Below are 288,358 nucleotides of genomic sequence, written 5' to 3'. Positions count from 1 at the left end.
TCACCATTAATTATTTCATATGCTTCCCCTCATAATGAATTATTCCCTATGCTGCCCCTCCAACAATTAATTATTCCATATGCTACCCCTCCACCTTTAATTATTCCATATGCTGCCCCTCCACCATAAATTATACCATATGCTGCCCCTCCACTATTAATTATTCCATATGCTGCCCCTCTACCCTTAATTATTCCATATGCTGCTCCTCCACCATTAATTATTCTATATGCTGCCCCTACCATTAATTATTTTTTATGCTGCCCCTCATAATTAATTATTTCCTATGCTGCCCCTCCACCATGAATTATTCCATATGCTGCCATTCATATTTAATTATTTCCTATGCTGCCCCTCCACCATTAATTATTCCATATGCTGCCCCCACCATTAATTATTTCCTATGCTACCCCTCATAATTAATTATTCCATATGCTGCCTCTCATAATTATTTCCTATGCTGCCCCTCCACCATTAATTATTCCATATGCTGCCCCTCACCATTAATTCTTTCCTGAGCTGCCCTTCATAATTAATTATTCCATATGCTGCCCCTCGACCATTAATTATTCCATATGCTTCTGCCACCATTAATTATTTCTTATGCTGCCCCTCGCCATTAATTATTTCCTATGCTGCCCCTCCACTTTTAATTATTTCATATGCTGCCCCTCATAATTAATTTTTCCCTATGCTGCCCCTCCACCATTAATTATGCCCTATGCTGCCCCTCATAATTAATTATTCCATATGCTGCCCCTCCACCATTAATTATTCCCTATGCTGCTATTTCTTATATTTGGGCCCCCGGCAGCCACAATCTTTTTACTGCTGGTTCTCGTGTTGGCTTTCTTCAGGCTGCTGCCGGACAGGAAGGGGTGCGCAGCCGCATGATGACGTAATCACCCGGACGCACATCCAGGGTCAAGGAGCAATGTGGGCTGGGTTATCTTCTGGCCAAATCGCTCCACCTGCAGTAATAGAGCTCGTCCGGCCGTTTCTGGCCGCATTGAGCACTATACAGTGATGGGCAGTAGTTTGGGGCCCTTGGGCTACATTGTCAATTTGCGTTTCCCTGTCACTGCTATTCTCCTCAACTGTGTCAGTATGCACAGCATGCCTACTGCACGAAGCAGCGGATATCTGCCCCACCTCTTCACTGCCACACAGCTGCTGACTTTCCTCAAACACTTCGTCCTCGCTGAGCCCAGACCACCTAGTAGCTCTCTGGCTGAGGAAAATGAACAGGACATAGGCTGGTTGAGTACAGGTGAGGGCCGCTGACCTGCTCCTGGGCCATGATAACTAATTGTTGTATCCGAAGAACCCACGGACTCTTGGCTGGGGTTGTCAGATGTTATATTTGAGGAATTGGGTGACCTAGTCAACTAATAAACAACCTTTGGGTTGTTGATCAACACACTGCTGCTAGATGACACCGGTAGTTCTGGCCCCTAACTGTGCTGCGACCTGTGCCTGCTCCACCTTTCTGTCTGACATAGTGGTTAATCAACTACATGGATTTATAACCCCGATACCCCTGAGGACGCCACCTCGTGTGGCAAAACATGTCGGGGGGGCTAACTGTGTGTTGATTTTAGCTCAGCAGAATTTAGCAGCCACTCAAATAGGGAATTAATATAGGGTCTAGAATGCCAAAATAGAATAAGGGACAGCTATAAGGGACAGCATTTGAGATAGATCTATAGGAATCCTCCCTACCCCCCTTCTCCCCTTAGCACGCTAAACCAGCGTTCAGGGAAATAAACAATCTAGTCTCCCTTGAGACACTAGGGGCAAAAGAGGGACATGAGGTACGATATGTGAAGGGAATGCAGCACATACCTATAACCTAAAACAATAAGGACCGCTTCCCTGGACTAGTGGCTGTGACTTAACCCTATTCACATGTTATGGCTACAGCTCTTTACTGCTGGTAAAGAGTTTTATGTTCACGTTTATGGATGTGGTATATCCTTTCCATCCTTTTTAGCTCTGAATAATAAAAAGTTAAATTTTAAAGTGACTAGTTTGTCCTGATTGGACAACCTTTCTCTGTGCAAACAATTGTGTATCTATACCCAGTCACGCATCGGTCGTAATACATGAACTTCTTTATTTTGTGAACTACATGGATTTGACACATATTTCTTGCTCTCAACTTTAGCAACACAAAAGTATGGGAATTTGCGTTATACAGATGCTCCAAAATGCACACCCTTGGAGAGGAGCAGAAATCACTACAGCAGCTGTGTGGATATGAAACAGATTTCATCCTAGTGGCTTCAGTAACAAAAAGGAACTGCTATTTGGGGTATACAGATCCCCCTAAATGCACAACCTTGGAGTGTAGCAGAAATCGCTACAGCACAGTACGGTGATCAGACAGCACATGCACGGTGAAATGCAGATATTGCAAATGGCTGCCTGTTTTTATAGGGCTGTGTGACATCACATAAGCCTGCTGCTGATTGGCTTACAGGTCTGCAGATGTCATCGAGGGTGTTCCTTTCTCCTTCTTAGAGTTTTCTGCCCCATGTAACACGTTGTGCTCGCGGGCATTTAGCTAAAAATGCAGGAAAAAAATTTGGATTCGTGCAGAATCGAATTTTCTGTGAAATCCGCATCATATTCCACTTCGTTCGAATCGATTTGCCCTTCTCTACTTATGATGCCAAGGCAATCGGTACTTGAGGAAAGTGAGATGGAAACAATGGTTGAAACTGTAATTTTTAGATTGCTTTGCTGTTACCAAATAAGGCTTTCACCAGTGTCTACTGCTTTCCATAAGTGCATAGTACTTCATCTTTTAATTTTTTCTTAAAGGACACCTGTCAGGGCAATTTGGGATACTAAACCACCAACAGGTCCTTGGGGATTGATGATTTAGTGTCCTAAATCAACCTTTAGGTAGTACATCTATGCCCATTTTTTAATAAAACTTACTTTGGTCTTTAACTTTTTTACTTACCTCAAACACTAAACTACAGGTCCATAAGGACTTGTGGGTAGTTTAGCATCCCAAATTACAGGTCCTCTTCAAGTAATTTCCATAACTGCTATATGCATTTCCTAGGAATTAGTCAGAATACTTACAAGGTGGATATATACAAAGTTTGAAAGAATTTTAATTGATATTTTCAAATACAAAGAACTTGGGAATCTTGGGATAAAGATTATGTTAATATCTTGTAGTTTTTGTTGAATACTACCTTTGATTGTAAAAGATCTTTCCTTGTCCGGCCACCAGGTGTCAACAATTTTTTTTTCCGCTTTGACTCTTTCCAAGCTGGGGTGAACTTCATGGTGCATGGTATCTATTCAAGTGAAATCAAATACTAGTGCATTTTACAAAGATAATTAATATTTTATTAATAGGTTGTAATGGTTTAGATCACATACATCACCTCCCTGTCAGTTTCATTTCATTTTGTCACAAATGTGCTGACAATAACACAATGAAAAGTGTGCATTAAACACACTGCTTTTCCCTGCAGGACCTAAAATTTAATCATTCAGCCACTCCCATAAGAATATTACTTCCTGGATGCTAAAGAACCTGTGATTATGTCTTGATCACGTGACCTGCAGGGGAAGGCAGTGTTTGGGTGGCAGAATATTACATAACTGCTGATGTGCGGTGAGCGGGAAGCATGGGGTGGGCTAACTGAATGATAGGGAGAGAACATAAGTGGGGCCCTCACTGATGGGTGAGAAAATGAGGGAGGCTCACTGATTGATGAGGGAGGCCATCGGGCTCAACTGAGTGAGTAGGAGGAGAACATGAGGCTAGGTAACTGAGTTAGGAGGGGGAGAACTTGAGGGGGCTCACTGAGTAAGGAGGGGGAGAACATGAGGGGGCTTATTGAGTGAGTAGGGAGAGGAAATGGGGGTATCTGAGTGAGGAGGAAAAGAGCATAAGGGGGCAAACTGAGTAAGGAGGGCGAGAACATGAGGGGCATAATTAAGTGAGGAGGGGGAAGAACATGAGGCAAGGTAAATGAATGAAGTGTGGGAGAACATGAGGCGGAGTATCTGAGTGAGGAGGCAGAAGAACATGAGGCAAGGTAACTGAATGAGGAGGGAAGAGAACATGAGGGTGGTAACTGAAGAGGGGAAGAACGTGAAAGGGGTAACTGCTCTATTAAGTCCCTTCCATACACTGTTCCACTTTTGCCCTTATGCTGGTGTTATTATACACCAAATGACAGAACTAGAGGTGCACTCCTGGAATCATAATCATGTAAAGTATCCCTATGTCCCAATGCCAGATTTGCCCGACATTGTAACAAAATGTCGGACTCACCACTTTTTGCCACTCATAAAAAATAGGATGGAAAATGATCAAAAGGTTCACATTCCCCAGAATGAAAAATATCAGCTTGTCCTGCAAAAAGTGACACCAAAAGTTTTGAATGTCAAAAAATGGTTATACTGCAAACTTTGTTTTAAAGCTATTAAAATATAACAAACATATATTATGTTAAATAACCAACCCAAAGAATAAAGGAGAGGTGTAATGATTATGGATGAAAAGAATGGCACACAGTCTCCAGGTTAAATTACAGAACTACAGAACTAATCATCTAGTTTAGGGGAAAGTAACCCTCGCCCCCCTTACTAGGCTTAGTTTCACCGGCTTATTTTAAGTGAGAGATATACACATCTATTTTTAATGATGGGACTCAAAGAAGTTAAAATATGTGCTTCTTCAGGATAATTTTGATGTATCATTGAGGTTGTAAAAATAACTTTGAATAACTTCTGTAGGAAATCAAGTGCTATCCATAACACAAAATTATAATTTTCTTATCTATAATATAGATGAACATTTCCCTGTACTCAGGTTACAGATATTTTAATAAGAAAGGATTGCTTTTGATACAGGGAATATCCTATACAAGGATATATATTTTTATATCTTACCAATTCACTTTAGGAAGCAACACATGGGAGTATGTCATTTGTATGTAACTTTTCACTGAATATTATCCCTACAGAAATTACTACAAGCCAGCCGTTTATTTCTCCATCACCAAAGCTACAAACAACTATCAGTGACTCAAAGAACAAATCAGAGAAAACAAAAAAGAACAAGACGATTGATGCCATGTGTTCAGCTACAGTAGCCCAAAAAGATCAAGTTAAGGAGAGCTTGAGGTGGGATGGAGTTCTTGAAGATCCAGTAGCAGAAGAAGAGAGGATCCGCCAATATAAGATCAACAGACGTATACGCTATTTGTTAGCTGCCCAGAAACAGTCCATTTCTATACCTTCAGTTGGACTTGATGAATGATTACATGGAGATCAAAAGCAAGATCCTTTATAAAGGTGGGCAGTAGAAATGTGTCCTCTACAGAAGGTGCTGTACTATCACATATTTGCCATTGCTTAAAAATGTATTGAAAAACAATATGTAGTCTAGAAATGGGGTGAGAAGACTGTATAAAAGACCCGTGGAAGTATGGGGTGGAAAGTGACTGCTTGCCTTTTTACTGCTGAAATAGAAGCAGCGGACCTTCAGAGTATTCTTTCTTTTTTATCACTTTTTCCTTCATTTATTGGCTCCTGTAGTTTATTGGTATTCTTATAGCCCCCTTATCACAAAAAATGGTTTAACTTTTTTATTAAATTGCTAATCTCTACGTACATATCACTTTTTTTTGCCTAATTCTATTCACTTTATTATATGTACTTCTTTCTCACCCTATTGATAGAATAGCTTATCCTATTTCCCCATAACCAAGTAAAGAAGACTATATTGTGCAATCTTTTTATATTTTACATATAGATCAATCATCTGAGAATTGTAACTACAGCCTGTTTTGAGATAATCTTGGACTTTTTCCGAAGTCTTGGATATTCCCTCCCTTCAGTTAATATAATGAAAAATCTCTCTACCAAATCTGGAATCAGAAGTCTTTAATTGATCCCTTTGGATCTAGGAGCAAACCTAGAATTTGACCTTGTTTTTTGTACTATCTTTGTACTCATCCTCCTATGGACATTTGACATGAAGGTCTTTTTGACAGATCTAAATATGAAATGCAAACTCTCTTCACTTCTTTACAAACATGAACCTCTAAATGAACTGGAATTGAGTCCTCAAATTTATGAGCTGATCGGCATATAGAGAATCCCTCGGATCTAACCTTGTTCACATTTCTTGTGGATATTAGTACTTTATGTATGACTTGATTGATATTTCTTTTTAGACATTGTTTAGTACCAATTTGTAATATTTGGTTATGCGTCTTGTGGGCAGTGCGGATTATGTGGGCAATGCTGGCTTTTTATGATTGAGGCATGCACATAATGATTTGTGACGTCCGTTGATACTCGCGCATGCACTTTGTGTATTAGACCAAGCAAGTATCATTCGGTGTGACTTCCGTCATCCTAATGGCAAGCATAATCTTCTGCACGTGTGTAAATCGGACTGAGTGGTGAGTGATTGTGAGTCGGTAGCGCCCATGTGGGATATTTATTGGGATTAGACACACAATAAATTACTAACCCCTGACAAAGTCACTGCATGTGACAAAATGCGGGAGGTACCTAGCCTCGTGCACAGGCTCAACCCCCTCTGACATGATCGAGCACCAGACTCTTCGGGACTAGTACAGACCTTGAGGTGGTAACAGTCATATCTATTCTTTTTGCATTACATATAAATGTCAATGCAGAGTCAAGTTGCCAAAGTAAATTCCACATATGAGTGAGGGAGTGATTGCCATTTTACAATTTGTGCACGTATTGGCTATATGTGGACACAATAATTTGGGTTGTGTTACACATGATTGGAAGTGTTCTCATGCACTATTTTTAATTGGTTTTTATATGTGTAAATCATGTCTGAATCTAATAAAATGTATTTTTTGCTTATAAACACATCTCTTGTTGTGTTATAATTGTGGCCGTGACTTAGTGTGTTGGCTGAATTTGACCTTTTTTGGCTTTGTCTTAAGGATTAAAAGATAAAAAGCTATTTAAAAAACATTTTTACAACCAAATGAAAATGATAGAAGTATCTAATAGGGATGCTATGATTTTCCTATTTTGCCTAGAACGGCCATATAACGCCTTTAAAGTTGGAAAAAGTTAAATAAACACTCTTTCTAAACACTCTTGTGTGACAGTTGTTTTGGGCAAACAGGGTTTTGACAAATTGTTTGGAAAATATTAAGTTTGTCTTTATACATTCATATATATTAAAAAGAAATCAAAATCAAGCATGATAATCCAGGGACACATACCGATAACAAGGATTCTTTAGTTTTTGTCCTGAATAGAGAGAGTGTGTGTGTGTGTATAAATTTTGAAATATCTTTGAATTGTGGGATTCTAGCTCAGAAATCATTATACAGTAAAGTTACATTATGCAATTAATTTATTGTATTGTCATTGGTTATGGTATAACAATGACAAGAAAGGTCAACATCGGCATAAAATATTTTATAGTGCATCTACTTTCCTCATGTTCTAAATGACATGCTAAAACATGCATATGTATATATATATACCCGAGTATAAGCCGAGTTTTTTAGCACATAAAATGTGCTGAAAAACTCAAACTCGGCTTATACTCGAGTCAAAAAATAAATAACTCAAAACTCACCTTTCCGGTGGCCACCGCAGGTCTTCTGCGCGATCCTCCCGGCAGCGGCTGCAGCTGGTGACGTCAGAGCTGTGCGCCGCACGGAGCTGCCGCCACTGCTGCTGCCGGGCGGATCGCACAGAAGACCTGAGCGGGCCGTCGGAAAGGTGAGTTTTCATTTATTTATTTTTTTTAATCAACTAACTGTACCAAGGGCAACGGGGGAGCTGCCCGACGAGACGGACGGGGGAGCCGCTGCCCGATGAGACGGACGGGGCAGCCGCTGCCCGACGAGACGGAAGGGGGAGCCGCTATCTACTGGGGCAGAGGGCTGGCAGGCTGTATACTGGGGCAGGGGGCTGGCGGGCTGTACACTGGGGCAGGGGGCTGGCGGGCTGTACACTGGGGCAGGGGGCTGGCGGGCTGTACACTGGGGCAGGGGGCTGGCGGGCTGTACACTGGGGCAGGGGGCTGGCGGGCTGTACACTGGGGCAGGGGGCTGGCGGGCTGTACACTGGGGCAGGGGGCTGGCGGGCTGTACACTGGGGCAGGGGGCTGGCGGGCTGTACACTGGGGCAGGGGGCTGGCGGGCTGTATACTGGGGAGGCTGTGACCAATGCGTTTTCCCATTTTTTTGTGGTAAAATTAGGAGCCTCGGCTTATACTCGGGTCGGCTTATACTTGAGTATATACGGTATGTTGATTATTTAGAAGTAACTAAGGCTATGCTACTATCTGCATTGTGCCTTCTGTTTATAACGGAGCCACAACTATGTGATAGATTAGTCAAAAGGAGCGCATTGACTATAATAGGTTTGACAGGTTCATTAAGCATACCTCCCAACATTTGTGAAAAGGAAAGAGGGACAAAATGGCGGCACGCTGCGCGTGCCGCGGCGATCCCCCTAAGCCACACCCCCAATCACTCCCTGGCCACGCCCCAAATTTTAGCCATATTAAAATAATAAAAATCATCATTTAAAAAAAAAAAATAAAAATTATCCTAATTGGGATTTGAACCCAGAACCTGCAGTGTGCATGTACAATATTAACACAGCGCCTCAACCAACTGAGCTATAGCCTCAGTGATTAACAAGGTGGAGAATTTTGGTAACTAAGAACTATGACTATATACTGCCTTGGTATATACGGAGGGATCTTCTCAGATTAGTGTAATTATTGAGACTATTATTATTATTATGGAGATTATTATTATTATTATTATTGAGATGATTATTATTATTTTTACCATTATTAATAATCATCTCCATAATAATAAAAATAATAAAATTTATAATAATAATAATAATAATAGTCTCAGTAATTACAATAATAATCTCTGAGAATATCCCTCTCTATATATCAGTGCATTAGTCTGTATCACAATGTAACACTGGCTGATAACATGTCTTAGTTACCAGAAATCCTCAGCTCTGTATCACTGGGCTTATAGCTCAGTTAGTGAAGCTCCTGTCTATGGTGCAGAGGGTCCCAGGTTCGAATCTCAGCCTGGCCAAAACTTTATGTAATTTAATTAAATAAATAGCTTGTGTCTGGGGAAGCCCTGGAGACCATATATGGAGAGATGCTGATCTGAACCTGATGACGTGGTCCCTGCTCTCTCTGCTAAGCCGACACTTCTCTGAAAAGGATTCCCTGCCCGATGTCTGCTCTGGGGAACCCTAGGAGATGCAGTGACCATATATGGACAGATGCTGATCTGACCTGATGACGTGGTCCCTGCTCTCTCCGCTAAGCCCGACACTTCTCTGAAAAGGATTCCCTCCCGATGTCTGTAGAAGCCATTCTGTACTGTGAGTTCAGGCTTTCAAAGTATTTACTATGGGGACACAGCGGGACCTGGGGGGAAAATCCATGACAATCTCATAGCTGCCCGTGACGCGGGGCAGAGGTACGAAAAACGGGAAAGTCCCGTCAAAATCGGGACGGTTGGGAGCTATGCATTAAGGTTTCCATCATTTTACCAGAATCTGCAAAACAGATGTGAACTAAAACATATGAATAAGCTAATACCCTTTTAAATAGGGAATATGCAATATATATTGTTTTTATGTGCCAATGTAGCTTGTTGTTTTCTGTGTCTTGGAATAAAAGATTGAGCTGATTTCCGCTATAACCCTCAGGCCTACTCACGTTACATCCTGCCATCAATCCTTGTGTCCAGAACAATTTCCCAAGAATCTGAACATTGACAATTCAAGACTTAGTGGATTAGAAAAGTACAAATTGCCTGCACAGTCTACATATTTTTTTCACTTAGTGTTTCATTCATAAAAGATGCCAAGTGTATTAATAGACATGTTTATTGAAAGCCTGGCCAGATAGTACATCTTACAACATGGTCATTCCTGAGAATTCATATAATTTGTGTCCTGGACAGGCACACTGCTAAAACAGTTAGGCAACTTGTACAGAATCTTACTGTTCATTCCTCCTTAGGGTCTTCTTGAGTAAATACTGTATCAGACCTGAACGTGCTCATTGGGAAAAGAAAGAAAAAAGACACAAAGAGAATGCAAAAATCTGTTTAAAATATAATTCTGGTTTTCTCATTAAATTGCCTACTACTGAGCTACAAATGGCATTACACTTTGTTACACATTTTTACACATGTACACAGGAAATAAAATGTGGGCTTACACTTCCAGATAGAACTGATGGAATGTCTATTTGTCCAGTTCACAATAGCGCTGGAGAGGGAATTTACTCTAACTACCATCTTGTCAGCATCTTACTTCTGCTTGGATGGGAACTTAAAGTAAGCACAAGGACACTGCACTTACTAGTGTTATTATACACATGAACAGGGACATGATGAGGCTTGTACATGTTCTTCCACTGCTAACTTGAGAATGTAATATGCTTTTGCCTGGCAGTGTTTAGATAACATACCTACACGTGTTAAGTTCCATATACTGCATGCAAAACGGAAGAAATAACCATGTACAGGCACTGTATTTAATTTGTATTTTACAAATTAAAAATATACACTGAAACATTTATTTTATTTCATTATTTGTTGTTATTTCATATTTGCTTATGTTTATATGACTGTCTTTGCCTGATTATGATGACAGATGCCTGTGTTGCATTGTTTTTGCTATAGCAGCCTCGTGAGCATGAGAAAACACCTTGACTTGTGTGCATGAGTGGAGGTCACTGTACATGGAGGATAAGCTGAATTGCTTTCAATAGTTATTTGTAATGGTGTATATAATGAATAAATCAGAACCAAAAGTCCATTCTATACACAATGCATTCAATAAACCTATGCAATGCAAGGCACTTATGCTTACTGAGAAGCACTGTCCAAAATACTCCTTAAGAGTAGAATCATTACATAAATGAAGTATAAGTGGACCCCCATTATTTAACTTTTAGTACTAAAGGGGTATTCCAGCATGAAGCTTATAGGTCATAAACACTAAAGGACATCTACTATCAATTTGACTGATGGTAGACTAGTAGGACTCACATGCTCTCTCACTTTCACAAGTATTGCAACTGTTCTTATTATGTGCAGGAATGGCATGATTTTGAAGAATAATTTTTTAAATATGCTAATTAGTCGGAGGTGCTTAATCTTGCATAATTTAAGCGCCTCTTGGCCCTGACATAGACATGCAATAATCTTTTCCCAGAAGTTGTAAGTTAAAAGGTATTGTTAATGGCAGCTTGCATCATAAATATTAGTGGATGGAGTAAGGTTGAACCATGCTTAAATTGTGAAACTCAGAGTATAGTGTGAGCCCCTGGGCTTAAGTGCCAGTTGTAATTATGACCATTGCAACCTATAGTTAGTTACACCACTAATATGCAGAGGGCATGTGGATAATACATGTGTCTTTGTTCTGGCTCAGGATTGAAGTTCTATAATATAACTTTAAGATTGACTGATGAATAGCACATGCTGTTCACTTTAAGAGAACTTGTCACCAAGTACAAAATGTTGAATGACATGCAACCTTTTATTACCTCTGTGTTCTGATAAATGCGGTGCTTGTTTTTTATGGGAGTTAGGTCATACTAGCCAAGAGGACAGTAATATTTTGTACAGTTATTTAACTTCATGAGTAACACAGAACAGCCACTGTACATGGACCTTCAACTGCTCTTGCTCTGTTTTGTGTACTGATTCCAGCTCCAGTGGCAGCCATGATTAGTTTATTTGGGTTGGTTTCAGGTGTTAGATCCTTTGATTTGCTATTGATGACCATTTCTATGGGTAAATCTTCAAACTAAAAAGACTGGAAAACTCCTCTCGAGACCACTCCTCTTGGGACCATGTATTTGGTTTTCAGTACAAATTCTGACATCAGACAAAGGATGTGTCATTGTAATTAAGGGTTTTTATACATAGAGGAAAATTTAGCTATCTGCCTATGCCACAATTCTGGAGTAATCTGCTCCTCAAATGGTTTGCGCCACATTTATTAACGGTTTATCAACAGTTTCAGATTATTTTAGAAAAGGGGGCACAGCCTATTCATTTCATCACAAAATTCAGCCTGCACGGCAAAAAATGGATATGTTGGAAAATTCATTAATAATCTAGACCAACTAACAGCTAGACTAAAGTAGACTCCACAGTCGTAAACTACTGCAGATACCAGCATGATTTTTTTGGGTGCAGAATCCAACTGCTGATATTTTATATCAGAATCGCCACATCCTGCACAAAACAAATCCACAAACTTAGGCTGGGCTCACATGTCGTTTTTGGTGTAGGCTGAGCGTACCTATTGACATATACTGGCAAACGGAGGCACAGTTGTTGCTTTTGAATGCTCAGTATATAACACAAGCTACAAATCATTTCTCCATCTTGCTCCCGACATATAAGAAAAGTATTACTTCCCTTCTCCAGCCTTGCTGAGTACCGTATTTTTTTGGACTATAAGACACACTTTTTAGCAAGAAAAAATCTTGCTAAAAAGTGCCTGCGTCTTATAGACCGAAGGTCATGAAGATCCAGCACTGCCAGACCCTCCTGACTATAATGAAAATGGGATGATGCCCTGAAATAGCACTTCATCCGATCTCGTAGAGAGGAAAGCGTCGGCAGGACCTACAGGCCCTGTGGTGATGTCAGATTGTCAGAAGCATGTGACTGATCACATACTTCTTACATCACCACAGGTCTGATGCTGCCGAGAATGGGGACGTACTTTGCTGGGACAGGGTAAGAAGAGAAGGGGAGGGGGGAAGGGTTCTGTATGTGTGTAGTACTTCCTATTGGGTTCCTTATATGTGTATAGTAGAGCTGTATACGTATTCATGTGTAGAGTACTTCCCAGTGTGTTCCTTATATGTGTATAATAGAGCTGTTTGTGTATTCATGTGTGTAGTAATTCCCAGAGTGTTCCTTATATGTGTATAGTAGAGCTGTGTATGTATTCATATGTATAATAACGCCTGGTCAGTGTGTGTGTATGATTCAGTGCCCACTGTGTATAGTAGTGCACAGTGTATGCAGCAGTGTGTTCCTATTTCTGTTTGTGTGTGTGTGTATAGGTGATCTGTGTGTGTAAATGCATGGATGTAGCAGAGGGCTGTGTGCTATGCTTTTGTGCAAACACCAGGGATATTTTAAGTGGTTTAAATCTGGGGTGCATCTTATAGTAAGGAGCGTCTTATAGTCCGAAAAAATACGGGTAGATACGTCGCTCAGCAGGAGGAATGATGCCATATAAGGACATTGACATCACTGGGGAAACACCTAGTACATCGGCATTAGCCAATCACTTGCTGCCCATGTTCACTCCTCATCCTCGCCTCCCGCATCAAGAGGGGAAGAGGAGTCACCAGGCTACGTATCCCATTGTTCAAGCAAACATTGGTACAAACCTCTGCCATAAGTTGTAAGGAATCATTGGTAATCCACTTGACATGTCCTTACAATGTATGGCAAAAACAATGTGTAAATCCAGCCTTACTGACAAGTGAGGTCTAGTGGGTCTAAAATATCTGTTATAAATTGAGATCCTATACTAACATTACTTACCTGTTATTAAATTTACAAATGTGTTTCATCTATAAAAATAAAACACTGCAATATAATAGCCTTCAGCATGTTTTTTTGCAAAGGGATTTCTTTTGGAGTTGTGTGACTGTGATGCTAGACATGAGAGTACCAGAATCCTTTGCTTTACATGTTTTGGCTTGTGTCATGGATATTGCATACCCAGCTTATTGAAACTGACAGACATTTATCACAGTAACCCATCAGTTTTTAAATTTCCCCAATTTAGATCATTCTTAGGTTTGTTTGTTTTTTGCAGCTAGCAGAAATGTTAAAAAATACATGTCACTGATATTCATTGAAAAAAATTAACTAAAAACGTAACTGCATGTCTTAAAAAGCTATGTAAAGTTTTACAGGCATGGTCTGATAAATCTCTGGGTCTTGCCACTAGAGGGCATTACAGTGCTGCAAAGACTCACAGGAGCTTATTTCATCTAGCATACCCCTTGTTGAGAGATCACGACAGCAAGACATTTGTCTAAAATGCAATGGAAGATATTGTGCCCAGTTTAGAGTTTGGGCAGATTCACACAGATGTGTCCATGGCTTGTCCTTTGACAACAGATCTGTTTTACATCCGTTTTTTTTCTCATGCCTGTTATGACAGTTTGCGCAGTAAATAAATGTGCCCCATAGACATTTATGTCTGGCCCGCACAACCCAGACGTATTGAAAGATTGGGACACCCCTGGCCAATCATAGCCTTTGTTAGGGGCATCAATTTGCTGGGTGATCCGCCACCAATCCAGCAATATGTCCGTATTGCCAGGCCACCCTGAACGCCAATGGAATGGAATGGAAACATCGGGTCCGCTCATCTCTTATTATCATGGTACAATGGTAGAGTGAACGCAAGTGAGAATTTTCATGCAGGACAATGCCCCCTGCCAAAGGGTTAAGCAGTTCCTTGAAACAAAAACATTGAAACAATGAAATAGCCGAGCCAGACTCCTGATCGAAACTCAATAGCAAACCTCTTGAAAATCATAGAACTGTGAAAGAGACTAGAAGAAGAAAGAATCAAAGTCACACCAGAGCAGTGTGAGAGACTGGTGATGTCCTGTAGCTGCAGATGTGCTGAAGTCATTCAGAGCAAAAAGGCTTGTGCCCTTCCTACTTAGTGACTGTTGTAACCTTCAGAAAATGTAATTATAATCTTTCTTAGTGCTAAAGTCATTGCTGTTCTCATGATCATCATGTTTTTTTGTAAAATAAAGGTTTTATGTTGATATACTTTGGTTATTTTGTAAAACAATATGCTAGTGGCCTGGTGTACTAATTACAAAAAACCCTTCAAATGTCAATCAATGTAGAATACATTATTTTTGAAAAAAATCAAGTGATTATACATTGTTCTCCAGATTAGTTAAACCAGCTGTCAGTCATCAGGCTACAATGGGATTGTTTCAAGTTCCCAGGGGAGAAGAGAGATAAAAAGATTCAAAGTGGGCAAGGCTACTGGTCCAGATGGATCGTTGTGGTATCATTGCACATATGTTCAACATGAGCCTGAAGTTAGGCAGGGTCCCACAACTGGAAAACATCTTGTGTGGTACCAGTTCCAAAAACACTTCACCCATCAGACCTCAACAGCTACTGACCGGTGGCATTAACATCCCATTGGATGAATACCATTATGTCTTGCACATCTCCACCCTCTAGTGAGCTCATCTATGGACACCCTACAGTTTGCTTATCGGCCAGGCATTAGTGTAGAAAATGCCATCATCGACCTTCTACATTGATCTCTTTCTCTCCTGGAGAAACTGGGAAAACTGAGAATAATGTTCTTTGATTTCTCCAGCTTTCAATACTATGCAGCCAGGGCTACCAAGAGAGAAACTGGATCTGGCTGGAGTGGACCACCACCTCTCTAGTTGGATCCTAGACTACCTCACAAACCGACCTCAGTATATGAGAGCCCAAGACTGTGTGTCAGACACTGTCATTAGTAGTGCCGGTGCACCTCAACGAACAGTTCTGGCTCCCTCTTCACATTGTACACAGCAGACTTCAGGTACAATTCAACTAGCTGCTACCTCCAGAAGTGTTCTAATGACTAGGCATTAGAGGTGAGAACGACAGCAAAAACCACCTTGATCCGGGAATTTGTGAATTGCTGTCAGCAAAACCATTTTAGGATTAATGCTGGGAAGACCAAGGAGATGGTGGTGGACTTCCATAAGTACAGTCCTCCTTCACAACCAGTGGTCATCCAGGGCATGGACATTGAGCTAGTGAAGTCCTATGTGTCCTCCTCAACAATAAACTGGAGTGGGCAGAGAACATAAATGCACTTCACAGGAAGGGTCAGAGCAGACTATACATGCTGAGGAGGCTAAGGGCATTTGGACTGCAGGGGGCACTTCTTAAGAGCTTCTTCAACTCTGTAGTGGCATCAGCCATCTAATTTGGTTTAGTCTGTTGGGGAAGCAGAATATCAGCTAAGGAGAGCAGCACCCTGGACAAACCGATTAGGAAAGCCAGCTCTGTCCTGGGGGGTCCTCTTAACACAGTGCAGGTGGTAGCTGAGAGGCAGATACTGTGTAAGTTGAAATCTTTTCTGGAGAATCACATCACATGTATGAGACTGTGATAGCATTGGGGAGGACCTAAAGTGACCGACTGCTTCACCCAATGAGTGAAAGAGAGCGTTATACCGTAAGAAGTAATTCCTGCTTGCTGTGGTCAGACTCTTCACCGAACAAGGCCCAAACAGAAGAAAGCTGTGCTCACCACATAACCAGTCTCTGCAGGTCCCATCCACAGACTGAGTACCAAACTGCTGATCATTGCTTGTCGTCTTTTTTTTTTTTTTTGTTAATTTATCCCTAACATTATTGTTCTGTCATTGTATTTACTGTTCTTAGTGTACTCAGTACACAGCTGCTGAAAACCTGTGAATCTCCCCACTGTGGGACTAATAAAGGATTATTTTAATTTACTTGTATAATCCGAGGTTTTCAGCACCAAAAATGTGCTGATAATCCCAACTAGGCTTATACATGAGTGTATAAAAAAAATAAACCTACCTTCCAATGCTCCCCAATGATCCATGCTACTCCTCTTCCTTCTCCCCTTCACGTGGAACAGAGAGGGCAGTGCGCATGGACACGTATCTGCCCGCTTTGTTCTACGGTTACGGGAGAAGGAAGAGGAGTAGGTTTATTTTTTTATACAATAAGGGGCTGCGGGGCATTTCATTACGGTAGAGGTTGCAGCATGGGACATAGCATTACTGAGAGAGGCTACTGCATCGGGCATTACATTACTGAGGGAGTCTGTGACCAATGTATTTTCCACCCTAGGCTTATACTTGAGTCAATAAGTTTTCCTATTTGTGGTAAAATTAAGTGCCTCGGATTATACTCTGGTCATCTTATACTGGAGTATACACGGTATATATAGTCTAATGTATATATATATTTATATTGTGCGCATTAGTTTGGTAGCAGCAGCTAAAAAAAAAAGTCTGAAATGCAGTCAAAGACAGTGACACAGAGGTTTTGGTTAATAAACAGGGCTTTGTCTGTTTTTTATTGCAGGGAAAAACAAAAATAAAACATAAAACCTTATAGTTCAAGTAAATAACAAAATAACACCTGCTCGGAAGATTTTGTGGACTCCCCCAGTCTATTCACAAAAGACGTCACTTTGAGTGGCTCAGTCGCGAAAGTGCAGGAGGGAAAGGTACTGGCTGGAGCAGCCTCCTTAACGCACAGCGACATACTTTGTTATTTTCTCCAAGAATCGGTGAATGGTTCTAGTTTCTTAACTTTGGAAAAAGACTACAACAAGAATTCTCCAACTTGGAAAAGACTATAACACGAATTGTCCAGCTCAGAAAGTCTTTTGGGAATATACTAAACTGCGGGGATCCTGCACCTACATGGATTTGCAGGTATAGAACTATCCAAATCTAGTACAGGCAGCCCCCGAGTTACGTACAAGATAGGTTCTGTAGGTCGGAACTGTATATTTTATAATTGTAACCACAACCAAAATTTTGGGTTGTTATGAGAACCAGTGTTAATAATAAAGCTTAATTGCCGACACCTCTGATAATGATTACAGCTAATCATTGTAGCCTAGGACTGAAGTACAGTAAATTACCAACATCTATAGGGCCGTTTGTAACTAAGGGTCGTCTATAAGTCGGGTGTTCTTAAGTAGGGGACCGTCTGTATAGAATATTTGAGTCGGATTTGCACAAGCTCATCGAAATTGGACAGTAGAAGATTGGAAAAACGTTGCCTGGTCTGATGAGTCTCGATTTCTGCTGCGACATTCGGATGGTAGGGTCAGAATTTGGCGTCAACAACATGAAAGCATGGATCCATCCTGCCTTGTATAAACGGTTCAGGCTGGTGGTGGTGGTGTCATGGTGTGGGGAATATTTTCTTGGCACTCTTTGGGCCCCTTGGTACCAATTGAGCATCGTTGCAACGCCACAGCCTACCTGAGTATTGTTGCTGACCATGTCCATCCCTTTATGACCACAATGTACCCGACATCTGATGGCTACTTTCAGCAGGATAATGCGCCATGTCATAAAGCTGGAATCATCTCAGACTGGTTTCTTGAACATGACAATGAGCTCACTGTACTCAAATGGCCTCCACAGTCACCAGATCTCAATCCAATAGAGCATCTTTGGGATGTGGTGGAACGGGAGATTTGCATCATGGATGTGCAGCCGACAAATCTGCGGCAACTGTGTGATGCCATCATGTCAATATGGACCAAAATCTCTGAGGAATGCTTCCAGCACTTTGTTGAATCTATTCCACAAAGAATTGAGGCAGTTCTGAAGGCAAAAGGGGGTCCAACCCGTTACTAGCATGGTGTACCTAATAAAGTGGCCGGTGAGTGTAGATTCACACTTTTAGGCTTTATTCAGACAAACTTTACCTCTCCAGATCATGCTCACCATCAATGAAATTTATAATGGAAGTAGGAAGTTAAGCTGAAAGATTCATAAGGATTTTTTTATTGTTCACCTATTCCCAGACTTTCATTGACCAGCTGCTTTGAAACGATCAGTATCCCTTTCACAGGCCAAAAACATCATGTAGCCTGTTTTAAATGGGGCTCATTTGAATGGTCTGTGTTCTGTATGCGCCCATTTTATAAGTGAACGTGCACTACTGCTCCACCCATTACTACAGGACTTTTGTACTATAGGTAGCTGAGAAAACTCAGAGATAAAAGAATTGGCAGCAAGTCTACATGAACATTTCTTCATACAAACAATGGTACAAGGGTAATGAGACATGCATTCCCTTTTCTGCAATTAGCTAATCAGAAATGCATAGTAATCTCTAATATACACTTGGTGCAGATCGTAATTTACACCGTGGTTAGTCCTCAGATCACAGACCATGTAGTGTGCTTTTTCTTGGACCGACAACAGTTAAAAGGATGGACTTCTTGCATCATAGTGAAATGATTCCATGTAGAAAACCAATGCTGAACTAAAATTATAATTACAGTTTGGTAAGTTTTGTAAAAGAAAAAAAAAAAACACTTTCTAAAAAAACAAAAATATGTTTCTCAAAAACATGTTTTAATCCAGTAAATTTGCCCTTTTGAGAGTTTAAGGAATTACTGGCATTAAAATAACCACAAAATAGCCACCCAAAAGTTCTACCCCCTGTCCTTGTACGCTTATTGCTATAATGAATAATACATCTAATCATGTTTACCTATTTAAGTGCTTTAATATTTATGCAAAGGCAATAGATAAAAATAACATAATACCCAATAACCAAGTAGAAGTGCTCACAAACATGAATGTCAATGCAAGGGTATTGGATATACCATGTGTATGTATGAGAAAGACAGATTCCCAAACATGGTATATATTCTTAGGAAGCAATATGTTATTACTAGGACAAGGGCAAGATTCTCCTTGTTCCTGTTAGATATTGTGTTGGGCAGACCAAATTAGTTCACAATATTTCCTTTTATTGAAGTGTCCAAATTTAGATGACATGTGAAATACACAGCTTGTGCTTTACTCAGTACCCAAAAGTCTTGAGAAATAAGAGTATCATTTCTACATTCACAGTCATATGAATGTCCCAAGCATTTACACAGTGTTATCGGTAAAAGAAATATCAGCAGTCACTCTGCAGAATATACTCTACAAATTTCCAAACGTAGGTTTCAGAATTAGTGAATCAGGGTTCATAATATGTACATATTTTCTAGAAGAAGTAATTTCATATACAATTTTACTATCTTAGAGCCTTTGACGGAGCTTCTGTTAGTTGGAAGTTGTTCAAAGACCCCATGCTCTTTTTAGTTCTGTAAGGCAGTGGAGGAGGTGAACATAAAAGCCATCAGTATTCATCCACAAAGCAATCGTTGCCCACATGTTCAGCTGCTTCGAGCTCTACGCTGGAGAGAAAGCGCCTCATACATTTTTTGCAGTTGTAATCCAAAGTAGTAGTGTACACCGTTTTTGTGTGCTTTGGATAGACAATTGTGGTGCTCATGAATCTCTGAGGCTTGTTCTTTGGTTGAAAGTGAACTTCGGCTCTGTAGTTGCGCCATGTACAGTTAGGGATACAGATCACAGTCTGACTACATGAAGAGACTCCCAGTCCTACTGGCATGTATATATTGTCAATGAAATGTCTATCAGAGTCATATTTGACTGAGGATGTATACCTGAAAAAAGAGAGAAAGCTCATTATTAGTATAACCAGAAAAATATACATGGGTTGTAGGTAATTCAACATCAACATTTCCATGCCATCTCTACTTTTTTAATATTCTGATTAATCAAAAGTAATTTTCAACCAATTGAGGTACCTAGGATTTCTACTAGGTTTTTCCAGATTATTATTACAGATCATTGGGATGTAAGTAATGAAGTTCCAACCATATTATACCATATTTAATAGATTATATTAAATGGGTTGATGTTTAAAGTATGAAATACTTGGCTTTTCTGCTGTTTGCAAACAAAACATAGGTGAGCTCAAATTTTCTCTATATATATTTGCTTTATAGGGGCTTGTTAATCTTAGATAATTACACGTTAACTATTTTTAAGCACCAATTTCAGGTTTAGTTGAGTAGAAAAAAAATTGAATATAAATGAACTAGTATTTTTAGAAATAGTCTGATCACTGGTGTAACTGTAGTATCACCATGTTTTGTTTGGTAAGGACCCAGTAAAAAAAAGTTTGAGGAACCCTTCTCTAAACAGTAATGAGAAGCTACATTCATTGGCTGTGTGAAAGTACAGAGTAAGGTACATGTGAGAGTACATGCAATTCCCATTTCATGAACATAATCCTTTTGATATTCAGGAGGATCAGAAGTGCCATAAATGTGCTCTGAACATTCAGTGCTTCTTTTACCATTTGGTTTTATAATCATGAGGAAGGTAGTTAATGTCCCCTGTGTTAAACGTCCCGTAGCCATTTGCTGACAGCTTTTCTTGGGTGGAAAAGAAACTATTATTTTAGCACTGAGACTTTATATGTTCCCGTCTTTTTGCTTTGTTTTTATCTATTTAAAGAAAACTTTTGCAATAAAATGATTGGATTGAGAAGTGACCTGGGACAAGACTGAAAATAATCTTTTTATTTTCATTTAACACTTCATCATGGGCAAAAAAAACACAGATGGTTTATAGGAGGAGACAGCACAGGTCCGAGTGGGCTATAAAAAAGGCTATAATCAATCCAAGAGGAAGAGTTGGAGAATTATTTCCATACATTCTGAGGATCGGCAAAAGACTATTGTAACTGCTTATAGCAAAAGGAGAAAGGTTTATTAGAAACAGGATATCAGTAAAGCCTTGGTTAACATCAGAGTGCGGCCACTGTTTTAGTTATTTAACAGGAATGCCTTAAATCTATACAACACGTGTACGGATTTTGATGATGTGATTTGTTATCCCTTATGTGTACTTATTCCTCATCCAGAATTAAATTCTTCCTCCTGCTCATAACATAGCAATATACTGTATAACATATTGACCACCAAAATACTAGTGTTTGGATCTACGGTATATTGGTTTCTTGCTATTTGACACAGCAAAAAAATGGAAGCCCGATGGACCCAAACCTAGATGTAAATTAAAGCAGATGTATACCTAAAGTGTGTCCTTTTGTGATTTATCTGACCTCAGATGTATTAAGTTATTGACCACTTTCTTGTGTAAGGGCAGCCTGCATAAAATATGTCATATGCAAATGTCAGAAAATGTCACAGCAGTGAAGCAAACAAATGTAATGCACACTAAGAAAAATGCCATGTTATATGAGGAAGTGAACTTCATAGCTAAATATTAACTACATTACCTGTTTGTCTAACTCTACATACATGTGCATCTAAAATATTTGTTCACTGCAAATACCACAGTACAATACTTAACCCTGCCTCCATGCCAACATTGAGAACAGAGACACTGGGGCATATTTATGTGCCCCATTAGGTCTGTTCTGTAAAGGGGCTCTTATTTGTTGCACAGCACCATAATACCATAAAACCAGCACCATAATATATTTAATCAGAACATATTTGGATTAATGGAAGAAAATCTTGCTGTTTACATATTCTTATTTATGTGATTTTGAAAACAGTGTTCCCAACTTCTTCTCCACTGCACTTCTTGATATAAAAGTATAGAAAATGTAGGATGAATTAGATTTTATTTAAAGGGGCAGATTTATGTACCTGGAGTATTACATTACAGGCAACTTGTGTGAAAGGAATAAAAAAGGTAATCCTATGTAATGGATTTCATTTACAATCCAGAACTGGGTCTGACTTTCTAAGTTCTGAAAGTGACGGCCACTCTCCCATCGCGAAATATGAGTCAACTGTGAGAGCCCAATGTCTATGTCCCAGCCTAGGAAGAATGTCTGTAGCAGCCACTACAACCATGAAACTAATATGAGATATTGTTTAGTAGGCCCAGCTTCTGGGGATAACAAAAAATATTATGTAAGGGGCTAGACAGTCTAGATGTAATTTTCGATGTTCATGCATGCATATTATTGCAAAGAACAGAGCTAGTTGCAGCCAATGAATGAAAATGATCCACTTTGTCTGGTTTCATCTACTACTTTAAATCTATTACTCAGTTAAAGACTCAGTCTTTAACTGAGACTTTTTTTTGTCTCAGTTGAGACATATTTGTCCAGATAAAGTGGTGATACCCCCACTGTGTTAAACTGACATTTAAGTATGAACAATCGGACCTACAATATAGTGATTCAGTGAATCACTAAACTCTAGAGGTTTTACAGCTCAAAATGTTCATTTGAGCAGCTCATAAATGTTGAACTCCTTAAGGCGCGGAGCTGCTAGTACTATATGAAAAGGGCTCACAGAGTAAGCCCTCGTCATACAGAGGTGGGGGTTTGCTACATATTGCAGCAAACACCCACTGCTTATACCCACCGTCGGTACGTGGGTCATTAGTGAACGCCATTCCCTGTCCATTATGGGGGAGCAGCGATTGGTTGCCATGACAGCCTTGGGTCTTTGTAATACCCAAGGCTGTATGCCATCTGCAGATTCATTACAATGTTTCAGTGGCACATAATAATGAATGCTGTGTAAAGACGCCATATACTGCAATACATTAGTATTGCAGTATATGATAGGAACGATCAGACCATCTAGTCTTAAAGTACCCTACAGGGTCTAAAAAAAAGTTAAACATATAATAAAATTTTTTTTAAAAACTAAAAATTACTAAACTAGAACTGATCTTAAACTAAATAAACAGTAAAATTCACAAACATGTTAGGTATATTGCAGCGTCCCAAAATGCCCGATCTATCAAAATATGAAAACAGTTATTCACGACGGTGAACCCCATACCGGAAAATAACGGCCATAATGAAAAATAATGCCACTTTTACACCATTTTATATCACAACAAATTTAGAATTTTACATAAAAAAAGAAAAAAAAGTGATCAAAAGATTGTACAATAGTAGCAATTAAAACGTCAACTCATTTCACAAAAAATTACACCTAACACAGCTCTCTGTACACTAAAGTACAAAAAGTTATTAGCATCAGAAGATGGCAAAGTGACATTTTTTTTCATGCACATTGTTTTCTTTTTGAATAAAGTAGAGACATCATTTGGAGCGCAAAGTGAAAGTCTTAAAAGCTCAACCCACAAGAATGTGACGCAAAGTAAAATTTGTTATGCAGAAAATACGATTTTGAAACAAAAAATGAATGCTGCATCGCAAAGAGGTTAACAGCTGGCTATAGGGCAACTTGTTGGAATGCATAAATCTGCCTGTATGAAAGAACATTAAAATCTAATTCTTTGTTTGATCTGTTAAAAAAGTGAGCAAAAATAATGCCTCAACTGTGTGAATACAGGCTTAGTGAATATGTTCCCTCTTGTAGATATGGCGATGTGTCACTGTGATACCATATGCCACTCCCCGTTTTGGGGGAGTTTCAAAGTGACGTAAGGGTTCCCGGTGATCTGCCCCTGGGTGGAGCTTAACATTTAAATAGCCCACAATCATAACACAACGTGAGGCCATAACAGTGTTGGCGTTGTCTGTGAGTCTCGCCTCATGAAATGTAGTAAGTCTAGTCAGTTAGCTGTACAATATGCTGAAGAACTAAGTCTAGTCGAGTGTTGAGTTTTTGATGCAACCTTACACACCTCTGATGAACCACTATGCAAACCAGTAGTGAGTGTTTTAGGTGTATTTTAGTTGTTGTATGTCTACTTATTAGGATAAAGATGCAGACGCAAATTTTGTTGACATGCAGCTGTTTAGTGCATGCAAGTGAAAAATCAAAATGAGGTACCAGGCCTGCATCTTAGATTATCATACAATACAATTGAGTGTGTATATAGCTCTATGATCAACAATGTATCAAGTGTTGATTGCACACCAAGCACAACCTCCATATAATGTGTTAACACACCAATTAATGGGAGATATGTGACTGTAACTTTGTAGTGGTTTGTTCTCCACGATACAATCTGGTGTATAAATGAGAGAGGTTGGGGTGGTCTCATACCTATAACCCTATACATAATATTATAATCTTCATTTATACTAGTGGGAACATATCCACTGTATTCACACAGTTTGAGGTGTTATTTTTGTTTTTATCTAATCTAGATTCTTTAACTAATACTGTGTTGGATTTTAATGTTCTTACATACAGACAGATTTATTAATTCAGTAAAGAACATAAACATTTGCATCTCAATTTTCTCTTTAATCTATTAACTTGATGGAATGCAGCTACAAGTTAATGTGTTAAGGATGAACAATCAGTGTGCAGTAGAGCTTGAGCTACTATACTAGTTGAACCTGACTACAGTGGAGACATTGTAGTCTGAAATTTTTAAATATTTTATAGATGTTGGCCCAGAAATGTTTACTTGTGTTTTAAATGTTATGGTAATATTTATATTTATTTATTTACTTAATTATTAAAAAAGGGCAATGAAGGTTATCTTAGTTTACAGCATTACCTTATCTCCTTGGGTGGCAACGGATCCAGCTCCACTCCTTCTCCAAATGACAGAGGACACAGTCGTGGGGTGTAGCTGCTTGACAGGCTTAGTGATGGTGATATACTCTGAAAAAAAATCATAAATGTAATACGATTTTAAAACAAATATCAAATAAAATGTAATGGTAATAATATAATAATAATGAATATGTCTTAATGCATTTTAGCATAAAAGAAATGTCACAGATATAACCAGATTGATTTATCTTATATCTAATTATGAATTTTATTATGTACAATACATTAAAGGAAACCTACCACGAGTAATCTATCATCACAAGTAGATCTGATTGTAGATTCCTCCTGCCTGCCTCTGCTTAGAAGAAAGCAACTGTGTTTTCCACAGACTATATTCACATTGATTTAATGGTTTCCCTCGTATACGGAAATCGAGACGCAGTGCTATATCTCCTGTGGCACTGAATAGGCACCCATGGAAACCAATTACTTATACTTGGGTAATTCCTCCTTGCTGTGCATCAATTTAAAGAAAAGATCAGTGCTGAATGACATCTCCTTCCTACCACAAAATCGTATAGTACTGCCAAATCATTGGAAACCAGAATTGTGGTGTCAGTGTCAATGTTTAAGAATTCTATATTGCACAAAATGTTCTGTATGTTAAAATGGTCGTATAAAGGTATAATAGTGGATGGATCTTTGCAGTTATGTTTTCTTTTTTAATAATAACTCAAATTTACAAATTGCTGATTTGTGCCAAATTTGCTACTTTTTGGTAACCCACTGTGATTTTCACTTCTCCTAACTTACTCCACATATATATTGTAAATCCAGATGTGATAAAGAGGTGAACAGACTCAAAAAGTTTCAAATGTAGGTGTAAATCCACTCCGTTCCCTGGTGGTGCAGGGAAAACTTTAGAATTAGTTGTCACTGCAGACGCTTCATGTACCAAAATTAATTCACAATTATCCAGCTGTCTATGCCACTATAATAACTCTGATGTGCATAATACACCAAAAGAGCTCTGAAACCAAATACTTTTACTGTAAACAAGACCAACATTAAACATTTCTCTGTATGGACTGTACAAAGGAGCAAGTATTGGCAGTAGCATAAGCAATTCATAATGGACACAATTGAAGGATATCCCTTTCAAGTTCTCTAATGAGAAATAACTAGGCTAGGATCAGGTGGAGCTATCCTTAATATTTACATGTTTCCTAGAAAATAACACACTCCGTTATTTTTATGGAATAAACTAGAATGTAGCAATGTAAAAACACAGTAGGTTCTGGAAAGTGTATACAGGCGGTCCCCGGGTTACATACAAGATAGGGACTGTAGGTTTGTTCTTAAGTTGAATTTGTATGTAAGTCGAAACTGTATATTTTATCATTGTAGTTCCCGACAATTTTTTTTTTTTGCCCCAGTGACAATTGGAGTTTCACATTTTTTTGCTGTAATAGGACCAAGAATTATCAATAAAGCTTCATTGCAGACAATTTTAAGCTGATTATTGCAATCTGGGACTATTTTAAAGCATCCAGAGAGCTTCACCAGAGGTCTCAGTGGGCAGAGGGGTCCGTCTGTAACTATGGGTTGTCTGTAAGTCGGGTGTCCTTAAGTAGGGGACCGCCTGTATATTACATACAGCACAACTGCAAAATGCACTGCAGGTATTAGGAACAGCATACAGGGTTGGGGCAGGCTTACAATGTTATCTGTTCAAATTATATTTGCTAAAGTTAATACATGTTTGCCCTCCACACCTTGGTAATAAAATATGAAACTTTATAGGTGTTTACAGCATTTCTTATTCATATTTCCCTTGCTCATGGGGGTAAAGTTTGGATGGTGGAGCCATCCCTTTGAAACTTTTCAATTGTAAAATTTATTCCTGGAAAGATCCTCTTTAGATATGTGCCGTTCCCTGAATAATACACTGCAGACTACAGGTTATCGGACAACACTCTGAATTAGCACTAAGGGGCCTTTAGGAAAAACCAATTTCTCTCTCATGACAACAGTCTGAGATTTTGAAAATGGTTGGAGGTAGTAGGAGCACAAAGGAGGACACGCTAAAGTCACTACAAGAGATAAAGCTCAAAATTTATATATCATCATGATTATTACTATAATGTTATCCTGTCACCCCCACTTCCTCATAGATTGTAAGCTCTTTTGAGGGCACTCATTCCCATTGTATTATCTGACTATGTTATTACACTGTTATGTCTTATTTTGTTTGTATATGTACCCAATGATCTGTAATGTGCTCTGGAATATGATGGCGCTATATAATTAAGAATTATGGAATAATGATTAACAAGTACTCAGATGTAAACCAATAGGGAACACGTTGAGTCTGCAACAACATTATAAAGTAAACCTGGGTCTAAAATATGCCTATTACAACCTACCCCGCTTTCAGAGAAACAGCTGGGAACTTCGGATTCATCATGAATCGACAACATCATCCCCTAAATTCAGGCAGAACCCTGACAGCTCCTGAGACTCTGTGCAGTACACTCCCTTCTACACCAGGAACAAGCTTGCGTTTTATACCTCTGAAGTGAATGAAGATTAGATAAGGCGCTACAGTACGCCAGGAAGTTAGGCCCACACCTGCAAGCTGTGTAAAGGGAAGGTTTGCTACACCTTAGATAAGGTAGAATACCCACACAAAACATATAACTTTTAACACACAATGTACTAACAATCTATAAATAGCGACTACACCTTGCTGGTCATACAATAATAGTATAGGTTTGCTAAAAAAAAAATAAGTTACTCCACCCAAAATACACCATTACTCTTTTGTTTTCTTACGTCAGTTGTATTTACCTTTGTTGTCATTTCACAGAAAACTGGTGTTCAGGAGATCTAATATTGTGACATAATTGTCATAATTGTGGTTAGTGACTCATAGGAAAGCTGCCCCTATACTTGTACAGTAATACATGGTGCCATAAAACCTCCATGTACAGACATATGCTCTCCTATGTACAATATACACTTCATACCAGTTATAGCTCCATAAACAAATGATGACAAAATGTCCAAAAGACCAAATGCCACATAATTGTAATGCAGGATCTGGGAATGGACAGAGACAGTGGGTCCTAAGATTAAACCCCCTTCCTAGCTACCTGATTGCTTTGCTGCCCCTACTGCCTAGGCAGTAGGGGACTACTTGACCTTCCTTTCCTGCACCGATGTTCAAAACACAGAGATAAAAAAATGCAAACAGAGAAGAATAGTCCATGGACCTGGGTTATAACCAAGAGGACAAATGCAGTACAAAATCACAAGGCAAAAGCAAAGTTTGAATAAAAGCAAATGGTTTATATAAAAGGATACAGAGTGCAGAATAACAGGATACCAGAAGCTTATAGTAGTCTATAGCAGACATAAAACCTAATGCCGACAGACATCTTATGTGATGTCAGAGTCCCAGCCCAAGAAGTGATTGGACCAGTACTCGGAAATCCAGACAAGACAGAATATCAAGGGAGCATTGAGAGTGGATGGAGATTATGTGAATAACTGTGGGTTCTTAGTATCATAATATATAAGGTTGGAAAAAATTCAGGTTCATCAAGTCCAACTCATAAGAATTAACTATTAATATTAAAGGTGAACTATTGATTGACTAGAGCAGAGCTGCAGGAGACTGATGAGTGTGGTGCTAATCAATCAGGGCTATCAGTGAAAGCAATACACGAGTGTTCACACAAGCCTAAAACCAGAATGAACATCATGTAATAATGATGGCATGTAAATTTAAATAATCATCTATGAAATATAAAGAACTATTTCCATGGATTCATTACCACATTGTAGAGAATACCTGATGTGTGGTGTGGTGATGTCGTCATAATGAAACATTTACCTGTGCAGTATATTGTACTGTATGTTGAAAATTTATTTTGAACCGTGTTTCAGCCTGAGCTGCACTGCAGTATAGATATGTTTGTGTCCAAAAAAATAATTGTAATAAAGTTTATTTCAAACAAACAAAACATTACACCTATTCTTCAAGAAGACCTGTCACCAATACTGACAAGGTTGTTTTATAACCCAAATTGGGGGGGGGGTAATTAATCTGTTGTCTCTATACTTTTTGAGACTTTTTTTTACCTGAGTTGATATTTTTGCATCAAAGTGGTCATTTGTGAAAAGGTAGCCTGTGGTGTTTCCAGTTGTGCAGTGTTCCTGGACAGCCTTATACTGATCAGAGCTGATAGTATCATACTATATAAGAACACACCCCCAGTTCATAACACCCACCCACAGGCAAGCCAGGGTTTTTCACCATTTTTGTGGTGCTCCCTATGCCTGTTCCTCTGTCCATCCTATTTTTTGTCGTAAGCGCCTGGAAACCTTTGATGTTCCGCCTCCTCCAACTCCACTCCAAAATGTGGAGTGGTTTGCCAATATCAGAAACAGTGGCACAAAAACTAAAGTAATCCGCCATTTTTCAAGCGGCGGTAACTACACCAAAAGAAAAATGGTCTAGGTAAACTACTTGCTAACCACCTGCTACGCAGAAAATCTGGCGCTACAGGAAAATGGCATGAGCGCCAGAAATATTATAAGCAGAACGCCACAATCTTGTTTCTGCCGACAGCTAGTCAGCAAAAGGACTGACGGGGAGAGCACCACATTTAATACATCTTCCCCAAATATGTTCTATAATTGCTCCACCTCACTACTCTGAGCTGGTTCCATGTAATTGTAGAAACTGATGTTGACTTCTCAACAATATTGAGCAGTGATCATCTTAAGTCCAAACTAGATCACCTTAAGGTGCACTAATGCCACAGACCCATAGAGTAGATTTATGAGAAGTGTTTGAGGTAAAACTGTTCTAGTTGCTCATGGCAACCAATCAGAGTTCTGATCTTAATTTTCAAACAGCTGCTGTAAAAAGAAAGCTGAGCTCTGATGGGTTGCCATGAGCAACTACAACAATTCTGCTCTTAGACACTCCCCCATAAATCTCCCCCATACTCTCAATGTCAGTACGGAGAGCCAATAACTTATGTTGGATTATTAGAGGAAGTATACCCTGAAGGACATTTATCACCTAACCAAAACTAGGTGATGATTCCACAGTCTTGACCGATAGGACATCCACTGATCACCAGAATTTTACTAAACCTGTCATTCCTCTTCACTGTACAACCATGGTTTGGTCTGACATGTCCATTCCATTCAAGTACAGTGCATGCCGGTTCAGTTTCAACCTTTTTTCCTTACTTTCATCGATCATGCATTCTACCTATCCCCAGTGGTTGTTACTCTGCAGTACAGTGTGCAGGTAATATACTGACTAAGCCCTGTCTATCCTCGTGCATACCTCCTGGACATCAGCATACTCTCTGACATATCAGTTACATATCATAATGTAGACATCCCGGGAGGTCTTACTGGTGGACCAAAATACCCTCAGTCTCGGAAAATTATTTATTTACTTTTTTTTTTTTTTAATAATGAATGTTTATTAGTGCATTAAAATTTCACATATATCAAATGCATATACATTCAAGTGTCAATAAAAAGGTTAGCATACTTGTTAGGTCTCAGCAAAAGCAAAACTATACTATTTAAGGACATATATCCCATAATTGTTCTCTCCATGTTTACGTGGGTTTCCTCCGGGTCCTCCAGTTTCCTCCCACATTCCAAAACATACTGGTAGGTTGATTAGATTGTGAGCCCCATTGGGGACAGCTACTGATTTGGAAAGCTCTGTGCAGCACTGCATAATCTGTGTGCGCTATATAAATAAAGGAATTATTATTATAATAGTATGATGCCTTTAATCAAGGTCAACTAGGTCACGTTGTGAACTAAGGCTGTTTTATTACAATAACTAACATGGTCAGTACCCAGCAAGTATTCATGTAGTAAAAGCCTTTATGATCACAAGACACGGCACATTAGAGATTGCACAATATAGTGCACCCTCCACAGACACATCCATTCATAAACATGACTGTACTGTCATTTACTAGTCATGTTGTTCCAGCTGCAGGAGAGTACAAGCTATTTGCACTGGGAGGATCTGCTTCATAACAGTTTTACAGGACTTCTTAAGAAAGAAGAGTATATAAAGGATAAATCCTGAACTTAAGTTAATTGCTTGGATTGACTTATAACCACAAAAACTGACAAGTAAATTATTATTTTTCTACCATAATTCAACAACTAAGTATAAAAAGCATTTATGAAGATATAACTATAAATACAGTCTACCTCTGGCTTTACATGTCCCATCTTGTCTGCCAATATACAAGACTGTGAAATGTGAATACTGAGAACAACATAGATTTCCATGAGAAAGCAAACGCAAACAAGGAGAGACAGATGTGATGTGTATGTAACACCCTAACAAATTATTACATTGTTAAACTTCACCAGATGAGACAGATGGATCACACTGGGGACCATTATAGACCTGCAGCTGCAGAGCTCAGCCTACTATACAGTATGTGGAGCATAACTGGGTGCTTGCTCCTTCCAGGGGGTAAGGACATTTCGGGTCAGCTGACAAAAACCATTGCCTGTGGTATAAGACTATTATATATGACTTTATAAGCCATTATGATGTATTTTCTGTAGTACAGACAGTATATGCTATACAGTATTCCCATATAAGTGCACACTTCATAATATATAATCCACTATAGACTGTACACAAGCTGAATGAGAATGTTTTGTCACTGTATTTATACTGTATAATACACATTGTATATAATGTAACATATACACCTGGTATTATGTAGAGCAGATTCCTATTTACAAGCCCCTGGATGTGTAAGTGATGTGACTTAGTTATGTCTACAAGGGACAAGCAGCAGGTATGTATTAACTGGTGTAAAGTTCTGACTCACCACCTGCGATGTATGGCCGGAGATGTCCTGGTCAGAGGGTGACTTCTCAGTGGACACTGAGCTCAGGAGCCAGTTGCTGGGGCAGGGACTTGGAGGGAGCCCTGAGTCCGGACTGTCCAGGACCCTGTCACTCTTCTTCTTCATGTCCAGCAGGTCGGGGACATCCTGCAGGTTGAGCCTCCCAACCATGGCTGCTGCCTGCTGGGCTGGAGGCGGGAGAGCTGCTGATACCTGAGGTGGAGGGCTCCCTGTGCAGTGCAGCCGCAGCTCTGGGCACAGCCACCAGGACTGCAGTTATGTGAGAAGGAGCAGGATGGATGTCCCGCCCTCCGCCGCTGCCTCGTCTACAGCTGGATTCCAGGCTTTATTATTAAGCCTTAGTTAATTGTTAATATGCAGGCAGCAAAGTTCTCACGCCTCAGGCCCCTGACACTATATCGCCCCTAGATCTACTCACTGTACTTCATGTCAGTGCAGGAAACCTGCTGCCAAGGCTTCTGGCACTTTCTCTCACATATTTCTCCTCCACATAGATGGATAATCAGAAGCTAGATATGAATTACAATGTTTCCAACCAGGTTCTAGGGAGAGACAGAAGAGAGATATGACAGAGAAATCAGACATCAAGACTGGTGCTGCTCCAAGGCTTATGGACACATCCATTTTTCTTATATAGATATAAAAATAAATCTGAATAAAATAGAGCTAAATTTGAAGGATAGATAGATTAGATTTCAGATAATTGAATATGAAAAAAAGGTTTATGTATCTAAACTATTGTCCTGTTCCAGTATTTATAGGACTGTCTCTTAAACAGTTTTCTTTTCTACTTAATAAACAGTATAGCAATGAGATAGTTGATATACTGTGAATAGATAAGTTATAAATAATATCCTTCTAAACTTTTTCACTGAGTTGTGAAAATAGATGGTATGGTAAAGAAAGGAGTTTGTATGTTTCAACCATATTTCTCTTCTACATTGCAGATTGATTGGGTTGATAGATAGATAGATAGATAGATAGATAGAAAGAAAAATAAGAAAAAAAAGACAGCGGCATAGTCCAAAAAAACAACAGTCAGGGTGCTATCCTGATCCTCTCACCAAAATACAGTCCAGAAATAGATTCCAGCATCAGGTAATGAAAAAAGTGATGTGGTCCTTTATTCCACAAGCTGTTTACCAGCCTTTGTCAAGAAATACAATGGTTTGTGTTCAAAACATATACAGTAAGTACATAGTGATATCATCAATTCATTCATTTAGGTATATTACATGAAAAAAAGTGAAATTTTACAAATTTTCTCAAGTTTTCTAAGTATAGTAAAATATACTAGCTGTAACCTCCAGCGTTGCCCAGGATAGTAAATAGCTGCTCCTAGCTATAACAAAATAGAATGGGTTAACAAATAATATTTTGCACATAAACATCATATCAAAGTCTTTTGTTTATTATAAAAAAAAAAAGAATAGAAACATTTCAAATCTTATATTCAATACCACTGATATGCAACACTTACTGAAGAATTAGTGTACACTTAAGGTCATGTGCTTTAGACTCTACAACAACACTGCCTAAGCATTGCCTCTACAACAATGTACCTAATACTGTCCTTTGCAACCAATCACAGCTCATTTTAATGATCTGTAGCCAGGGGCATAACTAGGAGATTATATTACATATAGGCTCTCTCAAATCATTACAATACTTATAGGCCCCCTCAAATTAGAACATAGCATATATGGCCCTCCAAATTAGAGTTATTATAATTTACCTGTGGGGGTTCCTCCATCTCTGGGTCATCATAAAGGAAAATATTGTTTCTGGTTAAAAATGCCATAACTCTGGACTGTTTAAAGTGCTACTGTGCATGACAGCCCCTTATGGAGGTGTCAGGGTATGTACTGCGCATGATTGTCATGCATGCTGGAGAATGCTATGCCGCCATATTTATTTATGGGAAACCAGTTATATATTACTCCTGCATCTATGAAAGAAAAACTCTCTCTTAAAAAGAAGCAAAGTTATTAGTACAATATATAGTACTGGCACAATATATAGTCAGTGCACTAAAAGGTGAGTATAGAGAGATAAAGGCAAAGCATGCCTAAGAAAATATCAACTATTAGTGTCTAGACTGTAAGTCGGTAACCTAAGAATGACTGTCAATGACTGTGCATATCAACACTGTAGAGGATGCTATCCATATGGGACAGCCCTCCCAACAGTATCAACTGCCTTTAAGTGTTACGCTGGGGTTTGTGGGTGGGACTTCCCTCATTGCTGTTGAGTGGTATATTACAGAGCCCATAATCAATATGGCACAAGAGGAGTTTCTGGTTTCTAGCACGCATGATGGCCATGCACAGTTCATTCCCTGACACCTCCGTAAGATCTTGACATGTGCAGTAGCACTTTAAACAATCCAGAGTTATGGTGTTTTTAATATCCCCCTATTGGATGACCCAGAGAGGGAGAAACAGAATAAAGCCTATATAAATTTGGTATCACAGTGATCGTACTGAACCAAAGAATAAAGAAGAGGTGTTATTTGGAGTGTACAGAGAAGGTCATCAAAACCAAGTGATGCAAATGCATTTTTTTTTTTGCCAATTTCACCTCGTTTGGAAATTTTTTTCCAGCTTCCAATTTCTCGGCATAGAATAATAAATAACATCATTGAGAAGTAAAATTTGTTACACAGAAAATAAGCTCTCACACAGCTCTATACATGGAGAAATGAAAAAGTTATAGATTTTTGAAGACGGAGAGTGAGAAATTAGCAAAAAAAAAACCTGTGTCCTTAAGGGGTTAAGTGTCTTTTCACATTATACACAATGTATGGGTAATTTTCACATATATAGTGGATCACTGTTCATATATTGTATTGTACTTATGAAACTTGAGAAATATGGCACTGTTTTTCATGTAATATATCTAAATTAATGATGCTTTGCTTTGCAAAATGAAGATACAGCAAGCAAGCTTGGTTACGTCACCGGTTCTCTAGAGCGAGGGAGGATGTGGGGAAAACTTTCAAACATGCAAGGTGCATGCATAGTTATGCTCAGATGTGCTAAATGGGCCCTTTGCCTATCATATAAATCTGTTTTTGGATGAAACTGCTGATTTCTGTGCCTTATCAAGACAACCTCCAGCATCAGATTACCTACCCGTATGTAAAGGTATGTTTGGGTCAGAATGACCATTTTCAAATGATAGATTTCCTTTAAGGACCACATAACTTTTCTCATTACCTGGGAATGCTGCCTTTTTTGTGGAATAGATAGATATATGTGGAGCTTCACTTTATCTGGTGAAATAATAGACTTTGTTCTTTAGTAAGACTTTGATTTATTTGTGAGACTTAATTGTTTCTGTCATAAAGTTTCTGACTGCTTTACATGTAGTCTTTATACAACCCTGTTGTTGTCTCAATGCCCTAACAATGTCTGATAATAGAGCAATAAATACCAGAACATTTGCTTTCATTTGTATGCAAAGTGCGTGTTTACATAGGACTCCATAAAGACTGCTTTCTGTAGGAGTGTGCAAATAGCAATAGCAATAAGAGATGTTCACCTATAACAGTGATGGCTAACCTATGGCACTAGTGCCAGAGGTGGCACTCGGAGCCCTTTCTGTGGGCACTCAGGCCATCACCAGAGATGACTCCAGGTATCTTCCTGCAGTCCCAGACAGCCCAGGACTTGCTGTACACAGATCTATTTTAAAGTGACAGCTCTACCTGGGACTATTTTCTGCTATATTTGTGCCTCAGGTGCTGGTATCAATGAAAGCTGTGACAGAGAAGGGAGTATAAATCACAAATTACATTTCTGTGTTGGCACTTTGCGATAAATAAGTGGGTCTTTGTTGAAGTTTGAGCACTTGGTCTCTAAAAGGTTCTCCATCACTGACCTATAATGTAAAAAGTGTAGAGAATATTGTTATTTATTGCAATCACCTTATACAGGCAGTCTCCGGGTTACATACAAGATAGGGTCTGTAGGTTTGTTCTTAAGTTGAATTTGTATGTAAGTCGGAACTGTATATTTTATCATTGTAATCCCAGACAGAACTTTTTTGGTCTCTGTGACAATCGGATTTTAAAAATGTTGGGTTGTCATAAGAATCAATATTAACAGTAAAGCTTCATTACAGACACCTTTGATACCTGTTACAGCTGATCATTGTAGCCTAGGACTAAAGTACAATAAATTACCAATATCCAGAGGTTCGTGTGTAACTAGGGTTCGTATGTAAGTTGAGTGTTCTTAAGTAGGGGACCGCCTGTATATTAACCCCTTCCCGACGCGCGCCGTACTAGTACGGCGCGCGCCGGGTCCCGGTGCATGGGGAGGGCTCGCGGGCCGAGCCCTCTCCATAGCCGGTAAGTCTTTGCTGCATATTGCAGCAAAGGCTTACCGGTAACACCCGCGATCGGTGCTAGCACCGATCGCGGGTGTTTTCTCCGTGATCGCCGCCGGCAATGCTGCCGGCGGCTTCAAAGAGATGGCGCCGCATGGGCGCCGCCATCTTGTTGTGGATCGCTGCTCCCCGATGACGTCACGGGGAGCGGCGATCCGTCGCCATGGTAACCTCGGGTGTTCCGAACACCCGAGGCTACTTCCTTTTAACCCATGCATTACAATGTGCTAATTGCACATTGTAATGCATGGGGAGTAAAATCCACATATACTGCCATACTGTAGTATGGCAGTATATGATAGGATCGATCAGACTACCTAGGGTTAGAGTACCCTAGGGAGTCTGAAAAATAGTAAAAGTAAAAATAAAAAAAAGTTAAAAAAAAATAAATTATAATAAAAAAACCTAAAAATTCAAATCACCCCCCTTTCCCTAGAACTGATATAAAAATAAATAAACAGTAAAAATCATAAACACATTAGGTATCGCCGCGTCCGAAAATGCCCGATCTATCAAAGTATGATAATGTTTTTTCACTATGTTTAACCCCGTAACGGAAAATAGCGTCCAAAGTCGAAAATGGCATTTTTTTGCCATTTTGAAAAATATAAAAAAATTAATAAAAAGTGATCAAAAGGTCGCACAGTACCAAAAATTATACTATTGAAAACAGCATCAAAATTTGCAAAAAATGACACTATCCACAGCTCCGTACACCAAAGTATGAAAAAGTTATTGGCCCCAGAAGATGGCAAAATAAAAAAAAAATATTTTGTACAGGAGGTTTTAATTTTTTTAAATGTATGAAAACATTATAAAACCTATACAAATTTGGTATCCACGTGATCGTACCGACCCAAAGAATAAAGTAGACCTGTCATTTGGGACGCAGAGTGAAAGCTGTAAAATCCAAGCCCACAAGAAAACGTCACAAATGTGGTTTTTCACCATTTTCACTGCATTTGGAATTTTTTTCCCGCTTCTCAGTACACACCATAGAATATTAAATACCGTCACTACGAAGTGCAATTTGTTATGCAGAAAATAAGCCATAACACAGCTCTTTATGTGGAAAAATAAAAAAGTTATAGATTTTTGAAGTTGGTGAGTGAAAAATGGAAGTGAAAAAACTAAAAAAGGCCAAGTCGTTAAGGGGTTAAAACTTCTGTAGAAATGAATCTTCTGTCTCCTGTTAAACAATATGGCATAAAATGTGTTTAATAAAACAAAAAATATCTATATTTGGTTTGTATGTTTTCTGTGTGTTTCAGTGGATTGTTACCCACATTCCAAAAATCTAGTTATGAAACTGACACTAGTGAGTACATAGAAGATGATTGCTCCATGCAGCACAACTCCACACGGCGCCCCTAAAAAACCACAGTCACTTACATTATTAGGAATGTGTTCCTAAATATACAACATGACTAAACACATTTTTCTCCACCTAAATCATCCTTCGTATATTCTCACAAATAATTTATTGTATTTACAGCACCCACAATTTATTATCTATACCAGGCCCCCAGAACTACAGCATCCAGCTAATTTATATACACACCTGAATTAATATTCAGGTCCCCTTATTTATTTATAACAGCCCTCATATACATACTCCCAAATTAAATGATATACAGTATTCCATATATTGCCTATAGACCATATACAGGTGGGTGGTCCCTTAGTTAAGAACACCCGACTTACAGAGGACTACTAGTTACAAACAAGATGATTGCTCCATGCAGCACAACTCCACACGGCGCCCCTAAAAAACCACAGTCACTTACATTATTAGGAATGTGTTCCTAAATATACAACATGACTAAACACATTTTTCTCCACCTAAATCATCCTTCGTATATTCTCACAAATAATTTATTGTATTTACAGCACCCACAATTTATTATCTATACCAGGCCCCCAGAACTACAGCATCCAGCTAATTTATATACACACCTGAATTAATATTCAGGTCCCCTTATTTATTTATAACAGCCCTCATATACATACTCCCAAATTAAATGATATACAGTATTCCATATATTGCCTATAGACCATATACAGGTGGGTGGTCCCTTAGTTAAGAACACCCGACTTACAGAGGACTACTAGTTACAAACAAACCTGTGGATGTTGGTAATTTACTGTACTTTTGACAATACAGCATATTTAAAATCCAATTGTCACAGAGACAAAATTTTTGCTGGGGTTACAATTATAAAATATACAGTTCGGACTTATATACAAATTCAACTGAAGAACAAACCTACAGAACCTATCTTGTACATAAATCGGGGACTGCCTGTATAGAGCTACGCCTCCCCAGTACCACACAGCCCCGCCCCCAGTATTACACAGCCTTTCCCAGTATTACACAGCCTCCACCTGATTTACAAATTCCACCTCACAGTGTTACAAAGCCTGCCCCCCCAGTATACACAGCCAGCCCCCAAGTATACACAAAAATGCTCACCTCTCCAATGCCCCCCGCCAGTCCTCTTCTTGATTCGGATGCTCCAGTGCCTCTTCGGGTCCTCTTCGGGTCATTCGGCTCCTCTTTGGGTGGCCAGCACACACAATGATCTGTATATAGCCAGCCCCTGCCCCCTGTATATAGCCTGCCAGCCACTTAAGTAAATAGCCTGCCCACCCCACCAGTATATAGCCAGCCCCTGCCCCAAGTATGCCAAGCTTGTAATAAACAAAATACAAAAATACTCACCTTTCCAACGCCCCCCGTGAGTCCTCTTCTTGTTTCAGATGCTCCAGTGCCTCTTCGAGTCCTTCAGGTCCATTTAGCTCATGGCTGGCACACACAATAATGTCAGCCACTTGCTGAATTATTATATGTGAGCCTAACATGTGCGTGGGTATCGGCAGGGGTGCACCTAGCCTTTCTGCTGCCTGAGGCGAACTATAGAAAAACGCCCCCCCCCCCTCTATACATGTAAAATATCAAGGAGTGTCAGGACCAGACCCAATAATTTAGGTTAAATGTGAAAATAAAGCACCCCAAAATACATAGAGCGTGCCCCCATATACCATATAATACATACAGCGTGCCCCGATATACCATATAATACATACAGTGTGCCGCCATATACCATATAATACATATAGCGTGCCGCCATATACCATATAATACATACAGCGTGCCCCCATATACCATATAATACATACAGCGTGCCGCCATATACCATATAATACATACAGCGTGCCCCCATATACCATATAATACATACAGTGTGCCGCCATATACCATATAATACATACACTGTGTCGTCATATACCATATAATACATACAGTGTGCCCCTATATACCATATAATACATACAGCGTGCCGCCATATAGCATATAATACATACAGCGTGCTGCCATATACCATATAATACATACAGCGTGCCCCCATATACCATATAATACATACAGCGTGCCCCCATATACCATATAATACATACAGTGTGCCGCCATATACCATATAATACATACAGCGTGCCCCCATATACCATATAATACATACAGCGTGCCCCCATATACCATATAATACATACAGCGTGCCCCCATATACCATATAATACATACAGCGTGCCCCCATATAGCATATAATACATACAGTGTGCCCCCATATACCATATAATACATACAGCGAGCCGCCATATACCATATAATACATACAGTGTGCCGCCACATACCATATAATACATACAGCGTGCCCCCATATACCATATAATACATACAGCGTGCCCCCATATACCATATAATACATACAGCGTGCCCCCATATACCATATAATACATACAGCGTGCCCCCATATACCATATAATACATACACTGTGCCGCCATATACCATATAATACATACAGCGTGCAGCCATATACCATATAATACATACAGTGTGCTGCCATATACCATATAATACATACAGCGTGCCCCCATATACCATATAATACATACAGCGTGCCGCCATATACCATATAATACATACAGCATGCCTCCATATACCATATAATACATACACTGTGTCGTCATATACCATGTAATACATACAGTGTGCCCCTATACATACATACATACATAGAAGTTACCTTCACTGTTTTCTTCTTTTCTCTTGTCCATTGTCCTCTGGTGGGGGGGGGGGGGGTGTTGCCGGGGTTGTCGGAGCGGGGAGGGGGGGGCTTTGAGGCAGTGACGGACCGAGGGGGGTGCGAAAACGGAGCATGAGGGCGGAATCGGAGCGGGGGGGACCAGCGCGGACATTGGGCTGGGGCGGGGAGTGGTAGCCTTGCCGGGCCGGTGGATGAGATAGGCGGGCTGCGGGGGGGGGGGTTGCTGGAGTAAGTGTCAGCAGGCGCGCAGGGGGAAGTGTAGAGCGGCGCGTAGGGGGAAGTGTAGAGCGGCGCGCAGGGGGAAGTGTAGAGCGGCGCGCAGGGGGAAGTTTCTGTGGGCGCGCAGGTACATGTGCCGGCCGCGCGCGTTGTTGAATGGATGGGCGGGCTGTGGGGGGAAGTTTCGGCCCGCGCGCAGGTAGAGGTGCCGGCCGCGGGCGGCTGGATGTGATGGGCGGCGGAATGTGGGTGGGTCGGAGAGATGTACCGGCCGGAACACATGCCGGCGTGCGGGAGCCCAACGCCGCCCCCTAGTGTAGCAGGGAGCGCGCCGCCTGAGGCGAGAATCTCAACTCGCCTCATGGCAGGTGCGCCCCTGGGTATCGGCACACACTATGTCAGCGAGCATCTGAGGTCATGGTGCCTGCGACAGACTTCGCTGGGACACGGAGTCGATGCCACCTGGGGGGCCTTATAGGCTGGGTATACCTCAAGGAGGGGGATACAGGGGCAGAGCCTACAGGCTATATACTGGGGGGGGGGGTTTAATGGCTATTTACTGGCGGGGCAGGTTCTGATATCTATATACTAATGGCAGGAGAAGCAGGCTACATACTGGGGGGCAGGGGCTACTGGCTATATACTGGGGGGCAGGGGCTGCAGGCTATATACTGGGGGGACAGGGCAAGCAGGCTATATACTGGGGGGTCGGGGCTTCTTGCTATAAACTGGGGGGACAGGGTCTTATGGCTATAAACTAGGGGGACAGGGTCTTATGGCTATAAACTAGGGGCAGAGGCTGCAGGATATATGCTAGGAATAGGGGAAGCAGGCTATATACTGGGGGTGGTGGTTGCTGGCTATATACTGGGGGCATGAGCTGCTAGGCTATAGGCTATATACTGGGGGAGCTGTGACCAATGCATTTCCCATCCTCGAGCTTATACTCGAGTCAATAATTTTTCCCATTTTTTGTGTTCAAAATAGGGGCCTCTGCTTATACTTGGGTCGGCTTATACTTGAGTTTATTAATATTTCCTTCTCTTTTTACTTATGTTTTATTTGTATCCATACTTTGTTTTCTATTTAGACATATTTACACTTCAGTCTTTATCATTTGTTGAACTTTGCTCAGCGAGGAAGAATACACAACAAAGTTAGTTCAGATAAAGGTATAATAAATCATAGCAAAAATCTATATACCCTATTAAAACTTGACTTTTAACAATGTAACTCTTTAATGACGCGTCCAGAAAAGGCTTTAATGACTGCACATTTTTATCAACTTTAGGGAGGTAGTGGTTTAGGGGCCATAACTTTTTTTGTGACAAGTTAGCCTTTTTTGTATGTACCCTGTGTACTCTAGTATAAGCTGACCCGAGTATAAGGTGAGGTACCTTATTTTAACACAAAAAATTTGAAAACCTATTGACTCGTGTATAAGCCTAGGGTGGAAAATGCACTGGTCACAGCCTACAGTCAGTATAAAGTCGACCAGCCCATATCCCCCAGTGTATAGCCTGCCAGCCCCCTGCCCCTTTATAGTATATAGCCTGCCAGCTCCTGCCCCCAGTATATAGCCTGCCAGACCTTGCCCCCCAGTATATAGACTGCCACCCCCCCTGTATGTACCCTTCAAGACCCTGTAGTATATAGCCTGCAAGTTCCTGCATTATAGAGCCAGCCCCTGCCCTAGTATATAACCTGCCAGTCACTTTAGTATATAGCCTGCCCATCCCCCCAGTATATAACCAGCCCCTGCCCCAAGTATGCCAAGCTTGTTATTAAAAAAAATTACAAAAATACTCACCTCTCCAATGCCCCCCGCGGGTCCTCTTCTTGCTTCGGATGCTCTAGTGCCTCTTCGGGTCGTCTTCAGGTCATTCGGCTCCTCTTTGGGTCCCCGCACATGGCCAGCACACACAATGATTTGTATATAGCCAGCCCCTGCCCCCTGTATATAGCCTGCCAGCCACTTAAGTAAATAGCCTGCCCACCCCACCAGTATATAGCCAGCCCCTGCCCCAAGTATGCCAAGCTTGTAATAAACAAAATACAAAAATACTCACCTGTCCAACGCCCTCCGTGAGTCCTCTTCTTGTTTCAGATGCTCCAGTGCCTCTTCGAGTCCTTCAGGTCCTCTTAGCTCATGGCTGGCACACACAATAATGTCAGCCACTTGCTGAATTATTATATGTGAGCCGCAGGCAATGAGGGGACCTGAAGAGGAGCTGAACAAGCCGAATAGGATCCAAATATGACCCGAAGACACTGGAGCATCAGAGTCAAGAAGAGGACCTGCGGGGGCTGTCAGAAAGGTGAGTACAGTGTTAATTTTTTTATAGACTCAAGTGTAAGCTGAATTAGTTTTTTCAGCACTATTTTTGTGCTGAAAAACTTAGTTTATACTCAAGTATATAAGGTATGATATACAGGTTACTTACAATATAGCGTCTGTAGGTTTGTTCTTAAGTTGAATTTGTATGTAAGTCAGAACTGTATATTTTATCATTGTAATCCCAGCCAGAAGTTTTTTGGTCTCTGTGACAATTGGATTTTAAAAATGTTGGGTTGTCATTAGAATCAGGATTAACAATAAAGCTTCATTACAGACACCTGTGATAACTGTTACAGCTCTTTATTGTAGCCTAAGGCTAAAGTACAATAAATTTCCAATATCCAGTGGTCCGTTTGGAACTAGGGGCCGTATGTAAGTCGAGTGTTCTTAAGTAGGGGACCCTCCTGTATAGTATTTCAATTACCGTATATACTCGAGTATAAGCCGAGTTTTTTAGCATAATTTTTGTGCTAAAAATTCAACACTTGGCTTATACTCGGGTATACAGAAATAATAAACTTACTACTCACCATTCCGACGGCTCCGTGGCCGCGCCTCTTCTATCTTCATGCCGGCTCAGGGCCGCGAAAGCTCCGCGTGCACGGCCCGCCCGGCACTCAACTGTGATGTCAGCCGCTGTTGACGTCATTGAGTGGCATGAAGATGAAGATGAAGAAAAGCTGTCCGGACCGTCGGAATGGTGAGTAGTAAGTTTATTATTTTTTTTACCGGCAACAGGGGGCAGGCAGGCTATATAGATATCGATAAAGGGGCTGGCAGGCTATATCGATAAAGGGGCTGGCAGGCTATATACATAAAGGGGCTGGCAGGCTATAAACATAAGGGGGCTGGCAGGCTATATTAATAAGGGGGCTGGCAGGCTATATACATAAAGGGGCTGGCATGCTATATACATAAAGGGGCTGGCAGGCTATAAACATAAGGGGGCTGGCAGGCTATATTAATAAGGGGGCTGGCAGGCTATATACATAAAGGGGCTGGCATGCTATATACATAAAGGGGCTGGCAGGCTATAAACATAAGGGGGCTGGCAGGCTATATTAATAAGGGGGCTGGCAGGCTATATACATAAAGGGGCTGGCATGCTATATACATAAAGGGGCTGGCAGGCTATATACTGAAGGGGGGTGGCAGCTATATACTGGGAGGCTGTGACCAATGCATTTCCCACCCTCGGCTTATACTCGAGTCAATAGGTTTTTCCAGTTTTTGGTGGTAAAACTAGGTACCTCGGCTTATACACGGGTCGGCTTATACTCGAGTATATACAGTAATTACATTATCAATTGTGTGATGATCATTTCGATATATATAATGATATTGAATCTATAATCTAAGGCAAACAGGGAGACTGTAGAGGGGACATGTATATTATTTTTTTTCTCTTTGGTGTATAATTGAAGGTCTTTTTTGTGCCTTATATATAATCATGTCTTTTTTATTGTTTAGTTTTAGCTGTCCTGAAAAGCACAAATGTTGGCTTTTCTGAGACTTTTTGTTGCAAATGTCTCAAATCCATATGAACACAAACCATGTGAGGGGATTATGAACAGTAATGGAGACTGCTGTAACCTTTGCATTTGAGGCTGTGACCTGCTTTTTTAAGCACTCTAGTCAAACCGAAGGGAAATGATGACATATGAGAGTGTTGTCACATGTGACGTTTTTAAAAGCATTGCAGAAACGTTGCAGATTCGTTTTACATTTTACCATGCCGTTGGTTGGTTTGAAAGTGTTTATCTTCATTGTTGGAAATGTAAACACGTGTTAACATTTTTACAGCTGCTTACACTTCCAGCAATGAAGAAAAACACTTTCTAACCAACCAAACGCATGGTAAAATGTAAAACACACATATTTCTGCAATGGTTTAAAAACGCATCTTAAATGCCCTCAACCTTAAAAAATAATAAATAATAACCCCAGTTACAGCTCTAAATGACAGATATCTTGATTAGAGCTCTATCAATTATGATAGGACCCGGCAGCTCTGGATAACTCTTTCAGACCTGGCTATCGCTTAAGCACTGTAGAGGCTGAGGCAATGCAGCAGCCTCTATTCACTATTTAGTGTTACTTCAGAGTTGCGTAGTAAGGAATGGAAAAAGCAGAATTGGTAATAAACCCATTCTACCTACTCCCTAGGGCAGCGGTGGCGAACCTATGGCACGGGTGCCAGAGGTGGCACTCAGAGCCATTTCCGTGGGCACCCAGACCATGACCAGAAATGACTCCAGGTATTTTCCTGAATTCCCAGACAGCCCAGGACTTGCTATGCACAGAGCTATTTTAAAGTGATAGTGCTACCTGGGACTACTGAAGGAGTGGGAAGGTGTGGACAAATCTGGATTACCATTAGAGTTCCTGCTCCGGCCCTGACAATTCTTTCTGTTGATGGGACCATGGAGGGAAGCTACAATGGTCATTCAAATTTCTTCTATTTTGTGCTTTATTGGTGTCCTCAGGGTGCTGGTATCAATGAAAGCTGTGACAGAGAAGGGAGTATAAATCACAAATTAAATTTCTGTGTTGGCACTTTGCGATAAATTAGTGGGTCTCTAAAAGGTTCGCCACTACTGCCCTAGGGTCTACGGCTGTCTCTGACAATCAGGGTGCGGTCACACATCGCGTTTACTGCATGCGTTTAAAAATGCATTGCTACAGCGGAAGGGAGATTTGCCTAATTAAACAGCTGTTAACACCTGCGTTTACAAAACACATGTGTTAACCATGATGTTAACGTATGCGTTACCAATGAGTTAACAACCGCATGTGTTAATCGCGACGTTAACGCATGCGTTAACACTTGTGTTTTGTAAATTTCCCTTCAGCTGTAGCAATGTGTTTTTAAACACATGCAGTAAACGCGACGTGTGACCGCACCCTTAGAGACCTCAGCTCCTGCATCTAATATAAATAAAACATTATAGAAAAGAGTGAGGTATATCACCAAAAGTGGACCTATGAGCAAATATGGACCCATGTGGCGGGTGGGATGAAACCCGACATGTTTTATCAGGACCTGGTGCGACTTCATTAGGGATGTTGCTATGGGATTTAAACGTTTATGGCTCTAAACCTGTTTCTGCACAGAATACTAGATCCAGGGTCGGATTGGGGGACCTAAGCCCCAATAGTGAAATTGATTCTGGGGCCCATCTAATGCTACATGGAAATATTTAATGCACATTTTTACGCCATGCTGAAATGATGCATTTGTATTTTTTTTTAAACGCACTGCACACATCCAGCAAATTGCTGCATTATTAATGATGGGAAAAACACGGTTGTATTTTGATTTGCTTTTTTTCCCATTGTGTTTGCACCATAACACATAACACTGCATGAATTGCTGATTGGTGGGGTCTCAGTGACTAGACCCCCACTTATCAGAAAAGGGGGGTTCCCCATTCATCTCTTTGAAGCTGACAGAGATTGGCGAGTACGGCCCTCTGCAATCTCCGTCAACTCCATAGAGATGAATGGGGCAGACCGGCCATTCACGACCAGTGGGTTACATTTGTTTTGTCAATATTAAAAGATATGAATTCTGTTAATGGGAAAGCTGGGTAGTTGTCAATGTGACCATCCTTTTCTGTTTGCTTTCGGGGCAAGTTCCTGCATTGATGTTCCCTACTTTCCCCAAACTCTAAACATTGATGGGGTTAGTCTATAAATAAGCAGATGTGCAAATCAGGGTTTTTGGAAAGCTTAGGGAGAAGCACAGTGGCACTCTTGTGGCATCTCTGTTCGTCGCCATCTAGTCATGGTTAATAAGTTTATGGGAAAGTTGAATGATGATTATCTGTTTCTATGTGGTTTTGTACCCAGCCTTTTCAGAGCCCTGAGTGGTAAATTTGGGCCATCACTACACAGGCAGATCTACTGGACTTAAAGAGGACCTGTCACCCAAATATTCAACACTGCGGCGGGGTACAGTTTAATTGTCGTATTCATGAGGAGGCGGGGTTGGGGCGTGGCTAGGGGTGGTGACTGCCACCTGGCGCGTGACAGTCACTGCTGGCCTATGGAGCGAGCGGGGCGGTCTGGGGAAGAGGCAGCGCCTTGGACTGCACCCTCATGAATACATCAAACTGCTTTGCGAGCGGTCTGATGATTACACTGTAGCTCACTACAGTGTTAGATAGCGTTACCGGAGGTTTCTGGTAACGCTATCACTCTAACACTGCGGCGTTTGTTCAAGCACTAGGAGCTGCTTACTTTAGTTGGTTCTAGCATTGTATCACTTATATTTACTAACAGCTAGGTATAAATTTGTCCATGGTCTTGTGATGGACATGCAGGTGCACAAGCCTTTCTTATCACTGAGAGTAATCGGAGCCCTGTGATATGGACAGATTTCTATGCACTGGAAGTAAACATAGAAGCTTTCTATAGAAGAATCACAAGCAAAGTTCTAGAAAACTGTGAGGTATCGATAAAAAAGTATATTGGAAAATTGTATTACTTTTCCTTACACAAACCATATCTATTATTTGCTAATAGTTCATAACCCCTTTAATGTTGATGGTTACAGCTTACAGCCAAGGAAAACCCAAAAGTTATTATTGGACACTTAGAATAATTAACCTAAAACACCTGATCCTTTAGTCTGGTTCATGAGGCAACACAATCATGGGGAAGCCTCCTGCCTTGACTGATGTCCAGAAGGCAATCATTGACACACTGCTCAAGGACTGTAAGCCACAAAAGGTCATTGCTAAAGAAGCTGGCTGTTCACAGAGCGCTGTATCAAAGCATATTAATGGTACTGTAAGTTTAGATGAAGGAAAAAGTGTGGTAGAAAAGGGTGGACAAGCAACCAGAAGAACAGCAGCCTGTCCGTAATGACTCTATATGATATATGAGTTTCACCTTTGGAAATTGAATTTCTGAAAAAAAAATATTCTAACTTATTGAGAAGCACTTGTATATTGTATAATTTAATTTATGTATCATGTTATCCCCATTCTACCTAGTATTTCAGTGTATGTATGTTAGCTGTTCGGAACTATTTCTTACAAATTGGGGTACATGTATCTAACTTTTGGCTTGCCTTTTTCTTTAATTTTGACACTTTTCATGGTTCTGGTGCTCATTTGCAACTTGTATGTGCCTAAAACTGTCTCCTTTCAAAGTTTGCCATTGCCTAGTTCTCTGTAGTGTTCTCTGAGTTATCACCTAAATCCAGATGTGAAATCCAGATTTTTTGCTCAAATCTAAGGCTAGAAAATAAACTGTTTGCGAAGTTTGAAGAATTTTTGAGACTTTTGTTTTCAAACTACAGGCCAAATGCCACATGTATCAATAAGGAAAAAACGCTAAGATGCATCTGACCAGCAGGAATGCCTGGAAGGTCTAAAAAAAACAGCCGAAAAAGGCAGACTTATGATACATGTGCCCCATTGTCTTCTTTATCATGTTGAACCGGTTCTAAATGTGCTCAGTGACATTTACTAGTCAAAGTGCATTAAATGGATATTTTAAGACTTTCTAAATAAACATGTTTCTTTTGTTACATTTAATAAAGAAACTCACCTTAGAAATAGGTACAAGTCAAAGGGGCACATTTACTTGTCCAGTCTCGATCCCGCGGCGCATTGTCCGATGCTGATTCAGGTCTGCCGGGATTCACTAAGATCATGCGCCCGATATCCAGCAGGTGTCACTGCTGCGCGGAGGTCCGCCGGAGTTCACCTTCTTCGTCCCAGTGCATGTAAGTGCTGATCTTGCGACACAAATTCTTTTTTAAATTCTGCGTTTTTTTCCGAATCATCGGGTTGTCCGACGTGGAAGCCGGCGCCGGTGCACCACAATCCGATCGTGTGCACCAAAATCCCGGGGCAATTCGGCATAAATCGGAAATATTCGGGAAACCCGACAAAAGTGTGGCATTCGGACCCTTAGTAAATAAGCCCCAATGACTGCAGTATCTGAAAATATTCTGTATAGTCGTGTAGAAGAACCATATGTAAATCTGTACAATATACACATAGCTGTTATGAGTGTACTTGATGTAAATTTGTGTTATATACACTGAGTTCATGACGCTGTTTTGCATGACATTATTTCACATGTGGTTTTTAGCCTCTTTTTTTCAACTGTGACCTGGTAAATCTCCATAATATCTGCATCGATTCAATGTTTGATTGTGGATATCATGCAGATTTCTTTCAGATCTTCTCTTGCCTGTACACTTGAAAGTAAAGTTCATCATTAATTAAATTTTTTCCACATCGGCCAACAATTTCCTCATGAAAAGAAAACACTTCCTCTAAATTAGATTCACTTTAATTCACCTTCATTGTGTTGCAGAATTTTCCCATAAAAATCTGTATGTAAAAACTGCAAATAATACACACAATGTACAGTTAAACTTAGGACAACACAGACTTTGTATCCTTTGTTAAAACAAATCTTTCAGCCAAAACAAACATTCAACTGAACTGTAACATTTATACGTACGCGCGGCTTGATCTGTCCAGCACAAGTGAACTAAAAATTCAGAAGAAAAAAAAAAGAAATTCCTCTGCAACCAAAATTAAAAGCAGACTGTGGCCCCGGGCGTCTGCGGTCTGCAGTTATGTTCTGACAGTAACTGCTGATACTTCCTAAAGGAATTTACATTCCTTCAAGAAATCCTGACAGGCTGTTAGACTGCACATCCTGAACACTGAAAATTTGAAGCTGCTCATGCATGGGGATTATGTCAATTCAAGATTTCTCAATCTTTGATCCTACACAATGTCAGAGGTGCCATTCTAGATCTTGGTGCACTGAGAGAATTATTGGGAAATCTAGTTGCAGAACTTACAGAACCATCATATGGTCTCCTTGTGGTCTTTCCTCATCAGAGGTAATAATTATGGAGACAATTGTTGGTACCATTCTGATAATAAAATAAAACCCACAATGGTCCCATAAAAATTTTCAACACAGAAAGTAATAATACAATATTAATTTTCGATCAATCATCTGATGTAAGTCATTCTGAGACAAAAACTGCAAACAAAAGATTGATGTAGCAGGTTTAAAGGGGACCAGTCACCAGGGACCTCATTTTCACTATACCCAGAAACCCAGAAACCCATCACAAGTCACAGGAAAATAGCTCACAACATGTTGAGTTGACATCCGTGGAGGAGGGAGGAGCTGTACAGGAGCACAAAAGTGGGGGCTGAGAGCTGAGGAGTGAGCAGCACAGACACTAAGGAAAGTCGCATGTTGTTTTTTAAAATGCATCCAAACCAAAGCCAACCCCGGAAACTAAACAGAGGATTTTGTCAGGAAGCCAAGTAAGTTATAACGCACAATTATATTGTAATGAAAATGCTTAAAGGAAATCTACCATTTGTTTTTATGCATTGGGAATCAAACTTACCTTGAGAATGCTGTAGCTACACTGAAGCAGATCGATGGAGGAAGCCACAGCACACCAGGAATTCCAAAGAATGAAGGCTTTATTCACATAGAAGGCATAAGATTCGCAACGTTTCAATTCACAATGAATCTTTCTCAAGCATGCTTGAGAAAGATTCATTGTGAATCGAAACGTCGCGAACGGAAAAGCACCCCAGGAATTCCAAAGAATGAAGGCTTTATTCACATAGAAGGCATAAGATTCGCAACGTTTCAATTCACAATGAATCTTTCTCAAGCATGCTTGAGAAAGATTCATTGTGAATCGAAACGTCGCGAAAGGAAAAGCACAACAGGAATTCCAAAGAATGAAGGCTTTATTCACATAGAAGGCATAAAAAAAGCCTTCATTCTTTGGAATTCCTGGTGTGCTGTGGCTTCCTCCATAGATGTCCCGGACTACAGGTTCATGTACCAGAACCTCTGGCTGCGAGCACCAAATTAACTAACGTGCAGGATTTGGATTGCTGTCTCTCCCTCTCTCCTCTACACTGAAGCAGAAACATATCTTGTTTAATCCCTGTTCCAAGTGGTGTTGCTCAAAAAACAATTATACAATTCAGGACTTTGGGAAAGCTGGGTGCAGACTTGCTGCAGTACAAAAATACATTACATTGAACTTCCTGACCTGTCCAGAAAGGACTAATCGACCTCAGCTCGATGACTTATACACAGCAGCTGATGGATGGTGCAGCAAGTGTTTACCTGTTTCTAATACAGTGGGTTTAGTGGCACTTATTGATCTCTGTCACACCGCCTTGGGTGCATCCCGCAACGCCTTGAGATCACGCTTTCAAACGGCGTCCACAGACTCCATTACATGTGGAAGGCCGCTAACCACAATATATGTGGATATCTGGATTGTTTTTTTCTCCACCCCGGCACATCGAGAGCAGCAACATAATTTTAAGGACAATCAGAACCATTGTTGCCAACCAACCGTGAGTGTCTATACCTCTATTTTAAATCTCGTAAAAAGGCGAAAATATATATGAGTCTTTACAGGTGTAGGGCCCTGCATCCTGTTTAAATAGCAAAACCTCCTGGATATCAATTTACTATACAAAGCTGAATTTCGCTTTTTGATTTTGGACTTTTACTTTTTACTTTTTATTTTTTATTTTTATTTTTTAGGACTCACAACTTTGGACATTCATTATTGATTATTGTTTTTTGTCTTTTACTTTTTGGACATTTTAATATTTCTTCATACATGCAAGTTCAATTGATTTTTGTGTAACGTTGTTTTATCTGATATCCACAGTAAACATATAAGTTTACAGTAAACACAAAAGTTTACAGTAGACACAAAAGTTTACAGTAAACAAATTGGTTTACAGTGGGCACATAAGTTTGCAGTAAACACATAAGTTTGCAGTGGACACATAGGTTTACGGTGGACACACAAGTTTACAGTGAACATATAAGTTTACAGTAAAACACATAAGTTTACAGTGGACACAAAAGTTTACAGTTCACAGTGAACACACCAGTCCACAGTAAACACATAAGTTTACAGTAAACACATAAGTGTATACACACTTCAAATTTGTCAGAGCTATCGAGCAATAATCAAATTCCAGTACATGTAGTAATTCAACCATCTGTTATTATATCAAGACCATTGTGAATGTTTTTATCTATACTTTTTATCTATACTTTGAATGTGGTATTAAATATTGAAATATTGTGATTCACTTCCGAGACCGTTTTTGAGCGTGCCCACATACACAAAAAAGTGTTTACCTGTGCCTGTCAGGGTCAACACAGTGATGACGTATTCTTGGCATATGCTGGGCAGGATGAAGCAGAGCATAATTAGTGAGAGGAGAAGAAGCCAGTCAGCCACAGTAGAGACAGAGACTCATTATCATAAATTTATAATTGTTTTTTCAGCAAAACCTCTCAGTTCAGAAATTAAACAAGATATGTTTCAGTGTAGCTACAGCATTCTCAAGGTATGTTTGGTTCATAATGCATAAAAGCAAACGGTTGATTTCCTTTAAGGCTGGCAGAAACATATAATTGCAATGCAGGTATGATGGGCTTCATTTTTTTTAGTGAAAATTAGGTCTTTGGTGACAGGTTCCCTTTAACATCATTAGATGAGAGCAATATGGAGGAGTTGAACAGCTTGATAACAATGATTACCTCTCTAGTAAGGGTGAAATATGTAGATTGTTTAAAAATCTCATTCCAATTCATCCACTCTCTCCTACCAGGGATAGACCTACAAAATTATGCAGATAAAGGCATAGCCCTGCCTAGCGTAGAAATAAACACAGTGAGTGCACATGTGCAGGAACAGATACTCCCAACAGGGACACACGCTCCACCGCGCAGACCTCTTCGCACCCGTTCACCCCCCCTCTGGCATGAAGGTGGTGGATTGGGGAAAATAATCATAAGTGCTAGCTATAAGTTCTTTAAGTTCTGTTAAGTTCTTTTTGGCAAAGACATTGACAGATTTAGCAATCTTAGGCTCAGTCTACATGTCCGTTAGGTCTTCAGTTATTTTTTTTCAGTTAATGTGAGTAGAAATGGGCGAATTTTTGAAAAATTTGATTCATTGAGTTTGCCAAGTTTTCCGTAAAAATTTGTTTGGACCTGAATAGAATCATTCCTGTAGGGTGTTGTAGATCGTTGTGCCATGCTCAAATATGCATAGGGAGGGTGGTTGGTCTTCAAACATTGCTGTGTTTTAGTATGATACGCACATGACAGCCGCCGCTCTTAGAACCGCTTCACTCTTCAATTCCATGGGCACTTACAGGTGCCAACTTGACCAAATAAGTGAAGTGGGAACGCAGCCTGACAAGGTAACATCTGTGCTAGCTCGAAAGGACTGATCTGAAGGCCAAGATCAAAGAATGCACTCTTTGAGTAACATCAAAGAGTGCACTCTTTTTACACTGACATCAGATGATTCCATAGATTACGACAAATCTTAAAACGTTAAACGCTGATACATTTAGAAACCCCCCAAAAGAGTGGAGAGGGTGTCGGCAGTAATTTTGCATTGACGTCACTTATCATTTTGCCCTTCTTTTCATCCGTCAGTGTCCGCTTTCAATCGGTCAATAATCCATCAGTATTGCTAAAGCCAAAAACAAACAGGAGTTGATCCAAAACAGAGATGACCAGTAAATGGGATACTTGCATGTCCTCTGTGTTCTGTATCCACTCCTGCTTTTAGCGGTCAATCCTGAAGCTTTTCATTCCTTCAGACAGATTAAATGAAGGGGAAAACCAAACATAGTGGCAATGTCATAGAGTGGTGGAGGGTGAAAACAGCATTATGGAAATCAAAGGGTGTCCCAGGGAAACAGCGTCAGTTGGCAGCAGCATGAGTAGGCCGCAGAGTTGCACAATGACAAATTATGGAGGTGACAGCAACATCATAGGTCACAGAGTGGCAGAATGACAGAGTGTGGAGGGGGTGGCAGCAGTGTGAGGTCAGAGAGTGGCACAGTGACAAATTCTGGAGTTTGCAGCAGACTCTGCTTGTGCTCCAATGTCCTCCTCCTCCTCCAATTCAGCCACCACTAGACTCTTGTGGCCATGAGATGTAGTTGCAACTTCTCCGATGCCCTGACCAGACAGATTTTGCAGCATCTGTCCCAGGACATGAAGCAGTGGAATGACATTATTCATCCCATAGTCCTGGCGACTGACAAATAAAGTGGCCTCTTCAAAAGGCCTGGCACGGCAGGTGTCAAGCATGAGCAAGTGGCTGACATCAAAGTTACACAGGGAAGTACTCCTGTCCGCTTGCATCATCAAAAAATCATTAATGGCTTTTCTCTGTTCATACAGGTGGTCTAACATATGGAGGCTGTAATTCCAACGGGTGGAAACATCGCATATGGGAGAGGCCATTCTGATGCTGCAACTCGAGGAGGGTGTGCTTGGCTTTGTAAGAATAGATGAAGTGCGTGCACAGTGTCCTGGACATTTTTAGAATGTCTTGCAGATGGGTGGGAGACTTCAGGAACCTTTTGACAACCAGATTGAAAACGTGTGCCATGAAGGGCGCCTGGATTATCCCTCCTCCGTGCAGCGCGGACACCATGCTTCTAATTTGCAGTTCTCGCGGAGAAAGCCACACATTGATCTCTTGTTGCATGACGCGGAGTAGTTCCTCCCCTATTTGACTTTGTTCGCCCAGGCAAACCTGGTGTAGAACTGCGTGACACTGCTGTGCCCTGCACATGTGGTATAATGGAGCAGCACTAAGACTTGTGGACGCTGAGGTGGTGGTGAAGAAGCAGGAGGCGGACATTGGCGGAGGAGCAGCAGTTTGACAATGTGGAGGAGAAAGTGGCATCCCCTGTTCAAGTTGTTGGTGTGGCTGGGCGGAAAGCACATTCACCCAGTGGACCATAAATGACATGTACTAGCCCTGACCGTAGTTACAGCTCCACATGTCCGTGCTGCCGTGCACCTTGGAAGAAACCGATAAGCTCAAAGACTGGCCCACCTTCTGTTCTACATATTTGTGAAGGGCTGGTACTGCCTTTTTGTAAAAGAAATTTCGGCTTGGAACTCTCCAGCTTGGTTCGGCACAAGCCATTAGTTCTCTGATGGGTGCAGAGTCCACAGCTTGGAAAGGGGAAAGGGAGGGACTGCAGAACCAACAACTTGGACAGGAGCACGGTCAGCTTCTGCACCTTAGGATGGCTGGACACATACAGTTGTCTCTTTGTAATCGCCTCCACTGCTGGCACCATGCGTAGCAAGGAGCAGGAGCATCTGGACCAGGAGATGATGTGAAAGACAAACAGCTCCCTTCTTCAGAGGTGCTGGAGCTTTGACTGGCTGAAATGGCATGTGTGCCACTGGGAGCTGCTGCTGTTGCTGCGGCGGCAGGATGGACCACCACATCTGAGACACGTTTCTCCCAGGCCATTGGATGGTAACGCTGCATGTGTTGATGTAGGGCCGTGTTGCCAACGCTAGCTCCCTGGCCACGCTATACTTTCTGCCCGCAGATTCTACATATACACACGCTCAGCTCCTCTAATGACTTAACAAAAAACTGCGACACTGCCAAGTTGGTGATTTTACCACCAACACTATGTACTGAGTGACTACTAACGCCGCTGCCTCGCTGAGCCCCTCCTCGATAGGGAACATGCTGGTACAGAGCCACTTCTGAAAGACAAAGAAAGACCAGCGTCATAAGTATGCAGGTTTTTATGCGGGGCATGCCAAGTCCTAAACTCAATAAAAAATTATGACAAAATACACTTAGAGGCCTTAAAGCAAAATAAACCGTTTCAGCCCACACAGATTGCAGAGCACTTCAAAAAATTTCATAACTGTAACCCCAGAGGTCTTAATGTTGGGCCATCACCCAAATAACGTTAGGGATTAGAGGTGGAGACCTGGATACCTTGCTTCTTCAAACGGAGAGCCGATGGATGGGAAGTCTGAAACCCAGAGGCTTGAATGATAATTTTGGCTTTGTATGCTTTTTGTAAATTTGGTTTATGATCCTGATCTGTAATCATATTTTTCTTCTGGGAACTTATTCCCATTTTGCTTTACAGCATTGCATATCATAATTGCCCCCTGGCACCATGTATATGCCTGATTGTTTTTATAATTGCATCTGTACTAGTAGCATGATTAATATCATGCAATGTGAAAAATGCTTTAAAATTAGCCAGAAAATAGTTAATGGCAAATCTCTCAAAGAAAGAATAGAGCTGTTGTGCTCTCTATCTGTTTATGTTTATTTGATGAGATTATGGAAAATTTCATCTTGGAATAATAATGGTAATCATACTTCTTACTTTAAAAAAGAATTGAATCAGGCGTGCTCTCCAACCGCTTAATTTTACTGTATTAATTATAAGGAGAAATTATAGATGTTTTCATCTTACATTAAGAGAGACAAATTTCTTTATATGTCTCTGCAAAGAAAGAATAGTACTGTTATGTTTATTAGCTGGCCATAGTGCTTTGTTGTATAAATGATGGAGATACAAATTATTCCATTATAAGGCTTACAAAGGATAATAAATGTTATTTATAGAAAAAATATGTAATAATTTCAGTATCTAACAACAACAGACACACTCATTATTTTTCTGCACTACACTGAATTCACAGTGAAATTGCATTGGTGAATGAAGCTGTCAATAACAGATCTTCACATAAAAGGCGCCCAAACCCCGACCCCTAGAAGAAGCTGGGGAGACCCAGCAAAACACGTGTCCAGACATCCTTTACTTATCCACAGCCACAGCTTAGGGATGCAAAAACAGAGGGACAGTGCTAGTGTTGATACCTGAATTTGTGGGCGCACGTGATCTGAGACAAATTCATCAGCACTGCTGACGTGTATGCAGACACGGCGTGTAGCCAATAGAGCCGCGATCCTCTCACACAGCAACAGCCACCTCATGCACATTGCCACGCTGCAGTACATGGCCGCGACGCTGATGCTCTCTGTGATCTGCTAACCTGAGGACCTCTATGTTGCACAGCCTGTTCCTCTTTGATTCCCACAATAAATTATTGGTGGGACCTTATCAGACCACAGAAGGGAAGAAAAAACTCACAAGGGGACCCCGACCTATGCTTGTATCCCCAGTTGTTAGTCTACAACTGGTGTGGATAGGATAAAGTATGGCAATACAAATAATGCCATACTAGTTATTTCATTCAGTGTGAGATTATACTCAAGATTTTAGAGATCTAACAAAGGTTATCTTTTATTACTCTCAAAACTTTTTCTTTTCCCAATCTTCCCCCTTTTCTGGATAAATAAGTTTCTTAAAGCGGTGCACACCGTGAGTGTTTTTTTAGATTGAACACACAACTCTCTTATATTGCACTCAACCATGTGCTGGTCTGGGCGATAACCTAGGCGTAGCCAGGTGGAGAAGGGAGGGGGAGTAATCGCTCTTCACCGCTCTCCTGTCCATTGAAAGTCGAGCACCGTATACGTCCTATATTTGGTGGGGGGGGGGGGGGTAATCCGGCTAGGTCATAGTTCAGGGAGACATTATGCCGTAGACCTCTATGGGAGCCATGATACAGTTGCAAGTTGTACAACTGTATCACCGGCATTCATATGGTCTTGTGTATGGGGCCTGAGTAGGAGAGTGGTCTTGGACGGTTAGCTGCTACATACCTACATAGCATACAAGCAGCATTTACATTAAAAAGTCTTTTTCATTTCCCTCTTTTATCAGTGGCACAACCCCTGTCACCCAGCATCTCCCACTTGATCTCCCAGTTCACCTTCTCCATGTCCCCTTTAAAATTCTATTGCCCTGACAGTACTTTGACATGCTTTTTTTTTCCCTTGACACCAATAAAATGTTTCTGAATAGTGTCACTCCAAACGAATCCCCACAGAATCTGCTATTACTCCACTATTGATATGTGATAGAAGAAAACTGTATTAAAGGAAATCTATTATCAAAATCCATCATGATAAACCAGGGACACATACTCATAGATCCAGGCACCATGACTGTGAAAACTCTGTGGTTATAGTTGGCCAGGGAAAATCTGGCAATTATAGCCATTGTTAGTAGCTAGTGGCGTCAATCGAGCATTATGTCCAAGTCGCTTGTCTAAACCTGAACTCTGAACAAGAACACTGACATCAAGTCTGCTTATCTCTGCTAGGGCAAGATATATCACCTGTACTGCAGTCAGAACATTCGGGCCTTATTCATCAAAAGTGTCTGAGAGCAAAACTTTCTAGTTGCTCATGACAGCCAATAAGAGCTTTCATCTTATAAAAGCATCTTATAAAAGCTGCCCTGCAGTCTGAGGGTACAGTGGTGTCAACCCGTACTATTCCTCCACGTTTGGATGGAAAGGGGCCGTATGGTAGGATACCCAGGAAGACCGAAGACCCCACTTCTTACACAGAAATATAAAAAAGCCAGACTGGAGTTTGCCAAAAGTTACCTGAGAAGGCCAAAATGTTTTGGGAGAATGTTCTCTGGTCAGATGAGACAAAAGTAGAGCTTTTTGGGAAAAGGCATCAACATAGCGTTTACAGGAAAAAAAGAGGCCTTCGAAGAAAAGAATACGGTACCTACAGTCAAACATGGCGGAGGTTCCCTGATGTTTTGGGGTTGCTTTGCTGCCTCTGGTACCCTCTGGACTGCTTGACCGTGTGCATGGCTTTATAAAGTCTGACTACCAACAAATTTTGCAGGATTTTCCGTTATTTCAGATATTTCAGTGTTTATCAGTGTTTTCAGACATTTCAGTTGTTTTTTCTGTTAAGATGGGGTACAGAGTGTACATTAATGAGCAAAAAATAACTTTTTTTAATCTTACTAATTGGCTGCAATGAAACAAAGAGTGAAAAATGTAAAAGGTTCTGAATACTTTCCGTAGCCACTGTTTATATTTTTGGTGAGCTGTACAAAATGTAGTTCGCAGGGCTGGGAAGAGGCATTTTGGTGCCCTAGGCAGACAAGCAAAATTGTGCTCCCCCCCACCACCTCCACCAATGCGGCCAAATTAGGGCTGATCCTAATGGGAAAAATGAAATGCCCCCACCCTAAACTAATAAGAAATGCCAACTGATATCGAAACATAATAAGGCCTCCCAGCCATAAATTTAGCATAAATAGAAGAATATATTTTTTTGGTGTGTCATAAATACAGCAGTTTAAATCCATATTTGAGATAGGCTAGTCTAAAATGTATCTACTATATAAAGCTGAGTGTATGTGTATGTATGTATGTCCACTAAAGGAATCTGCACCGTCACGTTTACAGTCACCAAATTTTGTACAGCCGCTCACCCCACACTTTCCAAAATCCACTTATTAACCACCATATACAGGAGCCAGGAGCTGCTGCTGCTGTGGCAGTTGGAAGCTGAGCAGTGATTGGTTGCTGTTCTGCCACAGGTCACTAATATGAGCTCTGAGCTGTGATTGGTTACTATAGGCAATGAATATAATACAGCTTAGCTGTGAGGTAAGATATGAAGTAAATGTAAGGTAATATGATAACCACCATATACAGGAGCCATTGTCTCCTGTGGTAGTAAGCATCCAATCACAACTCAGCTTCTATTCTGAGCTGTGAGCTGTTATTGGTTACTATAGGCAATGAGTGAAATACACCTTATTTGTGAGGTAAGACATGAGGTAATATGAGGTATTATTATAACCACCATATACAGGAGCCATTGTCTGCTGTTGCTGTGGCAGTTGGAAGGTGAGCTGTGATTGGTTGATTTTCTGCCACAGGTCATTAATATGAGCTCTCATAGGATAGCAATGAATATAATACAGCTTAGGAGTATTATTTGCGTTTCGTTTGCATTAACACATGCGCTTCAAATGCATCACAACAGCTGAGAAGATGAGATTTGCCTAATTACATTGTTGTCAACATTGCATTTACAAAACGCAAGCGATAATGAGATGTTACATAAGTATTAACATACAACGTTTGTTATTTTGTTAATGTACACATTTTGTAAACACAATGTTGACAGCAATGTAATTCGGCAAATCTCCTCTTCTCGACTGTTGTGATGCATTTGAAAATGCAGGCGTAAACACAAACAAAATGCCACCTGTGAATGCAGTCTTAGGTGTTAAGTTAAGATGTGAACTAATATGTGAAGTATTATGTGAGGTAATATGATAACCACCATATACAGTAGCCATTGTCTGCTGTGGCTATAAGCAACCAATCACATGTCAGCTTCTATTTTGCCACAGGTCATTATTATGAGCTCTGAGCTCTGTTACTATATGCAATGATTACAATACAGCTTATGTGTGAGTAGAGTGAGTGACAGAGAGACAGGCAGGGAGAGTGAGCGACAGAGAGACAGGTAGGGATAGTGAGACAGGCAGGGAGAGTGAGTGAATGACAGAGAGACAGGCAGTGAGTGTGAGTGACAGACAGATGGGGAGAGACAGACAGGGAGAGTGCATGAGTGATAGAGAGGCAGCCAATGAGTGTGAGCACCACAAAAGGGATGTGTGCTACACAATATCAGCGCAGACACTTCTTAAATACATGTGCTGTGCTGTTTTAGCCTAGAAGAGCATGCACAGTCCGACAAAAGTGCAGCTTGCGACCCTTAGTAAATGTTACCCATTATGATCCATCTAGTTCTGTGAGCTGACAATGTGGTTAGATTATCAGGGTAGCTTCTGAACATTGTACTAGTATCGTACACAGAGAAAGACAGAGATCAGAGATGGGATGATGAGATCCATTAGATGCCTGATATTGCACACACTAGGTCTGCTGAGCCTTCCTGCTGTGCCTCCCCAGATAATTTCTTTATTCTTCTGTATTTGTAGTACTCCTCATGCTGCTGCTGCTGGCAGGAACTTAGGCTACATTCACACGAACGTATGGGGGACGTATATACGGCCGATATACGTCCCCCATACACTCCTATGGGCGCACGGCACCCCACGGGAGCGGTACGGTGCAGCACACGTGCGGCACCGTACCGTTCCGTACCCGGGAAAAAGATAGGACCTGTCCTATCTTTTCCCGTAATACGGGGCCGTGCGCCATAGGTTGCTATGGAGAGGGGCGGGGGTGAGCTGTGCTCACCTCCTCCTCCTCTGCCCATACACTGCCGTTGCCCGCTACGGTACGGTACGGGCGGGCAACGGCAGTGTGAATGTAGCCTTAGAGTGTATGTATCAGTGTGCATCAGTGAGTGGGCTCCATCCTGGACTGCAGGGGCTAGAGTGCAGGGAGCAGAGAGAGACAAGCTTGTGAGGCCTCAGGCAAGATGGCTGCTGACCCTAAAGTCAGAAGATACAGGAACGTGTCTAGGGGCAACTGAAATTGTGTACAGCAGGACTTATAGAGACAGGTTGGACTTATATCTGTGAAATGCTGTATTTTTGTGAATAAGGGAATGTGTTATCCTGAGTACATTTAAGAAGCTTGTCTTCGAGAGAATACCCCTTTAAATAGAAAAATTGTAAGGAAGGAGGAAAGTACAGTGTCATTTCCTGAAGGGAATGTAATATCATGGGGGTGGCTGGTGTGTGCACCCTATGAGTGCGCGGACGCGAGCACATGTGCAGTGCCACCCACTGCCATGCGACCTAAACGAGCAGGCTGACAGCCATCACTGGAAAGTGAAAGAGGTAAATATACAAGGAATAGTACCTATAAATACAAGGTAGAGAGCAACATATTTTGGCTGTCTATGAAACAATTGTGACTTAGGCTACATTCACATGAACGTATGCCAGCATATGCCCCTCGCACTGGAGAGGAGGAGGGGTGACCCGTCTCCATAGAGATACATGGCTGTGCACATGGTGAAATATAGGACATGTTCTATCTTTTCCCCATGTATGCAGCCACACGTGTGCGGCACTGTCATGCTCCTTGTGCCTATTGCTGCCTATGGGGACGTATGTATGGCCGGAAGCCTGTCCCTTGGATAGGGGAAAACGTAAAATTTCACCTTAGTGGATCAACAACCCCTTTAAAGCCATACCATAAAGGGGTTTGTGCATTACAGAAATCAAAAACCCTAACTTAGGATAGATTAGCAATATCAGGTTATTACAATATATCAAAATTCTTAAAGGGGTATTCCGGGAATATGAACGACAGACACAAAAACCCATGATGCTATAAATAAATGAATATAACAAAACTCAATGTCATTAGTTACAAAATGGAGCTTAAATAGTTTGATTTTATGAACCACAAAATTTAATGGCCTCTCTAAAACAGGTGAAGTTATAACCAAGATGTCCGCCACTGAAAACTACAAGTCCCTTGATCCTTCAGTTCTCACTCCTCCGTCTTATTTTCTGATCCCAGTGATGATGTAACAGACTGTAGTGCTCTGTTACCATAGTAATGATGTGTAACTGCCATCACCAAAACACTGGCCATACTGGATGTACTGCAACCAACCAACTACAGCCAAAATTAGTGGTGATCACATAATCTGCCCAGGCAGGTGCAGGACATGTGATGTGGACATGTGACCAGCACCATCTTCTGTCCTGTGTCTTCTCCGCGCGGATAAAATTAACGGAATGATTAAAGGGCCAGTAGCATTTTATTTCTTCATTACATTTGTATATGAATCATGCTGATTCCTGGAATACCCCTTTAAGGATCAGGATTTTACTGCAGCGGCTGGCACTGAAACAAACAGTTAGAATTGTCACAATTTTTTTGTACTCTGTATAGTGTCCCCGCTCAGTCACTCACTACATTAACCCCTTCACGCTCCGCGGCGGATATATCAGCCACGGAGCGCAGTGACTTAGCGCTCAGTGGCGGATATATCCGCCACGGCTCCTATGCCGGCTCGGCTCTGGATCAGAGCCGAACCGGCATCGGGAAACACGGGGTGCCGGCTGTAACTAATAGCCGGCACCCCAGTGTAACACCCGCGATCGGAGTTGTCTCCGATCGCGGGTGCTTAACCCGTTAGATGCCGCGGTCAGCGCGACCGCGGCATCTAACAAGTATCTGGGGGGTCTTTCCCCCACGATCGGCCCCCCCGAACCGTTTTCGGGGGGCGCCGATCGTTGCTATAGTAACTCTGGGGTCCGATCTGGACCCCAGAGTTACTAGCAAGAATTGCCAGTAAGATGGCGTCTGTGACGTCATCTTACTGGCACAGTGCCAGCCTATGCAAGTGCTTAGGCTGACACTGATAATACTCTGCAACACATGAGTATTGCAGAATATTATCATGAAGAAGCAATCAGATGATTGCTTCTTCATGTCCCATGGTATAAAAGTGAAAAAGTAAAAAAAAAAGTTATTCAATAAAAAAATAAAGTCATAAATCACTAAAAATGCCCCAAACCCCCAAAACATATAAAGAGACATATAACTCAAAAAAAAAGTCTAAATCATAACACAAACCCCACATATATAGTATCACCGCGTCCGTAACAACCCGTAGAATAAAAGTAAATCATTATTGAACCCCCACGATAAACGCCGTAAAAAAAAACTGTTATAAACCCTCCAAAAATTATGATTTTTACCTTTTCAATCCCACAAAAAATGATATAAAATGCGACCAAAAAACCATGTGTACTCCGACATGATACTGGTGCAAAGTACAACATGTCCCGCAAAAAACAAGCCATCAACCAGCTCCGTAGCCAAAAACGTAACAAAGTTATGCCACTTGGAAGATGGCAATACAAAAATTATAGATTTTTCCCCACATTAGGGTTTTGTTTGACAAATTTAGTAAAACGTAAGAAAATATATTCATGTCTGGTATCCCCGTAATCGTATCAACCCATAGAATAAAGATAACATGACTATTAGTCTATACGGTGAACACCAAAAAAAAAAAAGTCAAAAATCCAGTACAGAATTGATGCTTTTCTACTCCTGCCCTCAAAAAAAGTTCCTAAATTTTCAACAATAGGTGATACCAACCCCAAAATGGTAACAATGGAAAAAGCATCTCATCCCGCAAAAAAAATGCCGTCACATGGCCCCAATAACGAAAAAGCGAAAATTTTATAGCCTTCAAAAGGGGCCAATGAGGAAACTAAAATCCTGGCAGCTGCAGCGCCCTCCTTCCCTTCTGCGCCTCGCTGTGCCCCCATAAAACAAGTAACGGCCACATGTGGGGGGTCTTTGTACTCAGGAGAAATTGCAGAACAAATTGTATGGTGGGTTTTCTCTTTTTATATTTTGGAAATGTGTAAATTTTGGTGCTAAATGAACGTATAAGGGAACAATATGACCATTCTAAATTTCACCTCCATTTTGATTCAATTACTATGAAGATCTCAAGATCTCAAGGTTTATGTTAATGCAGTTTAAATCAACACAATGTTAACTGAATATAAATGCACTATGCGAAGGCAGCCTAACTTCGCATTCATATAGTGTTTACATAAATACTATATAAACTTCACATTTGAATAAGTTTTACTTCAGCATGATGTTAATGTGATGTAAATGCAAAATGTAAACTCAGTCTAACATTGCATTCATAAACACTTTGTTAACATTGTGTTTATAAGAATGTGTTTTTTTTAACACTTTAACTTACCAAAATGATTTTTTGATTGTTTTTTTCACGATACATTGTACTTCATGTTAGTGGTAAATTTTTGTTGATAAATTTTTCATTTATTTATAAAAATAAATCCAGCAGGTAATTTAAATGCTGCAGTCATACTGACCATTGCATTTATCAGGTTAAACACCCACTATCAGAGAGCACTCTGACTGAGTGTTACACTAGGGCAGTGATGGCGAACCTTTTAGAGCCTGAGTGCCCAAACTTCAACCAAACGTGTCAGGGCAGTGCAAAGTGCCAGCACAGCAATTTAAGCAGTAATTTATTTCTCCTCGTTCTTTGACAACTTTTAATTGTTCAGCCTCCTAAAGACACCAATGCATTTAAAAGGAGGAGGGCAAATTCACCTATCATTGTAGGAAGATTCTATAGGAAGATTCTTTGAGTCCTGTCTGGTGAACTTCATGCTGGGGTGATGGCCTGGGTGCCCACAGAGAGGGCTCCGAGTGCCGCCTCTGGCACCAGTGCCATAGGTTCGCCACCACTGCACTAGGGTGTCAAATGTTAGTTACAGTTGTTCCACAGTTAATTTTAGTGCTGAAAGCAAGTTTAATTTATTTGGGAAACATTATTTTCATCAACAAACTGGGGAAAGACTGAGCTCCAAGTTTGTAAAGAAATCAGGGATAGGCGGTGGAGGAAGTGTCATGGTTTGGGGAATGTTTTCTGTGGCAGTAGTTGGATAGCTACATGGCAAGAGTGAATGCAAGTGTGTATCAAAACTATCTTCAACAGTTCCTTACTTGCATTCTTCACTCAATCAGCCAGCAATTTTCATGTAGGACAGTGGCCCCTGTCATACAGACGAATGGGTAAAGCAGTTCCTTGAAACAGAAAACATTGAAAAGATTAAATTAACAGCCTAGAGTCCTGATCTAAACCAAATAAAAAGCTGCTGGAAAATCTTTGGTGACAAAGTTATGGCCAAGAAACCCATGGCAGTCATATAACTGTGTAAGAGACTGGAAGAAGAGTGGACCAAAATCCCAGCAGAGCAGAGTGAGAGACTAGTGATGTCCTGTGACTTGTGATGTCCTGTGACCGCAGATATGCTGAAGTCATTTAAAGCAAAGACTGGTGCATTTCCTACGGATTGGTGACTACTGTAACCTTCGGAAAATTTAATTATAATCTATCTCTGTGCTACAGTCATTGATGTTTTCTAATTATGACCAGCATGTGTTTTTTTGTAAAATGAAGATTTTATGTTGATATACTTTGGTCATCTTGTAAAAGCCTGTTCTAGTGGCATGGTGTACTACTTGCATTTATTTCTGAAAATCAAGTGATCCTACATTGTTCTCTGATTTCAATCTCCAGTGTACATTGTGTTTACATGGTTTACATCAACACAATGTGAATGTAGATGCAAAGTGTAAATGCAGCCTAAAATATCAAACAAAGCAATGTTTTCATCAGCAACAGGTTGACACAATGTAAATCTAACTTATAATGGTGAAAAAAACCAGTGAAGTGATAAAAATATGGCCTGGGTTTAGTATAGCTTAGATTATTTTACACACTGTAGTATAGAGATTATCTCCTGGGGTATACTGTAGCCTGACCAGACTAGACCCAAGCTCCAGGCACCAAATGGGGTATACCCTGGTCTAGGCCAAACTCTACCTGGGTATAATCAGAGACACAGTTATTCTGGCCTACTACACCATTTTAACAAATACATATATGGCTTTAGTTAGTTAGCTCTGTGTAGTGGCTGGAAGCTGTAGCCATGTACAGGCAGTCCCCGGGTTACATACAAGATAGGGTCTGGAGGTTTGTTCTTAAGTTGAATTTGTATGTAAGTCGAAACTGTACATTTTATAATGGAAGTTCTAGACAATTTTTTTTCTTTTGCCCCAGTGACAATTGGAGTTTCAAAATTTTTGGTGTAATTGGACCAAGAATTATCAATAAAGCTTCATTACAGGCATCTTACAGCTGATCATTGCAGTCTGGGACTATAGTAAAGCGTCCAGAGAGCTTCACCAGAGGTCACAGTGGACAGAGGGGTCTGTCTGTAACTATGGGTTGTCTGTAAGTCGGGTGTCCTTAAGTAGGGGACCGCCTGTATTCCATAAAAGTATGACAGCAGTTCCCGCTTTCAGGCACTACAAGAGCAAAGAAGCAACTGCCTCCATCTCTGTGCTATAATGTCAGGAGGAACATCTGATGTTCATGTTTGGGCTAGGTTTAAGCCCACGATCCTGAGCAAGGCCATCAATTCCTGAAAAACCTATTTATTGGAAATCTAGTAATTAATTCCAAACACATCAAAACATTATCTCAAAATAAGTAAAATGTTGATCAACCTCTTTATGCTCATCATTGGAGCTGGGCCGGCATCAGTATACACAGGGTTACAGCTGACACCCCAGGTATTTAATCTGTTTAACCCCTTCCCACCGAGGCCCTTTTTTGTTTTTGCAATTACATTTTTCACCTTCAAAAATCTATGACTTTTTTATTTTTCCATGTAAAGAGCTGTGTGATGGCTTTTTTGCATAACAAATTGCACTTCATAGTGATGGTATTAAATATTCCATGCCTTGTACTGGGAAGCAGGGAAAAAAAGTGAAAATGGTGAAAAACGCATTTGCCATTTTCTTGTGGGCTTGGATTTTACAGCGTTCACTGTGCGCCACAAATGACATGTCTACTTTATTCTTTGGCTCGGTACAATCATGGGGATACCAAATTTGTACAGGTTTTATAATTTTTTTTTCTACATTTAAAAGAATTAAACCTCCTATTCAAAAAAAAATATTATTGCGTTAATAACTTTTTCATTCTTTGGTGTACAGAGCTGTGGGTCATTTTTTGCGACATTTGATGACATTTTCAATGCTACCATTTTTAGGACTGTACAACCTTTTGATCACTTTTTATAAAATTTTTTATATTTTTAAAATGGCAAAAAAAAACTTGCTTTGGGCGCTATTTTCCGTTACGGGGTTAAACGCAGTGTAAACCAGGTATTATATTTTGATAGATCGGGCATTTTCGGATGTGGTGATACCTCACTTGTTTATGATTTTTACTGTTTATTTATATATTTATATCAGTTCTAGGGAAAGAGAGGTAATTAGAATTTTTAATATAATTGTTTTTTAAACTTTTTTTTAATTTTTACTATTTTTCAGACCCCCTAGGGCAGTGATGGCGAACCTTTTAGAGGCCGAGTGCCCAAACTTCAACCAAGACCCACTTATTTATCGCAAGGTGCCAACACAGAAATTTTATTTGTGATTTACTCCCTGCTCTGTCACAGCTTTCATTCATACCAGAACCCTGAGGACACCAATAAAGCCGAAAATAGAAATTTTGATGATCATTGTAGATTCCATCCAGGGTTCCATAAACAGGAAGAATTGCCAGGGCCGGAGCAGGAGAATATAAACAGGAAGAATTGCCAGGGCCGGAGCAGGAGCTACAATGATAACCCAGATCTGTCCACACCTTCCCACCCCTCCAGTAGTTACAGGTAGCAGTGTCACTATAAAATAGGTCTGTGCACAGCAAGTCCTGGGCTGTCCGGGACTGCAGGAAGATACCTGGAGTCCTCTCTGGTAATTTCCTTGGTGCCCATTGAAAGGGCTCTGAGTGCCACCTCTGGCAACCGTGCCATAGGTTCGCCAACACTGCCCTAGGGTACTTTAACCAAGCTTTGTCGCCCGTGGATGGATGGGTTAACACTCGCGATCGGTGCAGCAAATATGCAGCAAAGACTTACCGGCTATGGAGAGGGCTCAGCCCGGAAGCTCTCTCCATTCACCCACAGTTGACATGTGACGTACTATTAGGTCACACGTCGGTAAGTAGTTAATTGCTGCGGTGACAGTTTACACTGCATTTACACATCCTTATGGGGGTCTCTCCCCCACAATCATTTCTGTGGTAGCCCTGAGGTCACATGCAGTGCCTGTAAGATCCCGTCTGTGATAGTCACAGTGTCTGAATGAGCTAATACCAGGGCCGCATCTGCCATGAAGTGAGATGAGCATCATGCATCAGGCGACAGATGCCCGAGCCCTAATGGGGCTGCTGTCTCGGCATGTGTAATGTGGGTGATTCGGGCACCAATTGCCGCGTGAATCATCCACCATGAAATTAATTGGGTCTGTTTCTTTAAGAACACATACGCAATTAATACACTGAGTGGGTGCAGGCCTATTTGGCTGTGTTGCTCTGGAGCACCCAAGCATTCCAGCTATGTGGGAGTGATACTGGAGGCAAGTACGTGATTTATTATTTTTAATTCTTCAAGTTTACTGGGGGAGGCAGTGTATACTAAGGGGGTGGGCGCTGTGCACACTTGGGGCTTGTGCATACTGGGGAGCTGTGCATACTGGAGTGGCTGTGCATACTGGCTGTGAATACTGGAGTTGCTGTGAATACTGGGGGGTTGGCTGTGCATATAAGGGGGGTGGCCGGAAGAAATCTAACTACTAGTGTGTAAGGTAGCATCTTTCGCTGCGGGTGGGGTTAGCATTTTCAATTTTTGCCTCAGGCAGCAAAAATGCTAGAATTGGCCACTGACGTGGCACAGAGGCCCTGATAATATGCCCCAAGATGCCTATTAGGCTATATGGTAAACTCCAAAAAATCAGTTACAGAATTGATACATTTCTACTTCTCTGCCTGCCCCCCCCCCCAAAAAAAAACAAATGTGCACATTTTCAACAATAGGGCATAGCCACCCCAAAATGGTATCACTGGAAAATACATATTATCCCGCAAAAATGCCTACACAGGGCTAAAGGAAAAATAAAAAATGTATAGCCTACAAAAGGGCACCAATGAGGAAACTAAAATCTGCTACATTCTATAGGACAAATTAGAGAGATGCAGGGCTCTCCTTGCCTTCTGTGCCTTGCTATTTGCCGATACAACAAGTAACGTCCACATGTGGGGTGTCTTCATACTCAGGAGACATTGCATTAAAAAAAAATAAATAAATAAATAAAAAAATTTAATCTTCTGGGAATATGTAAATTTTAGGGCTAAATGAATGTATTACCGACAAAATTAGACCTTTCAAAATGTAACCTCCTTTTTGTTTTATTACTATGCGGCGCTCAAAGGGTCAAAAAATCTTGCTAAAGCTAAATTTTTAATAGTTTGAGGGGTGTACTTTTGTAAATGGGAGGGATTCATAGGGGGATTCTAATAATTTATACTTAAAAAAATTATCCCAAAAATTTCGGAGAAAAAAATGTCATATAAGAATAATGTCTAATGTCATATAAGAATAAAAGGACTTTTAAAAAAAAGTTTTTAAAATAAATGAACTTATCAACCAAAATTTACCAATAACATGAAGTACAGTGTGTCACAAAGAAAAACAATCTCAAAATAATTTTATTAAGTTAAATGGTTCAACAGTTATAACCATTTGAAAAAAAAGGCTGAAACTTAAAGGGCATCTACCACCAGGATGAAGGACTGTATGCAAATGAGCCTGAGGGGCTTCATAGGTGTTAATGGAGTCTGGAGCCACTCAGGCTCATTTGCATACAGTGTTTCATCCTGGTGGTAGATGTTCTTTAGCGTACAAACTGGCTATGTCTTTAAGGGGTTAAAAGCAAATAAGCATATTAACACAGATAAACTTTATACTTGTATATAACAGACAGAACTAGCTGCTGGATACTGGTTAAAAATTCCGGTGGTGATACAGATTAAAGACAAATGGATGTGAGATGTTTATCTAGACCAGGGGTCTCAAACTCGCGGCCCGCGGGCCAACTGCGGCCCGCGGGACAATATTTTGCGGCCCCCACCTGCATGGAGAGGGCAGGTCGCGCTGCATGGAGAGGGCTCCCTGGCCGAGCCCTCTCCATAGCCGGTAAGTCTTTGCTGCATATTGCAGCAAAGGCTTACCGGTAACACCCGCGATCGGTGCTAGTACCGATCGCGGGTGTTTTCACAGCGATGGCTGCCGGCAAAGCTGCCGGCAGCCTCAAACAGATAGCGGCGCATGGGCGCCGCCATCTTACCTGGGATCGCCGCTCCCCGTGACGTCATCGATCCGTCTCCATGGTAGCCTCGGGTCTTCCGAAGACCCGAGGCTATTTTGTTTTAACCCCTTCATTACAATGTGCTGATAGCACATTGTAATGAATGAGGAAGAAAATCCCCATATACTGCCATACTGTAGTATGGCAGTATATGATAGGATCGATCAGACAACCTAGGGTTAAAGTACCCTAGGGAGTCTGAAAAATAGTATAAATAAAAATACAAAAAAGTTAAAAAAAAAAAAATGATAATAAAAAAACCTAAAATTTCAAATCACCCCCCTTTCCCTAGAACTGACATAAATATAAATAAACAGTAAAAATCATAAACACATCAGGTATCGACGCGTCCGAAAATGCCCGATCTATCAAAATATGATAACGTTTTTTCAATGCGTTTAACCCCGTAACGGAAAATAGCGCCCAAAGTCGAAAATGGCACTTTTTTGCCATTTTGAAAAATATAAAAAATCTATAAAAAGTGATCAAAAGGTCGTACAGTCCTAAAAATGATATCATTGAAAATATTATCAAATTTCGCAAAAAATGAAACCACCCACAGCTCCGTACACCAAAGTATGAAAAAGTTATTAGCGCCAGAAGTTGGCAAAATCAAAAAAATAATTTTTGTACAGGAGGTTTTAATTTTTGTAAAAAACATTATAAACCTATAACAAATTTGGTATCCCCTTAATCGTACCGACCCAAAGAATAAAGTAGACATGTCATTTGGGGCGCTCAGTGAAAGACGTAATATCCAAGCCCACAAGAAAATGGCGCAAATGCGTTTTTTTCATCATTTTCATTGCATTTGGAATTTTTTTCCCGCTTCCAAGTACATGGCATGGAATATTAAATACCATCACTATGAAGTGCAATTTGTTACGCAGAAAACAAGCCGTCACACAGCTCTTTACGTGTAAAAATAAAAAAGTTATAGATTTTTGAAGGTGGGGAGTGAAAAATGGACATGAAAAAACAGGAAAGGGCCCGTAACCGGTTAATCCCCTTCCCTCCGGTACTTGAAGAAGATGAAGTCGCCGCTCTGAACGCACTTGGTGCAGGTCAGAGCGGCGACTTCATCTTCTTCGATGGGAGGCAAGTACCGGGGGGGAGGGGGGGATGGAGTGTCCTGGGCTCAGTGCGGTAGGAGCTTGGGACCCCTCGGTGCACAGGACGCGTTCATAGAGAAAACACGTCTCCCCGCTCGGGGCTTTCCTTGCGCTGGGAGACGCCATGACATTTGAATCTGAATAATGATATTTTGTAAGCGCATTTTGTGTGGAAAACTTGATGCGGCCCAGCCTTACCCAGAATCTACCTCCAGCGGCCCCCAGGTAAATTGAGTTTGAGACCCCTGATCTAGACGCTTGAAGGGATAATCTCATCTGGACATTCACATTTAATTGAATTAGTCTTCCATAGCTATGCATTTCTTTAATTGCATGTTATTCAAAAAATGCACCTGTGTGAAGATAATTTCACACATAAATGTAGCCATATGGTCCCTTAGAAACAAGAAAGTCATCTTTGGATACAACCACCACAACCACCACTGTGCTCTTCCAGCAGTGGCTGGGGCTGTACAATGGAGGCGCCCACCAGCCATTTCATATGCAAATATAATGTATTTCTATGTGTAATCACAACCAAGGACAGCTGTGTCAGGCTTAGAGGTTGTGGATCCTCTGAACCACTGGGGACGGTGGCACAAGCCACTACCTGGGACCGGAGTCTAAGTGGCACCCGGTTTTCACCAGAGCCCGCCGCAAAGCGTGTTGGACTTGCTGCGGCGTGGTACCACCAGGTCGTTCCACAGGCGTGACTTGTCCGCAGTGGCAGCCAAGGTCGAGGTACAGAATCGGCAGGCAATCTCGTAGTCGGGGTCAGGCAGGAGGTCAGGACGGGCAGCACAGGTTCGTAGTCAGAGTCGTAGCAACAGGTCAGGACAGGCGGCAAAGGAGCGTAGTCAGAAACGGAACCGGGGTCACAACAGGAAATCTCAAGAACAGCACAAGGCATCAAATACAGCTTTCTCTAGGGCGCAAGGCACAAAGATCCGGCAAGGGTAACAGGAAGAGGAAGGGTTAAATAGTTTAAGGGGGAAAGACCAGCTCCAATTAGTGGCGCGCTGGCCCTTTAAATTTGCAGAACCTGCTGCGCACGCCCTGTTTTGTTTTTTAGCTCCTATCAATCCCTTGGCTGGTTAGTGTAAAATACCAGAGTGTGGACGGGTGCTGTGAGATGCTGTGTGCTGAGAATTTGCTTAGATTATCAGGTTACAGGGTTTATCTACACTTTTATTTAGCTTCTGAACAGTCTACTAGTATCTGACACATAGAAAAAGATTGATGAGACAGATCAGAGATGATGAGATCCAAGAGATGGATATAATACACAATGACACTCTGCTAACTCTTGACTCACTCTTAACATCTTGAATGTAGCATGTAGCAGCTATTAATGAGAAGAATCCGACCATAGTTGGATCCAGGGACATCCAAAATTTTAAACATCAGGACTGATTGAGACAGGTTGGAATTATATCTGTGAAATGCTGTATTCTTGTTAACAGTGAATAAGAGAATGTGCTTTTTTATGTCAGAACTCATTTACCTGCACAACATGAACATTTCCTTATACTGTACTGATATCCCTATATTTCAAAGCAAAGTGACATAGTTCAAAGTTCTAGCCTTAACTGTAAATTTATAATGATTTTACCAAATTATTATATGTGATTCCCCCTTTAACCCCTTAACATCGAAGCCACTTTTCACCTTCCTGACACGGCACATTTTTTCAAATCTGCCCTGTTTGACTAAGTGGTTACAACTTCGGAACACTTTAACCTATCCAACTGATTTTGAAATTGTTTTCTTGAGACAATTTGTACTTGAAAAAATTTGATGGTATGTTTTGCGTTTATTTATGAAAAAAATGGATATTTGGTGAAAATTTGGAAAAAGTCTCGATTTTTGAAATTGAAAATGTTCTACTTTTTCCATACATAGTCATAAAAGCAAAGAAACATGATAACTAACATTAACCTGATGGCTGTCTATAGTTTTTTTTTATATACTTTTGCAATTTTAATAAAGAAAAAATAGTACAGAGAAAATCTCATTTATTTTCGTGTCGCAATCTTTTCAGAGACATAACTTTCATATTTTTTGGTTGACAGAGCAGGTTTAGGGCTTATTTTTTACATGTTATGTTGTCCTTTTCAGTGCTAGCATTCTGGCGCACATAACTTTTTTTGATCACTTTTTAAAACATTTTTGTCAAGGGATTTTATGAAAAATGTACATTTTTGGCAAGTTTTTCGGGTTCTGTTTTTACGGTGCTCACCGAGCAGGTCCAATAATGTCTATGAGTTATTGTACAGATTGTTATGGACGCGACGATACCAAATATGTGGGGTTTTTTGGGTTAATTTTTTTTTACTTTATTACCGTATATTCCGGCGTATAAGACGACTTTTGAAGACAGAAAAATCTTCTGTCTTCTCTGGGGTCGTCTTATACGCCGGTAATCCCGCCCGCCCGCCGTGTATTCATGGCGGCGGTCGGGTCGCGCTGCATGGAGAGGGCTCACGGGCTGAGCCCTCTCCATAGCCGGTAAGTCTTTGCTGCATATTGCTAGCACCGATCGCGGGTGTTTTCACAGCTGCCGGCAGCCTCAAACAGTGGCGTACCGATCGCGGTACCAAGGCACGCACCTGACCCCTGTGCTGCGCTGATAACTCAGCGCAGCACCGCGGGCAGATGTTTTAAATTGTGAGAGACGCGGGCCTTTCCCTTACAGCGCACGGACTGTTCTGCATCTGGTCCGTGCGCTGGATCAGGAGGGCCCGGAGCTGTCACAATTTAAAATTTGAACGGGCCCCCGATCCGCCCACCTTCCCACCCACCTCATCCATCGACGCCGGCACAGGCTTAATGACGCGCCTGCCTGCGCCGGGTCTGCTGAGGTCTATGACCCGGCACCTGACCTGGCAGACGCGTCATCAGCCGTCGCCTGCGCCGATCTTTAGAAGAGAGAGAGAGCGCGAAGAGAAGCGGAATAACTAGGTAAAAGTTTTATTTTTTTTATTTTGCTTAAATCTATGGGGCCCTGTTTCTATTTGGGGGGGAGGCATAGGTGAAAGTTAGGAAATGGCTATTTGGGGGAGATATTACCTATGGGGGACATTAATCACGCCTACTGCTGGGGGGACATTGATTATGGCTACTGGTGGGGGGGACATTAATCACGGCTACTGCTGGGGGTGGGGACATTAAATATGGCTACTGGTGAGGGGGGGACATTAATTATGGCTACTGGTGGGTGGGGGCATTAATTATGGCTACTGGTAGATGGGGGACATTAATTATGGCTACTGGTGGATGGTGTTCACCAGAGCCCGCCGCAAAGCGGGTTGGACTTGCTGTGGCGGGGTACCACCAGGTCATTCCACAGGTGCGTCTAGCCCGTGGTGGCAGCCGAGGTCGAGGTACCTTAGCAGGAGGCAGTTTCCTGGCCAGGTCAGGGCTCAGGGTCAGGGCAGTCGGCAGAGATGCAAGGTCAAGTCCAATCCAGGTTCAGCAATAAGAGGTCCAGGCAGTTGGGAACGGAAACACAGGAACGCAGGAATGCAAGAACACAGGAACGCAGGAACACAGAAACTCAGAAACACAGGAACTCACAGGAACACAGGAATATTGCATGGGAGCTTTCTCAGAGATATGAAGCACAAAGATCCAGCGGGGAATGCAGGAAGTGGACGCTTTTATAAAAATCCTGGAAATGGCTGGCACCAATTAGCAGTGTGCTGCCCTTTAAATCTTCGAGCGGGGCCACACGTGCTGTGCTGCCAAATACGTGAGTCGCGGGGACACCCGTGACATTATGTAACATACTGCTGGCAGGACGCGGCTCTTGGAAGAAGCCACGCAAACTCCGGGGCCTCCAGCGGAGAATTGGACCCTGAGGTAAGCGATTTCGTGCACTGGACCCTTTTATGCCGCGGTCATGCGTGACCACGGCGTGTAAGGGGATAACACTCCTCCAATCGCTGGCACACAGCTGGATCTGCAGCAGCTCTGTTCAGGAACCGGTGCCAGAAACATGCGGGAGATGCGTTCCCGCATTTTGCAGTACTATTACATCAAATGTCGGGAAGGGATTAAAATCAAACAGAATAATGCCTATATTGTGCTGTTCAACCATTTCTTTCCAAAATTATGGTATTTTGTGTTCTGAACGTGAAACTGTCTATGCCCTCAAGCTGAGGCCAGTTATCATGGTCACACATCCCATGATGCCTTGTGTTCTCTCTCAAAGTAATTTAGCATTAAATCCATTAGTTTCCCACAAGTAAATCCACTGAATACTGCACAGTGCACGTACAGGATGTATATGGTGACTAGCCTGGCAGCTTCCAACAAATGGAGGAGTAGGGAACATCTAATAAGTGATAGAAATCATAAGTAAACCAGTTACATAGTCTATAGCCTATGCTGTGTGAGCAATAAGGGTCAATAGCTTCTCTGCACAGTGCACAAAGTGCTGACTGTAAGTTGGGAGAAGGGTTGCAGCATAAGGTGCAGAGAAAGACAGAGTTCTGTAGAACTACATTGGAAAAAATACACGTCACTCAATGTTTCAGAGCATACGGGTGCACAAGTAGGTTACTACACCATACATATAGAGAAAAGATAACTTGGCACTCATTATTGGTCAAAAATTGAGAATCTATTTGGTCCAGAATAAACAGTATAGCAATCCAACAAAAATATTTTTTTGCAACGTTTCGGTCTTGTGAAATCAGACCTTCGTCAGGCACTAGAATTTCTATTCTAGTGCCTGACAAAGGTCTGATTTTACAAGGCCGAAACGTTGCAAAATAATATTTTTGTCACATGACCTCCTCCTGTGTGAGCAGGGAGCAGGAACCTCTCCCTCTTCCAGAAGTCCGTAGAGTTTGTTTATAATACAGACTCCAGGGCTCAGCAGAGGAAGAAGCTGGTGCAGCACTCATATGACCTAAGGGCTATAGCAAAGAAACTGCTGGATATAGGTAACAAAGATAATAGACAAAGTTGTTTTACATCCTAAGAGATATTGATTTGTGGGGAAAAAATCTTTACAGTTACTCTTTAAGGCCCCTTTCACACAAGAGTATGTTCAGCCTAGCATAGGATATGGCCTTGACTGGATAAGGGGAGGGGTGAATGCCCCTGTAATCTTCATAAGGAGTTATGCATCAGCAATGTATGTACAACAAAAAATAGAGCATGGTCTAACTTTTTTTCCGGTTACAGCACAGTACAGTGACACATTGTGCTCACCGTACCATGCCCTTGAAAAATGCTCTTCTGTGGTGAACGTATGCTTGCTGCTGTTTGTACGGTTTGTGTGACAGGGTCTCCTAATACTGTTATTCTCAGACATTATTGTCACAGTTATTATCTGACTCTTGTAGACCTTATCATTTTTTATATTTCTGCCTATTTTAATAATGAGATGACTGGTGAAAGGTGATCTCTACAGAACTGTAAGGGTCAATCTATTGTGAAGCTTAATGGTCAACTTCAAATTATTTTTAAATGAGCCCTACTATGAAAAATGTTATGATCTGGCCTTTTAGGTACATAGGGTTGTGAAGGTTCTGACTCTCCAAAACGTTTTATGTGTTGACAGGTATAAAGACCAAAGCTCATACTCATTTCAGTGTCATCTGTTTTGGCAGACACAGATGACACCGTGCTGCTGTTTTTCTAAGTGTTGTTGCACCACCTTCCAATAGACTTTGTGTGTTTTGCCTTCTCTGTCTCAACACTGTCTGTTGCCCGATATTGCTTCTTTGCCTCTTGCCTGACTACTTGCCTAATCCTTCAGTGTCTGCTGGGCCAGATGCTAAACACACAGGGGCTACCTGCATAGGGGTTAAAGGGTAAAAACTAGGATAGTTCAGGAATAATGCCCAAATTATTTTATTGCTCAAAGTTAAAACCGTTGTATAGCACAGTGGGGTAATTGGATCTTTGGCCAATTATCAAAATGGTCACACAGTAAAGCAGTGCAGAGCTAGACTAAACAGTCAGATTTATCACTGTATCTAATTCTGGATGATACATCTGGTGTAATATAAGATTTGCCAAGTAGTACCTTGCGCCTACCATTGGTTGGTCTAGTGTATGCCAGTATTAATTAATTTTTGTTGTATCATCATGGTATCATAGTTTATATGGCTGAAAAAAGACACTTGTCCATCAAGTTCAACCAAGGAAGGGAAGGGATTGCATGAGGAAGGGATTTAGGGGAAACAATTCTATATAACATAACCATCAATGTTATTTAGGTGTAAAAAGGCATCTAGACCCTTCTTGAAGCTCTCTGCTGTCCCTGCTGTGACCAGCGCCTGAGGCAGGCTATTCCACAGATTGACAGTAAACCTTGATTTCTCCAAACGGAGTCAGTGCCCCCCTCATCTTTTGATTTGATTTAAACTGAAACCACTTACCACCATATTTTTTTATTTATTTATATAAATTAATCATGTCCCCTCGTAGTTGTCTCTTTTCCAGACTAAATAAATCAAGTTGTTTTAATCTTTCCTCATAACTAAGACCCTCCATACCCCTTATCATTTTTGTGGCTCTACGTTGAACCAACTCCAGCTCCAGGGCATCCTTTTTATGGACCAGTGCCCAGAACTGGACAACATATACCTTCAGCATCTCCTATGTGTTGTGACTTTGTTATTTTCTCCTGTGGGGAAGATATATAATAATTCCTTTATTTATATAGTGCTGCACAGAGCTTGCCAGATCAGTCCCTGTCCCCATGGGGCTCACAATCTAATCAACCTACCAGTATGTTTTGGATTGTGGGCCGGAGACAGTCTTATACTACATCAAATTCATCATCCAGCAGACACTGTGATAAATCTGGGACATGTGTAAGGCTTTCTCTCACTCTGCTGTTTATGGTACTCTATCTGTGTAGTAACCTTGGTTCTGTTCCTGTATCTAGGTAGTGAGCTTGATTCCATTGCAGACTGTAGTTAGTAGGCAAACATAACTTGAAAAATTAATGTGTGACAGTGAAAGTTATGTGCATATCATATATTTCCTCAGTACCAGGTTTTATAATACGTTTATGTTTATGCTTTACAGTTCTATCTGGGTATTACATACTTCCCTTGTCTTTTTATTCTACCGTTTTGTAGACACTTGATTGGTTATACATGGATAATTTGAATATGAATACAAAGGAACCTTACAAGCATAATTTGTTCTTGGAATGTGCTTGTAATTGAAAATGCTCTTATATCAAAGCAGGATTCCCCATAGGAAAAAAACTGAAAGGCACATGACTTGTTCCCCAACAACGAATACTCAATCCAAAGTGCCCATTTATCAGAGCTAGATTTCCCATTAGAAATAATTCCTTTAGGGACTTCAAAACATTTTTACAATAAAAAATAAAGTAACTGCTTTCTTGTTCAAACCACTTCACAGTAATACTATTACTACCAAACACAAAACACTCCGACGCGACTCTGGTCCATCATACAGTACACCAAGCCACTTCATACCCAGTCTCAGACGCTGACCCCATCCTCTGGCTCCGTGCAGTGATACTCAAAGGCCTGCAGTGGTCCGTGGTTTAGTTATTTCACGGATGCCTTACTGAGCCATTGTTTTCTATGGGTGTTTTCACATTTCAGTTGTTTTCCACTGATCTGTTGTCCATGAACAAAATGTTAAAACCTGTCCTATTTGGGGAGTGATTATTTATCTACAGAATTATGCACAGCTGCCAACATTGAAGCAGAGGAATTCCCTAGAGCAATCAGAATGGGGATTTCCTAGCCAAATCATTGAAAAATCCTAACTAAGTGATTGGGGGATCCTAGTAGATGGACAGTGTAATCTAAGCTCTCTAGACACAGCACAATTACACTACAATTCTCCTTCCCCAGCATGTGTGCAGCTCTTAATGAGCTGTGGATATATACTGTGGCTCATGCCTACCACTGTGACAGATAAACTTGTACAGTGGTAGACGAGTGGTTAGTGATCAGCTTTCTCAAAATGTTTCTATAAAACGGTTGTATTGTTATATATGTTTGAATGGGAGAAGTTATAGATCGGCTCTTAGAAGAGTATGTGCAGTATTTCTGTAGTTGGTTGTCAGTGTTTCGGTTTCTAAAACTTGCTGATGATTCATTGTGGTGTCACTTCTGTTTATTCCCCTTTTGCTGAGAGTCATCCAGCAATTATCTTAACAGATGATCGTTGATGTGATTTACAAGGCCTGAAACCTTGGTTTTACTACTGTCTGACGAGTGTTAGGAGGGAGGAAGCTGATGGATAACCATTTGTTATTGGAGAAAGCTTCAGCTATAGAAGAGGCCATTATTATTAGCTTCACAATGCCCACTCCTCACAGCAAACAATAGTTCATTGATATTAATCTGGAAGGAACTTCTTGAATTCAAATTTACAAACCAATAGTTGTTATTTGAGAACCGTGGTAAATCTTCTCCAAATGGTGAACTTTCCTGTAGAGCTCTATCTGCTCTGCCTTAGGGAATTCAGCTCCCTCTGGATTTGGATAATTGCTAAGGAGTTCAAGTAACTTCACATAGTTCAAGTTCACTTGTAGCAGTTTAACACATGGATACTTTTTCTTTAAATCTCTGGTATGTAAAATCTTAGGCTACATAGAGAGTGTTGATTCATATAGGAATGTTTTTAACAAGCAAAATGATAGGAAAGTCAAATCAAATATTAATATATGTGATAAAAGTGGTGCTCACAAGTTGTCCACTGTGACATACATAATGACTGTGTATTTGTAGATGTGTGTCTAGTAAGTAACACTTAGCAAGTGAATATGAATATGGTGAGAAAGAGCCTATTCATCCAAACCTCATAAAATCAGGAAGGTGGAAAATGTGTGAGGAGGAACTCCCTATTCATGAAAAAAATCAAACCAGAAGACACAGGACTAAATGTCAAGTGGTGATTTGTGTTTAGTCAGGAGGAACAAAGAGCTGAGAAAATAAGGAATCAGACACTCCCAGAAAGTAGAGAAAACCAAAGAAGAAAAAATATAAGTACTTGAGTTTTCTGTTTTATTTTCCAGATTTTGTGCTGGTTAATCAAATAACTAGACCCCCAGGTTAAGCAAACAGCGTGGAGGCTGGGTGTGTATGCCAGCTAATAAAAATGAGGGGGGGAGCGCATGTATTTTGAATACATTAAGAAAATTGGCACCTCATTATGTTTTGGAATGTCAGTTTCATTTGTATCAACAAACCATGAAATAAAGAAAAATATACATATTTCTCAACAACCTGCCAGAAAGGTCAAATCTTTAATATGCTTAACAGTTCTTAAAGAGAACCAAGTCACCATAAAATTTGTCTGATGTAAAGGAAGCATATTATAGAGCAGGAGGAGCGGAGTAAAATAATATTCTACATAGTTCTGTGGGTTGGGCAGATTCCGTATAAAGCTAGGTTCACAACTCTGTTTGGCAGTCTCTATTATACAATCTGGGGCCAGCATGGTGTTTACTGCTTACCAAAAACCTACTTGAATGTTACTCTTACTCTAGTCTAAAATGTCTTTTTATGATAAGCACACTTATTTTGGGAATTTCCTGTGAACTCCTTCAAGGGCTTGTACAGGGGTGTAACATCAGACATAGCAGCGGCTTTGGGGCCCCCGGTATTCTGGGATAGACGGCAGAACCAAATCAATGCTCTGCTCCTAGGCCCTTTGCTCCCTGCTGACAGAAACCCATGCTTAAACAGGCCCACCAGTACACATAGTCTGCCACGCCTCCTACGTCGTGCAAGATGCATCAAGAGGCTTAGCCGTATCTGACGAGCAGTGCAGCCGGTGGGGAAGACGACGCCAGGTCGGACCTAGCATAGTTTTGTGTAAAAACCAGCAAATCTCCAAAAGAATGCAGGTATTTTTATGTATGCTGTATAAGTGTATATATACTGTATGTTTGTATTTGCTGTATATACTGTATGTATACGCAGTATGTGTGTATATGCTGTATATACTCTATGTGTGTATGTATATGCTGTATATGTGTATATACTGAATGTGTATATGGTGAGTGTATACTGTATGTATAAGTGTATGATATATATACTATATGTATGTATATGTGTATGCACTATACAGTTTGTTTGCAAATTTGATGTGTATATGGGTGTGTACATGCTGTGTGTATATACTGTATGAGTTTGTTTGATTTAAAGGAAAGAGGACCCCCATGCAGAAATCTACTATGGGGCCCAGTGTCTCCTAGTTACGCACCTGGGCTTGTACTTAGGTTAACTTGTCTGTTTACAATCATGTTACACACGCATTTTAAACCTCCCAACAAGGTTCCAGTCATATTTTATAAAGCAGAATTCTATATGGAGGCACATGTGGTAAAAGTCTTTACCCTAGAGATAAACTATCTAGATATTTGAATCATGGTTTTACATACACCAGGAAACATGTTTATAAGCACCCCTTTATTTCACAAGTCTATGTAACATACAACATATTGGTAAGCAGCAGTAAAACCATCATATGTACATAACCATTCATCAGTGACTAATGTACAACAATGTAGCGGGCACTTTGCAAGAAGTCAATAAATCTTAGTCATGATTTGTAAGGAACATTAATCAGAATTGGTGTCAATTTTCCTCCATTTTAAAGTTTACCAAAATTTTATAAAACTTTTGAATTCTAACTGACACTTTAGGAATGTTGCTCTATGTGGTTATTTGAACAGAGATACATTGCATGGCCCTCTAATCATCAAAAGATATGTCACTATGACAAAAATGTCATTCAATTACAAGTATACTAAGTAGTATTAAGGTCTGTCTTACAATAAGTAGAATACAATTGTGCACATAAAGTCATCTATACACATACTGTATAAACATGATCTACGACTATGGACATATGAGCATGTATGTTTAGTCTGATTACATATGAAAGGACACGGGACTTAAAAGATGTAATGCAAAAAAAGATACCAACCAGCTGAAGAATCCAGTGTTGAGAGATAAATTCTTGACTGTCCCATCTAACAACCATTTTCATTTTATTTAGTGTTCTCAGCAGTCAAGGTAATGCTTGTCAATAAATCACTGAATCACAAAAGGATGACATTCCCACAATCAACCAAATCCAGATTTCAACCCTAAAATATTGTAATTACAAGCTCCTGGATTCTCAGCCTGGATAGACTGGAAGAACATTGTACAACTTAGAGCAAATTACTAGACAGCTAAAAACAAAAATTGCATATAATTATTACATTTTTATCTTAATAATTTTCCTTCCATCAAAGTAAAATATACACCAAAGGCACACATTTACAAACAAGCCCCACCATTTACATTAGTCCATAACTTTCAGGAAACGGTTAAAATGACAACGCTCTTAAAATCAAATGGGAGTCTACAACTCTCACCGTTCCCTCATAGCCGCAGCTTTACCATATAAAATGGGGTTTTCGTTATATTCTTCAAAAAAAAGTTCTATGTCTACATTTCAGGAGCACATTACATTTAATCTACATAAAAAGAAGAGAAACTTTGTAAGATTTACTTGAACCGACCCCCCTATTGTACTGCAAAGCTTTACTCACATTAGAGGTCACTCTAGTGATGTGCAATTCAGCAAATACCTGCCCAGTGCACTGTAGGTAGTTTGCTGTATACAGTAACATACAGAAAAAGCAATGCAATATATCTGCAACTTTACTTAACATCTGAGCTTCTCCAATGGGCGACCCCTAACCATTTGCATTAAATAGAAATGGATCCACTAGTAATATTAATGGCTGACTATACTTGACAACCATTGAATTTGTACCCTACTGCTATGCAGCCTTCCATTTCAATATTTTAATATATTATATACTATTCTTATAACACTAAGACTTGCCCAAAGTTAAATTATCTGCATTTGAATGATGTTCAGAAAACAAAGCATTACCTTATAGTAACCATATTCTAAACTGAGATACACTACAACCAATAATATTTATTCTCCTGATGCCGTACGGGTAACAATGCCTAAGCGGTGAATCCATTTTTCTTCAGTAGTTTCTGCAGTCATGAATGTTCATGGAAAGATGTTGCAGTATAGCTCCACTTATGTAGCTTCTTTAAAGGAAACCTACCACTTGAAGTGGCAGGTTTCCGATGGCAATACCGGGCACCAGCTCAGGGTGAGCTGGTGCCGGAGCTTATTTTAGTTAGTGTTTTAAACCGCGGTATCGCGGTTTAAAACACTTTTTAAACTTTATAGCCGGTGCAGGCAGGTACGCGCTCGGCGCTTACCGTGCGCGCGGCTACATAGGAAGTGAATGAGAGCCGCGCGCATGGTAAGCGCCGAGCGCGTACCTGCCTGCGCCGGCTATAAAGTTTAAAAAGTGTTTTAAACCGCGATACCGCGGTTTAAAACACTAACTAAAATAAGCTCCGGCACCAGCTCACCCTGAGCTGGTGCCCGGTATTGCCATCGGAAACCTGCCACTTCAAGTGGTAGGTTTCCTTTAACAAAATAAATAACTGCTTGCAAATCTGTGGAAATTTGTGGCAAACCTGGATATGAATTCTCCATGCACTTCAAAGCTGTGCAGAACAGCCATCTATATTCACCAGCACTTTTTAAGGCCGATTTCCCACACCTGAATTCGGTCTGAGAAACTCTCTCTATGTGCCAGCGCAACTGATGTAAATTCACTTATTAATAAGCCACACTCAATAAAGCTAGCTGTGCATAATGGGGTGTTGCAGAGGATGAAAAACAGTGCCACACCACACCATGGTTTATTCTGGTATTGCAGCTCGCCTGTAGAGAGATGAATGGAGCTTAGTTGCAATACCACACATTACCCATGGTCAGGAGAGGAGCTGTTTTTTTAAGAAAGCAGCCATGTTATTCAACCCCCAGACAACTCCTTTGAGCATCTTTTCAGTTAACTTGCCTTGTTTGTTCTATAGGCACAGTGCTCACAGTTCTTCCTCCATTGGCCACAGGTTTCAATGTAGCAAACAGAAATGTGATAAAACCTTCATTAGCTAAATGCAGCGGAAAAAACTGTTGGAAACATTAGGATCTGTTGATTTTCCCTTAAAAATGTATATAGACTGACTGGAACACTTAATAAAACAGCTCCAGTTCACCCATCTTGTTAGGTGATGTAATGTACAGTCTTTAGTTGTTTAGTAACATGTATAACAATATTTCTCAGTATAAGAGAAAAAAATACTAACAAAATAAATAGTAATGATCCAAAGGTCTGGGAGTGCTGCCGCTGTAATCCAATAACTTTCTTCCAGGACAAGGCTAAATATACAGCCATACATCGAACAGGCTTTTAACAGAACAATCTGCAAAGAATAGTGCAGAATAAAAATAATAATCCTATATTTTATCTGATCCTTCCATGGGTTAGAGTTATAAATCAATTATATAATGGAGACATAACACCCTTATCTGAACAGCATATCTACCATTTATGTGGAGTCTGCTCCTCAGCTGACTTGGAGGTTCTTTACTGATACTTAGGAAAGGGAGACTAAACATCTTCCATAGTAATCTACCTTATATTGCATCTCCATACATTTACACTGTACGTATGCAGCATTTACTTCGGTTTAATGAGAGTGGTATTATTGGCATTTTTGGAAAGCTGTATAGTAATATTTGAAGCAGTATCACTTTAACAGTCCTTCTCGCACTGGTTGTCAGTTATGTCTGTTATGTGTTTTAGTGGTTAACACAGCAGGAATAGAAGTGTCTCCTTAAACAGGCTGGACTCAATGCTATGTTTCGGCACAGAAGCCCCAGGCAAAACCAAATAGAAGAATCAGGGGAAATAATTCAGTGTGACCACATACTCCCCTTAACAGTGTTTTAACATGCTTGAGGGACTGGCTCATCTAGATATGTTCTGTCTAGACAGAAACACTCGTAGCATTCAATCAGCCCCAATATGTTCTTGCTGGCTCAGACCCTGTGCAGCTGACATGTAACAATATTAATTAAAGGAGATGTGACAGTATAATGGGGTGGCTGTTAGAGTGCTAGACTGGGGCGGCTTGTTAACACTGCTAATATGCCACTGCTAAATCCACAGCGATCTCTAGCAGCTTTACAGTCGTTTCTTGATGAGTTTTTCCAGTTTTCGTATCCGTGAAGATTCCTGCTCAGGGGTCGGAGTTTGTAGGGTCACAGAGTTGTTTTCAGCTCCGGAAGGAGGATTTGGAAGCCTCTGCCTAAACAGGTCAAGCATGCTGCTCTGCTCGCTTCTTTTCAGCCCCTGAAGGAATAGATAGAAAGCATGGAATGGTGGTAGAAGACAAAGAACAGTAACATATACATGAGTTCATTATTCAAAGAAGGAACTTAAAGGGAAACTGTCATCATCAAGAGCAATCAAGAACCTTATCCACCCCTCCCCCATTGTGCCTTTGTTGGAAAGAGCAGTGAAAGTGTCCCAGCTTAAATCTACCTCCTCCCACCAGTAAAAATCATTCCTCAAACTTTCTCTGTCTTTGCCTATGTTGGCCCTGCCCACTGGTGTGCGGCCATGCACACCACCGCTTTGCCTCACCTATCATAGGGTACGTGAAAGGATGACAAGGTCCGCTAGCTTACTGCTAAACCGGTTGTAATTAAGGTACAGGGTCTCAGTGGCAGATCATTTTAGGTGATATGGGGACGACTTTTAAGCCTTTACTTGCATTTATTACTGGAGTGAGTGGCAAAATTGCAGTGACAAGTCTTCTTTAAAGGGGAATGTGTTCAAATGTAACAGACATATTATAAATTGTGTTTTAGTAAATTAAAAAATTGTCTAATATTTAGAATGCTGTTTGGCAACTGAAAGTTTGTCGGCACATAATATTTTTGTGTTCGACTCTACTCGACTACTACAGTAAAGATGGTTTCTCCATTGTCATAGACAAGGATTCTTTACTGTAAGAGCGATGAGACTGTGGAATCGCTGCACAGAACAATTTGAGGGGATAGACTAGACAAGTTCAAGAGGGGCCCGAATTCTTGAAAGATTTCCACTATAGAATAATAAGCCTTATGTTTTTATTTTCCCTTCTTTGTGATCAACACTGTAGGAATATTGACCTGTACCTTATTTCACCCTTAACTACCATGATAAATACATAATCCAAATATATGTGATTGGAAATATATCTGCATTTGGCTTATAGCGGTGACTAAACCCAAAACACCAAAAAACAAGTAGCGCTAAAGTATGAGTGGAGTATCTCGCACTGTCAAAAGCAGAAATAGGCTTGGACCTACACAATTCAAGGGATCTTGATAAAGATCTGCAGAGGATGAAACGTGTGTCAGGAAGTAAAGGGGGGGGGGGGGGGTCGACCAGGGGGTGTGTCTGTGTTCTTCTTTGGCCTGTGCAGGTATACACCATTTGACATGCAACAGGGATTTGCTCCTCCAAATTGCTAGTTCTATTGCATCAGTGTTTTTGAACCTTACTTGCACGCAGCGTGTGTGCTAAAACTTGATATATAGCCAACAGTTACATTTTGACATAGTCCCATAGCTAATTAATGCACCTGGTGCCTCTGCAGTGCCTTATTTAACAAGGGCCTTTTATTGTCATTATTGCCTATTCTACAGCCTTAAATGTACTTTTTGAGATATATTTATATGAATTTTCACTTCATCGTATATGTAGTTGAGAAGTGACAAAGGACACCTTGCTTGGACAGCCCCATTTTATGAAACCCTTTTCTTGTTTAAAAATTTTGTGACATTTTTAAACTTTGCTGTTGTATCTCATTTTTATCTTTATTTGATGCTATGGTATTTTTGGAGACTGGTTTTGTGGAGAGGGAATAAAATGATTGTCCAGACATCCTTCCTACTTTGACAAAGGATGGAGAGATTCAACTATATACTGGTCACGATATTGATGAAAATACTGTCTGATTCCCGGTGAGTATCAAGGCCTTCCCAATGTAAGATCAGGCAGTATGCCCAGACAACTCATTTAAACTATCTTATGTAGAAACAGTACAACCCCTTGCATATAGCTTCATTAATCCAATTGATGCTATATTGCAAGTATATAACTTCTAAGTATATCATTGTATGAAGAAGCATATAAGATTGCAAGCCATTTACATGTATGGAAAACTATATGGCTGTACCTTGGCTGGCCTCTATGTGCTTAATGAATTCTTCAATTCACTTAAAAAAAAAAAAAGCGCTGACTAGCAGAACAAAGTAATCTAACAATGGTTAAAAATGAGACTTATCAGGAAGCAGATGTTCCCAAAACCTCTTTTACAAGAACTGAACGCCAATCAGGAACATATGAAAACAGTCGAGTATTTAGAAATCTAGTGATCAAATGCAGTTCAAACTAGTTATTCTCTTCTGTCTATCCTTGCAACAGAAGAAATCAAACATTGGCAACATATTCTCTTTAAGGCTTTAAAGGGAACCTGTTACTGGGGACCTCATTTTCATTAAAGACAGGTTGTAGAAGCCCATTACAGCTGGATTGCAAAAATGGATGCCTTTTCTGAGCATCTGCATTACAATATAATTATGTATTGTAATGGCTTCCTGACAAAATCCTCTGATGAATTATTTTTTTTACATATCTGTGCTGCTCAATAACTCCTCAGCTCTCATCCCCCACCTTTCTGCTTGTTTACAGCTCCTTCCCCAGTGATGTCAGGTCACTAGGTGAGCTCTGTCCCAATGTTAGTGAAGGAGCAGGAGGGAGGAGTTTTACAGGAGCAGAAAGGAGGGGGCTGAGAGCTGATGAGTGATTAAGCGGCACAGATAAGTCACATCTGTGAACACAGATCTATTTCTTCATAGTAAAGGACTTCAAACGCTGTTAATTACACTTTTGTTTGTACATTTAAATATAGCAGTATGTTTAATGCCGGTCAATGCCAGTAAAAAAGTACACCAGGCAAATATCAAATATATGAGCGTTCTCTATGCATGGTATGCAACAAATAGTACTGTAAGCTTATCCTTTAAATACAACAGCATTTTAGTTGTGATCCATTAAGGATAGTTTTCATTTTTGCTTTAAATGCGATCCAGAGTTAGAAAACAATTTGCCTCCAAAGAAAATTAATAAAGGTGCCCAGAGAGGCCTGTGTGCTGCTATATGGCAACAAAAAAAGGACAGCTTGTCCACCAATGAAAGGGTTCTCAACAAGCTCCCTTAGTGGACAACTAAGTAAATTGTGGCTTTTAGAAGACAGCAATAAAAAAGCAAACAGTTTCAATAACACCTATTTAACACACACAAAAACCCAAACCTTAAAGGGGTTTGCCCATGAAAGAAAATTCTAAAATTTCAATCCCCTAGTGATGTTTACACAATAAAGAACATTTTGAACCCCCTACTTTATAATTTTACTCAATTTTACACAGACACATCTGGAAATAAAAGGATACAACCCTCTTGATAAGCGATGTCATCTGAACAAGTGACAGAGTTTGGAAAGAAAAATACATAAATGTAATAGAAAAACACAAACTGCTCTGGAGCACAGTTGTAAATTAGGTATGTATTTAAAGGACATCTACCACCTGGATGAAAGATTGTAAACTAAGCACATTTGCATGCTGGTGTGTTCCCCCTCTGGTAGGATCTGCTCTTCTTTTAGCTTCTTATGACTTTTTTTTTTAAAAGGCTTTTAAATTATGCAAATGAGTCTGAGGGGCTCCGGGATCCACAGGTGTAAATGGGACCTGGAGACCCTCAGGCTCATTTGCATAATTTAAAAGCCTTTTTTTCTTAAACACAAGGGCATAGGAATCTTAAAGAAGAGCAGATCCTACCAGAGGGCGCACACACCATTATGTCAGTGTGCTTGGTTTTCAATCCTTCATCCTGGTGGTCGATGTCCTTTAAGAATTCTGTATTGGGAGATATATCCTTTTTAAGGCATTGTTTAGTTTTAAGGATAAAAAAAAGCTAGGATTTTATTAACCTACACCAACAAAAAACATAACTAGTATCCTCCCATCTGGTGTTAATAGACTTTTTTTCAGAAATGAAAAATACAAAGTATAAACAAATCTCTGCAGCAACCAATCCCAGGCCTAATTGTTCACATGCTATACCATCATTACCACATTACTTTTCATTCACCCTAAAGCGCCTTCTCTCAAATTATTCTCAATATTGTTGAAAAAATTATAACACTTTTTACAGGCAATTGAAAACTTAGCACAAAAATTGATTTCACAGGGCTTAAAATATTCTTAAAAAAAAAAAAATAATAAATTATGGAAAGAAGCTACTACCCTTAAAGGCAAATTCCCAGACAGTGTATCCTATGTTCACTGCATAGTCAAAATATATGAAAAATGTGTAACAAGCTGAGGTGTTTCCCGAGTAACAAACATGTGGCAGAGATCACTCAGATGGAAGGAATGATCTCTAGAGATGCCATGCTATTCTTTTACATGATGAGACAAAGCTACGTACACAAATAGCATTTCTTCTACCCACTTCCCAAGCTTTTACCTTCATCTCCAGGATCTTCTGAAAAGTCTCGGTGTTGCAGTCAGCAAGAAGTTTGATGTAATTATCCACAAAAACAACAGAGATCTCATGAGGCGCCATCACCACCTAAAGAGCCAGGAGACACACATATATAGTTACACGTTCCAAACACTATACTCACATTTTCTTTCCTTTTAAACAAAGGCAAGATGGGATTATCTATAACAACTTTCATACTTCTACAATATTTCCCCTGTCTTATTATGGATTAATGTAATTACACGTACATAAGAATTATCAGAATGGCATTTCCATATACAATCACCTTTAGAAACGGGTTTCCTTTTCGGGGATATAGATAATGGATATAATATTATTGTTATGATACAAGTGTTTCCCTCCCCCCAATTGAATAGTCGTGGTCCATCTTCACAAGGGCAGCGCCACGGCATAGGAATAAAAGGTCTCCTAACCGTTACTTACCAACCAGACCTCCTGTACATGAAGAATACATACAGTACATGTGCAAGCGAACAAGGTGAGTGAAAACCGCACAAAATATTTTGGTCTTTACATATGAGGCACCAAAGATCCCTTCAAATACAGTAAAACTATTAAAAATACAAAACCACTATAATAGTTCATTACAAAGGTTTCCTTGCAGGAATCAGTATAATTCATATACGAATGGGTCCTTAACCCCTTAACGCCGAAGCCACTTTTCACCTTCCTGACACAGCCCATTTTTTCAAATCTGCCCTGTGTCACTATAAGTGGTTATAACTTTGGAACGCTTTAACATATCCAAGTGATTTTAAAATGGTTTTCTCGTGACACATTGTACTTCATGTTAGTTACAAAATTTTGGTGGTATGTTTTGCATTTATTTATGAGAAAATCAGATATTTGGTGAAAATTTGGAAAAATTCTCAATTTTCGAAATTCAAAATGTTCTACTTTTTCCTCACATGAGTCATAACACTAAAAAACGTAATAACTAACATTCACCGAATGTCTACTTTATACCTTCGTGGTTTTTTATACATACTCTTATTTTTGCAAGCTGTTATGGGGCTTCGAACGTTAGGTGCAATTTTTCACATTTTCAGAAAAAAAAGCTAAATCCTGCTATTGAGGGACCTGCTCAGGTTCGAAGTCACTTTGAGAGGCCTAAATAAAAGTAAAACCACATAAATTACCCCATTATAGAAACTGCACCCCTCAACGTACGTAAAACAACTTTTATGAAGTTTGTTAACCCTTTAATTGGTTTACAGGGGTTAAAACAAAATCGGATGCAATTTTGAAATTATTTTTTTTTTTACTAAATTAATGTGTTTTTCATAAAATGTACAAATTTTCAGTGTATAAAATACCAAAACACTCCACAAAATTTGATACCCAATCTCTCCCATGTATAACAATATCCCATATGTGGTGGTAACCTGCTGTATGGGCACACGCCAGGGCAACGAAGGGAAGCTGCGCCATTCAGAGCAGATTATGCATAGTCACTTTATAATGGCTATACCATCTTTATTTTTTTGGCAATTTGGACATATAAGGGCTTATTATTTGCGACATGAGATGCACTTTACAAATACTTCATTTTAGTGGGTCTGTAGCTTTTTGATGAGATTTTATGAACTCTTTAATGTATGGAGAAAGAAAATTGTCAATTTTGGGTTTTTTTTTTGTATATTTTGGGGGTCGTACACTAAAAATACTATAATATTTTTATTCTATAGATCACTACGATTACGAATTATACCTCATTTATATAGTTTTTTTTAATATATTTTACAATTTTACAGGAAAAAAACGAATATAAAGGAAATCTCATTTGTTTTCGCCATCTATTCGGAGATATAACTTTAATATTTTTCGTTGACAGAGCTGGTTTAAGGCTTATTTTTTACGTGTTGAGTTGTCGTTTTCAGTGGTACCATTTTAGTGCACATAACTTTTTTTTGATCACTTTTTAGAACATTTTTGTGAAGGGATTTTATGAAAATTTACATTTTTGGCGAGTTTTTCCCGTTTTGTTTTTACAGCGTTCACCGTACGGGTCCAATAATGTTTCTGACTTATTGTACAGATTGTTACGGACGTGGCCATACCAAATATGTGGGGGGTTTTGGTGATTTTCAGTTTTTTTTTTAACTTTATTAGATGTGTATAGGGAATGTTTGTGTTTAGGGGACTTTAACGTTATTTAATTAATTCTTTTTATTCAAAAGTGTGTTTATTTAGTGTTTTTTACTTTTTTTCTTTACTTTTACAGATTAGTTTGAACAAGCGATCCACTGATCACTTGTTCAAGCTATTCTTCACCTAATACAGTGTAATACAGATGTATTACACCGTATTATGTAACACACTGAGCATGCAGCCCAGAAGGCAGGACCCGGCTCCCCGGAAGCAGATCGCGCAGCCCCGGGCACTGGCAGTCCCGGGGCTGCAATCTGAGCAGCGGACCCCCCCGGTAAGCGCCACAGGGGGGGTCCGATTCCCCCCACGATCGGAGAAATCTCCAATTGCGGGTGTTAGAGGTGGGTGTCGGCTATAATATATAGCTGACACCCGCAGCTTCTGGCACCAGCTCCGTTCAGGAGCCGGCGCCAGAAGCTTGACGTACTATTACTGCATTTTGCGGGAACGCACCTCCTGCCATGGAGTAATAGTACGTCAAATGTCGGGAAGGGGTTAAAATATAAGCTAATATGTAATTAGCTATTTAATTTTTTTTCCCCTTAGCAAAAAAATGCTGATGACATACCCTGTGTAATGAAGAATTAAAATACTATTGGCCCTTTAATCAGTCCGTAAATTTTCTCCATGCGGAGCAATCACAGGACAGAAGAAGGCCGCTGGTCACATGTCCTGCACCTGCCTGGGCAGGTCATGTGATCACCACTACATTTGGCTGTAGTCGGTTGGTTGCGGTGCATCCAGTATGGCCGGTGTTTTGGTGATGGCAGTTACACATCACTACTATGGTAAGAGAGCAAGGAAACCTGTTAGATCATCACTGGGACCAGAGCATAAGAGGCGGAGGAGTTACTGAGAACTAAAGAATCTTGCGTAGTTTCCAGTGGCGGCCATCTTGTTGATGCATCTTCTCTGCATGCTTTAGAGAGGCCATAAAATTTTGTGAATCATAAAATCAAACTATTTAAGCTCCAATTTGTGACTACTGATACTGAGTTTTGTTACATTTATTTATTTATATATTATTATTATTTATAGCGTCATGGGTTTTAGTATGAGACGTTCATATTCTCGGAATACCCCTTTAATTTTGACAAAACAGATACCTACAAGATAAATGTAAAATATCATATATTCAACCATCAATCCTTAATGCTCCCACAAAAAAATTCAGAAATCTGTTTGCTATAGACACAGGGCTTTTATTAGCAAATGCAAGCTTCCTATTAGTTCTGTTATATATATATATATATATATATATATATATATATATATATATATATATATATATATATAGAGTAACACAGTCTATAGTATTTTAGCAAATGGAGTGGGGGATGGGACACAATTTTCCAAGGGGTTTGGTACTTAAAATGGAAACGACTGGATGATCAAAATGCTCAACACCAGCTACACTTCTGGGCTTAGGGCCCAACCTAAAATTGGAATGTACAGTGAGGAGTTGCCAGCAGACTGCATAGCTTCCAGAAAACCCCAATGTGCATTCCAGCTCCCTAGGGATAATTTGAGGTTTCTGGACGGAAACAAAAAACTATACACAGCATTATTTCTGCCATACTGTACATTTCAGTGTATAATTCAAAACAAATACACAGCTGTATAAAAACATCACTGTAATCAATAGTTAATATTCAGGTTTACACCATGGCACACATACACATATGTCTATGTATACATCTACAAACAGAAAGTCCAGTAGCGATGTTTCGGCTCGTGTTGAGCCTTCTTCAAGCCAAACAATCAGTGTATAGAGCGGGTATATATATAAAATTTAGCGGTCATGTGAAAATGTAAATCCCACCCACCACATTCATGTAAACATCATTAATGTGATACCTACATTCCATCATACAAATAAATGAGCAAGTGCCAGATATCAAATAGTTAAGCAAAATAGTTACAATGTAAGAAATATCTGTTATCATCAGTGCAAGACAGAACAATATACAGTGCTATGCATTAGATACAGACATAATTCTATTGTTAAGTGCTGAAGTGCCTGAAAAAAATCACCATATAAAGGTGGATGGACATACCCCTGTATGCTCCCAATACTCTGATTGCAGAAACAGGTGATAATATGTGTGTATAATCACCAGCGTGTCGCTGGTACGCACGTACGCAAGTTGGAATGCAAGCCAGGAGAACCTGACTGCGCACGCGTCAGAATACCGGAAGTGCCTTTCTGCTGTCATGGAAACGTATCAACAGCCTGTCCGCTGCGAATTGCCACTGGATAGCAACAAATGGAGTAAGTATATATAAGAATAGATCAATAAGGATCCAAAATACTAATATGTGGCACACAAGTCCGCTCGACTGCATAAGGTACAAGGTATAACACACAGTGTCAATGAGTTTTATTGTAAGAAGCTCCTACTACTCTGCACTCATTTCCTGTATTAATTGCACCTGTTAAGAGTGTGTGGACCGGTGTCTCTCTTACAGGCAGGGGTGCACCTGCCATGATACGAGTTGAGATTCCCCCCCTAAGGTGGCGCACCTCCTGCTAGAAGAGGGAGCGGCGTTGGCCTCCGCCCGCCGACATGTGTTCCAGCCGGCACATCTCAGCACATTCTGCCACCCATCACATCCTCCTGCAGCCCGCCCATCACAGCAACACGCGTGCAGCTGGCACATGTACCTTTGCACCGGCCAACACTTCCCCACCTGTCCATACACCCGCCCGGCATATATATGGCGGCACGCTGTATGTATTATATGGTATTTGGCGGCACGCTGTATGTATTATATGGTATTTGGCGGCACGCTGTATGTATTATATGGTATTTGGCGGCACGCTGTATGTATTGTATGGTATATGGCAACACGCTATATGTATTATTCGGTATATGGCGGCACGCTATATGTATTATATGCTATAGGGTGGCACGCTGTATGTATTGTATGGTATATGGCGGCACACTGTATGTATTGTACGGTATATGGCGGCACACTATGTATTGTACGGTATATGGCGGCATGCTGAATTGATTATAGATTATATGGCGGATTGTTGTATGTATTTTGTACTTTGTAGTAGCTCGCTGTGTTTATTCTATAAAACGTGGAGGGAAGCTCTATGTATTTTGCATTGCTTTATTTTCACATTAAACCAATATGATTGGGTCTGGTCCTGACACTCCTTGATATATTAGGCTTCATTCACACGTGGTATGCCTGCCATGCGGGAATACCACCATGTGCTGGGGAGGAGGAGGTGGCCCCTCCTCCCTCCATAGGAAACAGTGGCGCGCGGCCGCACATCAGGGAAAGGATAGAGCATGTTCTATCCGCTCCTGGTGTGTGGCACTGTACCGCTGTCGGACGGCCATCACCGTCTATAGGGACGTATATGCAGCCGCATATACGTCCCCGCAGACGACCGTGTGAATGAGCCCTTACATATATGGAGGGGGCGTTTTTCTATAGTTCGCCTCAGGCAGCAGAAAGGCTAGGTTCACCCCTGCATACAGGAAACAAGTTCAATCACACTTGAACCTCTCCACCATGGAAAAGCCCAAAGAGCTGTCTAAGGACACCAGGGACAAAATTGTAGACCTGTTCAAGGCTTGGATGGGCTATAGGACAATAAAGAAGCAGCTTGATGAGAAGACAACTATCGACACAATTAGATTATAGAACACACACTAGATCACCATCAATCTTCCTTGGTCTGGGGCTCCATGAAAGATCTCACCTTACAGGTCAAGGATGATTCTGAGAAAAGTCAGGAATCAGCCCAAAACTACGTAGGAAAACCTGGTCAATGACCTGAAGCCAGCTGGGAACACAGTTTCAAAGATTACTGTTAGTAACATCATGCAGGACTTTCAAGCCCCCTCTGCTCATGCCAGTACATGTCCAGGTTCGTTTGAAGTTCCCCACTGACCATCTGGATGATCAAGAGCAGGCATGGGAGAAGGTCATGTGGTCATGAGACCAAAATAAAACTTTTTAGTATTAACTACACTTGTTGGGATTGGAGAAAGAAGATGAGTAAGACCTTGAGTACACCTTCCCAAACATGAAGCATGTGGGTGGAAACAACACACTTTGGGGTGGTTTTCTGCTAATGGGACAGGACGACTGCACCGTATTGAAGGATGGATGAATGGGGCCATGTTTTTCAAGATTTTGGACAAAAACCTCCTTCTCTCACTAAGAGCAATGAAAATAGGTCATAAAAGCAATAAAAAAATTTGAGAGTATATGGGGTCGATGGCTAGACCAGCCAGGCCTTCCATCTAGAGCATTAATATCTATTAGACGGTGCTATCATATGTATTAGCTAGTGAGAGCACCAGGAAATCTTAAGAAGCTAATCATATAAAGGAATTCAATGCTTGATATATTGGGTTTAGGACCAGGTTGACCTCATAATGGCTGTAAGGAGGGAGTAGGGAAGACACTGGACTTAAGGGGAGATAGCTGTCTGCGACTGGCTGGGGAGGTTTGGTTTACATGTTAGGTTGCATCTGTCATGCCAGATGTACGGTTGTATAAGTATATGTGCAGCCTATGTGTAATTTTATTGTTTAAAAAAACAAAAACACAAAAATTGTTAAAATGTTTTGAAAAAAATTACAAAAAAAAATGAATGACCCAAAACACACAGCCAGGGCAATTAAAGAAGCTTCTGTATGAAGCATTTCAAGGTCCTGGAGTGGTCTAGCCATTCTTCAGATCTGAACCCAAGCAGAAATCTTTGGAGGGAGCTAGGACTCAAAACCGGAAAGACCTGAAGTAGATCTGTATGGAAGACTGGGCCAAAATCCATGCTGCAATTTGTACTAACATCTGAACTCTGTTTGTGTAGTGAATATTATGTTCTGTTTTTCAATGGAATGAAATACTTACCGTATATACTCGAGTATAAGCCGACCCGAGTATAAGCTGAGGTACCTAGTTTTACCACCAAAAACTGGAAAAACCTATTGACTCGAGTATAAGCCGAGGGTGGGAAATGCATTGGTCACAGCCTACCAGTAGAGTGCCTACAAGTAGTATTCAACCCCCTGCAGATTTAGCAGGTTTGATAAGAAGCAAATAAGTTAGAGCCTTCAAACTTCAAACAAGAGCAGGATTCATTAACAGATGCATAAATCTTACAAACCAAAAAGTTATGTTGCTCAGTTAAATTTTAATACATTTTAATCATAAAAGTGTGGGTCAATTGTTATTCAACCCCTCAAACCACCAGAATTCTGTTTGGTTCCCCTAAAGTATTAAGAAGTATTTCAGGCACAAATAACAAAGAGCTTCACATGTTTGGATTAATTATCTGTTTTTACAGCCTTTTCTGACTATTTAAGACCCTCCCCAAACTTGTGAACATTGGAAAGACAAAGGAGCATTCCAAGGCCATTAGAGACAAGAACATGGAGGGTCACAAGGCTGGCAAGGGGTACAAAACCCTTTCCAAGGAGTTCGGCATACCTGTCTCCACTGTTGGGAGCATCATCCGGAAGTGGAAGGCTTATGAAACTACTGTTAGCCTTCCACGGCCTGGAGAGCATTTGAAAATTTCCTCCCGTGTCGAGGCCAGGCTTGTCCAAAGAGTCAAGGCTAACCCAAGGACAACAAGGAAGGAGCTCCGGGAAGATCTCATGGCAGTGGGGACATTGGTTTCAGTCAATACCATAAGTAACGTACTCCACCGCAATGGTCTCCGTTCCAGACGAGCACGTAAGGTACCTTTACTTTTAAAGCGTCATGTCAAGGCTCGTTTACAGTTTGCTCATGATCACTTGGAGGACTCTGAGACAGACTGGTTCAAGGTTCTCTGGTCTGATGAGACCAAGATCGAGATCTTTGGTGCCAACCACACACGTGACATTTGGAGACTGGATGGCACTGCATACGACCCCAAGAATACCATCCCTACAGTCAAGCATGGTGGTGGCAGCATCATGCTGTGGGGCTGCTTCTCAGCCAAGGGGCCTGGCCATCTGTTCAGCATCCATGGGAAGATGGATAGCACGGCCTATTTGGAGATTTTGGCCAAGAACCTCCGCTCCTCCATCAAGGAACTTAAGACGCGTCGTCATTTCATCTTCCAACAAGACAATGACCCAAAGCACACAGCCAAGAAAACCAAGGCCTGGTTCAAGAAGGAAAAAATCAAGGTCTTGCAGTGGCCTAGTCAGTCTCCTGACCTTAACCCAATTGAAAACTTGTGGAAGGAGCTCAAGATTAAAGTCCACATGAGACACCCAAAGAACCTAGATAACTTGGAGAAGATCTGCATGGAGGAGTGGGCCAAGATAACTCCAGAGACCTGTGCCGGCCTGATCAGGTCTTATAAAAGACGATTATTAGCTGTAATTGCAAACAAGGGTTATTCCACAAAATATTAAACCTAGGGGTTGAATAATAATTGACCCATACTTTTATGTTTAAAATTTATTAAAATATAACTTTTTGGTTTGTAAGATTTATGCATCTGTTAATAAATCCTGCTCTTGTTTGAAGTTTGAAGGCTCTAACTTATTTGCTTCTTATCAAACCTCCTAAATCTGCAGGGGGTTGAATACTACTTGTAGGCACTGTATATGGCTGCCAGCCCCCTTCTGTAGATAGCCAGCCTGCCAGCCCCCTTCTGTAGATAGCCAGCCTGCCAGCCCCCTGTTGCCGGTAAAAAATAATAAACTTACTACTCACCATTCCAACGGCCTGGACAGCTCCTCTTCATCTTCATGCCGCAGGTCCGCGACAGCTCTGTGGCCGCGCCTCTTCCATCTTCATGCCGGCTCGGGTCCGCGATAGCTCCGTGCGCACGGCCCGCCTGGCGCACTCTGTGACGTTAACAGCGGATGACATCACAGTTAAGTGCCGGGCCATGCGCACGGAGCTGCTGCGGTCCCGAGCCGGCATGAAGACAGAAGAGGCGCGGCCACGTAGCTGCCGCGGACCTGCGGCATTAAGATGAAGAGGAGCTATCCGGGCTGTCGGAATGGTGAGTAATAAGTTTATTATTTTGTATACCCGAGTATAAGCTGAGTGTTGAATTTTTAGCACAAAAGATTCTGTCTCTAACAGTTGAAGTGTACCTATAATACAAATTACAAACCTCTCCATTCTTTGTAGGTTAGAAAACCTGCAAAATTGGCCTGGGATCAAATACTTATTTCACCCACTGTATAGGTAAAATTAGCACTTCCGAAAGAATTTTATCCCCTTAAGCCACCATGATGTTGGGGAACTTGTGTTTTGGAGATCGCATGGGCTCAGAAGCAAAGCCCGTGTGAACCGTGTAGTAGGACGGCTGAATGTGACAGACGAGCATCTGCACAAACAGCCGGGAGTGCGATAGTAGTGATCCCGGCTGTTTAAGCCTTTAGGTGCCATGATCATGACCGCAGCACCTCAAGGGGTCACCCATCTCTCCACCTGCTGGCCTCTCTGGTCTATCATAAGAAAAAAAACAAGAAATAAAAAAGTGTTTAAAGAAAATAATATTTAATTCACAATAAAAGTCCTCGAGTTGCCCCAAATAGTGTAAAACTCCCAAACGTGGTGAAAAGCTTAACATAAACCTTGATAAATTCTCTAGGCGGTGTAGTTTACAAAATAAGGTCAATTATTAAGGGGGGGGGAGAGGATTTCACTTTTCTCATAGCTCAGGAACTTTTCAAATGTGTAATGGCACCTGAATGTAATGGCATCATCAAAAACTGCCTTCTAAAAGCTAAGTGGTGCTTCTTCTGTTCTGTGCTCTGCTGTCCCTAAAGTAGTTTACATTGGCATGTGGGGCATTGCCCTACTTTGTAAGACACTGCATGAAAATATCTTATATTTGTTTTATTTTATCCTGCATGAACGTCTACATTTTCGGACTAAATAATCATTTTTAATAATCATTAAATAATCATTTAAACATTCCAAATAGAACCTCCATTTGTTTTAATTCTTGTGAGATGCTTAAAATGTATGTACAACTTTAACAAAAAGTTTTGAATAGTTTGAGGGGTGCAGTTTTAAAAATTGGGTGATTTGTGGGATGTTCCTAATAAATAGAACTTTGAAAACCCTTATAAAGATGAATTGTCCTCTAAAACATGTAATCTGAAATTTATCTGAAAGTAAATTAACATGTCAGCATAAAGCATATGGTTCATGTCAGTTAGCAACCATTTTGAGCAGTAACAGCTTAACTGACTAGCTGCATGATTAGCATAACATCAAGAAAATCTGAAAATTGCAATTTTCTTTACATTTTCACCAAATTTCCATTTTTTCTTATAAATAAGAGCAAAAAAATGAAAACAAAATTAATGTGAAGTACAACATGTCATGAAAAAACTGTCTGAAACTAAACTATGTACACAGGAAGATGTGAAAAATTGTGCTGTGTCCTCAAAATGAAAATGAGCCGTGTCCTTAAGGGGTTGAGGACTGCCTGAAGTACTTATTTTGAGAGAAATACAGTAGTTGTGGCATCTTAGGCTTTACACGGCTAAGTGCACTATTGCAAATCTTGGCTGTGGCAGTTGTGACTGTCAACTGACCAGTTTTGATGCCAAAAGCACAACTTCTGAGCCCATGTCATCACTGTGTTGCAAATGCAAGTAATAGGGGAAACAAACAACATGGGTGTGGAAAGTTAAAGAAGTTTAATATAAGAATCCCTTTATTTATATATCAGTCACAGCTAAATTATTGTCACATATACCATTACCATAGATAAGCATCTTTTTTGGAATTTATGATTCATCATGTTTTAATGGTTTTTCAGCTTCCCAACCCTCATCAATGTAAATTCCACTTCTAAAACAACCCTCTCTCAGTTATAGTCAGACTTTTCATATTCTAAGAATTAGCTACGGTTGATATGAAAATAATTTCCACTACAAAAGTTTTGCTAGATTTTTATTTAGATTTATTTAGATTTTATTAGGGGAGAGATGCCTGGTTCCTAGCTGCTGCCCATCCGTGACATCAGAGGGAGGGATTGGAGCGTGTGGGCCGGGGAAAAGATCTAGGAGCAGACGTCCAATTTTTAGTCTGCTATGGAGTCTTCAGTATTTGTAGTGTTATGCTCTGGGGGTCTCCAGTACTATTATCTGCTATTGGGTCTCCATTATTATTTGCCTGCTCTGGGGGTATCCAGTACTATTATTATCTGCTCTGGGGTCACTGGTGCTGTACTGTGGTTGTTGGTGCATCTAGTGTGCTGGATACCGATGTCGCGCCTTAAAGTTGAGAAGTATGACAATGTGGTCTTGGACCAATAAATATTGCTTACCCCAGGCCTAAATCCCTTGATCAGAAATAGAAAGGACATTTAAAGGCAATTTCTAGTTTTGTACAATTTGCTGAATGTTTGTGGAGCCAGAGATAGTCCCTTTTATCATGACTGACGCCATCAAAATGGTCACCGACTCGGACTCCACAGCCCTGATATTGACACCTGTAATGTGGTGCTGTTGAATAAATTAGAAAAAATAGGTTACTGTGACACTAAATATTTTAGGGAGCAATATTAGATTATTTGTTAGAGATTGTATTTTGAGGGGGGCTAGCTTTATAGCACTATTACTTATAATACAGTCATCGGGGATGCTGTTACGGACAGCTGCAACATGACCAGGATAAAATGGGACAATGGAAAAGTGAGGAACCAACAAGGTGCAAACACTATTGACTGGTGATTGAATAAAACACTTAAAGTGGTGTGGGATAAGAAACAAATGGGTATGATGAAGAAATAGAAGGTTTACATTCAAAAAAGTGAAAAAAAAGATTCTGGTAATAATAATAATAATAATAAATAGGTATAGATTTTTCCAGGGTTACCCAGATGGCATTGGGTTAAACTGTGTAAATAGGTGAGGGGGGGGGGGATTGGGACAAATGCATTAGGGCAGAGATATGAAACAGTCTACAGTTTAATATTTTGCTAATGTATTACTAGTGTATTACTGTAAAGCATTGTGAAATATGCTGGAGCTTTATGATGTTCCCAATAATAATATCACCAAGAATGCCCCACATTTGCTGTCTAAGTGAAAAAAAACCCTTCTGGAACTGATATTATTTCCTTAATGAGCATTTGTGGTAAGTAAGGAAGAATAAAGAGGGAATCCGAAATATGCACCAGCAGTTAACAATGATATAAAATTGTTTGTTAAGCAGTACAAAATGTCCTTTGAAAATGGAGAGTTCTTTCTATAAACATCCAACACTTGTTCTGGTTAACATGGAAAAAAAATTATTTGTTAAATCACTTCCATATGGGGTTTTTCTGAATTGTAACTAAAGCTCTCAATAAAGAAACTGCTTCCCCTGCAATATAGTTGACAAAGTGGTGTCCTCCGGTGGAAGGTTTATTTAAACTGGTCTTTGCTATCAGTGTCATAAAGCTGTCTAAGTGAATATTTATTTTTCTAAACTTGAAAATTACTGGATATAATGTGTAATGTGGATCGGTAATCCTAGAGAAAGAAAAAAACTCCCCAAAAATTCTTTACATTGTATTTAACTTCTTCCTATTCAAGATCATTCCTCTACCTTTCTATCTATCCAGCTCTTCTAAATCAAAAGTTGATACAAAGTTCTTTATTGGATGGATTAATCGCAGTTGCTTGTATATTACGGATGAATTGTGTAAAGAATATTATTTATTATAGAAGATATTGTGTTAAATATACAAGTCAGACATGAATTATATTCTATTTCAGCCTACTCAGAGATCTAGTATTTTCCATCTCTGGCATCAGTATGATGAAATATGGCTTTCTTCAAACGACTATATTATCCATATTATGAATTGTGTGGCAATTTGCGCCAAAGAACTGTCAGAAATGTCTTCCGCAACATTAAAGGGGTTCTCCGGACCCAGGGGTCATTTTTGGAGACACCCATAGTTTAATATCTAGTGTGTATGCTTACACACACAGTGTTTTTGCTTTAAAAAAGCAAAAAAGGGCAAATTATATTGCAGAATAGTACCTTTATAAAATACTGTCCTTTTCCTCCCAAGATGGCGCCGCCGCGTATCCTTGAGACTTCAAGTCCCATGATGCATTGCGAACTACCCATGAGCGCAGCGCGCTCATGATACTAGCTGCTCAGTAATTGGCAGTGTGCCACCCGATCCTGATCATGCATGATGCAGAGATTTTCAGTGATGCTTTTCGATGTCCCAAGCAGAGTGTGTGTGCTTTCAGCTCAATGTGGTGTGCAGGCGCGTTCACAATTGAAGCATGTGAACGAGCGCCCTGCAGCATCATAGCACCCATCTGCGCATGACCGACAAGTCCTACAGCAAACTACAGGTCGTTACCCGGGATTTGGGTAAATGGAGGTGACCTGAACAGGTATAACGATTTTTATTACATCTTCAGAACAGCAAATTTCCCATAAATAGAGCCATTTGCTTTATTGATTGTCTTTAGATTTTAGATCATATGAGAAATGATGTTAACGCCCGGAGAACCCCTTTAAGGATTTTGGACTCTTATTAGATACTTTCCCCGACTAGTGCACGAAACATATGTGGCTTAAATGGGGTTTTACCCCCTTTGTGTCTAAGCCATTTTAGGGCTTTAGGCTTACCCAGTGTCATTATAGGAGGTTACACCTTTGGAACACTAACATATCCAGGGGATTTTGAGATTGCTTTCTCGTCACACATTGTACTTCAAATTCGTAGAAAAATGTTGTAAATTTAGTTATGGAAATACCGGAAATTTGGCAAACAAATTCTAAAAATTATTCATTTCAAAGTTCAAAATTTTGTGCTTTTCAGGCAGAAAACCCAAGTTACTTTCCGTATAACTAACATTTCCCCAAATCTCTTCTTTATATTGCCATGGCTTTTTATGAATCCTCTCTTTTTTCTAGGTTGTTTGGAGGTTCAGAATTTTGGGTGAAATTTTTTACATTTTTATGAAAATCGTCAAAACCCTTATTTAGAGGCACCTGCTCAGCTTTAGGCGGCTTTGAGAGGCCTAAATAACAGTAAAACTTGGTAAATTATGCCTTTTTAGAAACTGCACCCCTATATAAAAAAAAAAAAAAAAAAAAAAAAAACTTTAGGAAGTGTGTTAACCCTTTGTAAATTACACTTCCATTTTGTGAATGCAGCATGTTGTGAAGCAGATTAACACCTTCCTGATCATGTTTCTTTTATGGTCCATGGTGGGGGCTTCATTCAGAAAAATCAACTTTGAAGTGAGATGTAAATTGGTTGTATAAAGTCATGGAGGTGGAGAGCTCAGCATTGAAGTCAAGTTCTCCTCACCTTAGAATGAAGGAGATCTGGTTAGTGATGTGTCTGGATGCAGGGCCATCAATTACAGTGAAGAGGGCATTCTGAAGTATGGAAAGCTTGACTTCAGGTGTTAAACTTTCCAACCTCCTTGACTTTATACAACCACGATACCACCAGCGCTGGGCTATGAAATGGACATCTGCAAGGTGTTCAGCTGCTTGATGAGATACTGCTAGTGGTTTATTAGGACATTTTCTGCTGACAGGTTCTCTTTAAAAATAGGTTTACCACGTAAACAAATATAATTTGTAGTTTGTATGATGGTTTTGCTCACAACTGCAGCAAGTGTATTAAGTAAGGAGGAGAAACGTTTGCTCTATGTGTGCCTATTAATTCCACGGCTGGATTTGGCTGAAAATGGTTAATGAACAACTGCAGTGGCATTAAAATACAAATAAAGAAAAAAAAGGTTCTCTGCAACATACCATCTCAAAGGTAAAAATAAATTGTCTTCTAACTTGTTTAAAATGTCACTACATATGTAAAGGATTAGCAAGAAGCTCACCTTCAAGATCATCTCCGCCCGAGTCATACCTTTCACAACAATTTTTGTGTAGCTTGCTGGAGCTTTCCGTACTACTTGAGAACCAATCGATGGTAGATCGAGAAGGACCGTTTTCATAGAGTGAGTATCAAGGAGAAGCTGTGAATAAGTCAAACCTTTGTTAAAATGGGTACATACTATCGAACAAATGAAGCAAGAATATTAACATGACGAACATAGCATTTCAACTGTACATTCATATTTTTTCTAGACACCAGGAATGCCATAAAAAATCTAAATAAAATAACAAAATGCACAGCGACTTTTGTCATTTGTCTTCACCAGACACCATAGCCAAGACCCTTTCAGACATCTAGTAGATAAATTAGTAGGACAATGTATTTTGGGACAACATGTTTCCTTCTCAAGGTTTATTAGTAAATTCAGAAGCAGGTAGTGGGTGCTGTGTAACAGAGACCTTTTCATGAATTTTCCCAATTTGGAAATGAAGGACACGGACACTTCCCGAAAACCATTGTCCTACTAAATTGTCTACTACTAAGTGTTTTGTTTACATCCTAATTGACAACTGTCTGGGCAGCACACAAATCAGGTACTTGGTGATTTTGTACTTTACAAAAGTAGACAAATTGGGGGTGTAAAGATTTATTACACAGTGTCTCGTTACAACCAATTTATCATCCAGCATGAGCCACTATGATATATCCAGGCATATATGTGGACTGTCTAGTCTAACTTTACCACGTCCATCAGTATTAGAAAAGTAGCTCCAGTCTATCATGAAAATTCCCCCAAAAGGTAATAAATGTTATAATATAGATTTCCTGTTACCTAGTTTCTTCTCTTTACAGAATCTGTGAGGGCAAAAGGAAATCTGTTGACCTAAATGCAATTTATGCAATCAGATTAAGAAGCACATAATTTTGTTGTTAGTATTCTGGAGGTAATCGTAAAAGAAAAATATCCAGTAGATGATTTTACTGGCACTGTCGGAGTACTACTCTCTTTTTTAATATGCAGGACTTACTTAGTGTATGACACACATCAGTGAGTTGGATTTAAGTTTTCAAAATAGATTTTTGTAACATTGCAGCCATGTCAAGGAATCATTTAGGGATAAGAATAAGGATTTTTTATTAATTAAGTCTTTATTTTGGATAGGTTAATAGGCAAACGAACATGAGCACTTTGAAGTGAAATGACTGCCTGAGTTGAAAAGATGGGCAGGAATAGGTACCGCTGTATAATTTGCTGCATGGACAGTCGGCTCGCCCACTTTGCAGCAAGTGCGCAGCTGCCAATAGAAAGTAATGGAACTGTGTGTGAGCCGTTGAACAACAGCTAGCATATGCTCCTCATAAAAGGCTGTGTGCACGAGGCCCAAATAGATAGATTTACTTAATAGAAAATTGCTACATAAAGGTGAGCTTTTACTCTTAGTATTAAAGTTTGCACTAATAAACTACATCAGATGTTAGTTACTCGGAAGGAAGGAATACTCTTGTTCAGGCAATGCTTGAAAGCTAGTGAAGATAAATAAGCCACACAAAGATGAAGTCATCCATACAACTTCTGGGATCACAATGTAAAAAGCTATAACTGCATGCAAACAAATAGAAAATCCACAGAAATCTGCCAGATTTTCTGATTTCAGATAAACTAAATAAAAAAATGGACACAAATAAAACAATGGTGAATGTGTCTGACTAGTAGTGAAGTAGCTAGCGAGTTATTGTAATAAGGAACAGCAGGAATAAATAGAATGGAACAACAATAGAAGGGTTTGTACTTGGACTCTGAGGACACCTGCAAGTAGTATCTGTGGTTATGTCAGCTCTCAGAACATAAATCTTCATTATTGTAATCTACAGACCATAATAAAGTCTTCAGGGTAGCTTAGCTCAGCGATGCATTCAGGGACAAAAGGCGGAAACCAAATTACTCTTCAACTTAAACTCTCTGGTGGTCTTACAATGTGTGGAGCCACTGAAGTGTCTATGTAGGCTTCCATAAACAAGGTTAAATACCTTTTCGTAGTTTTCAATATTGCAAGAGCTAGCCATAAAACATGAAATCAACTAAAATTCAGAAGAATATCAGAAAAATCTGAAAAGAAAAAGACACTACCAGTTTTTAAGCTTTAGTAAACAACAAAAATTTTACCAACCACCAATCAAAATGGTTAAATGATTTGTGGTTAAGTTGTAGTGTCCAATCTGATATGGGCAAAGATGTTCAAGCACTTTGCCATTTTTTCACTCACCTTTCAAAAGCCATAACTTTTTTAATACCAATTTTTAGTCAGGAGTATTTTTGTGAGCTGAATTTTTGGTGGTGTCCATGGAACTTATTGGAACTTTTGTTAACCCTTAACAGGAGGGAAGTTGGAAAATTCTGGAGACACCAAATCTATAGAATTTTGTATGATTATTTTGGGGTTCATTTTTTTGTAGGGACCAAAAATTATGCTACATGTATAGACTGTAGGGTGTAATGGATGTAACAATATCCAATAAGTTATTTTATTTTACTTTTTATTCTAATATGTATAAAACAGGAAGAATTGCATTTTTACAAAATAAGACAGCCCACTAGGAAACAGGAAAGGTATGCCTGGAAAACTTACAGATTTCCCTACAAAATTCTGTATTCACTTGTGGGGTGAAATTCCCTTTAAGGTTAGGTGCACTAAGCCAGCCAAAAATGTTAGGCCAATTTGCTGTCATACACATACTCCACATACATGCACAACTGGGAGCGCTGCAAAAAGCCGGCAGGGGTTCAGAATTCTTATTCAACCAACTTTGATGGACATGTATTACACAAGGTGTAGAGCAGTAATGGGCAACCTTTTGAGCTAGGCGTGTAAAAATTCGCCAAAAAAAACCGAGCGTAACTCGGGTGGAGTGTCACCTTTAGAAAAAAAAAAACTAATTTTGTGATATTTAGAGTTTAAATAACAAATATGTATAATTATTTAACTGCTTAGTAATCGTATTGACCCATAGAATAAAGATAACATTAGGCTTTACGGTGAACACCAAAAAAGAAAAAGTAAAAAGTCTAGTACAGAATTGATGCTTTCCTACTCCTGCCCTAAAAAAAAGTTCCTACATTTTCAACAATAGGAGATTCCCCAAAACGGCAACACTGGAAAAAGCATCTCATCCCGCAAAAAAAAATGCCGTCACACAAAAGCTAAAATTTTATAGCCTACAAAAGGGGCCAATGAGGAAACTCCTTCCCTCCTGCACCTCGCTGTGCACCCATAAAACAAGAAACAACCACATGTGGGGGGGTCTCTGTACTCAGGAGAAATTGCAGAATTGTATGGTGGGTTTTTTCTTTTTATCTATTGGAAATGTGTAAATTTTAGGCTAAATGAACGTATAACCCACACAATTTGACCCCCCTCCCTAAAGCAGTGCACATTAACCCCCTCTAACGCCCTTAGTCAGAGACAGGACTGGCAGTGCTTAATTCCTCAATTGAGATCCCCCCTACCCCCCCAACAAATAACAAAAAAGCAGTGTTTTAACTAGTTGTGTCCTGAGAAGTGCCCCCCAAAACAGTGTACATTACATCAAAGCCCAGCCCGGTAGAGAACTCAATAAATTAACTTACACATTCTCCAAAGACACCACGGGCCTCCATTACTCCTTGTGTGCAGATGTTCCCGCGCAGGCACAGCACAGGTCACCGGGGCTGCTCTGTCTCCACGCTCTGACGTCAGTGCGCGGCCTCCGCAGTGCAGGATGGGAGAGCAGGAGCAGCGCTGTATCACCGACCGACCACCCACCCGCCCGCCGATACGGGGTGTCAGCGAAAATGACTACGCGTGACAGTGCTGACACGCGTGTCATAGGTTCGCCATCACTGGTATAGAGTGTGTTTCACTGCACCACCTATGCTTCAAGATGGGGCTCCACAGTCTTGGAGTGATCCACAAGTTCACCTGTAGAAATAGCACAGAACAGGTAAACCTGCAACAATTCAGCACAATTGTTGTTAGTCGTTCCAGGTATCCATTTCAAGAACAAGTCACTATTCAGACTCCAAATGCAGTTCCTCTGCCTTCACCACAATAAAAACATTTGTAAGTTTTACAAAGTAGGCTACGCTAAGTTTCAATATCTTTTATATATAAAAAAACGCTGAAGAGCTTGAATGAGTCTAAATGGTGACTTATTCTCGAAATGGATACCTGGAACAACTGATAACCTTTCCGGTGAATCCTGGTGTTTGGGGGAAAAAAAATTGCAGTTTCACCCGATGTTGAGCTCCAGTTGGAGGTTTATATCTGTTCTGTGCTATTGACATGCATTGTCTTTTAAACTACTGAAATGATTACTGCCCAATAATAAGGATGTTGATCTTGCGGAAGTGATACTAAAATATATTATTTTATCCTGACAAGGATCTTTGTACAGCAGAGCAGAATATGTTGGCATTACACTGTATAAGCTACAGGAAATAAAATAATCAGTACTTTAAAGGGACAGTGAGCATTTTGTGTGTTGTAAGCTTCTCAACAATTTATTTAATTTCCTTCTAAGGAAGATACATATCAAATGGTTTTATAACTTCGAGCCAAAGTATGTCAACATGACATTGTCTGCATTATGAAGGTCAGAGGAACTCTCACAAGCTAAGTATCTGCAGGTAATTTATTAGTTTTTTTTATGGTCTGATAAATTTAGTAAAAATGTTTGTATTTGCCGGGCACAAGCATGAAGGCCAAATCAGAAGTATAAATAGAACTGCTGGGCAGGAAACATGGATTAGCATACATGGCCTGTTCCAAACCTTATGAAAGACATGAATTTGGCCATGGATAAGCAAAAATGAAAAAGCAGCAGAAGAACAGACAAAGTTTAAGAAAGCAGAATGATTGATGGCATAAACAGTGATGGCAATGTGGTTTTGCTTAAATAGCTTGATTTTCAGCTCAACAAATGCTTAAGAATACTTCCTAATGCAAGTTAAAATAAACAGTGCCAACAATAAAGCATAGTAAGAAATGGTTTCCCTTGGTGCTGCCCTGTAGTAGTTCTGTGTGCAAATGTACATCGCCAAGTTTAATCTTACTAAAGTTACAAAGTAGATGCAACATGCGACAACCATTATTTATTGTCTGGCTTTGAACCCTGCATTAGTAGATAAGCTTTCAGGATCAAAGATTTGAGCTCAGTAACTTGAATTCATATGTAAAACCCTGATGATAATAGTTATATCTATATATAAAATGGACCAGCTGTAACATAAAAAACCGCATGCCTGTACTGCAAGTCCCCATTTAACCAAACAGCTCTGACCTTTTGAGGCCTGGACTCCTTAAGTCCTCTAAACATGTCTAATGTAATCGACAAGATCGGGGATTAATTCAAGATCACTAACTGTCTGACCACGGAGACCCCCAAGCATGTGTGAACGGGTTGAATGAGTCATCCATGGTGCTATATTAATTTCAATGGCACTTTCAGGACCATGTCTTATGCAGCATCATAAAAGAGAAAAGAGCACCTATCATCATTAACATAGGGACTGTCCTTCTTTGTCCTGATTACTGGATGTCCTAGTGATTGGACTAAAACTTATCTGTATTTTATCACCCAACCTGTGAATAGGCTTCTTGACCAATATTGGTAAATAAATTATTTTTTTTTACAAATACAGATATTGAATTCACAAATAAATACAGCAACAATGGGCCCTTTTTATCATTTTACCAAACACTTATTACTATACAACACCAGAATAATTGGGTAATATTCTACAAGATAATCATAAATAGGTTCAATTTAAATTTCCTTTTATTATATGGTATTCAAAAGATATTTCTGAAGTTGCTTCTTGGATGCAGTGATGTTGAGTCCGTAAACCAAACTCCTTACTTCTCAATATTTCCAACTTCAACTGACTCCAACTCCATAGTCCCATTTTCCTGGTTACTCTAGCCAGTCTAAAATGAGTGCAGCATTTTTTCCCAATTGGCTTTTTCCTCTGATCTTTCGCAGAGGAGCTTCCCCCATGAGCATGTATAGAAAGTGCAGCCACATTCATCTCAACTTAAAAGCCTGGAAAAAGGGGGGGCACAACCTGCAGCCAACAGGCCCCATGCAGCCAATCATGCCTTGGGGTTGTGGCCTGCATCCTGTTAAAAGTCTGCGTCGAACTAGATAGTCTACTCTGTGGTATCTCCATTATTATCATTGTCTGTTCTGGGGTTTGCAGTATTGTCGTCTCCTATGGGGCCTTGAATATTATTATTTGTTCTGGGGTCTTCACCATTATTGTCTGCTCTGAATTTCAAACTCAATTGAGCATCTCTGGAGAAAAAGACCTCCACCAACGTTCAGCATCCAACCTGAGGGAACTGGAGAAGATCTGCAAGAAGAATGACGGAGGATCCCCAAAACTAGCTCAAACGCTGCTTCTACCGAATGCTGAGAAAAGGGTCTGAATACTTATGACCATGTGATATTACAGCATTTCTTGTTTACTAAATTAGCAAAAAATATCTACACATGATGGGGTGCAAAGTGAACATCAATTAGCAAAAAAGAATGTTTTTGATCTTACCAAATGGCTGCAATGAAACAGAGTAAAAAAAATTAAAAGGGGTCTGAATACTTTCTGTATGTCACATTTTCATTTTGTTAGTGTGTTCAAACTCCAGAGAATTACGGTACTATTTCCTATTTCCAGGTGACAAACAATGCAGCCGTGACATCATATAGAGAAGGATTTCCTGAACTGTCAACTGGTTTAAATTTGAAAAACAATGTCTGCAGAAATGACATAAAAGAAACTAACTCTACATACCTGTTCAGCTCCAACCATACTAATTGGTTTGCATTTAAAAAGGTGGTTGATAAACTTTGGAATGAAAGAGCTGCAAAACACAATTCAAAGTAAAAAAGTGAATATAAAGATATAAAAGACCCTAAAAACACAAGAAGCATAACACTGACTGAAGAAAAAAAAAGATTATGCATTTGCTAAAAATGGCTTAACAGCTGTTGTTCCCATCAATCACAAGAATGGAATCTCCTGGTTCTCCAAGGGAATCCTTCACCAGAGACTTCATTTTCACTAAAGACAGGTTGCAGAAGCTCATTACAGCTGCATTGCAAATCTGCCTTTCTGTAAGCATTTGCATTACAATATAATTGTGTGTTATAACTTACCTTGCACCCTCACAAAATTCTGTTTAGTCCCCTGGGTTGGCTTTGGTTTGGATGCATTTCAGAAAACAACATGTGACTTGTCTGTGCTGCAGACTGCTGAGCTCTTGGCCCCCACCTTTGTGCTCCTGTACAGCTCCTTCCTCTCCCACTCACCATTCTGTGACCTCTGTTCTTCTGAAGGAGCACAAAGGTAGGAGCTGAGGATTGAGCAGCACAGACAAGTCAATTGCTGTGTTTTGAAATACATCCAAAAGCCCAACCCCTGGGACTAAACAGAGGATTTTGTCAGGAAAACCGGTCAATTATAACACTATTATATTGTAATGCAAATGCTTAGAGAAATCAGAAAGACATTTTTGAAATGCACGTGTGATGGGCTTCTGCTCACGTGGGAGGTACTCAAAATACTGCGCTCTATTCAAACTTGTCAAATGGGATACCCATTTTTGTCATACGAGGGTGTCCAAAATTCTGTGAAAAAGTGTATTTGTTGAGAGTTCTATTATAACATTTTCATTTATTTAGGTACAACACATGATATGGTCTGTAAGTAGCAACCTTAAAGGGATTGTGGGTCAAGATAAATAAAAGTGACCAGTATCATTACTTGGAGCATCTATGCCTTTATCGGCAATGAGATCTGCCTATCATGTGGCAGCAGGTCACTAACGCAGCCAGTCACTTGGCTCAGTAAAGGCCATTACAGCCATAACTGATTGATGTCAGCAGTAACATGTCATAGGTTTACATGCACCTCTTAAGGCCAGTTAACCAAAAAAAGATATTAAAATGTTGTTTATGGGCAACAATGGAAAAACAATTCAGAGAAAATAAAAACCAATAAAATATACAACTTTACTATAGTCTTGTTTTCACTGTAATTTTTAAACCCCAACATATCCCTTGTCCTGTGTGTACACTAAAGTACGGAGAGTTTTAAATAAAATAAACAATATAAAAAGATCCAGGGAGAACGGCTCAATTATAAAAACTTGGTTCCGCGACAAAACATAAATAACTAAAAGGAAATGTGAAGCCTGCCCATACTGCTGGAAAGTCTGTACAAACCAGGTGTCCAAATAAGCCCTGAAGGGTACCCTGCTTAGCCAAGAACAGCGGGATATTACTAAGCAATCAGAGAAGACAAAAGGGGATAAGCTTTACCAGCAAATATGAACACAAGCACTCTGGGATAACATACTTAGCAAATTACTAAAGAATAGAAAGAAAACATACTTATTTTTTAAAAAAGGGGTTTTCTTTCAAATAGTCATAAAAATTAAATACTCAAAAAAACCATCTAAATTAGTTTACAATCAATTTATGCCTTCCATCGGAGGTAAACGTATGAGGAATACCTGACTGAAGGCTGCATAACATCTTACAGTATAGACATATATGAACCTAAAGAAAAAACAAAACAAAAAACCCCCACAACATATCATTTTCTTTATGTCTCTGGAAAGATTAGTGTAAACAACTTGGCTAAACCATGCCATGCTTAGCCCAGTGAATGAGACTGTATGAAATGTTTGAAATGAAGCGTAACTGGTAGTTTGTTTAACTTGACCTCAAAAGTGTGAATAAAACATAAAAGCATTTAGTAAACAAAATATGGCTACCACCAAATAGTGAACAGACAGTTAAAGAAATGTGAATTGTGTAGATGGTCTGTTTGGGCTAATGACTGATACAGATGCCAGAATAAGCAGCTCCCCTAGGCAGGGGGTTCCTTTTAGAATAAGGCAATGCTATACTGCTGGGAGTATTGGGATCATAATGTACCTGAATAATTCTGAAGCTCAGACATGGAGACCAGCAGATGTTGGATTTAGCCGCTTAAATGGCCAACACCAAAAATTTTGTAATTTGTTAAATGTAATTATTCTTAAATGAATGCAATTTTTAGTTGGAGACCAGTTCTAATAGCCTATGCAGATTTTAAAAATGTCTGTGTCAGCATTTCAATAGTTTATTTTAAATTACCTGGATCTCAGCCAGCAGCATGTGGCGTGTCCTGGTGGACGGGCAGGTGCAGCCTGTGTCTCCTCTCCTTTAGGCTGGATTCACACGACCGGTGCCCGCCGTACCGTAGCACGGCGGGCACACGGCAGCTCGCGGGGAGAGGAGGAGGGGGAGAGCGCTGCTCACCCCCGGCCCTCTCCATAGAGATACATGGCGCACGGCGCCATATGCCCTGAAAAAATAGGACATGTCCTATTTTTTCACGGGGTACGGGGCGGCACCGTACCGCTCCCGTAGGGCGCCGTGTGCCCATTGCCGTCTATGGGGGACGTATATCGGCCGTATATACGTCGGCTGTATATACGTCCCCCTTACGGTCGTGTGAATCCACACAATCCTCCCCTGGTTCATTGCGAAGTAAAAATGCATGAGGAGATTGAGACACTGGCACATAAAGGCTGCAGCTGCCCCTCCTCATGGACTCACCAGATGCTGCAGGCAAGAAGACAGGAATGAAACATAAATTAAAGTACTGAAATGATTAAGAATGCCGACAAAGGCATTTTGAAAATCTGCGTAGCTATCACCACTGGCTGGTAACTGTGAGCGTGAGCGAGCAATCGTCAGAGAGCGAGCGTGAGCGAGAGAGCGAGCGAGCGTGAGCGAGAGAGATAGAGCGAGAGAGAGAGCGAGCGTGAGAGATAGAGCGAGAGAGAGAGAGAGCGAGCGTGAGCGAGAGAGATAGAGCGAGAGACAGAGCGAGCGTGAGCGAGAGAGATAGAGCGAGACAGATCGTGAGCGAGAGTGAGAGCGTGAGAGTGCGTGCGTGAGAAAGAGAGAGAGAGCGTGCGTGAGAAAGAGAGAGAGACCGAGAGAGAGCGACCGAGAGAGAGCGACCGAGAGAGAGCATGAGCGAGAAAGAGAGAGAGAGAGCGTGAGCGAGAAAGAGCGTGAGAGAGAGCGTGAGAGACCGAGAGAGAGAGACCGAGAGAGAGAGTGCGTGAGTGAGAGCGATAGAGAGAGTGCGTGAGTGTGTGTGAGAATTTCAGAGACTAAACGAAATATGTAAAGTTGTGTACAGATTTTTTTTTTTGCTAAACCCCGTGACTTGAAAAGAGTAGGTGAAAGGTAAATAAGATTTCAAGTTGTCATGGTTCAAGGAAACAATTACTGGAAAGTAATTAACGATTTCCCCTTTTCACAAAACCAGAGAGAAAATTGAACAATTTTAGGGAGGGACCACAGAGGTAAGCATCCTGCTTACCTGGATGGATGATCACAGAAGGAGGGCAAAATAATCTCCTGTGTCCTACGAAATGTGGAGGCCACTTTTGGAAAGAAAATTAGGATAAATAAGATATCGCTATCCTCAAGAACTTTTGTGTAAGGGGGTTTTACATGATAGAACATATATTATATATTTCAGCGGACACCTGCCTGTTACATGTGATCGAAGATTCCTCCGATCACAGGTGTTAACCCCTTACACACCGCGTAGAAGCATGACTACAGATCATAAGGGGCTTCCGATGTGCATCCTCCATTTTGAAAATCTGCATAGCCATCACCACTGGCTGGTAACTGTGTTTCAGAGAGGGCGAGAGAGAAGAGGGCGAGAGAGAAGAGGGCGAGAGAGAAGAGGGCGAGAGAGAAGAGGGCGAGAGAGAAGAGGGCGAGAGAGAAGAGGGCGAGAGAGAAGAGGGCGAGAGAGAAGAGGGCGAGAGAGAAGAGGGCGAGAGAGAAGAGGGCGAGAGAGAAGAGGGCGAGAGAGGAGAGAGAAGAGGGCGAGAGAGAAGAGGGCGAGAGAGAAGAGGGCGAGAGAGAAGAGGGCGAGAGAGAAGAGGGCGAGAGAGAAGAGGGCGAGAGAGAAGAGGGCGAGAGAGAAGAGGGCGAGAGAGAAGAGGGCGAGAGAGAAGAGGGCGAGAGAGAAGAGGGCGAGAGAGAAGAGGGCGAGAGAGAAGAGGGCGAGAGAGAAGAGGGCGAGAGAGAAGAGGGCGAGAGAGAAGAGGGCGAGAGAGAAGAGGGCGAGAGAGAAGAGGGCGAGAGAGAAGAGGGCGAGAGAGAAGAGGGCGAGAGAGAAGAGGGCGAGAGAGAAGAGGGCGAGAGAGAAGAGGGCGAGAGAGAAGAGGGCGAGAGAGAAGAGGGCGAGAGAGAAGAGGGCGAGAGAGAAGAGGGCGAGAGAGAAGAGGGCGAGAGAGAGAATCTTTAAGAATTAAATAAATGTTTTATCCCCATAACCCGTGATATTTTTTCTCTCCAGAAAGGCATCCAGGCCTCTCTTGAACATGTACATAGAGTCCGCCATAACAACCTCCTGCGGCAGAGAGTTCCATAGTCTCACTGTCTATGTTGATGGTAGAATCACCTCTCCTCTAGGCGCAGAGGATGCCCCCTTGTCCTGGTCACAGGCCTAGGTATAAAAAGATCTTTGGAGAGATCCCTGTACTGTCCGTTCAGGTATTTGTACATATACAATATACAATATAGTAGCATCCAAGTGCATGTCATTTAGAAAAATTAATGTAGAGGATGCTTTTTTTCTGTGCAGAAATTGTTCACTCAAAATAAAGATCATGATAATTTTCTTGTGTGTCCTCACAGATTTTTGCATGTATTTTTTTTATTACTTTGAAGTTTATGGCAGAAAATCTGCATATAATCTGTATCCACACCATGCTAAAGATTTGATACAGATTTTTGCTTGAAATCAGGTTAAACTAAACAGTTAAAATAAATAAATAATCGGCATAACTGCGATAACCCGTACAATATACAGTACATACACAGCAAGGAGTGAGAGTTGAGGTTTTCTGATGCACAGTTGGATATCCTCTGTGTGCATAAAAATAAGGCGATGACAATTCTTTTTTTCACCAAAGGTTGAAAATAAAAAGTAAACTGTATACTACTACATGAAAACGTTACATAGGATATGAGGTAATTGTTTGGATATTTTATTTGTATTCTTTAAGCTTCACAATACAAACATATTTCTAGCAGGAACAAAGCACTGGTCGTCTCAGATTAGTTTCTGTACATCTTAAAGGCAACCTACCATCAGAGATCTACCTATTAAAGGGTTATTCCCATGTGGGCATTTAAATTTAATTGAATTCATTTGCCATATGTAAACATTTCTTCAATTGGATTTTATTTTTAAAAATGTTCCTGTGTGAAGATAATTACTCATAAATTTAGTCATGTTGTCCCTTAGAAACAAGATGGCTTCCTCAGATACGACCACCTCACATTTTGACAGCAGTAGCCAGAGATGCGCTATACTGAGTTCCAGCAGTGGAACCTGAAGTAACTCCCAGACATTTCATATACATAAACTTTTTGTTTCTTTGTGCAATCATTCCAGCAGCGGTGGTCGTATCCAAGGACACAGTCTTGTTTCTAAGGGACCATATCACTACATTTATGAGAAATTATCTTCACCCAGGTACATTTTTTTAATGACATCTTATTGAATAAGTGTTTATATATGGCAGAAAAAGGCTTCTCCATGTCCCAGTAGCCTCTGCTGTCCCTCCTTACCTGCATGCGGTGAAGTTGAATCTGGCACACCACCGACTAACTTAGCCTTTGCGGGTATGGATGGACGGCAGAGGCTTCTTCTCCCCATAGAGGGTACTCCACACCCAAGTCGCCTTAGATAAACTGTAGATTAGGTTAAGAATTGCTATAGGTTTAGGGAGGCATAGTTTACAGTTTAGGATATTTATGGAAGATTCTTGATGGCAGGTTTTCTTTGTAAACCCAATGTGCAGATGACAAACCCACAACAATTACCTTATGTTATATTTCAATAGAGGTCACTTATAGATGTTTATAGGTGTATTACTCAGGGGATGGAGGCTGTATATTTAGAGGTACTACTGCAGGGTGGAGACATAGATGTATTTCTGGGAGGGGGGCAGAGGTAGTTTTTGTAGGGGTTATTACAGGAATAACTGACAGATTGTATGATATAGCCTGTACATCAAAGGTCAGAGGGGAACTTGGGAATCAAATGGCCGAGGAAACTGGGAGGTAGACATAAATGCCCTCCAAAGATCCCAAACACACAGCCAAAAAACTTTTCTGTTGGTTTCAAAAAAATAAAATATATCTGCTAGACCCAATCAATCATCTAAATCCAATAGAATCTATGGAAGGTTTTTAGATGCAGGTTCTTCAAAACAAAGGCTTTTGTACCCACACACATACATATTGGTGACTATATATTTATATTAAACAAAATAACAAAAATGTCATAAAAATAAGAACAAGCATTAGCTGTTACATTGAAAAATCACCCATGGACTTTTTGAGGGAACTGTATGTGTAGAAATTCCCCCCCAAACTTACAAGACTATAACACCTGTAAATGTCATCAGTTGAACATTGGCGCTGTTTAAAACCCATAAACAAAGAACAGCAGGCTAAGTCAGCAGTGGTTAAACCATTTTTTATTGGGCAATACTGCGATGAAACCAGCAACCTAACACTTTTCATTATTCTAGAACACCCTGCCAGAAAAATCAAACTACATCAACAAAAACAAATGAAAAACTAAAACCTTTAATTTGTAGAAAAACTTCTAGCAGAGAAACCATTTACTTATATTTAAAATACCAAACGAGTATTCTTGGCATAATCGTGATCCACTTATTTTACCCACTGAAGTTGTTCTAAAGGGTTGGCCTCAGACTTACAGTAACTACAGACTTCCCTCTATCGCAATAAAACCAATAAAACCACAGTGAAATAGTTTCTAGTAATTCTGCTGGAAATAAAATTACTTAAATGTTAAAAATAAAGGCCTGTATTTAGCAAGTCAATCAGAGCATTAGTAACTTACTTAGCAAATTTGATACAGAACTGGGTGAAGTACTTTCGGGTAGATGCTAGGTTGTCACGAATAATGGGTACATTCTGCTTCACGTGAAGGATAATTGAAGTAACATACGGACTTTGGTCACCAACATGTTCAACGTTCTGCCATTGCATCTACGTAACAAAATATCATAGGATTACACAATGTAGGACAAAATGTAGTGCTCCATCAACATCAGACAATCCTAATATCGCAAACATATGATCGTACTGAGAAAAGGAAAGGAGATGAGCAAATGTCTATCAAGAACATTGATATATCTTCTATAAAGCTAAATTACACTGTGGTGTCAGACTTCCCAAGAACTAAGAAGTACGTTTTTAATGTTCCTATAGAAACAACACTTTGCTGTACACCACAGGTAGACTACTTCAAAAAGCTGAGCATTATCTTTATGGTGGCCACTGCATGGAAAAGATAAGGTGAGCTGCTAATAACAGAGGAATATTACAATGAAGCAAATGACTAAATACAGGAAGAAGCCACTGGAGAAGGGAAAAATACATCCACCTCTGCTTCATTGCCATTTACAGAACTTCTGGAGCACCACTCTCACCTTACAGCGGCACACAAATTTAGAGCAGGGGAACTTGTGATCTGCTAGATATTTCCAATCTAGTGTCAAGAAATAGCCTAAACTTATCAGAGACTTCTAAAGACAAATAAGTATCTTTGTATAAACACCCTGTAAATAAATATACAGTACAATATGTGTAGATAGATCGAGGCTACAGATTTCTGGAATTCCCAAAGAATATATATGGGGACTACACAGAACTGTGTATATTGTCCCTTTTCCAATTCTATGCTAAATACAAGCGTAAATCAAAGAGCGGTTTACAAGCTTTGATGACACAGTAAACCGAGTCAGTAAAGAATCTCAGGCCTCCGCAGCACAAGGGGATTATTTGTAGTGTCTATGATTACAATGTAGCTATTTATGTCACTTTCCTTTCCCATTTTCATAATCTCAAAACATTTTTCCATTTATGTACGATAGAAAGTGGTTGGAAAATAGCTGTAAACTGAGATTTAGTTTATCATCTTTCTCCTTGAGAAGCAGCAGCATGAAAATCCATCAAGGGAAAACTGAACTCTGCTGGGGCTGTTTTGCCCCTGTCAGAATAAATGTTCTCCTCAGGCTTTAAAGGTTTTCCCCCTTGTGTTTTGCTTGGGCACATTCCAGGTAGTTTTCAACTGTTTCCACCTAACATATATAATAATAATAAAAAGTCAGCATCTGCAATAGCTACCTGCTGATCCCAATTTGTTTGCACACAGGTGTCTGCCAGCTCAGGCTATTACTAGGGACTAACGATCTCAAAAGGAATCCTATATGATGGGACTGTTTATTGCAATCCACTGCAATACAATTCAATAACTAGTGTTCCTCTCTTCCTACATTCATCTCTGTATAAAAACAAGGGAAGATTTGGCACCGACTGTAATCCAAGCAAAATGAGGTTGACCAGTTTATAATCTTTTTTTTATTAATATATAATAGGATTATGGTAACTGAATCCTGAAGTTTAATATTAATACTGGAGATCAAAATTAAAGAACAATGTATGATTGCTTGATCATTAGCAATGAAAATGACTGCCGATTAATTGATAAACCCGAGAAAGGAAAAACATGATGTTGAAGAAGATTCTGATACACATGCAGTCAATCTGCCATGTAGCTTTATAAGAGGTCCAACTCCTGCTGCAGGAAATATTTCCCAAACCAAATTTCCTGGTGTATGCGAGTGCTATTCTTGCGACATAATTTTTTTTTTTTTAAATTCTGCGGTTTTTCCCGAATCCGTCCAGTTTTCCGACGGCCACGCCCCCTGATTTCTGTCGCGTGAAAACCGGACCAAAAACGGGTTCAAAACGCCATGTGTGGCATCACCCTTACCGATGGAGATTCTCTGCATTATCCTGACCTGTCTTGCAGTTGTCTTTTGAAGGTGACCAGCCTTCTTGGAGGACTTCAATGAGTTGTAAAGATGCAATTTTTTAGAAATCATATACTTTGAACAACCAACTTCTAGAGTCACCCCATTTGTAAGTGAAAATTGAAAAGTTTGGGTCCTTTTACATTGGTATGTGTAATCCACTTTTGTTGCGTTTCATCTCCACTGCATCTTACTTTTGCTTTGTTTTGTCTCTGCAGAGACCCATAGACTTCTATGGCCTAGCGCATCAGTGTAAAAGTACCAGGTGCCAGATTAACACCAATTACTTGAAGGTATCTGAAAATGTTCTCTAATTTTCATCAGTATTCTTTTACTTCTATTTCCTCATGTTAGAGTATATTCACATAGGGCACAATGACCATGACATTTTGGAAGTTATGTGTTATTCTCCAATTTTGATCTCCAGTGTACAAGATTCTGTTAAAAACAATATTCATTGTTCGTTAATAAACACCTATTCAGGACATTCATAAGTTTTCTTGGGCAGGCTATACCTCTAATCGTTTTTCCTCAGTTGGCGGTGAGGAGACCAGCCACGCTGGTGGCTTTGTGACCTCTATTGATGGGCCACCAAGCGATGATTTCATAGTGAAGGTCATTTTATCATGGAGGAAGGGGACATGGAAAGAGCCAAGAGTTAAAAACCCTTTCCACTGATGTTACATGTCCTATTGACCTATTCTGCTGGAGTTGAAAATTTAGTGACAGCTACCCAATACGGACTGATATACCTATGGTCAATAAAGTCTGAAACTTAGTTGAAGTGTCCCTCATATGCCTACCTTGCTCATAGCAGTTAGTGCTGGATCACAAGCAGAATCCAGGTCTTGTACCAGTAGCTGAATACTATTTGATATCACTCTGCAAGCATAAAAAAAAAACTGTTACATTTCTTTAGAATTATTCAAGTTAACCACAGGTAGACGAACCGGAAAAAAAAATAGAAAGCAGGAATTGAATAGTGGAGACAATTCAATAAGATTTTGCTTAAGGATATTTGCTTTCGACTGTTGAACAGTTACTCAAAATTCACATGTTTACCATAAGGGGTTCAGCAGTCCCCTGTTAAAACCCTTTAAACCTCACAAATAATCCAGGACAGCAGGCAAGCCAATGGTCTCAGAGTTGTAATAAGCAGGAGAATCCTTTGGTCTGGCTACATAGATTAAAGGGGTGTTCCCATTTGGCAAATTAATGTTATTGTTTGTACAATAAAAAGTTGCACAATTTTCAAATATATTTTATGTATGAATTCTTCACTGTTTTCTAGATCTCTGCTTGCAGTGAGTAGGAAGCTTCTTTGCACCTGTGTGACCAAGGTCAGATTTCTGTCCACTGGAAGTAAACATAGAAACTAAATATAGAATGACAGCAAGCATAGGTCTAAAAAATCATGAGGATTTGATACAGAAATTATATTGGAAACTTGAAAAACTTTTCATTATACAAAAAAATAACATTTATTTGCTGAAAAGGTAATACCCCTTTAATATAAAAAGAGGTTGTTCATAGCAATCTACTCAATCATTAAGTGTTGTATCGCTTGAACGAGGAACGAAATGCATAAGATGGGCCAGGCACAAAGTAAAATGTACTTTAGGGTATGTTACCTATATAATAGAAGATTGTAACTGGTGTCATACTATATGTAACTTTACAACTATTTTAAACAAGGCAGGCAGGCAAGCTTACGTGCTAAAAGTATCCATCTCTCCTGTTAGATTTATCCTTTCAGTGAGTGTCACATCTACTTTTTCTTTTAGTTTTTCTTCAAGCTATGCGACAAAATACAAGATCAAGTCAATATTATAACAATTTTGGTAAAAGAAAAAAAAAATCATATGCAAAACGCATAGGTCTTCATATTAATGTTTTATAATTTTTTTTTTTTTTTTCACACAATTATCCAACCAATGTGCCTCTGCTGGACAATAGATTTATTCATGTTTTATACCTTTTGCTACCTGAAATATTCAGATATCTGGTTACAGCTGGAAAAAAAAATCCCTGATATTGTTATCTTTGGCAGTTGCAATACTAGAAAGCATAATCATACTAAATGTGATGTGCACCTGTTGTGTAGTAGCCAGACAGTACTCCGCGGTACTCAGGATACTGCAAATTAAACACAGTTCTTCCATGGTGAACTTGGCAACTTCAGAGCCTTCTTTTTCCTTAAGGAGACTGGTGATGGTTAGTCCAGTGCTACTGCTGCTGGTTCTAGAAGATAAAGGAGCAGTAAATGATATTCACCTTCTAGCAAGCAATCCAAGATGAGCAGAAATGAAACGCAATCGTCCTAATTGACCGCTAAGAATTAACAGTTCTGTCAGTTGTTTCAGCTCTACAGATCTATTCTAGTAACACCAGAATAGTTGGACGATTTACACTAGCCAAACGTTTCTGAGAAATACGTTTTTAGTTCTGAACACATGCTTATTACATTATCTGCAATCAGATGGGCAGTTGTGGGCCAAAGTAGATATTCTCTGCCCTCCTTACTGTAGAGCAGTTTAAATTGGTTAGTTTATACTTCCGATTTCTAGAGAAACGGTTAGGAAGAACGAGTACTCCTTATGGAGAATTTGCTAATTAAGGCCGCCTTAATGGTTTGTTGTGACTTCTAGCCATTTATGCTCCACTAGGGGATTCTGGGAAATATGTTTTCCAGGGTGGGAGAAGGAAAACAATACCCCTTTTTGCTACCTTGAAAGGCAGCCCCCTTAACACCAAGCATGACTTACAAGAAGCCTAAAGACATGATGTGGGATTAATGGGGTATTCCTAATTTTGCTAATTATTGTTACCGTTTGTATGATAAAAAATTATACAATTTTCCAATATTCTTTCTGTATCAATTCCTAACGCTTTTCTGGATCTCTGCTTGGTGTCACAAGGTGGCTGGCCACGCCCACCCATCTCTAATCCAAGTGTTGTATCACGTGCTGAGATTTAGGGATGAGTGGGCATAGCCAGCCAAGACTCGGCCACCCGCCGAACTCAGCGAAGATTCCAAACAAATACGGGAATGGCCCGGGAGCAATGGTGGAGGTGAGTACAGCTTTGTTTTTTTGAAAATGCCCACTTTCCGAATTTTGAAAAGAGTGGGACAACCTCTTTAAGACTTGTTGCATAAATGTGGCACATGGCATTTTCAACAGTTTTATGGGCAGACTCTCAAACATATTTATAAATTACTTCCACAACACTGTCTACAGTTGGCCGTCTGCTCCTTTTGGAAAAGACTGACTGGTTTGGTTTTTATCCCAATTCATGTCACTTTTTTGAAATGTAGGGGAAATGTCTTTTTTAAGGAAGCACTGAGAATTAATTTTCTTTTTCCCGTTCTGCAAGACTTATTTGCATGTTCCTCACCCAGAAAAAAACCACAGAGTTTGCAATGCTCACAAGTGCACCAATATGTTGTACAAAGAAAAACACAAAGTTAAAGGGAACCTGTCACCAGGGACTAGATGTTCACTAAAGACAGGTTGCGGAAGCCCATTACAGCTGGATTGCACAGATGTCTTTCTGCCTTTTCTGTATATTTGCATTATAACTGGATTCTGTCAGGATATAAGGTAATTTAAAACATGCAATTACGAGTCACAGGTTTGTTTTGGTTTGGATGCATTTAAAAAAAAAAAAAAAAAAAAACTCCTCCCCCACTACTCTGTGAGCTCTTGCAAGGAGCAGGAGGGAGGAGTTGTAGAGGAGCATAAGAGTGATTGAGCAGCACAGACAGCTCAGACAAACATGTTTTTTTTACATGCATCTAAATCAAAACAAAACTGGGACACAGAACAGGATTCTGTCAGGGTACAAGTTAAAACACACAATTATTTTGTAATGCAAATGCAAAGAAATGGCAGAAAGACATCTTTGCAATCCAGCTTATATGGGCTTCTGCAACCTGTCTTTAGTGAAAATGAGGAACAGTACCTAATGACAGGTACCCTTTAAAAAAAATCTTTATAGATGCAGCAAATATACCATCTAGCATGAGCTTCCGCGTTAAATTTGGTGCAATTATAGAATGACAACTTTACACGGTCTTAGAAGGTTTAGTGACTCTCCTCTAAACTGTCCCAGACACAGAAATTTCAGAAAAAAAAACCTGCAGTATTAACTGAAAAAAGGCCTTATAGCAGGGACCTAAATGGAATTTTATAGGGTCATAAAGCAAACCTTAATTTTCTTTTTATGTCTAAGCAATCACAGTTTTATTTGCCCAGATGACAGAGAAGCCTCCTTCCTTTCACATCCAGGACAAGTTTGTTTTGGAAGCAGCAAATGGTATTTGGAGGCCTTAGGAGAGCATAGTCCAGGTATGCCTTTTTTTAACCCCCCAAAAAGTAAATACATTTTAGGAGTTCTAATTGCAAAGGAATCTGTTGGTGTCTTGTTCCAAGTTAAAAAAACAAAAAAAAACACACACCTTTCCAGTGAGCACAATAATCCCCACACTACCTTCCAGAATAACAATTTGGACTGCACGACTACTAATACATTTAGAAACAGAAATCATATGTGCACACAGGAACAGCAATTCAGTGTAGGAAACCGAGCCGACAGAACGACTTCCTTAATGTCCTGTACACATGAGAGGAATTTACAAGCGAGCCCAGCCTTGAGACATTAATAAGGTGACACACAACTCAGACTCTGCTAGTAAAGAGACCAAAACACACCACTGCTAAACTACTGCTTTTTGTCTGCAGTCTGGAGCACGCTTGCAGGGTGTTAGACAACGTGTGTCTGTGAAATGCTAAGCTGCCATCAAAAGTAACATCTCGTATAGAGTAACAGAAATATTAAAACACTCAACACTTCCGTCACTACATCTTGGGACAGTCTAAGGGAAGGTGAGAAGAAACTCTATGAAATTAGAAATCGCACTGGGTTATTTTCAGCTACAGCATTTACCAGGTTTTACTACAGGCCAGACCAGTGAATCACAATCTTCGTGGAGCGTTTCCCCTAAAAAATGTTTCCACTTTCAGGAAACCTGTCAAAATTGTTTAAGCGGGGTTGACATCTGACAACCTTAGACAGCTACTGTAAGTTTTAATAATGGATTAATAATACATCCATGGATAATGGATAATGCTGCTCTGACAAGCTTTGAAAAATCCTAGAGATCCCTTATAAGATTAAGACAAAAGTAAATAACTACAGATGAAAGTGTTCTGCATATGTAAAACATTAATTCTAGTTAAACTAGATTGATATTACTGTAATTTTAAGGCAGGTTTATCCTGCATTAAATGTGCTTTCTTCATGTACAAATTAGAGCACAAACGCTTTTTTTACCACCAGGATGAAGGATTGTAAACCAAACACACTGATATGCTGGTGTGTGCCCCCTCAAGCAGGGTCCACCATTCTTTTAGCTTCCTATGCCCTTATTTTTAAGAAAAAAAAGGCTTTAAAAATTATGCAAATGATCCCGAGGGGCTCCAGAATCCATTAACAGCTATGGAACCCAAAGCCCCTCGAATTATTTACATAATTTTAAAAAGTTTTTTTGTAAAATACATGGTATAAGAAGCTAAAAGAAGAGCAGATCCTGCCAGAGGAATTGCAAAAAGCAGTATTTCAGTGTGCTTGGTTAACAATCCTTCATCCTGGTGGTAGAGGTCCTTTAAAGGGAACCTGTCACCAGGAGAACCATTTATAGCACTCCCCCACAGAGCATAGTACATACACTGCCAATGAGTTTTTGTATAAAGAGTAGGTTTTACAGAAAAAAAAATATATGTTATATAGTACCTTTCAATACCATGATCTGCGTGACTAGGCACCTGGGAGTGGCTATAGTAGAGCAGTCCTTACCCCTCCCCCCCTGACACCGCACCTCCATGTGTCCTTTTCAAATAAATGAATACAGGTGGTCCCTGTAGTCAGGTACTTAAGAACACCTGACTTACATACGACTCATAGTTACAAACGGACCTCTGGATATTGGTAACCTATTGTACTTTAGTCCTAGGCTACAATGATCAGCTGTAACAGTTATCACAGGTGTCTGTAATGAAGCTTTAGTGTTTAGTGTTAATATTAATTCTTATGACAACCCAACATTTTTAAAATCCAATTGTCACAGAGACCAAAAAAGTTCTGGCTGGGATTACAATGATAAAATATACAGTTCCGACTTACATACAAATTCAACTTAAGAACAAACCTACAGACCCAATCTTGTATGTAACCCGGGGACTGCCTGTAACTCCCAAATGCAAAATATATTCATAAGGACTTACTTGGGCAAGTTACCAGATAGAATCTTCCAGGCATATTCTCGAAGGTACTTCTGGAATATAGTGGATAAAGCAATCATTGGTTCCCCAGTGCTTAGCTGGGAGCACTGCACCATGCACTTTTTGTAGTAGACAAACAAGTCAGCACAACTTGGAAGAACAGCGCCTGCATCCTCAGATGTTGATTTTGGAGGACCCTGAGCCTTGAAATCTCCAACGAAACGATCAATTAATTCACCCAGATTTCTAAGGGCAAAAAAAATATTATATGTTCAGAACAGTTGCTTATTTAGTATGCAGAAATAGATTTGAGACCAAGTATTTGAACAGCCCGCTACCCCTGACAAGTTTGATTTACTAAATCATTATACTCATTCTCCAATGAACAATGCTGGTCAGTTTTCCCCTATAAGTCTATGTGCACACAGCCATGTGCAAAAACAAGGCAAACAGGAAAGTTTGTGGTCTTTTTCGGCAAGGTGGAGATGGGAGGGGCGAAATGATAGTGCACAATAGACCTGTATAGGGGCCACATACAAGGTTGTTTGCACTTAGACCAACTCTTCATTGCGGTGTTAAATAGACTAAAATAGACATGTCAGCAGAAGTGACATATCCTCTTTAAGAATACTGAAAATCAACTATCTAGAGAAAAAAGGCAACAATTACAGATATCCACAATTTTATACATTCTGGTATTTTCGAAAAAAATCATCCTCTTGATCCAAACCACATTTGTATCACACATACCTGGCTGAAAAATGTTGAGGTTTGATTTCTACTCAAGTGTGCCAGTAGCTAAGGAAATCACATTTATTTTAATGTGTTCCATATCAAAAGGGAAGAACATTTTTGGCTGTAAAACAACTACTATGTACATCTGTTTTACATATATCATTTATAATAGAAGGGAAATCTAGCATGGCATAGTTACTTGTATTTCAGATAAGAAAACGTGCAATAACTAACTTTCTGACCACTTGTTGGATTAATGCAAAGTGCAATATTTAATATCTATAATGGACAGTTCAGCATGGCCACTATTACAGGATAAGGTAGATAAATGACTACCATACAACACTGTTTTGGGATTTACAAAACTTTTATAAGGAGGAGAGTTTAGATCTTCAATCCCTTTCTGCTCCTGTGGTCCCCGCTGGTCTCTGCTGGTCTTCTGCAGCAATCACAAGCCTTACAGAAGTCACACAATCACTGCAGCCAACCACTTCAGATGTCATTGCCGCAGGGAGGAAGGCGATATGGTTAATGACCATTGGGTTGACCACTATATTTCATGTTTTCTGGCAGGATATAATATAATTAGCCATGGATAACAAATCACAGTCACAGTGCCTACATCTATGAATAAGTTCCCCTGGTTTATTATGCCTGAATTTTATGGTAGATTTTTTTCGACTCTTGGGCCAACTATAGGATCATACCCTATAAAGCTTATGCTGGTCAGAGCAATGGTCTTGTGCCGTGTTCATTCTTAGCAGTAGTCAACTTTTGTAGACATCTCAGCAGCAATCAGCCTCCCGTTTTTCATTTTTCTTCCATTCCTTTGGCATTTTTAAAGATTATTAAAGGAAAGGTACCATTTGATTTGATGCATTATGAAGCAAACATACCTTGAGAATGCTGTAGCCACACTGATGCAAGATCATATCTTGTTTAACCCCTGTGCTGAGTGGTTTTGCTGATAAAACAGATATAACATTATGATAATAAAGCTCTCTCACTTCTATGGCTGGTTCAGCGCACGCGAGTTACTCATTCTAAGATATGATTCTGCATCAGTGTAACTACAGCATTCTCAAGGTATGTTTACTTCATCAAATCAAATGGTAGGTTTCCTTTAAGGTTTCCATTTATTTTTAACAGAAGATAAAAAAAATAGTACAACATAACATATTCCTCTTGTATAGTTCAGTTCTGTACAAATAAAAATAGTAAAATGTAACATGTATGTACAAGCATGATGTACTCATGTACATACGTTATATGATTGCATAAACTCATCAACATGCCATAACACAGCAGGAGTTTACATCTGGTGTGGTTTATGTACAGCGGCAAGCGAGGGCAGGAACATCTTTCTTTTATTCATTTTAGTTTGGTATCTACCAAAGCTATTCTGCTAAAAATAAAAGGATAAGTAAGGAAAAATGAACATCTAACTTTTACATTCTTGTTAAATCAAAGTAGCGCACCCTCCCGCTATGAAAAATAATGGGGCCAGTAATTTTCCACACTGCTGAGCAAGCATGAACTTAATGCATTCATTTTCCACAGACATAAAAAAAACCCAACTTAACTTGTGTGGAAAGAAATCAGTCGCCCCATCTGCATTTAAATAGAAACACACTTAGGTTTTTACACATTTCATATCATAAGGTTCCAGGCAGTAAGGACAACATGTTTCAGCAGCCTGTCAGAATAGCCAGAAAGAAAGACCGCAACTGCATACAAAGATTTACTCCTCCAAGTATACCCAAACAATCAGTATATAAAAACATCATAAAGTGGCTCTTGCACCACTTTTTGTTTTTATTAAAGGGGTTCTACCGCGTCACATGTATGACTATGAGCATGCTTGATTTTCCAATCATCTTCTTTTCAATTTTTACCATGGTAGACTCAGTATGCATACTGTATAATTGTACATTGTTTCCGGTTTTATTTTTCCTTCTCCTTTATGTGGGGTCCTTATGTTGTTTCCAATGTGTGATTGGATCTCCAAATGGCCTTTATGAAGTTTTGTTGATTAAAAAAAGGGGTTGTACCAAGCTCGCAAACTGTTGAATGGAGTGGCAAGATGTATGCTTGATCGAGTCATTAGCTAGAGATCAAAATGCATTTTTCTCTGTGGTGGAATATGGTCACAACATAAACCATTTTGGTATGTTTCAAGTCAGGTTCAGATCATCCTCCTAGTCCTAGCAGGAACACAGCTAGCCATCAGCTTATGTTTAGTCAGTCCTTAGCACTCTTAGCACTATGAATCCTATTACAGAACCCATAAAAACCTTGCAAAGTATCCATGCCTTTTTAAAGCAATGTTGTATTCTTAATGCCCAAAACAGAAAGATTGCCAAGTAAAGGGGTTTGACATCAAAGAAATTTTAATTCCCCAGTGATTTTTACACAATAACTATAGTTAACCTCCTTACTTTAAAATTTGACCCAGTTTTAATGCGGTTTTAGCTCCTATACCTCCAAAGGCTGGTCAGTGTAAAATTAAGCAGGGACCCTCTGAGCAGAAACTTTTATGTTCCCTTTAGTGCTACAAGATGCCGTGGGCTGACAAAGTGTTTAGATTATTAGGGTGCAGGGTTTATCTACACTTTCATTTAACTTCTGAACATTCTACTAGTATCTGACACACAGAAAGAGAAGAGACTGATCATGAGGTGAGAGTTCCATGATATGATTAAAACACACAATGACACACTTCAGCACTGCTACATCTCAGCTATAACACACACTGTTAGATCTGCTACATCTTAGCTAACACGCACACACAGTGCATCCCTCCCCTGGATAAAGACCTCTTTCTACCTGTAGTTTGTAAAGTATACTCTGCACACTTCTTGTCCGAAGTAAGTGTCTGTGTGTGAGCTTGTCTTGTAATGGACGGGGTAGGGGCAGCAGGCAAAGAGCACTGCAGTGTGCAGACAAATGAAGCTTTTCATTAGAAGAAACTGCCCTGCTCGACCAAAGTCAGAATATTTACAGTTGGATCTCGGGTTAACCAAAATCTTATAGACCAGAACTGATAGAGTCAGGTTGGAATTAGATCTGTGAAATGTTGTATTTCTTTAAATAACATTATATTAGGGAATATGTTATAACATTGTATTAGGGAATATGTTCATGAAAATACCCCTTTAAGTCTGCAACAATTAGTATTATATACAGATTTATGATGCATGGCAGACAAGATAATGCTTTATATACATTGTATATTTTTTATCCACTCAGTATTTTATAGCAGAGAACTAGTAGAGTACTGTAAAGTTAATGAAAAGACTATGATATTCTTGGCACTTAGCATTATTTTGTAGAAAAGATTTTCTTACACATCCAGTCCGGTGGTTGGAATACATTTGTATGCGTTATTACCGTATGTGTACCTGTTCTCTTGGCTTATTAGGTCTAGAACTGTGCATCACAAGATGATCATATTTTCAAATCAACATGATTTCATGATATTCTGCCACAAGATGTTAATTCTATACATGTGGCCATACACAGTTGGAGTTTTGACCTGCCGTCTGTTAAGAGTTGCTTAATCGCGACTGCAGTCCTTATAAGGGGTTGTCAAGGTTTACAATTTTTAGCTTTTTCTCCACTCTCACGTTCAGCCACCCGTCACTGCTGGTCTCCGTTTTTATACAGAGGTCGGCAGTGCTTGCCCAACCACAGCCGCATGCCTGCTACAGCCAGAAACTAATCTGAGGGGGGAGGCGAGTATATGGCATCTGCATGATTTCATTCATTATATAAATTTAAAAAAGCAAAGTATAGATGGTATAGATGTGTACAAGAATAAAAGTATTTATTATCAAAATTAGATCAAATGCCATTGTCTATATTTTCCTATGTATACGTGGCTGGGACCCTAGTTTGGCACCATCAAATACTATACGGTGTGAAATTCCTACAAATATAAATTTAAAAAAAGGCCACATAATGAAGCTGAAGACATCCTATAAAACCATCAATTTGGTTCTACGTGACACAAGGTATTTTTATAACGAATGCTAATTTCAGTTCAGGGCTTGAACTGGTTAATGAGTTGGGAAACTGAAGACTTTGTTGTCTTAAAAACCTTTAGCTAAGGTTACAAATTCCTTTCAAGTTAAGGGTGCCTGCAAGGGAAACTCGAATGGAAAATATTTCTGATTAAGTAGAAAGAAGGATAATAAAAATCAATTTCAATGTAAAGTGAGGACAGGGTGTGGCAAGATTATGGAATGCTGGGATTAAATTGGATGGCGGGAAGTAAGACAGACCCCTAGCAGGGCTGGCCCTACTAAGAAGCTTACTGAAATAAAAGTTTAGCATTACATTCAATTAAGGAAACGACTTTAAGGAAAAAAGAAAAAAAAGTTACACATTGGGGGAATTTATCTAGAGCTGGTCCAGCCCAGTAAGCTCCCTGACACTGCTCATTCTGCGTCCTTTCCTGGCTACTTGGTGTGGAGGCCATTTGGTCGGGGGAAGGGGGATGTCAATTGTCTTAAGTTCATGGGGATGTTGTAATTGCTGGCCAGGAATCATAACTTTTTCATTACTTCTATGCAAGTACAAATCATAATAAATCCCCCCACTGAGCATTATGTTGTATTTTTTTCCTCAGATTTCCATGTGACTACCATACATGAACACACATAACCAATGTTAGTCTCTGAATTCAGAGCAGAAAGGGGCATATAAATATCAAGAAACATAGCATTATACTCACTTGTCTTGGGACTCTATATAGACATAGAGATGTGGCTCAAAACACTTTGAAATTATTCCATGGAATGGATTCTCTGGCACTTTTGGTTTCTTTGGCTGTTAATAAATAGAATAAAAGTCAAACATTGATCAATGTTATTCAAATTATGGCCATGAAAAGACCCTGCTTGGAGGAGACAACAATACAACCAGATAATTTGAGTTTTCAGCATTCTTGATCACTAGTGTGTGTAAGACCACCCTTCGTAAACACTTGTGTCAGAGCATTTTTATTTTCTCATTTGCAGACATGTCAGGAACTATAAAGTTTCTCTCTAGAGAGTGGAGGTAGAGCATAAATAAGTTAGACACTCCACGTAAAGGCAGTTTAACACCACCAAAACAATTCCCTAGTAGAACAATAGAGTTGTCTTCATTAATGGACACAAATGAAAGATTTAATTTATGTCCTCTTTCCACTTTAATGTTAATTAAAAAAATAAATAAATAAAAAAAAACAACTCACTTGGAAATCTGATGGCAGGGATATTTCATTTTAAGATTTAAAGAGGACTCTGGGAGTCGGATTTAAATGTCAACTTGTTGAGATACTGTTGTCCATTAACATCCTAAATAGATCCTATTTGGTACCGGAACATATACATAAATTCCCTTCGGCCTCACCCTTGTGTTTTAGAGGATGTGGTCAGATGGGAACGATGTCCCACATTTGGTGGTCACGTCCAAGATTGACTGTATTTTGAAACCACATTGCCCAAATGATTTCAACGGTCCTGAAAATGACTGTGAAACCTACTCCTGAAGTACGGTTGTTGGCGGATAAACCACAGGAGTTTCAATTTCAAGCTCATAAGTTGTTTCCGTATCTGTATGGCAGCCAGAATTCACTTTGCAGCCCACTGGAAGTCATCAACCCAGTCAATAGATTAGGTGAAGGCAAGGGTCTTGCAGATGTTACTATATGAAAAGATCTCGGCAATACAGGGTGATAACATGGAGGCGTTTTATAAAATGTGGCAGCCACAATAGACTACACCCTGCTGCCGTCACCCTCCACCCTACCGTAGTAGCGCCTTAGCTCAGTTAAAGTTGTAAGCATCAGCACAAAGCCGATTACACTACACTTATAGGTTGTTTTGGATTACTACTAGCCCTTCCCCTCCCTTTTCTTTCCCCTTGTTGTCTTGTGTTTTCTTTCTGTGATTGTATTGTGCCACCTTGTCTTTTTGTCGGGTCGGGTGGGAACTTATAATAGACAATTCAGTGTGTTGGTAATTTGTGAGGTGAATTGTGCTGCTGTTTCATATCTCGCTTGCGTGGGTGAATCTTAGGAAAACTGCGCTTGATCTTTTCTTGTCTTTGGTCTGTACTTTTTCTTTTCCAAAAATTGCTTTGAAGTATTACTCATGCAACATTGTCCCCTGCAAGGGATTCTTTTGGGTGGTCCTGAACCCCAGCATTTTTTGTTTTTTTTTTTCATTCAATTAAACTCTGACATTTGACAGTACCTTTCACCACCTTCACTAAATACAATCTCTGCCTCATTTAATTGCTCCAACTGGAATTTTCTCTCTGGCTTCCATCATTCCCAATTAAATAACTTCATTATGTTATGCTGATGGAGGTGGTGAATGTTCGTCTTTAAGGGCACAAATAGATCCATGTTCTATGGTATGCAGATCGTGTGTTATTACAATAGAAAAAAACTGCATTAATAGGATCTACTCTATGATATGCAGCTCGCGAAGCGGCTCAAACACAGGGCTGTGGAATCCACAGTGGTGTGTATGTGCCCAAAAATATACATGGGGATGTGCACCATCACTTGAAACAGCTAGCACATGTCCAAAAGCAATGTTTATGAACATGAGGACTAAGCAGTAGGAAGAAATAGTGAAGAAAAGTTTTTAACTTGTGTTACAGACAGTAACGCTTTTAATTCTTTAAAACGCTACTTTATCTATTTGGGGAAGTGCTTCAGATTTTTGCAATTTACTTTAACAAAATTTGATACTCACCACCTTTCAAAAGCCATTTCCTTGTTTTTTTTTCCATTGAAAAGGATTCTTAACTGTGGGTCTTATCTTCATATAATTTTATACTTTTGTATACAGAGCTTACAAGTTGCAAGATGTACACTTTAAAGTTTAACAAAAGACTGAATCCTGGAAGTAGCACTGCGCCAGGTGGAGAAGGGAGGGGGAGCACTACTTCCCTCTCCACTGAAAGCCAAGCGGCCACCCAGCTTGTCACAGTGCGTTGTGACCGGGTGCCGCAGACTTCTATTGTGGCCATTATCTGGTCACAATTTGTGCAGCCAGATCACAGCCACGTGAATGGGGCCCAGAGGTCGCGCTAGCATTTTTCCAGAAGGGTAATAATACGCCTCTCACCATTTTTGAGGAGTATTTTCAGCTGAGGAGGAGTATGGTATTTTCAGTAATACAAATATATAACTCCTAGCCGTATATAGTGTTAATAGACACACACACACACACACTTTTGGGGGGTTGAGAGCATAACACTTTTTTTTTTACACTGTTTATTTTTTCCCAAAGTGTATTAGGAGAGTCCTTCCCAAAAACATATGCCTTCTGACCAATGCACTTGAGTTCAATAACTAGCAAGATGTTTTTGCCGCAATTAAGAGCAGCGACACCTGATGGACATCGGGCGCAGGACCTTCATGAATCGAACACTCGTCGGAGAAGCCGCCGCTTGAACGCGAATGGACCGGGTAAGTAAATGTGCCCCAGTGACTGCTCCGTGCTGATGGGGTGTGGCCTAAGCTGCTCTTCTGCAGGGGAGGAGCAAATACACTGCACACTGACCCACTACACTGCAGAGACGTAACTGCTCTGTGTCCATGAGCTCCGCTTTGTCCCTTACAAACTAGCAGGCGGCAGCTAAACATCGTTACTGCTGAGAGCCAGACAGCGCGTACACAATTAAATCACCAAGCGCATTTATATGCTTGATGGGTTAGAGAGTAAATCAGCCTCTGCATGCGTCATAGACGTATGTAGAGGCGTTATCGCTGATGGGGCCCAAGCTGAATTTGTATATAAGGTTTATTACAAAGCTGCCACACAAAGTATTAACAATTAATTTGAAGGATGGATATACTTTCATAAAATAAATCTTCTGATAAACCAGAACAGCGTTGGTAGTGTGCACAAAAATTTTCAGGATATTTATTTCTATATCTAGGTAGCCATGTTTCTGTTACTTCATAAAACCCTTGAGAACGTTGGCATGCCCACGCTTCTCATTACAGACTTCTGAAACAAAACTTCTGTAATGTATATGAGCTAGTCATACTTTTTTATTGGGCATGGTCACCCCATAGACAGTATGGCATTTGTACTTATTTTAACCATTTTTTTCTTTCACGTGTTATAATTCCCCACGCCCAATTCCCACTCTGGGCTGCGGCAGCCACAGACCAATGCTTCTACCAAAATGCTGAGTAGAAAGGCACATAGCATCTTAAAATACACAGTAACTTTTATGTTATGCAATACTGGTAATCTAATAGTAGATTCTAAGAAAAAGACCAGTGTTTAATAAAGAGCAAAAAAAAAAACAAAAACAAAACAAAGATGCGTACAGTTTAAGAAGACCTTAGATGAGCCTGTACTCTGTGTAGAATTCACACATCAAACTGACAGGTATGAAATACCACAGTTCTATGTATAATAACTTAACATATTTGCTTTCAGGTTCTTGATGCGATACACTGAGATGAATTTCTAACACATGCCACTCTACAAGGATGTAGTGGCACAGTTTCCCCATTGGCTCCATTCTTCCAAATTATATTTACTATATGGAATATGAATGTTATCTGATGCCACTTACGGAGTAGCAAAGCCTACAACGACGTTTTATATAGTTGAAGCATATTTCTGCTGCATATCTGCTGAATGCTAAAATCTGCAATACTCACTTTGTCTAGGTCATTCTTTGTATCCAGAGCAGCCTCTTCTGCTATGTTGTCATCATCTAAAAATGGGTTTGTAGAAACAGGAGGCTGAACTTCTGGCTTCTTCTGGAAAAGAAGCATTGAAAAATATCACCATTAAAAATGAATTTCCACCAATTAAAACTGGCACCATGGTGAGGATCGATTCACAAAGTGTATGTTACTATTACAAGTGCATTGGGCCATAATATGTGCAATTGGCATAATCTGTCGTATAGTATCGCCTTTTGATGTTCCAATATAAAAATAAAGTATTAGTATACTAACAAACACTGCAGGATAGGCAGATGAGTAGAGGAAGCAGTATTATAAGTGATCATTGACACTACCATCCCTAACACTACTGTATGTAAACGTAAACTAGCCCCATATTTAGGCTGGTGGCATTAATGTAAAGGCGGTCCCCTACTTAAGAACACCTGACTTACATACGACCCCTAGTTACAAACGGACCTCTGGATTTTGGCAATTTACTGTACTTTAGTCCTAGGCTACAATAAACAGCTGTAACAGTTATCAATGATGCCTGTAATTAAGATTTATTGTTAATCCTGGTTCTTATGACAAAACATGTTTAAAATCAAATTGTCACAGAGACCAAAAACATTTTTTTAATTGGGTTACAATAATAAAGTATACAGTTCCAACTTATATACAAACTCAACTTAAGAACAAACCTACAGAACTTGTATGTAACCGGGGGACTGCTTGTACTAATATTTTTGAGCCAAAATGGTTAAAAAATACTTTAACCCCTTCAATCTAGAAAGATGCTTTTGTTCCCATGTGTCTATAAAACTGAACAGGACAAAATAACCTCTCTTTAAGAATGAGATTCATTGCACTCTACCCAAGAATGAAGAACTGTATTCTGCTTAAAATATTTAATTCCTAGGATAGAAGTGTGACCCAAGTTTAAGCCATACATACAGGATATTTAAACATACAAATCAAAAGCACAGATACATTGGGGTACATTTACTTACCTGTCCGATGGAGTTCACCGAAAGTCCATTGTCCGATGATAATTCACCAAGATTGTGCGCCTGATATCATTCATGTATCGCTTCCCTGCTCAGGTCCTCCGGAGTTCACCTCCATCTTCGTAGTGCATGTAAGTTCATTGTCTTGCAAGACAATTTGAAAGTTAAGTCCAAATCAGTCGGATCGCTCGATGGCACAACCCCATTTGTGTCGCATGAAAGCCAGGTCAACTGTGCCAAAAACCGATCGCGTGAGACACAATTGCAGCTCAGACACATTTTAAATACCTGTCCGAGCCCTGAAAAAGGCGAATAGTCCGACAAAAGTGCGATCCGCGACCCTTAGTAAATGAGCCCCATTATAATCAAAGGACTTTGACATAGGAATTATGCCGCTCCAAGCAGTGACCCACTGGAAGTCCACAGGACAAGGAAATTCACAGAAATCCCGGCTGTCGTAAAGACACATGATCCACAGCTCCAACGAGCAGAATAGGAAAGTTTAGCAGGGAAAGTACAAAATGAGTGTCTCTTTAAGGGTATTGTAGTTACCCTGTTTACTTTATTACTTGTGCACAATCCCATTAAGGCCTAAAGGACAAAACCATATTATGTATGCATGTCCACGTCCAAATGTAGCAGATCTTAGTTTTGCAACAAAGCAGCTAATGTACATTAAAATATTAGCTATAAAAAAGTCAGAGACAACCACATCATAAATAAAAGAGTACTATTTGTCAAGGCAGCTACAAGGTTTGTGAGTAATTGAGGAAGGAATTTAGATGAAATGCCAAGTCTGCAGTGGTCAGGCTGATTCAGAATCAGCCCTTTTTTATTGTTTAATTTAAGACCAGAAGAATTCACATGAGAAAATGTAAATGTTCTTCATTAAAATAAACACTGCTATATAATATAGCTACTGCAAACCTAAGAGAATACACTGCAACACAAGATTGAGGATGAATTGCACTAGTCATCCCTTGCGTTACAATTACAACCTGTGTTTCTCCAACCTAAAAGTTACCATCTTCGGGAGAAAGCTGCAGGCACCCACCAATGTATGTATGTACAGCCCCTCTATACATGGTTGCGCAAAATCCTCTAGAGGTTAGTTAAAAAGGAAGCTAAGAAACACTAAAGAAAAAGTTTGGTCTTAAATTTCCATCAACTTTTCAGCAAGTTTTACGTACAAATAGTGAATAGCAACTTTAAATGTGAGTAGACTTTATAATAAACATTATAAGACAAAATTGCTCATCAGAGTACAACAGTCTCCTCTCAAATGGACATTCACTCAGATATCTCTCCTGAGTATCCATCTTTCTAGGGGACAAAGTAGCCTATGGAGAAGGAATGGGGAGCTGAGAGAGGAGATGCTAAAAGTTTCTCTCTGACCTCTCTTACATTGCTAACATCAATACTGCCCATTACTATATACTCTCACATGTGTGAAATGGTTGAAAAAAAATTTCCTCCACTTATTGTGTACAGTGTAAGGAAGACATCATAGCAGACTACCACCACTTAAACCACGTTCAATAGAAACTTAGCCTGCAAGCCATAAAATGGTTAGCCATAGTTTTACTCCCAATGCCTCTTTCACATTAACATTTTTATCAGGTTGTACGCTACCTGTACTGTATAGTTTTGGGACTAGTAGCATATAGCCACATGCATTTTAAATTTGCAATATGTCCATCCAGTTGAATGGAAATATTGCCCAGCGTACACAGGAAAAATATAGAGCTTGCTCTTTTGTTTGTGTGAAAGAGGCCTAAAGGCCTCATGCACTCAAAACGTATATTTCCCGGTGTGCGCTACCCGTACTGTACCATTTTTATACAAATAGCAAACGTCCACATTCACTGAATGATCGTATTGCCCATCGTACTAAACCATGAGCAAGACGTAAAAAAATATAGAGCAAATCCTATTTTCTACTGTATTTCCATTCTGTACACCCCATAGAAGTCTACGGGAATGGAAAAAACATATGTTTGTTCACCGCATGATCGATACAGTGCCATTCTTATACTGGTGAAAAATGTGCCGCATTTATGACAAATATGCAGCTGTATATACAGAACAGGAAAACACATACAGTTCTGGGCATTAGGCCTACTAACGCTGTACTAATGATTTTCCAAATCTGATTAAAGGACATCTACCATCAGATTACCAATGGTAAACTGTGCTCACAGGCATGCTTGTTACCTCCTGGCGTGGATGGCAATGTTTTTCATTAACACCAGGGGATCATTATTCCAAAGAAATTAAGGTTTATAAAAACATGTAAAATGATCCAGTGGCGTTCAGGCTGATGTCCCCTGAGTGCCTAATGGCTCCGTTGTCTCCTAAAATATACATACCACCACCTACTCTATAGTCACCCCTTGTTCCCTCCCAGTTATTGCAGACAGCCGGTGAGGTCAGCATTTTTTCCTGTAGCAGCAGCACTAGTATCCTGTCGGCTGACGCCACCGTCTGTCTGCAATAAGTTTAAGGTGTAACAAGGTGTAAATATAGTAGTAGCTGGGGGTATGCATATTTTAGACACGACAAAGCCATGAGGAACATAGGCTCATTTACATATATTTATAAACTTAATTTCTTCGGAATATTGATGTCTTTGAGTTAATGAAAAACAGTGCCATCCACCCCTAGAACATGTATGTCTGTGAGGACAGTCTGATATCAGTAATCTTATGGTAAACGTCCTTTAAAAGTGTCCCTCTAATTCTAGTGATCCACCTGACATCAGGCTTGGAGATGTGCTAGCACACAGCAGGTGGTCCAGCAGCCAAGGTGGCTGCACCACACACACACACAGGATATTCTACATGGTTCATTTCATTCAATGAACTAGTGCGTAATAGTCTCTTTTAATCTTTTATTTGGTACTTGTATTATTTCTCCAAGCCTACCGTTAGAAGGGACAGGTAAAACATGTTAAATGAGCTGTTAAAAGAGTCCAAACATACAGAATATGGTTATACTGAAACATAGCAGTGTAGTACATAGGCCGGCATGATCTTACCACAACAGTGTCAGTTAAGGTGCAGCCAGAGAAACGTTTGGCCAGAAGTCCCTCAAAATTAGTGGTTCTCTGGATAGCAAAGAGAAGTAGCTTCACCTCAATTTCTTTAGCTCTTGTTCTCATGATTTTTGAAAGGTCATTTCTGTAAAAATATGATAGATACATTTAGGAGCCTTACAGCACATAAATATAGGAATTTTTTTCACCAAATTTTATTCAACTGAAATTATTTTCGTAGTCCCTATCTCTCCTGGTCCACCTGGTTCAACAGAAAGCTGTTGAAGGTGGTGAAATATTCTCTTAAAAGGGACAGAGACAATAGTGGATATTCATATAGGCCATACCCGGGCCCTATATGAAGAACTTCTATCAGTCTTTAAAAATAATAATAATGTCAACCATGTGCTGTCCGTTTTTATGTGGATCCCTTCACTTCTATGGAGGTCCGTGGTTTGCATGCAAGAAAAAAAAATAAAATGGTACAATAGTACAATATACCATGGTTAAGCTCTCATGAGCAGAATGCGTAGGTTCTCTGCCCTGAGGATGTCATGCATTCCTAATTCCTATGTACCTTGCCGTGTTATGTGTTTTTATTGGACGTGATTAAAGTAACGACACATGAAAATCTCCTTAAGGGCTGGTCTTTCTATACTAATGGTACAATGTATGCTGCAATTTTGTTTTCAGTCATTGAAAAACAGGCATGTAAACAGACACATAGAAATCAAAGGGTCAAAAAAAAAAAAAAAAAACCAACGGATAGCATACAGACCTCAAAAATGTCCATCTGAATGAACCCCAAAGATAAGCACACAGAAATTAAAGTGGATTTCTACTATAGAAAAAAATGTCTAGAACACCACAATAACAACATCAATGTGCATGTAGCCCAATACGGTTTCAGACTCATTTCTCTTACTGTCAGTACTGGGCAAGGAACGCACTGTGGAAAGGTGAGGAGTTCAGGGTACAACTTAGAGGTTTAAAGCCAACGCATGTATTAGGAGAACAAAACTTTGGCAGCAGATGGAGTTCTCATTAAAGCAAGAACAATGACAGGTATAAAGGGTATTATAAAGCTATGGTAGCGTAGATACTTTTCATCTCCAGGGATTTCTTATTTTTCCTGGAGTAAGGTTAGCACAGAATATACCATTAAATTACTGCACAAAATAGCTGGGCGGCTCAAGGCCTTGCTTTGAATAATCCTTTCACTAAGGAAAAAAGCTTTCACCGAGGTAAAAAGGAAGTTCATGATATTTTTAACTTGAAAGTAAAAACTGCATTAGATCAGAAGCATTAAAGTGCACAAGGTTAGGGTCCCAGGGACACTAGGCACAATAAATAATAGAAACTACTTTGCAAAAATGAATAATTACACAAAAATATTACAATAAAGCTCCTAGGTTCCCTCACCATAGAGGAAAAGCACAGAAAAGAAACGTTTAACACAAGTTATATTGATCCCACTGAAACACTGGTGTAATACATTCAAAGGACCTTGAAGTCAAGTTCTAAGCTTAAAAAATACTAATAAGTTAGTAATAATAATTCTTTATTTATATAGCGCCTACAGATTACGCAGCGTTGCACAAAGAATGTCAAATTGTACCCTATAACCATTATTTCCTGGCATTTGTCTTTGTGATGAGATTTAGCTCTATTCCACTAAAACAGAGGTGTCATCTGCGATTACAGTTAAACAAGTATCTAAAGGAGTCACTGGTAGTTGGAGGCAAACTTCATGTCTTATCTATCAATGGATCAGATTGGCTTCTGTGTGAATTTAGGTCATAAGCTCACCAGGAATTCAGCAAAGGAAGATAAATGATTTGTAAAGCACTAGAAAATGTATGGTTAAAGTATGGAAAACAATATGAGCCAAATATAACTATGAAAGCTGGAGATCCACCTTTTCGATTAACCTATTTTTAGTGACTTCACCATTGTTTGAAATTTGTCAGTCAGTAAGCCAATATCTGCACTATAACTGAGCCGTGACCAGTATTTACAAAAGACTACCTTTACATTCTCTACTTACCTGGTTATATGGCAAAATTCTACAGCAATGCGTTCAGTCATATACCAGTCCGCTGGGAACATGCGACCATACTTTTCTTCATAGTCCACCAGCTGACGTTTAATCCAAGCATAACGCCTGTCTATTTTATCAAGCCAAGCAACCTGCCAGAAAAATGTAAGCAAAAAGAAATATGGCTAAAATGTGGACATTTTCCGTCTGAAAAGTTTTCTCTATTTTGTTTGTGTCAGATTATTGTAATAGGCGCATTCATTTTGGAGTAATGGCGCCAAGCGACTGTTCCAGAAGAACTGACATGAGATAATGTATGTGTCTTCCACTCAAAGGACCAAAGGAACAATTGACACATGCACTAAAAGTTTCCCATTCAATAGCTTCTGCAGCCTGGGGTCCCTACTGCTGAACTCATTGAAAGACGACAAGATAAATTAATGTCTAAGGAACATACTTACATCTTGATTTTCTTGGAATAGAACCAAGTATTCAGACAGGTGCTGCCTGATAAATTTCTTTATGATCTCTTGTTTAATCCGTACATCCAAGACATTGGCCACCAAGCAGGCATCACGCAGGACATTACTGGGACCACCTGGTCTCTAAACAAGATATCAAAAAATATTTTCCAAGGCGAACAGACTAACCAAACACAACCAAAATGAATAATGGTTCACCATTGAATGGAAAGGTATTTTAACAGAATTACCTTCGTGCCCTGTGCTGGAAAAGCTTCCTCAAAATCAGCTAGTATCTGTTGTCCCAGTTCAGTCTGTGCAGCTTTAACCCTTGAAAGAAACAAAAAATTTGTTTAAAGGACATGTACCATCAGGATTACGGATGGCAGATGTCCAAATTACCAGCTCTTTCTCTATTTCTCTAAAATGGAAACCTCTTTATTATCATCATGGATGTCCAGATTAGGGCAGAATGCGTCTTTATAAAAATATATCAGCAGATCCTCCAACAACGTCACCGCAGCGCCTTGTGGCACTGCTATTTATCCATCCCTCCCCCCTCTCAGCTCTGTACTTCACTGCCAGGTCCTGCCCATCGATCATGACACTGCACTGTCTGCGTAAGTAATGGGTGGGTCCAAGCACAGTACAGAGTGGGGGGGCGTGCATTCATAATCTGATAGTGGACCCGAGAGGCACCCCAGTGATGTAGCTGGAGCGCCTGCAACTAATCTACATATTTTTATACAAACTTTTTCTACCCTGATCTGGACATCCCTGAAGTTTCCATCCCCTAGAATAAAGAAAGAGTGGGTACGTTTGAACATCTATCATCAGATTTACTAATGGTAGATGTTCTTTTACGGATGATTCAGGGCAATTCCATTTACTTATGGACCAATGGTTTAGTGCCCCAAATCCCTCTCTAGGAGGTTCCTTCGTGGGCACAATTAAAAAAAATATTATACTTACCTTCCCTCCCGAGCTGCATGCGCCCCTGCTCTACTGCAAGTGAAGCTAGCTTCACAGAACATTGCGAGAAGAGGCACACCCCGTACAAAGCTGCAGATGAGGGTCCAATGTGCCTCATTGAAATCGTATCTAGACGATATAAATGTTTTTATGTTTTTCACATTGGGGCCATGTAGACACCTGATAAAGGCTGTTTTAGGATCTTAAAAGCACAGGTCCATATGGACATGGAGTTGGTTTACAATCCCAAATCGGCGTGATAGGTCCTCTTTAAGCCTAATATGTATTTTATGTAGTACACATCCTATGAATCTTTGCCATTTTTATATTTAATAACTGTGTTCACCAAAGTCCCTCCAGCAGCATATTATAGAGCAGCACTTTTTTCCTGCGCTCTCCTTCCCCTACCACTCGACTTCATGGATGTCTCCAATCTCAGTGATAGGCTGAGGAGCAAACCTGGAGCCTCAGTAACAGAGTTTATATTCAGTAACTGTCCAAGTATCATACGCCAAACCTTCATAAAAAAAATTAAAACTTCTATATACAGAAACCATAAAACATATAAATAAAAGAATACGATTGATACACAAATGGGTTGAAAAAACAAGCAGCATAAGAAGAATTATATGTGGTCACCAACACCCTCATCCTCAGACTGTAAGCTCTTGCGAGCAAGGCCCTCAATCCTATTATTCCATATGTCCGTTTGTACTCTAATATTTTACTTTATTTGTATATGTCCCCTATGATTTGTAAAGTGGTACAGAATCTGATGGTGCTATATGCATATTTTTATTTTTCAAAAAACCCATAAGATTGTAGGAAATTCTTTTTAACATGCGGTCTAGAAATAAATAATGGGGGATCACTTTATCACTGCTGGTTTGTCTGTTTTCTGTCACAATGCTTCAGCCTTTCCCTGTTCTCATCATGCTGCCCTCTGCATAAAATACACAGCTTCCTCTCTCTCACTGCTCTAAGCCGTCCTCATGGCGTCACCCACTGCACGTCTCTCCGACAGAAACTGGGAGAGGAGGGGGGGGGGGTTTGAGCAGAATGAGCCATGATCTCCTGCTTCAGCTCCTCCTATTAATCAGCGCTTCAGACATGTAAACAAAGATCCATTGAGGGTTTGCAAACAGCATTAAAAGATTTGCAGAAATGCTGAATCACTTTATAAATAGTCAGGAAGTATTATTACGGAAGTAAAGGCACTTGGGCAACTTATGTAAAAAGAGTGGCAATTCAAGATACTCTTTAAAACTAGAGTAAGATTATGCCTTAAGATGAATATGCCCCATTGTGTATATGTATCATTGTAAAATTACTTTATATCCCATTGTATAATAATTACAGGCATAAGTGCTTGTCTGCCAATCATCAGAATCCAGAGGGAAAAAAAAAACATTCCCTATAATATAAAGATAGTCTCGAAACCTCTGACTAGGTTGCTTGTCCCTAAACAGAATGTCACCCAAGGAATCACTTTTTTCTGGTTACTAGGTTAGTGCCATACTATATTTCTGAGGACATTTTTAGGGATTTAGTTGGATTTAAACAAATAAAGCAAAGTGGAAAGGATTAAAAATGGATCAATTTCTATGCTTGTGTACATAAAATAGTTTCTTTCTTTATAGATATATGAAAGACAGACTTAACATTCATTTCATACCATATATAATCAGTTCAAGACTTCTATTAATGCACATTCTACAGAAATTGTAATCACTCCTCTGGAGTATAGTCAAAAAATGCATTTTGGAAGAAACAAAAATTATACTTCAGAACTTTCTATGTTAAGATCAGACAAAGAATTTGGACTGAAATGTAATTCCGTTTCTCCAAAATTAGAAAACAATGTTTGTTAAGTTCAATATATTCTGTCACATACGGTAACTTTCCATTTTAAGTGGAAAATTTACCAGGGTATAGGATACATTATATATTCAATACACACTATAAGGATGTTGGTTCATAAAATGTGATGTACAACTGGTTTAAGGTTTGTCCTCAGTAATACTCCGGTTAACCAGTAGCATTTTGGCTCTGGTCAAACTAAGACTGTGATATTCTTAGCAGACTTCTAGCAGAGGAGAACATCTATAATATAATGTCCACATTTGGACATATAAAGCAGACAGACCCACTGGGGATTATTTGACTTTGGACTCCATTTATCCAGCTAGTATTGAGTTGCTAATGCCACTAGCAGAATGCCTAACTGTGGTTCTGGATGATTTTAAGTATGTAAACTGCAAATCGCACTGGTGATAACACCAAGTCCTGTAGGGCACCATATTTTGAGGGGATACACAAATTTTTGATCTTCTGGCTGCCAGAAAGGAAATAATCCAGTAAAGAACAAAAGAAAAGGAAAGGGTAGTCAGCACGTTCATGCTCCAGAGCACACTTTGGATGGAGCAAGTTGGTTGTTGATACTAGTCAATGATCCAATGGATTTCAATAATATAGATAAACCACAGCACAGGATTAGATGCACAACCTCAAAGGAGTATCTATAGTCACCAATGTTTCAACTGCTATGGTGTCTTTATCAAGGACTAACTATAGCCCTCATCGTTGCCCAGGAGAGTAAATGACAAAATAGAATGGGTTAACAAAAAAATATGTTGCACATAAAGATCATAGCTTGCAGTAGCTGAAAGGAATTGACCACAGACCAGAACTTTTACAAGGTTAAGAACAATATCCCAATGGGGTCACCCATTATGTATGTACCAGAGTAAACTTTCTCTAAAGTCCCAATGGGAATGGGGGTGGGGGAGCAGCCGGAGTTAGGACTTCCTGTGCAAACTCATTGGGCAGATTTATTAATCTGTTTATGATAGAATTCTATTGTAATTTGCACTAAAAAAACATTCTGTGCCACATTTATCAATGGTTCTACGACAAAAAGGTGTGATCTATGAAAAGGTTGCATAGCTTAGCACCAGAAAGACTGTGCATCGAAAAACAATGCTAAACAATGCCAGAATTTTGTCCCAGTTTTCTGGGGTAAAATAAACCAACTAGGAGGTGCAAAGTGTGACTTTAATGCTGGATGATAAATCTGCCATGTATAAGACTATAGATTCTTATATGAATCTTGTGCGGCATAAGTAATTCTGCACTCTCTTACCTTTCAACACTTTTGATAAATATTCCCCAAAATGTATGTACGAGCCACCCGTGAACAACACTTCCATATTAGTGGTTAGATGGGTCTGCAAATTTCCTTAGCAAACCCTAATGGCTGCATGGCTCACTTGATTTACTAGAAGCACGCAGGAGATGGAACGCCACAAAGTCCGGAGTCCTACTGCCTGCACGTTAAGTGACCCAGGGCTCCTACAGACTACAGAGAAATTCTTAAGTCCATGCATGCCTCTTTACCATTTTTAACTGAAATATTAATAAAATAAATATAATTATAAAGAAATGAAGATTGTAATCGAAAGGAGTGCCACAACATTTTCTTCTTCCACTCTGGATTGAATGCAACACATATTGTACTTACCCTGGAAAACTTCCTTATTAGAAGCCAATCCCTTAATGACCTGGGCCTTTTTTGTTTTTGCATTTCTATTTTGCACATCCCACCTTTTTCCTTTTACAGAGCTGAATTAGTGCTTGTTATCTGTAAGGGTGCAGTCGCACGTCGCGTTACACATTGCAACAGTTGAAGAGAGATTTTCCTAACTATACAGCTGTTAACACTTGCGTTTACAAAACGCAAACGTTAAGGCATTGTTTGTTAACACAATGTTAACATAAGTGTTAACATTTGCGTTTTGTAACAGTTTAATTAGGCAAATCTCTCTTCAGCTGCTGCAATGTGTTTTTAAACGTAACGTGTGATCGCACCCTTAGACAAATTGTACTCTCCTTATAGTATTCTATTCAATGTACCGGAAAGCTAGAAAAAGATGCCGGTGGTGCAACACTGTCACATCTCTGTAGATTTCTGCAGCCTTGGCCAGTGCCGCCCTGCTCTTACTCCTCCATCTTATTTCATTGAATACAGCAACGGTTTCAAATCCTGCACCTGTGTACTGTATTAGCCAACGTGTGCACATGCCACTGGGCAACCAGCCGGACCATGTGCAGTTGTGGATTAGTTCAGAGTATACACAAATCAGTCACTGTGAATGCGCTGGGTAGTGCTTGTGTGGCGAGTTATAAGCCAGAATACAAGGGCTGGCTTCAGTTTGTGCCAATCATTGGAGGTCTCTTTCCGCATTCGCTTTAAAAAAATAACCCTCATCCACAAAGCTTTGAATAATGCTGCACCTCCCTACCTCTCTTAGCTCATCTCAGTCTATAGCCCTACCTGTGCTCTTCGATTTGTAATTGATATTAGATTAATCTCTACCTTAATTCGAACCTCTCATGCACGTCTCCAGGACTTCTCTCGAGTTGCAACAATTCTCTGGAATGCCCTTCCCTGAACTCTCAGATTAATACCCACCCTCCAAAAAGCTCTCAAAAGCCATCTCTTTAGGCAAACCGATCACACTCACTAACTGCATGAAATGTCAACCCTGCCTTTACTCATCCATCCTGTGTCCTATCTCCATATGTTATCAGGCAAACACCAGATATATACCAAGTTCCAGGTTTCTCTGCGGTCACTTTCACCTTGGACCTTGTAAATAAAATGACGGCTGATGGCTGGTTCAAGCAGCAGAATTTTTCTTTATTAAATTATTTATTATTAAATTATTTTATATTGTTCCCTTATAATGAATGGCTGTACCAATCTCTTTTACCTCTTGTGTCAACCCCTTCATCCTCATAGACTGTAAGCTCTTGCGAGCAGGGCCCTCACTCCTATTGTTCCATATGACCGTTTATATTCTGTAATGTAATATTATATTTGTATATATCCCCTATGATTTGTAAAGCGCTACAGAATTTGATGGCACTATTTAAATAAAGATTATTATTACTATTACAACAACAACTGTGACATCACCAGCTCTCTGCAAATCTTCTGCATAGCTTTCATTGCGCTTCCGGCAGTGGAAAAGTGAGGCAGTGCAGAGAGAGCTATTCTCGCGGATGTGCAAGATTTTCAGGGAGAACCAGTGATGTTACAGGCTCCTGGAACACTCTGCTCTGTAGAGCCTTAAAACTACATTTTGTACTATGACAAAATGTGGGCATTCAAAGTTATAATAAGAGAAGATCCATTGTTCCGTGGGACAGTATGGTGAGGTGAGTAATACACATCTACCATCAGGTAATCTGATGGTAGATGTCCTTTAAAGTCACAGAAATAGAGGTTTTTGTGACGGCAAGAATCACTGTACAATGTCATGTGTGTCCATGGCAAAATTGGGCTTTGCACAAAAATATGCCTGCTGCCATATGACACTATGCACAGGATACAGACTTAACTGAATCAATCCCAGTTGTGAAAGCTTTATCCCTCAAGTGTAGTCAATAAAATGCATAGGGGGTTGTGTCCCTATACAACAAGACTATTAAGAATGCTAGCTGAAAACTATCTCAACTCACTACCCAGTATCGAGATCAAGTAAGAGAAATCTTATTTTTTTCCCTACCTTTCACATCTTTTTCCCCCCAAGCTTTCAAACAGTAAGAGTTACAAAACCACAAGTTCTTTTTGCTTAGCCTACCAGAAATTTTAGACAGGGACTGGCAGTGAGCAGCATAAAAAGGGGCTGAGGCAGCCGCTCTTTACTGACTTGTGGTACAGTTGTTATGTCTCAGTGAAAATACTTTCCAGGCCATTTCAATTATTTGCTGTGCCCATTTAACCCTTTAGGAGTGAATTATAAAACACACTGTACTTTGTCCATGAAAGAAATAAGTTATTTGCAGAGTTAGAATGTGTGTACCATGGAAGAACACTAAATGTGTATACATTTCTATCAGGAGTTAAGACTTTAAGACTGCAAAAGTATGCCCATCATGCTACCTCCTAAGGCAGCTCCTTATTGAACAATGCTGACTTTCTAGGAGCCTTGTGACATGACTTGAAACAATAGTCAAACTTGGAAGTCTCTTCCAGAAGGAAGGGAGGCAGATGCATCACTTTCAATCTTGTAACTTATTAGCATTTTCCTGAACCTTCTTAGGTTTTTAAAGTTATTTATATATCCCATATTTGGTACTACTCTGTAATCAATAAAGATAACCAGTTTTAATTGCGCAAAACTGCTGCGTTTTCGTCAACTTGTTTCCAAGAAAAGCTTTATAAAAAGTAATCAGAAAATTCACACATACCCCCACTTGCTACCAATGAAAATGACAGCTCATTCCTCAAAAAAAATGTGTGTGGGGGAGGGGGGATACACTATCAACTGTGCGTTTTTATTGTACAATGCAATCAAAACAAAAATATTTAGATAAATTAGGCATCTTCTGAATCATACTGATCCATATACGGTAATAAGAATGGTCTGGATGCCACAGGAAGCAAATTACAATTAAATTGTTTACACTCTTTCTAGAGTTAATAAGACTCAACGGAATGATTATAGGCACCACAAATGCACTACACTACCAAAACAGATGATTCATGTCACAAAAAAACATGCCCTTAACCAGAGACATACATGGAAAAATATAATGGTTTTAACTTTTTAAGCTTGACAAGAAAAAAACAAGAAAAGTGAATGCTTCTTGATGGCCAAACCGGTTCCTCTAAGGCAGTGGTTCTCAACCTGTGGGTCGGGACCCCAGCGGGGGTCGAACGACCAAAACCGGGGGTCGCCTAAAGCCATCGGAGCCTAAATTTTACTGTGTTTTTACTGCGAGTTGCATGGTTTGGGGTCACCACAGCATGAGGAACTGTATTGCGGGGTCACAGCATTAGAAAGGTTGAGAACCACTGCTCTAAGGGTAAAGCCGGTCTAATGGTACTCCACATCTCAAACTAGTTGATTAATTAACACCACAAAACATTTGGCACCTCTGCATTTATTTTAGTGCATGGACTTTTTCCCCACTAAATCACGCTTTACAGAAGCCATGCACCTTTTGTAATAGCAGTCATAAAAGGCTTCTAAAAACGGTTGCAAACTCTTGATAGATATGGCACGAACCATTTTAGACAGTTTTTTGGTGCAAATGATAACATAATTCTGCGCAGAAAAGGTTTCTAAACCTGCACCACTGCTTTAAGTGCTCATTTTCAGTTAAAAAAAAAAAAGAGATGTGTGAAGAATAGAACTAACAAGTTAAATGCTTGCTGACACATCTGGCAGATACCCAAAGTGCTGCAAAAATAATTAAACCAATTTACAACAAACCTGAGCAGCAACGTTATTTATGATCATAATTCTATCAGGACAACAATTCCATGACGATACTCCCTTCCCAATCTAATATTTTAATTTATCTAATAATGCATTTTATATGTAGGGCCAATATAGAAATATCCAATTTTAGCTGTTTTAACTAAAGGAAATTAGAAGCAACTGCCCATGAGTCTATTTATTCTGGCTTTACACAAAATAAATTTCCTTATTCTGAACACTGGAGTTGTAAGCAATGTGCAGGGCGTGCCTCTCATTTCCGCACAAATCACGATTCCTATCATAACCAGATGGAACGGTTATCAAAATGTAAACATCAGGAAGGAGGCTCGGCAAAGATACAACTAAAAATATCAGAGCTAAACTATCCATCATGTTTCCCATTGACATTTCAAAGGAGAGATGGCATCTAAGCTCTCATCTATCCTGTAGTGATCAATGCCTGAGAAACCTTAAACTGCTCCATGCATCCAAATGTTTCCACTGATAAGAAAGACGTGGGATGCATGATGGAAATTTATAATGGATTGTGAACAGTTTGGAGGTTGCCTGAAATGAGATTACATTAATCCACTTTCGTAGAAGCACATTGTGGACAAGTAGCAGAATAGGTAAATATATTTTAAAGGAAATCTACCATGAAAAACATGGTTGGATCCTTCCCTTATAAAATTAAGTTTTATATATATGTAAATGTACCAATGTACATGCACAGGATTTCATTAGAGAGTGAACACATCAACAGGAAGGACTAGAACAAGGTGGTGTGTAGGGGGCGTGCATTAGCCAGAGAAGCCAGTGCCCAGTGGGCTCTGGTAAAGCTCCCCAAAGCACTTCTGCCCCATTTACATTAAAAAAATGATGTTTTCTATATAAGGGAAAGGGTGCACTGAAGAGGATAATACGAATAAACATATTTCTGCAGTGTGGGTGATAAGCTTGACTATGGCATGGTAATAAAGAAAGTTATACATGATGCATTTGAAGGCCGGTATAGAAAATATATGTACTTGTCATGAGAATGAGAAACCCTTTGTTATTTGGAGAAGAACTTCTTTGTTACTCAGAAAGTTCCTTTTGTACTCTTTGTGGTTTTTAACTTTTTCAGCAGCTATCAATCATCATAGGCAGGATATAAATGGGAGACCTCGAACAGCACAGGATCACACCATTCACAATCCATGAGTCACAGATCAATTACTCTACCATTCCTCCAAATTGATGTTTCCACCTATAACTTTTAAAGGAAAGCTACCATAAAAAAAAAAATTATGATAAACCAGGGACACTTGCTCATAGATCTAGGCACTGTAACTGGTAATGTTCTTATATTTGCCACCCATGGTCGCTTTCCTTATAAAGTCAACTTTTAAAATTATGCTAATTAGCCAGAAGGGCTAGCATAGCCCTCTGTGATCAGGCTTTACAGACTGTTACACCGTCTCACCCTGCTCCCGATTCCTCTGGAATTGTTCATTTTAGAAGGAAGGAGTTCATAAACAACTAATATAAGATTACCACAATCATGGTGCCTGGTTCAGGGAGAAAGAATCCCTGGTTTATCATGCTTGATTTGGTCGTACATTTCCTTTGAAAGTTGAAAAAAAAAATTCCCATTAACAAAAACTTAAACAAAAAACTTAAACAAAAACAAGACTTATTAATTTTACATTTCACCTATTTTTCTTTTCAGAAAACTGACCAACACTGTCTTAAAAGGGTTGGTTCATGTAAAGGGGTATTCCCATCTGGGCATTTACATTTAATTAAACTCATTTGCCATATGTAAACATTTCTTCAATTGGATGTTATTTAAAAAAAAATGTTCATGTGTGAAGATAATGTCTCATAAATGTAGCCATGTTGTCCCTTAGAAATGAGATGGCTTCCTCGGATACGACCACCTCACATTTTGGCAGCGATGGCCAGACATGCAGTATTGAGTCCTGCCTGACCACCTCGCTTCAGCAATCATTACCACAGGACGGCTGTGGGCCATTTCATATACAAAAACCTTTTGTTTCTTTGTGCAATCTCTCCAGCAGGGGTGGCCGTATCCAAGGACACAGTCTTGTTTCTAAGGGACCATATGACTACATTTATGAGAAATTATCTTCACACAGGTAAACATTTTTTTAATAACATCTAATTGAAGAAATGTTTTTTTATATGGCAGATTAATGAAACAGAATGTGGATGCACAGACAAGAATAACCCTTTAAGGATATGTAGTTAATTCCTCACCACAAGTGCTGATCAGACTGACCACAAATCAATGTATAACATTTCACACTTCACATATGCAAAGAGCTAAAATCATCTAATGAAAACTCACCTTTCTGAGAGTTGGCGTATCTGTGGTATACCCATGTATTTCTGAAAGTGCTCAAGCACATTTACTACCCCTTGAAGAAGGTTGGCAACCTCACCATACTGCCTTTTTCTAGTCATAGCTCTATAAAAAAAAATAAAAAAAAATAAAAAAAATACAAATAAATAAAGTTTGGTTGTTCATTCAAATAGATCGTTAACTAAATAGCACATTATTCGGAGATTAAGGACATCTTTCATCTAAAATATACATATATATTATATACAAACACATACATATATAATATATATACATACATATACTTACATTTTAATAGATAAATATCTTATTAATATTTTAAACTAAAATATATCAATGCACCAGGCTGACAAGCTTACTCCAATGAGTCAACTCCTCCAGCCAGCATGTGTAGATGGTTTAATGTTGTAATTGATGTGGTCAAATGGCGCTTGGCATGATCCAACTGCTTAATATCCCGTGTGATTTCCTTCACCTTGGAAAAAGCAAAGCAAAAAATTTTAAATTAAAGTAATTTAATTGTAAACCTCAATTGTCTCCAATTATAGTACAATTTCCAGGAGGTGACACATGGCAATCATGTGACCATATTGTGCCTAACCTAATTAGGACAATATCTTTGCCAGGTTACATAATGGAAATAAAGCAGAGTCATCATTTTCCACTTTATACAGGGGGCTCTTGTCAATGACTGGTGTTTTGCAGTTTCATTACCAGGTTTTAGAATGAGATATTTAGATACCTGAAGTCCCCTGAAAATAGACAAAGGAAAAAATACTCACCTTCTTATTTTCCTGTGGATCTAGTGTTGCCACATAATAGGACAACCGGTATCTTTTTACATACATGTAATGCAGTCGCTGCAGCCAGTAGCTAAGCAGCTTTCATTTGCCATATTTCTGGCATCATGGGTGCCCAGAATAATGCTAGTAACACAGAAAGTGAGGAGAGGCTGTGCCTAACCTATTGCCTGTCAGAGAGGAGATCCCCAGGGGAACAGACTTTCACATTTAGGCATTAAAGAGCCTACAGGGCGTTTCCAGAGGCAGGAAATTCAATTTCTCTCTACTTAGTACATTGCAAAGGCTCAAATCTTACAGTAATAAATGATGTGCCACATATTTCTATCTCACAGTCATGATAGTGGCAGCACAATAGCCATAGGCAACACTACAGAAGCTTAAAAACTGCAATTCCTCCCCCATGTGGCCCTGCTCATTATATGGATGACTCTCTCTGATACTTAGTGTTTTGAAGTGTTTTACAGCATAACAGCAGGACCTAAACGTAGTCAAATTTGAGGAACATATTTTGGATAGCATACATTACACACAGTACTAAGCTGTTCTGTTGTAGATGTGCTTTGGGATCAATTTTAATACCCTCTTGATGTATGGTTCCATTAACATCTAGGACCATCTAGGGAACAGCCTATTTACCATTTGCTCAGATTTCTCAGCTTTGTCCTTGATGTCTTTGATCTTGCCAAACAGTTGCTGTATAGCTTTCTGAGCCTCTTCCAAAGCCTGCGAATAAAAAACAAAGATCATCGGCAATTCATCAATTCCATGGAAAGATGACAGTATTTATTATTTAAGATGCAAATTCTGAACAATGTATTCAATCCAGCCAGCATCTACGTGAATCATGTTACTCATATAGCTCATAAATGTAAATAAAGGCCTGTGTATATAACTTTTCACTTGAACATTTCATATATACAATACACAGAATCACTTCTAAACACTTTCTTAATCTATAATTTATCATAATAAACAACTTAAAAGCAGGACAATGTGTTCTTGCCAAGTAAATTCCATGATTCCCTTATATACTATCTATATAAATACAAGCATTTTGGCCTCTCGTGTTCAAACAAACAAAATCATCCTTCAAAAAGGATGAGAACTTTGTATCTTAATTACTACGTTTTATGCAAAAGAAAATGTATATGTTTCTAATAACTGCTTATAAAAGGTTTCAATTGTCTAAATCTTAATGCCTTTATTACCCATAATATACAGATTTTATTTTACTGGTTTAAAATAATAATAATCATAATAAATTATATGTAGTAATTATCAAGTCTACACAGTGGACATGAATTTAAGACAATTGTCTAGTAAACCAGTCTTAAAAATTGGTCATCAATTTCCAGTTAATAAAGGGCCAATATTTGTTTTGGCCTAGTCAAACACCGTGCACAGAGTGAAAGATGGCTCCATGCTATATGTAGTTGCTTGGGGCCTAAACTGCAGGTTCGCATGCAAATGCTTTGGTAAATGCACACAGATTATGTCTGCGGGCAATGAAGCCTAGCCTTTCTGTGCTATAATAGTTCTTCTAAGTTAGATTCTTGGTTGTCAATTAACTCATCACTTGTTTACCAATTGTCGTTTCATGTAGGCTTCGCCTTATGGACTGTTACCCAAGTTACCAAGGTTTGTTCAACTTTACTCAAGCATATGGATGCTATGGATGGACTTCAACATGCTTCTTCTACATAGCTATCCGCTAACATATAATGGAATCCAAAGGAGAATATTCCCTAGGTAATTTTAAGAGATGAAATACATTTTTAACTCATTTTAGATAATCAGGTCGATACAGAGAGACAACCATAAAATGGATTTTACACTCAGTTGGCACAATATTTGGATCAATAGTTTTCAGTGCCAAGCATCTAGTACTATGACAGATTGTTTTGCTCTTTTGTTAGCAAGTCTCAATGCTGGGAGATAACTAAATATAATAAATCGTATTTACAAATGAGATTTCCCTACACCAAGGTACTTCCGAGCATTGATTTATGATAATAGAACCAAATAAACAAAAACAAAACTAGTCCAAAAAGAAACAGTAGCATATAGGTTGCTACTCTTGACCGTTGACCATTCAAATATAGAAGGGCAATAAAAAGGTAGTGCTTCCAAAATTTGATTAAAAGTTGTGTTCAAGAAAAATGGAGTAAATCTATGGCGTTTCCCAGACAGAATGTGTAGAGAAAAAGAATTTAAAAATATGGTTTGGGAGAAGTGGGAGATATATGAGAAAGAAAACAGTAAATTACTAGGAGAAAATCCAATTCTGTTCTGGGAAACGAGTAAGTTGTTCATGAGGAGAGAAATAATGTCTTACGTAGCCGGCAAGAACAAAAGAAAGAAACTCAAATATGAGGAACTAGAGAAGAAATATAGAGAGGCAACACAGATTTATAGATCAGAATCTAGTGTTGAAAATAAGGGGAAGATGATAGAGAACAGGCAAACGTTCGAGTATTATGTGGATAAGATACAGCGAGAGAGTATGAAAAGGGGGGAGAAAAACCTATATTGTTTTGGTAATAAGACAGGGAAAATGATGTCAAGTATGATAAAGAAAGAGAGAGGGGAAGGGAGAATAGAGGGGTTACGGAATCAAGAAGGGGAGATGGTGAGAGATAGGAAGGGGATAAATGAGATTCTGGCAAATTATTATAAAAAGCTTTATGAAGGGAGAAAGGAAAAAGAAGAAGAAATGGATAAATTTTTGGCAGAGTTAGAAATCCCATCCCTATCGGGAGAGCAACAATTATCTTTATCATCCCCAATAAAAGAAGAAGGAGATAATGGAAATCATCAAAAAAATGGCAAAAGAGAAAGCGCCCGGACCTGATGGGTTCCCATCAGACTACTATAAATTTATTGCCCCCCATAGTGTTAAAATATTAACACAGGTGTATAACTATATGTTTTTGGAAGGGAAGACTCTTATGACAGGAAACTTGGCATTCATTAAAGTAATACCGAAGGGAAAAGGGAAAAAAACAGACCCGGCGGGTTTTAGACCCATTTCACTGATAAATGTGGATACAAAAATTTTTTCACGGATATTAGCAAACAGACTGGCGGAAGTCATGCCCGATTTGATACATGCCTCACAGAATGGGTTTGTTAAAAGAAGAAGTGGGGTAAAAAATGTACGCTCTGTAATCGCTGTTCTGGACTGGGCCAGGGCAAGGCCACAGGCTAGGAAGCATGCGGCAATAATATCAGTCGACGCAGAAAAAGCTTTTGATAGCGTGGCCTTGCCCTGGCTCAAGAAAGTAATGAATAGGGTGGGGTTGAATGGGTTGTTTTATAAAGCAATAGACACAATGTATAGGGACCCACAGGCACAAGTTTTGACACAAGGGGAAATATCACAAAGGTTTAAATTATATAGAGGCACACGCCAGGGGTGCCCACTTTCACCCTTATTGTTTAATCTCACTATAGAACCTTTAGCAAGGAAAATTCATCAGGGTAATATTTTTCAGGGGATAAGGTTGGGGAAAGGGCACATTAGAATGAGGTTATTTGCAGACGACTTGGTGCTATTTTTGAATAACATAGGAAAAGACATACAAGGGGTATTAGATTTTTTAAAAAAATATGAAAGTATATCGGGGTATAGAGTTAACACTCATAAAACACAGGTTCTGTTATTAGAAAAAAATGGAAGCACAGAATGGAACAATAAGTGGGGTTTGAATATAGTGAAGGACAAACTAAAATATTTGGGGATTGGGTTAGGTAGAGAGAGCACAGGATTATATGTGTTAAACTATGCCCCCCTGATTGAAAAAATTTCTAGGGACATCAACAAGTGGATGGAACTCCCCCTATCACTATTTGGAAGAAAAAAATTGATAAAAATGTTGATATTCCCTAAACTGATGTACACCATGCAATATCTCCCCCTTTTGCTGAAACACGACGATATAAGGAAAATAAATAGCCTATTCCAGAAGTTTCTATGGAGAAGGAAGAAAGTAAGGGTCTCATTGTCTTATATGCAGAAACCACGAGTGATGGGGGGCCTCTCCTTCCCTAATTTGAGAGAATACAATATTGCATGTATAGCCAGGTTCGTAGCCCAATGGGTAAACGGACAAGAAACATTGGTGGACCGGAAAGTAGAACAAAGCCTAGTAGAGCCTATGTCCTTGAACCAATATTTACACGAGAAAACAGTAAAATTAAGTGGGGAGGGGAAGACCTCAATACTACTGAGAGATACAAGGGTGGTGTGGAAGATATTAAGGAGAAGATTTGGTTTGCCAGTAGAGAAATCTGAGTTTTTAAGTATCCGGGAAGTATTAGAAATGGAAAAATTGGAAGGACCCAAAGCATGGATCAGGGAATGGGAGAAGAAGGGAATATTGAAAGTAGCAGATATAGTAGATAGGGAGGAGAGAAGATTAAAAACATTCGATCAGCTAATCGGAGAGTTTGGCTTAGGAGAATCTCAGTTTCTGAGCTATCATCAGTTAGTACATGTAATTGGAAAGAAAGAATATATGTGGTGGCTAGGGAGAATGAATCAGATACACTTTGTGGCCTTTATAAAGGAAAGGGAGGGGAATCCATCAATAGCCAGTATTAGAAAAGCTATCACACAGAGAGGAGTAGATGTTTTTGAAAGAAGATCAGCAAGAAAGTGGAAGGAAGAGATAAGAACTGAGTTAACAGAGCAAGAAGTAGGCATGAGACTCCTGAAGGGGTGGAGAAAAGTTACCACATCTGAAAACTTGAGAGAGATGTAGTGGAAGATACTGTTAAGAGCCTACTGGGCATTTGATAAGCCATTTCAAAATACATTCCTAGATTATAGAGAAGAATGCCCGAAGTGTGGGACACCAAAAGTGAACCTTATACACTGCCTATGGTACTGCCAGGCAGTAAAGAATTTATGGAGGTCAACACACCAGCTTATTGAGTATGTTTTGGGGGAAGACGTGGAGATGAATGTGTGGAGATGTATTTTTCAATACCACGAGGGAAGACCAAATAGGCAGAAAGAAGAACTGGTAGACTTGCTGATATTGGCGGTAAAAAAAATATTACTGGCAGAATGGATATCCACACACCTACCAACAATGCTACAAGTGAAAAGGAAATGGAAAGAATTTATGTACTTCCAATGGGTTGAAAAGAATAGTGAATATAAAAAGAACAACAGGGCGAAGTGGTTGCTAGTCTGGGGCCCCATAGTTAACAGGATCTTCTCAAGAGAGGAAATAAGTGCATTATATGGTGAAAATTAATTAGTAAATGAACTATATGGAAGCCAGTTGCATCTCAGGGAGGGGGGGGGGGGAGGGTGAAGAATGCTGTAATGATGCAATGATAAACGAACAATGTTAATAAAAGTAGGTTTGTAAAATATGCTCATATGTTAAAAACGAAAATGATACCCCTAAAGGGGGCGTTTAAGGTTTTCTAAAAAATGGTAAAAAAATCAAATAAAGATGACTTAAAAAAAAAAAAGTTGTGTTCATTTTACCACATACAGACAACAATGTATTGAAACAAAACCCATCAACAATGGTGGGTATACCCCCCAAAAGCTTTCTACTGAAAGTATGGTCTATAGATTCTTGTCTGGTAAGGCCACATTCACACACAGTGCTGGAATTTAAGAACAATGAGTAGGAGAATGCATATGCGTTTAGACCAAAACGACTGCATTCAGGAACAAGCAATATTTGCAAAACCCATGTTGCTAGTTCCTTGCAGGATAAATTATCGGGCTATGCAAATGCTCATTGTCAATGGTATCCATTTAATCTGGACATGCTGCCCAAAGTTCTTCTGCTGAATCTCCCAGCCAGATAAGTCTTCTCAGTAGTAAGGCCTATCCGTTTTTATCACTTTTATTTTACAACCGTTTATGTCTGTATTGTTTGCATATTTTATCTTTTTATCTGAGAATTTTATTTATGTCGGCACTGCACATCTATGTATTAAATCTTTAAAAACGTAATAAGTCTCTACTTAAAAGTAGCCTTCAAAGAACTTAAAGGAGTATTCCCACAAAGACAAGTTTCTTAATGGTACTCAGGATAACAAAATAACATTCTCATTTCAATCAATGCTAACCTGTCTCTATCAGTCCTGGTGTACACAATTTCAGTTACTCCTGGATCTTCTTACTTCAGGCACAGCAGTCATCTTGTCTCAGGCTTCACAGAGCTTGGCTCTCTCTGTTCCCTACAGGGGCCCCTCCCCTTGCATTTGATGGAGCTCTTACAGATACAGACACTGACTTCCTGCATGTACACAGCCTGAAAACTACAAGCTACAGGGAGATAAGTGGGTAGCTGACATGTAGCTGTGCTGAAGAGTGTCTTTGTGTGTAATATGCATCTCATGGATCTAGTCTCATCTCTGATCTGTCTTATCTCTCTATGTGTCAGATACTAGTACAATATTCAGATGGTAAATGAAGGTGTATATAAACCTTATACCCTGATAATCTAAACATACTGTCAGCTCACATAACTAGATGGATCATAGTGTGTCTGCTTAGAGAGCCCCCACCCACACCCTGGAATCTTACACTGACCATCACTAAGTAATAGGACCTAAAAAATGATCCTTATTGTGTTATCACCACTAGGGGATTGAAATTTGCGAATTTTCTTTCACGGGCAAACCCCTTTAAGTTCCTGAAGGGATACCATTATTGGTATTATTGTTTAAAATTATTTTAGTTAACTAGATGATCTGTTTTCTGGGCTTCCAAATTGTTGAGATATTTATGGAGACCGGCACCTATTTGCCTTCTTATTAAAAGTAAATAAATATAGGTGGCGGCAGTGGAAGGTTGGGTACCGAGTCCTAGGAGAGCAGAATTTAACGCAAACCCACCTTTTGTGGGTCAAAGAGACCCTGTTAAAGTCAAACCTTTTTACCCCTTTTTACATAAGTGGGTAATTCATTATTTATTAATTTTCATATTCCAATGGTTTGTTTAATCTAAAAACCCCTTATAATAACTCAAACAGAGTTTGAGTCCACGCTGCATCCATAAAAGAAATCTTGTCCTTGGGTGTTTGAGCAGCTCCGTGGAATGCTGACAGCTGTTACCATCTGACATTGGCATTTAACAGCTTTACAAGGTTAAGGACCTCCTTGAAAGCAAAGCTTAGACATTTCAGAATTGCATCTCCTTTGATGAGTTATTTAATTTGCAACCTCCTGCTGTCTGTGTGTAAAAAGACAGACGGTGCAGATTCCAAAATTTTCCTTCTCAAATGGCGGCAGTTCAGTCAACATATAAATAATCTTTTACTACACTACGCACAATTATACAGTGAAGAGATCCAAGTGAAAACATCTTGCATCCTGCAGGAAAAAAATTATAGTAACTATAAAAAGACGTGCAAATGGTTTATATAGCACAATAAACACAAAGAATGATCTGCAGATCTTTAGGTATACAACTAATGATAATAGGACCCAAGGGGAATGAGCTGTCAGCTCTACCACAGTGGCCATAAAGCGATCTTCTCTTATTTCATCACTGAGCAAACAAGGTACCCATTAGGGCCTACACATTGTGAAACAGATATATGAGCACCTCCGTATGAATACATACAGCACATTAGTAATAAATAGTAAAAATCTGATTTTATACAGTAATATTCCAAATGTAACAAAATTTACATGCATTAAAGCAGAGACAATTTGCTTAAAAATGCCAAATGTTACTTTTATGGAGTAAATTAAACAGTATGGGCCTTATTCCAGAGTGATGTTTTTTTGCTGTCCCATGCAGCACTTAAAGGAAACCTACCACTTAAAAATGGTAGTTCTAACCCACAAATACATCGCACCAGCTCAGGGTGAGCTGGTGCCGGAGCATATTTTCATTAATTAAAGAAACCCCCGATTGCTTTATTAAAGTGTGTTATACCTTATATTACACACACCCCCCCCTTCGGCGCACCATAGTACGGCTTGGCGCACCATGTGCGCGACCGTGTTTCCGGCTGATTCGGAAGTGCCGGAGAGCTGATGACATCACCGAGCTCTCGGGCACACTTGTACCTTCGCAACTTGGCGTGCGGCCATGCTCTCCGGGACACGTCCGAATCAGCCGCAAGCACGCGGTGATTCGGGAGTTGTAATATAAGGTAGAAAACACTTTAATAAAGCAATCGAGGGTTTCTTTAATTAATGAAAATATGCTCTGGCACCCTGAGAAAGTAATGAACCATGGCCTATAGGTCTCCATCTGCAAGCACAGATAGGATTGCAAGCTATAGATACAGACTGCGATGTATTTGTGGGTTAGAACTACCATTTTTAAGTGGTAGGTTTCCTTTAAACCAGCACCACACCTATCCACAGGATACGTGTGGTACTGCTGCTTATTTTCATTGTGTATAAATAGTTTTAAACAAAAATATAAATAGTAGAGTAATAAAGCCCTTAAGAAAAATAATTTCTCATGCATAAAAACAAGCCCTAGTACAGTCTATTGAAACACAGAGGGAAAACATAAATTACACTGGTCATTACAGGGGTGCAAAACATTTTACAAAGTTCTAAATCATTAATTTTGCCATTAATAAACTTAGAAAATGTCTGTTTTACAATATAAAAATCCTGAATTATACAGAAAAACTAAATATCCATTTATTAGGATAAAAGGAAGTTCAATGCAGAGGAGAGAGAAAGTAATGAACCATGGCCTTTAGGTCTCCATCTGCAAGCACAGATAGGATTGCAAGCTACAGTTACAGACTGTAAAGATGAAAGCTGCTGCAAAGTTAAGATTACAAGTTATATAATGGCCAGAAACAGTGTACAGTACACACACAGAAGGACGGGTGTATTCAAAGTTCCTTCAAAGATAAGGTATAATTTATAGAAGGTGTACAGCTCAATACAAATAGAGATTTAAAAAAAACAAAATTCTTAGTGAATAGGCTTTCCCCATTTTAAATCATGGCCGTTATCCTTATACAATAACCGGAAGACTGTGGGGTATATTGTTATGGCAACTTATCTCATATGTTAATCAAATGACTTGTTCCACCTCTTAGGCAGAATGTAACATATTTTTCGGACTATAAGGCGCACCGGAGTATAAGGCGCACCATCAATAAATGCCTGCTAAAACATCTAGGTTCATATATAAGGCGCACCGGATTATAAGGCGCACCTGATTATAAGGATGAATGACCAACAGGTGGCAAACCTGTGCACAGTTCAAGGCAGCTGTTGTCTGTAAGTATCGTTCATATATAAGGCACACTGGATTATAAGGCGCATTTTTGATTTCTGAGAAAATCAAAGGACTTTTTGTGCGCCTTATAATCCGAAAAATAAGTTAAACGGTGACATAGAACGCATTGCAGTGTGAATGTACTGAAGAAACAAGTAGCCTTTGAAATGGCAGTCACCCCATTAGTCCTTTAGCTACCTAGTTGTCGGCAATACCTTGCCGATTCAAGTGAATGATAATATTTGTGGTGCTCATACAATATTCTTTTGTGAAACACCAGACTTCCCATGCAGCAGACAAATAAACTAGTTGACCTAGACCATTCTGCTTTTGGTCCAGCTACTGCCAATATGGAACACTGGGAAAATCCCTGATGGCTTTAGTACTTGTGTCACAGTTTACTAAGCTTACAGTGTAGTTACACTGCAAGGATGGATAGGTGTATTAAATACCCAGCCATACCACTGAGCGTTATAATCTGCTGGCAGCATGTTGAAGAAAAATGCACTGTGATTTCCAGCATAACTTTATTGGGGGAGATTTTCTGGGGGCCAAGTGTAATAAATAAATAATCCCATTATTTCTATCCATTGTGCCATTCATTTCCAAAATATTCGAGCGGTTTGCTAATGAGGCAGTTGGTGCACCAGTGCTGTATCCTCACCACCTTAGGCACTACTGTCCATGCTTAAATCCCCATCCTCCTCTCCCAATGTCACCCCATGATTCTCACAAAAACATACCTCCTGCTTTCCCCCTTTTTTATCTCCAGAGAGTGTAGTGGTCCAAATAGGAATAACAGCCTCATTCACATAGAGACTTAGGGGGAGATTTATCATTAGTCCTAAGTACATTTTGGGCGTATAATTGTTGCAATTTTTTGCGCAAACATAGTTTTTGCTGGGTTTTTTTAGAGAGAAAAAAAAAACGCACCTCTAAAGTCACACTATGGTGGAAAAAAATACACCACAGAGTGTGCGGCACCACATTTCTCAACTGAGAACTTTCAAAAGAACACAAATTTAATCGCAAAACTACACCACATAGGAGGTGGTATATGTGGGTCCATTGCTTCTACAGGGGGAAGTTTTCGCACAATTTTAATGTTTTTGCTCAATTTTATGTTTGAGGCAACTGAGAATTTCCTGTGCAAAAAGATCGCAAAAATGCAGAAATTGAGCAGATGTTACACATGTATGGCTGGTGCAGTGTATTCATATAGATCACACACAGCTTATACTCACATAGGAAGGCATTTAACACTGCATATACAACAGACTATAAATCTGACCTGCCAATCTAACACAGTCATCTGTAATGATCCCTAATGATAAATCTCCCCCTTAGGGTTCATTCACATGGACATATGGGGGACATATGGGGGACATTTATACGCCCGCAAGCTTGCAGCCGTAAATACGTCCCCCATATACATCAATAGATGCACAGAGCTTACGGTGCCGCACGTACACAGGGAAAAGATAGGACATGTCCTATCTTTTCCCATGTGTCAGGCCGTATACCGTGCATCTCTATGGAGAGGGGAAGGGTCATCCCTCCTTCTCTCCAGTGTGCTTGGCGACACACGTTCGTAGCCTATGTTGGAAATCAAGTTCCCTACAACATGCAGTCAGCTGATTATAACCCCCGGGGAGATGATTAACAAAAATATATACAGAAAAACCAGCTAATAAGAGTATTTAACGGAGACCGAAAAACCCTAGTTCCTCCATTTCCTAGTATTTCAGTAGGGGAAGGAATCATCTTTCTGGGTGGCCAAGGCTGATAACACTCTGTGTTCTTTCCTTTTGTTTGTGATAAAAAGATACAAAATAAAAGTTTATAAATACCACAATCCTCCCCACAATCAAAGCATGTGCACAAATGTGCCACAACTGTATAGATTTCTTTCCTCAGCTACAGATTTTATGCAGGATAAAACCACATCTGCCCAAATTATTAACTCCAGAATGTAATCTCCAGCTTGGGAAGTATCATATATAATAACTATCTTTAACTTATTTGAGCTTTATATTTATTATATATCTACGGGTTCACATGTACAAAATCTCACAGAATGTTACTTTGTGGCAATTTCTAAATAATACTGTGCTTTAGCTTCATGTATATACTGCGAATCAGAGCACAAAGGGATCCAAAACTTTCATGGCACTCAATTTAGAAGCTGTTCACTTTTTTTTTCAGGCGTGATTTCTGTCCGATTTTGTAAAGGACAGGCTTGCTTTACACATTGGAATTTATCAACTGCTGGTACATGATGCGTCGGATATACAAAGAGAACCCGGTCTCTTTCTGTTGTTCTTTAACTTAAAAAAGGGGGGAGGGGGGAGGGAAAGTCTCGTGTATGTGTTAAATAATTCAAGTGCCATTCAAGGAAATCTGCTGCTCCCATCAAAGGAATTTTCACACATGAATGGAGGTTATCAGCATATGTATTTTATTTTGTTATAAACATTTTGGGCACATACTGCAAGCAACAGAGCAACATAATCTAATATAGATCTCTGAAAAAAGGTCTGAAACCTGCTGGACAAATCTAACACATAGCGGTAGTGTTGTGCCACAGGACAGTTTATTAAAAGAAACTATACAACGTCTATGAAAATCAGCAATACAGTAATTCATGTAAAATAGGAGTACTATTAAGTTTTTTAAGGGGATCTCCATGAACACTTTTGTTCACCCACAGATAAGGACTCCCAACCTAATGTTTTGGGTAATATCAAAGATCAGAAACAAGCATTTTCATAATCTTTCATAGCCAATATTTAGAGAGACCCATCTGTGCACAGGTTTGAGTCTAGTTACTTTTCAACCATCCATAGTGAGAGAAGCCAGACTGTAGAGACAACCATTAGCACTGCAAAGCACACAATGGGGGTCATTTACTAAGGGCACGATTCGCGTTTTCCCGACGTGTTACCCGAATATTTCCGATTTGCGCCGATTGTACCTGAATTGCCCCGGGATTGTGGCGCACGCGATCGGATTGTGGCGCATCGGCGCCGGCATGTGCGCGACGGAAATCGGGGGGCGTGGCCGAACGAAAACCCGACGTATTCGGAAAAACCGCCGCATTTAAAAACCAAAAAGTGTCGCTTGGGGAGCGCTTACCTTCACCTGGTCCGAGGTGGTGCATTCCGGCGCGATGGTGGACGGCGGAAGAACTACATTCATAAATCCCGGCCGGACCCGAATCCAGAGCAGAGAACGCGCCGCTGGATCGCGACTGGACCGGGTAAGTAAATGTGCCCCAATGACTATAAGTAAATGGTGTTGTCTGGTTTCTGCAGATAAGTAGATGCTGTAAAAGAGCACCCTACTCATCATTTCCTACTCCAAGGGCATTGAGAGACAAACATGACTTTATAACTGACCTATGTCTCATCCCTGGACTTCCTTTGTCATTTTCTTTTAGTTAATGTCACATGATTCTTTCCAGAGTAGTTTAACAAAAACTGACGGTAAATATTAAAAAGTATGAAAAAAAAGAAAATGTGGAAAATGTAGGTTATATACATACCTGTCTTCCATCCTGCCCAACATTTGTTTGACCTCGTACTACAGATCTTATATTGTCATCTAAGCGTCTGAAACAAAGAAATCGCATATTTGTCATATTTCAAAAAGTTGATTTTTTAGAATAAAAAAGATATTTCGTTAGTAATCAAGATATGTCTGGAAGTTCAGGACAACAGGCCACCCAGTAGGTGTATTTAGCTTAAATATACGGCCGATATACGTCCTCCATAGACGGCAACGGGGGCACGTCGCCCAACGGGAGCCACTCCGTAGCCCGTAGAAAGATAGGACATGTCCTATTGTTTTCTGGAATACGACGACGTGCGCCATATATTCCTATGGAGAGGGGCAGGGATGAGCAGTGCTCTACCCGGCACGGATGTGCGCCCACCGTGCTACGGTATGGCGGGCAACGGCAGTGTGAATGTAGCCTTAGGCAGGGAACTATTGGGATGGGAGAGAGCCGCCGTACCCCGTAGAAAGATAGGACATGTCCAACCCTTCTCCAGAATATGGCGCAGTGCGACATATATTCCTATGGAGAGGGGCGGGGGTGAGCGGCGCTCATCCCCTCCTCTCCACAGGACTGCCATGTGCCCGCCGTGCTACGGTACGGCCGACAACGGCAGTGTGAATATAGCCTTATGATGGTTTCACATCAGTGATTTTTACTGAACCCATTTTGGCTTATGATACATACAGATTGGATAAGCTTCCTGGCTTCAGTGATTTTTCACTGATGCTTTACCGAATCTTTCTTTTCAATAGACCTTTTCACACTTAAGTTTTTTTCCACTGATCCAATGTTGTCAGTGAACACAAAACAAGTTCTAAACTGATCACTGATCTGTGAAAAACTCCATTGAAAAGAATGGTTCATTAAGGCATCAGTGATCACTGAAGTCAGGAAGAGAAAACCAATCTGTATGTGTCCATAAGCCAAAATGAGTTCCGAGAAAAATCACTGATGTGAAAACAAAACCCCAATGTGAGTCCACCCTTAGGTCTGGTGGGAGGAATGTGCTGGGTGCGGAAATACTATGAGTTGGTGCTATTTTCTGCAGGATACTCCCAAAGGGGAACAATAGGTATAACTGAATACACTTGATGTAAATCTCAGGTATAATAATATAACAAATGGATCTGTAGAAGTCAGTGATTTACCTTATTTTTAGGCGAATTTTATTCACAACATCATCAATGTTTGATAAGGACTGGAAAAGAGGAAAAATAGATGTTACCACAAGTCAAGGTTAATGGGAATCAGAACAAACCATCTAATATGCATTTTGATAGCTTTTACAAGAACATTAACAAGTAAAATAAAACACTTTGGGGTTCCAAAACAGTATAAAAACACCTCTCAGTGCTGGAAAGTGCCATATATTATAATCCGTTTCTTTCGACTTCAAAGGAAGTTCAACAACATGGACACTGCTTAAAGGGGTATTCCCATCTGTGCATTCACATTTAATTAAATTCATTTGTCATATGTAAACATTTCTTCAATTGGATGTTATTAAAAAAATGGATTCAGCGTTCATTACCACAGGATAGCTATGGGACAAGGAGTAACTCCTCGGACATTTCATATTTAGAAACTTTGTTTCTTTGTGCAATCCCTCCAGCAGAGGTGGCTGTAGCTAAGGACACACTCTTGTTTCTAAGGGACCATATCATTACGTGAGAAATTGTCTTCACACAGGAACAGTTTTTTTTTTTTTATAACATCTAATTGAAATATTTATATATGGCAAATTAATGAAACTGAATGTGAATGCCCAGATGAGAATACCCCTTTAAAGAGAACCCGTCAGCACAAATATATATGCCTAATCCCCTCACCAGCCCCTCTCTATTGACAACATATTTATCGATCTGTCTCATTCCAAAGTTTAGCAAATCTACCTTCATGCTGTGACCACTCTCAAAAATTGAGGTTGGATAGATAGACCTCTGCTCCAGCGGTCGGGGATATTTATAAGGGGACCGTGCTGGCACTCCTCTCTATATATAGTCCGTCACTCCCCTGGCTTCCAGCTCTTGTACTTGCACACTGTATGCCGGCGAAAATGGCATGCAGTGCGCAAGTGCTCTCTGCGGGGACTGTCACTGAATCTGGCAGCATCGCCAACATGCATTGCCCAAGCGCTGCTGGCTCTATGATGCGGCAGCACTCCTCTTCTTGACTGCAATGGCGGGGGACCTGCTGCGCATGCACGGCATCACTGTTTATGGAGACTTACTGCAATCGGAGTCGCCGATTGAGACAGACACCCTGTCACCCCTATTGAGCCACCGCTGATCTACCACCAATGAAGTAACTACTTTCTGCCACTATTTGGCCAGTAAAGTGCATTATACACGTGTACATATGGGATGTAATCTGTAGTGACATGTGACATCACAGCTGTTGGGACAAGACTTGGAGAAGAGGAGGAGGGGGTGGGTGTATCCAGAGTCTAGGGAATGGATTAATGGCTGCATAATGAGGTAATCACAACCTGCATTTGAATACAACTCCAGGACAATAAAATGCAAGTTATACAATAATGACACAACCCAGGAAAATAAATATTAGCACGTAGAAACCCTGATTAATAGCAGAAGCATGTTGTGTGCTCGGAATAATGTGAAATTCTGGTGTGACAGATCCTCTTTAAGCCAGTCTGTATCATGTTTACAAACGCAATGTAAACGGCTAAGGACAGGGCGATCAACGCCAGTCAACCACATAATATGGAACAATAGGAGTGAGGGCACTGCTCGCAAGAGTTTACAGTCTATGAGGAAGAAGGGGGTGACACAAGAGGTAGAAGAGCTTGTACAATGGTCCAGCCATTATTTAAAAGGGAACAGTATAAAATTAAAAGGACACCTCTGTGACTATTTCTGTCATTCTACCTGTTGGAGCAGCTCACAAGGATCCATCCCAGACTTTATCTAGTAATTTCATGCATTAATCATTATAAAATAATCTTTTCTTTATTATGTAAATGAGGCTGGTCACATGGTCAGAGGCAGTGATGTCACCCCTGTTCCCCCTCCCCTCTCCTCCCCCTGCTCATGTCTGTGTGTAATGTATAGTAAAGCTTTGCTAGTGTGTGTGCTGCATCTGCTGACATGCTGCATCCTCCTAATACACATGCGTGAGACACAGACATCAGCTACACAAGTACCTGACATGTTCTGCTATAACATGACTGCCTGGAGCTGTTGCATCTCTCCTGTACACACACAGGCTGCAGGGGGCATGGCCACCAGCAAGCACATGGAGCAGCCATCACATCATTATACAGGCTGTCAGTCATGCACTGGGGGTGTGGCTGTGCCTCCCACTCATGAATAAGCTGGACAGCTTGAATATGCTAATGACTCATTGGACATTTCACAGGTCATTTGCATACAGCTTTAGGACCTCATTGCTTAGGTTTACAGGCATGTAGAGGGACAATGAAGGGATAGAGGCAATGCTCTCTAATGGCAGTTTATGAAAATATATTTAGTTTAGGGGGTTATTTTGCATGACGGTTCTCTTTAATAAAAAATTGTGCTGCGTGAACCAGCCAACAGCGGCCATCTTATATACAAGGTCCAAGGTGAGTCCAAGGTGAAAGTGACTGCGGAGAATCCTGGAACTTGGTATATAGGATGGATAAGTAAAGGGAGAGTTAGAAAAAAAAAAGGTTTTAGGAGAAGGTTTGAAACTTTGGAGATTGGGTATTGGTCTAAGAGTCTGGGGAAGAGCGTTCCAAAGAATTGGTGCAGCTCGAGCTGGAGACGCGAGTGAGAGGTGAGAATTAAGGTAGAGATTAATCTTATATCACTGGCAGATCGGTGAGCGTGCGTTGGGCGAGATGAGAGAAGAGAGATAGGTAGGTGAAGCATCATGCAGAGCTTTGTGGATGAGGGTTACAGTTCAGGTTTCTTACATGATCCAGCATTGGAGAATCATCCAAAAACCATTTTAAAATAAGTTTTGGCTTTCTACTGTCAGATGGGCAGTACCAGACTGTCTACCCCAACTCAGGACTTCCCATATGACAGTAGTGCGCCCAATTAGTATACACTCACCGGTCACTTTATTAGGTACACCTGTCCAAAGGCTCGTTAACACTTAATTTCTAATCAGCCAATCACATGGCGGCAACTCAGTGCATTTAGGCATGTAGACATGGTCAAGACAATCTCCTGCAGTTCAAACCGAGCATCAGTATGGGGAAGAAAGGTGATTTGAGTGCCTTTGAACGTGGCATGGTTGTTGGTGCCAGAAGGGCTGGTCTGAGTATTTCAGAAACTGCTGATCTACTGGGATTTTCACGCACAACCATCTCTAGGGTTTACAGAGAAAGGTTCGAAAAAGAAAAAACATCCAGTGAGCGGCAGTTCTGTGGGCGGAAATGCCTTGTTGATGCCAGAGGTTAGAGGAGAATGGGCAGACTGGTTCGAACTGATAGAAAGGCAACAGTGACTCAAATCGCCACCCGTTACAACCAAGGTAGGCAGAAGAGCATCTCTGAACGCACAGTACGTCGAACTTTGAGGCAGATGGGCTACAGCAGCAGAAGACCACGCCGGGTGCCACTCCTTTCAGCTAAGAACAGGAAACTGAGGCTACAATTTGCACAAGCTCATCAAAATTTGACAGTAGAAGATTGGAAAAACATTGCCTGGTCTGAGGAGTCTCGATTTCTGCTGCAACATTCGGATGGTAGGGTCAGAATTTGTCATCAACAACATGAAAGCATGGATCCATCCTGCCTTGTATCAACGGTTCAGGCTGGTGGTGGTGGTGTCATGGTGTGGGGAATATTTTCTTGGCACTCTTTGGGCCCCTTGGTACCAATTGAGCATCGTTGCAACGCCACAGCCTACCTGAGTATTGTTGCTGACCATGTCCATCTCTTTATGACCACAATGTACCCAACATCTGATGGCTACTTTCAGCAGGATAATGCGCCATGTCATAAAGCTGGAATCATCTCAGACTGGTTTCTTGAACATGACAATGAGTTCAATGTACTCAAATGGCCTCCACAGTCACCAGATCTCAATCCAATAGAGCATCTTTGGGATGTGGTGGAACGGGAGATTCTCATCATGGATGTGCAGCCGACAAATCTGCGGCAACTGTGTGATGCCATCATGTCAATATGGACCAAAATCTCTGAGGAATGCTTCCAGCACCTTGTTGAATCTATGCCACGGAGAATTGAGGCAGTTCTGAAGGCAAAAGTGGGTCCAACCCGTTACTAGCATGGTGTACCTAATAAAGTGGCCAGTGAGTGTACATTCAGGCTTACATTTTACATGTTACCATGCATTCGGCTGGTTTAAAACATGGCATTGTAAATGTCATATGTGACCGCATCCTCGTGGTTGTTTTATTACCCAATATGTTAACTAGACTCGGATGGGTCGTTTGGCCCACGGTATGCATCCGAAAATAACTACCTTGACTACTCAGCAACAGTGGGGGGTAAAGAAAAAAAATCCAACAATCTTCTGTAGAGAGACACAGATTAAATAATGCAAAGAATAGGTGAAAGTTCATGAAGGTATTGTCTTATGAGAGACATTCATACTGACACTTTCAGAGGACTAGAATTCTTTCCCATTACACCATCAGAAAGTAATGAGGACTATTCATTTTTTTTCACTTTATTGGTTAAATTAAATTATTAGTATTATTAATTTAAATTATTTATGATGAAAACAACCCAGCATCTCCAATCTGTGAAAAAATAGTGCTGCACCACAGATGTAAAAGGTGATCATATATAGTCTAATTGTAAGCTATAGAAAGATTTTGGCTCGCAGTACTATGCCGTTTCTATTAGGGCTATTCATTTCTAAGGAAGATTGAAAAATTGCTTAGCACACCATGCTTGGCCATAACTGTAACACATTCAAGTACATCTTCCCATGTGTTTCATGACTTTATAAAGCGATACTATCTACCGTATTCATTGAACAGGATGTTATTAGGCGAGCTGGGGCTGGCTGGTGTATTTGGGTTGATTTTCCACTACAAAAAGAGGAGAACAGTGACCTCTTGTGGATGTTTCCACAACTTTTTCATAAATTGTTTATCTTACAAGAAAGTACATCACCTGTCTCCATGTGCTGTTGTACAACCTAGGAGCCATGGCTAGAATAAATTAATGCCTTGCCTGAGGGTTTTTTGGGGGAAGGGGGTGTAACCATAAGGTTTTAGCAGTTATTTTTTGTGGTCCCTGTTTTGTGTTGGTTATTTTGATAACCTATATGCATAGGATGAAGTGAATAGTTGTAGTGATGACATAATTTAGTTGGAGTGGTCTGTGTGGTTTTTTTTTTCAAAGGTTTTTTACAATGTATTCATTTTTACAATGTATATATTTTGTGACATGACTTGTCCCTGAAGAGTTCATGAATGTTTTCTGCATTTTCTTTTTGTTTTTATCATTACTACTGTAACTGGGGATCCATTGAAGCAGGTGACAGAGCCGACATGCGACAGAGCAATGGCAGGATCCATGATTCTATATTCTCTTTCTGGTCAGTGAAGGGTAAAAACCATTTGTCTGTGTGCATGTACCTTTCTCCGCTTGCCAACACAAGAAAAAAAATCAAACTGGCAGGCGTCAAGCACGCTGGAGAGGAGAGGTGTGTGCTGCCCAACCCTCCCCCCTCCATGGAAAACAGAGCTGCACAGCCATTCTTACAGCCAAAGATAGAGAAGGCTCCCTTTTTTTACCATGGTATATGGTACAACGTGTGCTCACCGTACCGAGCACCATAGACGTTTTTTTTAACTTTACAGTGTAAGGCCTCTCTCACACAAATGTATGCTACCCAAACCTTATAGTTTTCTGGTTCTGGTGGCCAAGCCCCCTGCAGCCTGTATTTAGTATATGTCGGTTTAGGGTCCATAACTTCTTATTTTTAAAGATTTTATTTTTGAAGACTTTTTTTCATTTTTAGTTATATTTGGGGGGTAAAAGTTGAAAAAAAAAAAAAGCCTTTTTTTGTAATATACTATATATATATATATATATATATATATATATTAATTTTCAAATGACTGCATATACTTGAGTATAAGCCAACCCGAGGTACCCAATTTTAACCAAAAAAACTGGGAAAACCTAAGCCAAGGGTGGGAAATGCATTGGTCACAGCCTACACCCAATATCTAGCAAGGCAGCTGCCTGCCCCCCCCCCCCCCCCCCAGTATTTAGCAAGTCAGCCGCCTGCCCAACTCCCCAAGTATCTTGCAAGGCAGCCGCCTGCCCCCCCCCCCCAGTATCTAGCAAGGCAGCCACCTGACCCCCTCCCAGTATCTAGCAAGGCAGCCGTCTGACCTCCCCCCCAGTATCTAGCAAGGCAGCCGCTTGACCTCCCCCCCAGTATCTAGCAAGGCAGCCGCCTGCCCTCCCCCCCCAGTATCTAGCAAGGCAGCCGCTTGACCTCCCCCCCAGTATCTAGCAAGGCAGCCGCCTGCCCTCCCCCCCAGTATCTAGCAAGGCAGCCGCCTGCCCTCCCCCCCCAGTATCTAGCAAGGCAGACGCCTGCCCTCCCCCCCCCGTATCTAGCAAGGCAGACGCCTGCCCCCCCCCCCAGTATCTAGCAAGGCAGACGCCTGCCCCCCCCCCCCAGTATCTAGCAAGGCAGACGCCTTCCCCCCCCCCCCCCCAGTATCTAGCAAGGCAGACGCCTGCCCCCCCGTATCTAGCAAGGCAGACGACTGCCCCCCCCCTGTATCTAGCAAGGCAGACAGCTGCCCCCCCCCTGTATCTAGCAAGGCAGACACCTGCCCCCCCTCTCGTATCTAGAAAGGCAGCCGCCTATACCCCCCCCCCATATCTAGAAAGGCAGCCGCCTATACCCCCCCCCCCATATCTAGAAAGGCAGCCGCCTATACCCCCCCCCCCCCCAAAGTATCTAGCAAGGCAGTCACCTTTTTTGTGCTGAAAAACTTGGCTTATACTCGAATATACAGAATAACCCAAAATTAACATTATTAATGAATTCCCTATTTGGGGCAACTATGATGACATTTTTTGCAGTGTCATCATTATATTGGGAAATGTGTATTTTTATGAACATTTATTAATATTTTCTGTGTGTGTGCACATTTTTCAGTTTATATTTTTTCCATTTTGTTTTTTAATTTTTACTTTTTTTTTTTTCTTTTACAAGTTTTTCTCTGTGATCTATAAGAGGGAAACAACTCATCTTGAGGGCTGATGTTGATCATAGTTGTACTGGGTCTGATTAACTTCAGCGGGATCCTGTGAGGAACGGAGAAAGCAGAAGCGGTAATAAAACGCTTCTGTCTTCTCCCTAGGGTCTCCGACTAGCGCAAGATCAGAAAAAAACTGAACAGACGTCTAAAGTCAGCGGGCAGATCAAAAATAGTAAATGTATGAATTAACTAGATAAACTAGATAAAGGTTTTGGTAGAAACCTTGTGAGATGCTCTAACGGGTAACAGTGATAGAATTAGTTACAGAGACCTGATGACAGGTGTCCTTTAAGTGCATCCAATGCACCAAAATGTCATCAGACACAAATGATACATGTGAACGCAGCTGAAAGGGAACCAATCACCAGCTATTGAAATTCATGCGATTGCAGAGTCAAAATGCTACCACTGACAGCACCCTTAAGCCGGCGGCACACGTGTCGTTTTGAACTTGTTTTTAGGCAGTTTTAAAGCAGTCCGTTAAAAAAAGCATTCATTTTTGAAAACGCTTCCGTTCTTTTGCAAAAGCATCTGTTTTTCCCCAATTATCATAATTATTATAATTGGGTAAAAACTGACAAAAACGGAAAAAACTGATGCGTTTTTTTAACGGACTGCTTTAAAACGGCCCAAAAACAGGTTCAAAACGCCACGTGTGCCGCCGGCCTTAGGTGATGCTTTCCTCAAGACGCTTAGGGTATTTAATATCCATTTGAGTATCGCCTCAATCTGATGGTCCTGTTGGTGTTTTAATGCTGGTGAAAGGTTCCCTATAACAGTGGTGGCGAACCTATGGCACGGTGCCAGAGGTGGCACTCAGAGCCATTTCTTTGGGCATTCAGGTTATCACCCCAGGACAGTGTTCACCAGACAAGAACAAATCCACCAAATCTCTCTGCAGTCCCAAGCAACTTTAGAGATGCTGCTCTAAGCGCTATTTTTAAGCAACACTTCATTGGCTGTTTGGAGCTGCGGGAAAAGTGAGAATGTGTGGACAGGGCTGCGGTATCTTTTTGAGGTCCCCCTGCTGGACCCTTCATTCTTCCTCTACAGAGAGACCCTGGAGAGAAGCTACAATCTCTGAGTCTGAATTTGCCCTCTTTCTTTCAACTGTATTGGTGTCCTCAGGGGGCTGATACGATTGAATGATGTTGAAGAACAGGTAGCAATACGTTACTGTATAAAATGCCATGTTGGCACTTCACAGTAAATAAGTGGATTTTGGTTGTAGCTTTGGCGCTTGGTCTCTAAAAGGTTCGCTATCACTGCCCTATAAGAACTGTCCCAAAAGACTAAAATGCACTAACCTCTACCTATGGCCACCTCTAGTTTGAGGAATCCGACTTACCTGTTCAGTTGGGAATAAAGTGTTTATATATTCTACTGCATTGAAGTCTGCCCGGTCCAATGGGTCCTGGCTTGGGAACACCTACAAATTAGAATTACAGTATATAGTAACTATGAAAAAAATATATGCATACTTTCATATGGGCAGAACAATGTGATGCAGGATTATTGCAGGGTAATCATAAAGTAACCAAATGTAGTTTCTAATCAGCAGTTCTACAGCAATTACAAATCTATAATTCCCAACAGTCTCCAATAGCTCCAAGCTACAGCTGGAAAGAGACAGGTTGCAAACCTCTGTACTAGATTAAGTTATATAAAGGCTGATAACAAAGTTTTTTAACCCCTTCACGACGCGGGTCCCGGTGCAGGCCGAGCCCTCTCCATAGCCGTTAAGTCTTTGCTGCATATTGCAGCAAAGGCTTACCGGTAACACCCGCTATCGGTGCTAGCACGGCGATCGCCGCCGGCAATGCTGCCGGAGGCTCCAAAAAGATGGCGCCGCCATCTTGCCGCGGATCGCCGCTCCCCCATGACGTCACGGGGAGCGGTGATCGGTTGCCATGACAGCTTCGGGTCTCACGAAGGCCCGAAGCTGTCTCGTTTTAACCCATTCATTACAATGTGCTATCAGCACATTGTAATGAATGAGGAGTAAAATCCCCATATACTACCATATTGCAGTATGGCAGTATATGATAGGATCGATCAGACAACCTAGGGTTAAAGTACCCTAGGGAGTCTGAAAAATAGTAAAAGTAAAAAAAAGTTTAAAAAAAGATTATAATTAAAAAAAACCTAAAAATTCAAATCACCCCCCTTTCCATAGAACTGATATTAATATTAATAAACAGTAAAAATCATAAACACATTAGGTATCGCTGGATCTGAAAATGTCCGATCTATCAAAATATAATAACGGTTTTTCGCTGCGTTTAACCCCGTAGCGGAAAATAGCGTCCAAAGTCAAAAATATAACATATATAAAATATATATAAAAAATTTATAAAAAGTGATCAAAAGGTCGCACAGTCCTAAAAACGATAGCAATGAAAACATTATAAAACCTATACAAATTTGGTATCCCCTTAATCGTACCGACCCAAAGAATAAAGTAGACATGTCATTTGTGGCACAAAGTGAAAGCTGTTAAATCCAAGCCCACAAGAAAACGTTGCAAATGTGTTTCTTCACCATTTTCCCTGCATTTGGAATTTTTTTCCCGCTTCCCAGTACACGCCATGGAATATTGAATCCCGTCACTACGAAGTGCAATTTGTTACGCAGAAAATAAGCCATAACAGAGCTCTTTATGTGGAAAAATAAAAAAGTTATAGATTTTTGAAGGTGGGGAGTGAAAAATGGAAGTGAAAAAACTAAAAAAGGCCAAGTCGTTAAGGGGTTAAAGAAAATCACAACAGGAGTAAAAGCGGTGCTGGCACTACTCTCCTACACCTTAAAGTTCTCAGCGTGATTGGACCACTATTGGAGTTCTATGGCTGGTATCCACTGCAGGGACATGAAGACAACGGAGGTACTCAGCGTGGGAATGCAGGAAGAAAGGAGGACTGCGGCAATCACCGGAGATTTCTTCAGCATTTATTCAGACATACACAGGTGGTACAGGACGCCGACATGCGGCGGGCCGTTTCGCGCTGAACAGCGCTTCCTCTAGCCTCTGACTAGAGGATTAAAGAAAATCTACCATTTGTTTTCAGGCATTGTGAACCAAACATACCTTGAGAATGCTGTAGCTACACTGATGCAGAAACATATCTTGCTTAATCCCTGAACAAAGTGGTTTTGCTTAAAAAATTATGCTAATGAGGTTCTGTCACTCCTGTGGCCCTCTTACCCTAATTATGCATGGCTTCAGAGAATGATGTAATAGCTGTGTCGTCCCTGACAGGCAGAAGTAATTAAATCGCTGCAGCAACCCCCAGCTGCTGTGTAGGAGTCATGCAGCTTAGGCTATATTCACACTGCCGTTGCCCGCCCGTACCATTGCGTTTATTTTCCAAAAAAAAGAAAAAAAAATTATGAATTTTTTGAAAAATTTCACTTTTTTGAAATTCGAAGTCATTGAATTTTCAGGTAGATAGATATACCACCTAAATAAGTTCCTGAATAACATTTCCCATATGTCTACTTCACATTTTCAGAATTTTTTAAATGTCTGGATAATATATTTTGATGTTGCGCGGCTTACAAATCGAATAGCAATTTTCCGTATTTTCCGAATTTACTCTATTGCGGATAATGAAATTTCACATATATAGCATCAAAACCCCCTATATAACCAACCCATTTTCAAATCTGCATCCCTCAAACTATCAGAAACAGCTTTTAGGAAGATCGTTAACCCCTTGAGATCTTCAAAGTAATTGAATCAAAATGGCGGTGAAATTTAGAATGGTCAAATTGTGCCGGTTATACGTTCATTTAGCCCTAAAATTTACACATTTCCAAAAGATAAAAATAGAAAACCCACCATACAATTTGTTCTGCAATTTCTCCCAAGTGCAGAGACCCCCCACATGTGGACATTACTTGTTTTATGGGGGCACAGCGAGGTGCAGAAGGGAAGGAGCGCCCTGCAGCTGCCAGGATTTTAGTTTCCTCATTGGCCCCTTTTGCGGGCTATAAAATTTTCGCTTTTTCGTTATTGGGCCATGTGACTACATTTTTTTTTTGCGGGATGAGATGCTTTTTCCAGTGTTACCATTTTAGGTATCACCTATTGTTGAAAATATAGGAACTAGGGCAGGAGTAGAAAAGCATCAATTCTGTACTGGATTTTTTACTTTTTTTTTTTTTCGTGTTCACCGTTTAGCCTAATAATCATGTTATCTTTATTCTATGGGTCGATACGATTACGGGGATACCAGACATGAATATTTTTTCTTACATTTTACTAAATTTGTCACATAAAACCGTAATGGGGGGAAAAATCTATCATTTTTGCATTGCCGTCTTCCAAGTGGCATAACATTGTTACTTTTTTGGCTACGGAGCTGGTTGATGGCTTGTTTTTTGCAGACATGTTGTACTTTGCATCAATATCATTCTGGAGTACATATGTTTTTTTGATCACTTTTAATAGCATTTTTTGTAAGATTGAATAGGTAAAAATGATAATTTTTGGTGGGTTTTCAACAGTTTTTTTTAACGGCGTTCATCGTACGGGTTCAATAATTATTTACTTTTATTCTACAGGTTGTTAAGGACACGGTGATACTATATATGTGGGGGTTTTGTTATGATTTAGACTTTTTTGGGGGTTATAAGTCTCTTTATATGTTATGGGGCTTATGGGCATTTTTATTGATTTATTACTTTATTTTTTATTGAATAACATTTTTTGTTATCTGATTGCTTGTTCAGGATAATACTCTGCAATACTCATGTATTGCCGGGTATTATCAGTGTCAGCCTATACACTTGTCAGCCTACTGTGCCAGTAAGATGACATCACAGACGCCATCTTACTGGCAGTGCCTACAGGCAGTGCTGGGGACCGGATCGGACCCCAGAGACATGTTAGATGCCACGGTCGCGATGACCACGGCATTTAACGGGTTACACACCCGCGATCGGAGCCCACTCTGATCGCAGGTGTTACAGCCGTGTTTCCCGATGCTGATATATCCGCCACAGAGCGCTAAGGGGTTAAACAAGATATATTTCTGTATCAGTGTTGCTACAGCATTCAAGGGCCTCACTCTACAAGTCACAGCAGAAAGTCTTTGACAATTAAAGTCCACCATAGAATGGAACTTTTGCACCTAAATGACTTCTGAAATGGGTTGTCCAGTGGCATGAAATCAGAGGACAAGCTGGAAAATGCTGAGGGTCCAAGACAAAAATCGCATTAGTGACAAGTATTCCATTTACTTCTATGGTTCTGCAGAAGCCATGCATAGGGGATAAGTTAGAATGGCAAGACGACCCCTTTAACCTCTGAAAGAATTCTGCAGCAAGTCTTATCCAAACAGCTGGTACTGTATAGCCCAGTCTATATTTCCAGTGCTCACAAGTGAATTGTCACAGGCTAGAAAATCAGTAAGGGTAACACACACAGGACCAATAGAAATGGAATATATATGTGATTGGGCCGAACTCCACCCCCCCAGGAATTTGTAAAGCAATACAAACACCATGTGTGGCTGCACCCCAAGGATGGAAGATGGATTGTCATTTAAGGTGCGTTGGCGTTAACACATGCATTTTCAAGCGGATCAAAACAGCTGAGAAGAGGAGATTTGCCTAATTACATTGCTGTCAACATTGCGTTTACAAAACGTATGTGTTATAGGGGTTGGACGCTCTTTTACATGTGCTTTTACTTCCTTGATAATAATCCCTGAATGTTCAATAATCGATTCATTATCCCTTATGCTTCCTTTATTGCTGTGTGCAGACTCTCTGGGGGACATTTACATAAAGTGTCGGTGTCTGCATTGGCTTTGTTACCGACCTGCTCTAGGGAAGAAGATACAAATTTAATATTGTGAAGCTGTGCAGATACATTTCTGCCGCCAAGACCATTTTCTGTCCCTGGGAGCAAAATCTGTCCCGAGCACCAGAAATGTGCAATAGCACTGTTTTGTGTCCCTGCTACACCAAATTTATTTTGGTCTATTTTCCGCCAGTTTACAGCGCGCAAGAATGGTTTCCACAATAAATAGGTCGGAGAGCAGAACATGCGGTGAGATCACCACAAAACTGGCGGAAACAGCATAGTAAATGTACCCCTCTGTGCCCTCTGTAGGATGTTTGTTTACATGTCTGAATACTGATAAATAGGAGGTACCTGCAGCAGGATATGACTCATCCTGCCCCCCCCCCCTCCCCACCCTTCGTATGTCAGTGAATCGGACGGAGAGGAAAAAAAAAACACATTGGAGGCTGCCATTAGGACGGACTGCAGGAGTGAGAAACAGGTTGTGTAGAGATGCAAAGTGCAGCATGTGGATAACAGGGAAAGGCTGAAGCTCTCAGAGGAGCAAAAGTACAGGTAGATATTCATGCAGAGATATGTAATGGACAGATTTATTGAAAAGTGTCCAGGCCCTTTAATGCAATGTTAACGCATATGTTACGCATATGTGTGGACACATGTTTGCTTACATAATGTTATCATGTGTAAACATTGTGTTAACACGTGTTTTGTAAATACAATTTTCACAGCAATATAATTATGCAAATCTCATCTTCTCATCTGTTGTGATATGTTTAAAAAGACATTTGTTAACACCATATGTGAATGCACCCTCAGTCTGAACCATGAAAGCCATATATACGAAAAACCTGCATTTGGAATTTTTTACAATACATTGCAAAGAATATTAGCCACTAGGAAGTGCAATTTGTCTAACTGAAAACATATTATTCTGCATTAAAAAATAAAGGCTTTTGGCATGCATTGAGCAAAGATAGAAATGCAAAAACACGGGTATACCCTTTTACGAGTGCTTAAGATATACCATCGGGACCGGTATCTTGAAAAAATTAACTTCTACAATGCAGAGGCGGCCTGACCTCCAGTTGAAATCAATGGGAGATGCAAAAATAGGGGAGCAATCAGCTTCAGCTATTATTCCATTCCAACTGACTTCAAAGCAGACTGTGGGGCACATTTACTAAGGTTCCGCAGACGGCGATTCTGTTTCCTGACCATTTCTGATTTGACAATGGGTTTTTGGCAATGTGATCGATTGTGGCGCATCAGCGCCGGCTTTCATGCGACATAAATCGGGGGGGGGAGGGTAGCCGTCGGACAACCTGTCTAATTCGGGCAAACCGCAGAATTTAAAATCTAATTTGTGTCACAAGACATGCACTCACATACACCGGGGAGAAGATGGTGAACTCCGGCAGACCTGAGCGGGGAAGCAGCACATGCAGGAAATTGCATGCATGATCTTAGTGAATCACGGCAGCTCTGAACACCGTATCGGGGATCGTGACGGGAAGGGTAAGTATATGTGCCCCTGTGTGTTCAGTTCATTAAAGATGGGAAAAGATGGAGGTCAATAAGTGGGACCTGCAACAATCAGGTATCCAAGATATGATACAGTATAAATAACAGAGATAGGACAACTCCTTTAAAGGGAACCTACCACCAAGGATCTACCTATAAAGGTAGATTGAGTGGTAGGTGGATCTATATAGGATGTGAGGATAGCCTTTTTAAGGGATAATCAACATGTCCCCGCAATTTTTTAATAACTTTTATTTGCCTAAAAGGTCAATTTTCTAAAGAGGCTGCTGAAGCGGGGAGCAGCCGTAGCTGAGGCTACACGGCGCCGCTACTCCATGCCCCAGTAGCCTCTTCAATCCTCCCACCAGAAATCTTTGGCACGCAGCTCTTCGTAGCTGCACAACCTCATCTGCAAAACCTGCCGTCTGCACATGTGCTGTGCAGCCGGCCCGCGGCTGCACAGCTCCGGCGATCCGTGGTGGTAGATAGGTAGATCCGTGGTGGTAGGTTCCCTTTAACCCCTTAACGACTTGGCCTTTTTTATTTTTTTCACTTCCATTTTTCACTCCCCACCTTCAAAAATCTATAACTTTTTTATTTTTACACATAAAGAGCTCTGTTATGGCTTATTTTCTGCGTAACAAATTGCACTTCGTAGTGACGGTATTCAATATTCCATGGCGCATACTGGGAAGCGGGAAAAAAATTCCAACTGCAGTGAAAATGGTGAAAAAACACATTTGCGACATTTTCTTGTGGGCTTGGATTTTACAGCTTTCATTGTGTGCCACAAATTACATGTCTACTTTATTCTTTGGGTCGGTACGATTAAAGGGAAACCAAATTTGTATAGGTTTTATAATGTTTTCATACATTTAAAAAAATTAAAACCTCCTGTACAAATTTTTTTTTTTTATTTTGCCATCTTCTGGCGACAATAACTTTTTCATACATTGGTGTACGGAGCTGTGGGTGGTGTCATTTTTTGCGACTTTTGATGGCGTTTTCATTGCTATCATTTTTAGGACTGTGCGATCTTTTAATCTCTTTTAATTAATTTTTTTATATTTTACAAAATGGCAAAAAAATTTCATTTTTGACTTTGGACGCTATTTTCCGTTACGAGGTTAAACGCAGTGAAAAACCGTAATTATATTTTGATAGATCGGACATTTTCAGACACGGCGATACCTAATGTGTTTATGATTTTTACTGTTTATTAATATCAGTTCTAGGGAAAGGGGGGTGATTTTAATTTTTAGGTTTTTTTTATTATAATTTTTTTTTTTTTTTTACTTTTTTTTACTTTTACTTTTACTATTTTTCAGACTCCCTAGGGTACTTTAACCCTAGGTTGTCTGATCGATCCTACCACATACTGCAATATGGCAGTATATGGGGATTTTACTCCTCATTCATTACAATGTGCTGATAGCACATTGTAATGAATGGGTTAAAACGAGACAGCTTCGGCCTTCGTGAGACCCGAAGCTGTCATGGCAACGGATCACCGCTCCCCGTGACGTCATCTTTTTGGAGCCTCCGGCAGCACTGCCGGCGGCGATCGCCGTGAAAGCACCCACGATCAGTGCAATATGCAGCAAAGACTTACCGGCTATGGAGAGGGCTCGAGCCCTCTCCAGGAAATCTACCATAACAATCACTGATAGTAGACCACTCATACTTACATGTCCATGTCTTCTCCTTGTGTCTGGAACGGTCTTTGCTTTATCATCGGGTCTCTTCTATTTTGCAAAAAATAGGTTTCCAAAATATGCTAATGAGCCTATGCAAACACTCTGAAATACGGTTGCATATCAAATATGCAAACACTGTGTTTTAATTTTTCACTCCGGCTGGCTAATTATTAATTCATTACTTGAACAGCCAGCTGTACAAGAAAGATACTGAGGAGTAATTAAAACATTGCATATTTTGAAAACAGATTTTTAATACAGTGGTGCCAAGACTAAAGCAAGAGCAGTTTGAGACACAAGAAGATTTACATGTCAGTGTGAGTGGTCTAATATCATTGATTCTGGTAGTATATTTCCTGTATGGAATATACAACTAGTCACTACTCAAATAGCATTGCTGGTATCCCAAATATTCACAAAGCTATGGTCTGCACTAAGGTGCCATCCACTCTAGGCACAATGGCAGCTGATTTCAGGGGTATCTTGGAGCCTCACTATTAGATCACAGAGGCCATAAGGACAACCTACAGGATGTACATATGTGCTCCAGATCTTGAAGATTCATTCGTGACAGTCTGAGCAGACCCTAGGTTTAGCCTTTAATGATGGTAGGCTGTGCATTGTGGACGAGCAGAGTGTGTGACCAGGTTCTGGCTGCAGTGGGTGCTCTCACCTGCTCTATAGCCAGCTGCACCTCGGGCGCCAGGTGTAGCACAGCCTCCAATTCTTCCACCACTTCCAGCTCTTCTTCCTCCATCCTGCTCAGCTGCTTCTCTGCTTGGACAGCAGTGCTTCCTGGTTTGCAGTGCACTCTGGGAGGAAGTGATGTTACCATAGAGGTGTGAGTGACGCCCTGTCAACCATGTTTAGTGAGGGCGAGGAAGTCACAACCTTATAACCTACATTAATAATGGTATACTCAGTCTTTCATGAGCGGATCAGGTGACATTCTTGAGCCACGTGACTCAGAAGGAAAGGCGAGCTCTGGTACTAAGAAGCTTGTGCTACTGCAGACAAGCTCTCACTGTACAGAGCCGATAGGGAAATACTGAATTGGAGTGATACGGGCTGATGGAGGATAGTGTACTGAGGGGATAAGAGCTGATGGAGGTGAAATGAGGTAATAAGAGGTGATAGGGGATAGTGTACTGAGGGGATAAGAGGTGATAGAGGAGAGTGACCTGAGGGGATAAGAGTGGATAGTGAACTAAGGGATTAAGAGCTAATGGGGGATAGTGAACTGAGGTGATAAGAGCTGATGGGGATAGTGAACTGAGGTGATAAGAGCTGATGGGGATAGTGAACTGAGGGGATAAGAGCTGATGGGGATAGTGAACTGAGGGGATAAGAGCTGATGGAGGATAGTGAACTGAGGGGATAAGAGCTGATGGGGATAGTGAACTGAGGGGATAGGAGCTGATGGGGATAGTGAACTGAGGGGATAAGAGGTGATGGGGCGTTGTGTACTGAGGGGATAAGAGCTGATGTGGATAGTGAACTGAGGGGATAAGAGCTGATGGGGATAGTGAACTGAGGGGATAAGAGCTGATGTGGATAGTGAACTGAGGGGATAAGAGCTGATGTGGATAGTGAACTGAGGGGATAAGAGGTGATGGGGCGTTGTGTACTGAGGGGATAAGAGCTGATAGGGGATAGTGAACTAAGGGAATAAGAGGTAAAAGGCATGGTAAAATGAGGTGATAAGAGCTAATGGGGGGAGAGTTAACTGGGGATAAGAAGTGATAGGGGATAGTGAATTGAGGGGATAAGAGGTAATGGGGTATAGTGTACTGAGGGGATAAGAGTTGATGAAGGATAGTGAACTGAGGGGATAAGAGGTAATAGGGATAGTAAAATGAGGTGATAAGAGCGATGGGGGATAGTGAACTGAGGGGATAAGAGGTGATGCGGATAGTGTATTGAGGTGGTAAGAGCTGATGGGGATAGTGAACTGAGGGGATAAGAGCTGATGGGGATAGTGAACTGAGGGGATAGGAGCTGATGGGGATAGTGAACTGAGGGGATAAGAGGTGATGGGGCGTTGTGTACTGAGGGGATAAGAGCTGATGTGGATAGTGTACTGAGGGGATAGTGAACTGAGGGGATAGTGAACTGAGGGGATAAGAGGTGATGTGGATAGTGAACTGAGGGGATAAGAGGTGATGTGGATAGTGAACTGAGGGGATAAGAGGTGATGTGGATAGTGAACTGAGGGGATAAGAGGTGATGGGGTGTTGTGTACTAAGGGGATAAGAGCTGATAGGGGATAGTGAACTAAGGGAATAAGAGGTAAAAGGCATAGTAAAATGAGGTGATAAGAGCTAATGGGGGGAGAGTTAACTGGGGATAAGAAGTGATGGGGGATAGTGAACTGAAGTGATAGGGGATAGTGAATTGAGGGGATAAGAGGTAATGGGGTATAGTGTACTGAGGGGATAAGAGTTGATGAAGGATAGTGAACTGAGGGGATAAGAGGTAATAGGGATAGTAAAATGAGGTGATAAGAGCGATGGGGGATAGTGAACTGAGGGGATAAGAGGTGATGCGGATAGTGTATTGAGGTGGTAAGAGCTGATGGGGGATAGTGAACTGAGGTGATAAGAGGTGATCGGGGATAGTGAACTGAGGGTATAAGAGCTGATGGAGGTGAAATGAGGTAATAAGAGGTGATAGGGGATAGTGTACTGAGGGGATAAGAGGTGATAGAGGAGAGTGACCTCAGGGGATAAGAGTGGATAGTGAACGAAGGGATTAAGAGCTAATGGGGGATAGTGAACTGAGGGGATAAGAGCTGATGGGGGATAGTGAACTGAGGGGATAAGAGGCGATGGGGCGTTGTGTACTGAGGGGATAAGAGCTGATGGTGGATAGTGTACTGAGGGGGTAAGAGGTGATGGGGGATAGTGAACTAAGGGAATAAGAGGTAAAAGGCATCGTAAAATGGGGTGATAAGAGCTAATGGGATAGTTAACTGGGGATAAGAAGTGATGGGGGATAGTGAACTGAAGTGATAAGAGCTGATGGGGATAGTGTACTGAGGGGATAAGAGTTGATGAAGGATAGTGAATTGAGGGAATAAGAGGTAATAGGGATAGTAAAATGAGGTGATAAGAGCGATGGGGGATAGTGAACTGAGGGGATAAGAGGTGATGCGGATAGTGTACTGAGGTGGTAAGAGCTGATGGGGGATAGTGAACTGAGGTGATAAGAGGTGATGGGGGGATAGTGAACTGAGGGGATAAGAGCTGATGGGGGATAGTGAACTGAGGGCATAAGAGGTGATCGGGGATAGTGAACTGAGGGGATAAGAGCTGATGGGGATAGTGAACTGAGGGGATAAGAGCTGATGTGGATAGTGAACTGAGGGGATAAGAGCTGATAGTGGATAGTGTACTAAGGGGGAAAGAGGTGATAGGGGATAGTGAACTAAGGGAATAAGAGGTAAAAGGCATAGTAAAATGAGGTGATAAGAGCTAATGGGGGGATAGTTAACTGGGGATAAGAAGTGATGGGGGATAGCGAACTGAAGTGATAAGAGGTGATAGGGGATTTGTGAATTGAGGTGATAAGAGGTGATTGGGGATAGTGAACTGAGGGGATAAGAGCTGATGGAGGATAGTGAACTGAGAGGATAAGAGGTGATGGAGGATAGTGAACTGAGGGGATAAGAGCTGATGGGTATAGTGAACTGAGGGGATAAGAGGTGATGTGGATAGTGAACTGAGGGGATAAGAGCTGATGGAGGATAGTGAACTGAGAGGATAAGAGCTGATGGAGGATAGTGAACTGAGGGGATAAGAGGTGATGAAGGATAGTGAACTGAGGGGATAAGAGGTAATAGGGATAGTGAACTGAGGGGATAAGAGGTGATGGAGGATAGTGAACTGAGAGGATAAGAGGTGATGGAGGATAGTGAACTGAGGGGATAAGAGGCGATGAAGGATAGTGAACTGAGGGGATAAGAGGTAATAGGGATAGTGAACTGAGGGGATAAGAGGTGATGGGGGATAGTGAACTGAGGGGATAAGAGCTGATGGGGATAGTGAACTGAGGGGATAAGAGCTGATGGGGATAGTGAACTGAGGGGATAAGAGCTGATGGGGATAGTGAACTGAGGGGATAGGAGCTGATGGGGATAGTGAACTGAGGGGATAAGAGCTGATAGGGGATAGTGAACTAAGGGAATAAGAGGTAAAAGGCATAGTAAAATGAGGTGATAAGAGCTAATGGGGGGAGAGTTAACTGGGGATAAGAAGTGATGGGGGATAGTGAACTGAAGTGATAGGGGATAGTGAATTGAGGGGATAAGAGGTAATGGGGTATAGTGTACTGAGGGGATAAGAGTTGATGAAGGATAGTGAACTGAGGGGATAAGAGGTAATAGGGATAGTAAAATGAGGTGATAAGAGCGATGGGGGATAGTGAACTGAGGGGATAAGAGGTGATCAGGGATAGTGAACTGAGGGTATAAGAGCTGATGGAGGTGAAATGAGGTAATAAGAGGTGATAGGGAATAGTGTACTGAGGGGATAAGAGGTGATAGAGGAGAGTGACCTCAGGGGATAAGAGTGGATAGTGAACGAAGGGATTAAGAGCTAATGGGGGATAGTGTACTGAGGGGATAAGAGCTGATGGGGGATAGTGAACTGAGGGGATAAGAGGTGATGGGGCGTTGTGTACTGAGGGGATAAGAGCTGATGGTGGATAGTGTACTGAGGGGGTAAGAGGTGATAGGGAATAGTGAACTAAGGAAATAAGAGGTAAAAGGCATAGTAAAATGGGGTGATAAGAGCTAATGGGATAGTTAACTGGGGATAAGAAGTGATGGGGGATAGTGAACTGAAGTGATAAGAGGTGATAGGGGATAGTAAAATGAGGTGATAAGAGCGATGGTGATAGTGTACTGAGGGGATAAGAGTTGATGAAGGATAGTGTACTGAGGTGATAAGAGGTGATGGGGGATAGTGAACTGAGGGGATAAGAGCTGATGGGGATAGTGAACTGAGGGGATAAGAGGTGATGGGGCGTTGTGTACTGAGGGGATAAGAGCTGATAGGGGATAGTGAACTGAGGGGATAAGAGCTGATGGGGATAGTGAACTGAGGGCATAAGAGGTGATCGGGGATAGTGAACTGAGGGGATAAGAGCTGATGGGGATAGTGAACTGAGGGGATAAGAGGTGATGTGGATAGTGAACTGAGGGGATAAGAGGTGATGGGGCATTGTGTACTGAGGGGATAAGAGGTGATAGGGGATAGTGAACTAAGGGAATAAGAGGTAAAAGGCATAGTAAAATGGGGTGATAAGAGCTAATGGGATAGTTAACTGGGGATAAGAAGTGATGGGGGATAGTGAACTGAAGTGATAAGAGGTGATAGGGGATAGTGAATTGAGGGGATAAGAGCTGATGGGGATAGTGTACTGAGGGGATAAGAGCTGATGGGGGATAGTGAACTGAGAGGATAAGAGCTGATGGAGGATAGTGAACTGAGGGGATAAGAGGTGATGGAGGATAGTGAACTGAGGGGATAAGAGGAGATGAAGGATAGTGAACTGAGGGAATAAGACGTAATAGGGATAGTGAACTGAGGGGATAAGAGGTGATGGGGGATAGTGAACTGAGGGGATAAGAGGTGATGTGGATAGTGAACTGAGGGGATAAGAGGTGATGGGGGATAGTGAACTGAGGTGGTAAGAGCTGATGGAGAATAGTGAACTGAGGGGATAAGAGCTGATGGAGGATAGTGAACTGGGGGGATAGGAACTTCTGGGGGATAGTGAACTGAGGGGATAAGAGGTAATAGGGATAGTAAAATGAGGTGATATGAGATGATTGGGGATAGTAAACTGAGGTACATCAGTAATGTACACGCAGCCTCATTTGGACAAAAAAAAATGTGGCAAAGAATTTTCTGCAGCTTTAAGGGTTCCTAAGAGCACAGTGTCCTCCATAATCCTTAGGCCGCGGTCACACGATCTAGCGCTGCGTTCATAATGCGACACTAGCCTTGGCCCGTTTGACAGCGGCCTTAAATTGAAGAAGTTTAGGAGCCTTTGTGAGAGAAGTAAAGAAGAATCACTAGATTACTGTGGCCGATCTCCAGAGATGCAGTAGGGAAATGAGAGAAAGTTCACTGCAGCTACCCTCCACAAGTCAGGGCTTTATGTGCTGACAGAATAATCTCCTAAGTGCAATACATATGAAAGTCTGCATGCTTTGCAAATAAATCGCATGGAGGACTCCCGTACTATGAGAAATAAGATTTTCTGGTCTGATGAGAGGTTTTTTTTGGTGTTAATTCTAAGCAGTAGGCATGGAGAAAACCAGGCACTGCTCATCACCTGCCAAATACAATCGCAACAGTGTTGTGATATGTTTTCCAGATGCAGGGACAGGAGGACTGGTCGCAACTGAAGAAAATATGAATGCGGCCAAGTACAGAGATATCCTGGATGAAAACCTCTTCTAGAGTGCTCTGGACCTCTGTCTTGTTGGAAAGTGAACCTACAGCCCAGTCTAAGACCCTAAGCACAAAGCTAAAATGACAGTATAACAGCGACTTCAAAACAACTCTGTGACATTCTTGACTGGCCCAGCGAGAGCCCTGATCTAAACCCACTTGAGCTTATTTGGAGAGACGTGAAAATGTCTGCCCACCAACATGGCTGTACTAGCTCTAAAGGTGCTTCTACTCAACTTCTACTGAGGAAAGGGTTAAAAACTTATGACCATGTGATATTTCAGTTTTTCTACATTTCTGTTTAATTCTGTCAAGATGGGATGCAGAGAGTACATTTATGAGCAAAACAAAAGAACTTTTCTGATCTTGCCAACTGATTGCAATAAAACAAAGAGTGAAACATTTAAAGGGGTCCGAATACTTTCCGTACCCACCATAATATGAGCTGACTGGGGGGGAGGGGGTATAGTAAACTGAGATGATATGAGCTAGTGGCCTATAGTTCACCCAGGTTATATTAGATGATAGTGGAGTAGTAGAACTCCTGGGGAAGGGGAGCTGAGGTCATGATATTAGTGATGGTAAGTCTAGCTCTTTTTAGTGAACAGCTCCCTGTTTCATTTTTTGTAGGGAGTCTTAGTTTAAGATACACAGACAAACTTTTTAGCAAGTCGCTCACTCACGTGGACCCGTACAATCGCAGAGAGAAAATGGTCTGTGTAGTCCGGTGCTCGAATCCTCAAGAAAGGGCTGGTGGGAGACCCGTAAAGTATTCCAAGAGAAAAGGGAGTTGGGATCGGCACTTCATATGGCTAAAAATCTTTAGTCTTTATTTGAATCCATTAAAATTGCAGCTCACATGGCATTAACCATAAGACCTACATGTTTCGAACATAGAAACTCTGCTATTATAATGATTTTTTACCAAATTATTAATACCCAATTATGTGATTCCCAGTTTAAAAATGAACAGAATGATGCCTATATTGTGTTTCCTGTACTTTTCTTTTCAGAGTTATGGCATTTTCTGTTCTGAACCTGCTTGTTAAAAATCTCTCATCAGTAAAATGAGTGGAGAATAACCTATTCCTGTATCTGCACTGAAGCGCTCACTTTCCACGATACCTTGTGTTCTCTCATTCAGTAATTTAGCAGCAAATCCTGCCCTCTTCATACAGACATGGGGTTTGCTGCATATTGCCAGCATGATCGTGGCAATTAAAAGACGATGGCGTATGGGTACCGCCATCTTGGTGTTAACCATTGCTGGTGTTAACGCCTTGATTACCAGTGGAATTTGGGCACAGCTATCTTGGCTTGGCCGTTACTTCATTGGGGTATGGTGATCGGTTGCCATGACAGCCTCTGGGTCTTTGTAAGACCCAAGGCTGTATAGCATCTGCAGATTCGTTACAATGTGCCAGTGGCCAAAATGCCCAATGTATCAAAATATAAAAACGGTTATTGCCGGCTGTCAATCGCATAACGGAATATAGCCCCCAAATGTCCGAAACGCCACTTTTACACCATTTTACATTTTTAAAAAATCAAATAAAGAGGTCCCACAGTCCTCAAAATGGTAGAAATAATAACGTCTGCTCATCTTGCAAAAAATGACGTCTTACACAGCTCCGTATAAGTATGAAAAAGTTAATAGGGTATGAAGGTGGCGAAATAATTTTAAATTATCACCGTGAATGTACCAAACCAAAGAAGAAAAGTAGGAGTATCAATTGGAGCGCACAGGGAAAGTTGTAAAAACTGAGCCCCACAAGAAAGTAATGCAAATGCGTTTTTTCATCAATTTCACCACATTTGGATTTTTTTTTACAGTTTCCCAGTACACGGCATGAAATAATAAATAACGTCACTGAAAAGTAAAATTTGGGCAAAATTTTTATTGATTTGTGAAAAAAAATGTAAGATTTGCTCTTTAGCCCTATCCAAATCATTTTTGGCATCATCCTTCTTGCCTCTCCTGCTGCGCTATCCTATGGTGGTCTTCACTTTACTAACTCTCCCTGGCCCTAAAATAAACCTGGTGGAGGAGTTGCCTCACCTTCCCTCACGAGTTCCATGCGCCAGTGCTCTTCTGTAAGTAAAGTCTGAGTAGTACACCCCGCTTTCACACAGTGGGGGTCATTTATTAAGGGCCCGAATTGCGTTTTTTCGTCGGGTTTCCCTGAAAATTACCGATTTGCGCCGAATTGCCCCGGGTTTTTGGTGCACGCGATCAGATTGTGGCGCATCGGCGGCGGCATGCACGGGACGGAAATCAGGGGGTGTGGCCGTCGGAAAAAACGCTGCATTTTTTTAAAAAAATGTGTCGCTTGACACGCCCTTACCTGCACCCAGGATAGCTTGGTGAACTCTGACGGACTTCAGCGCAGCAGCGACACCTGGTGGACATCAGCGCACTACCATAGTGAATCAAAAGGAAGACCCGAATCAGCGTCGGAGAACCCGCCGCTGGATCGCGAATGGACCGGGTAAGTAAATCTGCCCCAGTATGCGCTGTGGGTATGGCGTATGCACAATGAAGCCGAGGCCTTGTCCTGGCTTCAGACAGCATTCCGAGAAGAGGTGCTTTCTGAACTCACAAGAAACGGCACAATAAGAGGGTTTTCGATTACAATGGGGTCTTTTGGGGGAGGGTTTTCCATGGTTCTGGGAGTCCAGAGTCTCTTTGAGGTTGTTGCTTCATATCCAGACCATGCAATATATACAGTGAACATATTTATAACACTTTTGGGGTATTTCTGAATTCAGGAGAAACAACACAATAAAAGAAGAGCCTCTTTTCTTCACTTTCATGCTTTGTAGCTATAAAAAGTTTAAATGGCGCTCCTTCCATTCTTTGTTATGTGCGCATAAAGTTGTTTACATCCACATTTGGGGTATTGCCATACTTGGAAGAAACTGCACAACAAAAGCTGTGATATTTTCTATTTTTATCATGCAGGAACAAGTTTTTTAGTTCTATATAAGAATTTTAATGTCATGATTTTAATGTCAAAATGTGAAAATTCCAAATAGAACCTCCATTTTGTTTTAATTCATGTGAGATGCTTAAACAGTTAACAAACTTACCAAAGGCTGTTTTGAGGGGTACAATTTTAAAAATGGGGTGATTTGTGAGTAGTTTCTAAAAAATAAAACTTGTTTTAAGCTCTTATAAATATGAAATGGCCTCTAAAATAATTGAATCTTACATTTCCTTGAAAATTTGGAAATAAATGTTCGATTTGTAAGCCTCCAAGGTTCCAAATAAAGTATAATTACATTTAACACCTAAAGCACATGGTCTAATATGACCTTCAGGACACAGACCTTTTTTATATTTTTCCCTGCTCAGATTCCAAAAGAATTATTTTATTTTTTTATTGCACAGGGGCATACGAGGGCTTGTTTTTTGCAGTAAAGTTTGTATTTTCCTATGTGTTAATTTTATGGTATAAATAGCAAGATGATTCAAATTTATTAACTCTTTCCTGCAATAGAACAGCTGTTTTGCCATTTGTTTTTTTAAATAAAACTTTTACGCAGTTCATTATACCGTATAACAAATATAATAAAATTATTCTGTATGTTAGTACAATTAAGGAGACACCAAACATGTACAGGTTTTTTTGTGTTATACTGCTTTAGAAAAAAAAACTCCTTTAAAAGGAAATTGCAATTGCCCATGTGTCGCCATATTCTGAGAGCTGCATTCTTATTTCTCAACCAAAAGACGATTATTAGAGCTTGTATATTGCGGGAATAGGTAACCGTAAGATTGGTACTATTATAGGATACATTCAACTTTTTTTGTTTTTTGTCACTTTCTTTTTATTGTTTTTTAAAATTTAACAAACATGTATGCATTCCACACTCATACAACTGTATTACAGTATTACATATTATCATCTGAGGAAGCCCGCCAGATGGGCGATACGCGTGGGGCATCCGTGGGCTCTCCCCCTCATACATTATACTAGGTAATATGATGCATTTACTTTCTGTTTTATTCACTTGAACCTACTCCCTCATGTTCTCTTGGCTGCTATTACTCTGCACACAGCACTTTATTTGTGCACTATCATCTTTGTGTTTTATATTACATTGTTGTAGTGAAACTGTCTGTGATTGAATCCACGATGCACTTTATTTGTACATAATCTTTTCTTAAGCATTATTTGGACCCCATTATTGGGATGATGTGTATATATATATCTAATTGACAGCCTTGTTCATTTTTTCTATTTTTGTTTTGTCATTTACGTGAGGAATACCTTATTGAGGAGAGTCCTTTATGTTTGTAATTCCCTTCATTGGGTTTTTAAATGTTTTTATTGTCTTGTTTATGAATTAATAAATTGATATTTTCTACACATCCGCTGTTTTTCTTCTCTGGATCTTCTTGTATTGTTGTAGCTAAGGTATTTTATACATATTACATTATGCATTGTATAAGTATAGGAATACTAGAAAAGAAAAAAAAAAATAAAACAAGTAGAACTAATAACAGTGCCCCTGTGTTCATTTTTTGTGTTCAACATTCAACTTTTTGATCGCTTAGCTTTACATATTTTGGGAGGTAGAAAGCACTAAAATTGCAATTTCTAATTAGTTGATTTTATTTTTTATACTTGCTTATACTTATACTTATATTTGCTTGGCCAAGGTCACTAATGATGTGACAGTAACAATTTTCAGGGGGAGAGGGGTTAACACTAAATAGAATTATATATAGGGAATGGGTGATTTTTGTGTTTCTTTATTTTTCTTTATTTTTTAAAAACCTTTAAATTTACCCAGGGGATACCTTGATCCCTTATACAATACATTGTATTGTATCTGTCAGTTGTTTACTGACAGTTTGCCTATTGGGTCCTTATAGGCCACCGTATATGCAAGACACTGAGGTCTTTGTCAGACCTCCAGCTGCCATGGCATCTCCTCAACACACCGCCATCGTGTTGCAGAGGTTCAGTGAGTGAAAGACTCACTCCTTAGCTGCCGCGATCAAGCATGATTTAAAGGGTTAAACTGCCCGGCAACAAGAAATCTCCCTGCTCGGCAGACGGAGCAGGGACCAGGCTATATGTAACCTGATGAGGACAGTGACAGCGCGATCATAAAGAATAAAGAAATAAAGAAAAATTATTGTAAAATAAAACACTGTGTGACCATGGTCAGATTTCTGTTCACTGGAAGTAGACGCAGAAGCTTTCTATAGAATCACAGCAAGCAGAGATCTAGAAAACCATGAGGAATTGATACAGAATGTATATTGGAAAGTTGTATAACTTTTTATAATTCAAACAATAACATTAATTTGCTGAAATGGGAAAAACCCTTAAAAGCTTTGTAAAATTATAACTGTATATAGTGACACATAGCTACAAAAAAGCATAGTCCTGAGGGGGCATTGTTTCAAGCTTGTTTTGGATTAGTACACTTTAAGTTGCTTATGTATATTTCTAGTACAGGCGGTCCCCTACTTAAGGACACCCGACTTACAGACAACCCATAGTTACAGACGGACCCCTCTGCCCACTGTGACCTCTGGTGAAGCTCTCTGGATGCTTTACTATAGTCCCAGACTGCAATGATCACCTGTAAGATGTCTGTAATGAAGCTTTATTGATAATTCTTGGTCCAATTACACCAAAAATTTTGAAACTCCAATTGTCACTGGGGCAAAAGAAAAAAATTGTCTAGAACTTCCATTATAAAATATACAGTTTCGACTTACATACAAATTCAACTTAAGAACAAACCTCCAGACCCTATCTTGTATGTAACCCGGGGACTGCCTGTATTAACATATAAACTTTGCAGTTATGTGTATGTATACATTCTCTAAGCCCTTAAACAACCATGTTTGGTCTTTGTAAGTGCTATCTAGTAAGATATCCACACTTTAACCAAAACTCCTGTTAAGAGCACAGCAATGGCTAGTGCCAGTGTGAGTCCACGTAGGACAATCACTTCAGTCATTGGTAAAAGTTTCCTAGAGGCCCTTGGTTCTTCTTGGAAAAGGAGCTGTGGTATTCCAGTTCTCTGAGCAGGAAGGTCTGATAATTTAATGTCTGATTTGTCATTTGCTGCAAATACAAAATTGAAAAAAGTGAACATACATCATCAATAAAAATATCCTGTACTCTTGAATAAAGATATAAACAATGAAGTAATAAAAACAGACTTAACAAGTAAAAGAAGCAATTGATTCCATTGAGTATCTGGGTGACACATTGGGGGTCATTTACTAAGGGCCCGATTCGCGTTTTCCCGACGTGTTACCCGAATATTTCTGATTTGCAACGATTTTTCCTGAATTGCCCCGGGATTTTGGCACACGCGATCGGATTGTGGCGCATCGGCGCTGGCATGCACGTGGCGGAAATCCAGGGGCGTGGCCGCACGAAAACCCGACGGATTCAGAAAACAACGCCGCATTTAAAAAAAAAGAGTGTCGTTCGACACGCGCTTACCTGCACTCAGCGGAGGACGGTGAAGTCCAGTGCAATCCGATGAACTTAAGCACAGCAGCGACACCTGGTGGACGTCGGAGGAACTGCCTTAGTGAATCCCGGCCGGAACCGAATCCTCTGAAGAGAATGCGCCGCTGGATCGCGAATGGACCGGGTAAGTAAATCTGCCCCAATGTATTGGAGTACTAATGTATGTGAATAATTGTATTACTGTACACTTATATGGTACACATATCTGCAAGCTGATAGGAAGGAGGAAAAAAGCTGCACCAGCCACTTTTTTGGGAAGCCTTTCCACAAGAGTTTGGAATGTAACTATATCAAAAATGTGCCCATTTAATCAAATTATTTTTGAGCTTAAGCACATCTCAGCTCCTGCTGAACCTCATAATAAAATCACTGCTGCTGCCAAACATCATCATACACACTTCCGCTGCTTCAATACATTATAATACACACTTCAGCTGCTGCAGAACCTCATAATACACATCACTGCTGACAGAACCCTCACTTCTTCTCATATAAATTGGAGGATATTAATATTTTTGGTCTATAAACCAGCACACATTCACACATGCAAAAAGACACATATATGCTGACAGATACACATGCAGACGGACACATGTATGCAGACACACCTACATACATGCAGGCAGACAGGCACAGATACATGCAAACAGACACACATGCAGGCAAACACATCATCACCCATACTATACACTCAATATATGGATCTGTAATACACATCCATACATGTTACATCACACATAGAAGTCTTTACCGTTCTCCTCATCCACCTCTTCTTCGTCCTGATTTCTGAGCTGCCAGATTTCAACTTTACTGCAGCTCCATGTGGAGAGGAGATGGGGGGAGGGTTTAACCTATAATGTGCTGCATCTCACAGGCTCTGGATAGCTCAGTAGCCTCTGCCTGTACTGTGCGTTGTCCAGTGGGGAGGAACAGTGCAGGAAACAGCACTTCCTCAGTCATCCCAGGAAGTAAAAAGGGGAAGATGTGAACATCGCATGCTGAAAAAACTCAACTAGGTTTATACACGTGTATAAAAAATAAACTGATGGCTGATGACGTCAGAGAGCATGGACGTGACTTTGCCTACTCTGTTAGACAAGAGAAAAGAGGAGCTGCAGAGAGCGCCAGAAGGTAAGCATATATATAATTTTTTATACAGGGAGGAGCTGCTGGGGGAGGGCTGCTGCAAGGCATTTCATTACTGGGGCACTGTTGCAAGGCAATTCATTACTGGGGGGGGGGGGCTGTTGCATGGCATTTGAATACCAGGGGGCTATTGCAGGGCATTTTATTCCTGGGGGAGGCTGCAATGGGGCATTTCATTAGTGGGTGAAGGCTGCATGGGGAATATAATTTCGTTGGGACGCTGCATGGGGTATATCATTTACTGAGGGAGGGCTCCATAGGACATATCATTGCTGGGGGTGGGCTGAATGGGGCACTTAGTAAGTGATGGAGGGTTCCTGGGAATTTCGTAACCGAGTAAAGACTGCTTAAAATTTCATTAGTCAGGGAGGCTGTGACGAATGCTTTCCCAATCCTAGGCTTATACTCAAAGTCAATAAGTTTTTTCAGTATTTTGGGGTATAATTAGTCTGCTTATACTCACATTGCCCTATATGGTAAATATGAATCTATGCATGTTTCTATAAGAATGCACATGGATGTATGCACAAGGTTAAGAAGAATTTCATATAAAAGAAGTTCATTGTATTTTTTAGCTTAAATGACAGACAGACAAACTGCCTGTTTATATTGTTGTTCTTTATGAATTGAAAATAAAAGAATTTTGAAATTAAAAAAAAAGATAAAAAAATTTGAGTTGATAAGAAGAGTACCTGGTGAAATATTCTGTTCACAAGTCATTCCTGCTCGTTCTTGAGCCTAAAAAATATCAATATTTTTTTCAAGAAACTAATAGATAAGTTTTACTCTTTACAGACCTTAGAATAACTATACATGACATCTATATTATATATTACACATTTATACTATATAGAAATACTACATAAAGAGTCCCTCTGCCACCATAATACATCATCATTGTCTGATCATTGGGAACCTAGATATGGGGCCTTTACTGATTATGGGCAGTTTTCACATGGGGATGGACGGTGTTGACTCCCCTGGGCGACAGAGCTTCAGTCGCCCCCTTTGCAGTGAACTCACTTGGCAGCATTAAAAATTCAGAAACTAAAACAGTTTCTTCTTCCCTAATTTATCATAACAAACAGCCCCCTCATGGATATTTTATGAGCCCCCCCTCACACCCTATGGATTTATTAGATACAGCCCCCCTCTTATGTTGGCCCCAACAGCAGTTCTGGGCCCTGAAACTTGCCCAGTGGCCCTGGGGACAGAACACCTTGCATCATATTGAAATAAACAATGGAGTAAACATAAAAGTACAATGTAGATTTTCAGCAAATATCAATATGATGAAAGGAGCCCTATCCCCAGGTTGGTCCATCAGTCTCTGTAAAGAATAGGCAACATAGCTAGAAAAGCAGAAGTGATCTGATTTTTTTTTTTGCAAAGTACCACCACGCATGATCTCATGATGCTTCTGCCATTGTACTCCAATTAAATTTAAGTGAATGGTGCTGTGTTTCAGTTCAGTATTAGACACTTACTTCAAATGCAATATCTTTCCAGTTCACTCTGAAGAGGTAGATAGTGAAAAATGCAGACAGAAAAACTCCACAGAGGATCATTCCATACCACAGACCTTGATATAAAATGACATGGTTATCTATGAAGGGATTGGTCTACATTAATCAAAAGTAGTGTAGTTAGCCTCACAAATGTGCAGGGTGCGCCGCATTTTTGAATACTGGTGAACGGTCTTCAATTATTTGGTACATATCCTGCACTGCTCTGAAAGTGTGCACCATTTTCTTGGTGCACATTTAACACAGAGCATGCAACACAATTCTGACAAATCACTGTATTAAATGTGTCGCAAACTCTGAAAAAGACACCAGACACAGTGCAACCGTTACACAAAACTTAAATACAAGTACAAAGTATGACAAAACTGGCACAGCCAGTTTAATAGATCTGGGCCATTATGTCCATAAGCATTTTGTAATTAATCTAAGGCCAGATGAACATAGCCATATTGCATATACAATATACATACCGGCTGCAGCTGCCCTCCCCCAGGACTCACCACATGCTGATTGCAGGGATTTAGGTAATGCAAATGAAACTTATATAAACTACTGAAATGATGTAGAAATCTGATTCAGGAATTTTTAAAACCAGCATTGCATAGGCTATTGGAACCAGTCACTAGCCAGAAATGACATTCTTGGTGACAGGTTCGCTTTAATAACTGTCTTTATTATTTTTTTTCTACTGTCAAAAGGGCCAAAATCTTGGTGCAGTTTCCTGGTACACTTGAGACCAACAAAAAGTTGGTGCAAAGAACTAATAGACAGCCTTGAACTACGCCATATTCATCATCCAGTATCAGACACAGTGATGAATCTGGCACATCATAGGGCCTCCTTCCTGCGACCATAATGGGGACCATGAGATCACAGCCCTATAGAGGTCTACGGCACCCGGTCGCAGTGCGGTCAGAAGAATATAGGTCATTTCTTATATTTGAGCAGATTTGTGGCACAGATTTAGTTTTTTATATACTGTGACAGTACACCATGGAGCACATTTATCAAAAACCGTGCAAACTACACTATGTGCAGTTTGCCAGTGAAGTGTGTGCTAGATTTAGGATTTATGGAGCCGTGTTATTCATAAATCTGGCACTCCCTGCACTGTCCCAACAGAGTGCACCAACTTTTTTTTGGTGCACCTTTAACATAGGGCGTGCAAAACACTTCTTTCAGACTCTGCATGATAAATGTGGCTCATGGTCCAACTGTGCACCAATGTTATATGCAGAAATTTGTGTTGTGTTGGGTCGCGTCAGAAAAAATACCCTTTATGACCACCGTAGAAAGTAGATACGGCGGTCATTAGGGGTTAATTATGGTTTTTGTGGTACACTCCTAAATGCATATCCCCGTTGCCCTACTGTTGTAATGTATTTTTATACAATCATGTCAATTTATGGGGATAGGTTTTCATGCAATGTTGTATCCACTTAATAATTTCTTAGTAAATTAGTCTTGACACACACCTTTTAAATCATCCCACCCAGCTCTCAGACTACTCCAGTAATACCGGCCCAGATTAGCTGCAGCAAGCAGCTATACTACTTTTAAATAAGGGTCAGAAACCTAAGGAACTCCAACCATTCCTATCACTTTAATTTAAGGCGCTCTGGGTTTTCAGACACAGTTTATTTGATGAACCAAGGAAGCAGCATTGAACATTTTTCACTTGAAGTTTCAGAAACACTGAAATAAACAATTTTAATTTGAAGTTCCTGGAATGTGGAATTGAAAAGTTTCAATTTTAAGTCCTGGGAATGTAGAACTTATTCAGAAATTGTCAAAACCACATTGCATTGGATCCATGCCTTGTTATTCTTAAAGAATGTGGCCATGCTGGTCTTCCTTCTGCATTGTAGACTTCCTCCTGCTCCTTCTTCTCTCTATTGTTCTGCCACTGAGCTCTTAATGTGGGGTGGGAACTCCAGCAGTAGTGCCTGCACCAATGGGCGCTTGTTCTCAATTATGTTAGTCACTACCAGCCCCTGCATGATCCCCTATGTGCGTTCCCCGACGAGAATGCACAGCTGCCGTGATTCACTACCAGCGTGCGCCCGATGTCCTGCATCTGTTGCTTCCCCGATCAGGTCTGTCGGAGTTCACCTTCTTCTTCCTGGTGCATGTAAGTGCTTGGCTTGCAACACACTTTAAATGTTAGGTCCGCGGTATGTCCGAATCCGTCAGATAGTCCGACGGCCCGGCCCCCGATTTGTGTGGCATGCAAGCTGGCGCCGATGCGCCAAAATCTGATCGCGTGTGTCAAAAAACCATTTTAATTACCTGTCCCAGCGACGCAAAATGGAAATCAGGATGTCAGACAAAAGTGCTGTCCGCGGGACCCTTAGTAAATAAGCCCCTTTGTTGGGCACATACTATGAATACCTTATATCACAAAATAAAGAAATAGATAAATGATAAATAGGTTAAAGTTATGTTGAAGTATTTACACATATGTTCAACAATATACTAAACATGCTTTATACTACCACACTATTTTGGAATTACTTGAACTATGTGTGAATATGCGCTACATATTTAATTATGTCGGCATCTGCATCCAACCACATATCTAGTCACCTATTTATCAGCATTTGTGTTGGAAGGTATTCATACTATGTGCCCAACAATGTGTTTAACTTGTGCTTTGCTAGCACCCTGTGTTTGGAAATATTCACACGTGTCTCCAGATTCATAGGTGCTGTACCCGCCAAATACGGTACAGACCCAAAATGTGTAGTTCAGGTTTGCTCATCACTAGAAGGGACAGCTGGAAAGTGGTTTAGTATCGGGGCACACTGCCTATGTCACCTATCTGTTCCCAGAGCCTGCATTATAAGCAGGAGCGCTGATTTACTGTATTTTTCGGACTATAAGGCGCACAAAAAATCCTTTGATTTTCTCAGAAATCAAAGGTGCTCATTATAGTCCAGTGCGCCTTATATATGAACCGTACTTACAGACAACAGCTGCCTTGAACTGTGCACAGGTCTACCACCTGCTGGTCATTCATCCTTAAAATCAGGTGTGCCTTATAATCCGGTGCGCCTTATATATGAACCTAGATATTTTAGCAGGCATTTATTGATGGTGCTCCTTATAATCCAGTGCGCCTTATAGTCCGAAAAATACTGTACATGATGACAATTGATTATCTACAAGGTAGTACAAGGCACATTGGCAACTTATGTCAAAGAATGGCCAACCCCTTTAATGTAAGATACTCTCATTTTATGCATAATATTCCACATTCCTTTCAGAATAAACTATTAATAAATTATACCTTTTATGCCCTGCTTGGCTACAAACATAACAGCAGCAGCAACTGGTAGTCCAAGCATATAATAGCCAATGGCAAAGATAATAGCACCAACCTTCTGCCGTCCTATGCCTCGCAATACACCACTAGAAACACACTATAAGGAGAGAGAAAGAGAGACAATATATAAGTTTACTGATCTATTTAAAGATAATTTGCCTCCAGAAAATGACCTCTTTTTACGGACTAGAAGTTAGTTGTTTTACACAGTGCTCACCGCTTACAGCAGCAATATGAAATGCTACCAACTGCGGCAGTAAAGAGCGGGACGCTTGGCTCCAAGCACCAGGCTCCAACCCATCTGTTGCCATTACAGCCTCTCCTCCCAGGCCTGTCGTGTATTAGACTCTACCAAAAGCAGCTATGTTGCAACATGTTGCAATTCTGTAGTATATTGTATGAGTGATTAGACTCCCTAGGGTTGTAACACCCTTGGATGCCTAACAAATATACAAAAAAAATAATATTCAATAATGAGAAAAACAATATCAAGATTCTAGAACACCATAAAGAAAAAAGATGTTAGGTATCCCTATGTCTGAAAATTACTAATATTTTAAAGTTTAAAAATATTTATACTATACTGTTAACACTGTAACAGAAAATCTATCCAAATGTAAATGTCAGAAATTCTGATCATTTCTCTACCCATAAAAAATTGATTAAAAAGTGATTTAAAGGTTGTACAAAATGGTGTCAATTAATGCTGGTATTTCACTTTAGACCCAGGCTGCAATATTCAACATCAAAAGTCATCAAAGATGTTTGTAATTAATCTTTATTGATAATCCCTGTTCCCATGGCAACCCAACATTTTGAAAATCCCATTGTCACAGGAACAAAAAGAAATATTGTACCTGTTACAACTTATAAATTCAACATAAAGGGAACCTGTCATCATAAAGGTCATTTTTAAATGATGATAGGTTCCAATAGCTGCTTTAAAAAATGCCTTTGTCGTCAATCTGAATAATTCCAATTTTTAAACGTTTATTTTATATTACCTTTCTCCCTGCCAGCAGCATGTAGTCAGTCACAAGGAAAGGTAGGGGGGGGGGGGGGGAGTTCAAATGGCCTAAGTTTCCTTCTGCTAAATGCCTATTTCCCTCCCTCTCACTCATCACCCTCCCTCTCCCCCAGAACTTACCACATGCTGCTGGCAGTGAGCCAGTTAATGTAAAATAAACATTTAAACAACATTGGAATTATTAAAATTGCTGAGGCATTTTTTGGGAACCTGTCATCAGGTTAAAAGGTTTCCTTTAAGAATAAAGCTATAGAACCTATAATGTTAGTAACCTGGGGACTGCCTGTATATAGGTAAGGCTCAGTTCACACCTGTGTCTGAAAAAAAGACACTGACTGTCTGCCGAATGCAGGTGAGAACTGAGCCATAAAACTAAGAATACTTCTCTACTTTACTTACAGCAATACATTCAAATAGGTGGAATATGAGATATACAGGAATAACATCAGATACAAGAGCAGCTATGTCACTATAAAAAAAAAAGAAAAAAGTTAAAGAACTAACAATATATTAACTTTTCATTCAGAAAATAATTATTGGGAGACATATGATTATAAAATATGTATCAAAGAGTTGTCACAGCAAAGCCATTATATTTATAAATGTTATAATAACCAAGAAATATGTTTGGTAGTGCAAAAAACTGTTACATAAAACCATATTCATTATAAAAGCAGAGTAAAGTGCTTCTCAAAGCTAAAGTAGGGGAAATATTTAAATGCTTTACGTTTCTATTTGTTCTTACATCACTATAGATACTGTTAAGAATACCTAAAAGAAAAAATACAGAAAATATGCATAACAAAATAATATCCAATATCTTCCTCTCCTCACATACCCCTATCCCTATAACCTATTTTATTTAGTATTACAACTAAATAGAATGAAATATTCATGAATGACCATATCTCCTGCAAAGATAATGCGGGTGGAAGGATAAAAGATGGTTAAGCCCCACCCCTTTTCTAAGGCCCTCCCCCTGCCAGCTAGCCACCTACCAAATAAATGACTGATTTGCAGGATCATTTCTAATTTTATTTTATTTTTTGTTCCAATCCCTAAGTACCAAACTGTTAATCAATTATTTCTTTCTGGGCTAACCGTATTTTAACAAACGTATAATTATGTAAATTCATTTTTCACATATTTTGATAACCCATGACACTTACCCATCACTGGTGAAAACATATGAAAATACATTCTTTAAGGATGCAAGAAGAATTATGTCAATGATGATGAAAATTGCTGTAAAGAACAAATATATTGTAGCGTTAAATATGATCTGCGAAATCTATAAACTTCACAGTTTGGGTACATGATATATCAATCATTTTATCACCTTATTTCTGATTTCTCAACTTCTGAATTTCATATTTAGAGTTACATTTTATTTTCCTTATCATAAATACTTTGAAAATGAATTGAAACACAAAACAGGTGAGGTCCATGATTACACATGCCTGGAGGTCATATATGTTTCCTCTTGTGTTATAAGGGCACTGTGGTATTTTCCCATGTGTTATGGACTTGTTTTTGTGTATCTACGGGGCTCTTTTTTATTTCTTAAGTTCTGTTTTGAAATTCCTTTCCATCGTCATATTTTAACATAATAGGGTCTATTATTGAACATAATGCTCACCAGGAACAGACTTGTTCATTGCATAAAACCCAATGCAGGGTAATCAAGCTGTCCTCCAAAGGGAAGCAGATAGCACCATAAAAAGTTAGCCATGTAAAACATTGCTGCCACTCAACTCCCAAATAAAAAACAGGAGCCAGGGAAGGAATTCTCAAAGACTAGAAAAATTGGCAGTATAGAGAGCTAGGAAAGCTGAAAGCTACTTAACCACTAGTGAAATCAGAATATCACAAGGAATACTTGTAGTTTGTTAAAAAGATAACTCTTTAATTGTATCCATTAACCCCTTCAGGGCTCAGCCTATTTTGCCCTCTAGGACACGGCCCCATATTTCAAATCTGCCCTGTGTCACTATAAGTGGTTCTAGTTTTGGAATGCTATAAGATATACAGGGGATTTTTAGATTGTTAGATTGTTTAGAAGTTCTAAACTTTTGAAGCAGATATTCATAGAACCCAAATTAATTCATAGCTTACACTTCCCAAATGTCTACTTTATGTTATCATGGTTTTTCAAGATTCCAAGAATAATCAATTTTTGATAAGATTTTTTTTTTTATTTTTTTTTGGCCATTCACCATACTATAAAAATAATATATTTTTATTCTATGGATTGCCACAATTACAAAAATACCTCATTTATTTAGTTTTTTTCCAAATTTTCTGAATACAAACTAATTTGGAGAAAATGTTGTTAATTTTACCATCAACGTCTTTTCAAATGCATAACTTTTTACTTTTTGACTGACAAATTTGGTTAAGGGCTTATGTTTTGCAAGAAGCCTTGTTCGTTTTATTGGTCTTATTTTGGAGCAAGTAACATTTTTAAAACACTTTTTAGAGCATTTTCTAAAGGGTATTAATTAAAATTTTAAGTAAATTCACATTTTTATTTTTCAGGGTTCACTAGGCGGGTTCAGTAACAATTTTGTTTTATTATACAGATTGTTACGGACACAGCACTACCAAATTATGTGGGTTTTTTTGTGCATTTGTTTTTTTTTTTTTTTACTTTATTAGGTGTTTTTATGGGAATTATATAGGGGCTTATATTTTTGTTTATTTATTTTTTATTTATTTTAATGTTTAAACTTATTTCTTTTCTTTATACTAACTTTTCTTTATACAAACTCTGTTTGCTGGTTCAAATCCAATACACTGCTCTACAATACTAATTCTTGTAGAGCAGTGTAAACCCTTTGCCATGTTCAGACAGTTTACAGTCAGACCCGTAAGGTGTCAGCCCTGGGGCACTTGGCAGACCTCGGGGCTACCCAGAAGAGGATCTGATCCCCCAGTAAGCGGCACGGGGGATCCGATCCCTAGTGGAAAGACCCCTACAACCCCCGATCATGCTTGACCACAGCATGTAAGGGGTTAACACCTGCAAGTGGAGTCAGCTCTGATCGCGAGAGTTAGAGCACCGTGTGAGCTGTAATATATTGCCAACACCCGCTGCTTCTGGTCTTATTTTATTCAAATATTAATGAGCTATATTTATATGTGATGTCACAGGTCAGTGAAATAGAGGTAATGTTCATTGTAGAACCGCTGCCATCGTTTCATGAGTCATTGGTACCTGAATATCCAGATCCATTTTTGCAGGGACCGTTTTACATATCATAACAATGTCTTATTCATGACATGCAAGACTATTTTTTTTTTATAGAACTTACAGACAATTTGCAAAGATATCAAAAAATTAACTTTGACATTTTCCCCTTAAAGTTTTTTTATATAAAGCAGTCAAATTGAATTGAACTTTGACCAAAATATGTTTATAATATGTATAGCATCAATCCATCTCCCTTCACCAGGTTTAGCTGCAGATGCAGAATGTGTATATATTTCTGCTAACTGTAATCTCGGTTTCCCTGTAGCTCCTTCTCCATTTTGCCATAAATCGACAGGTTGGTTAGGACCTTCTTCTAATGCCAATATCCTCTGAACTTGAAACCCTTTAATATTTCATCAGGATTGTGTTTCAAGGTGTCACAGAACTGGATATATCCAATGCTGTATATAAAAATCACATATTTACTGCAAATTTAACAGGGGATTTCTCTGGTTCTGTGACCATGAGAAACACAATCCTAATGTGACAGGGGAGATTCTCCTCTTTGATATGACACCAAAGCTTAGTTCAGAAGATACATTTGAAGTGGGCCATTGTAATGACGTATATACACACGCTGTCTGTATGAGGTATATACAGTTAGTGCAGTGATGGCGAACCTTTTAGAGCCTGAGTGCCCAAACTTCAACCAAAAGCCACTTATTTATTGCAAAGTGCCAGCACAGCAATTTAAGCAGTAATTTATTTCTCCTTGTTATTTGACAACTTTCAATCGTTCAGCCTCCTAAAGACACCAATGCAGTTGAAAGGAGGAGGGCAAATTCGCCTATCATTGTAGGAAAATTCTGTAAGAAGATTCTTTGAGTCCTGTCTGGTGAACTTCATTCTGGGGTGATGGCCTGAGTGCCCACAGAGAGGGCTCCGAGTGCCGCCTCTGGCACCAGTGCCATAGGTTCGCCACCACTGAGTTAGGGCATATATATAGGTTTATGACAATTGTGAAAGGCGTTAAAGCAGATGATGGATGTCAGTGATGTGTCAGGCCACTGCTGACCTGATAATGATGATCTATTGGTCCATTTGATTAATTGTGTACTACATCACAATACATTTCATACCATTGACTTAATATAAACTTTAATATAAATTGAAAATGTTTTATTGTGGATTATCATAATGCAATGGAGTTGAGGGCTTTTTTGAAAATCTGTATAAAACTGTGTTTCCACTAGGCTGCAAATTCACAGGATTTTACAATGTGCAAGGGGAACTTCCTCCATTCATTGTGTGTTAGTGTGAGGGGGGAGTTCTAAGAGAGAAGAGGGGGAGACAGTGTGAAAGCCTGTCACGGTTACACCCGCGATCCTCGGTACGGATCATGGGTGCACCTGTGCCTGCTGCCGCGGTCCCCGCTCCCCCAGCCCTCACTTACCTCTCCTGGCTCCGGCCTGCACTCTGGCTCCCAGCATGTAGGCCGCATGCTTCTTCCCTGCAGTCGTGTGCTCCCGCCACTAGGGGGGGGGGGACGCGCGCGGACTTCTCCCAGCCTTAAAGGGCCAGCATCCTCCTTATTGGCTCTTGCATTCCCTGCTCGGCTATATAGCCTGGCGACTCCCAGCATCCTCTGCCGGATCTTCATGTCTTGTTACTGAAGAGAAAGCCCTCCGTGTTCCTGAGCGTTTCTATGCGCCTCCGTGTTTAGTGATTCCCGTGTTCCGTGGTGTCCCGTGGCGGTCCTGGTGTCCTGTGGTGGTCCTGGTGTCCTGTGGCGGTCCTGGTATCCTGTGGCGATCCTGGTATCCTGTAGCGATCCTGGTATCCTGTGGCGGTCCGGTAATCCAGTAGCCTTCCGAGGTCCAGCCTGCCATCCGAGGTCCTGCCTGCCATCCGAGGTCCTGTGGTCCTGCCATCCGAGGTCCTGCCATCCGAGGTCCTGTGGTCCTGCCATCCGAGGTCCTGCCATCCGAGGTCCTGTGGTCCTGCCTTCCGAGGTCCTGCCATCCAAGGTCCTGCCATGCGAGATCCTGCCATTCGAGGTCCTGCCATCCGAGGTCCTGTGGTTCTGTCATCCGAGGTCCTGCCATCCGAGGCCCTGTGGTCCTGCCATCCGAGGTCCTGTGGTCCTGCCTTCCCGTGGTCCTGCCTGCCCCGTGTCCCTACCTTGGCTGCCACCGTGGAACAACCTGGTGACTCCCCGCCGCAGCAAGACCATCTGCGGCTGGCTCTGGCGAAGACCAGGAGTTCACTTAGACTCCGCTCCCGGGTTGCGGCTAGTATTGTTATCCCCCGTGGTGGTCCAGGGAGTCCACTGACTATTCCCCTGAGATTGTGACAACAGGCTTGATTTTAAAAAGAAAGAGTGCAGGGATAACAAATATAAGAAGATTACCACATTCATGGTGCCTGGATCTACAGAATAAGTAAGTGTTCCTATTTTATTATGCTTGATTTTGATGTTAGATTTCCTTTAACTCCTTAAAGGGGTATTCCCATCTGGGCATTTACTTTTAATTTAATTAATTTGCCTTATGTAAAGATTTCTTCAATTGGATGTTATTAAAAAATGTTCCTGTGTGAAGATAATTTCTCATAAATGTAATCATCTTGTCCCTTAGAAACAAGATGGCTTCCTCAATTATGACCACCTGCACTCTGGCAGTGGTGGCCAGACATGAACTATTCAGTACTGCCTGACCACCTTGATTCAGCGTTCATTACCACAGATGAACTACCAAACATTTCATATAAATAAACTTTTTTTTTTTTGTTTGTGCAATCACTACAGTAGAGGTGGTCGTATCCAAAGACACAGTCTTGTTTCTAAGGGACCAAATGACTACATTTATGAGAAATTATCTTCATACAGGTGAACTTTTTTTAATAACATGTAATTGAAAAAATGTAAATATATGGCAGATTAATTAAATTGAATTTGAATGCCCAGATGAGAATACCCCTTTAATGATCAGGTCCTTTTTTTGTTTAAATTTTTTTAATTTTAATTTTTCACTCCCCACCTTAAAAAATCTATAACTTTTTAAATGAGCTGTGTGAGAGCTTGTTTTCTGCGTAACAAGTTGCACTTCATAGTGGCAGTATCTAATATTTCACTGGGAAGCAAAAAAAAAATTCCAAATGCAGTAAAATTGGTGAAAAAATGCATTTGCAACATTTTCTTGTAGGCTTGGACTTTTTACGGCTTTCAAAGTGCGCTCCAAATGACATGTCTTCCTTATTCTATAGGTTGATATGATCACAGGGATACTAAATTTATATATTGTAGGTTTTATAATGTTTTTATACATTTACAAAAATTCAAACCTCTTGTACAAAAAATAATTCTTGATTTTGCCATCTTCTGGCGCTAATAACTTTTTCATACTTCTGTGTATGAAGCTGTGTATGGTGTCATTTATTGCAAGATGAAATTACGTTTTCAATGTTTTTTCCAATATTAGGACTGCACAACCATTTTATAAAATTTTTTATATGCTGCAGAATGGCAAATAAGATAGATTGGACATTTTAGGATGAATTTTAGGATGAATTTTTAAAGTTTATTTATATCTATTTCAGTTCTAGGGAAAGGGCAATTAGAATTTTTATGTTTTATGGCAGTATATGGGGTTTTAATGATCATGCATTACAATGTGCGACTGGCACATTGCAACAAATGATTAGATGCTATACAGCTTTGGGTCTGAGGGTGCGTTCACACGTTGCAGTTAAAACTGCATCGCAATCAGCTTTGAGGAGGTTTTAGGTGCAGTTTTGTCAATTGAACAGGTGAAAGACATGAACTGAACAAGTGAATGACATTTGTGAAGCAGGTTTCCCTTTCAAAATCAAATTCACTTGTTCAGTTCATGTCTTTCACCTGTTCAATTGACAAAACTGCACCTAAAACCACCTCAAATCTGATTGCGATGCAGTTTCAACTGCAATGTGTGAACGCACCCTTACAGAGACCCAAGGCTGTCATAGCAATGGATCCTTGATCGTTGCTCCCTGAAGATGTCACAGGGTGTGACGATTGAAGCCAAGATGGCGGAGCGTGGCCAGCTTTTTACTGCCCTGGGCAAATGCTAGCACTGATCGTGGGAGTTACCAGTGGGTGTTTGCTGCAATATGCAGCAAACACTCACAGTGTATGGAGAGAGCTAAAGAGTTAAATACATTATAGTCAGCCCATAAATATATCCATATTTATGGGATAACAGCTTATATTCATAGGATAGTATGTAAAGCAAATGCAATTTCTCATCATTCAGTCCATTATCTGAAATAAAGGGAACTCTTAGAGCATGATACTGCCTGTGGATGTTAATGAGGCAAGTATATACCAGTGGCAATCCTTTGGGTTAGGAAATATTCTTACATACATTTATTTTATTGGATAAATACCTGTGATGATAAAAGCAAGCATCATGCATTTCTTTGCCTGCTCAATGTTTCCAGCACCAAGAGCATTGCCTACTCGTACACTGGTAGCCATACCTATACCATATGGAATCTGTAAAATTGTTTAAACCATGTGAATTACTTTCTTAACATCAAAAATAAAAGTGACATATATTTTTTTAAATTTATGTGCCACATTTCGCATTCCGTATTTTTCGGAATATAAGACACACCTTACTATAAGACGGACCCAGGATTTAGTCATACAAAATAAGGAAAAATATATTTGAAACCAATTAAAAATTCCCTATTGGTCACACACATGCACAGCACACACAGCTTTGCTACATCTATACATTCACACGTATCTCTGCTAGAGCCATTCACTCACATGAACACACTCTGCACTGATAAATTGATTCACAAATACATACCTCTACTTCATAACTATTACGAGCTGTAACTTCTTCCTTGACTTCTTTGGTCCAATTCACTGACAGCATTAAAGGGCTTAAAGGAAATCTACCATCAAAATAAAGCATGATAAAGCAGGGACCCTTACTCATAGACCCAGGCACTGTGACTTTGGTAATTTTCTTATATTTGTTATCTATGATCTCCTTCCTTCTAATATCAATTTATAAATATTTCTAACCTAAGAGGCTAACCTAACCCTAAACCTTTGGCTTTACAGGCTGCTGCATTGCCTCACTTTCCCCCTGCTTCCTCAGCACATGTGCAATGAGAACTTCTTGGTGTAATCTCAGTGGGAGGGAGCAGGGGGAGGGTGAGACAATGTAACAGTCTAAAGCCAAATCACAGAGGGTCTAGGATAGCCACTAAGGCTCATTAGCATAATTATAAAACTTGACTTTAGAAGGAGCGGTTCTGCTTCACCAAGGAAAGTATTGTACCACCAACAATCACTGTTTATTTGGAATTACAGGCATTTTTTCAGTTCCTGCTTTAACCAGTATGCTCTATTTTTTTCCAGAATGTAACAAAGTATACATTTGGCCACTCTTGACATTTATGCTATTTCTCAGACGAATTTCTTTTTTTATTTAGTCTAATAACGGTCTCTTTTACTTCTATAGAGACCCCTTTTAGTTGGATGTTGTTGGTTCACTTGCAAGAGCTTGCAAATGCCCCCCCTAGAATCAACTGAAGTCACATTACCTTGTTCATTGATGATAGCTTTTCAGATAATTGACCAATTAATTTTGAACCCTTCAGGGTGGGTTTACATGTTCAGTTTTTCAGATGTAGTTATAAATGTCCATCCCAAGAGTGGAGTGAAAAGAAAGGCGCAGTAACACCACTCTGATATGTTCTCACCCAATATGATCCACACCTGCTTTTGGCTTTGAAAACCGCATCTGAAAAACTAAACATTTGAACACATCCTAAAAAAAATAGGCAACTAGCTATTAAATATCTGTACCCTTTATCCAATTATGACAGGAATACCATCAAATTAAAGCTGACATAAAGGCTGGAAATATATTTTCTGTCTATGATTTCTAACCAGGCACAAAGAATCTCTCTCTGTTGGTATGTGATGATTATGAATATTTCAACTACTAAATATACCTGCTCAAACCCAGGCTTTGTGCCAGTAATAACCTTTATCCGTTTGATAGTGAATATTTGATAAATAGGTATGCGCCCCCCAAGAACAGAGATGTGATCTGACCCAACTGTTATTTTTGTAGTACTGTTCTCATTCTAAGTAGAAACTTTGAATAGGACCCCAAAGGCTCCTGGGCAGGGGAGCAACCACACCCTCTGAACCCCCTAAATTTACATCCCTGACTAATACTCTTACAGTCATGGAGATTACAAGTCTTCTCAAGTGCCCCACATAAATATAGAACACTACATTCACTTCTATGATTCCTTAGATTGCAGGCTTTAAAACTTATGGATATTGACGATTCTTTTGTGACCAAGCTGGCATATAAAGCATATGATCAACTTAATATAGTTCAGCTTGTTCCTCCTAAGCATCTCATTTCAATTTTAAAACATTTATAAATTACTAGCATAGCTAGAATTAATACCATGTATGCTATAGTAACCACTTGGTATATGACAGACTGTGCACCAAGTTCCACCACACTTATCAGACCTGTAAAAAGAAAAAAGAGAAGATGGAAGACACCTATGTAAAATAGATAAAATTGGGCAAATAGAAATCTTGTTGTTAACATGCTAGTTTGCTTATATATTTTAACTTTACACTCCTAGCTTTACTTCTCCTTTAACTCACCTACAAGGAAACTGCCAATTTCATATGTCCACCATTCTATGCACACCATGAGCATACTTGGCACAGCCAGAACTACAAATGAGTTCCAATCTTGTAAACACTCTTTAGACCAACCTTTAAATGTAACATTTAAATATTTTAAGTATTTAGTATGTAAGTAATACGGTATATGGTTTATAGTAGTTACACAAATATACTTGTAATTTATATTGCTTTGTTACTGTAAAGGGACTGGGACTTCGGGATGACAGATAGGACAAGGAGCCCTAAACTGAGCCCCTAAACTGTCACCTGCCTACTTGCCTCTGTGTATCCTAAGTGATACGGGACAACCACATAGATAATCTCTTCCTGGGTTTTTACGGCTTTTTGAGTGCACTCCAAATTACTTTCCTCATTTATTCTCTGGGGTTAGGGCTTGGGGATCTTTGTTTTGCCTTCTTCTGACACTAATAACTCTTTAACAGAGACAGAGGTCTGGATCATAACAATGATAGCGAATAATGCACAAAATCAAAAAGTAAAAAATCTAAAGCCAAGATAAAAAAAACAGAAATATCAATAGTATAGCAAATCAACAACAAACAGGAAGCTTAGTTAGAAATATAACTAGCAGAAAACTAGGTGTCAACAAGATCTATATAGACCCTCCGCCCCAGCTGACTGGACCAGAGTCCCATCCATCAGAGCAGGTTAACTATTGCTGAACCAGAGCTGAGCTTCAGAAAACTGGGTGTGGTGCAATGAGTCTCAATTCAGCCTGCAAAATAATGCACAGCGCACACGATGAAAAGTAAAACAAAAGCAGAAAAAGAAAATCAGTGCGACCTAAGCCACATTCTGCAGACAGAGGAAGATACTGGCACAGATGTTATAGTTACATATGTAAAATTTAAAAGTTGCTGTCTCCCATGTAGAAGATCTGTGGTTTGAGTCATACCACAGGCACTGCAACACAAGCAAACACAGAGAGCCATTCCCCTGCCAGGTAAGCTGCTGGGGCCCTCCCTTCCAGAGCCTTTCCCTGTAAAGGTTGTCAGGATGTGGTTGGTTCCTGCTGCAGGGAATCCAGGAGCCTGACGCCTCGCTGACACCAACTACACAACTGCAGGGAGAGTGATTGGCTATGTGTATCTACCAGTGTTTAACACAGTAGGTGAATGTACACATTGCCATACAGTTTAAAGGGAACCTACTGCCACGATTCTACCTATAAAGGTAGATCGGGTGGTAGGTGGATGAATGGGACGTGAGGATAGCCCTTTTAAGTTAATCCTCACGTCCCAGCTATCTTTTAGAAAACTTTGTTCCGCTGATATGTAAATTTTGTTAAGCAGCTACTGGGGTGTGGAGTAGCTGGACATGAGGCTACAAGTCGTGGCTACTCCACGCCCCAGTAGCCTATTTTCTCCTCCTACCATTTCATCTTTGGTAGGAGGAGAAGAACGCCGCAGAACGCTGGGTACTCGGACGAGGGCGCGCAGATTCGAGGAGCTGCGTGCCCTCGTCCGAATACCGAGCGTTCTGCGGTGTTCTTCACATGCACAGTAGCTCCAGCCTAGAAGCTGTGGCCGCGCAGAACGCAGGGTTCTCGGACGAGAGGAGCTGCGCACCAAAGATGAAATGGTAGGAGGAGAAAAGAGGCTACTGGGGAGTGGAGTAGCCGTCACGTGTAGCCTCATGTCCGGCTACTCCACGCCCCTGTAGCCGCTCTAAAAAGGGCTATCCTCACGTCCCATTCATCCACCTACCACCCGTTCTACCTTTATAGGTAGAATCGTGGTGGTAGGTTCCCTTTAAGGACTTCCATTATGAAAATATCATAGCTCTTCACTGGAATATTTTTTCATCAATAGGTATATGGCAAACATTCTCACATTTTCTTTGTGCACAATAACAGAATGTATTGATGGATGAAACAGGTGATAAAAATCCATAGTACCTCCCCAGGTATTTACATGAAGTCTCTTGACACGAATATACAGAAATAAGATCATAGCTTGAGAAAATTGAGCAATAGTGTTAGCCCATGCTGATCCTCTGTAAAAACATAGAAATTAAGTTAATTAACTTTCTTACTAAATGAATTGATGAAGCAACAGACACAGTATACAAAGTCCTAGCTAGACTTTTTTAGACTTGTGGCTAAAATTTAGCTTGCTGCCCTTGCCCTGTGTCCTTATACATTCTACTTAATTAGGCAAAGCTATTGCTAAAAAAACGTATGTAGATTCTAATTATTACTCTTTTTATGTTTTCATGTCTTGTACTATTTTGATACTGCAACAGCAACAGAGCATAGGATGCTAAAAATAAAACTTCTGCCATGCAGGCCAAAGAAATGGAATGACACTTCTGACGGAGTACTAGAGTAGTATAGCCAAATCCAATGTATATGTTTGCAGCAGATAATCAAGGTCATACAACTATGACAAAAAATAAAAGGAATATTGCACTTACATGACTCCAAGTTCCAGTTGAAAGAGAAATATATAATTCACTAGTGCATTTATGATATTTGCTATAATGCTTGTAATGATCTGTGTTTTAACAATTCCCTGCAAAACAATTGGAAATATGAGACAAAAGGAGCGAGGGATCCAGCAACCACGCAGGTATGAAGGAAAAAGGTATGTTAAAACTTCTATTTATTTCATCTTCTTAAAAAAGTGATAAAAAAGGTACCATAGAAAAGAAATTTGACGTGTTTCGAACTACAGTGAGTTCTTAATCATAGTCTAAACATAGTAAGTACATTGTTTCATTATAAAGGTTTGTTTAACGGAAGTAGACGGCAAATGAGTCACTCATTATGTAAAGAGAGTGGGGGAGGAAATAACTTAAAGGACACCTGTCATCAGGTCTGTGTCACTTGTCCTGTCACTACTACCTGATGGAGCAGCTCACAAGGATCCATCACAGCCTTTGTCTAGTTATTTCATACATTATTCATTGTAAAATCATCTATTCTTTATTATATAAATGAGGCGGGTCACATGGTCAGAGGCAGTGATGTCACCCCTGTTACCCCTCCCCTCTCTTCCCCCTGCTCATGTCTGAGTGTAATGTATAGTAAAGCATGGCTAGTGTGTGTGCTGCATCTGCTGACATGCTGCATCCTCCTAATATACAGGTGAGAGACACAGACATCAGCTACACATGAATCTGACATGTTCTGCTGCAACATGGCTGCAGCCTGGAGCTGCTGTATCTCTCCTATACACACACACAGGCTGCAGGGGGCGTGGCCACCAGCACCAGGAAGCACATCATTATACAGCCTCACACCATTATACAGGCTGTCAGTCATGCACTGGGGGTGTGGCTGTGCCTCCCACTCATGAATAGAGTGGACAGCTTGAATATGCTAATGCTTCATTGGACATTTCACAGGTCACTTGCATGCAGCTTTAGGACCTCATTGCTTAGGTATACAGGCATGTAGAGGGACAATGAAGGGATAGAGGCAATGCTTTCTAATGGCAGTTTATGAAAATATATTTAGTTTAGGGGGGTTATTTTGCATGACGGGTTCTCTTTAACAAATGAACGTAACACGAATACAAACACATAAAAGATTAATTAATATACATACATTAAATCATTCCTCAAGTTTAAGCCATAGGGAGTTCTGGTTTTCATAGTGAGAATCCAAAAAATGTGACTTGTATATCTATACAACACACTACATATTTTACTATGTACAACAAATCTGGAATAGGTTTTACAAACAGTAACGGTTGAAAAGAGGAGGAGTGTTGTGGAAATGCATCCTTAACCCCTTGAGGACGGAGGGTTTTTTCGCTCATTTCTCGCTATCCACCTTCAAAAATCCATAACTTTTTCATTTTTACGTGTACAGACCTGTGTGAGGGCTTATTTTGTGCGTAACAAATTTTACTTTCCGAAATGAGCCGAAGTTTGCATTGCTACCATTTTGAGGTCTGTGTGACATTTTGATCATTTTTATTCCATTTTTTATGTGATGTAAAAAGGTGTAAAAGTCGCATTTTGGAAATTTGGCCGCCATTTCCTTCTCGGAGGTCACCGCTGGCTGTAACCATTTTTATATTTTGATAGATCAGGCATTTTGGGACGTGGCGATACCTATTGTGTCTGTGATTTTTACTGTTTATTATGTTTTATATCAGTTCTAGCGAAAGGGGGTGATTTGAATATAATTGATATAAATATTTTATTATTTTTTTTAATTTTTTTTCCCTATTTCTTAGACCATCTAGGGTACATTAACCCTAGATGGTCAGATCGTTCCTACCATCTACTGCAATATTTCTGTATTGCAATATATGGCATTTTTGCAGCTCATTCATTACAATGAGCCACTGGCTCATTGTAACGAATCTGCAGAAGCAGAAAACCCGAGGCTACCATGGCAGCCGACTTTGCCGGCGGCAATGAAAGGGTTAATAGCCGGTTATTAGCGGTGGGGGTTTGCTGCAATATGCAACAACCCCCACCCTCGTATGAAGAGGACTCAGCCCGTGAGCCCTCTTCATACATTCCCTGCACCTCTGCAGCGTAGAGCTACGGTGCAGAGCGTTAAGGGGTTAAAGGAAACCTACCACATGATATGGTAGGTGTAAGATGGAAATACCGAGGACCAGCTCAGGGTGAGCTGGTGCTGGAGCTTATTTTTGTTAGTGTCCTAAACCGCTGCATCGCGGTTTAAAAAACTTTTAAATTTTTATGGCCGAAGCTACTTAGGTGCACCAAGCGCGCGACCGTGTGCACGGCTCTCCTTCACTTCCTATGTAGGCGCATGGCATGGTGCGCTGAAGCAGCTTCAGCCATAAAGATTAAAAAGTGTTTTAAACCGCAATGCAGCGGTTTAGGACACTAACAAAAATAAGCTCCGGCACCAGCTCACCCTGTGCTCAGTATTTCCATCTTACACCTACCATATCATGTGGTAAGTTTCCTTTAAGTAACAATGTCACCAAGTTCAAAATGCAAAATAACATCATCTGATCACTGCTATCTCTAACTGGGCGGGGATGAGAGTTGTATGTGCTGTATATAAATCAAAGGTTACTGCCCACTTTGATAGCAAAAGCTTATTCACATATACACTTAGCTGTCCATGATGGTATAGTGCATCAGGGAAGGCTGCCCATGAGATTACCCTTTCGGAGAAGATGGTATTAAAGCAAGGTGTTATCTGTATAGGATTATATTGCCTGCAATATAATTTTCTGTGGTCATGTTTACCACATTAGATGCTGCAGCCTGAACTGTAGTTTGTCTTGTAGATCATATGTTTAAAACATAATCAACCCCTTAACCCCTAGGCGCACCACGACGTTATACTACGTCCCCGGGGCTAGATGCTTAGCGCACCGGGACGTAGTATAACGTCTAGCTTCTGGGACCGGCTCACGAACGGAGCCGGTACCAGAAGCAGCGGCTGTCAGCTGTCTATCACAGCTGACACCGCGCTGTAACACCCGCGATCGGAGCCGGCTCCGATCGCGGGTGTTAACCCCTTACACGCCGCGGTCAAGCATGACCGCGGCGTGTAAGGGTGTTCCTGCTGTGGATCGGATCCCCCGTGCCGCTTACCGGGGGATCCGATCCTCTTCCGGGCAGCTCCGAGGACTGGCATGTGCCCCGGAGCTGCCCGGTCTCCATGGCAGCCAGACCCCTTCCGGGTCTGACTGCAAACTGTCTGAGCATGCGCAAGCTTGCTCAGACAGTTTACACTGCTCTACAATAAAATAGTATTGTAGAGCAGTGTATTGAACTTAAACCAGTGATCAGAGCATCACTGGTTTAAGTTCAAGTATGTATAAGTAAAAAAAAATGCAAAAACACTTAACACTACACATTATAATAAATAAAAAATAAATACATAAAATATAAGCCCCTAAAATGTCACTTTCCCATAAAAAACTTAATAAAGTATAAAAAACATAAAAACACAAAAAAAACCTGCATATTTGGTATTGCCGCGTCCGTAACAATCTGCATAATAAAACAGAATTGTTACTGGACCCGCACGGTAAACGCCGGAGGAAAAAAACGCAAAAAACGTTCCGAAAAAAGATAATTTTTAATTAATACCCTATAAAAAATGCTCTAAAAAGTGATTTTAAAAATTTTATGCACTCTAAAATAAGCCCACTAAAAAGAACAACTGTTCTCGCAAAAAATAAGCCCCTAACCAGATTTGTCAGCCAAAAAATAAAAAAGTTATGCATATGAAAAGATGGTGATGCTAAAATGAATAAGATTTTCTCCAAATTAGTTTTTATTCAGTACAATTGAATAAAATACACAAAACCCCCACATATTTGGTATACCTGCGTCCGTAACAATCTGTATAATAAAACAGAATTGTTATTAGATCCGCAAAGTGAACCCCGTAAAAAACAACCTAAAAAAACTCTCTCTGAAAAAGATGATTTTTTATTAATGCCCTTTAAAAATGCTGTAAAAAAAGTGATTTTAAAAAGTTACGCAATCTAAAATAAGACCACTAAAAAGAGCTATCATTCTTGCAAAAAATAAGCCCTTAAACAGATTTGTGAGGTGAAAAATAAAAAAGTTATACATATGAAAGACGGTGATGCTAAAATTAACAACAATTTTGCCAAATTACTTTTTATTCAGTAAAAATGGTAAAAAATAAAAAATATATATAAATGAAGTATTTTCATAATCGTTGCGACCCATAGAATAAAAATAATATACTATTTTTATGGTATGGTTAACGGCCAAATAAAAAACACATAAAAATTTTCCTAAAAATTGATGATTTTCATTTCCTCCACCAACAAAGAGTTAATTAAATCTCACCAATTAGCTGTAGATGCCCGAAAATTACATACCAGAAAAGTGCATCTCATGTGGCAAAAGAAATAAGCCCCTTTAGGTCCACATTAAAAAAAAGAAAAAAATTATAGCCTGTACAATGTGACATAGCAAATCTGATTTGGATGGCGCCTCCTTCCCTTCTATGCCCGGCCGTGCGCCCATACAGAAGTTACCACCACATATAGAGTATCCGTGTACTCGGGAGAAATTGGGTATCAAACTTTGTGGAGCCTTTTTTAATTTAATCCATTTTAAATGTTTAATTTTCCACCCAAAATGAGTGTATTGTGAAAAAATATTACAATTTGCAGACTGCACCTCCATTTTGTTTTAACCCCTATAAAACACGTAAAGGGTTAACAACCTTCTTAAAAGTAGTTTTTCATACGTTGAGGGGTGTAGTTTTCACAATGGGGTAATTTATGAGTCTCGCTATTATTTAGGCCTCTCAGTGTCAATTAGAAGTTGATCAGGTCCATCTAAGTACGGGTTTTGGCGATTTTACAAAAAATGTGAAAAATGTAACTAAATTCTGAGCCTCATAACATTCTAGTAAAATATGTGGAATCTTAAAAAACCATGCCAACATAAAGAAGACATTTGGGAAATGTAAGTTATGAATTTATTTGGGTGCTATGACTGTCTGCATCAAAAGTAGAGAATTTAGAACGTTGAAAATAAAGAATTTTTCAAAATTTTGGCCAAATTTTGTTTTTTTTCATAACTAAACGCAAAAGATTTCATCCAAATTTTTAAACTAATTTGAAGTACAATGTGTCACGAGAAAACAATCTCAAAATCCCCTGGATATCTCATAGCGTTCCAAAGCTATAACCACTTATAGTGACACAGGTCAGATTTGAAAAATGGGACCGCGTCCTTAAGGCCAAAATAGGCTGTGTCCCCTAGGGGTTAAAGATATGTCCTTTTTTGTTTTTGTGTTTCAATTTGTCACTGCCCACCCTTGAAAATCTAAAACTTTTTAAATTTCAGTATACAGAGCTGTTTGAGGGCTTGTTTTCTGTGTAACAAATTCGACCTCATATCGACGGTATTCAATGCTGTGTACTGGGAAACGGGAAAAAATTCCAAGTGTGGTGAATCTTTGGGGTTAGGGTTTGGGATTCTTAGTTTTTGCCTTCTTCTAAAACTAATAACTTTTTCATAGTTCGGTGTACAGATCTGTACAAAGCTAACGCTTTGCTTGCTACCATTTTGGGGATGACCTCCTGATTATTTTTTATTATTTATATGTGTTGGAAAATGGCAAAAAAGTGGTGTTTCGGAATTTGGACTCTATTTTCCATTATGCGGTTCAATACTAGAACTGATTTTTTTTTTTTAGACCACCTAGGGTACTTTAACCCTAGGGAATCTGATTCCTCCTACCATATACTGTAATACTGCTGTATTGTTGTACATGGAGAATGTGCTAAAAAATCTGTAAAGGTGCTCCACCGGTACACTGTTACAGGTCTTCAGCAATGACCGGTCCTTTAAACTTATAAAGACTCTAGGCTCTCAAGAAGCCTGATCATCGCTCCACAATAATGCCATGTTTCAATGTTTATATAGATAAAGCATTTTTACTGGAAGTTACCAATTTCTTTTATGGAGAGGGTTCAGCCTGTCAGCCCTCTCCATACTCTCCATACTTTATAGAGTCTTGATCTACACTGTACTAGTATAAAAGTATTAAAGTCATTAAGGGGTTAAAAATAAATAAATATAATTCCTTACACAGACACATTGGGGGACATTTATTAATGTTCCCCCACATTGTTAATCTCGCCTCAGGCCTCTTAGTATTTCTGACACCCAACCTGACTGATCAATTTCACTTGGTGTGGAAATGGTGTAAGGAGCAAAAAAGTCACAATTTCTGGCCATACACTAGTATAAGCCTTGGTAAAACTCCCTCATTGGTATAAAAAGAAAAAAAATTATGTTTTGAATGGCCATACCAAAAAGCCCTGAAAAATCCCTGTAATTAACCAAAGCATGTCATCAAATATGAAGAAAAAAGAAAACTAAACTAATCATGGGCACAGAAGCAATCAAATGAGGTACGGTATGTATTTTAAAGGGAGTCTACAAGCTACCAAATCACCAGACTAATAAACTTGACATTGTGATGGAGAAATTCTTATTTTGTACTGATTTGTCATTTTGGAGAAATTCTGTTTTCATCTTTATGTAAATGATCTTATTGGTGCATTAAGGGGCAGTGCAAGGTCAGCTAGTGAACCTGATATCTTCTATTCTTTATTTCTGAAAGGGACATTCATCATTGTGCAAAAGGTTAACTCTGGCTGGCAATGCCCCACATAGAATGAAGAAGTCAGATTCATGAAAATATACGGCCTTGCCCCCAGTGCGCCAGGAAGCTAATTTGAATAGAGATAAAAATGGATTTAAAATCTTTAGAAAAAGGGAAAAATATATCTGCAAATCTGATAAAGTATCCTACTCAATGCCAGATTTACATATGGGATCTTTTGGCGCCTGTTAACATTTTGTACTTGGTGACAGGTTTGCTCTTATTTACAATGCAGTTTATTATATATATATATATATATATATATATATATATATATATATATATATATATATATATATATATACACACATACTGTATATAAAGGGATGCATTTTTTCCTAACCTGGAATACATACTTGATTTTGTAAATATCGTGCCTCCAGTTGGTATAAAAATGCAGCCTGTAAATAAATAACATAGAAATATGGTATGGATATAATGTACTTATATTAACATGTAAACAAAAATATTCTGTTATAAATTTTACATTTGGCAAGCAATTTCTCCATAGAGAAAAAAACTTTCATCTCTGGCTACATATAGATTTGTATATATTTTAGACACTACTATGTTTTTCTATGTTCACATGTTATGTTCATATTGACACTTACAAAGTTTGCTGAAAAGTTAAGTATTATATATATATCGAAATGTGGCTATTGTTCTATACTATACTATAGTAAAGAACAAAACTAATGTAATAATTCATTAAAAATGACATGAAGAAACATGTAAAAGATTCCTTATTTGGCTAGACAGAAATGGGTACAGAAAAATGTGCCCTAAAATCTTTATCCTAAGCATTTCAATGGAAATCTGTTGATAATTCAGTTTGTGGAAAAATATGCTTGCTGGGGAGAAAAATGCAACATGACCCATCTCCAGGTGGAATCTACCCTGAACTCCCATGGAAATCATTGGAAACTCAAAATCCATTGGAAATTTGCCTCAAAATCCCCATCACAAACAATGCAGAAAAATCCTGTAGCTGATTTTGTTCCTCTTTGCATGAACCTAACCTTAGGTGGGTGTTAACAAAGGAAAACACTTACTGGAAGAGCAGGGATAAAAACCAGAACATATTCTTCTGCCAAACTGCAACAAAAGTAGACATAAAAACATCTCAGGTTATGCTGCTTCTATTTTACTCTCATATGCTGTTAATATATAATTGCTTACGGCTTGTTACTCTTTTGTGTTGAATCATTTTATTCGTTTTGAACACAAATACAGCAAATACAGTATAACATAACAAACATGTGGTAACATAAAAAAGAACCAAGACATAAACATAAACCTTCAATAAGGCTAGAAGGATTAAATATCATATCTCGAACAGAATGGCCTGATGCAATCAAATCGGCGGTATATGGTACCCATAGTGCCTCAAGTATCGGCCCGCGTGAGATGACATAGATATACAAGGCTTAAAAGTCACCAGGGAGGTATCTGTATATTAGGATCTTGGTAAACAGGTTCATCCTGACAGGCAGCACTGAGTGGTTGACAGTAGGATATGTAATCTATTTATTTTAAGGACTTGAGAAACCTACCATTCCACAACTGCCGTCACTCTATCAGGGGCATATGGGAATGCTGTTGGGCTCTATGCACCTATGGTCACCAGTAAAACTCATCAGGGATGTCATACATACAGAACACTTATCCGCCAAAGAACATGACACCAATAGAGGGAAGCGGAGATGGGGGGGGGGGGCAAAGGGGAAAAGGGTAATGTTCCCCAGGAGTCTTCTGGGCTATTATATTCATATCTTTCAGCAGGTTTGTCTGGAAGAGGCCTCAGCCTGTTCCAAGGATATCTTTAAATTTCTGGGACTCACGGAAGGTTATCCACAGTTGCCACAGTTTTATAAATTTCTCCAAAGAGTCTGCCATGGCCTCCAGTTCCATGGCCTCCGATGCCATGGCCTCCTCCATTCGGAAAATATGCAGCATCTCCTGCGCCCACTTGAAGATAGTGGGTGAAGTAACCAAGCACCACCTGCGGGGTATGACTGAGCGGGCTGCGGTGAGAAAAAATCTTAAAAGATTGTTTTTCTGTTTTTTAATGGAACCAGGGAGTGCTGACAGTAATGCTACTGCTGGTGTCTTGGGGGCTATAGGTCCCAAGAATTCTGACGTCACTTCAAGCACCTGGTCCCAGAAAGCGGAGATTCCATGACACTTCCACCATATATGTAACATGTCACCTTTCTCTGAGTCACATCTCCAACATGTGTCCTGGATCAAGGTGTAGAACAAGTGCAGGAGTCTTGGTACCATCTGCTGAGAATTTTATAATTCTGTTCCTGAGAAGAACAGGCCACTGAGAGTTTGTGCGTGAACAAGAAAGCTTTATCCCATTCCTCAGGTGATAAATGTGTACTTAAATCTCTATCCCACCCAGTTTGATAGGGCAAGTATGAGGTGTCAGATTCCTTTGTTAGGAGACTGTATATTTGGGAGATGCAGTTCTCCGGAGGAGATGTGGAGCAGAATAGGGTCTCAAAAGGCCGAAGCGAGGAGTTAAATGCTGCTGCCGGCCCTGGTCGTTTAAGGAAGAAGCCTAGTTGTGTCATTTCTAACCACGAGAGGTTGGAGGCTGTTGATACCCTCAGTAATGCATCCATAGTGGGGATTTCTGCCTCACAGAGCATGTCGTGCATACAGAGTCCTGGTGAAGGCTGGCAAAAAGTCTGGATTGTGGAACAAAGGTGTAAGTGGGCTGAATCGTCTGGAAAATATCTTGCGCTGAATGAGGGTCCCTGAGTGACCCTACAAGATGACAGGGAAGGCTTACTTCGTCTGGCAGCTGCTGGATGGTGGAGCGGACAGGTAACCGGAATACAGGTATAGAGCAGTGTTCACACTGGTTCACAGAATACTAACACAGGTCAGAGACAGGGAAAGCGGGATAACACTAGGAGGTAAACGATACTGAGGGACAAACAACAGATACCAGCAGACAAGCGGAGAAAAAAAAACGGGTCAAAACCAAGATGGCTGCAAAGTTACAGAATCAGATACAAAACACAGAATACCAAACAAGATAGCAAGCGCACTAGATACAAAGGTAAGTCTTGAAATAACCAGCATGGTCTGATGGGAGTAGGCAGGTATATAAGGCAGTTCCCAGACACTCCTCCAGCAGCACACTGGGGAAACTGTCCATCAGGCTAGTAACCCTTGCTGGGCAGAGCTGAAATGCAAGGAGCAGGGTGTGGCTCAGTTAATACAAACACGAAGCCACAGTTCACACACAAATAAACGCCATCTATTCTTCCATCTGCGGATAGAGCGATGTTTAGGCACGGACGTTACAGGTGGCATCTGGAGTGGACATTTCATTAAAGGGGGGGCATCAGGAGTTGACATTTCATTAAAGGGGGACCCTGCCAGTGGACATTTCAATAAAGGGGGCTCTGCTGAAGGACATTTCATTAATGAGTAGCGTCTGCATTTCCTACCCTAGGGGTTATCCTCCAGTCAATAACGTTTCCCTTTTTTTTTTCTGGGGGGGGGGGGTAAATTGGGAGCCTCTGGTTATACGTGAGTATTTAGAGTATGAAGGGGAGTTCAGCTGCTGGATGCACAGAGGCCGGGCTGCCAGTGGTAGCATCTACATCTCCGACACTGTCTGGAAGATCTGGTCTGGACGACAGTCGGGGTGGAGGGTTTCATGCAGTCCAGGAATGTTTGGATTTTCTAAATAGATGGGTTATAAGAGCACCATTGTAGTTCATCATTAAATCACTTTTATAAGCAGTACATGATTATGGATAAAGAGTAGTACTTAAGTCTTAACATCCGGATGCATGGTGGTTTGGATGCTGGTGGGGGGCCCTAGTCATGTGAACAGCCCAAGGCACATTGGACACTTAATCCACCACTGGGAAGGGGAACTGTATATACACTAGAGGAAGGTTGTATATATACTGGGGGGCTGTATATACACTAGTGGGGAGTATATATAGACTGTGGCGGGTTGTATATACACTAGGAAGGACTGTATATAGACTCTGGGGGCTGTATATGGACTAGGAGGGACTCTATATAAATAGACTGTGGGGGCTGTATATAGACTGTGGGGACATATATATATATATATATATATACATATATATATACTATTAAGGTTTCATTCACATGATGCGTTTCTATTGCGTTTTGAAATACATTGATAGAAATGCATCATCAAACGCTTAATAATAATAAGACTTTATGATCCCCTAAGGGAATTCATAGTGTCAAGACAGCTCAAATAAACAATACATCACATGAAAACATGTATTAAAAAACATAGAAACAATTACAAGTCACACAAACCTAACAGAATAAGACACACTCCTGATTTTGTAACGTTGGAATAAAAGAACCTCTAAACCTTCCCATTTTACATCTTAATTGAATCCACCTTCGACTAAAAGAACTTTACAGACTTTCTACAATATTATGCAATGGTTGATCAACAGTACTTATTATTTTCCTAAATCGAATGATTACCCTCCTAACCAACACACTGTCCCAATTTAGTAATTCTTAATTAATAATTGGCCTACAATGGTTACTGCCTTCCTGATAAATTTATCTAACCTCGCTTTGTCCAGATGCGTAATACCTGTGCCCCAGGCAACTATAGCAACATAAAACAGATTTTAGTGTTCTTAAAAAATATAATCTACTTGCACCTTTTTTAGCTGAGCATTTATATGGTAATGCCAGTTAAATTTTTTATCTACATGGATCCCCAAGTATATTCCAAGTACCCATATCCAGAAACCACCTCAATTGTTTTTCCATTTATTTACACTGGCTCAGGGAATTTACAACTTGACCACCTAAAATCCACTACCAACTCTTTGGTTTTTTCCATATTTAATAATAAGCTATTTGCCTCTCACAATGCTACATAGCGACATATAGTCCCTCTATATTCCGACTCATCGTCATGACGGACACAGCCTACAATGACTTTGTCATGTGAGAACTTCTGGTTGAAACACGACGCACTATTATGGCGAATGTCAGGTGAGTATACAGTAAAAATAAACGGTGCCAACACTGTTTCTTGAGGGAAACCTATACTGCACATAAGCTCATCCGACACAAAGTCCCCCACCCTTACTTTCCTAGAAGGTAACATACAAGTTATATTAGTAAAAACATACATTTTACATCCTTACTATTATTTATGTTAAAAAGAAAACACATGTTGTTACTAATATAAATAACTAATCCTGAATCTGGCAAGACCCTGGCAAGACCCTGCTTCTCTTTCCAATTAACAACGCTGTTGAGGTGGAACTGACCTCAGTGGGACTGTGATGTGTGCATCACTCCCCCTATGTACCAGGCATACACCAGATTCCAGCATCAAAGGGGACATGTATGGTTGTGCAAGAAAGCAGGATTTCTGAAAGTAGAGAAGTCAGCCACAGTTTTGGAAGCGAGACTAAAAAAAGTGACTTTAGTGACCCACTCCTTGCCTCCATGCGGTTATGATTAGAGATGAGTGAGCCAGAAGTTTGACTTCGGATTCGACTATGCAACCCAGACATATTGTGAGACTGGAGGCAAAACAGCCAATCCGGCAAAACTACACACCTAGCAACAAGCCATGGCTATTATTGGCCAGGGTTGTCCTGGCTGTTCGGCCCCCATTCTGGCAATCTGTCTGGAGCAATGCTGGACAACAACAAGAAGATAGATGGAAAGTAAATCATATACTGCATAAAGTACTGGTGTGGGCTTACTGGGATCACCTCTACTGACAGGTTCCCCTTAAATGCATTTTATACAACCTTTTACAGTAAAAATCATAATTTTATATTTTACCGGGCCACTTTTGGGTCTTGTCTAAAGAGTCGTAGAATATTTTCAGTATTTATAAAGAGTGCCCAACAAGGAAAGCAGGCCAGCATTAGAATGAGGATCCCACGCTGCAGTACAATACCAATTAACTTCAAGTTTGTACCTCCGAATATCTGAAGAAAACATAAAACTGTCATAACCAGTAGACAAAATATATTTATTTTATTAAATGATTTATTTTGTAAAAAGTGAGACTTCTGAAAGGGAAGCTAATCCAGATAATTTCTTTTATTCTACGTCACCATGAATATCTCGTAAAATTTAATCCTGCAAATTTCACTACGACCACTACACCTAATAATTAACTGACACTTTATTCATCTGAAAGGGTTTTCTATGCAGGAGCTGCTTCATTTATCCCGTACAAAGGATTACAATAGCATATAACCCCTCTATACTAAACACTGTCATCACCTCCACTATTGATAATAATTAAAGCTACAGATTATTTATAATCAATTGTCAAAATGCAAAGTAGTCACACATGCCCTTTAAAAAAGTTGTTAATAAAATATGATGCTTAAGCAATCATGCCACCAGGACAACAGCAATGCCATTTTTAGCTATTGAGAGGTTCCAAAATGTTCCAAATGTCGATTTTAAAAATGCCTTTGACAGCATTCTGAATCATTTCAGTACTACAAAAATCCTCATGCATTCTTCCTCTACTCCACAATATCCTCCTCCCTCCACTTCTTGCTCAATGCACATGATCAGAAGTTGGGAGGGAGCAAGGAGCTGGATAAGTGTGGAGGAGAGGAGACAAAGAAGGCACTCAGGTGGATGCAGCTGTCCCCCATCCCCGGCACTAACCACAAACTGCTGGCAGGGACCCAGGTAATGTGAAATAAAGTTTTATAAAGTACTGCTATGGAAACCTGTCCCCAGCTTAAATTACATTCCTGGTGACTGGTTTGCTTTAGAATGATGCATAGGCATGATGTACTTCCATAACACTTCAGAGTCTCTCAGAAACATGTTCTGTATCTCTGTATCACTCTAAAATGCCCAATCTATCAACATTTTAAAACAATAATCTCATAAGGTGAATGTTGTAACAGAAATTGTAATGTCCAATTTGACAACTTTACATGATTGTGCAACCCATAAAAATATAAAGGGATCAAAAGAGTTAAACAGTCCCCAAAATGGCTGTCCTGCAAAAAAATTTTACATAGCTATGTATACTGAATTCTGAAATTCTGAATTATGTATTACCATGACAACATTCTTTCAAAAAATAAAGGGCAGGTGTCATTTAGACTGTACACTAAAAATAGAAAAATAATATAGTACAATTGCATTTTTGTCAATTTACATCGCCTTGGGATTTTTTATAGCTTTCCAGTATAATATGAAGAATATTAAATGCTGTCACTAGTAAATGCAGTTTTTCCTGAACATAACCTTCATTTGGCTTTGTAAATGGAAACATAAAAAGATATGGCTTTTAGAATGCAGGATGTGGAAAATTAAGATGCAAAAAATGGAAACAGACCTAGTTCTGGAGGGGTTAAAATAGCAATTTTACTGGCATCAATGATTAAAAGAATACATTCATTAGAAGCCAGAGTATAGTGTTTAATCAGCTTACATCTATATGAGTAAAGGTTATGACAGCGGATGCTGGAGTTACCAGATACCATTCAGCAGACTTTAAGTGAATATTTGAAAAAAAACCTACATCTTCTCCTGACCCACCCTTTCATGTTTCTAGCCAACTTAAGTACCATTTATGAAACATACCTGAGATATGAGTGTATCACATGCTGAAGATAAGCCAAGTCCTACTGAAAGACCAGTAACTGAAATAACCTAAAATCAAAGAGTGACGGCAATTATATAATTTTTGGGGATGAGTCAAAGTGCCAATAATAATATGTTTGAAAATACTGCAGCCAGTTGTATGAATTATACCTATATACAGACTTCATTAATAATTTTGTCATCTCAAAACATGTGGCAATGCAGTAAAATAAAAAATAATCTTTAAGGGGTTGCACACTTTTAACATAAAATGGCTATTGTTTATGTAATGAAAAGTTATACAATTTTTCAATATATTTTCAGTAAAATATTATATTCGGTATTCGTCTGAGAAGGTGCTGATTGTGTCTTTGAGCATTTCTGGATAACTGCAGTGTGAATACAGTGTGAATACAAGATGGCTATACTGTTTGGATTTGTTCATCCTGTGTTAACGATGTGATTTTAATCTTTCCACACTATTCACCTGATTCCTTTGTTTTCCAGATGACTATTGAGGCCAAGGCTCTGAGCTCACATCTTCTGAGTTGACCATTTCTAGGGTGCTGACTATAGAGTTTCTTCTGAGTTAGCTCATACCTTGCTTGTGACTTTGATCATTGTGTTCCTGGTATCCTGCCTTGTGGCTCTTCAGGTTATTCTATTTGCTCACTTTGTTGTGACCTGCCTCTGGTGATCACTATTCTGTTTGTACTCTTTTGTATTGTGCTTGCTGATGTCATGTGACGTGACATGTATATGACATTGCATGACCATAGAGAAGTTTTAATCCACAGAATGTAAACAATGAGGCCTCCTGTTGCATGATGGCAAACAGGGATTTAGTACTATTTTATGATATTATTTTCAGCCATTTGCCTTTAATGTAACAATACTAGTCCATTGCAAGATTGCAAATAGGCATTTTGTGGTGTAACATGTGGTGACATACATATTGGTATATTGGTATTTGTATAGATGTTTACATACATTTAATAGTCACATATTTTTTTTTACATATTTGCAGTTTTGCATATTTTTATTATTTTGTGTTTTAACAATAAAATCCATATAAATTGAGACAATAGTGTTTAAACCCTATATATATAGTTTTTGGAATTTTGCATTTTTTATCAACCCCTTCGCATGTTAAAGCCAGATTCACATCACCATTGCGGGCTGCAATGGAAACATGATGAAAGGGAACCTTGCATACATAGGGGCGGACTGGCCATAGGACCCACCGGGAGAAATCCCGGTGGGCCGATTGGTTTTGGGCCGGTCCGGGGCCGGTCTGGGACTGGTGGGGCCGGTGGGGCAGTTGGAAAAAAAAAAAAACACATGAACTCACCTTTCCGATGCCCCGACGCTGCTCCCCTGCTTGATTCAGTCCGGCCGCGGTGACAGCTCCGTACGGGCCGGGGTCGCGCGGAGAATGACGTCAGCTGCTTGCCGACGTCATGGTCTGTGCGACGCCAGCCCGTACGGAGCTGTCACCGCGGCCGGACTGAATCAAGCAGGGACGCAGCGTCGGGGCATCGGAAAGGTGAGTTCATGTGTTTTTATTTTTATGTACTGTGCTGGCGCTGTGTACCGGGGGCAGGAGCTGTGTACCGGGGACAGGAGGGAGCTGTACACTGGGGCAGGGGCTGTACACTGGGGCAGGGGCTGTACACTGGGGCAGGGGCTGTACACTGGGGCAGGGGCTGTGTACTGGGGCAGGGGCTGTGTACCGGGGCAGGGGCTGTGTACCGGGGCAGGGGCTGTGTACCGGGGCAGGGGCTGTGTACCGGGGCAGGGGCTGTATACCGGGGCAGGGGCTGTACACCGGGGCTATGGGCTGTGTACCGGGGCAATGGGCTGTGTACCGGGGCAATGGGCTGTGTAACGGGGCAATGGGCTGTGTACCGGGGCAATGGGCTGTGTAGCGGGGCAATGGGCTGTGTAGCGGGGCAATGGGCTGTGTAGCGGGGCAATGGGCTGTGTAGCGGGGCAATGGGCTGTGTAGCGGGGCAATGGGCTGTGTAGCGGGGCAATGGGCTGTGTACCGGGGCAATGGGCTGTGTAGCGGGGCAATGGGCTGTGTAGCGGGGCAATGGGCTGTGTAGCGGGGCAATGGGCTGTGTAGCGGGGCAATGGGCTGTGTAGCGGGGCAATGGGCTGTGTAGCGGGGCAATGGGCTGTGTACCGGGGCAATGGGCTGTGTACCGGGGCTATGGGCTGGCAGGCTGTACACTGGGGCAGGGGCTGTACACTGGGGCTATGGGCTGTACACTGGGGCTATGGGCTGTACACTGGGGCTATGGGCTGTACACTGGGGCTATGGGCTGGCAGGCTGTATACTGGGGCAGGGGCAGTCTGGCTGTTTACTGGGCGGACTGAATATACTAGGAGGACTGGGGGGGCTGGCTATATAATATATATATTACAGTGGGTTGGATGTATACTGGGGTGGCACGCTGACTGTATACCGGGGGGTTGGCTGGCTATATACTGGGGGAGGGGCGGGGGTGCTGGCTACTAGTAATAGTATCTATATTCCTGTACATAGGGGGCAGTATTATAGTAGTTATATTCTTGTACATAGGGGGCAGTATTATATTAGTTATATTCTTGTACATAGGGGGCAGTATTATAGTAGTTACATTCTTGTACATAGGGGGCAGTATTATAGTAGTTATATTCTTGTACATAGAGGGCAGTATTATAGGAGTTATATTCTTGTACATAGGGGGCAGTATTATAGTAGTTACATTCTTGTACATAGGGGGCAGTATTATAGTAGTTATATTCTTGTACATAGAGGGCAGTATTATAGGAGTTATATTCTTGTACATAGGGGGCAGTATTATAGGAGTTATGTTCTTGTACATAGGGGGCAGTATTACAATATATTTTACTTAGGGGCAGTAGTATTATAGTAGTTACATTCTTGTTTATTGGAGAAGGTATTGTAGTATGTTTTTAGTGTACATATATGGCAGTATTAAGTTGTGTGCTCTTAAAATAGAAGTATTATTCCTGTACAAGGAGGCAGTATGAGTCTCTTTCTCTGCGGTGTACATGTTGATTTAGACCTTCTATTAACAGTTTGTATGGAGTTTAGTAACTCCACCCACATCACAAGGCCACACCTACTTGTTTTGACTCCGCCCACAGAATGGGGCCACTTTTACAGTTTTTTCCAGGGCCACTTTAAATTCCCAGTCCGCCCCTGTACATAGACATCTATGGGAACTGATGGTAAATGGACGAGCTTTTCACCATCAGTAGAAAAGAGTAACAGAATTGTAACTGATACAACTAACAGTAATATGAACTTAGACTTACTATGGTTTTATCATTCAAACTTACTGCATTGGCAAGTGTCACTGCATCAAGCTCTTCTTTACCCAGGTGACCACAATATATAGAGCTGACGATATTGATCATAAAACACAATAATTGTGAGATTATCTGTTGCAAGAGGAAATTAAACAAAATTATCTATAGACGACTATAAGGTCATCACTTTCACACATCAATATGGTGCATCAGTATATCAGTATGTTATCTAAAACCAGAGAAACACCCTGGAAAAGTATCACTAGAGGTTTTGCACTTTTTTCATGTCTTGGACATGCTCCTCATTCCTAACCATTCCTCTAATGACCTGACTCACTAAAAAATAAAATTTGAGGTTAGAGCTACACAATAACTTTAAATTGCTTAAAGAAAAGATCAGAAGTCCAAGTAACTTTTTTGTTTGACAGTAAAGAGTAGCAAGCCACATGTATGCATTGCTTCTAAACCAAGCACACTTATGTGCTGGCATGTGCCTCCTGAAATAGGATCCATTGTTCTTTTTACGTCTTTTTGAATTATGCAAATTACCCTCAGGGGCCCCTTTCTATGGCATAGGAGTCCCTTCTGGATCTGTCGTCTGTTAATTATTCATGCCTCCATTCAGTGTTTCAGCCTGCCCCCTCCCTTCCATCCCCAGAGAGAGCCGGTGACGTCAGGCACCTCTAACAACGGAGCCAAAAGAACTCCTATGTTGGGAAGGGGGAAGTGTGAAAAAATGTATGTGTGCAAGTAAGAATCTGTCCCTAAGCTCTAAGTTGGGAAGGGGACTCGGCTTCTTCATGGGGGCCCTTCATGGGGAGCTGATTAATGTGTGTTAGCTTGTCACCTCCACTCGTCCGCCACTACCCTGACTGATTGAGCAAGGCGGGAAAACTGGAAACCTGCAGCTCACTTTGATAGGGAGCCGCTGGCATTACATGCCACTAGCTCCTTATTTCAGCTGGGTTACTGGTGACACTGTAGTGAGACCACATTAAGGTTACAGGGGGCACCTCACAAGTATATGTGCTTTTCTCCCTATTACTAGATATCCTCTGCTACTCTGCTCTGTTCTATTTTATATATTGTCCCTCTCCATGTGGACACACTGCCCGCCCACCGTGGACACACTGCCACCCCTCCCCTTGTGGACACACTGCCCCCCCTCCCCCTGTGGACACACTGCCCCCATTCCCCCTGTATACACACTGCCCCCCTCACCCCCTGTATACACACTGCGCCCCTACCCCTGTATACACACTGCCCTCCCTCTCCCCTTGTATACACACTGCCCCCCCTCTCCCCCTGTATACACACTTCAGAGCCGTCGCATACTCTGCTTTGGGGGAACCAGGACAGGTTAGTTTTGGATTCTACCTCTATGCTGTGCTTCCGATGAGCGCAGCATAGAGGCAGAAAACTACACGAGCCGGAAGGGGATCAATTGTACCAGTGGGGCTTCCTGGTACCATTGGGACTAAACACCTAATGACTTCATAAGCAAAGCCGATAAATCAGAATAAAAATATACAATAAAACATGGTAAACTTTATTACTGATAATCAATGTTACATAAAATACAGTAAAACTGCAGGCAGTGTAAAGGGACAGACAGACAAAAAAGAGTACACACAGTTCAATCAAGGTAACAATAGACACTAAGTATTCCCAGGTAAGTATGGCTACGGAAAGTAAATGGTGGACACAAATAACGCCACCCACACCTAAATCCGCAGTAAAATAACATAAATCCAAAGTGGAAGGCTTAGGGAAAACAAATATGCAATACAGACCAAGAGCGTGTGTACCACCCCCCATTGGGGCCTAGAGCTCTACAGCTTCTACAACGGAGCATGTGAACGAAGACAGAAGCAAAATATTGTCCTACATCTGATTCTTGTGCTGTGATGTCTTTCTGCTGACCCAGTCATTACACTACCTGTGATCATTATGCCCCTTATGGTAGTTGTAAAATCTCTCATTATATTTGTGGTTTAAGGGACCTAGGTGGATGTGACACACACTTTAGAAAACCTTATGTAATGTATAACTTGCATTATCTGGTACAAAATGACAACTGTAAGTAATATGAATACACAAATTATACAAATATGAATAGTTTTATATGGCCACTTATCACCATCAGTATGTGCAAGACTTATCTCTGAAAATATCAGAAATGACTTACCAAAGGTCCTGCTAATCCACATAGTTGCTTTACTTCAACTCTAAGGTTACCTGAGATAGTCTGGCGTATTCTTTGCAGATGTGCACTAAAGTGATTCTGTAACAAAGGTTGAATTCTCTTAGTTACTCCATTTAGTTGATCCTTCATGATGATATCATGCTCCATCTGCTCACTATAGCCTAACTATGTTAAATAATTCACCCGTAAGATTCACATTTACTTGAAACCTCTAGATGTACTTATTAACATAAATGTGTTAACCATTGTTAAAAAACAGTTTTTCTTTGGACTCCTACCAACCCTAGTAATTTATTTCACTAGTTTTATTTTTTGTAATTTGGTTAAAACTGCAAGAATCTATAGTATCATAGTATCATAGTACCGTATTTTCCGGACTATAAGGCGCACTTAAAAGCATTGGATTTCCGTGGAAATCCAAAGTGCGCCTTATAGTCCGGTGCGCCCTATGTATGGCGCTGGGCACAGGGCAGCGGACCATACTTACATAGGTCCCCGCTACCGGAGACCGGAGACAGCAGATCTCCAGCGGGAACTGCAGACCATGCGGCACGAACAACTTCTGCTGTTCCCGCTGGAGATCTGCTGTCTCCGGTAGCGGGGACCTATGTAAGTATGGTCCGCTGCCCTCCTCCACCTCCCCCTCACCTTCCCCGCTCACCTTCCCCGCGTTCCCCGTCGCGTCTCGGCGTCGCGTCCCGTCGCCGCGGTTCCCGTCGCCGCCATGCCCCCGGACCTCCGCCACGCCCCCAGCCCCCGGACCCCGCGCCTTATAGTCCAATGCGCCTTATATATGTAATTATTACATATATAAGGCGCATCGGACTAATGCGCCTTATAGTCCGGTGCGCCCTATAGGGCAAAAAATACGGTATATAAGGCTGGAAAAAGATGCAAGTCCATCAAGTCCAACCTTTAAGAATTAAATAAATGTTTTATCCCCATAACCCGTGATATTTTTTCTCTCCAGAAAGGCATCCGGGCCTCTCTTGAACATGTACATAGAGTCCGCCATAACAACCTCCTGCGGCAGAGAGTTCCATAGTCTCACTGCTCCTACAGTAAAGAACCTTTGTCTATGTTGATGGTAGAATTGCCTCTCCTCTAGGCGTAGAGGATGCCCCCTTGTCCTGGTCACAGGCCTAGGTATAAAAAGATCTTTGGAGAGATCCTTGTACTGTCCGTTCAGGTATTTGTACTTTGTAATGAGGTCTCCCCTCAGTCGTCTTTTTTCTAAACTGAATAATCCCAAATTTTTTAATCTGTCAGTGTATTGTAATCCCTCCATTCCCCTAATAATCCTGGTTGCTCTCCTCTGCACCCGTTCCAGCTCTACTATATCCTTTTTATACACTGGTGCCCAAAACTGTACACAATATTCCATGTGGGGTCTGACCAGGGATTTGTATAAGGGCAAACTATGTCTTTATCATGAGAATCTATTCCTCTCTTGATACATCCCATTATTTTATTTGCTTTAGCAGCAGCCGCCTGGCTCTGGTCACTAAAATTAAGTTTACCATCCACCAATACCCCCAAGTCCTTTTCAGCTCCAGTAAGTAATTGACCGTTTAGAACAGTGATGGCGAACCTTTTGGAGACAGAGTGCCTAAGCTACAACCAAAGCCCACTTATATGTCGCTAAGTGCCAACATGACAATTTAAGCAGTAACTTATTGATCCCTGCTGTATCACAGGTTTTAATCATATTGGTCTCTGGAGTTCACCAATACAATAGAAAGATGATGGAGAAATTTGGATTGTAACTTCCTTTCAGGGCCCCTGAAGAGGAAGAATCAGGGGACCCAGAGCAGGAGCTCAAATGACAATCCATCTCTATTCGCACCTTCTTTCTCCTCCTGTAGTCCTGGCAGCCGAGGATGTCACTTTAAAATAGCACGGAGCATGGCACAGCATGGGCTGTATTGGACCACAGGAGAAAGCCTTGAGTCATTTCTGGCAAACGCTCTGTTGGGATGAAGGCCTGGGTGCCCACAGAAAGGGCTCTGAGTGCCACCTCTGGCACCCGTGCCATAGGTTCGCCACCACTGGTTTAGAACATAATTATACTTTTTGTTTCCATGGCCCAAGTGCATAACTTTACTTTTTTTTTTATATAATTGTATTTTTATTATCATTTTTCAAAGAAATATAACAGAAAAGTTAACATGCACATATTTCACATTAAAGTTTTTCAACAATAATACAACCGAAAGACAAGTTTTGTCCCAAAAGATATTAACAGCTTAAATTTTCCATTTGCGTACCAGGATGCAAAGCCTGACAGTGCAATGTTTTCCTGGCATTTAAACATTTACCAAGGATGGCATCAACATTATGCCTAATCGGTTAAGAGGGGTTGGGGGGGGGGGTACCAACAAAAGACAGTCATACAAACTCACCATGACAACAATTAACACTTGGGTAAAAACAAAAGGGGTGACCATATCACTCTCCTCCTCCTGCTCCCTCTTCTATCCAGTAGCGGTCCCAACGTTCCCAAGTTTTGTCGAACAATGGCATACGATTATTCAAGGAGGCAGTCAGATATTCCATACTGCGAGTTTCCCTTACCCTAGAGAGTAGGTCCATTCGGGAGGGGGGGGGGGGCTTGCCTTTGTGCGGCTGTGAGTATGTGCAGGCTCAATTTTGTAGCCGTCTTGGCCATGGGCTGAGGAGAGACATTCAGCAAGTAATATAATGGGGAGAGTGGAATGTCTACCACTACAACCTCCCGGAGGAGAGTCTTTACTTCCTGCCAGAAAGGCTGCACCAATGAATACATCCAGAAGATGTGTTGAAGAGTTCCCCCAGTTGAGCCACATCGCCAGCAAGTATCCGGCGTGTCTGGAAATAGCCTGTGTAACAAGGATGGGGTATGATACCACTGCAACATCAGTTTGTACTGATACTTCTTATGTGTAGCACACAAGGAGGTTTTAGCCGCTCTATTCCAAATCAGTTGCCATGTGTCTTGAGATATTGGTCCCCCCACTATGCTCTCCCACTTGGCCATGTATGGGTGTGCGATAGGTTCATCTGAGCTTGGGTGCAATAGTATCATATAGATATCTGATATAAGGCCAGAGGTGTGGGTGGCGGTTTTGCAAATGGGCTCAAATGTGGTGGGTGCCGAAACCGTCTCAGTACTGCTCAGGGACTGTAAAAAGTACCTAATTCGAATGTAGTGGAAATTTGCCGTATGCGGGAGATGGAATTTATCCTGTAAGGCGGCAAAAGGCAAAATCTTCCTATCTCGGTAGTCCACAATGTCTGCAAACCTAAACAATCCCTTCTCATGCCAGGGTTTAATTTCCTGCCCAACCCCGGCCTGTTGCATGAGGGGGGTGTGTAAGAAAGATTGCATGGGAGAACACTGAGATACCAGTCGGAACCTGGCCAAACAGGCCCTCCACAATTTAATTGTGAATGAAATAGGGCCTAATTGGGAGTCAGGTAACGCAGGTGCCTCTTTAGGCCAGAGGTAAGAGTTAGGGTGAAAAGGGGCCAACCACAATTTCTCTATCTCCATCCATTTGGAGAATGCCAGCAAGGTGGACCATGCTGGAATGCGCTGCAAATGTGTTGCCCAGTAGTATCTGGTAATATCCGGCACCGATAGGCCGCCCTTTGATTTATGAGCGATTAGAACAGACCTGGAGATTCTGTGTCTCTTTTTTGCCCAGATAAAATGTAGTATTGATGCTTGCAGAGACCTCAGAGCACCCAACGGGACTGGGACTGGTAGGGTTTCAAAGAGATAAAGCAGCTTAGGCAAGATAGTCATTTTAACTGCTGCTATCCTGCCAAAAAGAGAGAGGGGGAGGCTGTTCCAGTTATCGAGCAGAGTCCTTATTTCCCGAAAACTGCCAGGGAAGTTCTGCCCATAGAGCGTATTGTAAGAGGGGGTCAGAAGTATCCCCAAATACTTAATAGCATCTGCTTTCCAATTATATCTGAATGTGGCCTTCAGTTGGTCTACCAGCGGTTGGGCAAGGTTAAGAGGCAAGGCCTCCGTCTTTGAAGTGTTCACTTTATAGCCAGAAAGACGGCCATACTGCTGCAACCGCGCTTGTAAGTTGGGTAGAGAGATTAGAGGTTGAGTTATAGTAAGTAGGATATCATCCGCAAATAAAGACAGTTTGAATTCCTTGTCTCTAACCATAATACCATGGATATTAGGGTCCTGTCGGATGATGGAAGCCAAAGGTTCAATACAAAGTATGAACAGGAGAGGAGAAAGTGGGCAGCCTTGACGAGTACCGTTCCTTATCCGCAGAGGTGGGGAGGACGCATGGGCAGCTTAATTTCTGCTGTGGGATTTGAATATAGCCCCCTCAAGGCCTGGAGAAAGGGACCTTTTATTCCAATGTGTTCTAGTACTTGAAACATGAAGGGCCAGCTAAGGCGATCAAACGCCTTCTCAGCGTCTAAACTGAGGATCAGGGCCTGGTCATTTTGTTTATTAACTACATCAATGAGGTCAATTGTTCTCCTCGGGTTGTCACCACCTTGCCGTCCTGGTACAAAGCCTACCTGGTCCTTATGGATTACCTGAGGAATCCACTGAATCAGGCGATTGGCTAACAATTTTGTGAAAATTTTTAAATCTGCGTTCCAAAGTGCAATCGGCCTATAATTGGCACAATCAGTTGCATCTTTCCCAGGCTTGGGGATAAGAGTGATATAAGAATGAGTAAAGGTTGTAGGCATGGGTTCACCTTGTAAGAACGCATTAAACACCTTTGTCATATGTGGCAACAACACAGGGGAGAAGGTTTGGTAGTATAGACATTTGGAATAGTATGTGGTGAAGAGGTGAAGTTGCACAGACTAAGAATTTGAATTCATGTACAGTATGCATTACATGTATACAAGTATGTAGATTTCATTTTGGCATTGGGTGGCTAAATTATATACAGCAGATGAAATAACTATTGAACATTTGACAAATTTTCTAGAGAAATATATTTCTAAAGATGCTTGAGATGAAATTCTTACCAGATTACAACATATCCAATCCACACTGGCCAAGAAATCAAGCCATAGAACTAAGTCCATAAATTAAAGGGGTATTCCCACAAAGAAAAGTTTCTTAAATGTACTTAGCATAACAAAATAACACATTCTCTAATTCACTATTATTAACAAAAATGCAGCATTTCACATAGGTCCAACCTGTCTCTATCAGTCCTGCAGTAATCTTGCAGTAGTCTTGTAATGCAGGGAGGTGAGGTAATGTAGAGACACTGCAGGGAGCAGACAAGAGAAATTATTCATGAGTAGCTGTATTTTGGTGAATAACAGTGAATGTGTTATTTTGTTATCCTGAGTGTATTTAAGAATCTTATTTTCATGGGAATACCCCTTTAAGTCATGACTGAAATAGATCAGTAATTAGAAAGCAATCCCATCGGCTACGTCACTAGTTCAAAAGATCTGGGGCACGGGTCCCAGATCTTTTGGCCTAAGCCCCAGATGTCCGGGTCTGGGCAGCTTTTCCCACTCTCACCTCTATTTTTGACTTCTGTATAGACTACAGACTAGTTACCTTATAAAACTGGTATGCTACATGAAAATACCCCGATACTAGTTATTAATATTCTGGTGTATTATGTGTGAATACATTATTATTATTATTACCTTTATTATTGATACTATTACTATATTATTGACTACTATATTTGTAACTACATTTCATATATTTAACCCTTTTGATACCAAGTGTGGTAATAGTATAGAAACAATATAATCTTTTATAACCTTCCTCTCCTAAATTACATTCCTATATTAAAATTCAATTAATTTATATTTTAGAGCCAGGGCACAAATAAATAGAGATGCTATAAAACATCATCTAGATACATTGACCCCAGGGGAGAATGAGCAAGGCACGGGATATACCGTATATACCCGAGTATAAGCCGACCCGAGTATAAGCCGAGGCCCCTAATTTTACCACAAAATACTGGGAAAACCTATTGACTCGAGTATAAGCCGAGGGTGGGAAATGCATTGGTCACAGCCTCCCCAGTATATAGCCAGCCAGCCCCTGCCCCAGTGTATATAGCCAGCCAGCCCCTGCCCCAGTGTATATAGCCAGCCAGCCCCTGCCCCAGTGTATATAGCCAGCCAGCCCCTGCCCCAGTGTATACAGCCTGCCAGCCTCTGCCCCAGTGTATATAGCCTGCCAGACCCTGTTCCAGTGTATATAGCCTGCCAGACCCTGCCCCAGTGTATATAGACTGCCAGACCCTGCCCCGGTGTATATAGCCTGCCAGACCCTGCCCCGGTGTATATAGCCTGCCAGACCCTGCCCCGGTGTATATAGCCTGCCAGACCCTGCCCCAGTGTATATAGCCTGACAGACCCTGACCCAGTGTATATAGCCTGACAGACCCTGACAGACAGATCGCACAGAAGATATACAGGGGTCGCCGGAAAGGTGAATTTAGATATATTTATTTTTTTGACTCGAGTATAAGCCGAGTTTGGGTTTTTCAGCACATTTTTTGTGCTGAAAAAGTAGGCTTATACTCGAGTATATAAGGTAATAACCATTTTAGCTCTTTTTTGCATTTCTGTTTTTTAATCCCCTCATTCCAAAAGCTATAACTTTTCTAGTTTTCTGTTTACACAGATGTGTGAGCGCTTGTTTTCTGCGGGACAAATAGCATTTTGAAGTGGAACAATTTAATATTCCATGAAATGTACTGGAAAGCTGAAAAAAAATTCTAGTGCAGTGACAAAAACCCATTTACGTTGTGTTTTTGTGATCTCTGTTTTTACGGCTTTCTTTTTGCACTCCAAATGACACTCCACTTGATTCTTTGAGTTGGTAAAATCACATACCAAATTTATATAGGCTTTATTAGGCGGCGTTTGTGCGCTATTTTTCATTACAGGAATAATTTTTTTATATTTTGATAGAAAGGGCATTTTGGGAGTTGGCAATACCTAACGTGTTTATGATTTTTACATTTTTTTAAAATGTGTTCTAGGGAAAGTGGGTGATTGAAACATAAACTTTTAAAAAAATATTGGGGCAGATTTACTTACCAGTTCCTGCGCAATCCGAGAGGTGCGTTCCCCGATGAGAATGCACAGCTGCCACGATTCACTATGACCATGCGCCCCCTGTAGCTTCTCTGATCAGCTCTGCCAGAGTTCACCTTCTTCTTCTCGGTGTATGTAAGTGTTTGGCTTATGGCACACTTTAAATGTTAAATCCCGCGGTTTGTCCGAATCTGGTGGATCCTCCGACGGCCCGCCCCCCGATTTGTGCCGCATGAAAGCTGGCACCCCCTAGGCGCCCTAGGGGACTCTAACCCTGTTTTTATATTTTAATAGATCAATCATTTTCGGATGCAGAAATACCTAATTGTCCACACTTACTAAGGGCTTTGTCACAGTTTTCTGTTAGACTTTGCACATTCTTTCTAGTGCAAACTACTTGCACAGGTATTTAAGAAGTGTCTGCAAATGTGTTGCACATGACCATTTTGTGGTGCAGCTGCACTAGGCACCATGTGAGTGCTCCACTGCTGGGTTGGACCGTGTGCCAGATTTAACATGCAAAGTCTGTCCCACACTCTATGTTAAAGGTGCACCACAAAAAAGTTGGTGCAGGGAAGCCACAGATTCATTATTTCTGGCGCACTTTTTTAACCCTTTCACACTCTGCGATGGATATTTCCCTGCAGAGCTATGAAGGGTGTATGAAGAGATGGGCTTTGCTGCATATTGAAGTGAAGACCTATCGCTATCACCCGTGGTCGGTACTTGCACCGATTGCAGGTGTTAACCTCTTCTTTGCCGCCAGCAAAGTCGTTGGCGGCACTTAAAACGTGGCAGCGCATGGGCTCCACCATGTTTCCTCTGATTGTCGCTCCCCCAAACGTTTGTAATTGTTTTGTTTTTAACAACTTTTTTTTTAATGCACTTAACAACTTTTTGTCATTAACCCCTTAAAGATGCAGCCATTTTACAGCTCAAACCGATTCCGAGATTGTTTTTTCCACACATGTTGTGCTTCATTTTAGTGGTAAATGTTGGATGATAAGTTTTGCTTTATTTACAAAAAAAGAATAAATGATGAATTTTTTGAAAAATTAGCCATTTTCGAAATTCAAAATCACCACGTTTTCAGGCAGATAGATTTACCATCTAAATAAATTGCTGAATAACATTTCCCATAAGTTTACTTTACATTTTCATATTTTTTGAAATAATTATTAATAATTTATTTTCATGTCATGCAGCTTACAAATCGAATATCGATTTTCCATGTTTTCAGAATTGACCATTTTGAATGAAATTTTACATATTTAACATCAAAAACCCCCTATATTATGAACCCATCTTCAAATCTGCACCCCTCTAACTATCAGAAACAGCTTTTAGGAAGATTGTTAACCCCTTGAGATCTTCATAGCAATTGAATCAAAATGGAGACGAAATTTAGAATGGTCAAATTGTGCCGGTTATACGTTCATTTAGCTCTAAAATTAACAAATTTCCAAAAGATAAAAAGAGAAAACCCACCATACAATTTGTTCTGCAAACAAATTTGTTTTTTTTTTGCGGGATGAGATGCTTTTTCCAGTGTTACCATTTTGGGGTTGGTATCTCCTATTGTTGAAAATTTAGGAACATGTTTTTGGGGGCAGGTGTAGAAAAGCATCAATTCTATACAGGATTTTTTACTTTTTTTTTTCCGTGTTCACCGTTTAGCCTAATAATCTTTGTTCTATGGGTCGATACAATTACGGGGATACCAGACTTGAATATATTTTCTTACGTTTTACTAAATTTGTCAAATAAAACCCTAATGTGGGGAAAAATCAATTTTGCATCGACCCCAGAGTTGCCACAGCAGCGATCGTCGCCCCACAAAAATGGTCCGGGGGGGGGAAGACCCCCCAAAGGCATGTTAAATGCCGCGGTCGCGCTGTTATATCAGAGGGCGCCATCCTCCTGGTTATCCATGATGATACTTACTTGATAGTATGGCAGGGGATCAGGGGATATGTTGTTGAATATTATTCATTACTCATACATGTACCGTATAGACTCACCTTGGCATGGTATGGGGTCTGTGTATGTGGGACATTGCTTTGAACCTCTCTTTGTCCCATTACAGGTGCTTATTTTCTGTGCACCTTTTTAGTGGTTTTTATCTCTTTTGTGTCTTTGCACTGTGCATATTTAATAAATAAATTTTGATACTGGTCGTTTTCTTGCATCCCTTTTTCTTGTGTAGTTTGGGATTGTGGTTTGATGCATTTAATTTCAGCATTGTATAGTGAACATAAATGAGATGTCTTTTGCCATAAGTTTATAGAGGTATGCCAGTGGCTAATGCTGAAAATCAGCCACACCAGTGGGGTAATGTGCAGTGATGGCAGATACAAACATTGGGGGAGATTTATCGTTAGGCAGGATTTTTAGCAGTTGTCTATATGTTAGACTGGCAGTTGGATTTATAGTCCAGTGTTAAATGCCTCCTGATGTGTGTGCTCTATGCGAATAGACTGCACCAGTCGCACGTATGTTTAACATCTGTTAAATTTCTGCTTTTTTGCGATGTTTTTGCACAGGAAATTCTCAGATACCTCAAACATAAAATTTAGCAAAAACTTGAAAATTGTGCAAGTTTGAGATAAATCTCCCCCCTGTGGTAGCAATGGACCCACATACAACACCTTCTATGTGCTGTAGTTTTGCGATTAAATTTGCTTTTGTTAGGGTTGGGTAACACAGAAGACAGGGGATAGTGTGCCCTGAGCTTGCCCAACCTCTGTCCCTTCCTATAGCCCCCCCCCACGCTAAACCGTGGGGGCGACTACTTGAAGACTAGGAATACACTAGATAAGTGCGGGAAGGGAAAACAGGAACAGACTGACAAACATAAAACACAAAAGAGTAGTGAACTAGCCGGAGTCACAATGAGAAGCAAAAGGGTCAAAGTAAAAAACTAGCCAAAATTATAACAATTCAGAACACAGAGCAAGTCAAACCTATAGCAAGGAGCAATTGATGAAAGGGATTTCAACACTGGCACAGATGACTAGTGAAGCAGCAATTTATGCAGCCAGAACCCCATCCCAGAACCTGATAGGAGCTGAACAACTTCTGGGAATTAACGTTTCATGGTGCAGAATAATCAAGCACAATCGCATGCACCATGCAGAGGTACCACAACTCCCAGCAGTCCAGGACACAACCCCTAAACAGCGCGCGGTCTTAGCAGCCGCTGCCCGGGGTGCGCACCAGAAACCGCTGGTAGCAGACGAGAGGTGGAGTTTGTGCGGAGACGCGCCTGAGGTCGGAGAACGCTGCTAGCACCAGAATTCCCAGCATTTTCCCCTGCGAACCTGACAGCGTTCTTTTAAAAATTCTCAGTTGATAAATGTGGTGTTGCACACTCTGTGGTGTATTTTTTCCGCCATTGTGTGACTTTAGAGTTGCGTTTTTTCCTCACTAAAAAAACCTGCAAAAATGTTGTTTGCGCAAAAATTTGCGACAATTATACGCCAAGAAGCTACATAGGACTAATGATAAATCTCCTGCATTATTCTATGGTAACAGAGCAGGATAGTTTGTTAGATCATAACTGGGAGCAGAACATAAAGAGTGGAGCTTTTCCCGATAACTGAAAGATCATGAGAGTTCTAGATGGTATCCACCTACTTTAGAAAGCTCAAAGGTTGTAGGTTGTAAATGTAGTTACACTAATATATACACACTCACTGCAGACACTTAGTTATGTATATATGGTAAAACACCTGGACAGAACACCTGGAACTTCTATAGGTACAATTAACTGGTTAAGGACCGGGCCCTTTCCTGTTTTTCATTTCCATCTTTCACTCCCCACCTTCAAAAATCTATAACTTTTTTATTTTTACACGTAAAGAGCTGTGTGAGGGCTTGTTTTCTGCGTAACAAATTGCACTTCATAGTGATGGTATTGAATATTTCATGCCGCAAAACGTATTTGCGCCATTTTCTTGTGGGCTTGGATATTACGGCTTTCACTAAGCGCCCCAAATGACAAATCTACTTTATTCTTTGGGTTGGTACAATTACGGGGATACCAAATTTGTATAAGTTTTATAATGTTTTCATACATTTACAAAAATTAAAACCTCCTGTAGAATTGTTTTTTTTTATTTTGCTATCTTCTGGCTTTAATAACTTTTTTATGCTTTGCTGTACGGAGCTGTGGGTGGTATAATTTTTTGGCGACATTTGATAATATTTTTAATTATATAATTTTTAGGACTGTACGACCTTTTGATCACTTTTTATATATTTTTTTATATTTTTCAAAATGGCAAAAAAGTGCCATATTCGACTTTGGGCGCTATTTTCTGTTACAGGGTTAAACACATTGAAAAAACGTTAATATATTTTGATAGATTGGGCATTTTCGGACGCATCGATACCTAATGTGTTTATGATTTTTACTATTTATATTTATGTCAGTTCTAGGGAAAGGGGGGTGATTTGAATTTTTAGGTTTTTTTATTATAATTTTTTTTTATACTTTTTATTTTTACTATTTTTCAGACTCCCTAGGGTACTTTAACCCTAGGTTGTCTGATTGATCCTATCATATACTGCCATACTACAGTATATGGGGATTTTCCTCCTCATTCATTACAGTGTGCTATCAGCACATTGTAATGAAGGGTTTAAAACGAAATAGCCTCGGGTCTTCGGAAGACCCGAGGCTACCATGGAGACGGGTTGCCGCTCCCTGATGACGTCACGGAGAGCGACGATCCCAGGCAAGATGGCGGGGCCCATGCGACTTTTTGAGGCTGCCGGCAGCAATGTTTAGGCACTGGTTGTCCAGGAAAAGTCAGGAAACAAAGAAAGCCTGATTTCTGCAGCCTGAAATGCATGTTTGTAGCCTGATTTCACCAGCCTAAAATCCATGTTTGTAGCCCTCTGGCAACATCCATAACTCCACCCTAAGACCACTAAGGATAGACCCCAGTGTCTGTAGAGAGAGAATCTCACACCTGGTTTATGATGGCTTCTTCCTGTTGAAGGCCTTTGTGATACTAATGACCAAATGGCCTCTGGACACACTAACATCTCACCACAGAATATCAATGACTGCTGTCAGTGTATACTGTATCCATTTACCCCATATGCAATATATATTTTCAGAGCAGAGTGTCCGGTTAGGAACAATGTTCCTCTGTAACAGGCTGCTTCTCCAAAGTTCAATTTTGTAGGACTTGGTGGATACCAAAGAGAAGTTATATACATGGAACTTGTTGGAGCACCAGTCGCAAAAGTGTCTAAAAACTGTCTAAAACATTTAGCAGATTGCTATGTTTGCCGCAGTGCATGAACTAACACAACTCCCCCACTTCATCTTTACCTAACCACCCTCTATTGTTCTCCATGCTTTTATCTTACTTTTTTCCCTATTGTTATATGTCATCCCTTTTTCCACTTAACGTTTCCCTCTTGTTCTAGTATTTCCATTTACAAGGCACATAACTCACTACAGGAAGTTTGTATGAACAGTTTGTGTGTTTTTTTCAGAGCTCCTTTGTAGATGGATTTCTCTGCTCCTAGCCACTTGCTTTATGTATTCTATATAACTGAAAAGTTGAATTGAATAGTTTACAAAAAAACTTGCCTAAATCTGATAATATAATAAAATTTGCTAAATTTTAGCCCTTACACTGCACAGTTTTTAGTTAGATTTCCATTTTGGCCCAGGCAGCTTGGCTCTGTTTTTAGGAATTGTAATACATGTGGCCTAGCCTTCTCCTGCAATACCCAGCACATAAATGTACTCCATGCAGTTGGAAAGATCAATGTAAATGATGAAAAGATCACAGTGCTCCCTAACAGGAACTTTAAACCATTTTTTGTGCTCTGCAACTCTACAAATGTGGAAACCCCAAGCCAAAAGTAGCATAATGCAATGAAGCCTTGGAGACAATCTCATGAATTAAAATTATATTTTATTTTTGGTACAAAGGCATGTACAAACTAAACTATATTTCTTAAAATTGTAGTCATACATCTTAAAAGGTCACTAAGATTGACAGAAATTTGATGATGCGCCATACCTATTTATCAAAACCTCTCCAAGTTACATCTTTAGGTCTCCCATTCAATTCCACTTCATACAAATTATATACCTGCATTAGTAATATATGTCAGGATATGTAAAATAAAACTAAATATCCACAACTGCAACAAACGATGCAGTTTCCTTGGAGGCATTTATAATAAAATGCATTTTCAAGTATTGGTATCTCAACTGTCGGGTGCAAAGGCTTTCATTTTAGAAATAACAACTGTCCTTTCCATATCACAGTGGCCTGTCAGCAGCATGTAAGGGTCCTTAGCATGGACTGCAGTGTATAGCCTGGACAATTACTTAAATTGGTTAGTTGCCATATGATCCCTCTATCCATTACCTGTAAAAACTTTTATAATGACCCCAATCACTAGCACCATAACAGCTACAGAGACCACTAAACCCCGTCTGAGAAGGAGCTGTTTTGTGGAAAGGATCTTGCCAACTACAGTTGATGTTTCTAATGGATCCTCTTGAAGAACCAGATGCTCTGAGTAGTTTTCACTAAAAGGGGAATCTGGCAAGATGGCCGCACCCGTAGTCACACTTTGATCCACAGCAGTATATACAGTGGTAATAGCACCTAAAACAGATTGGAAATATGCTCATGTTAAAACCGTGTATAAGATGAATATTACAATATATGCAGGGTTAATACATAATGCGATAATTGTAAATCCTTCTGATCATGGTATGTAAAGGGTTTCTAAGACCCTCACGTCATCCAACACTCCCACATGCTAGTAAGCCATTAAGCAAATGAATGGCTTCTATTCCTGCCATGTTTAGGGCCATTTGTTTGTACTGAGGTACACTACTAGTTGCTGCTCTGCTTGCTTATCCCTACTTACTGCTGTCCGCAACGTTACACAACGCAATAGTGGAAATTACCAGTCTACTTAAAATAAAAGATTTTCTTTGCATCAAAAGGAGTGCCTGGGTTTCACTTATTATACTATATTGTAGTGAGCCAGCATAGCACCCACCTATTCGATGTGCTTTAAGACTTTGTAGTTTATAAAACTTGATGCTTAAGTTATTGTATATAGTCGAGTATTAGCTGAGTTTTTCGGGACAATTTGTGTGCTGAAAAAGCCCCACTTTGCTAATACTCGGGTATATAAAAAAAATATATAATACTTACCTTTCTGATGCAACCCCATCCCTTCCCCCCCACAGGTCCTCTTCTTGATTCCTATGCGCCCGGCAACAACAGGTTAATGTTGCTAGTGGCACTCAGACTATGACGTCAACTGCTTGCTGACTTCATAGTGGTGCGTCAGCAGCTAAAGGTTTGTGGAATCCAGAAGACGACCTGTAGGAGGCATCAGAAACACGAGTACTAAGTTAATTTTTTATGTGCTGTGCAAACTGGGGCAAGGGCTGGCAGGCTATATTTTGGGGGCAAGGGGCTGGCTGTCTACAAACTGGAGGCAGGTGGCTGGCAGACTGTATACTGGGACATGGTGATTGCTATATACCGGCTGGCTATATACTGGGGCTGACTGGGTATATATATTAACTATAAAGACTATATACTGAGGTGGCTGACTAAATACTGGGGGAATGGGCAGGCTGGCAATATACTGGGGGCATGGGCTGGCTGACTATATACTAGGGCACGTAGGGGGCGGGCAGGCAAGGAGCTGGCAGGATATATACAAGGGGCTGGCAAGCTATATACTGAAGGCAGGGGGATGGCTGGCTGGCTATACACTGGGGGCTGGCAGACTATATACTGTGGGTAGGGGGCTGGCTATATATTAGAGGTAGGGACATGATGGCTATATACTAGGAGGTTGGCTAGCTATATACTGGGGGGAGGCTGGCAATATACTGGGGGAGTCTGTGACCAATGCATTTCCCACTCTAGGCTTATACTCGACTCAATAGCTTTTCCCAGTTTATGGTAAAATTGGGTACCTTGGCTTATATTTGAGTTCGCTTATACTCTATTATACACAGTATATGTACTCCAAGTTTTGTTGATGGGAAAATAAATGGCTCTTCGAAGGCTACAAAGGAAAAAATGCTTTCTCACTATATCCAAGTCAATATGGCCATTTCTGTACTAATGTTTCATGCCTAGGCTACGTTTACATGTTCTGTTTTTAAACGCAGCTCAGTCAATAAAGTGATTGGCTTGTCCCAATTGTGGCTTATCCCAAGGTGTTTCAACTGAAACACATGCAAGCAGTAACAAGCAGCATGTGTTCTGCATTTTATTGGAAACATGTACGAAATCTGTGCATAGCCCTCCCAGTGGTGTTTAAACTGCATTTCAAACATAATGCAATTCCTGGAGACAGCCTGAGGGCCACAACACATGTCCAAATTTGGTACAATAAATGTAGTCATTGGGGCAATATGTGCAGTTTGCCTGTGCAGCATGCACAATAGGGTCTCATGTGACACATATGTGGCACAGACACTTTTTAAATACCTGTGCAAGAAGTTTGCACGTAAAAGAAGGTGCAAAGTCTGGCAGAAAACTGGCGCAAGGCCCTTAGTAAATGTGCCCAAATGTTTTTTTGTTCCTGAACCCAGTACAACTTAACTGAACAAATCTAAGTTCATTTCAGCCGTACTTATTTTCGGAGGGTAAATCTAGCCAATAGACAGGCAAGGTCGTCCATGTGAAACTGCCCTTTTTGTTAATGGTAGTAAAATGGGGAGTGATTTCTTTATATTATTTTCTTGTCTTACAATACGTCATTCATTTTACTGATCTTCAGCATACGCTGTATCATGGACCACTGTAAGGTCTATGGTATTTAACATCTTCAGGAACAGACACTACTTTCTATTTTGTTTTGTGCTTTTTTAATGTCTCAAATTTTTCAGTTTTTTTAATTATGTTTGGTCAGAATATTTGGTTTTGAACCAAATATTTTTATTTTAGCAATTTCTTTTCAACCTGTATTAAAGTGTTACCCTAAAACAGTCGTTATAATATTATTAAGCATTTTATGCCTTAAATTTTGATACATCACAGTTTTTTTAGGGTAACTGGATGTCGTATAGGGTGATGTTAGCGATTGCAGGAGTAAACACATTTTTTGGGTATATTTTAATATCTTCAGGGTTCCTTCTTAATTCTTTTTTCATTTCTACTTTCAGTCCCCCAAGAGTCTGAATAGACCTTTTGGAATTTTATTATTTTTTTAACATTTACCTTTTTAACTGTAACTGGAGTTTTGGTGCAGCCCAGTTACAAATAAAAAGGGTAACAGTACTTGGCTAGACTAGCTGCTGCCTCTTTTCGTGCTGCCTGTAGCAGGGGAACCAACATTCAGCTGCCCCATCATTAGGGCAACCTCCGGAAGCCTTCCCCAAAAAGCGCAGGCTTTAGTGACATGGACAACAGTTAAAATAAAAGAATGAATGTAACAAACTACATCTTGCAAACTAAAGTATTATCATGCTGTAAACCAAAAACTTGCCATTTTTTGACACGTCAAATCCTGTGCTAGAAGTCTCCATCTGTGGAACAGTAGGCTCTTCGTCTTCCTTCTTTACACCTGCTCGAACTTGAGCCTAAGAAAAAAACTCTTATTTGTGTCCAATCTAAGTAAAGTTGTAAGCCAACAACCTAGAAACTAGTCTTGGGCATGGTGGGAAATGAAACATTAACAAAAATAATTACAGTATGTGAAAACAGAATAGCTTTTCTTTTATATAGAGAAAAAAGCCTTAACAACTTCCACTAGGTAAATAGAAAAGTAGAAACTGATTCCTTTATTTCTCTACAGTGGACATGTAGGGAAGTAGACATCACGACTAAACTGGGTAAAAAAAAATTTTTCCATTTGTGTAGCAACATAAGAATGTGTGGATTACCTAATAATCAAAACAAGGTCATAAAAATGATCTGCCCTTTCTTTCCAGGATATTACACTAGGACAACCGTGCGAAGGACAGCCAGTGACTACCTGTCTTCATCATGGTTTTGGCAATGACAATTCGACGTTAACATGTGACAATCAACAAAACTAAAGTAATTAGGTGCAGCGGTCAAAATGTCATCACTGTAGGCTAGGATGTAGAAGGGGATATGGAAAGAAGCAGTAAACGAGCAGCAAGGAAACATTTAGGAAAGCAATTTAAAGCTTACACACAACACGAACATCAGCAAAGACCTTCCAAAAACTTGCAATTACCCTTGGTATTGGCCCAATATAAAAGCTGGTGATCCCACACACACATACATAGCCATATTAGATTACTATGGGAACTTTTTTACCCATTATTTTTAGCTAAAAATTGGTTTGTCTGGTAGTCCAATACAATATGTAAGACGGAACTTACTGAATCTCTATGATTACAAAGCAAATATGATTTTAAACTATCTAACCTTAAAGTCTGTTTTTGTGATGTCTCAGCATGAAACTAAACCAAGTGACTAAAAGGAAAGGTCCCATTTTCATCCATTTAAAAGCATTTAAGAATACAACTAAAATATCCTTTTTAATTAATTGTTTTGGTTTGTGTATTCTTAAAAGGCTCCTACATGGTTTGATTTGAGTTAAACTGCACAGTGTGCACGTACCCAAAAAAATTTCAAAAGGTTTAGTCAGGCTGTGTAGAATAAATGCCTTGAAGGATCTCACCAAACATGGTACATTCTCTTTCTGATCCATCATAAAATATAATTCAACACAGAAAACAGCACACAGAATGGAGAAAATAGAGGTTTAAAAATACCATGTTTCTAAGGTAAATCATTGAGCGGTCTCTGCTGTTTTTCAGATTTCAGATTTTGGCGTAAGTGCACAGTGCCAAGAATAGAAAAGTTTGCTGTACAGGAAATAATGGGAATTTAGAGTGAAGTGCTATGCTAAGTGGATAGAAAAAAAATGGTAAAGGTGCAGAGTTAAATATGAACATGGGCAAACACAAGGTATATAGGCTATATATGCAGCAGATGGAAACGTGTAATGTTCTGTTTCCATGGATTATACAATAGACCTCATATATTTAAACTGTGTAAAAAAGTCTAAGGTAAATCTGGGCAACACAGGGTATATAAGCTAGTAAAAATTAATGTCCATAAATATTAGATTAGAAATAAGTCAATATTAAACATAATACAACCGAAAAAAGCCCTATTAATCGCAAGCCGACAGATGTTTAAACTAAAGTACAAAATTACCTCTTGACATGCTTTGTCCCAGTTCATACGCAAAGTGTAGACCATGAAGAACGAGGCTTGTAAAAAGACTGGGAATATCATTCCAGACCATAGACCTTAAAGAATAAATATGATTGAAACATCCATAAACATTCATGTCCTTGTACATATCCCAATAGTTCTGTAAATTATATTTTATTTTGTAAAACTCTTGTTTATGTGGTGTAAACAATTTGATACATATGATGATATCATTTCTTTAGAAGCTTCTAATTGTTATTGGCAACATTTGAGTTAGAGACCCAGTGGATGTATTTGAAGGCACACCTGAAACATATTGATTTTTTGTGTAACACCAAGGGAAAGTCTGAAGAAATGTGCCAAAATATCAGGAAGAAAATTGTGGACTCACAAAAGTCTGTTTCATCCCTGGGTACAGTTTCCAAATACAGACAGTCCCCAGGTTACATACAAGATACGGTCTGTAGGTTCTTAAGTTGAATTCTTAAGTTGAGTTCTTAAGTTGAATTTGTATGTAAGTCAGAACTGTATATTTTATCATTGTAATCCCAGCCAGAACTTTTTTGGTCTCTGTGACTATTGGATTTTAAAAATGTTGGGTTATCATAAGAATCAAGATTAATAATAAAGCTTCATTACAGACACCTTTGATAACTGTTACAGTTGTTTATTGTAGTCTGGGACTAAAGTACAATAAATTACCAATATCCAGTGTTCCGTTTGTAACTAGGGGTCGTATGTAAGTTGAGTGTTCTTCAGTAGGGGACCGCCTGTACCTACAAGTGCCTCGTTTATCTGTACAATTATACTTTTATACAAAAAAGATGGGAATGTCCAGTCATCATCACTCAGGTGATTACAAACATGGCTCAGACATGTCAGTTTTGTTAGGAGGAAAGGGCCCAAATTCATAACAACATATGACCCGTTATAAAATGAAAGTTTTATTACTGTATATATTCTAGTATAAACCAAGGCCCCTAATTTTACCACCAAAACCTCATTTTTCTTCTCTCTGCTGTAAAAGCACAGGTGTTGCACACTATGACGTAATCAGCAGCGACACATCAAGGTGTGCAACGGCCAGCAGAGCACATGTCTCTTACAGCAGAGAGAGGAGCTGCGGGGACCGGAGCATCGGGGGCACCTGAAGGTAAGTATGTATATTTTTTTTTATAGAACCGTGCATAAGCCAAGGTTTTTCAGCACATTTTTTGTTCTGAAAAACTTGGCTTATACAAGAGTATATACGGTACTTTTCAGAAACTAATAAAAATGCCTCAAAAAAGTATCTCTCTAATTATTCTGGCTGAGGCCCTTATTGACTGAAAATAGGAAAGGTTTATTCTGATTTCATGTCTGATTGTGAAAAAAAATGAATATGTCTATTTCTATATAGTGTATGTAAACTTCTGGTTTCAGCTGTACATCAATATGTTCCATATTGTGCCTTCAATTTCACATACATTATTTAGTCAGACATAATTTGAACTAAGCAGTCCCTTATATACTATCATGGTATAATCATCTTGTGGCACTGACCCACTCTTCCATGCTGAACAATGCTAAGGTAATTATATGGCTGATGTTCACCACCATCAATTTTTTCAATAAATAAAATGAAATTCTTTTTTAAATTTTTTTATAATTGGACATTTTTTATGCAAGATTATTTGGGCAGCCATTCTGTCTGAGGCTCCAACATTTGGAGATGCTGTACAGTAGCCACACGGACCACCGGCAGCAACATTCTGCAGATGGTCAGTGAAAAGTTTTCTAGACATTTAGGCATAAAGAGGTCATAGTACAGAAAGGCAAAGCAGACATGTTTTGAGAATTACCTAATATGAAAGATTGATCTTACAATAGAAGTATTAAATGTTAACTGTAAACTGTTTAATACAATTTAAACAACAGAGTATAACCTGATGACATACTTCTTAAAACAAATATGGCATCAAGTTCTATGAAGTGGAAAACAGGAAAGAACTTTTTTTGATCTCTCTCTCCTCACTTTTTCCTTTACAGTACATCTATCACCAGGATGTAAACCAAACATACAGACATACTGGTGTGCACCCACTTTGGAAGGTTGGAGCATGGAACCAGGCTCATTTGCATAATTTTAAAAGTCCTTTTTTTTCTTAAAATCATAAGAAGCTAAAGCAAGAGCAGATCCTGCCAGAGGTGATAGATGTCCTTTAATTTGCTGTACAGGCATATACATCCCATATGTGTACTGCTCCAAAATCCTATCACCAGGATGTAAACCAAACATACAGACATACTGGTGTGCGCACCCTCTGGCAGGATGGAGCCTGGAGCTAGGCTCATTTGCATAATCTTAAAAAGCCCTTTTTTTCTTAAAATCAAGGGCATAAGAAGCTAAAGGAAGAGCAGATCCTGCCAGAGGGGGCGCACAGCAGTATGTCGGTGTGCTTATTTTACAATCCTTGATCTGGTGATAGATGTCCTTTAAAGGTGCTCTACAGGCATATACATTCCATATGTGTACTGCTCCAAAATTCAATAAAAACTGGAAAAAAAAACTAATAACAGTCCTTACCTATGACTCCAAGTTTCACTGCAAACATCAGTGAAATTCCGATAGGCAAGCCCACAAGGTAATACCCAACTGCATTTGTCACTGCACCAATCTTTTGCTTTCCAGAACCTCTAAGTATTCCGGCACATGTGCCCTAAAAACATTCAAAACAGTTTTAAATACTGTAAAAAACTGTTACAAACTATTCAAATATATATGGCACGTAGGTACTTACAGCTATAGCATCACATATGTGAAATGGCGCAAAAATGAGCATGAGACGAGAAACCAACGAAACTATTTCTCTATAGAGAAAAAAAGTGAAAAGTTTATTTCTTCTAACCAAAGTACACATTTTTTAAATTAAATAACTTTTATAAAGAAACCTAGTGAATGTGTTATGAAACCTAGTGCAAAATAAAGTTAAATGAAATCTAGCTTCAAAATCAAGCATGATAACCCAGGGACACTTACTCTATAAATCCAGGCACTGTGACTGTGGTAATCTTCTTATATTTGTTATCCATGGCCTCCTCCCTTCTAAGATCAACTTTTAAAATTATGCTTATGAGTCAGAAGTGCTCTAGGGGGGCATACCAGAGTTCATCCATGCCATGGCTTACATTGTGCAGGAGCACTTCTCCACTCCCTTGTTCCCTCAGCATTTCCCTCTCTCTCTGGCTGCCGTAATCTCACACAGTGAGAGAGGGAATTGCGTACAACAGCCTGTGAAGCTACAGCACGGAGGGGTTCTGGTAATGCCCCCAGAGCCCTACTGGTTCATAAGCATAATTTTAAAAGTCGATTTTAAAAGGAAGGAGGCCTTGGATAACAAACATAAGAAGATTACCATAGTCATGGTGTCTGGATCTATGAATAACTCTCGTTGGTTTATCATGCTTGAATTTCATAGTAGATTTCCTTTAAGGAATATGTAACATTTCAACAAGCTTTGCAGAAAGTAGTAATATCTGAGGTGTCAAACTCTTGTTTACTGGATGCCACATCAGCCTTGAGGTTGCTTTAAAGGGGCTGAATGTCATTTTATTACTGTATAAATATATCTACTTGAGCTGTTTAGTAGTTATATTTATACAGCATTACTATTACAATTAGCCTTTTGAGGGCAACCACAAAGCTAAGTATATTGTTAAATAACTGATTTGGCAAGCTCTGTGAAGCGCTGTGTAATCTGTGTGCCGTATATAAATAAAGGAATTATTATTATTATAACAATAACCTAAGACACCCGCATGGCCAGTATGTGCCCACACCGCAACCAATAGTCAGAGTGCCCCCACAGGTGCCAGAGTGCCCCTCCCCAGCAGCCACAGAGCCCCCCCAGCAGCCACATTAATAGAAGTAAGTGACAGATTCTAACATAGGGGTAAACAATTGCCAACATTTGCACAGTATACCCTTGACTATCTTTAAAAGAAAAGAAGGTAAATACAACTTCAAAGTCTTTTAAACACATACCAGTCTGCAACTGAATGCCATTTTATTACATTTCATTTAGCAGATCCATAGAAAATGTATAAAGTTACACCCTTCAGTACAACATTCAGACTGTACTGTACCTGTATGAGAACATGTACTTTTTTCATAGAGGGGAGATTTTATCAGCAACAAGAAAGAGACTATGGAAAAAATTCTACAAGTACTGTTGAATCTGGTGTGTTAGCTATAGGAAACTCTCTGCACTAGAATCGATTCTTACAGGCTTAATGTTACCCTCTTAAACCATCTATAAACCAAACTTATAGCAACAATGGGATTTATACTACTGTAGCCTACTAAAGGTTGTAGACATCACCCATACAGGCATATTCTATTTTTCAATGGACCTCTGTCACAGTTCAAGGAAGTGGACCCTCTGTACCACCACGAGCGATGGTGTAAGCCGACACCTGGGAGCGGAGTCTATGTGGCACCTGGTTTTCTCCAGAGCCCACCACAAAGTGGGTTGGACTTGCTGCGGATTGGTACCACCAGGCCGTTCCACAGGTACATCTTTGCCCATGATGGCGGCCAAGGCAAAGTACAGAATCGTAAGGTGTTGTTCGTCGTCGGGGACAGGCAGGAGGGTGAGACAGGCAGCACCGGATCAATGTCAGGAACAAAGCGGAAGGTCAGGACAGGCAGCACGGAGTCAAAGTCAAAGATATCATAAAGATCGGCAGAAGCGGGAGACAAACTGGACCCCGTGGTGTGCATCAGAAAGCTGAAAGATGTGGGTGATGAACAGGCTGGCAAGGAAAGGAGCAGATGGCAGACTTGGCAGCGGAACAAAATGGGACATTTTGGAGAACCGGTCAATTACCACCCAGATGACGGTTATCCCAGAGGAATACGGAAGATCCGTGATAAAGTCCATGGCCACGTGAGTAGACGGGCAGCTGGGTATCGGCAACGGCATCAGGAGACCAGCAGATTTGAGGCCGGATGGCTTATTACGAGCACAGGAGGTGCAGGAACCCACAAAATCCCGTACGTCTTTGACCAGATCTGTCCATCAATAGAAACGGGAAATGAGGACTACAGAGCGCTGCACGCCGGGGTGCCCAGCCACAAGAGAGCAATGTCCCTAGGTCAAAATCTTTTTTCCGAAGGTCCGCAGGTCGTTCATAAGTCTTGCCAGGAGGGAGCTGCTGGAGATCCACTGGAGCGGCCATATCCTCGAATGATATGGCGAGGAACCGGTTCTTCCCCAATAACACCAGAGGCACGAGAGAGAGCATCTGCCTAGACGTTCTTTTCAACAGGACGAAAATGGATCAGAAAACTAAATGTGAAAGGAAGAGGGACCAGCAAGCTGACCAGGTGATGAGCTCTTTCCAGAATATAGCGCCACTCTTCCAAGGCAAGTTTAATGACCAGGAGTTCCCGATCTCCTATGGAGTAATTCCTCTCGGCCGCAGAGAAGGTTTTGGAGAAAAAGCCACAGGTAAGCGTTCAGCCTTTGGGCCATTTACCGAAGAGACGTCAACCTCAAGCTGGAACGGTTTCTCTAAATCTGGCCGTGTCAGTACAAAAGCAGAACATAGGCATCAGTTTAGAGAATGCTTCCTCAGCCGCTAGAGGCCAGAGTCTGAGATCAGCGCCTTTTCTTGTTAGGGCCACAATGGGAGATACGAGAGAAGAGAAATGTGGAATGAATTGCCGATAATAATTGCGCTACCCCTTCAAATCTTCGAGCGCTTGCACATGCGCACCCTAGGAATGCCAGGCTGCTGGAGCAGGAGCGTGGATAGGTAAGGAAGCAGGGAGGGGAGCTGGCTGGGGACCAGAGCAAGGCATGGGTGTGCCCGCGACCCGGGACGTTGGTCGCGGGGACACCTTTGACAACCTCATTTTGAGAAAAATATATTTCAAGACCTTTCTTGCATCTGCTTCTGTTTTGAATCCCAAAAATAGGGCTTTTGCAAAAAACTTGTGCCCAAGAAGTTAGTATGTAACAGTAGTTATACACTGGACAATGACGATGGCGCAATAAAGTGAATTAATTTCTATGAAATCCTATTCAGAAACTACAACAAAAACCATGCTATTTTCAAAAAGAACATAAGAAAAACACCCGGGGGTTAAAAAAAAGTCCAGCTCACCCAAAAGGAGACAATACCAGCTTTCATGGTCTCGGCCTTTGTGCATGCTACCAAATCCACGCCATAGGATCCATGCAATGCAAAAAGTAAGCAAAAGGTTCGGCACTCTGAAGAAGCCACCAGGATGAATAAAATGTAGTTTCTCTTTATTTCAGTCTCAGGAACATAACAGCTTTAGTGCATACGATCAACGCGTTTCGACGCAGCGCGTCTTAGATCATGATTAAGACACGCTGCGCTGAAACGTGTTGATCGTATGCAGTAAAGCCGAGTGCCGAACCTTTTGCTTACCTTTTACATGCTATTTTCAAGGTACGCTATGGTTGCTCTGCCCCCCCATTTTTACTTAAAGCATTTATAGTATATTTTCATGCATTATTGCAATGCACTTTTCTATGTTTATGAATAACACTTTTTCTTTTCAATACGTTGCTCAGCAAGTCGATCACTGTTTAGAAATAAAATTATGCATATAAATTTACCAACCTGTCTGTAGTGAAAATATAAGCAATCACATCCTTTAATCCCGCCAACAAACTACCCGTGAGAACAGAACAGAACACTAAAATAAAGAAGAGAAGAAATCACAAATATACTGTACATGTAGAACCTAATACAATATATAAATTAGATAAAAATTACCGTAAGAGGCCTCAGTCAGTTGACTTTTATTGGCTAACGAAAATGAGATAATAACACTTGCAAGAACATAGTCATACAAGGTCATAGCAATACAGAGATTTATAACCCAAGTTATATGAAACAGAACCATTAATGTGAGAAGTGTAAGCAATTGCAGCTGTAAATAGTAGAGCTTGTTACAGTTCAGGAGTGTGAAAATGTCATTGTCCTCTCATTGAGATCTGGTCCATGGATACCACCACTAGGTCTCGAAAGCTTGCAATTGTCATTAATCTTTTTAGTTGGCCTGATAAACTGATGAATGAATATCAACTCCTGGCTAACACGGTATAATGATTTGAGTCCATCAAATTTGACTTTCTACTTATTTTTGATAAATATGCCATTGCAAGCTAATCTGTTTTCATAATGCACCATTCTAATACTATACTATTAGAGTGATGCATGCTGCAGACAGCATAGATGATTTGGCATGATAACGTGTTGACTGTACAAAGGGCACTAACCATTTATATATTGTTAGATCTACTGTATCAAGCAGAATACAAGTAAGGGCTAAAAGGGATGTTCCCATTTCAGCAAATAAATGTTATTGGTTGTATAATGAAAAGTTATACAGTTTTCCAATATACTGTACTTTCTGTATCAATTCTTCACTGTTTTCTAGATCTCTGCTTACTGTCCTGCTATAGAAAGCTTCATTGCTTATTTACAGTGGACAGAATTCAGACCATGGCCATACCTTTTTAAGGCTACACACTTCATAAGAAATTAGGGCTGCTGAGTGTGACATTTTTCATGGTCGATTTTGACAACTGTCTTTTCAAGGTACTCTTACTGTAAAAATACACATGCACCTTCCACCGCTTATTCTTCAATATAAATAAATGACTCAGCACGTAATTGCCAAAATGCCATTACTGAGAGGCTGCTCTTTGTTCTGTCTAGAACCAGCAAAGCCTAACAGTGGCAAATGTCACTGTTTCTGTGACCCTGTACACAGCAACCCCAGTTACAGTGGAAAGCAAGAATGAAAAAATAATGTGAAACAGGTAATAAAGTAAAAATAAAAAATGTTTTGTGCCAAACAATATTAAATTGCCTGTTTTATTGCAACTTTTATATGTAAAAAACATGTTTTACTATTTAAATGTTTTACTAACAGTTTGTTATAAGTTCAAAATCAGGTCTGTAGCCCATATAATGTAAAATTTAGAGTCATTAAAAGAATGCAATCTAATGGAATTATGGGGCACATTTACTAAGGGCTTTGTGCCAATTTTCTGACGGACTTTGCATGTTCTCTAAGGTGTAAACTGCTTGCACAGGTATTTATGAAGTGTCTGCACCAAAAATGTGTTGCATGCAACCGTTTTGTAGCGCAGATGCACTAGACACCATGTGACACAGATTGGGGGGTGTTCTGGGGCTCAGTCAGACCATGCACCTGATTTAACATGCAAAAGTCTATGTTAAAGGTGCACCACAAAAATGTTGGTGAACTCTGTCGGGGCAGTGCAGGGAAGCTTGAGATTCATGATTTCTGGTGCACCCAGCATTATACACAGGCATAGCGCTTTTAGTACAGTTTCCCACATTCTTAATACATGTTTCCCGTTGTGTCTGGTCCTTAAATGGAAATTACCTTGATACTGAACCAGCTGCTAGGTAGAACTGAGTAAATTGCCAGACCCAGGCTATATAACATGGCTTCCTGTTTCTGTAGGTTTGGAAGCCATTTATATAATGAGTACTTTAATCCACTTTTACTCTCTTAGGGCAGGCTCTCACTGCCACTGTCGCTCCATGAACCATGGATCTAATATGCAAGGAGTTCCTGTTTCTTCACTAAACAGCAACTCTGTAGTGTAATAATGTTTATAGTGTCTGCGCTGAGGTTTAGTGAACTCTTTCCATTATAGATTGCTATAATGTAAAAGGTAGCACCCCCAGCAGTGTTGTCGATCTGGGACACAGGACTCTGAATGCTCCGTGGTTAATGGACTTACAATGGCACTGTGAGCCTACCCTGAGTAACAGTGGGGCATCTAACCAACTTCAGTGGAGATCAAAATTGGAGAACAATGAAATATCAATTCATTTTTCTTTAGAAATAATGTCCTTAGAAATAATCTCCTTTGATCAACATTTTATGGATTTTTTTGTAAGTGGTACACTATGCCACTAAATCAGTTTTTTAAAAAATTAAAAAGAATATTGACATAATACCTATAGTTTGCAAAAAAACGTGGTTATCATAATCAGAGAACAGCAATGACTGTAGCACGGAGAAAGTTTATAATAAAATGTAAAGGTTACAGTCACCAAGTAGCAAGAAGTGCACAGGCCTTTGCTTTCAGTGACTTCAGCACATCTGCGGCCACAGGACATCACAAGTCTCTCACACTGCTCTGATGGGATTCTAGTCTAGTTTTCTTCCAGTCGTGAAAATTGCTGGCTGATTCAGTGAAGAACGCAAGGAAAGAACCACATGTTTTTAAAGAAAGCTTTAAATCCTGCTGCAGAAAACATTCCCCAAACCATGGACACTTCCTTCACCACCTTTCACTAATATATTTACAACCTTTTGTTTGTTTTTCCACAGTTTGTCAATGAACATAATGTTTCCCATCAGAACCAAATAAATTAAACTTGCTTTATCAAATGAATTGTGAACCACTTCTCCTCTGTCCACACAACATGCTCCTCAGCAAGGTGAGTCTAGCCTGTTGATTCTTTTGGCTAATGAGAGGTTTGGTTACTGCAGAGTGGGCTTTCAATCCAAATGCTCTTAAATGTGAAGACACTGTATGACGAGATGGCTCCCAACCCTGTTAAATGTTGAACTGGCCAACAATTCCTGCTGCAGTGTTACCCATGGAGATTCTTTCTTGCATCTGTCTTTTGAGGGCAACCAGCCTTCTTGGGGGACTTGAATGAGTTTATGATGTTGTAAAGATGCAATATACTAGAATTTTCAGACTTTGAACAACCAACTTCTCTTGCTGTGTCTGATAGATTCACCCCTTTGTGAGTGAAAACTGCAAAGTTAGACTGCCAGTTAAATAGGATTTGTCAGATAATTAAGGAAATTACCACTAGGTGCCAGATTAACAACGATAACCTGCAGGTATCTGAAAGTGTTCTTTAATTTTGATCTGTGTTCTTTTACAATTATCTCATTTACTTTTTTATTCTATGCTTTATTCTATGCTTTACAATATGCTTTAGAATGTTCTTTAACTTTTATCTCCAGTGTATAACTGGTGTTACTAATGTAAAGCCTTTGCAATGCAGAATATGGTGGGCATATATAATAATAATATTTATTATAATAGAAAAAAACAATGCAGGCAAAGAAATGGGTGTGGCAGTATGATTAATTGGGGGATTTATCAGGACTTGGCATAGAAGCCCTGAAATAATCACAAATGCTAATTTACTCTTAGCACTTGCGATTATTTCCCCCTTTCTGCCACCTCCACACCAGGGGGTATGAGAGGGGCACAGCTGGCAGAGCAGTGGGTCGGTGCAGGGTGTTCCTGTCCCACCTGGCACACTCGCTGCAGTCGGCCACCAGATACATCAAGATTCTGAACCTTATCTTGCCAGAAAGAATTTACTTCCACTTTTGTGGGTAGAATAGTTAATACATGTCATAGTTACCTATGCATAAAAGGGCAACTTTACAAGATGTTTTGGCGTGCTCCACATTTCCTGCTCCTAATGCGTTTCCTATCCTCACACTTGCAGCCACACTGAATCCAACAGAAATCTGGGAGGAATAAAGTTTTAAATTGCTGTTATAGTATATATATGCAGTATATAGTGTGGTATACATTTTTTTATTGGTTTGTTTTTTTACAGGATTGCCTTTCAGTATCATGGATTACACTTTTTAGATAAAATACATTTTGGCTTATAGAGTTTATGAACACGATGGTGTATGTGTTTGAATGTTCTGCTCACAAACAGAAAAGGAATATTACAAACGAGGTGAACAGACCTCTTTTTGTGGTCCCATTTTCAGTACTTTCACGAGACCTTACATGTGTATAACAAAGGACTCAAGAAGTGATGCTTATGGATACATTTATTTTTTGTAGGTATACATACCAAGTAATGTTAAAGCATAACTCTGAAGTTATGATGATTTCACCAAAATGTGATTCCCCTTTTAAAAACAAACAGATTGATGCCCATATTGTGTTACTCTCACTTTACTTTTCTTATGGCATTTCTGTTCTGAAGGTGTTTGACAAAAAATGTTTTTCAACAGTGATGAGGTGGGCGTAGACTAGCCTCTCCCTGAAGCTAAGCTAAATTCTCTTTGCCCACAGTTCCTTTGGTACCTTGTGCTCTCTCATTCAGTAATTTAGCAGCAAATCCAGTGAGATTCCTACAAGTAAATCCACTGGAAACTGCACAGTGTTTATATAGGATGTATATGGTGATCAGTCTGGCAGCTTTCATGGTGGAGCATGGAACATGTAATAAGTGGCAGAAATCAGAAGTAAAACAGTTATATGACGTGTCTAGCCCGTGCTCTGTGAGCACTATGGTTTAATAGCTTCTCTGCACTGTGCACAAAGTGTGGAGTGCAAAGTAGGGGAGGGGATGCAGCATCAGGTGAAGAGAGAGACAGAAAAATGTATGTAGAATCACAGAATGGGATGGAGGGACTGATAGGGAACAGAGCAGATCTTGTCTCCTATACAAAATACGGGGGTATATCTGTTTCCACAGCACTGAACACATTCAGCACTGCTATACACACAGAGAGCACTGTCACAAGACCTCCCCTTCCTTCTTCCTCTGTGAGAAGGGAGCAAGAGCCCCTCCACTCTTTCCCTACGTATCTTGATTACAAATGTACGATTCATATGAGTAACCAGAAAAGCCAGGAGAGGATCTAGTGCAAAAGCCAGGCTAAACTGCAGAGCATAGAAAAGAAACTGCTCGATATAGGTAATCAGCATAATAGGCAAAGTTGCTCTACATCCCAAAAGCTATTGGTTTGTGAAAAAATGTGACAGTTGCGCTTTGAATTACTGCAGATACCACTCCTGCTATATACTTATTACACTTACCATATAAGCGGCAGTCGCAAGTTCCAGCATTATGGCCTGAGCCCCAAGTTCTACAACGCTGATAAGACCTGCAGAATTAAAATAAAAAAATTACCTCAGATGAATTTAAGTGAAGGGCAAATATAAATAAGGCTTTTATTATCTTAAACTTTATTACCTTAGAGGGAACCTGTTATCAGGAGCTCTTTTTCTGGCTCCCCCATGTCCCAATAGAGAATAGTGTACATGCTGCCAAAGAGTTTTAATAGTAAGTTCACCTTTCTGTATGCAGAGCTGTGCCCCTAGTCTCATAGGGGTGGCCAGTGAGGAGTGGGTCAGACATGACATCCAGAGAGGGTAAGTGACGGGAGGTGGGGAGAAGATATAGGGGATATGGGAAGTTTTTTAAAAATTGTAATTGAAGCATAACAGAGCATTTTCCAGAGGGTGGGGGGAAACCACTTCTCACTGGCTACTCCCATTGGGCTAGGGGAACATGAGGGAAACAGAAAAAGGAATCCTGTTGATAGCTTCCCTTTAAGCTCCTGTCTAAACACCAGCAGCCATCTTGCAGAGATTTACAACCGGTTCAGAGGATGGGATTTATAAGAAAAAACCCATTCACATGCAGTGTTAAAATATTATTACGTATGCCTAGGAATATCAATCTACAGTATGTACATTCCTGTTGTGGATTCTGCTGCCAATTTTGGCCTTTGCAACTTAAATGTTGAAATCCCTCCTGCTTCAAAAGAATAGTGACTGAGAACCACAAATATACCCATCACAAATGTTGGTAAATAAGGCGGGCCATGCCATTCATACCACGATCTGCTCAAAGTGGCATGCAGGGAGGAAAACCGAGGTAAATAACAGTAGTAGGAATTTTTCAAACTGCTCTGAGAAAAAAGGGGTTGCAGTACAATCCTGAACAGACGCAGTATAAAATCAGATCTATCTACATGGAAGATTCAGGTTACCTCACGGTTTGGGGAAAATAATATACAATAACAATCTCCCTTCTTTATATCAGCAGCAAGAACAGATGGATGCTGGGGAGCCACTAACTATTGGGCTGGGGTTTACTATATGTAGGAACAGAAGCAAAGTGGAAGGAGACTGGAATGTGACAAAGTGCTGTGCTATAATAAAAATAAAAAAGGGAGTTTATGTGGGACTCTGAGGGCAAGAAGAAAAAACACAATATAAAAAATTAATGATCTAAAAATCAATAATAAAGAAAAAATTTAAAAAACTATTTTTTGTATGAATGAGGTAAGTATATGTACATTAACGATGAGATAGTGGACAAAGTTTAAACTTTAGAAGTAAAACGAAAAAAGTATCTTGGGTGTGTTTTGGAGTAAAGATTGTCACAGGACAACCCCATTAAGGACTTATGCAGTATTTAAAATAGTTATTCAATGCAAAAGTGTTGTCACTTTGTCAAGAGAAACCCTACATGAGACTGACCTGCTAGGAACCCTCCAATTTCAAAGCTCCACCATTCGATGCACACCATAAGCATGCTAGGTATTGCCAAGCCTATAAATGTGCCCCATTCCTGCAAGCAGTCCTTGGACCAACCTAAAAAAAACCACAATCTATAAGTAATATGGATAAGAACTTAAACCTGTCACCATAAATTTACCTAATAAACGACTACCAGTATGTAAATTGGTTATGTAAAGTCATGAAGGTGGAGAATTTAGCACTGAAGTCAAACTCTCTATGCCTCAGAATGACCCTATGATGTGATTGAGATCATGAACCAGACTTCAGGAAAGTCTGTTACTTATGACCCTGCATGTGAGGGCATCAAACACAGAAAAGGGGTTGTTTTGAGGTCGGGAGAGATTGATTTCAGTGCGGAGCTCTCTGCATACATGACCACATTTACTATTTACTTCAGTGTTTATCTTCTGGATGATGCCATCACGATGGACTATGAAAGAAACATGATCTTCATGGAGTTTAGGAGCTTGAGAATATATTGGTAGTTGTTTATTGGGTCAATTTCTGCTGACAAGTTCCCTTGAAGTAAAATAACTTAATTGAAATAGACTATGTCAGAAGGACAAGATATATATTATTGTTATTGATTGCTGTAACAAAGTTCAGCAATGACAACTGAGAACAGAAATAATAAACATAGTATTTGGTCACTTTCATGTAACACCAGAAAACTAACTGGTTTTCAACATTTTAAATATTGAATCTTTTCCATACGGTGTCAAGTGACATACCTCCCCATGTTAAAAGGTGTAGCTTTTTCCAGATTATATAAACAAAAAGTAGTCCAGACATGGCAAACTGTGATATTGTGTTGGCCCACGCTGACCCACTAAGGGAAGCAAAAAAAAAACACATAGGTGAAACATAGGTGTCAAAGACAAAATCTGTGCTTCCTCATGTAAAACATTACACCTGCATTTGTGGCTTCCGTCATTTTTTGCTTTATATTAGAAATGTAGACTATTTCACAGTATATAGATTTTTTCATCAGTCCAGAAACACTGGAAAATCATCTTTTCAGTTATTAACACTCAGTAACATGTGCAGGAAATAAGTCCATACCCAGGCTGCTCTCTAGTATGATATCTATATTTCTGCTCTCTAACAAGATATGTATATAAAGATCTGGCACCAAGTTTTCCCAGAAAAATAAATTAAGTAATACTTATAAAATGTAAAGGACTCACACAACTCCCAACTTGAGACCATACATAAAGATGGCATTAACTGCTACATTGAAGAGGTTAACAGCAAACCCAGTGATAACCTGTGGCCATATTATACCCTGGAAAGGAACAATAAAATCAGAAGGCTTCAAAATAATAAAGAAGTTAAAAAAGGTGTAAAGTTTGTGCAAATACCACAAGGTGTACCTGGCTTTGTAAATATCGTGTCTGTAGTTGATAAAGGAATACCACCTATAATGAAAAACAATTATAATGAGAAACAATTATGCAAGTCTTAATTACTACATTTATATCAACAAACTTGATTCACAAAACTATACATCTGCAGTAGGGGATTATAATATAGACAGTATGGGTGATATCCTGGGGCCCACCCACCAAATGTTATACTGAGAAGGATCTTCACCTATGAGTTTTTTTTAGTTTTTCTATACATCTTGCACTATCATATTTACTTTTTATTGCTCTTGATGTAGACATGTGAAGGTTTTTTGTGAAAAACTTTGTATTTTTTAATGGCACCATTTTAGGTTAACTTGATATTGACCACCCACTGACATTAGCTGGTGCAGAGCTCAACATCTTTCGACATCACTGCAGTTTCAGAGAAAGCCAGAGACCCTAGGGTAGTGATGGCAAACCTTTTAGAGACCGAGTGCCCAAACTACAATGAAAATCCACGTATTTACCATGAAGTGCCAACATGGCATTTCAAGCAGTAACTTATTGCTACCAGTTCTTCTACATCATTCAATTCTATTGGCTCTCCTAAGGCCACCAATGCAGTTGAAAGAAGGTGGGCAAATACAGATTATCATTGTAGCTTCTCTCCAGGAAGAATAGTGGGTCCAGCAGGATGACCTCCAAAGACAATGCAGTTCAGTCCACACCTTCTGACTTTTCCCACGGTTTCAAACAGCCAATGAATTGTCGCTTTAAAAAAGCGCAGAGAGCAGCATCCCTTAAGTTGCCTGGGACTGCAAGAAGATTTGCTGGATGTGGTCCTGCTTGGTGAAATTTGGAGCGATGGACTGAGTGCCCACAGAAAGGGCTCTGAGTGCCACCTCTGGCACCTGTGCCATAAGTTCGCCACCACTGCCCTAGGAAGCTGGTAAAAGCAGTTTATAACCGCTTCTGCCTTCACTGGGGCTCTTATATATGTAAAAATTAAAAAAAGTGAAAAATGTCTTCCAGGGGATTTTTATGACCTCATAAGGGACATATAAAGACACACACATACATAATTCCAAATAAAATTGTAAAAAATCCGCACCACATTAAAAAAACATCTCCATTTTCACCATTTGCTATAGATATAATAAAATAATATATATATATATATATATTTATATATGAATAAATAGATAAAAAGAATATACTATGCATTACAGAAAAAATACATTTTCCACTTTCACCCACAAACAATAAAAATAATGTCCTTTAAAATGTGTTAATTTTTGTCTAGTCCTATATACCACTAAAGAGTACAACAAAAATTCTTAAGGTAGCACAAAAAAAAGATGTTATGGTCCTTGAACTGCTATATAAGGGCCAGAACCTCTTAGTATATAAGGTGAATCGTATTCTGGAAGGACTGGTGCATGATGCGCCTGAACTAATTCTACTATAGGTCTTCTATAACCTGTGCCAAGACCACTCCCTGCCCCTCCCCATCCACTTGGCTTGAGGGTGAAAACTTACTTTAGTAACAACATCGATAAATATTCAAAGTGCTTAAATAAATTACACCGCAAATGTGATTTTTGTATAAGTGAAATTAAAGACAGATTGTCAATAATGCAGGTAACTCTACTGCTCCTGTCCTTGATTTACTAATGTAAAAATAAATAAATGGCAAAACTTACTGGGAGAGCAGGAATAAATACCATCACATATTTCTGTGTTAACCTGAATAAAATATAAAGAAATAACCTTGATTAAACCCCTAGAAACGTATTAATGAGAACAGATCAAAGTCAAACAGTTTCTGAGGTCATTCATGTTATTTTGTGAACTATAGATAGATGAGTAATCTGTGTGCACCCTCTTGTAAATATTAACTTTAATTGCATCATTCATAGAGGCAAATAAAGGAAATCTTTCTTCATGATAGGATTTTTAATAAGTTATGCAGAGTTAATATACAAACATTAATTTATTTTAAACCAGGTCAGAAGTTTGGTTGGTTTCCATGTGTTGGTAAAAGTCCTGACATACAGTTACAGGGGGTCCACTACTTAAGGACACCCGAGAGGAGACCGCTCTGACCTCTGGTGAAGCTTTCTGAATACTTTACTATAGTCCCAGATTGCACTAATCAGCTGTAAGGTGTCTGTAATGAAGCTTTATTGTTAATCCTTGGTCCCATTACAGCAAAAAATGTTTAAACTCCAATTGTCACTGGGTCTTTTTTTGTCTGGATCTACAATTATAAAATATACAGTTTCGACTTACATACAAATTCAACTTAAGAACAAACCTCCGGACCCTATCTTGTACGTAACCCGGTTACTGCCTGTACAAATAAAATCTTTTAATCCCTATGCAAATTTGGTTTATTGGTCATATTTACAAATGTTCAGCTACAAGTAAAAAAAAAAAAATTAATAGCTCAGCTGATGATGTAAAATTAAACACAAAGGCCCACATTTACTTAAAACAGTGTAAACTGCAGTTGCAGTGGGCTCTTTGTAGTGTGCAGTGGGCTCCAGATTGAAGATTTTTGGCGCACATTCTTCATGAATCTGGTGTTCCCTGCACTGCTCCAACAGAGTGCACCACTTTTTTTGGTGCAATTTTAACATGGGTCGTGCAACACACTTCTGTCGGATATTCCATGTTAAATATGATGCATTGCTAGCTGTGCCCTGGAACACCCCCTTTGTGCAGAAATTTGTTTCTCATGAAGAATAGTGCAGCTGTGCCACTATTGGTGTGCAACACCAATGTGGGGCGAGCTTTTCTTAAATACCTGTGCAAGAAGCTTGCACCTAAAAGAACGTGCAAAGTCCAACAGAAAACTGGCACACATCCCTTAGTAAATGTGCCCTAAATTGTGCTTCTGCTGTCACCACACATTTATTCTATCTCTCATAAAAAGCATCTTTAGTAGTTTGGCTCAGTTCACAACAGGCCCCTCTGCATATGTTCCGAATTTTCAGTAGTGTCTGGCAGTTTAAATAATCCCCCTCACATGTGATTGTGCTGAAAACAACTGTACAGGCAGTCCCCGGGTTACATACAGGATAGGTTCCGTAGCTTGTTCTTAAGTTGAATTTATATGTAAGTCGGATCTGTATATTTTATAATTGTAACACCAGGAAGAATTATTTTTTTGCCCTAGTGACAAATAGATTTTCAAAAATTTCAGCTGCAATGGGACCAAGGATTATCAAAAAGCTTCCTCACAGACCTCATAGCTGATCATTAATAATAAAGTTTAAAGGAAACCTGCCACTTGTAGTGGCCGGTTTCTGATGGAAATACCGGGCATCAGCTCAGGGTGAGCTGGTGCCGGAGCTTATTTTTGTTAGTGTTTTAAACCGCGGTATCGCGGTTTAAAACACTTTTTAAACTTTATAGCCGGCGCAGGGAGGTACGTGCTCGGCGCTTACCATGCGTGTGGCTACATAGGAAGTGAAGGAGAGCCGCTCGCATGGTAAGCGCCGAGCGCGTACCTCACTGCGCCGGCTATAAAGTTTAAAAAGTGTTTTAAACCGCGATACCGCGGTTTAAAACACTAACAAAAATAAGCTCCGGCACCAGCTCACCCTGAGCTGGTGCCCGGTATTTCCATCAGAAACCTGCCACTACAAGTGGTAGGTTTCCTTTAAGTTTTTAACTGATACATGAAATACTGTCAAATGACTGCTAACACATACACACTTCTTGTTCCACTGACTTGATCTGACAGTAGTATAAAAGAGACTGCTCACACAGTGACGGATAGCCCTGACGAAGGAGACAGTATTGGTCTCTGAAACGCGTTGGCGGAATTTTGTCCCTCCGGACTTACCGTAACTTAGGTGACGTCACCGTATGGAACTCACCGGAACTGTGCTTGGAGTGTGTAGCCGCCGGCCGGGGCTCCACTCCTAACGCAGTTAGTACTGTTCAGTCTAACAACCCCAAGTGGACTAGCTGCGTGAGACAGCTACTGGACGGACGATACCACAAGTGCTCAAAGACAGTTTCTTCCCGGATCATCTAGTCCGAGAGGAACAACGGCAGCCTTATCAAAGGTACCAACATTTATTACATACATGTACACCAGTACACCGCACTGTGAATTGTGAAACCTATGTTGTCTTGCTACAGATACATAGGTGTTGCCTTCTCTGTACGACTATAGTGTGTAATGGTTAGGCACCTTGGCTGCGTTTTTTCTTATGCACACTTTATTTTTAACTTTTTAAACTTTGTTGGCGCAGGTACTATACTCTGTTATATTATTGCAGCCTGGGACTATAGTAACATCCAGAGAGCTTCACCAGAGGTCACAGGGGCAAAGAGGTCCGTCTTTGACTAGTGGTCGTCTGGGTGTCCTTAAGTAGGGGGCCGCCTGTACTTGTATACAGCTACAGAAAACACTGGAGAAATCTCTACTTGTTACACCCATTGACTGCAGGTGCCATGTCCTTGGATTGTAGTTGTTTTCTTTTCCATCAGGTCCAGCATCACCATCTCCTCTTTCAGCCATGCGTCAACTCTGTGGAGTTTAATGGCCTTCAGCTGACTACGTTCTTCAGATTACGCTAAACAACTCCTTATGTCAGTTCTATGTCTGGCTTTGGAGTTGCGCTGCAATCAGATTAAAATGGCTTTGGCTCTTGTTAAATGTCTTATGCTATGTCGGTTGTTTGCCATAGTTGCATAAAAAGTCACAAAATACAATCAAAAGTCGCAGAACATAGACTAGGCTAGAGACTGTCATCAAATTGGGCCAAAACTTGCATCTAAACGGAAAGTCGCAATTCATTAATTCAGTCTAATTGTGAAAATTAGTCTATGCAAATACAGGCAGTCCCCGGGTTACATACAAGATAGGGTCTGTAGGTTTGTTCTTAAGTTGAATTTGTATGTAAGTCGGAACAGTATATTTTATCATTGTAATCCCAGACAGAACTTTTTTGGTCTCTGTGACAATTGGATTTTAAAAATGTTGGGTTGTCATAAGAATGAATATTAACACTAAACACTAAAGCTTCATTACAGACACCTGTGATAACTGTTACAGCTGATCATTGTAGCCTAGGACTAAAGTACAACAAATTACCAATATCCAGGGGTCCGTTTGTAACTAGGGGTCATATGTAAGTCGAGTGTTCTTAAGTAGGGGACCACCTGTAATGAATTTGGCGCAAGCAGGGTCAGCAGGGATGGGTAGCAGTGCTCCAAAATCATAAATAACCCCCAAGTTATGATATGCTTACAAGAAGTAGAGGATATATAGTATGTATGCCGCCTGTAACCACGGACAGTTAGTTACCCTAAGTTACTTTTGAGTTTGCTTTTAGATGCACTGGAACATTTATTTACAACTCTTATTGTATGTGGTCTGCACAGAAGGTTTATGTGCAGAACTGGAAGATGAAGTAATGTTAGCAGCACATTTATAGGGTAAAAGCCAGCAACTGGCTGCAGCAGTGACCTGCATGGCACATATTTTCACCATAGATGTAACGCAATGCGGGAGTTTGAAATCTATGACAACTCTGTAGCACAATCCCCATGGTGTTGGAGTTTGAAAAAAAAGGTGTAGAAAATTAAAACATTTGTCTTCACAAATTAGCTGGAGACGGTCTCCTAGCTCCTCAGGCGGTACCAATAAGTGTGTGGGGCGTGCATAAATCGAAAGCCGGGAATGCCGAGAAGAGCTCGGGTGATGTCAGCCTGAGTGACTTTGGCTAATTTACATACTTTTTTACAGTCTTTTTTCTTCTAAGTGTGCCAGTTTTTAATTCACTAAGATCAGCAGAAACCAGCACATAAGTGCGAGACATCTACCATCAGTGAAAGCGAAGTCCTTTAATGCATAGTTGTTCTCAAATACTTTACTGCCATATGATTTTAAAATTTGTTATGCAATATATATCTTTTATTTTGAGCTAATAGTTCATTTCATTATGGCTATAACTAAGGATTCTTAGATGCAATGTGCAGCTTTGATTACGGCTTTGTAACAGAAACACATAAACTAATTTAAATAAGTGACTGCTATACAGACTTTTAATGGAGTGAATATTTTGTTTTTCTTTATGGTTGCCACTATGTCCTCTGGGCTGTCTTGTGCGCACATGTATCCTGATGAGCTAAGATTAGCTGGGTTTTGACAAGTTACATAATGTTTAGCTGGACCATTAAAAAGAACCAATTACCTGTAATATATACCATGAAATTAGAACAATACTCACCTGGCAACATCTGGGTTCTGTCTACACAAAAGGAGCACTTGCTCTGTGTTGATAAATATGGCCCAGCATGGGAAACAACAGAGTAACAAGATGAGAATTCCTCTCTGTAAAATGATTCCCACACGCTTCACATTTTGTCCTCCATATGTCTATGGATTAATAGAAGGAAAGAACCACGGTTACTTTAAAGAAGGGAAAGAACAAATATTTGCCCATGACCCATCTGGTGTTTACTCCATCAGATAGTGATTTAATTTGAATCAAATCAGATTTTTCAATGGTAAAAACTAAGCTACATCAATCATCAAAAGAAAAGCTTAAGCATACATTAATGTACAAGCAACTGTCTATTTTACAGACCCATAGCCATTTGTTGTGAAACTATATACTCGATGAAGCATCAGATTACATAAAAGTAAAGACTAGAATCATTCTAATATCTGATAAAGCACCTCTGTTTACCTTCATATAAAATGAGCATTATATAAGGTATGCATATTACGCACATCTGTGAGACGGTTGGGAGCATTTAACCCTTAAAGGAAATCTACCATCAAAATCCATCATTATAAACCAGGGACACTTACTCATAGATCCAGGCAATGTACCTGTGGTAACATTCTCATATTTACTATCTATGGCCTCCCTACTTCTAAAAGCAACATTTTAAATTATGCTAATGAGCCATAAAGACTCTTGAGGGAGTGTTACCAGAGTGCTCAAGGAGTACTTCCCCCTGCCACTGTGTAATGAGATTATACCAGGCAGAGGGAAGGGGGAAAGTGCTAAAAGAACAGGGGAAGAAGCAGTGTAACAGCTAAAGCACAGAGGGGGAGTGGTAACACTGCCAGGACCCTTCTGCCTCATTAGAATGATCTAATAAGTTGATTTTGTAAGGAAGGAGACCATGGATAATAAATATAAGAAGATTACCACAGTCACAGTGCCTGGTATACCTGGTAATACCATAGTATTACTCCTTAAAACGTACATAAGTCTCATATATATTGTTTGTGCAATCACATCCCATGACGTAATCCAGAGTTATTAGCAGAACAAATAAGAATAATACCATAAAATGTTTGCCTTTTTACCATTTATCCATCATTAACTGAAACCCCTACCCCCCAAAAAAGGCTCTCTCACTCCCCTCTCCAGTACTCCATCTCCTACCCCCTCTCTTTTAGTTATTATTTTAGCATATTGCATGAGGTACAATTCAGCTTCTACCACATGCAGATCACACCAGACTCATTTATTCATAGCTGACAAATGCATTCAGAGCTCATAGTCATGTGATTTTGTTAGTGGCATCACTGACATACAATTATTGCAACAACCACTAGTAGTGTGTCCTTTAGAAGAAATGCCTTCAAATAGCCTGTAAAATGCAGTATGTCACATATGTGACAGTAGACTTATATACATTGATAGCACTGTGAACAAAAAATGACTGGGAGCCCCAGAGAAGCGGCACTGCAAAGCATAAGATCCAATTGGTAAATACTATCTCTCTTATTATTTTATGCCACCTTCATTTTACCTTGTAAAATGGAACCTATCAGCTCCCTCATGGTGACATCTGAAAATCGAGTTGACTGCTTACTTTATGCTAATACATTAGGAAATGTCTGTCAGGCATTGCTTTTTACTGCCTATATAAGCAGAAACACATGCACATGCAAGCACTCCTACATGATGGACACCATAATGGAACCCAATCGGGCTTCCAGAATCTGTCTTTCTTGTGTGAATCATTATTCTAGGATAGCTCAGCTTACTGTCCTATTTTGTCTGTGATTATTGATGAAATTTGTGATGGGAGATCCTAAAGAAATTCAAGGCATAAAACGGCAAAACATACCTGAGACATGAGGGTATCGCAAGCAGAGGCTAAACCAGAGCCTACTGATATACCAGTTACGTTGATAACCTGTTAACAGATAATAAAGATAGCTAAATGAGAAGAAATTATTAACTGAACAGACATATGTATATACATGTATAAACATAAGGTCTATAAATCAAAATTTTCAAATTAGACTATAACAAAGTCATCAGAAGCAAATTAAAGGACACCTGTCATCAGGTCTCTATTTCACTAGTCCTGTCACCACTACCTGTTGGAGCAGCTCACAAGGAATCCTTCACAGCCTTTATCTAGTCAATTCATATATTAATCATTGTAAAATCATCTATTCTTTATTATGTGAATGAGGCCAGTCAGAGCAGTGATGTCACCCCTGTTACCACTCCCCTCTCCTCCCCTTGCTTATGTCTGTGTGTAATGTGTAATAAAGCATTGCTAGTGTCTGTGCTTTATCTGCTGACATGCTCTTCCTCCTAATACACATGTGAGAGACACAGACATCAGCTACACAAGTACCTGACATGTTCTGCTATAACATGGCTGCCTGGAGCTGTTGTATCTCTCCTATGCACACACAGGCTGCAGGGGGCGCCAGCACCAGGAAGCACATGGAGGAGCCAATACACCACTATACCTCACACCATTATACAGCCTGTCAGTCATGTGTATAGGAGTATCTCATACACACAGGTTGCAGCAGGCGTGGCTGCCAGCACCAGGAAGCACATGAAGGAGCCAATACACCACTATACCTCACACCATTATACAGCCTGTCAGTCAAGTGTATAGGAGTATCTCATACACACAGGTTGCAGCAGGTGTGGCCGCCAGCACCAGGAAGCACATGGAGGACCCATTACACCATTATACCTCACACCATTATACAGGCTGTCAGTCATGTGTATATGAGTATCATATACACAAGGTGCAGGGGTGTGGCTGCCAGCACCAGGAAGCACATGGAGGAGCCATTACACCATTATACCTCACACCATTATACAGGCTGTCAGTCATGTGTATAGGAGTATCTCATACACACAGGCTGCAGGAGGCGTGGCCGCCAGCACCAAGAAGCACATGTAGTAGCCATTACACCATTATACAGGCTGTCAGTCACAAAAGCCAATCACAGAAGCAATGGGCTAAATATTGTCAAAATATGTATACAGGCAGTTTCAGGTTTGTTCTTAAGTTGAATTTGTATGTAAGTTGGAACTGTATATTTTATAATTGTAGCTGCATAAAAATTTATTTATGGTCTCTGTGACAATTGGATTTTAAAAATGTTGGGTTGTCATAAGAACCAGGATTAACAATAAAGCTTCATTACAGACACCTGTGATAACTGTTATAGCTGATCATTGTAGCCTAGGGCTAAAGTACAGTAAATTGCCAACATCCAGAGGTCCGTTTGTAACTAGGGGTCGTCTGTAAGTCGGGTGTTCTTAAGTAGGGGACTGCCTGTATATGTGCATGGGCTGAAGCTAGAACCAATATCACAGTTCCCATTGTTTAAACATCATTATGGTTACTAGGCACAGCCATAAACGCACCCATCTTTATAGCCCTTACCTGGATAACTGCAGCCAGATAGTGTGCTGTCCCAATGTATGTTTCAGCCCTTGGCCTTCTTCTATTGGGTAGTGTGGCATTGGCCCAATTGTTATTTTCTTCCGCCTAAAACACGTGCCAGAATATATATAGTTTGAGGAAATCTATCAGCAGGATCAAGGATTGTAAACTAAGCACACTTACATACTTGTGTGTGTGCCCCCTCTGGCAGGATCCTTTCTTTAGGCTGAATTATCCTGAGGGGCTCCAAATTATCCTGAGGGGCTCCAGGCCCAATTAAAAGCTATGGAGCCCGAAACCCCTTAGGCTCATTTAAATAATTTCAAAGAGGACCTGTCACCCATATAAAAGGCACTTACGTTAGTAAGCAGCTCCTAGTGCTACAACAGATGCAGCAGTGTTACACTTTTTGTTATTGGAAACCTCCGATAACGCTAGCAGACACTGCGGTGCTTTAAGCGGTCGGGTGTATTAATGATGAGGCGAGATTAGGGGGTGACTGCTGCATGAAGCTTGGCCTATGGAGTGGGAGGGGCAGTCCGGGGGAGAAGCAGCACCAAGGACCGCCATCTCATAAATACGCCCGACCGCTTACAGCGCAGTCCGGCATTTCTATTGTACAGCGCGACAGTGTCTGCTATCGTTATCGGAGGTAACCGTTAAGGCTAGCAGTGTAACACTGCTGCATCAGTTGTAGCACTAGGAGCTACTTCCTTCAGTAAACAGCTCCTAGTGCCTTTTATATGGATGGCAGGTCCTCTTTAAAGCCTTTTTATAAAAAACAAGGACATAAGAAGCTAAAAGAAGAATAGATCCTTGCAAGTGTGGTTGGTGTTTACAATTTTTGTCACTGGTGGTAGATTTTCTTTGTAAACCACTACCTTTTTCAGCGCATGCGAGCAGGGTCAGTTTGCTGGAAGTCAGCACTAGATGACATGCCGGTGGGCATGCCAGAAGTAACCCTGATCACATACGCCGAAAAGGATAGTGGCTTATTAATTATTACACGTTGACACATGTGTAGCTGGAAGATGATAGGAGGGCCTTGAAATAACAACTGAAACAATGTCACACTACGCCTTGGAAGAAGGCCAGAATTGTACGTCAGGACGGCACGCTATCTGGTTACAGTTGTACTGGTAAGGGCTCTACAGATGTAATTTATGGCTGTGCCTAGTAACTAAATGGCATTTAAACAATGGGGACTTTGATATTGGTTCTAGCTTTTATTATTCACTATACTTGCTAGTGGAAGCTCTCTTTTTTTCTACTCGGGTTGATTCATTTCATGCAGCATAAACCGCTAAAGTTACCTCCCCTTATATGTAAACCTATTGGAGTTTTTTCATATGTGGTTCTGTAATTGGTTGCCAAAGTCATCAGAAGACTCAAGGTAAATGTTTCCAATAGAATATAGGAATACAGGGAAACAGTGAGGTGTCAAACTAGAGGTTATTAACTTTTCTTTTTTAACTTTTTTATCGCAAAATGGCAATTTGGACATTTGGTGTTTTCTTCCATTCCGGTGTTCACTGCATGGGATAATGTTTTTTATATTTTGATTTTGATTGGGCATTTTGGAACACTTGGATAACTAACATGTTTATGATTTTATGATTATATTTGCTTACTTATGAGTTTTAGGGTAAAAAATGTGACAGGAACTTCTAGGTTTTTCATTTTTTAATGCTTTTATTTTTTTTTTAGCTCCCTAGGCTGTTCAACCCCCTTTTGCATTCTGTGTTTCTATTTTTTGCTCCCCATCTTCAAAAATCCATAAATTCTATATTTTTCCATATACAGAGCTGTGTGGGCTTGTTTTCTTTGTAACAAATTGTATACTCCAGTGATTGTATCTAATATTCCACTCCATGTACTGTAAATTGGGAAAAAAATTCCAAATGTGGTGAAGAAACACGTCTGAACCACTTGTAGGCTCTGTATTTATGTCTTTTACTTTTAATTCCAATTGACACCTCCACTTTATTGTTTGAGTTGGTATGATTAAGGGGATACCAAATGTATATAGGTTTTAATATGTTTTAATAGATTTAAAAAAAATGAAAAACTTTTGTATAAAAAAAAATCTTAAATTTGCCATCTTCTGGCGCTAATAACTTTTTCATAACACAGCGTACAGATATGTGTGTAGTCCTTTTTTTGCAGGATGAGATGCCGTTTTCATTGCTAATATTTTGGGGACTGTAAAACCGTTTGATCACTTTTTATTAAAATTTTTATGGGTTTGTGAAATGGTGAAAAAGTGATGATTCGGACATTTGGGGGCTATTTTCAATTACGGGATTCAACAACAGGCATTTTGGGATTCGGTGATGTCTAACATGTTTATGATTTTTTTTTGTGATTTGAACTTTTTTTTCTATATTCTTTTATTTTTCTTTATTTAATTTTTTTTACTATTTTTTTAGACCTCCAAGGGTACTTTAACCCTTGGGTGGGTGCCTGATCACTTCTACCATTTACTGCAATACTGTTGCAGTACATGGCAGCTTTGCTAGTCATCTCTAAGCATCTGCCTCCAGCAGACATTTAGAGAACAGGCTGAATGACAGGCCTGGGAATCTAGTATAGACTCCCAGCTGTCATGGTAATCCCCCTGGTGGGCGGCAATCAAATCCAATATGGCGGTGCACATGCCAATCACATTTACATGGTTAACACATGATTAACACCCGCAAACACCCACCTGGTATGGAGAGGGCTCAGCCCGTGAGCCCACTCTATCCACCCACTCCCGATGTGTGCCGTACTATTACTGTTATGTCTGTTCTCTATATTCTGGTATCTGCCTGTATTCATACTTTTCTTCTGCTTTGCGATTTGCATGCGTGTGCCCTCTTTGTTGTGACCCAGCTCTGGAGAATATTCTTCAATGTTTGTATTGTCTTTGTCTTCATGTTTACCCTTTGCCACAGCAAGAGAACATCAACTAGTTTTTCTCTACCGCCTAGGGAAGGCTGGTCAACCAGGCAAGGACAGCTGGGAAGGAAGTTTAGTCTCCGGCCCCAGTGTCTCTGTCCGGAGTCCGTTCCCAGAGCCTGCATTACAGAAATATTACTGTATTGCAGAAAGTGGCTAATATAGAACATCTGTATTAGACAATGATCAGTGCGAGCACTGATGGTGGATGGGAGCAAAACATGGTGCCAGTATAATAAGGCAGTCATCTGCCCTTTATGAGAGATCTCAACCTGTTCAAGGCAGTAAACAGGCCATAATGGTGATAAGGAACATACCACCATGTTAATAATTACTGCCTTGTATTTTACAAAATATACAACTTTTCTTTTACCACCTATACCACTGTCATTAGCATGCACTTCCTCTTAGAGCAGAGCTGCACACATACTGAAAAGATTGAAGAGTCATGGCACCATCCTGAGATGCATTTTAAGGTACCAATTTGCATAAGGAGAAGTCATTATTATGGACCAATTAACCGTATGTGTGGTGAATTATAGGACTGAGGGTAGCAGACTGCCATTCAGGGGTTAAAACTGATCCACATAAAAACAAAGATGAGATAAGAAATAAGATAAGAAAGTGAAAAACACCTGCTGACAAATACAGTTTTCTGTACCATTTGTGTTAATTAACCCCTCAGTTATGAGGTCTGAAAAGACTTTGACCCCTTTCCTGGCAATGCACTTTTTGCCTATTTATTTCAGTTTTTGTATTCTCTTTAAAAATCCATAACTTTTTAAATTTTTCATGTATTATATTCCATGCCATATACTGGCTGGAAAAAATTCTAAATGCAGTGAAATTGACAAAGCAAACGCATTTGCTCCATTTTCTTGTGGAGTTGTAGTTTTTACGGATTTTGCTGTGCTCCAAATGACAGCGTCACTGTATTCTACCGGTATGTACGATCAGTAGATACCAAATTTATACAGGTTTTTTAAGGCTATAATAGATTTTAACCCCTTTAGGAACAGCCAGTTTAAGCTACAGCCTCAGCCCCATTTTTTGAGTTGCTTTATGTGGTTATAACCTTTGAACACTTTAACTTATCAGAGTGATTTTGAGATTGTTTTTTGTCACATGTTGTACTACATGGTAATGGTACATTTTGGCTGATAAGTTTTGCATTCATGTACATAAAAAAATTGTTAATTTTTTTTTTTAATTGCCATTTTTAACATTCTAAATTATCTAGTTTTCAGACAGTTTTACCACCCAATTTAGTTAATAAATACATTTCCCATATGTCTGCTTTATGTTTTCCAAATTTTTAAAAATGTTTGGATATTTTATTTTGATCTCACATGACTTAAAAATCGGACATCAGTTTTCTGTATTTTCAAGTAGATTTCAGAATTGACTTTTTTGGGAATCATTATAATTTTAATAAAATGTAAAATGTATAATATTAGAAACCCCTATATATCACAAAATTTTCAAATCTGCACCCCATCAGAAACAACTTTTAGGAATTATAGTAGGAATATATAGTATAATATCTATTAGGAGATATTATAGTACCTTATATACTCGAGTATAAGCCTAGTTTTTCAGCACAAAATTTGTGCTCAAAAACCCTAACTCGGCTTATACTCGAGTCAACTAAAAACATAAAGACAAAACTCACCTTTCTGACGTCACCCATAGGTCCTCTTCTGTCTGAGACAGTCTGAGACAGAAGAGGACCTATGGGGGACGTTGGAAAGATGAGTACAGTGTTATTTTTTTTCCTACTCCAGGGGCTGGGCAGGCTGTATGCTACAGGGGCTGGGCAGGCTGTATGCTACAGGGGCTGGCAGACTATATACCGGGAGGCTGTAACCAATGCATTTCCCACCCTCGGCTTATACTCGAGTCAATAGGTTTTCCCAGTTTTTTGTGTTGAAATTAGGTGTCTCGGCTTATACTCGGGTCGGCTTATACTCGAGTATATACAGTAATATAAGATAATATAGTAACTAAAACAAAATGGAGGTGAAATTTAGAATAGTTTGACCCTGTCAGTAATATAGACCTACAATTTACACATTCACAAATGATTAAAAGAAAAAAAACATCTTACAATTTGTTATGCAATTTCTACTGGGTATGGAGACACCCCACATGTGAACGTTTCTTTTTGTATGGGTGTACAGGGAGGAACCTAAGGGAAGGAGCGGCATGCATTAGCCAGTTTTGCCCTATAGTATTTAGTGGTTATTAGTTACGCTTTGCATTGTGGTCCTTAGTCTGAGACCATGACTAAGGACCACAATGCAAAGCGTCCGAAACGCGTAGGTCCGATTACCGCTTTTTAGACTTAGAGCTTATCAGCTCTACAACACATTTTTCAATGTTGCTGTTCATACTTCCGTTTTTAACCAGAATGAAATAAAGCTTTCAAGTAATTTAATCTTATCCTATATACGAGCGCTGGACATCCTTGCTTTTTCTTTTGGATTACCACCTGCATCGGCACGGGATCTCCTTTGTTGCTCGGGCACTGTTCACACTGACAAGTAATCCAGGACATCGACATCCAGGCATATGGTGAGCTGTGATTTCCTCCTTTTTTCCTTTGGCTATAGGAGAAGTTGCCATTCCCTTATAAACATTGGATGTACTGTGTATTTTATTTTTTTAAGCAGCGCCCTCCCAGCCTCCCTTAGTTTTTTTTAAGAACTCGGACAACCCCTTTAATTTTTGGTCTATAGAGCTGGTTGAGAGCTTGTTATTTTGTACTTTACAACAGTACCATTTTTGTATAGATATATGCTTTCAATCTCTTTTTATTGCATTTTATGTGGGACAAGATAGGTAAAAGTTATAATTTGTGGTGTTTTTTTTTTATTTTATTTTTTCACCATTCATTGTGCAGGTTTAATAATCATTTTGTTTAATTACATGGGTCAATACAGACACGCCAATACGTTATATGTGGTTTTTGTATGGTGATTTTCACTTTTTTTGTTTGATATGTAAGTGGTATGTACTGGGGCTTTTTTACTGATTTATTAGTTTATTTAAAAACATGATTTTTTTTTTTATTTGCAGGGTATTAGAAGTATGCTGACAGGACCTTACAGGCATTTACTATGGACAGTCCTTAGATCAAAGCCCCCTGGAAAATGCTTTCGGGAGAGCCTGATTAGGCAGGAAATCTCCCTGCAGGCATTAAAATGCCACAGTCACGTTGACCATGACATTTAAAGGGTTAACACCTGCGAAAGGAACTTTCTCTGACCGCGGGTTTTACACAGGGTTGTCCGCGGTAGGGAGCAGGTTAAAGAATTTAAGCCTTTTGTACAAAAACAGTCTTCATTTCGCCATATTCTGACATTAATAACTTTCTCATACTTTTTTATTTTTATGTGATACATACATGGGATAGACGTTGCAAATCTTACTGTGTAAAAGACCTCAGACGACAAGACCCTGGTCACATGATATGCTGAGAAGAGGCATGGGACAAGGGGAGGAGCAGATGGGAGGGTCCGACTGAGCAGGACACTCCCCCTCTGATGCCAGGCAATATAAGATAAAGTTGATTTATGGGGATTTAGGGAAACAATTTTTAACTAAAAGTAGCTAAAATATAGCACTAGCTGTATTTGTGAAAATGTGGTGACGGGTTCCTTTTAAGCTATATTACTATTTGTTATGCATTAATTATACTTACAGCGACAGCAAGTGTAACAGAATCTAGTTCAATTTTGCCCAAATGACCACAGAATATGGAACTCACAATATTTATTAGGAAAACCATTATTTGTGAGAGGAACTAGAAAAGGGAAAACACAACAAATGAGTGATTAATAATAAAATATATCAACACATATATTTCAGATTATATATTTATATTGCTTTCTTTCTTGTTATAATGGAAGCACGTTCTTTGTGTTGTGCAGAACCTCAAGGATGTTGGTCTGTTGTTAACATAACACAATTTGGGTTGAAGGATAGTAAATACCCTTGAGCAAAAATGTGTTATCTAATTAATGTAAATTGATATACACGTTCCACGTAATCTTAAAAATTTCTGCATGCTCATCTGTAATCCTTGAAAGTCACATGTGACAGCTATTAAGCAATGTATGTGAACTTTAGCCAGCTGAATCATGTAGATAGTGTAACTTGTACAGGAAATACCTGCAGATACATGTCCTGATAGTTCCTGACATCAAAGGTTATCATTTGTAAGCACTCGATCTCTTAAATGACCATGTTTGGTATCACTTTTTAATTTACCGTAACTAATAGCTTATGCTGCCTGCGAAGCTCATTTTGACACTAAATAGAGACACCATTGCAGGAGCTATAAAGGGGGCAGAGGCAGCACTGCGAACTGTGAAGCTGCAGTTATTTTCCATGTCAGGTCATATTCCAGTGTACAGCTGCTATAAAGTGGATGGGGCTTCATGCTTCCACCATAATAAGAATGATAAATCTTTATTTAAACAGAGCCAACATATTCCACAGCACTTTACATGGTCCCCTCACTCCTCTTATAGTCCCAATACCACAGGTTCCCTGGGAAACTGATCATTTCTGCTATTTATCTGAAAAAGAAGCATTCAGTCACTCATAAATATTTTGTTTATTTACTCTCATACTATAACAAATCAACTATAACAACTAATTCTGCGACCTCTACAATTTCATCCTGAATGATGAGCACGTTTTTACCCCTGGACATCAAACACAATGTCCAAAAGAAGGCTGTTTATAGAAATAAAACCATCAAGCACATATTTGCAGTAATTAATATAGTCTACACTTCTCTACTGTATATCAGTTTAGTGGGACATGAGGGGATGCACTTGTACCGTTCACTTCCTATGTAGACAGTTCAGTGCAGCCTGGTTACCTCACGTGTATGACCCACACACTATTATACTAGAATTCATTCACTCTCATTCACGTGTTCCAGACTACCAATACATTCAAAGACAAATAGATGCATATTATGAGAACAATGACTAATGACGATAAATATTATCATATACCACATACATATCATGTACGAGACTCCCTCTTACCACAGGCCCTGCCATCTTACACTGCTCCTTCACTTCTTGCCAGCAGTCCGGGGGCAGCAGGCGGCGGAGTAGTCTCTGTACACGGCCGGGATTCTTGGTAAAGCACTGGTTTTCTGGCTCCATCTCTGCTCCGCTCTCTACACGGCCCATCACTGTGATGTACAGCCCGGCGTCTGTGGTGTCTCTGGGACATGTGACAAGCTCCCTGTAAGCCCCGCCCAAACCATATACAGGCAAGAAAGAAGGAAAACTATCAGAAGAACTGTGTGTGGAGGGGGCTGCTAACCTAGGACAGTGCTGGGAGATGTATCAGGGCAGTATGGAGGGGGCTGCTGACCTAGGACAGTGCTGGGAGATATATCAGGGCAGTATGGAGGGGGCTGCTGTCCTGGTACAGTGCAGGGAGATGTATCAGGACAGTATGGAGGGGGCTGCTAACCTAGTACAGTGGTAGGAGATGTATCAGGGCAGTATGGAGGGGGCTGCTAACCTCGTACAGTGGTAGTAGATGTATCAGGGCAGTATGGAGGTGGCTGCTGTCCTAGTACAGTCCAGGGAGATGTATC

The 288,358-nt window shown here is 40.2% G+C and overlaps 5 protein-coding genes across 10 annotated transcripts in view; 1 reads left to right on the top strand and 4 right to left on the bottom strand.

The window, feature by feature from the left end:
- LIAT1 (ligand of ATE1) overlaps window positions 1-10,531 on the top strand; it is a 21,777-nt gene extending 11,246 nt beyond the window's left edge. Inside the window, exons 2-3 of one of the 3 annotated variants that reach the window (XM_072136264.1) lie at window positions 5,001-5,331; window positions 9,742-10,531. In XM_072136264.1, coding sequence (XP_071992365.1) covers window positions 5,001-5,296 — 296 coding nt within the window. In that variant the 3' untranslated portion in view covers window positions 5,297-5,331; window positions 9,742-10,531. Of the gene's footprint in view, window positions 1-5,000; window positions 7,438-9,741 lie in introns of those variants that run through there. The other 2 variants (XM_072136263.1, XM_072136262.1) reach the window with 2 other exon arrangements.
- Window positions 10,532-19,589: 9,058 nt separating this feature from the next.
- RFLNB (refilin B) lies at window positions 19,590-32,373 on the bottom strand. The gene is made up of 3 exons (XM_072136261.1): window positions 32,042-32,373; window positions 25,138-25,244; window positions 19,590-20,318 (listed from the first exon to the last, which is right to left on the bottom strand). Exons 1-3 carry the CDS (start codon window positions 32,228-32,230, stop codon window positions 19,988-19,990), a joined length of 627 nt encoding a protein of 208 aa, XP_071992362.1. The 5' UTR covers window positions 32,231-32,373; the 3' UTR covers window positions 19,590-19,987.
- A 52,987-nt stretch (window positions 32,374-85,360) lies between these two features.
- Window positions 85,361-185,800, bottom strand: VPS53 (VPS53 subunit of GARP complex). 2 transcript variants are annotated; one of them, XM_072136260.1, is made up of 22 exons: window positions 185,594-185,800; window positions 177,242-177,322; window positions 168,828-168,877; window positions 167,665-167,731; window positions 155,522-155,608; window positions 154,442-154,557; window positions 154,068-154,187; window positions 143,723-143,801; window positions 143,472-143,615; window positions 143,020-143,162; window positions 140,976-141,117; window positions 136,920-137,018; window positions 132,972-133,066; window positions 127,505-127,747; window positions 123,314-123,461; window positions 122,934-123,016; window positions 122,024-122,102; window positions 119,243-119,391; window positions 112,067-112,136; window positions 105,242-105,379; window positions 90,249-90,353; window positions 85,361-86,018 (listed from the first exon to the last, which is right to left on the bottom strand). In XM_072136260.1, the coding sequence occupies exons 1-22, from the start codon at window positions 185,753-185,755 to the stop codon at window positions 85,851-85,853; spliced, it is 2,568 nt and encodes an 855-aa protein (XP_071992361.1). In that variant the 5' UTR covers window positions 185,756-185,800; the 3' UTR covers window positions 85,361-85,850. The 2 variants fall into 2 exon arrangements, with proteins under 2 accessions (XP_071992361.1, XP_071992359.1); XM_072136258.1 differs by having other exon boundaries at window positions 136,920-137,021; window positions 185,594-185,799.
- Window positions 185,801-197,269: 11,469 nt separating this feature from the next.
- Window positions 197,270-237,249, bottom strand: LOC140116595 (multidrug and toxin extrusion protein 1-like). Its single transcript, XM_072133077.1, has 17 exons — window positions 237,085-237,249; window positions 234,927-235,028; window positions 231,573-231,641; window positions 229,791-229,939; window positions 225,008-225,050; window positions 224,312-224,356; window positions 217,262-217,359; window positions 216,744-216,841; window positions 214,802-214,915; window positions 214,593-214,660; window positions 212,533-212,641; window positions 206,084-206,159; window positions 205,314-205,383; window positions 203,852-203,984; window positions 200,524-200,618; window positions 199,729-199,774; window positions 197,270-197,473 (listed from the first exon to the last, which is right to left on the bottom strand). The coding sequence occupies exons 1-17, from the start codon at window positions 237,247-237,249 to the stop codon at window positions 197,271-197,273; spliced, it is 1,683 nt and encodes a 560-aa protein (XP_071989178.1). The 3' UTR covers window position 197,270.
- A 12,831-nt stretch (window positions 237,250-250,080) lies between these two features.
- Window positions 250,081-287,995, bottom strand: LOC140118398 (multidrug and toxin extrusion protein 2-like). 3 transcript variants are annotated; one of them, XM_072136255.1, is made up of 17 exons: window positions 287,793-287,995; window positions 286,433-286,534; window positions 278,212-278,280; window positions 276,348-276,496; window positions 271,800-271,842; window positions 270,121-270,165; window positions 269,935-270,032; window positions 269,479-269,576; window positions 268,706-268,819; window positions 267,254-267,321; window positions 265,830-265,938; window positions 262,008-262,083; window positions 258,152-258,221; window positions 257,938-258,070; window positions 255,372-255,466; window positions 253,663-253,756; window positions 250,081-250,802 (listed from the first exon to the last, which is right to left on the bottom strand). In XM_072136255.1, the coding sequence occupies exons 1-17, from the start codon at window positions 287,940-287,942 to the stop codon at window positions 250,549-250,551; spliced, it is 1,767 nt and encodes a 588-aa protein (XP_071992356.1). In that variant the 5' UTR covers window positions 287,943-287,995; the 3' UTR covers window positions 250,081-250,548. The 3 variants fall into 3 exon arrangements, with proteins under 3 accessions (XP_071992356.1, XP_071992357.1, XP_071992358.1); XM_072136256.1 differs by having other exon boundaries at window positions 287,813-287,939; XM_072136257.1 differs by having other exon boundaries at window positions 287,767-287,794.
- Between the last annotated feature and the right edge of the window lie 363 nt (window positions 287,996-288,358).

Source organism: Engystomops pustulosus, chromosome 2, assembly GCF_040894005.1.
Source record: "Engystomops pustulosus chromosome 2, aEngPut4.maternal, whole genome shotgun sequence".
NCBI classification, from domain to species: domain Eukaryota; kingdom Metazoa; phylum Chordata; class Amphibia; order Anura; family Leptodactylidae; genus Engystomops; species Engystomops pustulosus.
Note: the sequence above shows the minus strand (reverse complement) of the source record. Positions and strands in the feature narration are given on the sequence as shown.

What these genes read in the sequence shown, in the direction of transcription:
- LOC140116595 (XM_072133077.1), bottom strand. Translation starts at nt 237,249, where the DNA reads ATGGAGCATGATATCATCATGAAGGATCAACTAAATGGAGTAACTAAG. An exon ending in CACGATATTTACAAAATCAA is followed by an intron (nt 217,360 to 224,311) that starts GTATGTATTCCA and finishes ATTGTTTTGCAG; the next exon opens with GGAATTGTTAAAACACAGAT. An exon ending in TGGTTACTATAGCATACATG is followed by an intron (nt 212,642 to 214,592) that starts GTATTAATTCTA and finishes ACAATTTTACAG; the next exon opens with ATTCCATATGGTATAGGTAT.
- LOC140118398 (XM_072136255.1), bottom strand. Translation starts at nt 287,942, where the DNA reads ATGGGCCGTGTAGAGAGCGGAGCAGAGATGGAGCCAGAAAACCAGTGC. An exon ending in GCGATACCCTCATGTCTCAG is followed by an intron (nt 276,497 to 278,211) that starts GTATGTTTTGCC and finishes ATTAATCCATAG; the next exon opens with ACATATGGAGGACAAAATGT. An exon ending in ACATATGTGATGCTATAGCT is followed by an intron (nt 258,071 to 258,151) that starts GTAAGTACCTAC and finishes GAATGTTTTTAG; the next exon opens with GGCACATGTGCCGGAATACT.
- RFLNB (XM_072136261.1), bottom strand. Translation starts at nt 32,230, where the DNA reads ATGGTTGGGAGGCTCAACCTGCAGGATGTCCCCGACCTGCTGGACATG. An exon ending in CCGGCCATACATCGCAGGTG is followed by an intron (nt 25,245 to 32,041) that starts GTGAGTCAGAAC and finishes ATTTTTTTTCAG; the next exon opens with AGTATATCACCATCACTAAG. An exon ending in TTGCCACCCAAGGAGATAAG is followed by an intron (nt 20,319 to 25,137) that starts GTAATGCTGTAA and finishes CTCTTTTTTCAG; the next exon opens with GTATACATCCTCAGTCAAAT.
- VPS53 (XM_072136258.1), bottom strand. Translation starts at nt 185,755, where the DNA reads ATGGTAACATCACTTCCTCCCAGAGTGCACTGCAAACCAGGAAGCACT. An exon ending in CTGAGAAATCTGAGCAAATG is followed by an intron (nt 154,558 to 155,521) that starts GTAAATAGGCTG and finishes GCTTTTTCCAAG; the next exon opens with GTGAAGGAAATCACACGGGA. An exon ending in GAATTTTGCCATATAACCAG is followed by an intron (nt 141,118 to 143,019) that starts GTAAGTAGAGAA and finishes ATATTTTTACAG; the next exon opens with AAATGACCTTTCAAAAATCA.